Raw genomic sequence first — 243,440 nt, forward strand, 5'->3', positions numbered from 1 at the left:
CACTTCCCTGCAGTTTAAAACTTGATGGCAACCATCACACTCCTCCAAATCAGGCATACCATGGTCCTCACCCATTTTTATCTTTACTCTCCCTATGGTGCTCTGGATGAAAGATATCAATCCATCTGTAAGCACACAAAAAAAATGCTATAAAAACTCCTGATAAGCTGCTAGGACCCAGTAATTTCTATAAGTCACATTTACTATTTAAATTCAGGGAAGAAAAAAAGAAAATTAGTCTACAGTAAAAGCAGATGATGCTATATCAGGCAAGACTAGAACTTCCTGATTTTTCAGAGCAGTGTCAGCTGGGGTTTTAAAACCCAACCTCTACATGTCAAAAATGTAAAATTTTGCAGGGCCAGGCTTCCAAAGGTTTATCCACACAGTTGCAAGCCTTATGTAGACATGATGAAGTTCTACCAGCTCAACAAATAACAGGATTTTTAAAGTGAGTTATTTAGGCCAGGTCTGTGGACATGTATTTCATCTTCGGTTTACTTTATTTTAGCTTAAGATTGACTTCAAGATCGATTATTCTAGTTTCAAAGTTGCCCATCCAGGGCTTTGTAACAATTTTAAACTTTGCTTTCAGTCATCGAACGCAACTTTCAAACAGAGCAGAGGACAGGACAAGTCTACTTTGTTTATTCGAGAATTCCTGTGTGCAGCTATTCTTATTTTAGAATAAAAGCACTCATGCAGGGACTCAAGTAACAAGATAGTTAGAGCCCATATAATTATTTCTGAACATTTTGTGTGTACGCCAGCTTTGTATCACAGCACCCACTGTGTATGCCAGTTCTGATGTAATGACATAACTCGTTGTAATAGATTATTTGGGGATTAAAATCAAAACAAACAGGTACTATAAGGAAAAAATATTGCCACATGAGGGCATGCTTCATCTCTTTCAAAAGCCTGCCTTTTCGGCTTGGATATTTAAGGCAAGTTACATTTTAAGACCTAGTTTTAGGAAAAGGAAAACTCGGTTTTTAATTATGATTTGCTAGGTTTCTTACATACCAATTAAGTGCAAAATTATCACAAACTTTGAAAAGAAATATTCTTTGTTCCCATCCGTGGACGTAGTATTTCCTGTGCTGACAGCAACATATGCTTTGGTCTTAGGGCAGAGGAGATGAGCTACCTGAAATTTCAATGCATAATACTTGGGTTTGTACCATTTGGTACAAAATAACCACAGGACACAAAAATCAAACACAAAGGTACGAAAGGTATAAGTTTCACCTTTTGCCCAATGGGAATAGTTTCCTGGTCAACCAGCCACACCAAGGCAAAGGGTGGCATCTTTTACCGTACTCTTGCAAAAGAAGGGCAGGGTTGTGGGGTTCCCCGGGGTTCCCCAGCTCTAGTGCAGTGCTGGATCCATCTCTTCCCAGGAACAACTGCCTGTGCATCCATGCACGCCCCGCATCCTCAGATCATGATATTGCTGCCAAACCTGCAGTATACTGTTGTGGGGATTCCTCAAATCACATGGTAATCCCAACAAAGTCCAAGCATCCCCCGCAAAGTCCACCTTTTAGGCAAAACTACCACCATCAGGCTTTCAGAGTCTAGCTGGTCATTTGTGGTAACAGCCCAGAAATTAATTAGGTCTGTAGACAGTACTGATGGGCAGCAAGAGGTTAATCTCTCCACTTAGAGAGCTTCACCAGAGCAGGAAGGATCCTCAAGGCCACAAACTTTCTCTAGTCCTCAAAGGAGGATTCTAGACCCACAGTGGAGCACAGTGATTAACTAGGAAACAACAGTATCCAAGCCTTTGAGTCACTTAAAGTAATTTTGTTTCTAGTGAGTCAGAGTATCTGTACATCCTTGCTTCCTGGAAACTTGAGTAAACACGCAATATCCCACTTGAGTATCATGTCTGTATCATGGAAATGATTCTCCAAAATGTTTGGTTTCTCCCAGCTCTAGCTCATATTCACAGATGCTCAAAATGCTACAGGACCTGGCCTCAGGGTGATTTGTTAAAATCAAACGGGAGGGTGTTTTCCCAAATTCCAGAGGAGCAGGGTCACACACCAAGTCTCAGATGCCTACCACTCGCCTGACCTGGGCTCAGCATCCCTGCTAGAGGAGCATCAGCTCCTGGAGCCTTCATCCTTGGCTGATCCAGTGAACCAGGAAGCTGCAGGGGCTGTAGCCCTGACAGCACCCAGCTGCACAATTCTGGCAGTCTGGGCTTGTGCTGACTAAGACGTTTGCACTGATGACGAGAGCCAGCTCATGGGGGAATCTTTCTTCGGCTTCTCCCTTTATCCCAGAGATGTAAATCCACTACGTGCGTTTTTCACTACCGCACCCATGCTCCAAGATGATTTAATCTGGCCACGGAAAAGACAAACAAAACATGAATGCTCCAAACAGGTGGAGTAAAAGCCATAGGTGGAGGGGCAAATAAGTTGAGGCAGGCTTTTAATCCAGTGACCTGGACAATATTGAATTCCCACACATTTTTGTTGTTGTAAACATGTTTTGGTTATAAAACTGAAAGATGACAGGCTTTATGTTCTCACTGTAAAATATCACACGAGAATGCACTGTGGTATTAGATGGGAACATCACCAGTATTCTGTGCTAACGGTGACTAAAATTCTTTCTTCTGTGATTTTACCAAGAGTAATTTTGAATTTATGCCTCAGCACATAAGTAACTGGATATTTATGATCATCCACAGGGCCAGATACATTGTGCCCCTGGACGAGCAGGCCCGAAGAGACAAGAACCCTGAATACCCACTTGCTGTTTAGGGAGGGACCAAGTTTCTCCCAAACTCCCTTGCCAGGCCATAAACTGCTTTTTTGTGCATGGCTTGGTTTCCCCACCAGCTTTTGCACCGCAGCCTGAACCAATCTATTCCCTTCAGGTCTCCATGGCCCCTGCAGGTCCCAGCGGGGCAGCAGCCGGCCACTGCTGCTCACTCGCTCCTGCTTGCTGCCCCTTCCCGCAGGGCCTTGCCCAGGCGTCCTGCCACCGGGATGTGGAAGGGCTGCACTGCAGTTTGCTAACAGGGTGGAAATGGCAGCTGGATCCCTCTGTGCCCACCAGAAATAAAAGCAAGGGCAGGAAGATGACCAGGCAGTCATCTGCTGAGCACTGGGGGAGAGGAAAGATCCCCACTTGCTTGCCCAGCCCCCGGCACACACAGTGGCAACATTATCTGCACCTCTGTGTGTCCCAGGCTTGCCTGGCACCAGGAGATAAAGGAATCATGTTGTATCTTTAAAGAGGGACAAGGGTGTGGGAGAGGCGGCCTGTGGCCCCATCTTAGACCTGGCAGGAAAAGGCCAGTGAGTGCACTGGAACAAGCGGCCGCAGGAGTGTGGGACACCTGAGTCACACACACAGCAAAGACCAGCCTGGCGTGGGCACTGCCGCCCAGCCAAGGCAGCGGGACAGCCATCCCACGGCTTCTCAGCTGAAGGATGGACTACGCACAGGACGAGCTCCAGCACCCAAGGAACAACATTCCCACCGAGCAGAGAGAAAGGGTGGTGCAGAGAGTGGGGTGAGAGGGACTGTCAGCCTTAAGACCACTTGGGTCAGGGAGGAGTGGAATTAAATAAGATAGAGCTGGGCAAAGTAAAATGAAAAAGAACTAAGTAAAAATAAATATATATAAAAAATAGGATGAAGCAAAATAAAATAAATACATTTAAAATGTAAAATAAAATGTGGTGGGGAGGGGGAAGGAGTAGCCACTTTCTCACTGGATCCTGCCTCAGCAGCACAGTCCTGTCCCAGCTCATGGAAGGACAAAGGAAGGTCTCACAGGGCTTTATCACCACAGGAACACCAACCCAACAGACAGCCCCTGCCACCACGGTGGGAGGGAAGGGGCCTCCCCTCTCCCCAGGCTCCCGGGTGTCATCTCACCCTGATTCACACCGCCGTTTCAGAGGCGGCTCTGGCTGGGAGTCAAAAGGAACCCGACGCCCCGGTCAAAGGCTGGAGCAGGCCACAGCAGGCTTCCTGGCAGAGCCGGTGCTGCGGGTGCTCCCAGGAAAACACAGGAACAGATTTCGGCAGTGGAGGAGGGGAAAGCACTTCCTTTTTCAGTTCACACCCTCCCGTATTAGTCAGGACAAGGACACCCAACATCACCTGCCTGGCCAGGTGGCCTGTGCAGGTCCCTGCAGGGGACTGCAACCCAGCATGAAATCTCCAGGGAACACAACAGGGTGCAGGAGATGTCCTCTTTCCTGGACCCACAGTGTCCAAGGCATCGGCTAGCTCACCAGCTTCCCCAAAAGGCACTGGTAGGGCATGCACAGCAGGGGCAGGCTGCAAAATCTACAAGCCCTTGATCTGGGTTTAGGTGGTGTTTCTGAGCAGCCACCACTTCAGCAGGTGGCACTCTAACTCGCGGACCAGTACGTGCACTTGGAGATCTCTCTGCTGAAACTTGCTGTTATTTCACATCACAAGAGGCAAGCGTGGCCTCTCTGGGAGGATTCCCTGATGGTTGGGGAGGAAGGGAAACAACAACATCCCAAAAGCTTAAAAGGCAAAACCTCAGCAGGAGTCAGGTACTGAAGTTCCTTTGGTACCACTGAAAAACCCATCCAAAGTCCTCAGGTCCAGCACAGGCAGGTTATACAAGCTCACCTGCCTGGATGCAGGCACCACTGTCACTAGGACTTTTGCCCCATTCACAACAATAAGTCTATTTATAAAGCACCCGCTTCCTGTTCCAGCTCCACCGCTGGTGCTCGCAGCACCAACGAGCGAGCGCTCCCTAAGCGAGCCCCTGTGGATGCGAGGCTGCCCTCACTGCTCACCCCCGCTTCCTGCTGGGAGGCGGCAGGACAAAAAGCCTGCCTGCTGTAGACGAGGTGCGAGCATGCGTTTTGCTTGCCTGCTGACTGGTAACCTGTGGCAGAGAGGCAGTGAACAGCTGGGTTGAGAAAGCTGCTGCTGCTTGCCAAGTCTACGTGGTCGCCATAAAAAAATAATGCTAGGCTTTCCATGGAGTAAGAGCTAAGCACGAGCTCCCACTTCAGCCCAGAGACAACTGCGCCTGCTTCTCTCTCTGCAGAGGAGAATTCCTCTTTGACTGAGGAAAAAAACAGGGAACAGGCATAAGGAAAACAGCACATGGCAGCAATCATGGGAGAGTGGCAAACAGCCATCCTAACTGGTGGTCACAAAGCTGTCCAGCAGCTGCAGAGACAGAGGAAGGGGGGGGAACGAGCCAGAGGGAGATGGAGCAGAGGAGGAGGGGAGGAAGCTTTAAAGACAAGCAGATTGAGGGCAGCCTCCTAAATGAGTCAGAACTCACTGAGACGTGGCCATGACTCCCTATTTAGCAGAAGGCATCCGCGAATGAATAAAAAGGAATAAAACCTGGACAACTAGGAAGTCGAAGTCAATCGGATTCATACATATTTAACAGGGACATTCATCCGAATAGAGGCCTGCCTGTAGTGCTGGAAACAAGTCATGCTGCCTGGGAGGCTCACACAGAAAACCTTGCTCCCAGCCAGCACGGGACAGAAAGGCAGGGGACTGCTCACTGTGCTCAGGGGGAAAAAGCAGCCCCAATGTGAACAGAGAAAAAGACGAAGGAGCCAGTGAGGTGCAAGGGAAAGGGCATCTGCCATGCTGGTGAGATGCTGGGGAAAGGGCACGCTCTCTGGACCCCGACCCAGGGAGGGCAGGAGAGACCATGCTCCGTTCTGCAGCTGAAACCCCACTCCTGGCACACACTGCAGAGGACAAGCAGGGCTGCTGCCTGTGGAGCTGGAGCAGCTGAGCTGCAGCCCAGGAAACAGCACGGCTGCCCAGGCTGGGATAGCCCCAGGAAAAAACTTTAGCTCTCATTTTCTGGTCCAGAGATCTTGCTCTCAGTGCAGCAGCATGGCTTTAACAAGAAGTTGCAGAAACCTGGAGGAACGTCTGCCAGGATCATGACTGACGTCAGGAGGATGAGGGATGCAGGGATCACAGTCTGGATGGTCTGGATCCAGGTACGGACCTGGGTTATAAATCTATTGCCACACATCCCAGTGGACCCCTTCAGACCTGGATTAGTGGGAATTCAAGCCTAAGAGAACCACGCCACATCAAACCACGTTGCTTCTGCTCCACCTCTACCTACAGTGGCATGACCTGTATCAGTTGCTCCACAGGCAGCCCTCGGCAACCTCTTGGCATTTGATGTGAACCCCATTAGCATAGAAATGGGAAATTCACCTTGGGTACTACTGGCTTGGGAAGCATCATCGAAGGATTCCCCCTGCCTACTGTCCCCCATCGGCATCCCTATGAAGCACAAAAACAATTCCTACCAAGACAAGTTTCCTCTGTCCGGCACAGCCTGTCGTAGGAGTTCTGCAACCCAGGCTATGTCCTTGCTGACACCTGCACAACCTCAGAGCCCTCCAGGGGTTTGCACAAGCACAACTGGCTGAACTTTCCGACGAGGCAGAGGAACACAGGCACTGTCATCCCACAGGAATTGCTGCGGCCCTGTTGACATGGAGGCTGCTAGATGGTGTTTCCAGAGCAGATTTCCCTCTCTCCAAATGCGGACGCTCTCCCTTGGGGCAGAAGCAATGGCTTCGGTCCACCTTGTCACCTGTGGCAAACAAGCATCAGACAGACAAGGAAAGGCTCTTATCTGGCAGACGGGAAGCAGGACGCAGCTGAAGAAAAGAGGAGAGTGCACCTACAGTAGTACGTGATATGTTCCAGAGATATGTGAAAATGACAGTTATGAAAGAGACAGGAGGGGAAGGGAAAGAAAAAAAAGTCTTTTGGCCCATGTCCAGGGGGAAAGGTTCATTTCTGTCTTCAGACTTAATGGTTCAGCTTAGGGAGAAATGCAAACTGCACTGGGTCCTCCCTTCCCAGAGAGAGAGAGAGAACAGGGTCAAAGGCAGCACTACCTTTCCTCTCCCTGTGTATGTCATCTGCCTCAGCCCAACCTGAGGCAGGAGGTTGTCCTGAGCTGCCATTGTAGCTGGGTTTAAGAAGAACAGCAGTGGTCTGGTGATCACTGCATCATGTAGGGAATCAGAAGTACTTTTGCCTCAGGCCACACGGTAAGCTCAGTAGGAACCAATTTTCATGCATCAGATATATTACATGGATGCCACACATCCCATTTGGCAACACCCGCAAGTATTGCAAGCTTCTGGACAAAGGGACTCCAAACTCTCTGGATCTGGCACAGCACTCACCAGGCTTGAATTTAGACTTACATTCTTGGCCAGCAGCCCCGAGCACTGAGAAGGAAGCATCCTTATCCTCCCTCTCCTCCCTCCTTCTCCCTCCTGCCCCCAAACAGAAGGCGTATTGGATCGTTCCTCTCCTCAGCACAGGGAGCTCTGACAGTCCTGCTCTTCTCCACTCACCAGGAAAAAGTCTCTGCTTGAATCAAAACACATCACAAAAAACAGCTGATTTCACCAGGATTTCCCTTAAGGAGAAAATCAGGAAAACAAAGAGTTCCAGCAGTGCTGAAACATTTTTCAGCATGTTTGAAATGCAACATAGCTGCTTTTTTTTTTTTTTAATTTCAAAACTACTTCCATACCATTTTACTACTTACTGTTGTAACTCCAGTGAGGGGTTCTACCAGTACAACACCTAAAATTTTTAAAAAAAATATATATTTTTTATCACCAATAAAAGTATACAGTCAGGGGAGGAGCTATCTGTACATCAGGATTTACAGATTTAGGAATTATATAATCCTAAATGGCATTTCCCAGCACCAGACCACGTGACTTTCCAAAACAGGGAAACAACTTCAGCATCCTATTAACTGTGTCCTCATGTGTATGTATCCAGCTCCATTGGTCTTACAGGTGTAAATTAGGGCAGGATTTGGTCCATGACATCCCTAACCCAAAAGAACAATTGCAAATCCTTAAAGGAGAGGGGAAAATTAAGAGACAATAGCCCTAAAACAATTAGTGAGATTAGAGACAAAAGAAAAATAATAATGTTGACAAAAGCAATGCTATATATGTTAACTTGACCCCAAATAAAACCTTAGATACTGGCTACTAAGTACTCTGTCAAAATCAGTCAACTGAACACTAAAATAAAGCCACTTTGGAGGGGGAAGCAGCTTTAAACCTACAGAAAGCAGCTTTACATACCAACCGCAGGCAGCAAGTAAAGAACACTGTGTTTAAGCAGAAATTGCAGGAAGCGTGTGGGTGGCAGGAGCCATCCTCCACGCTAGAGTTTAGTGGAGGACGCTGCGACCATTCCTGTGGTCAGTCCAGGGAAATCTCCATGCTGTGGCAAGATACACCACCAAGGCACACCCTGCTTTCCAAGGGCTAAGGATGAGCCTCCTGGAATTGCCAGGGACTGAAATGGAATTAGAAGAGACAGAAATGAAAGGTGAGATCTTGGACCAAATACAATAGATCTTGGATGCTGTACAAAAGTCACAGAGATCAGATGTCACCCAGTGATTAGGGAAAGATGAGATAATATCAAAGAGAAGGTAGGCCAGCTATGTTAAGAGGAAGAAAACTCCTTCAATTATAGCTCAGACCTACGAGTCAGAAGATCTAGTTTATACCCTTGGCAAAGCTGAAAACTTCCTGTGACATCTTAAGCTAACCAGTTTGCTCCTCGATACAACCAGATTAATAATTTACACAGGCCAGAGCTTTAAATTAACTGAAGTTCACAGACTACTTGGAGCTCCTGAGGTAAAAAGTGCTCATACCTTAAAACACAGCAATGAAACCCTCCTGCCGTCCATCTGCCGAGCACAGTGGGAACGCTCCCAGTAGGGTACTGCACACAGCCAGCTCCCACTATGTAAAACACACTTTAGCGCTTGCTACATAGTGCCATTGACAATAAAGTCCCAGCATACCTTTTCTTCCTTTGCTTGCTATCCCTTATAATCAGCTATATCCCACCACATTCTTCATGAACAGGAACTATTCATATCATTACATGAATATAGCCAAGGCATAGTAAACAGGAGTAAAGTAAACAGGAAAAGCCCAGGTATAGCCAAGTAAACAGGAAAAAACAGAAGATTTGCTAGCAGGTGCTAGGGAAAGGGAGGAGGTGATGGCGATCAGCAGCTTTGGCAGCTATGTAAATGGTACCAAGCATGGGAATTTCGTTAACCGCCTCCCTGTTAAGAAACCCAGAATGGTGGGGATTCATATTTAGAGAAGGCTTTCCAACATGCTGTTGGCTCTTATCTTGACCCAGCATTGCATATACTACTCATCACAGGCCATGACAGAAATTATATCAGCATCAGCAGCAACCAGAGTAGCAGAATATTCTTCATGGAAACAAAAAAACCCAAAAAAACCACCAGTGTTTACCATGAATAATGTCAGTTGCTCTGCAGCTTCCACCTTCCATCTGGGATTATTTGGCTCTGAGCTGATGAAAATGCTTTTGGAATATCATCTGGAAGGAGGACAGCATCCAGATGTATTTGACAGGAGTGAAAAACCTATGTGAGCCCTACGTTTCTTGTCTAAAAGTCACCACCCCAAAATAGCTTGTGATCTAGTTATTTTTATTTAGAGAAGAGCCTGTGCCTTGAGTTTGGATCAGAGTCCAAATTCCACTAGACTTTCAGACTGTTGTTAAGGTAGGATGCTCCATTCCGGCCCAGTTCAGAAACAGGATGACCAGTAAGTTAGGGATCTCCTTTAGAGCCAGACTCAGACATTAGGGTGGCCCATTTTCACAGGTTTGTGTCATACAGCTTTACAAAAAAGGGCAAGTTTGTTTCATGATGGAGAATTTTAAAACTGTGTGCTCATTTCCATGTTTCAGAAAGGCTGCAGGTTTCTGGGATGCTGGGAAGACTCCTGAGTCTCACCAGTCCCCAGAGATAATGGAGAACACGTTTCACTACCTGAAAATCATGGGTACTATCAGCTCTCCCTGTTAAAGCACTACCAGCACACAGGCATGTTTACCACTAGGCCACACACAGTATTATAACTTGGTCCATTTTGTCTGCGCATGCATCAAGGATTCTTCAACAGTTCTGTATTTTTGGATTTGGAAACTCTGTAGGAACTCCAGGATCTCTTAAAAACCACCTGCACATTTTCTGCCTGCTTCCTCCCATTTCTGAATGATCCCTTGAGCACAGGAGCTTTCTTCTTTGCCCCAACTGGATATTCTTAAAGATGTTATTATAACTTGCTGGTTCAGCTTTAACCACAACGGTACTAACATAATAATTAATACTAATTTCTTGTAAATGGTCTGTTAGTAGATTTGGGTAATAATGATCTTAGTTACCTGGGCTTCTACCACACTGTGTACCCGTCCTAGAGCTCTTGTTTACACAGGAGGCTAACACAGCTTCAAATACTCCATTTTAGTTGCTCATGTGACAAACAAGTACTACACACGTGCTTGGCACAAAATATCCCAGTACATATTCCACAAAACAGGAGTAACAGTCTATTCCAGTACATGTATCCAGTCCCATACACATGCCTTATCCATCTTCAGACCTGTAGGAGGCAATGCAGGAACTGTCTGGGGCTGTGAACACGTTCTGTGGGAAAAGCTGCAGCCTTCTCTCCCTCCTTTCTAAAACTCAGGGTAAAGCTCTGCTAGTAAACAGCTCTCTCTTAAAGAGAGATAACCCAGCAATGTCAGCTGGGTTAACTAACACTACCTTTGTCAGCACTTAAAACTATCTGAGAGACTTCCACCTGACAGATTAGGAGAAAGACCTTGGACCACCTTTTCTAATTGCAGAGCAAGGGGTACAAGCACCATCAGCAGAGGATTGGTAGCAAGCATCTGGAATGGCTGCAAGATCTCCATCCAGCTCAGCTGTTTGAAAATAAATGTCTGTCCGCAGCCTTATGGAACTGAGCTGGTACATCTTCAGACATCCCTTACATAAATCTCTTGTACACTCAAGAGATTTATGATAAACACTTGCTCTTTCCTTAACCTCCAAAACCTTTTCCACCTGCTGAATAACGCAAGATTCTTTCCCCTCACTCAGCCTGTTCAATATCTATATAAAGCCTCTAGAGGAGATTCAGTGGCACCATGGACTGACTTGTCAGCAGTACACATATGACACCCATCTCTACATCATCTTCACCTCCCATGCAAATAACACCATTACCCAGCTCTTCAAGGGCTTGGCTGAGATCAGCAAATGAATGAAGAGAAGTTGGCAGAAGCTGAATCGTTGCAAGAGCCTGGGCTGATGATGGTATAGGAAAGTATTTTACATTTCCATAATGTCATCCATTCTCCATTGCTGGCATTAAGACTAATTGAAGATTTAATGTTCAGCTGAATTAATTCATTCTGGAAACCCCAATAACTGTTGCTGCAAAAACCTCAATCTTTCAGCACTATTTCTGATCAGATGACTTGCTGGATTGAATTTCGCCCTTATGCTTGATTTCTACAACCTAGTGTGTTTATAAATGACACCCTGTACAAGAATGTTTCAGTCCATTTACTCAGCAGCACAAGACCACCAAACAAGCTTGAGCTCTGTTCTTTGCTCTGCTGACCACTCAGTCCCAGCTTAAATTCAAGGCTTTGCCCTTATTTTCAAAGCCTTCATGACCTTAGCAAAAATTGGTTTAAGGACATCCACACTTCTAACATTGTGTTGAAATCTGATGGTTATATTGCTCTTGTAACAAAAGAGATACCCAATTTGAAGGGTGTGTGCACCAGGGACAGAGATTCCCTAGTGCATAGGACACAACTATGGACTCCTGATCACCTGGGAGAGACAACCATAAATCCCAAAAGTGCGGAACGAAAGAGAAACTCCAGTTTTTGAACCCAGCTTTCCCATCTCTATTCTAACCATACCAAAATCACCAGTATGAACAAGTAGTCCACGACTGACCGACAGGATGAAGCCTGATTTCCAAGGGCACACTCCAGTGGGGGTTCTCTGGAGACTGATAAAAGATGGGCTGAGCTGGCAGCATCTTGATGCTTTTAGCACAAACAGGCTCTCTCATGTACCCATCTGCCTCTCTCTTTCAACCTTTTAGGGACTTCACTTTCAGATCTGTATTCTTTCACCAAGTTAACTGACGAACAGGCTCACACTTTTGGGGAGGTAGGGCACATGGAATCACATACACAGACAGACATACACACGCAGCATGATTTCAGAGGTGTTGTTTTACTAGGAAACAGTTATTGGCAAAAGAGCTCCATGTAAAAAATAGGAGAGGAAAAGAGAGAGAGAAATGTTGAAGATGCCTTGTGTTCATTTTCATGAGTTTGTAAAGTAATTGGAAGCAGACACATAAAGGTATCCAGGAACATCCGAGGAGTCACTGCTTTCCAAACACCAGTGACTCCGAACCTGGAGAGCATCACACAAAAGTTTTCAAGTGACAGGTAAGTCACTAATGATAATCAGATCTGAAAGAAATTCATTTCCTCCTAAAACAAACACAAAATCTGCTTTTCAGTTATATGAGATGCAGAACAAGTCAAAAAGTCTTGAAGACACCATTGAAATACACCTGAATCTATGTCCATCACTCACATCTACACAGGAATGGGGCCTTGTTTTAAGGTGGCATTTCCATGTTACTTTTGAATTTCCCAACCACTGCTCAGTTGCAATATATCTAACTATGTTTAAAATGCCTGCCAAGGAAAGTAAAACAGAGGTAGCTCAACAGGGGAACCAACCAGCCATGTATCTATACAATATTCAGAATAAATGCTCTGACGATTCAAAATCCTCACAATGCATCTAGAATTGCATGAATGCCTCAGCTAGTTTTGCCTGGAAGGAAAAACATGTATGTATGAGCAGGGATACTAGTCAAAGACACTAACACAGGTTTATAATAACTCCATCCTGTTTTCGTCAGCACAAAAATAAGCCCTGAAGAATACATGTCAGAAATTTATTTCTGACAACAACTGGCATTAACTTTGTGAATTTTAAATGACAGTCGGACAACTTTTCAAGTGGTTAAAAGGTGCATGAAGGTTGAAAAGCTTGGAAGTCTTGCCAAGGATGATAAAACTTTGCTGAATTTGTTAAACTTACATTCCCATGAAATTTTCACTATAACAATCGTTCAACCTGACAACTGCCTAAATTTGTACTGACCTAATCTGACAAGACATAAGTGACCAAGCAAACCATCAGAAGAGAAACTTGGAACCACTGAAGAAGCCCACTCGAAGCCTATGCCATGGTGGGGTTATATCTCATCAAGCTCTTCCAGTGGTTGATTCCAGCAGCAACATTTGGGTTGGCACGCTGTGCCAGTGAGTCAGCATTTTTAAGTTACAACTGAGAAAACAAGAAAAAAAAATAATTATGCTGGTTTAATTATTTGGTAAGGGAGCCAGCATCATCATAAAACTGCCCAAATTTTAGTGCAAACCAACCTTCTCCCCTTTCTCTCCCAAGACTTCTTATCTTCTTTTCTTAAACTGACAACTCAGAAAACAGTCAGGGTGCTGCTTCCTTCTGCCTAGTATCCTCTGCCCTGCTTGCACATGTGCTTATCCAGTAACAGGCATCAATAGTGAAATAGGATTACGTTCCACTGGTTTAAAGCATGAGCACAGCCCTGGGTGGGGCTGCTGGAGGATCAACTCTTAATAAGGTGTCCAATTTATAATCTAACAGGGCGAGGAGCAACTGGCTCTCAGAATGAATAGCTCTTCTGTGTTACCATCTCCTGAGGCTGGCTGCCTGGCCAGCCCGCCTCATCCTTTTCTCTCTCTCTCTCACAGATGTTACTTTTTTCACTAACTTTTTTGCTGTTTCCCAGACTGGAAATATAAAGAGGAAGGAAGACGAGAAGTATCCACCCGTATCTGGTCAGACACTGCAAACTGCGACAAAATGAACTTAATAGGAAATAAACCCCTGGTATTTATTTACTCCAAGAAGGTTTCATTTCAACCTAGGATCCTGCTCCCAGGGACCGTCTTTGTGCCAAGAGATGTCTTTATAAGGAATGTTCTGCGCAACAGCCCCAGACCTGTGGGACACCAGGCACCACACAGAGCGTGCAGCCAGCGGGGTGAGGAGGAACGGTCGAATGCTGTGGAGGACAGGAGATAAGCAAAGGGATGCGATTCCCAGACTGATGCTCTCTCTGGTTTTGTCTTAGACCTCTTCTGTTAAACGATGTGTGGTGACTCAGCCGAGGAGCGCTAAGTTAACACACTGATCCTTCTGAACAGCCAGAGTGGCTCCCTCGGACGTTGTTTCCGACACACACATCCCCGAAATCCCACAACCGCCTTATCCGCCGCGTCGACATTTTTCCCATTGCAGAGCAATACGGCCACAAGCATTTTCCTCACGGGTAGCCGGGGATGCACCCGACTGAGCCTGCAGGCCCAGCAGAACCCCGCGGGGGGGGGCGGAGGCCCGGCCCCGGGCCTGGGCCTGGGCCTGGCCCGGCGCACGGCGCAGCACCCTCTGGTGGCGCCCACCGCCCAGCCGCCGCCGCAGCCCGCCCGGCCTCCTCGCGGAGCGGCCCTGCGGAGCCTGGCCCGGCCCCGGCCTCACGGCAACACCTGCCACAACAGCCCGGGCGGCGGGAGGGGCGCCGGCCGTGGCAGGGAGTCAGGGCTGCGATGGCCCTAAGCAGTGCTTTAAAGAAGCACCGGGACTTACCGCGCAGGTCGGCAGCAGTCGGACCCGCCGGTGAACCAGCGCCCGTCCTCAGCTGCTGAAAGACCTGCAGGGAGGCTTGGCATAGCGGCTCTGCAGGGACTGGCAGCGCACTCGAGCGGCTCGCTCTTTCTTCTCCGATCTCCAAAGCGGTTCTCTGGCCAAAGATTCACCCCGTACCTCCAGGAGATATATTTAATACATTTCCTCTCCACGGTGATGATCTAATCCGACCTCTCACAACGCATAAATCTGTAGCACGCTGCATTCAGGAATGCCTCCTCCTCAATACCAATAGTCGTCCTTTCTTTCTGTCTCTGTGCTGGCACTGCATTGTGTAGAATGACTCTTTCTCAGCTGCAGTACTTTAAAATAAAAAAAAAAATACAATTCCACCTGAAAACTTTCCATCATTCTGTGCTTCCCCCCTTGCCAAAGCTCAGTGTAAGGTGATATGACCAGCCACTCGATCAATCTTTGTCAGGGTCGGGGGCATCTGGCTCCTGTAGGATTTTTTATAGTAGAAGTCTGTTTCTAGGACCATTGGCTCTTCTGCAGCAGGATGCTGTTTTCAGGATCTGATTTAAGCTGAACTCCAAAAGACCACAGAGAAAGAAGAAGCAGGGAGCGTGCACTCGACTTCCTGGAAAAGACACCCAAGCTGTTCTTATGGCCTCCTGCAACCGCAGTCCATCCTCCCCTGGCTCTACGGCTCGTCCTGGCAATTGCCAGCACTCAGAGCTCAGAGGGCACAGGGCAGCAGCCTGCAGCTGGCCCGGGGAGCCTGCCTGGTTTGAGCAGTGAAATGCACAGTGTTTTCAATTAATAGCCTGTTCAGCAGCCGCATCATGGTCTGTGAGAAATGCTAAGTGTCATTAGCAGTCTCTTGGTTCAAAATGTTTGGGAGGGCCACTGTTCTGTCCCCATCCTCACAGGGTCTTTGCATCTGGGATGGAGAACACAAAAGGACAAGCTGGGCCGCAGTACCCGTTATGCCATTGAAAAAAATGAAAATAAGATGTCAACAACTTCTGTGGGCCTAATTGTTTCTTCTCAAACAGATTGTTAGCTTATGTGAATCAGGGTAGCTCTACTGAGTAAACCAAAGAATGGAAAGGGGTGTGGGGGGGGTGGGGGAATAGCCTTGGGATCAGAAAGGCACAATATGGGTCTTTATCCCCATTGCTTGCTGGCTACTGAGTAACATAAACCTATTGCCACCACCCCCCCACCACCAAGAGATAGTGGCATTAAGAGAGATGAAGAGACACAGGGTGGCAAACAGTAAGACTGTGTTTCTGCAAACACCACCATGCAAGGCCACCTGAAGGATCAGCCCTTGACTCCCTCTCTCTGCAACTCTTGCTCTTGCCCTGCTGCTCAGCTCTATCATGAAACTGAACCACACAAAACTAAGCTGATTAAAAACCAGAAATGGCTATCTTCTGAGCCAGATTGCTTCCCTGCTCTGGTCCACCTTACAGCCACATGTGCTTTGGACTAGATACAAGGGAACAGGTATAAAGAAAATACTTTTGAACTGCTTTTTTCAGCATCAGTGACAGCTTGAAGAGTTCGGACTGCAGCCTGGTGAAACGCTGGGAAATCCCACAGAGAGCAAAAGAGAAGGAAGCTGTACTTTAATTTCAGCAAAACACTGAACACAGACAAAGAGCAGGCAGTGAGTGAGTGATGCAAACGCCCCTAGTCAGATTTCTCCACTGGACCTTCAAGAGAAAAAGGTAAAACATCAAGCACAAAGGGCAGCCTGAGTTCTCCAAACACAAAATCAGGACAAGCCAAATCCTGTCCAATTGCACAACATTAAAGAGTGATTCTGTGCTCTCTTACCTTGTGCTAAAGGAACAGCAATGTTCTGACCTGCAGTGATTTATGTGTAGCAAATTCATGCTCATAAACAAGTGAGAGGAACCAAAATCTCATGCCCTAATCCTTCCAAGCAAAACCAAATTTTTTATGGGCAGCAAACTTGCTGCTGAAGAAGGTAATGTTTATCCTTATTTGAATCCAATAAAAACACCAAAACAAGAGAAACAATGCTCAAAGAGCTCTTCTCTGTTACACTTGCAAATAATGCTGAAAAAAAATATTGTTTCACATGCTTTACAAGCATTAATTAATTTAGCCTGATGTCTTCCCACCTGGACAGGTGTTATCATCTCCACTGAACATATGAGCAAGCTGAGTAAGACAGAGCTGGCCCTGTTTTTTCTAAGTAGCATCTAATTTTCAGTGCACTTCTGTGTACAGGCAGCTTCTGTTAATATTGGCTAGAGCTGTAAGTGATTAATATATGTGTAGGACAGATTCTGGGTATCTCAAGCTACAGGGCTAAATTTAAAGTCCATGCTTGAAAATGTGAACCTAAATGACTTGCCCATGGCTGGGCAAGATAGAAAATCTGTTGCAGGATCAGGAAAATAAGCCAAGTCTTCAGATTCCTTGGGGCTTGTCTCCACAAGAAATGTAGGGAAGCAACGTAAAATTGCAGCACGCCAGAAACGTTCTCCCCAGGTGGACCCTTCGGTGTTTGCTGCTTTGAAAGAGCAAATTTTAACCCCTCCATAGATTCATCCCTTCCCCACAAACACAGAGAGACCCACTTCTCACTTATTGCTGAATACTGTAGCTTGTTACCACTTTCTAAACTGAAAGGTGATGGTGACAAGAGAAGGATGTGGTGACTCAAGAGGTAGCAATAAGAAAGCCAAGGGTAAAGTTTCACTTTGGTTTCAGCAGAAAACTTCCCCATGAAGATACTCTTGGTTTGCAATCAGCAATGAAGTAGTTTACCTGCATTTCAAAGAGGCATGAGTTACCTCCCACTTAGCATACACAAAGATTATGTCTACCTGTTTTAAGCAGACACAGGTGATCTGAATATCTGCCCCCATTAGCTGGAGGACAATGCCAGCCCAAAGGAAGAGCTGTGTGGTTTCACGCTAGAAATAAGTAGCAGGTCTCTCTGCAATAAACTGCCTAGAGATAATCTAACAACGTCCATGCAGGGGGCTGGGCTACAGATGTACATCCTCCCAAGCTAAGGTGCTGGTGGGAGAGGTCTATCTTCCCAGCATGTGGTTACCATCCCTTCAGGTCTGCTTTGCTGAACCATGCTTGAATGCTTCTCACATTTTTCCTGTCTGAATGAGGCAGGTTAGCAGAGGCCTACTATTTCATCGTTATAAGCCACGACCCAATGCAAGATGGGAAGTGGTCACCCCACAGCCTACTCCCTGGATCTGGAGCAGCAGGAACCTCCAGCACCAGGGAAGAGCAGGAGATGGTAACTTCTGCCACAGCCTACATGAACACCTACAGCCTAAGTGCCAGGTGACAGTGTCCAAGAAGTTCATACTCTGGCTTATCACATGCCAGGCTTGGGCCTGGTGCTAATGCATTAGGCTTGGCTAACATTTTATTTGGTGCAGGCATAGCTTTGCCATTATTTAAATTCTCAAATTGGTGTGATATAACTTAACTGGCAAAAATCAGAGTAGGCTAGGTCTGCCAGAACTGGTGGGTCTAAAGGAAGACATTGTGCTGCAGTGGGTACCCTGCGGTGAGGATAGCCGCTGGCCAAGAGTGACCACCCAGGAGGTACACACACTGCGGAGGCAGGTGTAAGGTCACTTTATGGTCTTGGTGGACTTGAGAAGAGTAGGAACACCAGAACAGATGTAACACTGTTTTTGCCACTTCACGTTATGGACATACCTCTGTTCAGACTGAAGCAGAGCCCCTTGGTGTGGCTCCCCCTCATCCCTCACACACCCACAGAGACACCTGCTGCACCATGACACCAAATCAAGTGTTTGTATAGCTCAGCTCTAAAGACTTTTTAAGGACCTTTGGGTTAAAAAAAAAACCCACCATACATCCTCCCTGAAAAGCACTTCTTTTAAGTGGATCATTTCACAGAACTGGCTTAAAGGGCAGCTAGACAAACAGCTGTATCAGCATGGCCGATGGAGCAGTAACCTGGGGCAGCACAGAAGGAGCCGACCGGAGTAGCCGCCTCGCTCAGCTGCAAGCTAGAGCAGGATGCCTGACTGTGGCCCAGCTCTACCAATACTTTCCAAAGTGTGTGTTTCAGTTTGGATTGTTTTGGTTTGGTTTTTTTTCCTTAGGTTTCCTAAAGAAATTAGGCTAATGCAATTTCTCGGTCCCTCGGTCTTCCTGTAATCCCTTTCAAATCTGCTCTTGAATCTCAGTCAAATCTGAAAGGGTCTTGAACATAGCATGTCCCTCCTCTAAATCAGCCAGTGTATGGGTAGAAGCCCAAACTCATGTCCTCTGCAAGGAGAAAAGCAGGCAAAACTCAGCTGCCAGCCAGTGCTGCCGGTTAGCCAACACACGACTCTGGCCCATGGGTTTCAGAGGGACAGGGAGGGAGTTGAGGTGGCAAACCTGCTGCTCATAGGAGGAAGCCAGGCTTTATCACTTTGATTGCTCATCCACAGCCTGCCTTTATCCAGGTTTTGAAACTTATGGCATGTCAACTTCAGTGTGTACTTGTGTTTTAAAATACAGTATTCTGCCAGAAGTTCCTTCTATAAGTAAGATGTAGTTAATACTTTTAACTCGATTCAGTCATTTCTGTATCAGGCTATTATAAGATTAATTGTCTTAACAACACAAGTATTACAGATATTCTTAGTGCAAAAAGCGGATATTTACTTCTGTGCAAGGGCTCAGATGTACCATTTGTGCAATGTGATGCCTGATACTGTATTTATATTGCTAAAATGTGTTTTCTGGGGGGAGCTTAACACAGAGGTGAATTCCATCTAACATGAGAGGAAAGAAATAACCTGTCAGCTGGATAGGTTATTCACCGATCTATAAATCAGAAAGTAACAATGCATACTGTATTCCCGCCTGTTCCCACACACTCCTTCTTGTCATCACAAGAGGTCTTTAGTACCCTGAAATATAGCTTGACAATAAAAATTAATTGAAAGTGCACTAGAATCATTAACTTTCGGAGCTTCACAGTTTGCCCATCCTTAAATAACACTGGTTATAAAATCCTGTTTGTGCTACAATTCCTTGGCTCTCCGCCATGTAGCATGTACAGAAATCAGCAATATGTGCAGCAGGGACTTAGCTGGCTATAATATGAGCACACATAATGGACTTTCTTCTTTAGCTTAGCAGCAAAACACTGACTCAGATCTAGAGACCGGTTATAGTCCCAGTGGCGTTTACTCCGTGTAATTAGCAGTATCAAGTGTGTTGTCTTTTGGGTAGCCTGATTGTTTCCATATGCACGAGTACCTTCTATGAACGTAGACAGGACAAGAGGCAGACAGCATTCAAAGCGTGCGCAGCACTACAGGAAGCACATATGTTTTAAATACATTATCTCTACAATTAAGAAGAGTTTATAATCGGTCATATAAATCTTCAAGAACGGGGCCAGCAGAGAAAGAAAAAGACCTTCTTTCCAAGCATGAACTTCGCCTGGGTAATTACTTGTACCCAGGTCCCTGAGATGGGGCAAACCTCTCCCTGCTTGCTGATGGAAGAACGGCATGAATCAGTAGCTCACGTGGAGCGGGGAGCCTTGCTCCAAAGCTGGTGTGCATTGCTCCGGGCGGGAGAAGGCTGTTGATGCTGTGTTGAGGCCCGGAGGAAGATTGGGCTGGCGTTCGAGGTGGGGCGTGCCTGGGAATGCTGCACAACATTCATCTTAGGGGCAGGTACTTGCTGAAATTCCAATTCAGCAAGAGAGATGGCTGAGGCAGAGCGAGGCCTTGCCTTCGCCATGCAAAGAGGTGCAGTTTTTTACCTCAGGGTAGTGATTCTGACCTGTCCCAAGGTAAAAAAGCAGTGAAGGCGAGCAACTTGCGCCTCACTGCAAGGCAAACTAGGCACGGGGAACCCCAAATGGGGGTGTGCTGCTGGCCTCGCCTACTTTACCACATCAGCAGCAGTTACAGCAAGTTTTTTAAAAAAAGTAAAACAAAAATCCTTGAGAGCAGGAAAGACAGGCCCTAATGTCTGTTTTGAAATAAAGGGTAAGAAAAGGGGTTTGTTTGGGGTTATTTGCCTCTTGTTCTCCTTCTCCCTTCCACGCCCCACAATGTTGCCACATCTGACAGACTCTTTCACCCCCAACCCCCAGGCCTTCACCCCATGGCTGGCAGCGTGGCTGGAGGCCACGGGGAAGTGTTGGGGGGGAGAGAGAGAGAGCGAGTCATTCCCCCTGTGGTCTGGCTCCTCCTGCTCCGCACTGTCCTCCACGCACCTCTCATTACATCAGGGCCCCTCCACACCTCCCTTTGTGGCAGTGCACCTCAAGGCACACCTTGCTGTTTGGGAAATGCTCTCCCAGGATATTCCCTCGCACACCTATTTTTATGGCTACAGTTGGTGCCTGAATAAAGGCCATCTTAAGTAACTGTCTCAGGCTGCTTGCTGTCTCCTGCCCTTGGTGAGCTCCCTCATGCTGTCCCAGCGGCCCAGGACAGCCTAGGACAGCCTCCCTGCCACGCTCCTCTGAGCCTTTCGAAACCTTTTACATATGCATCTGTTTTATTGCTTTGCTAATGGTATTTCAGTATCTGTTCTGTAGCAAACCACTCTTTATCCATAATGTGAACTCGCCAAAGGAGAATGCTGAGGGGAGTGTAATACCAGGGTATTAAAAACATAATTTACTACAGCAGATATGGTAAATATTTCACCTTAAATCTTGCCTTGAAATACAGAAAATACACCTGTGCAAAGCACCTTTAAACTTGAGCAACTGCAGCTAGGCTCAGTGTCTGTACCAACTTGCATCATACAATTTCACCTCCCTTTATCCGCTACCTCTAGGAACTAGTACAAAAAGCTTCCCAAGCAAGCTGTTTAATTAATAAATCTTCACTATGAAATACTGAAAAGCAATATTTTATGCAATAAATCCAGACATACATTATTCTCTACAGCTCTTAGAAGTATCTTGCATTTGCTGATTTGGATACGATTTTTGCAAGCCTAGTAAGAAGTAAATATCCTTTATAGAAAAAGGCATATGCTGCTCATCGACAATCGTTCATTAAACAGTCTAGAAGTTTGCTTCAATCATGTCTTCTGACGTTAGGAATGGGGATGCTATTATTTTAATAATAAGCTATCAAACAGTATTGCAAATAGTCACTGTTCTGTAATTTCTTGAAAAGCTCTGAAGAGGTGAAAAATGCATTTACAGCACAGCTACTGCTGCCTATTCAGAAGTGTGTTTTATCTCAACCACAAGATTTGGTTATCTCAGTGAAAAATACTGCACTCAAAATTAGTTTAGTAGTTTTTACATCTATCATTGTTGTCGTTCTGCATTTGTTCTTGGTGGTTTCTCCTGGTTTTTTTCTAATTTTTCTTTGCTCATTTCTACTTAAATGTCTGTCAGTGACAAGTGCACTTCATGGCATGTGGTCTCTCTCGTGGTCACAACAGATGCAGGGAAGCCCAGTGTACTCACTCAACCTAAAAAACATTACCAGGGAGTGAAATAATCTGTGTGCAAACTCGTGTCCTTACACTTGCAGGTGTGTAACTCTTCCCTAGTGCATGGTTAGCTATAGGCATCAACTCACTGTTGTGCAGAAATACCTGAGGAAGGTTTAAAGATGCTTGAGGTACTGCTACCAGCTTAGTACTGGAAGCACATAGGACAGTACATGCTAATTTAAAGTTTACGTAAATAATAAATATGTTTTAGGGCCTTTTTACATGTGAAACATTAGGTTAAATGAGAAGTATGAATATTTAGTTCAAATTTAATAATTAAAAATACACATGTACTACATAGTACCTAGAACTCTGCTATATGAACATTTTTATATATTGAGAGAGTATCTGGAAAACCACCTTTTCTGTGGTGATGGAAATAATATACTGCTTATGTGTCATGTTATTTTGAGTCATTATTAATCTATTACTCAGCTAGTTTTGTAAATGTGGTACAGCACTAACGATTTAGGGTGACATTGAAGATTCAGGTCCCTGACTCCACAGACATAAGCATGTGTGTAACATGTGCTGAAGTGCTTACAGGAGCAGAGCAGAAATATGTATCAAGCCCAAACTTGAAAACAGGTGGTTTTAAGTTATACAAGCACAAAGAACAGTGAACAATTTTTTAAGCAGCCACTTTTTGCATTCAGAAATTAAAAAGCTCTTTTTATTCCTGTTTCCACCACCCAAAAAAAAGCCTCCAACGGGCTGAGAAAGCAACATGTGAAATGTGAAAAAAAAAACCAAACAAGTCGTAATCTTAAAATTGAGGCTCCTTTCCACCATGGGGGGTGGGGGTGGGGGGAGGGCAGGAACCCACTTTTTTTGCCTTTTTTTTTTTTTTCCCAGCAGCCTGTGTCTCCAGGCCAGTGAGTGTCTAACACTGTGGGATGGGAGCACTTCCTCGGCATAAACCAGGGCACCCTCACAGGGTGGGCTCTGCAGCATGCCTGGAGAGCAGTCTGCTTGTGGTCATAGCTGGTATTTTGCAATAACAGAACCAAAAAAAAAAAAAAAAGGCTTCTATTAACATCTCTCCTCACTGCTGCCACAGTGGGCCAGTGCATGTCCTGGCAGCAGGGCTCCTGGTGACCCCGGGAGATGTCGCCCCTGCCTATGCCCTTCAGGGTGGGCCCGGCACACTGGCCTCTTCAGGGAGCTGCCCCCCTCCAGGTCCTGGAGAGGAGGGGGCCCCGAAACCCACCACCTGCTCAGGGATGGGGGGTGCTGAGGGCCACCTTCCCCTCTCCTTGCCTCAGGGTAGCCTCGCGCCCTGAGGAGAGATGGGTAAGGCCGAGGCCCGGAGCTGGGCCTTGTCCCTCCCCAGGTGGCAGCCCCCCTCCTAGGCCTCGCAAGGCCCAGCCACACTCCCAATGCTGGTACCACACGGGTGGCACATGCACCCCCAGGCCGTGTCTGCACCTCCCAAGCAGCAGGGGCCTCCCATGTCCTGGTGAGGCCTGCCCGCACAAGGGCCGGGAATAAGCGGGTAGCCCAGGTGGCGAGGCAAGGTGAGGTGGGGCATGGGGATTTAATGTCTGCCCCCAGCGTGGGGGTGGGGTGAAATCCCTCTCAGCTGCCCTCAGGGGAAGGGAGTGGCCCTCACAGGGTAACAGACGGGTGCTGTGAGCAGCCACCGGGATGCAAAACCAGTCAGGAGCTCCCTCCTCTTACTCACCTACCTGCCCGCCGCGGCAGGAGGCGGGAGGAGGTTTTGCAATATCTGAGGAAAGGGATGAGCCCCGGGATGGTGAGAGTGGGAGAGGAATGGCAGGGTTACATAAAGGAGGTGGGCGAGAAGGGGAGCGGGACAGTCAGATGAACGCACCCAGGCTAATCTGGAGGTGAGGGCACAGCCGAAGGGGTGTTGGGAGAGGAAACTAAACATTCACCCAAGCGTGGCTGGCCAACAGGGGAGTGGAGGGAGGGGGGACAGCCTTCCACCGCATTTGGTGCGGGTGCATCCTTTGATGCGGGTGCATGAAAGGACTGGACAAAAGACAGAAGCACCATCGCTGCACATACAGGGTGGCAAGACAGAAGACACCCTTTCCAGGAGATTTGCAGTTCCCCTTCCTGTTCCCCGGACGCTGCTGGGGAAACCTGCGCTTCTGCTGCTTGCTAGGAGACAGCACACAGCGTGGTGGCTGCGGGTGTGTGAGGCTTGCTAAATGGAGGCTCCTGCTGCCCTGCTGGTTGCTGCTGTGCTCAGGGAGGGAGGAGGAGGTGGAGGAGGAGGAGGGAGGGATGTGAAAGTGGGTCAGGAATGTAACTAGACTCTGCCCCCCTTGTTGCAGGCACAGGCGGCGCTGCCTTAGCGATGGAAAGCAGGCATTTCACTGTTGATGTTCCCCAGTCGTACCGGCAGACGGTTACTAGGGGATCCTGAAGGATGTGTTTCCCTGTGACCCTGTGAGAAGAAAAACTTAGTTGCCGCAGTAACCAAGTTTGTCTTGGATGCAATGATGCAGTAAATATCATAGGTGAGCCTTGCTAATGGAGGAGGAGGAAGCTGAAACTGTATAGGCTGGATAACTTGCAGTCAGGTCAGGAAATGCTTAAAAATGTCCCAGCAAACTGTATTAGTTAAGTACACGACTTTTACATTTCCTGATGCAATAAAACTCTCAGAATTTATCCCCTATGTATTGTAAACTACTAAGAAAACAGAGATAGAACTAAACTGCCTTACTGATGTAGCATGAGGTGCAGAGCTCACCCACAACTCTGCAGTAGCCCTGTGCAGCCCTTTTGCATGCAAGTAATTTTTGGTTGATGGCCTGAATTCTTGAAAGTTAAGGGGCGTGAAAGAAGGTGAATGCTGACTCAAAACCTTAAGTTTGCATCCATCTTCTTTTCGGCATTGTTACTTTAGAGTAACAATTTTCAATATTGTTACTTAGATTAAAAGAGAACTCATCAACCCTGCTCCTGTAGGAAATCCACAAACTAAATACTTTCAAAGTGGCAAACAAACTGAAAGAGTAAGCAAAAAATATTCAACTTGAGGCCATCATTTCTCACTATTGCCTCCAGTTCTTAAAATCTGATTTCCATCTTCCTTTTACAGAGAAACACACCTTTATTCACAGGGGTGGGGAATTACTTTTCAGAATTAGAAGGAAGAACTGAAAAAAAGCACAGAAGACAGATACCATGATATATCTGTTTTTTTAGTTTTCTTCCAGAATCATGTTTTTTCTAAAGCACTGGTGTTCTGGAGGAAAAATAGGTTGCTGTACATGGGACTGATTCTGCTCCCAGCCTGAGGACTGACAGGAGAGCTGAGCCGTCAGGCTCACAGATGCACCAGGAGTGAGGTGACACACTGAGTGTGTCAGGGCAGGCCACGCAGCAGACAGATATGCATCCAGTCAATGGATGAGAGTATGTGTGTACATTTCATTAATGGAACAAAAGTCACTGGAGCAAACTGTGGAGTTATTCCTTTTAGTCCTTTGAATTATTTGTCAAGGAGGTATTGCTATGAATAAACATCCCTTTAGCTTCTTTCATCTCTGAAAGCTACTCAGTGTTTAAAAGCATCCATGCCCTTTAAATTTAAGGATATTCAAGGATGCACAATGAATGTTACTGTTTCTACTTTTTATGTGAGATAATTTGTCAGGTTGATTTCCCAAATCATTTGCTACTAAAAGCTAAATTTAATAATAAAAGTTACATGGATGTAAGCAAATTGTGGTGAAATATAACCAATCTATTGTACCATTACTCCTGTTTTAAGAAAAAAGTAGAAACCAATAATGGTTTAAGTGCTGTGGGCCATAAAGCTTTTCTTAAAAAGAACTCGGTGGATGGCCTGGGTGATACCTCATAGATGAATGTAGCCCATTGCCTCCAGTCATGGAAAATATTTAGACAGTCTTTATCCACAGTTTTAAGATCAATAATTGCTGAGGTATGTCATGCTTGGTTTTTTGTGGAACAACACTACTTGGTTCTGTCGACTCTCCTGGCAATGCAGAACAGTCAGTGGACAGTCTTTCACACCATCTGCTTGTGCGGGCCTCTGCTGCTGTGCAGTCTTGCAGACCTGGGCAGGGGGGGCCACAAGTCTCTCTCATTATTGGGTGAAAATGGCAGGTTAGAAAGCTTCCTCTTCCGGGACTGCCACAGAAAGTCTTGATGGTCCCACCTATTATCAGCATATTTCCATGTGTGTTGAGGCAACCCTGTGAGCTGGAAAAGCTAAACGTTACAGAGAAGAAGCACTTGTGTTAGCAACCATTCCTTCAGTTATTGGCAGGAAGGGTCTGGTTTTATTGTTAGGCTGGGCCCATTTTATGCCCCTCTGGACAAGCAAGGGGCATGTTAAGCCTTATGGAAACAGTCACGAGAAAATCCTCCTGTGCTCCATGTAGGAGCATGGTGTTTCCTACCTATCCCCCCCCACCCCTTTCTGTAGGGATGATGTGAGGAAGGAGGTGTGGCCAGCAAGTTGCTGCTTTCTAGTTATTCTTGGCTCTGGCAAAGGTCTTTCTATTCAAGGGTAAATGGCAGGGACCTTGACACCACTCTAAATCTGTCGTAGAGGTTCCGAGAAGGACCAGATAATATGACAAGGCATGAAGCACAGCTTAGGTATAACAGAGAATTAGACCTACAACCTGTGGCTGCTTTGAACAGGAGTTTATTGTGGCATCCCAGACTGGTCCTTTACTGCCAAGCTTTGAGTATGGGCATAGTCTGCAGTGAGAAACCAGTTAATGCAAAAGTATGGAAAAGGAAACATGGAAAAGTTCCAGGTCTGATACCTGAGTCCATCTGCAAAAGCATTTTTGCTTTGTTTTTGCTTTAACTTGTACACTGGAAAATTAGGAGGAAAAAAACCCCAACTATTTGAATAGGGCTTTTTCTAGCTGTGTTCAGTTGAGTCACCTGGTTATTAGAGAGAAAAAAGATGTATAGAAGTTTTACCAAATCATGTTAGGAGTCTAGTGTGCATGGTCTAGTAAAATACATATTTTCTGAGTAATTTTAGCATGTTTTGCCTTTTAAACCCATCATTTCCAACATAGATAATAATAATTTAGAAGAAGTTATTAGCTCATCTTGTTTCCACCTTGCAGTGGAACTATTTTGCATCCCACTAAAGTGGCTGACTGGCTTTAGGGAGAGGATAGATTGGGCCCTATTAAGATAGATTTAAAGATTTAGCCACATGCTATTTCGGAGGTTTATTTCCTTAGTTAATGTCTTGTTCTTACCAGGCTGAATTGCTGAAGCTTCTCTGTAAACAGGACAAAACAATAGCAGCAAAGGTATGATGCCATAGCATGCTGAATAGGGACCTCAAAGGCCATTACCATTTTAATGATGGCATTGTTAAGCAAAGTAGTCTCGAGATTAAAGCGTTTACTTCATTGAGAAAAAACCATGTTATTTATTGAGTGTTTTACCTTTAGCAACCAAAATACAGTAGTGTCTGTCTTTCTTTTGAAACTCTCACAAGTAGTTTCAAAGCTGTTTGCAGCTGGAGACTGTCAGCCACTCACTGTACTTACAAAACAGGTTTAAAAGCAGACACGGTTAACAGGATGTGACATAGACTCTTCAGCACAGTATGTGACACATCCCTGTACTTTTCTAATAACTTTGAAAGAAGCTGCTTAAGCTTAGAATGCAACAGGTCTCCTTAAAGTTTGAATTCAACAAGAAAGCCTTAAGGAAGGTATATTCCACACGTATCTTATTGAGAATTATTTCAGTGAACTTTTGCTTATCAGTACTGAAAAGATGTGTTAAAACCAGTCTGACAACTTTTTTCGTAACGCCATGTGCTGGAGGGCCTTGAGAAAACAGTTTTGAAACAATATCAGAGCCGAACTACTGAAATGCTTTGAACAAGAAGAATGTTCATTAAACACATTTCCCTGGTTTTTGTAGTGTCCCAAACAACAAAAGTCAGGTATTTCATGATTTATAGCCCCTTTTCCAGTGAGATGCTTCAGAAGGAGCTCGGAAGATTTGCATCTTGCAAGTAAGAACATGGTGGACTGAAAATGCTTAACCTACCCTATTTTTTCCAAATTTTAGCTGTGAATTTACTGGATCCTGTTTCAAAACATGCATATAAAAGTCTTAATTACCCACCCAGCTCCGCTTATCTTAATCCACTGTAATTCAGCCAACACCCACGGGAGAGGCTATGCAGTGAGTGGACCATGGGAGATGTAGGCTTTTTTCGTACTTCACTGGAAACAGTCACTGTGGTATAATCCTGCTTTCTCTGAGTTCCCATTAACTACAACTCCTTGGAGTGAAATTAGGTTTCATAGCCCAAGGCTGTACTCTTTTCTCTCCTGCAAAAGGGCTGTGCTTCAGGTCACAGGGCTGTGCTCGGGTCCTCCCACCCCAGACCAGGGCATGGTCAAAGCGCCTGACAGATCAGCTCCTCTGCAGCCACCTGGCAGTGCTTGCTCGGCACTGGAGGTCTGAGGAGGAGAGACACGGATAAGGACTTTGCAAAGCACACTAGCTTCCCGTTTGGTTCTCCCTTTCCAACTGCAGATTTTTCAGTATTTCTCAGCACTCCTTGTCTTGATGTATAGCAAAGCGTTTCAGGTCAGAATGGGTTATGCAGCACCTCTGAAAAACACATTGTATACAGCTTGCTCTAAAAAATGAGAACTAAGTGGCACAAAACCATAAAATAGGATTTAGAAGAAATCGTAGATGTCATTTTTCAGGATACACTTCCTAACACAAAAGATGATGCAAACAAATAGTAGCATCATGTTAGAGCCAGGGGAACTGGTTTGGGAACACACCAGCTCAGGTTAAAACAGAAATTTTGCTATAGGGGAAGGGCCTTCCAGTACGGCTGTTCAGCAGCATAGGAATTAAGAAAAATCAGGATAGTGAGAGAAAAGTACATGTTGTGTTACAAAAATGCAGGGCCCAACTCTAGAAAGGTTCATGGGTCACTGGGGATGCTACCCAGCAGGGAATGGTAAAGGAAGAATCTTCTTCACATCTAGGGCTGTTTTGAAGAGCTGCTGTTGATGGTACTTCCTCCTGGGCATTCCCAGGAGCTGTGTCTGTGTCTGCTTTGGTAAGTAGAGAATAGATGGTGGATCCTGGTATTGGCAGGACCATTTACACATCCGTCTTGGTATTTTCTTTGAAGTCTTGGGTAATAGCAAACGAGTCTTTGTAGAGATGATTTTTGCAACACAGGAAACACCTGTACACCCTCCTCAAATTATTTCTCCGCGTGACAAACGCACACCAGCTCTGCTGTGTCACAAGGCCATTTCACCCTAAAAGTTAGGGTCAGGAGCAACCTCACAAAAAAGCACTGGACAAGGCAAAACCCGTTCCCTCCTCTTGTCTCCTACTCTGTGTTCTGACTGCTTTTTCCCTCTATTCTTCAACCCACAGCTTGCCTTCCTAAAAGCATCAGTCCATCATTCCCGATATTTATTTCTCTGTCTGTTCCTGAGTTGTCAAGGACCAGCAGATTCTTTTTTATTACCGGTGTGCTTAGAGCAGAGGTACAGCTACAGGCTGGTTTGCATTCAAAAGCTGTAAAAGTAGAACTGTATCAGTCAGTGATGTGATTTCTGCAATTTCTAAAACTTTTTCTTTAAACTTGGTTATACAGCTGACACCTCTCTTCCTCATTTAATAAGAGCCTATTCTATTTCACGCACTGAAGTGCGCACCGTTGATATAAGCAGGCCTGGAGCTGGGAGAGGGGGCTCCTGTTCCTGGCCTTTCTGCGTCTTACTGATTAGTTCCCCTCTCACCACTCCAGTTCCTTCAGCTGTGCAATGAAGCTCACAAAACTGTCCTTTTTATTATAAAGTGATTTAAGGTTCTTGGTGAAGAACATGACATGAAATTAGACAGCAATAGCTGTTGCAGAAGTGTTATATACCACTGTCACTGTGTGGGAAGTTGTCCAATGTCGTGTTAGTATACACAAAGCAGCAAAACATTTTTCAAGGTTAGCATCTTCTACTCTTCAGCCTGGCTAGGATAGAGTAGCATCTTAGATAAGAAAATGTTTTTGCAGTGCGATATCATTACTGTGGTCTTCTTAAGATCTTGTCAGGATCCTGGCAGAAGTTATTTGCAATAAGAAAAAAAAAAAAAAGCAATTTCTCTTTTAACCAGTTATTAACCTTGAGACAATCTATACTTACAAGGAGGTAGTAAGTGTCGTATGCACAGTATCTCTTCCTTTGTTCTCTGAAATCAGGATGGTTTCTAAACATTTAAGTGTTATTTTATTGCTAAGTAAGTGCTACTGTATATCTCTTAATATTTTACAGAAAACTGATAATAGGTGAATTACACAGCTCTGGAACTCCTTACGGTTGGGTATATCAGCATTTCTGTAACTTCATCTTTTCTCAGAGCAGGCCTCAGAAACTATTCTTGGATGATGTAGCAAACATTGGGTAATTCAGGAACAGTTTTATAAGCATTTAGATCTGTCGGTTACACTGCCTTATTTTCTTCCTGATGAATATGCCCAGCATGACACTGAGATTTTTTTATGAGAAACTCAAAGTAACTTGGAATGAAAATTCTTCTAATTTAAAAACAAAATAATAATCCATTGCACTGAATCACATACACAACTTTGATACCAGAGGCACCGTTCCTTAATCTGGTATCTCAATCTACTAGTGGCTAATTTTCATTTTGTTTTTAAAGTAACTGAAATGCACATGCAGATTTAGGGTTCTGGAGAGGGAAGGAAAGTAATTGTATTACATCTTCACTCTCCTCCGACTCATCCCCTAAAATAAAAAATTCTCCACCAAAGCAACAGACTATATAAGATGCACAATAGTTGTATATGTTGTACATTTTATTAATCTGAAGCTGAGCCTTTTCGTCCTTATACCATTTTGTCCCCAGGTCCTGTAACAGCCTTGCGCTGGGTCAGACACCCGTTTTCCAAAGAATGCCCTGGAAAGCACTGTGTGGGTGATACTATAATTCTGTATGTTTCTACAATGGAGCAGTGTGTCTGCGTAATGGGATCAGGAATTTTGCTTTGGAGAGTTAATGTGAATGCCAAATGATAAATAAAATGCTGAAATGAAAAATAGGCCCCAAAGAATGGAAAGCATTGTAATAAGACAACATTTCTCTTTCTAACTGTGGGCCCTCTGAAGTCTGCAGAAAGGGTTTATGGATGAGACATGACCAGCAGAGAGCATGCAGGATCATCGCTAAGAGCAGATCACCAGAATTCTGTAGAGTCACAAAACTCTCAGCTATTTAATGTTCAAGTTAATAATTCATAGAACCTTGTGACATTCAGAAGCATTTGGCAAACATCTTCTAATATTACTGGATTGTTTAAAGATGTTTGCAGGTCACATTTACAAGTGGATGTCTGTTATCTGGCATTTTTTATATGCCATATTTTTATAGCTCTTTTTGCTGTTATCTGCACACTGACTCCTTCCCACTGTACCAGGAAACTGTATTCCATTCATAGATAGCTGGCTCCATCCTCTCTTTTTTCATGCATAAATGTTATAGCAGAATATCTCTTTAGGAGATAATTTTGTTATCCTGTTTCCAAATCCTTATTATGAGTGCCTGAAAATCAAAGAAAACCTTACTAATCATATACATTTTCAAATTATCTATATAAACAGCTCTTAACTTATGTCACTCTTCTTTAAATTTCGACCTGTTTCTTCATTGTATTATTTGTATTCCTGAAAGCCTTTTCTTTTGTGTTCATAGCAACCTTCCTATCTCCCTTTAATCACAGTGGCCTCCACCACTTTTCCCAAGTGTTTAGAATTCGTTGGTAAGAGTTTAACTTATTTTCTTATTAATAGTGTTTCAACATGCTGCAGCATATTTTACAAATGGTGGAGGATTCTAAATAAGTATTTCTTACTGAATTTCACTTTTAAACTAACTTCCTGGTATTATTCAGGGAACACATTACTGGTAAGTAGATTTGCTCTGGAATTTTTCCACAAATTTCTGAAATGCAATTTAATTTTTACATCCCAAATTTGTCACTTAAATGTTTGAGCACTGATTAAGCCCTTCTTGGGAGGGTTTACAGAGTCAAAGGTGACTCGTTCAGTAGACCAGTAGTTTGGGCAGTTGCCTGAGATGCAGAAAAGTGTTTCCATTCGTTTTCATCCCATTTTCATCAGAGATCACACAACTAGTTATATGCATTATGCTATTAATTTTTTAAATGGAATAACTGTAGTTTGACATCTAATTCATACTCACATGCTTAAGTTTCAGGGTTGATCAGCAGCCATAGAAGCAATGAATGTGCTCAACAGCTCTGAAAATCAGGCTATGTAGGTGCCTAGAAAATGCAGAATCAAATATCTAACTACAGGCATCCTAACCGGAAAAAAATAACTGCCTTTTTTTTTTTTTCTTCTTAATTTATTGAATATGGATAAAGTATTGGTTCCTAGCAGAAGCAGAGCATATGACTTAATGGATCTCTTGCTCATTCAGATGTGGTAAATCTGATACATACATTTATGATGTCTGGCAAATGTCATGATTTTTCTATGTAAAAAATAAAATGCAGTTATTAATTCTGTAGTCTGATTTTCAACATATTTGTTTTATTTTCTACATTCAGAAAAAGGTAGTGTTATGCTCTGTAAAATTTGGGGAGAAATAGCTGGCAGTGTGAATTGTGACATGATGTATTTTACTGATCTTGAAAGCTTAGTTTAGGCCCTCCTAATTACATGAAGCTCCCTCTTCTCACATAGCCCTGGGATAATTGAATGGTATGGCAGTCCAAAGCCTTTGGGATGCTAAAATAATCATGCATTAACCCTATAAACATACTTTTGCTTTGATGTTATCGCCACTAGCTGCTAGCTGAATAATTACAGTTCCCTTGTGATCAACTTTCATATGATAAGAGTGATAGCAATGATAAAGAGGATGAAAAAAGTTGCAAGACACTTGACATGTGTTCTTAGTTCATACGAAGAAAGGACATCAATTTATAGAAATTGATGTGGAGCATGCTATGTAATTAAAGCTTTTGGTCCCCATTTCATTACTGCAGGCAAGTGGGGCTTGCACTCAGTGGTGGGGAGCAGCCACAGGAACTGGTTGTGGCTCCCTGGCTGAGATAAGTTTATGCTGTTCCCTTTGGCAAATCATTGTCTTTTAAATTCCTCAACGCTTTGTTCAAAGTACAGCTGTGTTTCAATAATAACTTATTTCTGTATAATTCCAGTTCAGTGGTTTTTATTACATATGCTGCTAACATTTTCACACGAGTACTCCAGCTGTACAGCAGTTCTCTGCAGTCAGCACTAGCCCAAAATCATGCCAGGAACTGTCTCTATTAGTTTCCGTGTTACCAAACTTTTGTATACTGAACTATTATACACCACTCTCATCTTACTTTCTCTTCATTCCTCTGTTGTTCCAGCTCTCCAAAACTCTCCATTTTTATGGTTAGCCCCAATTTTCTGCCACAAGATTTTGCTGTAGTTCCTATTTACACGCAATAATATCCAAGTACCAAGTTTTAAAGAGCTGTCAGTTTCCAGATGTGAAATCTGAGCCCACTCCTTCTTTTCCATTGTGGCTGCGTAACGTGGTGTTCCTCCTAGAATGGGACTACTTATACCAGCTCTACTGAATCACTGCATGCAAGTAGGCACAGGGAGTATTTCCTCTCTTTTGCTGTGTCAGTAACCTGGAGTCTAGACCAGAAACATCATCTGTGGATCTGTCTTTAAGATTATCCCAAGAAAAGTGTGCAGACTGTGGTTACTCGTGCTTGTGTCCATTGGCTGGTGGATCAGGGGCTTAACAGCTAACAAAAAAACATTAGGCAAGATTTTTATTGATTAAGTCTCTGCCCAGAGAACAACAGACTAGATCTTCTGAGGTGAATCATTCCCACTTACAGTGGAAACCACAGTTCAGAATTTCATGTCGCTTAGGAGACTGTTCACTAGTCTGTTTATGGCATATAACTATAACCATACCAAAGCTCTGATAAATGCCAGGTAAAAATGAACAGGAAACAAAAGCAAGCTTACTTTTCAGTCAGAGAGGCCTTTCATGCCACTTTCTAGCCTTATTTAGCATTTGTGTATGTGTGTGTAGAGGGATAAGTAATTGTGGAGAACATTGGTGTCCTTCAACAGATGGTATTTTTACATGGGGACCACTGTTCAGAAGGCTCTAAGGTGAATTCATCACATTCGTTTTTATGTGTATTTTAAATCACATTTCACGTCCAGATCCCTAGAGGTAGAAAGCCAGTGCTCCAATCCACTGTGCTACCATGCATTTTAGCAATGTTCTCGTCAGCCCTTCTCCTTGATTGCCTTCTGTATAATTCTAGTGAAATAGGCTCTACCCTCAGGCCTTTTCTTATTTTTTGGTTTCTTTGCATTTGACCATTTTAAAAATAATTTTGCTGAACTATTCAGACTGCTCATTTGCACTCTTAAGAATTACCTTCAGCCACTTTTGAGAGGGAAAGGACATAGAGTAAAACAGACAGCTTAATGAAACAAATTTAGAAGATCTATGTGAAATGAATATGTAAGATTGTCCAGAAAATTATTAGAGAAAATCTTATTTGCGGTTGCCATTTAATCAAAATTCATAGCTGAGAAGATTATTCCACTGGTGAGTTTAGGGAGCCACAGCAGTCTATTATCAGTTCACGGGAGGTTGCAGGAAAACTTTTGCATGACTGTTAGGATTTCAGGATGTTTTCATAGATATTAATCCCAAACGATTTAATCCTTTGCTGTAAACACATGGGCCACTGAATGCAAGCTGAAACTTCGGAGTTTAAATGTTTTCTGCCCTTTCTAGCTACTCGGAGTTCTTTTGAGGAAGAGGCTGATGTCTGTGCCTTGTTCTTAGAAAACATTTGTTTCAAGAGTTGAGATTTCCAGTTAGTGAATCATTTCAGGTAACAGTTCTCTTACGCTCATTTTAATAATAGTGGTTTGGGGTTTTTTTCCTTTTCCAGTTTCATTTTAGATAGAGCACAGTCCCATCTGACCACCAAAGTAATTGAAAAAAAAAAAAAAAAAAGTTTAGTAGCACATCTACCCCGTCTACCAAATATTTCCTCTCTAGATGCTCATTAAGAGAGTTTTCACCTTTCTTGTGTTGCACAGGAGGAAACAAGATTATGGAACGTGTTATCTATTATACAAGTTGAAGACAGGAATGCAGAAAAATGTATTGAGAATACTTTAGTCTCAAGAATCCTTTATTTAAAAATGAAGAAAAGTGGATGTTGAATGATAAATGAAGGTTAAAGTGTCCATATTAGGACTTAAATGCTCTTATCCACATTTTCCTAATATTCAGACACTTTGCAAGTATTGAGTTTTCTTTTTGTAGAAGCAAGTATGTTCTTACATGAAAGCTCCAGAAATTATCTAAAACATGTCCCTATCTTATGACCCTCTGGTCCACAAAGCTATCTTTTTCTGCCAGGAGTAACCTTCTGCTGGCAGTTTTTGCTGTTGTTGTGGAAGTCATTTTGTTATGTCACTAGAAGAATTCCTTTTACCTGTCTTAATCATGTCTCCATTAGGGACAATCTGCTAATACAGCATAGCTGTTTTGACAAGCAAAGAGCTCTACTGGTGTAGTTACACCCCTGTACGCTGCAACAGAGGTGTATCTACCCCAGTACAATTTACATCAGTAAAACTGTGCTTTTGCCAGCGTGGCTTATCTTATCATTGTCTGACTGACACAAGCTGCACTGGTGAAAGTATAGTTCTGACTCCATAACTGTGAACATTCGCTGCTTTTGGTAGCGTAGCTCGGTTTTAACCTCAGTTGCAAATCATATCCCTTTGTACCTCTGACTAGTGTAAGTAGGCCTGCACAATGTTATGGCATAGACCTGTCCCAAGGCAATTTTGCCTCTGGTTTCAGGAGGCACAAAGCACAATGTAAGTAGGTACAAAAGCACAAGTGCCTCTTTTCATGCTCATTTCCCTGAGCCCTACCATTTTCTTCTGCTTCCCCCTTGATTCTTTATCTACTGCATTCACTGGCCATTTTTCCCCGGTAGTTCGGTTCCTTCCAAAACTCTTCTCTTCCCCAAATCCTGTCATTGCAGCCTCCCCCAAGATATATTAATCTCTGCCCTTGAAAGTTGTCCTGCTTTTTCCTTCCCTGCAGGGTAACTGCTTCCTTGCATACTTTCTTCATGACTGCTGCCTCACTTCCTATTTCTTCACTTCTCTGCTGCTTGCTGGCCCTCTCTGCGTATTTTCTGCTGCTTTGTGGGTGCATCTCAAAGCACTGTCTACTGTATTTTCCCTGGGCTGGTTGGGGTTTCCTTCTTCCCACCCCCTTTTATACTTGCACTATTTGAGTTATAATTAGCTGTGGCATGAAGTTAAGAAAATAAAAATGTAGGCTGGAAAAATCAAGAGAAACGTCCTAACAGCAAAATCTGCAAGAGTACAGACCAAGCTCCCAACAGAAGCTGTTGAATCCTCCATAACTGAGGATATTTAAAGCTAAACCAAGACAGTACTGAAAAGTATATAGCATAGAGCAGTACTGTGGCAGCCTCGGGGAATGAATAGCAGGTATTTTCCATCTCTACCCTATAATACCAAAAGATAGTAAGTAATGCTTCAGCTGGATATTGCTGCCTTCCTTTAGTTGCTGCTGTCTCCGCTGGTGCTACAGCAGCCCTTTGAATGACTGAACATGAAGAAGTCCCTGTTAGCATGAGCATTTATTTTGTTTGTGAGAAGTTTCAGAATCAGCTCTCCCTAGCAAATGGGACATGGGGAAACACACAGCTGGCTTACTACTTGCCTTCAGGAGGGAAAATAATCACATTTAAACTAACAATCAATTAGGTGTGAGAGGCTGGGTGGTCAATAAGAACGAAACGTGTCATGTTCAGTACCAAATCACAAGCTGCGCATTAAACACTAACTTCTTTTTGCACACCTGTGTTTTTTGCATTACCTGGCAACAAAAGCTTCTGGGCAACAATGCAGAGTTTTAAAAGAAGTGAAAGTATTGCAGTGGGTGGTTTTGCTTACCATTGTTTTTCCCGCTCCGTCTCTACACAGACATGCTTGCACATGGACTATACAACCCCTTTCTGAGGCTGTACATTAGTGATCACAGAACTGTTTGAGAACGTAAATGTCAAACATCTGCTTGCTAGTTTTTTCATGCTACATTTTTAAACAGTGTGAGGAATAAGTAGGCTGTGCTCTTCCAAAATTTGCCAAGTAATTAAGTATGCGGGGGGATCTCACTTGGTTTTATCAGTTTAAAACATACTATTTTCTTAAATCCTCCTCTTTTAAGAATTTTGGTTACTAAAATTGTAATAACACTCTTGTGCCCCTGTTGTTTGTTTTGGTTACAAGGCTGAAAGACATGCCAGTTAGTTATGTACCACTTTAGCCATTCTCTACAGTTACCACTGTATATAGGATATATCCTATATACCTGAAAGAATAGGTTTCAGTTGTTCATCTTCCCCAGAGAGGATTTAGAAACATTGGTTATTGCTAAAATAGTTTAGGGGAATAGTTTATACTACTTTTTACACCCTGAAAATCAGGGCTGGGGAAGAGACTAGTTCATCAAGCTGGTCCAGTCCCAGCAGCAGGGCTGCTCTGCATTGCATCTATCTGTTGGAGACTCCCACAGTGAAAGGAGAGAAGGAGATGGGGCCAACAATTATTGCAGCCAGAGACTTCAAGCAGTCCTGCAATATGCCCTACAGGCTGTGATCTATGGCGGAAAAAAGTGGTGTGGGTTTCAGAAATACTGTCTTTGTATTTCCAGATGAGTCCTTAGACAAGAGGTAGTCTTAGCTGGCTAGGTGAGTCAGCTCAAGGTCTGTTTTGCACTGTTGAAATGGCTCAGAGCAAACAGGGAGCAAATACTTAGCACTCAATCATTTTTGCTGTGTATTATCACTGAAATATTGTCTGCTGAGAACAGGTCATAAAGCAGAGTGGATGGCTTGGTATCTGAAGAACTGCACCAGGATTTGGGGGGAAAGATGGGTTTTATTTCCAGCTTTGCACTGCTAGCCTGTTGAGATGTGAGGGAAATTGCTTAAGCATGCTGTGTTACCTCAGCTTTTCTTTCCTTCACTAGAGGCTAATGTTAAGATAAGTTTGGACTGAAGCTTCGGCCTTGACTTTCTGATCATCCCAAGCTGCCCTTGGAGATAATGGGTGGGGTTGCTGCAGGAGCAAGTTCCACCGCTCTGCTCCCTCGCTCCCCAGGTGCCCGATTTCCAGAGGCCGAGGTAGTTGAGCATGGTGGTGCATCACATTTACCCACATGGGGAAAATGGGAATACTGTGTCATCCAACAAATGTTCTGAGAGAGTTTGCAGCTGGTATTATGTGGTGGGCTTTTCTGTGCGGTTTTCCACTGCACAAATTCATTAAGTTTAGTTTTCCAAGCATTTTTTAGGAAATACATTTAATTGAACTTTCCCCCTTTTAATCTCTGTAATTACCCTGTCTGTATGGTGGTCACACTTGTCAGTTCTGCGTTTGTTCTTAAGGAGTTTTTGATCCAAGAAACCTGCATCTCAGTTGAAGGAAAAAACCCCTCAAAAGCAAAACAAAACCCCAACCCATGAGAAGACCCAGCAGTGGCATGTTTGTTCATTTAAAGAAATACCTGGTTGAAACGTAAAGGAAATTCGAGCATTTCTTTTGGTCTTATGTTTTATAAAGACTTATTTCTCAAAGACCCCGGGGCTGTATTCTCTGATCCCCTAAGCAGGCTTTTCCCTGTGTTAGTATGTCAGCTGGGTTCTGCCTCTTGGCACGAGTGAGGACATCAGTAAAAGGAAGGCAGTGAGAGGACTCCGGCTGCTGTGCAAGCATAAGACCACGCAGGGGATGGGGCCTCCAGTGCCCCCAACATGCTCTGTGGCTGGACAGCCACACACTGGGGCGAGGGAGCCGGCTCCTGGCAGCTGCCCTCACCCAGCAGTCGTGAGGTGTTAGAAAGTCAGGGCCCAATTGCCTCTTACAGTGTGTACAGTACTCCTGCTTAGTAAGAGAACTGCCTACTTCATACTGTTTTGGCTGAAAGGGATGTGTAAGCATTGCAGGAAATTAAAGTAACTTCTAAATACCGTGATGTAAAACAGAGAACATTGATAACGTCCAACAAGATGGGAGGCAAGGAGGGAAAGATTTTCTAGCTGACCTTTACCTCCTCTTTTAATGCCACTGTTAGCTTTAGTCTCGGCACTTTAAGACATCATTGCATCCTCAGAGTTGCGGCCTTCACATAAGCTACACATCCTGTTTTTCTTCTCTCCTTGAATGCCTTTAATCAGCATCTCTGATATTTGAATTGTGGGTGAGGGCAGAGTTGTCCTTTTCTTGGGACCGCAGCCAGTGGCTTTTATGTCACCAACATGGCTATGTCACCCAGTGGTTTTAATGAAATTGATAATACACAAAATACCTTCACAGAACCATTGTTTTTATTTGTACTATTGTTCATTGCATTTAACACCACTGTGTAGAATCAGAGAGTTATGTGAGGGCTATACAGAAGTAAGAGAAAGTCTTCTTGCCCCTTAGCATGTTTACCATCATGGTTGAGTATTGATGTCACAATATCCAGAAAGTATACAAACCATGTGCAGTCTTAGGTAAAGAAGACTTAATACTTCAGCTGTCACAAATAGTGATCAGAGGACATGTGATAAAACATAGCAATGCAGATGGTAGAAAATGCAGGATGAAAAGGATAGCTGTATCATGTAAGCAATGTAGTAACATTACAGGAGAGTCATTTTATTCATAAAAGTGGTTTTTATTAGACAAAAATTACCTCTACTTTCTCTTTCACTGGAATAAAAAAAAAAAAAAAAGAAACCATTTGCTCAAATTTCACATTCAGTCTTAGACCACAGTAGGTTTTGACCTCTCTGATGCGTTACAAAAGTTGGAATGATGGCAAGCTTGAAAATGGAGTTATTTTAATTTCTCTTGCCTTGTGACAGCCCAGAATTAGAATTCATTCCTAAACTGTTAAAGTCACATCACTTTTTACTATTTCATAAACCCTGGTAGTTAATTTTTTATTAGTTATTATATAACTTTTTTTGCCTCTTTATTTTTTTAAATTTACAGCATTAACATAGTGTGTGCTGGTTCAGCCTTCTTTACAACTTTCTGAAAGAATCAGGGTGTTTAAAACATAAAAACATAGAAACATATTTTATCCAAGCACTAAAATCCTGATTTTTTTCCGTATGAGCTTTACAACACCAACATTATTTGCATTTCCACCTTTCCAGAGCAGATTTCAGATGCTGAACTGAATGGCGCTTGTTTTCCTATTCTGTCTATCCGCTTGCTAAACTTCCCTCGTGGAAGGCTGCTTAAGCACCTCTGAAGTTAGAAAATACAGCTGGGGCGGATGGGAATCTTCATGCAGAGGTGGGCCAAAATGCCTCCAAGACTGTTCTACAGGTATTAGCCACAGGTCAATGAGACACGCGTTGCCAGCCTCCCAAGATGATTATCCATACAGGAATTTGCACCAGTTTCAATTACAGCAATTTATGTAAATGTCTGTGCAAACAAGGCCTTAGGTTGTAAACTCGTAGGCCTAATCTCCACACAGTTTATATGTATGTGCCATGCAGGCTTAAACCACGGCAGTCTTCCAATGTGAGTAACATGTTTTAAGGGCTGAGTTTGAGATGGACAACTGTTCAGTTTTTTGTTTAATCGAATGCCTGACCGCAAGAGATACTGAAGTAAAGACGTAAGCTGGCTATAAAGCTATTGAATTTACCAGCAGTTCTGCCGCTGTGGGTTGGCAGGTATAATGGGGACGGAGATGATAAGGTTAAAGACCCTTTACAATGAATTTTTTTTCAATTACTTCCCTTGATTGTTTTTTGGTAAAATAAGAACCTTGTAACAGAACAATCAGAATGCACTTTCTAATGTTTGCTGCTAATATTGTGGGGTAAACTATTAGGTAGCCGTTCTGTCAGTCAGCAGCTCCGCTTTAACAGAGCTTAATGGTATTGAAATTTATACACCAAGCTCACATGCAATACTGCACAAAATTTGGCTGACATAAATTCAGCCTGCAGAAACCACCACAACAAACCCACGTTAAGTTAAAGCTGCAGTTTCGTGTTCTGAATACACGTGTGTGCCTTTCGGTTTTGCAATTTTGGCATTTCCAAGTTCCAGGTCACCAAACCTGCAGGTGTTTTACTTGGAGTCCAGAAGGGAAGAGGTTTATTCCTGACATGAAGCACAGCTCATGTCTTTGAGACAGCTCCCGTGTATTCCTGACTTGTATGTCTTTATCCAGTATTTGAAAAGAACTGTGCAAAGGAAGTTAGTGGTGACACCTTACAGGCAAAAGACTGCATGTGAAAAGAGTTAGTCAGGGAATTTAGCCTTCCTTTCCATGTGAATCCCTTTCAATCAGGAGATAGGATACCAGGTAGGCTGGTACAAGCCTTTTGCCTACAGGCCAGGACTTGATTTCTTTAAAAGACAGCCTTCGACTTCAGGTTGCATCTCACCAATAACAGCTTTAAAAGGCCTAGTTTTAGTAGCTTTAGAAAGAGTGTAAATAACCATTTCCTTAAAGTGTAAACTGGTTCCTCCTATTCTCATTATGGCACTCCTCGCAAGCAGTTTTGCCTTTTTTTTTTTTTCTTCCCCATTGAGCTTTCAGGATGGAGTGTTTCCAGAGGTTTTACGTACTGTTATTTGTCACGCAACTTTAAGCCGGTCCTGGCTTTAAAGTGAAATCCCCATGACTCCGAACACCTCTCTGTCACTTGTTGAGTCTTCTACATCTTTGAACTGCCCCTGCAGTGAGAATGACAGGACCGTACGTGCAGTGGCTGGGCACTTGGTAACTACCTCTATTTGCCAACGTCTGAATCTCGCCTTCGATAAGATGCAGTGTTCGGACCTCCTGTCCCTATGCTGATGTCTTGTTAAATTTCACGTCCCCTAGGTTTCGCCAGCCGGACGGATGACTGACTCCCAGCAGGGACCCAAAAACGCGCACGGACCGAAGTTTTCCGAGGAAACAACCAACCACCACCAGAAGCCGACTTGTGCACACGGAGCAGCGGATTCCTGCCGGCAGCCGCTGTACCTGGTGAGGCGCCGGGCAGGAGGGAGGAGGAGGAGGATGCACAGACATTTCCACGGCCAGCGGAGAGCCCCGATGACTTCCTAAAGCCGGGCAGCGCGGCACCGCCACCGGCCGCTCCAGATGCGCCTTCAGCCCTGAGCGCACGCCGCGGCCGGGGGGAGCCGCCGGCTGCCGGGGCACCCCCACACCCCCCCCATCCCCCCCCGGCGGGGAGCGCGGCCGCCGCCGGCCAGGCCGGCCCGGGAGCGCCCCGGGCGCCGCGTGGCACCTGGCCCCCCCTTCTTCTCCCGGTTCGGGGCATCCCGGCGCTGCGCTGCCGGCGGCGGGGCCGGTGCGCGGCGGGGCGGGCGGGGGAGGGAGGGAGGGAGACGGAGAGGGGGCGGGGGGGGGCAAGTTGTGCTGGCTCCTCTCCTTGGAGGCGCCCCTCCCCGCGACGAGGGAGAGCTAGAGATGCTATTTGCAACAGGCTGCCGCCGCGGTAGCGCGTCCCCGGGAGAGGAGCCGGAGCGACACGTGATGTGTCTCCTTATCAGGGTGCGCGGGGGGGCAGCGCGGGGGCGGGCAGGGGGCGGGGGCGCCCGCGGAGCGCGGCGCGGCGCGGCGGGGTCCCTAACCGTGCCCATCTCTCCCCTCCAGGGAGGCGCGGAGGACGGGAAGTTAGCGCGGAGTTGATGAACTTTGCACATCCACAGAAACGCCATTTTGATTCCTTTTTCCGGAACAAGTTTGCGGCTCCCTCCCGGGCGCGCTCCCCCCCCCGGCGCGCCCCCGCGCCCCCCCGGCGGCCCATCCTCCCGGCATGTCGCGGCGCAAGCAGCCCAGCCCCAGCAAAGTCCGGCGTAAGTACCGCGGGGCTGCCCGGCCGCCGCGCTCCCTCACAAAGGGCAGGAGCGTGCCTTAACTCCGGAGGGATCTCTTTTTTTTTTTTTTTTTTTTTCCCTTCTTTTCTTTTTCTTAAGGGGGGGAGAAAGAAAGAGGAGGAAAAATAAACTTCTGGGAGGGGGCAGCGCGGGGGTGAGGACGTTGCAGCGTGTCGGCTGGTCGTGCGACTTGTTTAAAAAATGAAATGCTTGTTAGGGGGGGAAAAAGTTTCCTTTAAAAAAAAAAAGAGGAGGAAAAAAAGTTTGGCTGGCAGCGGTGGAGATGATGATGAGTTCGTGCAGCCTCCCTCTTCCCTTCCCCCGCTCCTCCCTCTCCTCTCCTCCCTCCGCGGCTCCTGTTTTTTTTTTTTTTTTTTTTTTTTTTTTTCCCCTTCCCTGTTGCAGACTTTCTACCAACCAGCGGCACCAGCCGCGGCGTTTTGCCTTCAGGACCTGATGCTCATCCATATTAAACCGTCTGAGCTCAGGAATCCGGCCAGATCATCCCCCCCCTCCTGCTGCAAAGTTTATTTTTAACCAGCCACCGCCACAATTTGGATGGGGCTGCGAGGAAGCAACATCTTCTAGCCCGGCTCGCCCCCGTCTCCCCAGTCCGCAGCCTCCTGCCTTTTAACTTTTCCTTCGGGCTCATTTTGCTGCCGGCGGTGGCGGTGGGTCCCGCGGCGGCCCCTGCCCGCTTTTCCCGGCCGGGGGGGCCGCGCTGGAGCTGGGAAGTTGGGATGAAGGCGCCCCTTCTTCGCAGGTAGAGCCGGCTTGCGCCGCGCATCTCTCCGCTGACTTTCCGCCCCCCCCGGCGGGGCCGTGCCTGCTCTTCCTCGGCACCCCGGTACCTCTCCCCTCTTCTCCTTCTCCCTCTTCTTTATTTTATTTTATTTTATTTTTTCCCCCATTTCCTCCTCTTTCTACCACCCCCCCCCCCCCCCCGCCTCTTCCCCGGTAGGGACGTGCGTGTCCTTTCCCCACCCGGCCTGCGCGGCGGCGGGGGTGAACCAGGCCCGAAGGGAGAGGTTGGGGAGAGGGGCTCTGCCCCCCGCGGGTCCCCCCCGTCCCGCTCGCTGTCTTTGTGCGGTGCCGGGACACATCCCAGCGCGGCGGGGCTAGCGGCGGGCAGGGACGCCCGGGCGGCGTCACCACTACAGGAAGGAGCCGGGCAGCATCCGAGGCGGGGGGGTGGGGTTGGGGGTGTCCAGGCTGGGGCAGCCCTCGCCCCCTTCACCCCCCGTCCTGACGGCGGGGGGGGGGGGGGGGGCGGGGGCGACGGTGAAGACCTTCACCCTCCCTCCGCAGCGGCGGTGTTTCGGGTGAAAACAAAGTTTGGGGCCGCGGGGCTGCCGCCCCCCCGCCGCGGTGCCCGGTGCGGACGGGAGCCGGCCGCGACCCGTCGCTCAGGCGACCGCGCTCCCCATCGCCCGTTGCTACGGGCCGGGACCCCCCCGCCGCCTTCCCCCGGCGGCTTCTCCGCGGGGGCCGCGGTGAGGATGCGAGGCAGATCCCCCCGCTCAGTTAACAGTGCACGGGGCTGGGTGGGGGTGTCTTCTCCCCCCCCTCCCGCCCCCCCCATCCGCGGGGGGCTCGGGCAGGGCCGGGCGCGGCTGTTGTTGGGCAGAGCCGGGCCGGGCCGCGGGCAGCGCGGCGCGCCGAGATGCTGCAACTTTTTTTTTCAGCAGAGGAGGGAGGGCGGTGGATTGAACTTTGTCATGTCGCAGATAAGTTTCCTCTGGCTTCTTCTCCCTGCACTTCTCCCCCGCCTCCCCTCCGCACGCACGCTTGCTTTTTTTTTTCCCCCTGCTTCTTTTTTTTTTTTCTTAATTCTTTTCCCCGTTTCACCTCTCGGCTGCAATATCTTCGCCTGCTCGGCATCCTCGTCGGGTTACGCAGGAGGAGGAGAGCGCTTCTTCCTGGCTCAGCACATTTCCCTGCCCGGCCCGCTCCGCTCCGCTGCGCACCCCGCGGGGGCCCGGGCGCCTCCGTGCTCGCCGCCCTCCCACGGCCGCGCAGGGGTGCCCGGCCCGGAGCTGATGCTCTGGTCCTGCCCGCCGAGGAACCAGCATCCTGCCCGGGAGCCGCTGAACTGATTTCTGGAGGGAAGGCGGCGGAGGGGGGAACCAACCATCCAGTTTTAATCCTGACTCCCTCTTTCCCCTGTTTTCTGTTGTAGATAAGATCAAGTGTGGTTACGTATTTGAGAAAGTAGTTAAACGTCTAGTTCAGTGTGATTTGGGGGCACTGGTCTAGGACAGTCAGCAAATGCAGCTGATGTTTCTTACCATTCCAACATCCAGCCCCGTGCCTTGGAAAAAAAAATTTGCTTACTAACAACAGGAGCAGTTGCTAAATAATTCCCATCTTGTCACCCCTGCAGTGCACAGCGGACAGCTGTTATGATGGCTGAAGTTTTTTGTTGAAGTCTGTCGTTTTGACACAAGCACCGAGTTTTGTTACCGCAGTTCCTGTTTTCCACAGGGTCAGCGTGCGTGAAAGGGATGCAGTGACTCAGGGTCAGGCCAGCCATATTTGTTTTAGGTTTTAATTTTCTCTTTGAAGACTTAAGGGTATATAGCCTTTTCTTGGTGTGCCTGCATAATGCCGATTAGCCTTAACGGGAGTTGGGTACATCCAGGGAAGAATAGGCCCTTTTGTTTGTTAGAAACCCAGAAACAGCATGAATCCATCATCCAATCAATCAGAGTACCAGGGCTCTCCCTCACCTGCCGGCAGGGACACATCCAGCCGCCTCTCTTGCTGCGGGGCAGCTGTGCTCGGCCCAGTGCGGCCTCTTTTGCTCCCTCACCTTTCTCCTCCCAGCAGCTGTATTTGGAACTGAATTTGTATCGTGTAGTTGGAAAAACACAGTCCTTGTAGTACAATTGAGTAAACTTTTCTTCTGCTCTAATATCATTGTCAGCTTCTAGTTGTCAAACTGTTGTTTGTCGATCTCTAGAGACTATTTATGTAGCCACTCTTACACATTTCTTTTAATAACTAATGACCCTAAAGAATATATTTTTTTTTTTTTGGCTTGCTTTTAAGACAGTGTAACAGGGTGTATGCTGACTTTTTCCGGGTTTTTTGTTTGGTTGGATTTTTTTCAGTCGGACCTGGGTGTTCGAAGTTCTGTTTGCTTGCAGATTTCAGCGTAGTGAAACATCTTATTCAGACTCAGCTCACCCAGGTTGTGTGCACATTCTTAACAGTATTCAGTGACCCTCTGACCAAATGGCTTTTCTTTTTGATTCTGAGGGTCAGAAGATTCTTGAAGTTTCAAAATTGGGAAAGCTGAATGTCTTCATTATCTGTTAGTAATATCTATAATCTCCGTTTGTACCAAAGGCAAGTGCAGTGTTTCCCAAGGCATACAAACATTGACTTCTGCAGTGCTTTTCTCAGTCCTTAAGGATTTTATCACTTTGCCTACATTGGAGTCATACTGCAGTCATAACAGTAACTTGACTTTAGCCTGTGAAAGTTTCTTCTTAAGCAGAAATAGTTTGGATTGCTCTCAGCTGGATTTCTTATTTAAAAAAAAACCCCATGCATGTACTTACATTGTGTAGATTAAAAACATATAGATAAATCCCTTTGGTTATATTCATTATCCCTTGTAAAAGTAGGTGGTGCTTAGAAGGTCATAGGATAAGTGTTGCTAAGCAGCTAAACAGAAGGATGCTAAAATTAACCTGAGTGTTTTTGTAAGGGATTCACTTTTTAAGTTGCAATAATTTTTCTAATTGACTTAAAATACATTTTTTGATAGTAAAACATCTGAAAAAAATACTTAGATGCATGAATAAAGCTTTCCAGGAAACTGTGTCAAGTGTTCAAATTACCTACATACAAGAGTAATTCAGCCTTCCCCCAGTATGCCTAGATTTTACTAGCACTGGGCCCTTGATTTGTGCCCTTTGCAAATGTCCTTCCAGAGTTATCTATTGCTCCAAGAGCATCTGATGTATGTTGGATAGCAGCCTGTAGGAACAGTCTTGGGAAAAAAGAAACTGCAAAAGTTCCCCAGGAACAGGCAGAAAACAAGTAAATCCTGTTAGTCTGAAATCTATGCGTGTGCAGAAAAAGCCCCTTTTAACTTTTTGATGAATGATGCCTAAGTTTGGAAATCTGTGTTTTAGGTGTACACTCTTAAAACATGTGAAATCATGTTTTCTTCTTTTAGCACAGTAAAGGTTGTTTTAAAATGAGTGTATTATTGGACCATGTTACTGGACCAGTTTGAGAGGGCTACCTTGATGATGTGGTAGCTTCTTCCTTTCTTGGGAGGTCATTGTAGAAGAGGATGGTCGTGCAGCTTTCGGTTCTTCTGAAGGTAGTGAGAATGCCTGTTGCTCCGTGGCTTTTACCTCCTTTCTGAATTCAAGCAAGACGGTCAGTCATGGGATTACAGCTTTAAAATACGCTTTTCCAAGAGTATTCTGCAGCTTGGAAAGGGTCCAGGAACTTCTTCGTGTTCTTTGGAGTACAGCTTCATCGTGGATGGAGTGCTCAGGTACCCTGCAGCTTTGCTGGGAAGCATCTTGAGGAACAGATGTGAACTTTGGGGTTGAGAAGGAATTACTCTCTGAGACCATGAAACAGCTTGTTTCTTATTTTTGGGTGGGAAATCTGACTGGTCAATTTGCTGTTCATCAGTTAAAGCAGATTTTCTTTGGGGAGCTGTTTGAGGAATCCTTCCTCCGTGTGTTTTGTTTGTTTGTTTGTTTTTTTTAATATCCTACATAAACCAGCAACTATGGGACCTGTGTGCTCACCTCTGCCCCCCCCCCCCCCCCCCCCCCCCCCCCCATTTAAAAGCATCTTTATAGGCAGTGATTTCAAAGGTAGGACTTGGGTGTCTTTGGAAATGCCACTCTCTGGTCATACGCTGAAAAGTTAGCTATTTGTGTGGAGCCAGGAAGGGCTTGAAATTTGCAGAGCTTTGCCAGGCTAGGTTTGGTTATCAGCGTTTGATTACAAATGAAAATAGGTGAGGTTGGCTGAGGTGGGAAGTCCTGGCTCTGTTCTGGGGTACTTCTGAACAGGAATTTCAAGAGCACTGACTCTTTGTTCTTCTTCGGTGCAAGAAATCTGATGATGGCTTATCTTTGATGTCTGCCAGTCATGATGTTTTTCCCACCTGAAGGTGTTTCCTCCACCCCACCTACTGCTCTGTTTTGAATAGCAACATTTGAGTGCCAGTGACTAGAAGAGTGCAGGCTTCTGAGGCAGGAGTACCAGAGCATCTCACTCCCCTTCCCTCAGCATTTTACTCGGAGCAGGGTGACAAAACTTATTTAGAGCTCGGGCTAATGTTTTATTATGAAATGCTAAAGTACAGAGAATTGCCAGCTGGGGCATATGCTGTGGACTCCCGTTGGATAGCTTGTTCCTGTTGTGCTGGAAGAGGGTCAGAACAAGGAAAAGAGCCTGGACAAAAGGGAGAAGAGTCAGTGGGATACTTGGCTCGTGGCAGTGCCGGTGTTAAACCTGTTAGAGCAGCCTCCTGCAGTCAGAAAGGAATTGTCCTGATGTAACTGAGCAGCGCCTTGGACCTGTGCTTCCTTTAGAAACAACACAGGTCTTCTGGTGTATCCTGCTTTTTTTTTATAGTGACATTTCAGCTTTCAGGTTGGCCAGCCTAGCAATCAATAAAGGTGGTTGCCTTTGAATAGGTGCTTTACACAAAAGAAGTAGTTGATGGGTGGAGACTGTTTATTCAGAGTGATTCAACTAAGTAACGCTAAGAGAATCTGAATACCTCTTTAAAGACATAGAGAAAAGCAGCTGTTTTAACAACAGGATTCACCTGCAGAGTCCCAGCCATCCAGAGATGCTACAGCAAGGGAAAAGCTGTCAAAATCCCTCATGGGCATTGTTAGGGTCCTGAACGAAGACAGGTATTCCAAGGACCATTAGAGAGGGAGGTCTTTCAGGCCTTGGTTACCTCCCCTGTCTCCTTTACTGATCCATGCCATAGCCATGCCATAGAAGCATGTGGAAGCAGCTCAAATTCCACTCTTTTCCTGCACCTAACCTTCCTGAGCAAAGATGTTTTGTGTTTAATCTTATTTAGTTATTTACTTATTTAATCTCAGGATTTTGAGAGATCCTTTTCCTTTTGAAGGAGACATCCCCTCATCCCAGTGTCTGAAGTTTCTTTGAAGATCCATTTGCACAAGGGACATATTTGTGTAGAGGTCTCAAAAAGTGTGGGAGAACTGCATGCACACAATGGCCAAGTGACTTTCCAGTGTATCTCTGTCAGCTTTGAAAAACTGAATTTTGACTTTTAAGTCACTCTGGGTAAAAAATATCTATGCTGCTGTGTCTGAATGACTTGCTAATTTGGTTCTAAAAGGGAAGTGTATTTTGTGGTTAATAGAATTTGCCAGTCTCTGATACATGATAGACTTCTCCACATATCCTGGTGGATATTTTAACAGGTGTAGCATGTGCTTGCTTGAAACGGCACAAACATACTTGTAGGTGTTTTAGGAACGGGTTGCCTGCGTCATCTGTCCTTTGAAAGCGGAGGATGATCAGCCGTTGACAAACCTTATTTTAGTTAGTTTAAGTATGTGCTTCCTCTGTGAGGATGAGAGAAGCAAAAACTTCGCGTTGAAGTGTAGCTGGCTTTTGCTTTTATTGTGTGTGATTAGCTGGCTTTAAGTCGAGCCCTTGTTAGTCCCGTTTTGTACGGCAGGTGATGTCAGTGTTCAGGTGTATCGGTACCTGGGAGTGCTTTGCTCAGAGCTCTTGCATCACAACAGTAAATTCCCGTGTTCAGGCCGAACTCCTTCACACTGCTAACGTTATGGCTTGGACAAGGGAGAACTGCTTTGGATTTTGCAGTACTTCCTTGTATTTCCTTTAGGGAGCAACATCACTTTTAAATTGGACTGCTCACAGCTTTGGGTAGGGGAGAGAGCCTAGTTTAAGTTCCTCTTTTTGTTACACAAAATGCATTTGTGTCGTTAAGTTCATTATGTCTCATTGCTCTTAGTGTTTTGAGAACATGAGAAGCAGCCAGTACATGAATACCTGTGCACTGTTTTTCATTCATGTGTGCATTTTTTTTCTGATGTTGATGCAGTTGCCTCTGTATCAAGGACAACAGGTGGCTGTGGTGTGTTGTGCATGTGCTTGCCTGCTTTGTCCCCTCCTTTTCCCCAAAAGCATTAAGGTATCCTGAATTGGTGATAACTTGCAGCACAACTCACATATTTTGCTGTTTATACATTCTGATGCTTTTGGATGGAAGAAAGGAGGGCTGCAGGAGGAGGCTTGCTTTTTAAGTGAGACACTGGAGGTCCAGGAAGTGGAAGCATGTGCCAGTTGTGGAAGAGATGTAGCTGGGTTACTAAGGACTTCCATTTGTGAAGTTTGACAGTATTTTCCAGGGGAAGAAGTATGAGTGCAATGACAAATGCTGCTCTACAGAGATGTAACTTATGCCTTGTATTTAGTTGATTTGGAGGGTATATTCCTTTTAGTCTGTTTTTCTAACAGCTGCAGGTATTATTTGTTCTTCCTCCTTATCAGATGGCCCAGCCAGGTGTTGCTTAGTACATCTTACTACATTTCCAAGTAAGGTTCAAAACTGGTCCTTGGCAGCTTCTGGAACAAGTCTTGGAGTAACTTCCAGCCTTTACAGCAGATAGGTGGCTCTTTTGCTTGGTAAGATCTCCTGGCAGTCTTTGAACTGTCAGGAGCCTGACTGTCCATGTTGCAAAAAGGTCTAAGAGGGCTGTATCATAGTGTCCCTATTTCCTCACTGTGGACTCAGTTTATTGTTGGAAACTGATTTTCTTTAAATAGAGAAGAATTTATTTTCATATCAGTGCTACCTGCACTTTGTGGGAGAAATCTTCTCCATCCTCTGCCTGCATTCCTCCTTTTTGGGAAATGGCAGTGTCTTTTTGCTGAGTGTGAAGTGGCTACCATGTTCAACTTAACCAGAGGGTGAATTTCTAGGGGTGAAGTGAAATGATCCGTACCTCAGAGTGGGATGCTGGTTACGTTGGGAGGAAGCCATGCAGATTATAAACTCTGCAGGAAGGAACTGGTGGATTTTGTAAACTCTGCAGCCCCACTAACTGCAGTTCAAGCAGTTCTCAATCTCTACTTGCAAAGCTTTTGGAACTTGTAAGCTCTTTAAATCTAGTGACTGAGAATTTTCCATGGTTCCCTTTTCCCTTGAGAAAGAAAAAAGATAGAAATAAATGGTAAGGTTATTCATTTTAAATGCTCAAAAGTCAGCAAATGAAAAGTTAAGGTGTTCACAGAACAGTTAAGTGGGCCAAGCTGAATACAGATCATGCCCCGTTATGGTTGCTGTTATGTGTTTAATAAATCAATAGGTGTGTAAATAGTATGTAGAAGTGGAGAACGTGGCTTCATTTGAATCAACAGCAAAATTCTTTCAGGCTTCACTGGACTAAGATTTTATGTGGAGTATATACAGCTGAAAGCTCTTGAGCATTCATAGCATGAAAGATGCCAGGAAACTTTAAAAAACTGAAACACTAATAGTGTCTTTGTATTTTTGTGGTGCTTGAAATTCCTACAGGTGTAGTTACAAAGTCAGTGCATCTGTTTTAGGAGCTTGATTGATAAACAGCAAACTGAATTTGTGATAAAATAGCCTATTCTGACTAAATTCTCTTCTATCCTAGTTATGAGCATTGCTGAAACAGTGTGGCCATTGCTGCATCCCTTTTCTAAATCCTAGAGGCTGTGCTTTAACTTTCTTGAGTATATTCGCTCTGGGGAGTGGGAGGAAGATTTGTCCTTCCCAGGCCTGTCCTTCCCTGCAGGAAAAGGGGAATGTAGAGAATTCTCCCCGAGGATGGATCTGGGACAGAGATGGCCCCGGCATGTTTGGGGCCAGAGTTTTTATTTACACCATTGCGTAACGCTTAATCTCCATAGAAAAAGATGTGGGTTAGTAGATTTGCAGCTCCACAGACTTGCATGTAGCTGTGGTCTGCCTGATAGCCGATGATAGCATGCTGGTATTGCATAGTAATGTACTGATGCCTGCCTGGGGTCGTCCTGGAGTATTGGGTGACCCTGTGCAGAAGGATCTGCTGTTGCCTGACTTTCAACCTCGTGCATTGGCAGCCTTTCTCGTGCCTGCACTGCTTGAATCGTCCAACTTGCAGTAAATGTTTCCGTTTGTGTGCTCACTGTCTGTTCAGAATGATTGCTAAAAAGTATTTGGGCCAAAAATAATTTACACTGGACAAGAAGATGCCAGCAGCATGTGCAGATTGCATGCAGTAGTTACTGTCCCAGCTAGTGACTCAAACAGAGCTGCACAACCCAGTAGCACAGATGTGGATTAGGAAAGTCCAGACTGCTGATTAAAAAATTTCCACTATTTCTGGTAATGGATGTTTATAAGGGCTGCCTAGTCCAAAGACCCAAGAAATGAGCAGGTGGTGGTCTTTGTTTAATTCCCAGTATACAGATGCCAAGTGTTATGCTTTGATTTCCTACACTGTAAACTCTTCGGGGCAGGGATCAGCATTCAATTACCGAGTTTTGAAAAGCCACCTAACACATTGTGGAACTGACCTGCTCGGTACTACCTCAGTATAAATGTTTAATTATAACTATCTTCTTACCCCACAGTGGACCCTTTCCAGATATCAAGGTTGAGGCATGCTGGGAACCTGCACTGCTGCTGCTGAGGTGTCTGTGTGTAAGCAGAGAGCTTTGGTTGCAAGGCAGAATTTGGGCAGGTCTCATAAATGCCTAGTTTGCACCCAAGGGTCAAAGATTCCTTTTTTTTTTTTTTCCTAGGCAGTATGGGTGCAAGTATATACACGTGTTCAGGGGTCTGTTTCTGGTTGGTTTAGAAGCAAACACACTCCTAGCTTTAATACACGTTTTAAAGCATCGCAGTCAGACCATGTCCTTCTCTCTCCCTTTTGCTTTAGGTCTGGATGTAAAAATTACAAATGTCAGGGTTCTGAAATTGAGAAATTAGAAGAAGAAACTGGAAATAGAAGGATGCCACCCCCTAAAAACGTCACCTTCCCAAGACTGAAATGAAGTGCAATTGCTGTCTTGCCGTTCACAAAGTAGTCTAATTCTCTTGCCTTGAGTGATTTGCATTGTAGCTTTAAACCGAATTCTTAAATCATCCCAACAGTGATGTATGTATCATTTGTTATGTTTATACAACATGAAAGCATATGGAGTAATGGAAACATCTAGAAATTAGACCTCCAGAGAAGACTCCCATTTTAATCAGGTTACTTACTTGGATTAAACCAACCCAAATTTAAAACATGTGGGCTCATGTACTAAACTAGTTGCATTTTCAGCACTTCAGGGGTCTGTCTTGGAGTTTGTCGGTGCGTTGTCGTAGTCTGCTCTAGCCAGCTTTGTAGGAGCAGTTTGGTGTTACTAAGGTTGGAATAAGCTGATGTCAGATTTTTGTCCACAGTGCATAGCAAGTAGAGGTCAAACACTTGTACAGCCGGTGATACTATGACTTGTTAAGAATGTACGCAGCAGGTCGCTTTTCAAAACATCTTTTGAAAAGCAGCCTGTGAGAGCAGTGCCATGTAGAAGAGGCATGCATCTTCCTCTGGCATCAGCAAATGGATGCATCCTATCACATTGGACTGCTGAGCATGTTTAGTCATGTTACTGTAATAAGCTCTGGGAACAGGAATGGGTTCTGCCCTGTTGCGCTTCGGGAAGATTTGAATGAATTTGACTGGTTTGTTCCAGGGAAGTTCATGTTTGTATCTGCTGCTTTTGTGCTCAGTACAGAGAAAGAAGGAGTCAAGTTTGTTTCTTGGCTCAAGGAGGGTTTCTTTGCAATTTAGGATTGCTAACATTACTGTACTTAAATTCTTATTCCTTAGAAGAGGTAAAATTAAAAAAATCGTAAGTGATTCCTAGAATAATCAGTGTTTCTGGTGCTGATAAGTGTACAGATCTGCTTGCTTTTGAGACTTCACTTTGCCCAGATAAACCAAGTATTAGGGACCCTTCTCTTGCTTCCAGCTGTAGCCTTCAGGCATCCCTATTTCTCCTGTCCGGCTGAATCATCTTACAACATATGCAGATGTAAATTTTAAATGTGCTGGGGTGGGGGTTACTGTCTTTATCCTTTTCTTTTTTGTCTTAACACAGCTTAGCCTGATGGCTCTCAAGATACTTTTTAAATTTGCTGGGGGGTGTGTGTGTATGTCGGAGGCAAGTCTAGATCACGCCAAGCACTGATCCTGCAGACAATTTAAACACAGATATAATTCTACTTAAGTAGGTTGTTCCATTTAAGTCAAAATACTGGCATGGGCGAAGTTAGGGGAAGTGTTTCAGGACTGGGGCCTGCGTTTAACTTTCAGAAAAAGTATTCCTGACACAAGCCAGAATCTTTAACCCGTGTGAGCTGCAGCTCGAAACTCGTCTCACTGACTTCAGTTTCTGACCTACTTGAGAAGGTATTGCTCAGCCCGAGGAAGTGTTGCAGGTCTTGTGGCCTGAGAAGAGTTGGCTTTGAAGAGAGATGGCAAGAAACGTGGCCATGAACCAAACTCCTTCAATATATGGTGTCTGCAAGAGTTAAACAAAAGCACTCCAGCAGCTCATGTGCTCTCTGTGTGTGCATACTTTCCTAATCTTGACATGGGGTCTGAGCTGCAGGCTCTGAGGGCGTACGTGAAGTTGGCTTGGCTGTCACCTTTTCACTCCCCGGATCTGGCTGCGGCTCAGCATGGGGACGCTCCCCGCTGCTGGGAGTACTGGCTGCAGATAGCCAGATGCCTAAAACCTGCCCCTGTGGGGCTGGCTGGGCTGAAAGGTGCCCTGGCACGCCTCTCCTGCCCTCACACTGCTTCCTGCCCTTGCGGGGAGCAGTAGAGGGAAGAAAAAGTGCTGCGGTGGCCCCCTTCCTGCGCCTGGAAGATGTCATGCACCCGCCTTGTGCTCTCGGGTTGGTCTGGGTGAGCTTTCTGCTGCTCTGCTATCATCATTTGGCTGGAGAACAACTGCCTCTGAGGATGGGTCTGCTTTAAAACAGGGGAACAGCTGTATGGAGCAGGGCCCATAGGCCCATCTCTCATGCTGGCGGGCTGTCTCTGCACGTGGGGAGAGGGAGTACAGAGCACACGTTTTTCTCCTCTAGGTGACAAAGTCCTAAGGGCAACTTGGGCCTTGGCTGTCCAGGAAGAAAAACTACAGTTCCTTCAACCCACAGCACCCTGTCAAAATTTGCTGAGCATTTCTGACCAGAGGCTGGAAATGAAAGCTGTCTTAGGCTGGAAATGAAAGCTGTCCTTTTTTTTTTTTTTTTTTTTTTTGCTTAGGTTTCCTTGGAAAGGCTGCCAGTGGCCACCTCGCCCCACCCTGCAGACATGTGGGCGGGAGTGGGGGTAGCCGGCAGGAGGGAACATCACCAAAAAGGCAGAGGGACTTGGCTCTTGGCCACGCACAGGAGCAGGAACAGCTGCCTGGATGGCCCCCGGAGCCTCACTCATGTCAGCATAACCAGCGCTCCTTAAAACGCGGCACTGTGTGTGGGGTGCGAGGGGGAGCAGGGCTGGGAGCAGGTTTAGGGGGGTGAGCAGTACACAGAACAACCCCCATGATTATTCGCCCCCTCCCCTTCAAAACAGACCTCTGCTTCCTGTAGGAATGGGAAGGCTTTGGAAATTCGTAAAAGTAGAACAAGTTACTGAAAGCAAGGAGCAGAAAGAATACGCGTTGTAAAATTTGTGTGTGTCTGCTTGGTTTTTTTCCTTTTAAGAGAAGTGTGGCTAGGAACAGTTCGGCACTGTTGGATAAATCTGTCAGTGCTGTTCCCTTCTCTCTCCCCTATGTTGTCTCTGAGAACCTGTCACACTGTGACAGATCATACTGTCAAACATCATACTGTCTTTGAAAAGTATCTGGCTTGCCTTGGGATGCCGTATGAAATACGGCAGGATGTGGCATCCTGCAGGGAGCGGGTCATGTGTGCTCGCTTGGCCTCCTGCGCTTGCTTGAGCAGAGGAAGGGAATGCACATCAGAGGAACGCAGTTGTTCGCGGCTCCCTTCCACTACCCTATGTTGTTTCAGAGAGATAGCGCTTTGCGTTACCCAAGAGGTTTGCTGAAGCTGTCTTTCCTTATATATTGATACCAAGGGTCCTTCATGGTGAGAGCTTCTGCATGGTTAAGGGCAGTGGGGCTATCTCTCTGACCTCCGTGACATGGGATGCTCAGTGCAAAATTACCCATGTGATAGGTACTGAACTGAATGAATGTGAGCTCTTCTTGGGCCTGAGATGACTTCTTCCAATTTAATAGCTAATACAGTAGTTTTTGAAAGTTGCAAGAGAATCTGACATGTAGCTGGAAGCGCTGAGGGAAGAGGATACCAGCTTTTCCAGAACTGTGCAGCTCAATCACAGAACGAGGTTGGACTGGACATGAAACTGGATTCCAGGGTGACGTGGTGATTGCAGCCTCCGCCGGCTTTGCTTCTTCCCACAGCTGGGGAGTTGATTTTCCCAGTAGGCCTGTGCCAGCATAGTCCTGCTGCTAGTTTTGTGGTGTTACCCCAACACAGAAGTTGTGCTTGAATTGCTTGCAAGTGGTATGCAGTGCACAAATCTAGGCGACAGGGGTAAGCCAGCCTATCAGGGCTTGTTGCAGAGCTGAATTTGCAAAATGCTGTCTCCATCAAGGCCAGCGTAATAATAAGTTGCAGAGATTCCGTCTTGAAAAACAAACAGCGTAACACAGGCGTTTGGGGAGGAGGGTGTTGTACTCTTTTATAAGGCTCTTGCTTTTTGTTAACTCAAGTTAACTTTGCGAGTTAGAGTAACATTTTCTGTATAATTCCAGAATTCTTGTAGTAATTAGCAAAAATGACACAGGGTCACAGCAGTTGTATGGGACCGAGTAAGCATCTATTCATGTTCTTTTCAGCTGGGACAGTGGCATGAAGAATTTATTTACTCAAGGTCACAGAGAGAGACAGTACCAGAGGCAGAAAAAGAACCCGAATGCTCTAAATCCAGTCCTGTGTCTTCACCATTAGATCATGCTTCCTGTCTAGGCAGATGAACCCACATAAAAACCTTGGTTCACAAACAGATGACAATCAAGTACTACCAGCATTGTAAAATACAGCTAGGGCTAATATATTTGCTCTGACTTTCATCTTGAGTGCCTGGTGGAACACCTGTAAGTATTTACATTTTAACATGAGCTTTTGTGCTTGTGAAAGCAGACAGTTTGACAGCAATGACCTCTCACACAAAAGCCTGAATAAGTGATGAACTTCCAACAAATCCATGACCTGAACTCTGCTGGATGCATATTGAAGGCGACAAGTTAATATGGCCTGTGGCAGTACCAGCAAGAGGCCGGGCTCTGTGCTGGACTCTTCTGCTGGAGGTGGTCCACAAACGAGCCTCTAACCACTGTCCCTGCCCAAAGGCCTGGAAGTAAGGGTGCCGGGTGCCTGTACTCACTGCCTAGGTGAGGGTCTCAGGCAAATGGTTGCTGCAGAAAGGACTTCAGTTTTTCCGGACTTTTCTCATCCTGCTGCTCTGCTCTGACCCTGGGTGAAGGGCTTGGTTTGTGTTACAGAGGAGGCAGAAGGGTGGATGTGTCTCTTCACTCCCAAGCTGTGCACTTCAGAGTTTGCTGTGCTTGAATTGAATTGAGTGGTAGTTAAAACTTCAATTATGGGCAGCTCTGGAGTTGGACGTGTCTCGGCTGCAAGCATGGTAACTACTGGCCGTCAGACAGGGAAGACAGCTGTGGTTCGGTAACCTCTGAAATCACCCTGACCTGAATCACGCTGAACCTGTGGCTCTGGCAATGTTTCCTCAGGACTGCCCTGTCCTGGAATGAGAAGTTCCTGGTACCTGCTTCTCCAGTGAAGCGTGAGTTCAGAGTGGGTAATGCCTCTTCAAGCTGACAGAAATGCCTCTGGATCTACAGTGGAAGGATTTTTAGTTCTGTGGAGTAAGTCATGCTGCATTTTTTGCCTACAAAAGTGAAAACTAGAGGGAGTCCTGCTTGTGTCTAATACCAAGTCAAGCGAAAAGCCCATGTAGCCCAGGATGCTCATTGATGTGGATTTATCAAAACAGAGTATGGCAAAAGGACAACTATTAATGATGCTTTCCTACTATAGTCTACCAGCAATGTGCAGCTTCTGAATTCTCTTGACCCACGGGGGTTTTATATAGGTTCAATACTTAAGTTCAAGAAACCTTTTTTCTGAGCTTGTCCATCAGCTTTTTGAACCCATACTGACACTTGGCATGTTGTGGTGGTGAGTTTTGCAGCTTAACTACATGTTCTGTTGGAGGGGAGGTGAAAAAGCAACTTTCTAAACCTGCCATTTGATGTTTCACTTGATGACATTTAGGACTTGTGCTATGGGAAATAGTGAGTAATCATTACCAACCTCCTCCCTGCCTTTCAGGATTGTGTGGACCTCTGCTGTATCACCTCTGTGGCCTTCCTCCCAGGTTGGAGTCCCGATCTGAGTATCGGTTATTATGCAGAAGTTGTTCCATGCTTTTGATTATGTTGTTCACTGACACTTGTTAAAGCTTCAGTTTGCCTTGTTAACATCTATCACGGGCACATGCCAAAAGTACTTTATTTGCCTGCATATTTATTGCTGTAAGGCATATACTTGGACAGACTTAAAGATTTCCAGGTGCTGCCAGTATTCTCCTCTTCAGCAGCTTTTTTGGGAAACTTTCTCAACATTGGCAGGTTACAGGCAGAAGATGCTGATTGGTAAGGATGTTTGCAGGTCTGCCTCATGATTGCTTGAGAACTGCTTGTTTAAATGGTGCTTTGCTCTCAGCCTTCCTTCCCAAATATACTACTAGTTTCTAAGAGCAGTGTCTCTGTATCCCTCCACTTAGTATTTTTTTCCCCCCTACAGATGGCAGCCTGAAGCATGCCCTCCATATCTAAAATCTTAGTGAATGCAACTTATTCAGAGACAGGGGGCATTTGTGCTTGTCAGCTCTGGGGGTATTTCTTTGAGATCCACTCAGACCAAGTGATACTACCCACAAAAAAGTTTGCCCGCTTTCCAGTGCTAGTCTGCTTATTTAGGATGATGACTACGTTTCACCCATCTGTTTGGTCTCAACAGGTACCAGAGGAATTGTTTTGAGCGCTCCGAAGTAAAATGTTTATTGATGTAACTCTGCTATGTTCCCATCCCTTTTTTTGGTAGTCTGCCAACTCACTTGTCCACCTGTAGGACTCCTCCATGTTGGTGGACTTGGAGATTTTAATTTTTGCAACCAGAAGTATTTTGCTTCAGTACTAACCATACCGCTACTATTTACTTACGTTAGATTGCTCCCAGGGTCCTTTACAAATGGGTGCCTACAACGCTACTGAAATGCAGCCATTTCTGAAGTGGAGAGTGGGAAAGGAGAGGTTTAGATCAGGTCATGCTAACCCTTTTCTTTCTGTGTGTAAAGTGCTGTGCATTCTTCAGTACTGACATAGCCTAAAAAGGAACCTTGGTTTTTAAAGCCCTACCTTAACCTGCCTACCAAATGATGCATGCTGCTTGCTTTGTGTTTAGCTGGTGAAAAACTTTATTCCAGCTTGCCAGAACTGGAAACTTAGTTGCAAGGGTAACACTAGCTATTTCAAACCTTTTGGTAAGGAAAGCCTTTCACAATGAGAACTCAGCTCTATGTTACTTAGTCCCTTTCTCAGCTCTATGTTACTTATTCCCTTTATTAAGCCTCTCAGGATTGATGAAATATAGTAAGTGGTCTTAGGAGAAACAAGCCGTGTTCATCGTGTAGTACTGATTTATAATGATAATCTTCCAATGTCGCTGTGTATAAAACCATTCTAATAAACTGTTCAGCACTTAGTGTTGGTCTCTGTAAATTATATCATGTTTGGAAGTAGCAAGCATATCTGTTTGGAGAAAGGAGGCAGGGGCTGTCCTTTTAAACTATCAAGTTGTGGTTGTAGTTCTGATTGTTGAATTCAGAGCTCGTCTTGTATTGCTCTGCTGCTGCCCTATGCATTTAGTATCCTGTATTTAAATTTAGTATCCTAAAGGCTGTGTGAGGACCAAGGAATGGAGCTCTAGCATGGCATATGCTTTGCAGGTGTCTCTGCTCTTCGGTGTTAGATGAGGAAAACCTAAAAGCTAAAATAAAGTTATTGTATATGTGTAAGCAGGAGGGCATGTTTATGTTGCTTTAATTAGAAATATTTTCTTAACTGCCATTTTTCTTAAGGTATATATACTAAATATTAAAGGTATGCCCTAAAGTGCTAGGCCAAGAAGCTGTTAAGGACTTTTTGTGTTTGACCCTCTGTCTTCTGAAAGTTCAGTTTCGGCTGGCTCAGTTCTCTAATCTGACTTGCTATGCAGCTGATTTAGTTGTGCTGGCACAAGGAGGCAGTGGAGAAGACATAGCAGAGGAGGACAGGACTTCTGATTGCAATGCAGATAGAACAGATTTCAAAAGCCCATCCAACCATCATTAAAAAGACTGGTTCTCAAACCATCAAAAGCATCATGTCTCTAGTGAAGCAGGGGCCAGGAGGAAAAGTGGAAGAACCAAGCAGAATGTTTTTGTGCCAGTTTATCTTTGCAGGGACCTTGAATCAACCTTGGATGAAACAGGAGGCATTGCTTGCTAGGATGGATCCTTGAATCCATGCAGCAGTATTGCTGGGTTGATGAATTCCTGCACATAGAGCCTAAGCCAAGCCCTTCTTCATGGGTGGGGGGTCATTAGCAATGTCTGTTTTATCTGTCCTTGTATATAGGAACTGCATCTGCTGTGTTGTGGGGCTTAGGATCTTTGCTGGCTTGGAGTTGTGATGTTGAAAAACCAGCACAACCGTTTGGGTTTTTTTGAAGATGCTTCATTTTTGTGTATTCTTATCTGTGCTCTGGCTTCCACCTTCATTGAAGGTAAGCGTGAGCATCCACTCCATGGCTACTGTCAGTTCATGGGTATCTCTGTACTGTGATGCCAGTAACTGTAAAAGTGGCAGGCTTATGTTAATAGAGTCACTTTCCCCTGCCCCCCACCCCTTTTGCTTTTCCCACTTGCCCCTGTCTTTCAGGTACATTGTGGTGTTTGCCTTCAAAGGTTGTATTTAACACCACTTGTATTTAAGGCTTTTTCCCCACACCACTTCAAGGCAAGTATTCTTCCAGGTGTGACTACAAACAATGCAAAGGGAAAAATCTCAATGGAGATCTGTTTGTTATCTCTTTGAAGCTGCCTTTTTTTTAAGAGTCTTTTGATATTTAGCTATTTCCTCCCAGCTTTCCCCTTTCTGGTGTGTCTTTGCCTGGATAACTAAAAAAATTCATAATGATCTTGAATTAGTGACTTCAGAATGGTTTCCTTGGCAACCTAAATGTGCGTTTGACATCATAGAATGAAGAAGCAGCAAAACCAGCTTAAGAAGGGGAGTTTGTTTTTGTTTTTCCTAATTTGTTTACCCCCTTACCTCTAGCAGTTCATTCCTGTTGTTGTACTGTAACTCACCTCCTCTTCAGAGATGCTGATACAAAGGTATGTGGGGTTTCTCTGTAAGCCTTATCTCTAAAATGATCTGGGTAGCCAGTCCTCTCTCATTTTTTCTGTCTTTCGGCAGTCATACCTCACCAACTTTTGTTTTGGTCAGTGAAGGGGAGGTAAACTGTAGGCTTTCCCTGACTTGGGAATGAACAGCTGAAGGAAGGGGAAGAGCTTCTGGAGAGGTGTTGACCCTCAGTGCAAGTGGCACAAAACTAGACGCTGTTTGCGTCAAGAGGCTTCGGAGTTTCAGCTGTGAAGATAGTCTCGTCTTCCCGCCTTACCACACATGCTCTGTTTGCTCTCTTGATGCAAATCTCTTTATTGCATTAGCTGTGCAAAGATTCTGTTGCTTCTGTGAATAGGGTCTCCTTTAGCTGTTCTTTCTGCTTCCAAATTAATTTCCATTTTAAGAGAGTATCTTTCTTAATTACACTTGATATTGGGTAGGAAGATCATGTTTCATCATGTAAGATTGTGGTCCAGGTTTTGTTTTGGCTGAACTGGTACCAATCTGGTGCAACTTCGCCAGTGTTAGTGCAGCGTCTTTTGTGGCAGAAGTCGGTTTGTGTAGCCAGGAGCAGAGTATCAATCACTTGTGTAGAGATAACAACTTGAAGAAAATAATGGTGAAGACTGATGTATGTTTTATTGGAATCACAGACTTCTGTTAGAAGAAACGGAACTAAACATGTGCTAAAGGCCGAGTACGTACAATAACTGCAACAGCACATTTCCAAGAAAATTGTCTTGTTGCAAAGGAATGTGGACTGTGAAAGGGCTTTATGGCATCTGCACACTTAATACAGGCTCTATCAGTAGTTATCATCAGTTACAATAGTCCATTTGTTTTTAGATTTCTGAAGTTATTTTTTATAACTGTTTGGGGGAGTAGCATGTAAAACAGGGCAGCATGTAGAAATCTAAAACTCCAGCCAAAAGACACCTCCTTTTTGTGTCTACGTGTTGCAGCTGTCTATCTCTTGGCAGCAGGCAGCCTGTGCAGAATGTGAGGTTTTAGCACTGAAGCATGGAAGAGTGAATTAAGGAGTTCTGAACTTAAAACATTCTTCTTTTCTAGGGAATTTCAGTCCTTGCCATTCCTTAGTTATTTGGAGACTATTTGTAGGGTTGTTTTTTTTTCTTTCAGTAACTCCTTATATCCACAATATGATAAACTGAGACAGGTCACTAACTCTTCCATTTTCTCAGTTATTCTACAGTTTAGTAATCAAATGAATTGGAGTCAGCTGCATGGATACCCAGCTGGGAGGAAATACAAAAAAGAGCATGTGTGTATTTTTTTAATGGGGAGGAGAGGAGGAAAGGGGAGATTTCAGTTTTTCAATGTGAAATAGACTTTTGTATAAGCCAGATAAATGTTTTGTTTTAGAGATGTCAGCACAGGACATGTTGTTTCTCTGTAAACTATGGATAACATCATAACACCTAGGGCATAGTTACACTTTTTAATCACCCCTTGTTACACCTTGAGAGGGAGAGGATTTTGTGAAATGAGCTAGTGTAGCAGCTACCCTCCAACAACTCAACACTATGAGTATTTGCATTTTGGAATTAAGTAGATGCACACTTTTATACCGTGCAAGAAAACTGACAGGGGAAATGTGTAATTACACATTGTAAGGCTTTCCATTAAAACCTATTTTTTTAAAAATATGTTGTGTGTTGAGTTACGCAGGTGTTGTCAGAATAGAGGATAGAAACTGTGTCCTCAGTGCTCCGAGAAACAGGATTTGTGTGATGATCTCCATCTCCCTTGCAGACTAAATCCTTGTCTTTTGCCCAGGCTTTCCATTATTCCAGCCTGGTCTGGGATACAGTTTTCCTTTCAGCTGAGACATTTGTACCACTGTAGCCACTGCATCCGCACTAGGCAGTGTGGCAGTTTTGTATGCGGGTAGTACCGCTGCCTTGCTGGCCAGGGCTGGGCTTCTCTGACTGAAAAAGGTATGGTTAAAGTTGTTCAGCTTCTGAGTGCGTGGATGAAGCCTGAATTTTGCTCCCTAAAAAAGGCTAAACCTTTCTGAAACACACGTTTTAGTGTGCAAGGGCTGTGTGGTTGCTTCAGCAGGTTTTGGTTTTTCGATTTTCGGGTTTGGTGTTTTTTTTGGTTCATAACTTTTGCACGGCTTTTAAACCCTTGCTCTTCGGGAGGCTGGTATAAAAAGGAGTGGAAATCATCCCGGGGAGAGGAAAAGGACAGGCTAACCTTGGCACCTGGGGCCTGGCTATTATGTTGCACTTCCTCTGCGGGGCGGTGGGGCGCGGGGCCGGCCGGAGTGATGTTCTCACAGCAAATGGAGGAAGTTGCTCTAGCAGAAGCAGGGCTGCTGGATCTCCTCTCGCCTGGGGGATGGGGCAGGGTGGTGAAAGAGGGTTACACAAAGCACCGGCGCGGGGGGGGGGAGGAAAAAAAAACCCCAAACCACCCTGATCCCTCAGCTACGTGCAAAGCTCGACAAACTTTTCGGAAAACGGAATGCCTCGGGGAGGCCAGGAGGGGTTGGGGAGCAGAGATTGTTTCCCTGGCGGCTGCTGGCGGCGGGGAAGGTACCACGGGAAGGAGCTGGGGAAGGATGGAGGGGGGCGGCGGCTCCTCTCCCTGGTTGCTGACTAAACAGTTATGTCAGCTGGCAGTCGGCGCGGCCTGGGGATTTGCGATATAGCTCCTGGAGGGTGGGGGTGGCTGCGCGGGGGGAAGGGGGGGAGGGTTTCTGGCCCTGCCACAGCAACTGCTGCTCCTGCCTCTCCGTCGCGCTCGGGGCAGGGAGGCCTGGCCACGGGCGTGCTGGGCTGTGGCGTGACCCGGGAAGTTTTTGTGGTGATGCCCAAGTGAAGGGAACGCGCGTGCATCCACCGTCCTTGTTTGTTTAAACATCGTCACGGTGCCTCGAATAACAACCCCAGCCCTGAAAGGCTGTCCCATGCGGGAGAGCGTTCCCGTCTGACTGGTACCCATGCCTTCCTCATCCGCTGAGTCAGGGCCCTCCAGAGCATGCGCCTCTGCCAAAATAGTTGGAGCCTGTTGCTGGGGTGTGAGGAGCTCCCATCTGAACTTGGTGCTGCTTGCAGATGCTCGGGGAGAGGGCAGCCCTACAGGGCAGAGCTGCATATTTGTCCCTCTGCTGGGCTCTGGCTGGAGCTCGCGGTGACGGTGCTAAGTGCAGAGGTGGCAGCAGCAGCAAGGCTTGGCCGACGTGCTGCCTGCTGGTCTGCCACAGGTAGAGACTTCCCTGTCTAAGCACGGCCCAGTGCTGTTAGAAAGTAGACAGTGAATTCTGGCAGCTGTTCAAGTTTAATGTTTCCTTTCTTGGCCTTGAAGGCAGATGGAGCCCAGGGTAGCCCTTATACAGAGCAGGAGGTATTTATAATGATTCTTTTAGGTCGGTAACATTCAAATTCTATTTTTCTGTTCTTCTTGTTTTGTTTTCCATAAATCATGTGCCGTAAAGTTGAAACAGCCTTGGAACAGCTGCGGCTTTTCACCCGTGTGCTTCCCTCCCCTCCACCCCCCATTAGGAGTATGTGAAGGATGGGTTGCATGTGAATCACCTCTGTACCTATTTTGCTTCTCCTGTCCCAGCAGTGAAAGACAGAGAAGGACCCTGTCCTGACAGGCAAAAAGGGTGTGTGTCTCAATTGTTTGAGGTCAACTGAGTTAGCTGAACACAATTAAAAAAAAAAACTCTCTTGATTCTCCTTGAGGTACAGCCTGCTATGTCCGAAGCCATGTTTGTGGCTATGCGAGACCAGTTAATGTGTTAACCTGCATCTTAATGAACATTAAGATAGATTTTTAGTAGTGAGCTGCCGTGGTTGTAGTCATGAGTGAACTTGTCTGGTCCACATGGACAAGCTTGCTGGAGGCTTTAGCAGGAGAGCACCAGTCAGTGTTTCTAATGGTCTAATTAAGATGATTTGCTTTTTTGGGTGTTGTGTTGTTTTTTTTTTTTTTTTCCCAATGCTGAGTGTACTATGAAAGGTGAGTGAAGGCTGTAGAAAAATGTTTATATTGTGATGTGGAAATCTACAGGTCTTGCCCAGGAGTTGCTTTGTTGTACCTCTGTGCAGCTCTCATCACCTCAGTCCAGTTCTCATCTGGGTGTGTTGTGCCTGGCACTCTTTCACAGCACACCTGGATGCTCTTTCATGCACGAGTCAAAAGGTAGCGTGATTTCATAGGGCCTTGCAATCCTTTACCAAGCGGCCTTACAGATGAGCTGGGCAGCTGGACTTCTGTCATTGTGTTCTCAGCAATGTATATGTCTGCTAGCTGGTGTGGAAAGGTTATAAAGTGCTAAAGTATCCGAGTGATGCCTCAGTCTCCATTCTGCTTTAAACACTCCACTTGCGACCGGCCACAAGAGTGAGCACCTCGCGAGAGGGTGTTAAAATTGATAAAACCTGAATCCTTAAAGATCTAGCTTTTGTTGCTGCTTGTTGTAGGTAAAAAGAGGTGGTGGGATTTTTTTGAGCAGAGGAAAAAATCTCCAGTAGGTAGGAAGCCACTCAGAAGTTACTGTTAAGCCAGATGTACATCATCTGTTTTTTAAAGCAGTCAGATTGTCTGTGGCTCTACGAAAATGGAGCTGTTTTGAAAGGAGAGGGGTATGTAACTGCTTGAGTGCCAGGACATAGGGTCTGAAATGCTGAATAACCACAATTCTCGCTAACTTCACAAGGAACGCTTCTGGAAACGGCTCTTGATGCATTGGGTACAAAGCACTACAAGTGCGGGTAAACAGTTCTTTAAAATATTTTGGCACACTGAGAAAACTTCAGTGAGTGCTACTTGGAAGCTGAACACTTGACTTCTCGTGGATAAGATCAGTTTAAATAGGTGCGTTTTTCCTTGTGTGTGCATGAGAGAGGGGAACAGGAGGGCAAGTAAAAAAATCAGAGGAAAAGACCTCATTGCTGACTTGGGAGACTTGTTTGGCCTTCTGGGCCCTGTGCACTTGTCTGTGGTTTCCAGCCAAAGGCTCTCACTTTGAGAGCGCCTTGCTTCTCGTGCTGAACTATTTTTTGACGCACTGAATGAATGCAATATGTTAACACTCCTGTAAGTCCCAGAATTGCTTGGCTGCCCCTTGCCCTGCCTGCCTTGGGCTGGCTGAAAAGGTACCATTGTTTGTTCTGCAAACAGTGGGTGATGGTTGTTTCCAAGGTGACTATGGCACTGTTGCTGCCCTCTAGTACAAAAAAAAAAAATTGGCTTTAAACACCTGAGAGCATCCCACTGTCACCAGAGACAGTGGGAGGGAGGAAAGAGCTGTTAGAGCTTTCTGGGCTGGATATTAGAATACAGATGGAGAAAATGCCAGTAAGCTGAGAAGGGGCGATGCATACATTTGGTTTACGCTACAAAACATTCTTCCTAAATAGTGCACGGGTACAGCTGTTGAAACAGGTGATTATTTCTAAGGGTGTGTCTCTGATGAGAAGAAATTATGGTGAATTTAAGGTCTCTTAATCATATTGATCAACTGTTAGTGGTAGTTTGAGTTTACAATAGTAATATCCTGCTTTTTCACTCAATTAAGAGGATGTTTTGAAGACTGCTCAAGCAAGGGTATGTGGACTTCCTACAAGGAAAGCTAGAAGGGAACACTCAGCAATTCTGCTAGACTTGAAAGTTTTCAGACTGTTTTGGAAAACATTGGTTTTGTGTATTCTTGGAAGGCCTGTGGTACTCAGAACAGTGACTTATTTTGAAGTGTCTAGGTGGATGGATTAGAAGCATTTTTTCAGTCCTCTCCCTGTGCTGCCTGCTCATCTACTGATACAGCTGTTTAGTATGGGGGGAGGTGAGTTTAGAAGGAAAAACAGACCAACGCTTTTTTTAATTGGTCGTGGATGCTGCTAGCAGAACTTTGCTTCCCCCCACATCAGGTTTAGTACAGTTCATACGCAGGTTTCAGTAAACATTAACCACTTTTATCAGGGCTCGCAGCATGCTGAATGGTTAGCAAAGAGCGTGTACTGAGAGAGACAGAGAAAATGAACAAGTCCAAGGTCAAAAGGATGGTAGGTTTTTCTTTATTAAAATAAGGGGTGGAGAAGGTTGACAACACTTTGTGGAAAAAGTAGGCCTGTGTGAAAAATGTGGTTCTTGTCCTTAAGCTTTCATCCAGATGAGAGTATGTGGGGGTACTGCAAGGAGGATGTGCATCTTCAATCTTTCTCTTGCTCTAGTGAGATGACCAGACTGCATCAGCCCTCCTCACACTCTTGCTGACTGACAGCATGAACTCCTCATGTCTCAGATCAATCCAGAGCTAAGTATGATCTTTGCTATTGTTTGTCACATCTTTATATGGGCCTGCTCCTACCCAGCATCCACAAAGCTCCCACTGACTTCAGCAGTGCACAGCCAAGTGCAGGCAGCAAAAGATCACAATTTCCTCCCCTCCTTGCCTGCATGAAGCAATGATACAAAGCCATCCTGGTTAGGAAGGGTGGTTAAGGAATTGTGGTTTAGCAGTTTGCCTCACCTTTCTTTCTCTTGGGTGACTTGGGATATTTCTTTATTGCTTTTGAGGGGTGCAATGCTGCTAATTTTTCTGCAAAGGGATTTGCTGTAGTGATTAAAAAATAGTTGATCAGCTTAGCAATGAAAATGAGGTAATTTGCAGGTAAATTAATGAAATTGTTTTAAGTTGAGGTGTGGAAAAAAAGCATTTTGAAAAGAGCATGTGACCTGCCCTAATGAAATTTGTTGAAGCATCTGATGCCAGAGTTCAAATTGTAAGTTATTTTTAATTGTGCAAATCACCATATCCTGTCCCTCCTAGCTCCATTCAAATAATACTCTGCAAAATAAAGAAGCAGCAGTGTTCACCTGCATGTTTCCTAGAAAACAAAATCAATTGAAAGGTTGTACCTCATTGGAAAAACACAGATTTACTTAAATGATACATCAAACATAGAAGAAATCCAAACCGTCTGTGGCTGATCTGACAGTAGTTTGAGAAACACCCTCCGCTGCATGCCCCTCAAATAAAAAACGTGTGCGCATAGTTAAAAATCTCTTCTTTGTGGTGACACAGATGATTCAGTGCAGGAAACGAGAGGAATCTCATTCAGCAGTTAAGCATTTGTGGGGCGGGGGTGTGAGGAGGTCATGGTGTTCAGCACACACGGTTAGAAACCTTCAGGCTCCTTTCCCTACTGCATTTTATACTGATGTAAATCAGGTCTGATACTGGAAGCCTCCACACGAGAGGCAAATCCCATCCTGTTTGTTCCACCTGGATCAACTGGGAGTTGAAAGAGACGAGAAGGGACTTTGTTGTTGGTTTTAAATTTTAACTACTGACATTAGCCATCCAACTCAAAACCATCCCTTGTCGTGGGAGGTGCAAGGGCTCAGGTCTCAGGTCCGGCTGGAGCTGAGCTGCAGGGTGGCCAGGCTAGTGCATGGAGGAGGGCCACCACCAGGGCTGCAGTGGTGGCCCGTGTTCTTCTTCCTGCTGTGGCTGCATGGTCCTGGGGGTGGCAGAAGGAGAGGAGCTTTAGATGCAGGCTTGCAATTACAGCTTCTTGGAAGATGCTGTAGTTCATCTAAATATAAAATATGGACTATGGGTTTGGTCTGAAGTGTTTGTGGGGTTTTACCAAACCACTACAAACAAGCCAAGTAAACAGCAGCAAGAAGTGACACATTTCAGGCAGGATTTATTTTTTATTTTTCTTTTGCAAGGTGATGTGGATATTTGTATTCTGTGACTCAGTGTTCAGAGGAAAGACATTTCTCAAATTGAGAACTTCTTTGTTTGTCCCTTATTCACAAACTTCCCAAAGAGCTTTATTTTAAAGTTTTTCAGGAGGCCGGGATGTAATTTTCTTTTTAACTCTGTTGATGTTCTCCCACAGCTTCCCAGGTGTTTTCGCCTCCTTCTCCAAATTTAAAACAAAAACAAACAAACAAAACTTCCTTTCCTAATAAGTCAATCGTGTGTTGTATTAGAAGTCTTTGTAAAGTCTGTGGAGGAAAACATAATCATGTGTGCTACTTGAATTCTAAAGTACATTCATTTAGTACTAAGGGCAAGTTTAATGGGAGCATGTACAAAACATTACGTGTATGTGTAAACTTTTGCCTTGCCTGGAAACTGACCAAGGAATAAAGTCAGAAAGACAATTTTTAGATTGCTTTGATGCCTCTGCAAAAGCATTTGCAGTTTTTTTATTTGCTGTAGGTCTCCAGCTGATAACCGGCACTAATGAAGTGGCTTTTCATACAGTTTTATTGAAATTATTTATGCAAATACAGTGCAAACTTTATTGCAATAGCAATCATTTACAGTGCACAGCTGGTAAACAAAAACATTACCATTCATTCTCCAGTGCCTCGATAGCTTCTGCTCGGTTCTCGCCACTGTAGCTGGCTGTGTGTGTTCCTAGTGTTTATTCCTCGACTCCAGCAGACCCACAGGTTTTGTCTGCTCGGACCACTGAAGTGCAGGAAGGGCCCTCTCTCTTGAAGAACCACTCCTCCTGTTTTGCCTTTTTTTTTTTTTTTTAACCTTGGTGGAAAAATAATTGTACTGTCAGTCTGCAAGACCACAGTACCCCTCTGAAATTGTTTCATAAAAGGTTCTCAGAGGACCATTAGGTGCACCAGGGGCAGGAAGAATTACATGTGTCCCCTTTTTAGATACCCTTGCAAAGGCTTCTGTGAAAGAGTACTCTCTTAAATCTGTAACACATGAAGTCTTTTGATGATATAGTGAAGGGACTCATTCTGTCAACCGTTACACAAAATTTCTGTCCTCTCTCCTCTAGCTGGGCTCCCCCCTTGCTGGGGCAGACAGCCTCATTTCTCCCAAACTACTGTGGTCAGGTTTGGCTTGTTTGAAAATTTTTGTTGGGCGAGATGTGAGAGACCTCTGTGCCATGTGAGCACCAGGAGAAAACAGGGTGAATGCCCCACCGCAGCCTTGGGGCATCCAGGAGTGGTTGGGGAGACTTGTTTTTTCTTTCCTATCAGCGTGCAGGTGGGCCTCTATTCATTTCTCTTCTTACGGAAACTTTCATTGGCTCTCCCACTGAACTTCAGTTACAGTGTGTGATTTGGGGGTTTTTTGTTTAATTACTGAGCTCAGTAGAACAGAACAGGTGACAGGTATTCATTAATGAGCCATGCTACTTAGCTGCCATTTAGGAGCACTTTTGCATTGGCCTGGTGGGTGTCTCATGTACCTTAGGGGCAAGCAGGATTTGGATTCAGCAATGCAGATGCCAGGTGTGTTTGGGGCAGGCAGCGGTGCCCCCAGCATTTCAGCTTCAGGAGCCAGAGCTCCCTAGGCTCCCAAGGGCAGACTCCCATCCTGCAGCAGGACCTGGGCAGCCATAGACCCATGCGGGCTCTCTGATGCGAGATGCTGACCAGATGAACCATCCAGATGGACTGGTGGCCATGAGCTGAGCATCCCCATTGTGAGGTGGCAGGGGGCCTGGAGCAGTGGCCTAGTGCACACCAAAGTCACGGCTCTGCATGGCTTAAAAGCCTGGATTGTTTCAGTCTTGCAGCCCTCGTGTAGGGTCTTACATTCAAAGCACTAATGACTTCCTTGTTGGGACCCAGACTCTTTAAATTTTTATTAAAGGGATTGTCTGTGCTGACATTTAGCTAGCACCAGATGTTGGCTTTTGGTTACCAGTGTGGAGGTGGCATAGCTAATAAAGGCAAGGGTAGGAAACTTGTGAGAAACTGCCTGTCAGATGCAGCTTTGTGTACTGCAGCCTGCGTGATGTTTGTCGCTTCTTCATGGGCCAGCGTTCTACAAGAAAGCTTTTTTCTTTCCTCCTTCTTCTTTTTCTTCTATACTCTTGACTGGCCAAGTGTTTTCCAAGCACATGTCTCTCTCAGGTGGCCTTGCTCTTTTGTTAGAGGCTAGCTAATGCAGGGAGAGTGCAGAGGTAACTCAGTGGCAGATCTGGGGGGGGGGTTTCTCTTATATTTTGGTATTTCTTCTGTACGTAACTTTCCTGAAGATCATACTTCTCCCCCTCAACCTCTTTGGCCATACCCTCCCTCAGAAAATGTCAGCAAGCGATTGTTTCCTTTGCAGAGCAGCGAGCCCCTAGACAGAGGGTTTTCCAGTTTTATGAATGCACCATTTGTTGCTGAGGGCACAACTGTTCGATATAACTGGCTGCATCCCACTCTGCTTGGGACCAGCATGCACTACAGCCAGGCTATGCATAAACCAGATTTTTGTATTAAATGGCACCATTTTGTCCACAGCAGCAGTCTGTCTGTCTTTTGTGTGTGCACGTGAGACTTGCAGTTTTCAGATGCAAAATATATAAAGAACAGCAGTTTTGCAGAAATACATGTTACTCAGTGAGCGTACCGTGCTATTTTAAGGTTTCTTTTTCTTAGGGAGTTCCTGATGAGTGCCGTTTCTTCATTATTTTGTGTGGGCGGGCTGAGGCAAAAGCACATTTTAAAATAGTTTATAAAATGGATGCATAGTATAGCATTACAAATGTAGTTGTTTTATTGGGGACATACTCGGTTATAAGTTAACTGAAAATACATGTAGCACTTTGAAAGTGTACGTGCTCTTTTATGTTTTATTGTATGGCATCAACCCACTGTATATCCCCCCCCCCCCCCCCCCCCTTTCTTGTTAAGTGGCACAGGGCTGGAGACTGTATAGATGTAACCACTTGAAGATGCGCTGTGCTTCACATTTTTAAGTACCTCTAGGAAATGTCATCTGATGTCAAACCTGGTGCTCTTTCTCACCGCCTGCCCCACTTAACCCCCTTCTAAGGTCAGCACAATTCACAGGTTTTGGCCAAAATGGTGTGCGTGGCTCCAGGCTGCTGTGAAGGGTCAGGGTGTGTCAGGGGAGGCTGAAGGGGCTGTGTGGCCGTTGAGCATGGCTCTTGTCCTAGTTTAAGATGCAGTTTTTAATATTTCCCTGCACACGTTTCTACAGGGCGCAAACATCTGAAACTCTTGGTTTACACTTAAAATAATGCAATACCGGCCTTCTGGCAGACTGGGAGGTGCATAGGGAGGGGGCGGAGGCGCGGTTGGGGGTTAGTGGGTACCGCGCTGTTTGCATGCTGTTTCTCTGTCATTTCCCCCTCGGCCCTGAAAACCAACTTTTGGATAACGCAGTCCCCATTCTCAGGCGAGCACAGGCTGTAAAACAGGGAGGTTGCATGAGGCTCTGGTCCCAGCAGCTGAATCACAGTTTAGGCTTTTAGTCCACGCTGCCTATCTTGTTTGTCTTAATGCCAGGAGTTTCTCCTTGGAAGCACAGTGGGCTCTTTTCCCCATCTCTCTTCTCTCATACCTGTTGAGTCCCGCTCCAGCAAATAAGAACAAAGCAACCCCAGCTTAGAAATTGCCCACTTGTGCTTCAGTAAAAATGCTTTCTATGCTCCATCATTATTGTGTTTAAGAAATGGGGAAAACTGGAAACACCTCTAATTTTCCCTCTTTAAAGAATGCAGTACTGAGTGCAGAAGATGAGGATTCCCCACTTCACCCTCCTTTGGGTACCCGAACGAGTCTGAGCATCAGGCAGGCTTGCCTGAAACATAATAATCCATTCACCAAAAATAAATAATTAAAAAAAAAAGTACAGCTTCACAGCCTTTCTGTGGAGGTTTCCACACCCCCCCCCCCCCCCCCATGTTCCTCCATATATTCACTACCCACATAATGTTACCCGCAGGATGAAGGTGGAAGGGGGAAGCTTGTCCTCTTTTCATGTGACTTCAGCACATTTATTAATTGTACCAGACTTCAGGCACTCGTGTGACCAAAGGGATTGATCACGTTTGTAACCAGACAGAAGTTTTTCAGACACATCTTCTTGCCTCGGCATCCCAGCAGATTCAGAGAAGGAGCCAGAGCTGCTTTCTCTGTGATTGCTCATTTGTGCTCATCAGCTGGCTAGCGTATAGTGTGCAGAGACAAAGGCCACTCTGGCCTGAAAAGCCCCCAAAGAAAAACAGTATAGTAAATACATCTGTAAAACGGTGTTCAAGTTACAGACTGCATGCGTTTCATGTGCTCCCACTCGCTTTCTCCATGTCCCTCCCTGCTCCCCGACCTTGCTGCCTTAAAAAAAGGATGGCAAAATAGTTTGATAAAATGTGTCAAGTGTTAAACTGTTGATATGATTTAAAAAAAAAAAAAACGGAGTCTTTGCTCAAGCATATGTTTCCAACACTTTAATCTTTTATGGACTGCATACTTGCTGTGGGAGTGGAAGGGGATGTTGCAGGCTTACTCTCAGTGTACTTAGAAATCTTTCCCACAGCATGAAAACTCCCCAGAAAACATGTGAAACAACGGCCTGGAAACCAGGAAGTTTCTGATGCCTAGCACTCATTGCTCTGAGGGATTTGCTGTGCTCTGGAGGTCATGGAATAATCTTTCTTCTTTGTTGGCTTCTCTAAGTTTATTTTACACGTCACGGAGGGGTATGTGTGTGTTGCTGAGCTTTTAGGGGTCCTCATTTCTGTAGCATGTTTTTTCCCTTGGTTCTTTTGTTACTGCACTCCCATGATTAATATGTCTGCTGCTTAAAATGGCTACTGAAACACCACTAAGTTCTTGCCACTGGTTACTAACTGCTTAACCCCTGTCAAAAACCACCCAGCACAGCTTTGAATTGATGCTTTTGTTGCTTAGCAGGTATATTTCTGATCTTCAGGCTATCCATTAACCCTGTGAATACTGTACACAATGAAGGCGTAAATCTGCTGTGGTGATGATGGTACATCCTGATGCCATGATCACTGCTGCTGCCCCCACACTGCACTCTGGTTAGATTTGCGTGGCATGTAGTCTTCTGGGTGTGTGGCTTTGGAGGGTTTATTTGCTTTGTTTTCCCACCCCCTCACCACTTTGTATAGTTTTGTTTTTTGTTTGTTTGGTTTTTGTTTTTTTTTTTTTCGGAGCAGTAGAAGTTACTAACATAGAAAAGCAGCGACGAAGGTGGGAAGTCTGGCACTTGAGAGCTGGTGGTCCTAGTGAGTTGATAAAGAAGATCCAGTTCCCTACAGTAAAGAAATCGTGCATCCAGTTTCAGTCTGTGATGGACTTGGCGTTTTGTTTTCTGGCGTCTCATTTCCGTGTGCCTATGTTTGTGCTGGAGTGCAATGGAGCGTGAAAGGAGTCGGAGGAGAGAAGGGGCTGCAGCTTGGGTCTGATTGCCAAAAAAATCCCCCCAACCACCTCGACCAAAAGGAGAGTTAACCGGAACATACCACAAAACAGGTTAGGCAGGACGCTGAAGCCAGATACGAACCTTCTCCTGTGCTTTAAGGCATCTTCAGTATACCCTCCTCCCTCTACCCTTTCAGGATTTCCCCCCCCCCCGCCTCCCCACCCCGTTATGAAATAGTCCTGTGCCGACTGGGTTTGAACATGGGGCAGGCGGATGGTTGCAGTGCTTGCTCGCCTGCTGCCAGCTGTTTCTTAAGAAACAGAGGGTGCACTTGTCCGTGCCCGTCATCCCGTCGCAGAGGCAGCGCTTTGTGTAGCATGTGCCTGTGTGAGCGCCTTCGTGCCCTCCACTGAGTTGCCTTGCGAACAGTCCCAGCCGAAAAGTAGCGGGGGAGGAACAGCAGCAAGGAGACAGGGAATGCTGGTGGGTGGAGCTTGGAGGGCTGATCCTCCACGTAGTTAATCATTACTTGCAGCATAACCTGTTCCTGTTTTCTAGAGGTTTCACTGGCACCCGCAGCCAGAAGCATATGAGGAATATGTGACAAACTGCTTTCTGAGCAAGACAGTTTGCCTTGCAGCAGCAAGCCCAGTGTCTAATACAAGACATCATTTCTTCTGTAACATGTTTATGCCTAATCGTTCAGTAAACATACCATATATAGTCCGGTTTGTGCTCGCTATAACACCCTGCTGCAAGGCGACTTTGCTAGTACTGTACAGATTCCTTAGCTCCTGGTAACCGGCTGACAAATAGGATGTTCCCATATGTAACATAAATATTCCACACAACTGGGTTTTTTTACACTCCTGCTCATAGTGCATAAAGCACTTGTTTCTGATCATGACAGTCTTAAGTCTGGCACTTTGAAAAGCAAAGGTTATTATACAAAGCAAGGTGCCCTATCAGAGGATGGACTGGGTCCCACATGTGGACTTTCATTGCAGAATAAAGGTTCCACGCTTCCCATAAGTGTCAGACAAAGCTTGTATTTAGGGATCAATGTTTTGGGGACTTTTTTTTTCTTTCTTTTTTTGTCTTTCTCCACTTTAAATGTCTGTTGCCTCCTAGGTGATGGGTCCCAAGCTAGAGCTATGATTCACTGAGAACTTTCTCTTTTCATTCTGGCATCTTTTGTAGAATTTCTCCCCTTCCTCTTCCTCTATGACCTCTTTTTGTTTACGCTGTGCTAGCAGGGTACTGAGCACGGCAGAGGACATGAAGAGCAGCACTGTGGCTAGATTCACAGCTTTCTTAATCAGCTGTTACGTATGGTTTGCCTTCAGCTTTTTCCTTTTTTTTTAGAAACATTGTGAAATGACTTCAGTAACATTCTGACTCTGCTAGCAGAAGTGGTTCAGGAAAAGGAGATGAAGCCTGCCTACCTAGGCTGGGGTGGGGTGGTTTTGCCTTTTTGTGCCTTCTACTTTTTGTCTCGTTCCTTGACGTGTGAGAAGACAGCGCAGTAGTATGGACCCCAGATAACCTTGCACAGAGCTCTCTGGCTGTCTGCTTGGTGATGGCTGTTAGCGCCTGGGTCCAGCAGTTTAGTGACTGGCAATGTCTCCTGTACCACTGAGACGGTTGCTTAATCAGAGAGGTTGCGGGTTAGATGCAGATCCATACAGGTGGATTTGCCTCTAGTGACTTGCTCCTTATTTAGGCAATGCTTCCAGAAGCAGAGACTTTTCGGGGGGGGGGGGGGGGGGGGGGGAATGTTTGGGTGTTACATAAATAGACAGGACATGCATTTCTCTGACTTGTCTCTCATTGGCCTCGTCAGAGTGAATTATGTCTGACTGCTTGGCAGTTAATTGGACCATCCTTCCCATTTCCTAAGCTGATAAGCCCCTCACTGTCTGCCTCAATCAGGCTTCTTTGTTTGAGAAGTTACTAATGCTGCAGAAGAACAGAATAACTACTTTCCTATGTACTGTAACCAAGTGAGGTGCTTTGATTAATAAGCCTATGAAGATTCATCATATTTCTTCAGCAAAATCCTTTCACGAGACTTACTTGTACCGTAACATCAGTAGCAGTTGACAGGCACTGAAAAGTAGGTATAGCTGGTGTATTTAATACATATCTTGTCCCTTTTTGAAAGAATTGCATTTGTGTTTAAGTTATTCTGTGAGCAGCTTTCTGGCAGATCCTAGTAGCCGTGTGGAATATCATGAGTGTCTGTGGTTGTCTGTCCATCAGGATCGGGTCTTAGAAAAGATTCCCTTTTACCACAAAGTCTTCAGACTGGGACTGTCTTTTTTCATGTGTCTGGACGGTGTCTAGCTTAAAGTGGGTGTTGCCAGAAGGTGAGTAATAAATGATGATTAATCGTCTCTGAGCTATGGATGAGTTTGTATGAAAAAGCACTTGGCTAAAGGCTGTGCTTCAACAAGCTCATCAAAATTAACCACGCAGGAGACAGTAGTGTAGCATCCCAAAGGCCTTATTTTTCTGTCTCTTGACTGGTTTTGTTTTGACTGCTGTGGATTTACTACATCTGATTGGTGGAAAAACATGGGTCCCTTTGTCTTCAATGTTAAATGATATTGGTATTACAGATTGCAAATGGGCTGAGTGATACAGAATTGCATGCACTAAAAGTAAACACCCTTTTGTTAGGTTGCTCAGTAATCTTTTTAATACAGAGGTGTGGTTGTGAACCTTGCAGGTATGCATCCTCATGTTTGTACCATTGAGTCTGTGATATGAATGCATAGGAAAGATGCAAAGATACCAATCCCTGTGTTAGTTGTATCTTGAAGTTGAAAAGTAATTTTATTCTGCAGGAGACCACTTATCCTTTGCTGTCAAAACTGTAAATAAATAGAAGTAGAAAACCTAAAGCCATAGTGATTTTTAAAATTAGTTTCCATTCTGAGTTTAAATATTAATTTGAGCAATGCAATGCATCTGTTTGATCATACAGTTATTTCTAAAACCTTTTGAAAAGTAGGATTTGTCTCAGAAATCTTCCTTCTCCCCCCATCCTTTGACTATTTCTGGCAGCTCTCGGGGCCCTACGCACACAAAATGAGTATTAGAGGATTTGCATCCTGCACAAAAATCGGAAGGACTGGGCTTTTTTGTTCTTAAAAAGCTTTCCAAAATGGGATTTGTGTTGACTGGGACATAGAGAATATAAAGTATACAAAGAAAATAAATGAGCATTGCATTGTGAGCCTACATTTGTAGGTACACTCCTACCTTCAGAAGTGACCACCAGTTTATTTTTCATTGTACCTCTGAGTTGGTGTTGTTGAGCCCCAGGATGTCAGTGCAATTGATGGAGGACGAGGAGAGGACACTGTTGAGTTCAAGCAGCTGTTAGTGGTGTTCAGCCCGTACTTCTTTGTTACATCTGAGAGACACAGGAACTCAAGTGAGCTGAACATGGGGCCCGGTCAGTAGGGTGAGATCTGGTGGAGAGGCTAACGGAGTCAAACCATCAACAGTGGTCGGATCCCAGTCCCTTCCTCCCAAGGACTTGTCGGCAGTCATCAGACCCCCAGACAGCTAGCAGGTGACTTCTTTCATGAGCATTTTTATTGTCTGACATTCAAGGTGATGGGTGGAGAATTTGCATTTGGATCTTAAAGTTTCTGGAAGAGTGTTTTGTGCTCTGTGTCTTGTCTGAACCTTACCCAAACTGATTCAAGACCAACTACCAGCCACTGATTCAAAGGCCTTGCCATCTACCATGGATCACTGAGCTTCAGTCTTTCTGAGTGGAGGTGGTGAGGAAAGAGGGGGAGGAGGTGTCTGTGCACTAAAAAGGAAAAAACTGGAAAACAAGCAACTATGCACTATGAAGTTCTTGGAAAGAAAGATGCTGCGTATGTAGTAGTTAATGTGAATCGCACTCTGCATGCACGGTAGCACACTTACGTGGCTTACGGGAGAGCAGCTCGGTAGGCTGCCGTGGAGTCTTAGCAACCATGAGTGGAGAGGAAGCAGGAAGCAGCCTGGCTTCCCTAAAAGAGCTAGGGGAACATCAGCGATAGAGGAGTTTAGGAAGTGTTTAGCCTCAAAATTAGGGCAACTTGAAAATGAATTAACTGCTGGACCTGTAGTGATCTGTGTGTTCATGTATGTATAGAACCTTAAGCACAGAAAGGTTTGGGGTGAGTCTGGAAAGGGTCCATGTTTAAGGAATGTAGTTCTTCTGGCTTCTGAGATAGCTTTTTGTGTAGACAGCATGGAAAACGATTACAAAAACAAGTATTGCAAGACACTTAATGAGATGGGAAACTGGCAGTGCTAAGGCTGTGGCTCTTGGACTTGAGTGATTGTGAGAGAATTGCAGTTTTTTTCTGCTTGCTTTTTCCAGGCAAACATTTTCTGACTCGTGAATAACCACGAGTGGAGTTTATCCTACGGGCTTAAAGTAAGCAACCCCAAAAATGCATTGAAAATCTCTCTTGACTTTTGGAATGAGGGGTTGTGACAGCAACTGGACTCAAGGAAAAAACCATACTTTTAATGTTTGCTGGCGATTCCACCAGTGTAGTCTGAGACTTCATCTGCTGAGGTGTCAAACCATCCGCTTTCACCGTTTTGGAGTGGGGGTGACTGGGACTGACCAGACCAGTTTTTAGGGAGCTTAGTCAGCTTCCTAATTTCCAGGTATACTGAAAGAGTCATCAGGGACAGGATTGGAGAGAGAATGTCAGTAAGTTCCTCTGCATGAAAGAAGAGGGGCTGCCAGGAGGATTTTCAGTTGGAGATCACCAGGCAGCTTTGTTACGGGCCCTGTCTTCTCTTGCATGCAGCTCTACCAAGCTTTAGCCGTTTATGCTGAAACACTGTATGTCAGGTGTTTAGCTTCAAGCCTCATTTGTTTTGGTTGAAAGAAAAATAAGTAATAAAAAAAAAGTTCTTCAGCCATTTCTAAGAATGCAGCTAAGGGAAGAGTAACTTCAGGTTTTGAATGCTTTTCCATGTCCTCTATTTTCTTATTGGAGAGAAGAAAATTCACAACAAACCAAGAATCCCTAAAAAAGGGGAGGAAGTCTGACCTGTTTGTCTAGTCCGCAACACTTGTAGTGCAGGGGCATTGAGATTTGGGAAGGGCAAAGCAGGTGGGAGATTGCAGTTATAGCTATTGATTGAATAAGCTAGCTATTGATTATCATAGCTGATAATCATCGGCAATGATGGTTTCTCCAGTGTGTTGTCTTCTTAATGTCTGTTGCAATATGTATGGTAAAAAGGACTGTGCATGACCCAGGGAAAGACAAGCATCCTTGCATCCCTCTTACTCCAGACCAGAGTAAGTCAGATCAGCTCTGTGAATACTGAAGTTGGCAACCTAGTCCCACATCCTGAGTTAGCAATTTAGTGACCTTGTGTACCAATATATTTGTCTTCTCTTTCACATGCAAAAAACATGTAGGGAATGCATGACCGTTTCTCTTGCAATGTGATGTACAGGTATAGGTATCGAATCTCTGGTTGAGGGGTTTGTTGGTATAAGATGAAAACATTCTCGTGAACGTGCTTTACTTTGTAGGCCCTTCTGTTCCATGTGGAGTAAGGGTAGCTTGAAAGTTGTCTGACAAGATTTGCACACCTTGCCGAACACCACTGGTCTCCTAAATAAAAACAAAGGTCCAGAAGTTTGTAAATACCTGCGTACGTCATGTAAACAAACTTCCTGATGCAGGGGCCATGTAGCCCTCCCTTGCAGACCACAGCTTGCACTGGAAGCTTTGTAGCTTCTGTTGAAGCTAATAGGTCTCTTCCATAGAATGGGCCTATTAGTATCAATTCATTAGCAAGACTGAGGCCTTGATTTGTAATGAGCCCTTAAGTGTAATTTGCAATAGCCTGCTGACTGTATTTTACTAAGCTGCTGTGGGTGCAGGAGGGAAACAGATTGAGGCGGGAGTAATATTTACCTTCGCTTCCAGTCAGGAGAAGTATCTAGAGCAAAAAGGAATGTGCCACACCTAGGATCTCCAGAGTTGACTTTTCTGGGAACTTCGACCACAGAGAATGAAATACCCCCAATGCTGTATATGCAGGACGAAGGTGGCTGCTATCTTTAAAAATACGCATATGAAAACGGAACTGGAAGTTACTGCAAAACTGCATTTGAAGGTATCATAAGAGGGAAATTTTTAGAAACCAGACCTGAAAGGTTTTACAACAGTGAGTATCTCAGGATACTCCCTGACATTTCTCATTTGCTTTGCAGAAGTGTTAAAAGAACCCCTGGTTTCCGTAGTTAGGGCTAGCAATTAGTGTGTAGGTATAATATGTATTTTAACGTGCATTTAAAAACTGCTTCTTTGCTTAATTATGGAAGGGGAGGCTGTGGAAAGAGTATTGTAAGTTCTTTGGCAAGACACTTGATTGAAGTAATTTATTCATGTTAAGTACCCCAGAGCAATATTGAATAGCTCTATCCTCCTCTGTTTTGAGAAACTCCTCAAAATGAAAGAAAAATTCATTTTTTATTTGTTTTCCAAGAGAGAAAAAACTGAATTTCAAAATGGGTTAAACAGTTTAGCGATTCGTATTCCATTTCTTTCAAGCTTTCCCCTCCACCCTGAGCCCAACCACTCTTCCCCTCTGCTCTTGCTCACAGAATTACCATGCAACTAATTTTAGAGGTGGGTTTACACGTTTGTTTTAAAAACGCTGCAGTCTCCATCTCTGGTAATCCACCAGGTGGAAGCAGATGTGTAGAATAGCTGTACATGTATTTGTAAATCTGAGTTTGAGCAGAGGGGGGTTTCTAAGAGGGCAGTGTATGTGCAAAGGCAAGGGAACCCTCGGCAATGTAATACCATCAGTAAAATAAAAATTTGCTGTTAACCACTAGCTGGATTCGTTGGTGGTTTTCGTTCATGTGGTGGGCCGAGTGACATTGTATTAGCCAATTCTTCTGATGGATGGTTAGAGATCAGTTGCCTGGCTGTTCTGAAGTACAATAGGGAGAAGGCTATCAGGGAGGGGATGGGAGAATAAGATAGGAAGTGGTTTTCTTAGAGATGGGTGCTCTTCTTGTGCTAACAGAAGTTTTGGTCTGTTAGCCTCAAGTATGCTTTTCTGACCTATGAGCTTTTTCGTAGCTGACTGATGTCTTCTTCCCTTCCACGTGCCTTCCCATGAACCACATGGCATCCCTGTACCTCTCTGCTCTTGCAAAAAATGGCATCTTTGGAGTTTGGGGGATATACATTTTATATTCAGCCCTCACAACAATTTTGCTTTGAGTGCATCTTTGTCTGGAAATATGCTAAAAGTGTTAAAATATTTATTTTGTTTGGTTGAGGAATGGGTGGGAGGGCAGGGGGATTCTATGTGGTGTCAAACAGGAAGCTTGATGTAGCTCTAAATGACCTCGTGAAAGCATCCCTCTGACCTGTGAATGCTCGTGGTCTCATAAAGGCAAGCAGTGGGCAAGGGGCTGTGCTATCCAAATTTACACTGCCTGCTATGTGTCGTGTAACAGAAATGCTGTGGCTGCATGCTGCTGCAGGTGTCCTTCTACAATTTTAGTTGTTGTTTCTGTTGACCTGTTGCACTAAAATTCATGCCACTGCCAGAGAAACTGTGCTCTTAGTAACCAGCTTTATGTGTAGGGCAAAGCCTGGACAGTAAGACATGGTGAATATATATTGGCGTAAATAATTTCCTTACTGACTTGTACTCATTGAGCTTTGCTTAATTCTGAGCATGTTACAGAAACAATCAAATTGCCTAAAAGTGAAGTGTTCCTTTCCACCTATACCAGTGAAGATACTTGCATTTTAAGTCCAGGGTTACAAAACTTTGTCCTCTACTTCTACTCAGTGCATGTCAGGACAAAAATAAAATGGAGGAAGAGCTGAAAGAAACTGTTTGCATCACTCGAGGCCCAGTGGGAGCTGGGGGTCAGATTTGCTCTGAGAATTAATCAGTTCACTAGAGAATATGATAATACAAGGAAATGATGGCATTGCAATAAGGTTTTCTTTTTTTTTTTTTTTATTAGTAGCAGAAACTAAAAATAAAAATAAAAAGAAGGTGGGAGAAAGCCTAGGAGCAGAAGTGGCCTGAAGGGGAAATGACCAAGACCAGCTTAGAAATGCAGAGAATGGTGGTTCAGGAGTGCTGCTTCACTGCATCTTTCTGTGAAACTCTTTTCTGTCTTGTGGACAGGGGAAAGAGAGGTCACAGCCCTGTGAAATCTGACTTCTTAATGCTGTTCTGAATAAAGCAAAATAGTTCTGGGCCTTCCACTTTTCTTGTGGATTGATGATTTTAAACAGGGAATGCTAGGCCTGTGGAAAAGCAACTGTAATCGCAAATCTGAAAGCGGCGTGTGGCCTTTCTTGTCGTTTTTAACAAGCCAAAACGTCACAGAAATCTGCCCAGGCAAACTTTTGATCCTGCTGTGCCCCAGTGCAATAATTATAATGCAGAAACAGCTGATGGGTCACGTCTCCAGCCCTGCACAGCATTATGACTTGCTACCTACATTCCATGTTTAGCTTTGAGCGATCAGATGGTGCAAGCAACGTGAGCTAGCAGCGCCTGAGGACATTCAGCCAGGCAACGTGTCCTTTCCCTTTGCAGCTTTGGTTTCTTTTCTCCACTTCTGTCCCATCCTGTGCCCTTAAGGTGATGCATTTTACAATAAATACCACTCTCTGGAGGGAGTCAGCTGCCCGTGCGGGAGCATGTGTACCATTCCCACTTTGCTGTATGTTAAGTCCAAGGGCCCAAGGTTTGTAAATATTGTTTATAAAGTACCTGAGGACTATAGGTGAGCTGCTTGTCCTACTTATCGGGGACTCTGGGACTGCGGTCAGTACATGTGGTGGCACATGGTGACAGACTGTTTCAGCATTGTTACTGATGTGACTTAATGAAGCATGAATTTTATTGGGGGGAGGGGTAAATTTTGTCTGTGCATGGGGAAAGGGTCATTTACAAATGATTGCAAACAAACAAAAAAGTTGAAAATGATGCTTAATTCTGTCCTGTAAAGACTGAGGGAGGCAGGGAGGGAGGGGGATATTTTGGACTTGTGTTTGTTTTGTGCTTAGCACTGTGCAAAATGTACACTCAGTCCTTGATCTAGGAAAAAATTGGATAGGTAAGGATAAAATTACTAACTCATTGCCTGGGACTACTCACTGTCTTGTTCCCCTCTTCCAGGGATGCTGTGGGAGAGGTGCAGTGCAGACATTTTAGTTGTGGTAGTTTTTTTTATTGTGAACTTATTTTCACTGGGTTTAATTGGAGAACTGAACGTCAGGTAGACTTTTAAATGATAGGAGTGTTCTTTAGGGCAGAGGGTTTGTAAATGAGCTCTGAGCTGGAGAGAAGCTAGTGAGGGGAAGCAGGAGGAGGGAGTCTGAAGATGGAGCCGGCTGTGGGTTTGTTCCACTACATCTTTTCATCTTTCCCTGGTACTGCAGCACCACAGGAGTAGAGTTACCGACAACATTCTTGCTCAGGTCTCTCATCTCTTACTCAAATAGAGGGTGTAATTTGACGATGTCTCAGCTCTCCTGTGTGAAGGCTGTTGATGAAACTATATGTATGTATGTTTTTAAGTGAAAAACAAAAAAATCCCCAAACAAATGCAAATCCCAAACCAGATCAGTTCTGTGATCCTGGATCAGTGTGTGGTTGTTCAAACGCTAGGACTGGCATGAGACCGGAGGGAGAATGTGCGGCCGGAGCTGCAGGGTGAAGCGAGGACTGGCAGTCTGTCCTTCTGAATGACAGCCGTGGCTTACATCAGGTTAAATCAGTCTACAATGCAGGCTGAGGCAAAGCAGAATGGATTAAAAACAGGTTTTCACTTCTAGCCTTGAGTTTCCTCACAACTGCAATTCCACGTCAGCTTGTGGGGGTACATGTATTTCAGCATCCCAGCTGCTGTGGAGTATGAGAGATATCTTTTTACAGGACAGTTCTCACAGTCAGTATTCACTAAAGTTTTCCTTATTCGAACTGCTGTGTTCTCAACTTTCACAAATAGATTGTGAATCTGGATTTTTATCTCCTTCTTCTCCATCCGTATCAGCTGTTATCGGCTGCAAACAGGTTAGCAGTGAGGCCTGCTGGGCTGCTTAATGGGTGGCCGCCTGGCGCTGCCTTCGGGGTGATGCAGATCATTTCTATTGGCCAAGGTTATCTCCCTCCTGACCTTGTAGCCAGAACTCAGCCTCTTGGTGGCATGGTAATTGTGAAAAGGAAGGCTTCTGAAAGAATTTGTAGAGGCTGGAATAGTTTTTTGTTTTTCTGGTTTTGTAAAAGCCGTGGTTTATTTTTATCACTGCTCTGAATGAGGAGAGAAATTGCCTTGATGTTAAGTTTGCAAATTCGGACAAGGTCATGCTTGAGGATTCTTTTCTTCTAAAATCCATGGTGGAGGCTTCCCAAATTTAGCATGGCAGGAGGCTGCTGTACCACAATGTGGCTTAAAAGCCCGCTTTTGCTACTGTACTTTCTTGGTTGTTTGCTCACTGAGCATTGATAGCTTGCTGTATGTGATACATCTGATGGCATCTGATTTCTTCCTAGCTGTAGCCCTTCATACCAGAATGTCTTTTTCCTTGGTTGCAATTGGTTCAGTGTACTGGACAAAATATAATTGCATGCTTTTGGGATGAAGAGAGACCTCTGTTAGCTGTGTAACGGAATGAGGCACAGGGAATGAGGCACAGGGATTAATGGGGGGAATGGGGAGAGAGGGAGGAGTCAGGTTTTTTTTTTTTCTAGACACATCAGGCTCCTCCCGTAGCGAGGGAGAGCATAGTACATCGAACCTAAAGACCTTTAAAGTACATGCTGAAATGGATGCTGGGAAGATACAGTACAGTGCTTGGGCACAACTCCAAGGCTCCCAAGGCAAGTAATATTTAAACAAGCTGAACAGCCCCTTTAGGCAAGCAGCAGGAAATCCAGCACTGAGCTTTGTGTTGTTGCATGGTCAGCAGAAGATAAAAGCTCAGGCTATGCAGCTGGGGTTCCCTCCTATCATTGGATGGCAAACTGTTAAGAAAAGATAAAAGAACAGAAAAGAACAGGGGGTCGTCTTATTGAAAAGCATTCCTTCATATTTTAAGCCGTCAAAGTACTTTGAAATACATTAGGCCTGATGTAAGTCAGAAATAGCGCCATCGACAGCTTTGGTGTGTGTCAGATCTTTTACATCAGTTGGCAGGTGAAAGGTGAATTCGTTTCTCTGCTTCACCAGAGATAAATGTTTAACATGGGTAGGACTGTGATACTCATAGGTGCCTCACTGCGAGCCTCACAGAGGGTAGGAGCTTCCCAGAACTTTTTTTAGGAGCAGGGTGTATAATGGTGGGGCTGCTGCTGACTGGGGGTTTCATTCTGAAACGCAACCAGCATTCAGCCATATATAGCCTTTCCATGTCCTGCTTTCTGCAGCTGATCCTTGGTTAGGGACTTTTTTAACAATGAGGAAGAGAATTTAAATGAATGAGTTTGCTAGTTCAAGTCATCTAATCATTATTTACTGTATTCCTCCCCTCTGTCCCTCCTCCTTTTTTCCTGCATCACAGCACTGGTGTCTTGGGAAAGAAAATGCTTCAGAGCATTTGTTACCAATTTAGCAGCAAGTACGTGCTCAAATTTGGGATTTCTGAGATCTGTGTGTGCCATATGTAGGCAAAATGTAATATTTGCTAGTTCCAGTAGAAGGGAACAAACACAAATTTGCTGTTCTTCAGACAGTGTTTCTTTAATCTAGTAAGACTTACATTTGTGCAGCCTTTTTCTTTTGGTAAGACATTTAACCGTCCTCCCTAGGGTGCCTAATTGCTTATCATGAACTAATCAGTCCCCTGGGTATATGAAGGGATGAAACACTGCCAAGATAGAGACTTCCCCCAAAGGTGTGATAACCCTCCCAATTACCCCACCCTTTGGGAAGCTTGCTTACTGCTATTTTAAAGACCTCATTACTTCAGAAATTATCCATGTTTAGAGATTTTAGGAAGTTTTAAAGTAGTATATTTGCTGAGGAACCTTTGAACTTGTGAGCTTTCATATTATGTCAAGTCTGTATTGAATAATGCTTCAAGTTCAGTGTGAAATACACTGAAGATGTTGCTGCTGCCACTTCTGCTTATAAAATTGCCTACTTCCATAGCCTCTGTGGCATGCCAGACCCTAACAGATGAGGAAAAGGCCGGTTTCTGTGTTCAGTTATTAGTAACTAGGGATGGCGAAATCTTCTAGCTTCAGAAACCCCATTTGAAGTTTAGAGGAAGGAAAATCTGTTGGCGACTGTCTTCTAATTTTTGGTAGAATGATAGTTACACATTACCATGTGTGAAATGGGTGGATAGATTAAGAAAATTTTTTCACCTTACAGTGAAAAATTATTTAACTAGTGGGTTTGCTTGCTTTCTTCCTTTAGTTTCTTGTTTTAATTCATTCAAATACACGCTTGTCTGCTCTACAGGTGAGATGGCTACTGATTTCTTGGATTATTCTATCTCTTTGTATTGAACAGTTGAGCTCCATAAGGCATATAAAACTTACTACAAAACAATAATGTCTGAACTGGAAGTGGAAAATAGCTCCTCTGATTTAGTATCTGAGTGAAAGTATGCGTTCTGGTGTTGAGGTTTTCTTTGTCCTTCACTTATGCTCTGAATGAACATCATTTTTATATGAAGCTTGGAGGATGGGATCTGTCAGTCAGGTAGAAATACAGTTTGTTCCTTTAAAGAGTTGTAACCTAATCAAAGAACAATATCAGATTTTTTTTTTTCTTTTGCGGCTCTTTAAAAACACTTTCCGTCTTGTTCACCTCTGGTCGTGGAAGATTCTAAGTGACCTCAGCAAGATTAATGTAAATATATATATATTGCCATAGAATGTACTGGCTTAAAACTGTAAAGCAAGGTGATTTCATTTTTAGAATGAAAAGAAAGTGGCTGTGTGAGTGTGTATGTATATATTACTGAGAAAATCTTCATGTGGAAACATCACTCCTCAAAAGAAGTATGAATTTTTCAGTATCATAGGTCTGATTATGATACTTCATTGTTGCTTCACTATGTGTGCATATATGAAAGTGATTAGTCAAGGTTCCACTGGCAAACCCTTGCTGTCCTGTTGCAGAAATTGGGGTGGGTGTGAGTGGGTGCACAGGCCACTTGGTTGATTTTTTTTGTTGCTGTTGTTTGGTTTTCTCTATGGTGAACACTTGCAACTACTACTTTACCCAGAATTGGGTTGAACCTATGCATAATTCATACTAGTTTGTTTCAGGCCAATGTTTTGGTATATGATATGTCAATGGGAGTCAGCAGAAAGAAATGAGTTCCCTTTTTCATATGTGAATTGCGGGAAGAATTGTCTGTATCATCTGTTTGATGGCAATGTGTGAAGCACTGGTGGTGGAATTGGTTTTCTGGAAGAGGAGGGTGGTTTTGGACTAGCAGCAGACGTTTTTGGCTGGAGGAATAGCAACTTGAAACTTCTTCACTTACTGAAGAAACCTGTTCACAATTTTGTCTGTTTTTTTTTTTTTTTTTTTTTTTTCCCCAGCGTTCCTGAAATAAACTTCCTGCAATTCTTTGCAGTGTGCAGGTGTCCAGACTCCCCTTTACTCATGGTCGCCTGTGCAGCCTGTCAGGCGACTGAAGGCTGTACCTAAAATTCTGCTGGCAGTGCAGCGCACTGTAATGGTCTTGATATAGTTACAGTGGACACCTCGTACAGCTACAAGCCGTAGCATCCCCTCCTAGTCCGAACAACTGAGTATTGCGTTCCAGGAGTCTACACGTGTGGAAGACTGCCTGGAATAGAAAAAGGAAAGCTGCAGAGATTGTAAGCTGCTGCTTGATCCGTGTGGCTGTCGTGCCGAGGAGCATCAAAACTTTGCTGGATGGATCCGACAGCTCGTTGCAGAGTAGAGGGTCAGTCTCACTGGTTATTTGCAGTTATTAACCTTAATGGATTCTATTTCTTTTGTTTGCTTTGTTTTTATGTTTTTCCCTGCGTGCATAAGAGGACTCTGGCCTCACAACCAGAATGCTCATGTTCAGGAAACTTAAGGCTGTTCCCACTGAAGGGCTTTGAAGATCAGCAGGCATTTCCTCCAGGGTTTACAGCATTGTTGGAGGAGCCAGTCGCTGCAGAAGTCTTCAGGCCTATCCGCCCAACTTTGGTCATTCCTTACCTCACCAGCACATGGATTATGCTGTTTGCAGACTGTCTAAGCTCCACGATGACCTCCGTGGATTCCTCATGAGCTTTTGCAAGGCCGGGCCTGTGTACTTTGTAAAATCCTTTAGAAATGCTTGCTAGCCTTTAAAAGTCCCAAAGCAAAGGCTATACTACAAGGAACTTGGAAGGTCAGCAGCTGGATGTGGTTGTGCACGAAGGGAGATCTCTGTGTGTGTGTGTGTGTGTATGCAGTTTGTGTTTTGAAAATACATCTTTTTTCAAGTCAGATGTGTTGTTTCTGAGAACGCTTCTTGTACTCACCTGATAAAGCTGAGGGACTTTTGAATTCCATAAGAAATTGATGAATTGGATCCCTGTGCCCTTTTTTTGCACACGTTACAGTCTATGAAAATTAACAGATGCTGTTTCATTTTGTCAGTGTGCAGGAAGCACCTCCCACAGGTTAGTTTCACTGTGTGTACTTCAAAATAGAAAGAAAACTCATACTGAAGAATACCACTGGCAAGTAGCACTGCTGTTTAAAAATTTTCCTACTGGCTTTCCTCTGAGAATCTCAATTTGGGAGAGGCTTGCCAGCACCATCTACTGCTGTAATTAATTTACCTAACTAAAACAAGAAAGAAACTTTGTATTTCAGAATTTAGAGCTCTGCAAACAACCCTGAAGGCTACCTGCCCAGCTGGGTGAGCTCACAAGGCTGTGGCAACTTGTTCATCAGTGATGGGAGAGAGATGTTTTTCTCAAGGCTGGGTTTTCCCTTCACGTGGAGGAAGCAATAAAACTCAGATTGTGATTTGTGGTACTCTGGCATCTATGGCAAATATGTATCTAGAATAACCCCAGGTAAAATTAAACAGCTAGCTTGTATCTTTTAACTCTGGTACAAAGTAACAGGAGAATGGCAACTGATGGTCATCTATGCTTAGTATCACATGGAGATGATGTAGATGGTGTCTATCTGTTCCTGGTCCTTAGCAGACTGTAGGAGGTGGTTGACTTGAGACTTGTTTGTGCCTCATAGGGTGCAGGGCAGAGGTTGGCTTTAGCTTGTGGGTCTGCAGAGGGTCTGTCTGGTGTGGAGATACAAGCCTGGGAAGGAGCACTACAGGTTACCTTGCTCATGAAAAAGCTGCGTAGCCACTTTAGGTATTGCAGTTGGAGGCTGATACTACAAATGCCTCCTAGGGTGGATGGGAGAGTGAGGGTTGTACAGCATGCTTCTGAATCCCTTTGCTCCAGCAGATCTCTCATTCCTCCCTGTGGCATGTCGTTTCCCCTCTTAAAATTTCAAGCTAAAACTCTCTAATTAAAAAATCTGTTTTGGGGGGTATGTGTGTTCCTGAACATTTTAAACTGTCTTGATTATAGATTTTTTTGTTGTTGTTTTGGGGAGTGTGATAGGGGAATAGTTCCTGTGCTGACCAGAAACAGAAGACAGGAAGATAATGATGTTAACAAGGTGGGGGAGAAAAGGAGGTGTTTGTTTAGAAAAAGCCTAGTCACTAAAGCCTGTGGAGCAGAGGAACCCTGCTGATAACACAGATGAAATAGTCTGCCTCTTTCCTAACTTTAGAGGAGTGGAGCTTTGTAATAAATGGCTGCCATGTGGCAGCTGTCTCCCAGCTTCGTGAGCCTGGCAGTAGTTAATCCTGTCAGCAAGTCATGCTCCCTGGAAAAGAGCAGCGAGAAGAGCTGCAAACTCTTGAATCATTCTCTCTGCAAAATATTTGCATGTTGAATCTCTTTCTGCTTAAAACGAGTTTGGTGATTTGGTGGAGGTTCTCATTTTTAAGTAGCATTAAAATGCAGCTGTGTTGGCTTTTAAATAAAACGTTAGAAACGTGCTGAGATGCTGCGATTCTTTTCCTTCTTTAAAAAAGAAAAAAGCCATTTTAGTTTTGGAAGGTATATGTTCCAGGGTACAAAACGTTCTGTGTAAAGAAGGGACGCTCTATGTTGCTATCCCTGTGTGTTAAGAAATTACAGGTTGTGCATCTGAGATCATGATTATCCTTAAAAGCTTGAGGCTTTAAAATTAATCTGTTCACTTTAATTTGCTTTTTGTATTTTGCTGAGCATGTAATGTTTCTGTCCTTTCTTCACAACACAGAAAACTAGAACTTTGACTTTAAAAAAAAAAAGTTTGGGATTTTTGTTCAGTAATGTAACACCATCAGATTTTTACAGGCTTCATGATAAAATCATGATGGCTGACAATGCTACCACCAGGAAATTAGTTTTAATCCCTATAATTTCTACTCTTTATTTTCTCATGTTGTGCATCATTTTACTGTGTTATCTTGCGAGGCGTAAAGTGCTTTGGCGTGCTACCTAGTACGGTGCTCCAAGCAGAGAGTGTGCTGGCATCTCTTGCAAAGGCAGTGTGGTCAGGCTGCAAAAGATGCGTTGGGGGCTCTGTGGTAGGCGAATTGATGCTCTACCCCTTGGGCTTGCCTGTGCAAGGAAATTTCCTAGCATGTGGATGCAGTTAGAGTGGTGAAAGGCCATGTGGGACATAGCTACTCTGAAAGGAAAGAGTGTTTTCCTGCTTTAGCTTACCCTAGGTCCAGAACAGTTTTTGTAAAATTGCCTGTGCGTTCAGGCCTTCTGTGAAGCTCTCTTTAAATCCATCCTGGAGGAAGAGGATTGCAACCAGGGTGCCGCACAAGAAGCAGGGCACTAGCACAGAAGATTTTCTGTGTCTTCCTCAGCGTGATTCATCCTGCCTCTCTAATCCCTGCCGAATCCATCCTGCTGCGCACACACACCTCTGGCTACATGTGAAGAGCAAGTGTGAGGGGGTGAAATGTTTGCTCGGTTCTCCCTCCAGAGATTTGCTTTAAACCATTGCCTCGAGTCCTGGGTCCAAAGCTGCCCTTGGCTGAGCTGCTGGCCATCAGGGCAAGGGACAGGGATGGAGATGGGGACAGGGACAGGCCCTCCCTCCCTCCCCGACAGCTGCAGGCGCCAATTGCCAGCGAGCAGCCCGACCGCGTGGTTTTGTGGCTTTTCTTCCTCTCATCACTTCTGTTCCCTCTTGTTTCTGTGATGCTGTGCAGAGGAACAACCGGACGGATTGTCTCCTCTCAGGGTGGCTGCCTGGGCATCTGCAGGGACAGTTGGTATGGCACAGGAGCCCCCTGTTTTTCTAGTGACACCAGGGGCTATTGATGGCAGGCTGGGGCTCTGCTGCTGCTGCTGCACAGATGCTTGCTCTTGGCCCCACCTTAAAAGGACAAGATATCCCGTGGTTTAAACTGGCCATATATTGTTGGGGATGTCAGCATCTCCGTCATAGCTAGCCGGCCGAGCCCAGCGTCCCGCTTTGCCTGCCCTGTGTCCCTGCAGCCTCTCCTCACTCGGAGCCGAGGGGTGCTGTAATTTGGACTGTTTGGAGGGGAGGTTGCTTTTCTTCTCCGTTACTCAGAAATGTTTTCCATCTGGCTCTCCCAAGCGCAATCTGTCTAGCTCACCCCTCGGGCTCTTGGACAAATATCTTGTTCCCTCAGCACAGTGCTTGCTTAGCCATGTAGGTGATGGGACATCAACCTATAGCTTCACTCCCCGCTCAGGGTTTTAAGTTAACTGAGTTTGGCAGGGTAAAGCAAAAATTTTTTTTTTAAAAAAAACAACAAACCCACAGCTATATTTTAGATTGTTTCCTCAATTTGCATCCCTTGTCCCCTCTTGCTTGTCTGAGCGACTGCAGCGGCAGCAGGCAAAGTTTTGTGTTGCGGGGTCACTGGGGGCTCCCCTCAGGCAGGCGCCCCTCCCCTTCCTCGTCCTGTTTGGCCGAGACACACACGATAGGGGTGCCCGCTGGTCCTTCCTTTGGCTTCCTCCTTCCCCTCGCTCTCTCACTTTGTCCTCTGCTCCTCTGGGGCCGTGTGGGCAGCGGTGGTTTTGGCAGGCAGCGTGATGCTGCTCGCCTGACCCATTCCCGCCTTTGCAAGACACCTCCATCCTGCCTGCTGAGGGAAGAGCCTTCAGGGCCTGCTCCCTCCAGTCCCTGCCTCTGCTTTGGGCTCCCACCCTCTCCCTCTCTGCATCCCAAGGCCATCCCCTTGCCCGGTGGGAGGTGAGCCAGCCCTGGCCCGAGGGAGAGACATGGCGGCAGGACTGGGGAAGGCTGATCGGTGTGGGGAGAGACCCTGGGCCATGTCCCAGGGAGCACTGCCCTGCTGCGGCTGGTGCCAGCCCGGGGGGGACACGAAGGGACTTTCTCGGGTCGCCACTTCATCTAAGGCAAATAAACTGGAGTCAAAGCCAAGAAACACATCGACTTCCTGGAACTCTGCGAGCCGTCGGCACAGCTGTCCCCGCTCCCCGAACACATGCAAAGCAGAGCTTATAAGGACAGACAGTATTGCTTTTGTGTCCCTCCTCAGCCAGCGGGGAGGGCGCAGGGGAGGGGATCTGCCGGGTAAGGCCCAAGGCCCGCCTTGTCCCCTGTTTCCCCATGTCGCCATGGTTCCCGGTGACTGGGGTAAACTGGGCCCCCTCCCCACTGGCCTCCTGACGGCTGTGTGGGCAGGCAAGGATGAGGATGGAGGGGTGTTTACAGTTGTCTACACAGGAAGGAATGGAGGGATGTCTGCTTGCAGCCATTTATTTTACTCTGCTGTTGCCTTGACTTTATTTTTTCGTGTGTCTAAAAGTGGTGCTTGTGGCCCCAGGTTTGTTAAGCTGTCTTCAAATCTCAGTATCCTTTTTGCTTGAACAAGCTCTCAAAGCTGACTGCAATTCAGTGACAAAGGCTTCCTGGAGGGCCAGGTGCTCACCCACAAGCTGATGCGAACAGCGAAGATGAGGAACAGCTCGTAAATACTTCTTTGGTCGGGGGGGGTGAGGGCTAAGGCGTTAGAAAAATCTCAAAATTCATCAGCAGCTGTTGAGCCTAAATGTGGCTGCAGGTTATTGCAGCTTTTGTGGAGCTGTGCATTTTGTGTGGCACTGTTGTCCCTGAGAATGGCGGTGCTGGTCATGAGCTCAGTGCAGGCTCAGATCGAACCCTCTGATGTGCCTACGCAGAGACCTGAGCTTTCCTGGAGGGAGCCTGGGGGCCGTCGGGTTTTGCTTTCACCCTCAGTGCTGAAGCAGTGTGTGCCTCGGTTCTCCTTTCTAGCCTAGCAAGGCCACAGGCTTTTCTGTGTGAGGGCTGTTCCCACAGCACACAGCGCTTGCGAAAGGAGCAAACTTGGGTACCCTGTTCAAGTCAGCAAATTGAGCGCAGGGCCAAGAAGATAGGTACGAATGCATTTTATATTAAGGCTGCCTGGTGTCTTTGTGCGTTGCTGTAAACCAGTTGGACCATAACGTGAATTTCATCCAGGAAACCCCTGCTTTGCCAGTACGACATCTCACTGTTACATTAGTATAGCTTCCTTGTTCTCAGTGTATTACATCAATGTAATACAAGAGTATCATGATGATTCAGAGTTGTTGTTCGCTTAAGGCATTAACTAAGTTAAAATTCTGGTATGCTTTATGGAGAGATGCTTTTGGTCATCTGAGCCAAAGTCCGGAGGACCATGAGTGGTCCATGAGAAGGTGATTTTCAAAACCTACATAAAAACTAAGTGCACATGTGTATCCCATCATGCACTCAAGGAAATAAAACAGGAGGAGTAAATATGTTTGAATATTTGAAATTTAGCCTAACTGTTAGATGTTGTAGCAACAGTATACAAAATAGTCTGGAAATACCAGGGTCATCTTGTTCTTGTTTGGTTCTTCTTCCCCTGGCCCTGCCCCGAAAACAGAAGGTGGTCCCTAGCTCAGTTTTAAGGCATGGCCATGAGCGTATGTTTCACTTGTTTATTCTGTGTCTGGGTGCATGTTAGGTAAGAAGAGACATATGGATATTGTGGATTTGTAGGGTTATTTTAGGAAGCTAACACAGGTAAAAGAATTGTATCACTAATAGCTCAGAGAGTACATAGCAAGAGGAGCAGTCTGCCTTTGGTGCTCAGACAGTACCTTTTAAGAGATGTTGCTCCTTTTGGTTTTTGTCTTTTAGGGTTGGTTTGGTTTGATTTTTCCTTAGATGAAAACATCAGTTACAGGCACAAGTTCAAAACCTTTGGGGTAACATTCTTAGTTTTTACTGAATGCTAAGTGAAAAGAACACCCACCAGATACTCCCATGCCACTGTCTTTCTTTGTATGCTTGTCTTCCTTTCCCCATAGGCTGCTCTGTACTGGTGCGCCAGCAGTGGTGACAGTGAGGTGACGCGGCCAGTATAATTCTCTACCACTGGGGTGCCGAGTCAGCACCAACACTTCAGTAGCAAGGGCAGAGTTGGTACTAAAGGTCAGTTGGGAAAACTTTTTTCATTTGGTTTTCCTTTGCCTTGAGGCAGTGCTTTGAATAGCGTTAACCCTTTTTTCTTCCCACACGATGGCTTTTCACCCTCTTTCCTTCCTGCCAGTGTTGATGCAAAATCACATTCGAAATGTAGTGCGGGTGATTGTGCGCATCTCTTGGGATGGGAGTGACCATCTGTGCTTAGGAGTGTCGCCATGTGCTTCGGGAGTAAAATCTGCTCCTCTGGGTAGAAACTTAGTAGCAGACCAGTGCATCAGAAACCTTTTGGAGCGCGGTGTAGCAATTCTTGGGTATTGTAATCTCAAGGGTAAACGGTAAACTGTTGTTTATTCAAACGTGATATCCCTCTTTGAAGTTCTATTCTCGTCTGAATTTGTATATTAGAAGGTCTGGCCTTCATTTAAATGATCCTTGGGGTTTTTTCTACCACTTAGGGGAAAAAAAAAAAACAGTGGGAAAGCCTTGAATAAGCTAATAGCGTTGCTAAGATGGAAATGATGAAGAAGGTTCAGGATTCCTGTTTGGGCCTCACGGGAAAAAGTGGTTTGAAATGCATGTGTGTGTGGGTGCACATTCCTAAAACTGTCATTTGTTTCCCTTGTTTCTCCTCCCCCCCCCCCGCCCCCCCCCCCCCCCCCCCGGTGTTCTGTACTACGTACTACGGCATGTTTAATGAAACCAATAAAAGTATTTGGCTGAGAGTGTTAATCTTTCCCTGGCCCAATTAGTGCATGGCTTCTACTTTAACGTTAATGTGGATTTTTTTCGGAAGGCAGAACAATGAGCAGCTTTGTGCTGCACACCAGGTTTCCCCCTCTTTGCCTGTATTGTGTGTTTCTTCCTATCTATTCCAAAGGGAGAGCTCATGTGCAAAGACAGTGGAGCAATATGGAGCAGAGACTTGTACCAGCTCCCAGGGGCCAGGACGTGCTGCTCCGTGCTTGGGTAGCTGCCTCTCGATGGCAAGTCAAGTGACTGTGACTCTGAAGACTCATCATTTCTTCTCCTTTCTTCTTCCTTCCCCTGTGGCCCATGTTCTCCTTTTTGCTTCATCCGTGATGCTCTTCACCAGAAGGAGAAGCAACTGTAACTGTTGACAGTGGTCTTAAAACAAGAAAATTAAATACAAATAAATACACATAAGCAAAGGGGGGAAGTAACTGTTGATGGGCTCAGCTTTAACGTACAGCGGAGTCACACTTTATCCCAAAGGAGGAAATAGGTCTAGCAAGTGTCTTCCTGTACAGACTGGTTGGGAAGCAAACAAGGCTTTTTTCTTTTTTTTTAGCTCTCCTTTCTCAGTGACTCTCCCATTAGGTGGTCATGTGGGGCATCAGGGGTGGGCCTCTGTCAGAAGCAGGAGCTAAAGGCTCCCTTAGGTTTCTCTGTGGGATTGAAGTTGCCCCAGTTTCATAGTTTCAGCAACATCATCAAGTGGAGGAGACACATTCCCGCAGAAGAGCCAGGTCTCTTGGTGTGGCCATGCAGAGGGCTGCTGCCTTGTTTTGTTTGGTGTCATCCCCCCCCCCCCGCCCCGCCCCGCAGCATGTGTTCTCGCTCTGCTGCTTGCTCTCTGCTTTTCCTCCTTTTCACAGAGGAGGACTGTGACACTGGGAGGGGGGGGGGGGGGTTGTCCTTCAAAGTAGAAGATGACTTGAATGCTTGTGACCACTTCCCTGTTTCCTAGAGGCTTTGGTCTGATATTGAATGCAACCTGAGGCTGCACTGTTTGCCAGCCTATTTCCTGTTTGTCCTCTTTCCTGGAGGTCTTTGTTTTGTCCTGGGGAGAGGGAGGAAGAAGGCTCCATCATCACGACCTTTGAGCAGGGGCGTTTGGTGTGAGCTGAGAAGGCTTGCAACCCTGAAGGAAGCCTGGCACTGGGCATCCATGCTGGTCAATACCTGTGATTCCCTGAGTTTCATAGGTCCTGTGGAAAAAAAAACCCACTTCCCCATCCTCTGTGATGCATTTATTTAAAGAAAAAAAAAAAAGCTGCAAGAGAAATCTCTCAATATGTTCCTGCCTAAAGGCGCTCTTGCCATGGGTTTTCCCACAGGAAGGAGTGATTTGGCCCAGTATTCTTATTGTTTCTATATCCTATTGCAAATAGAAAGTAAGGCTTCTGAAATGAGTTTGTGCAGCTTGTGCAGTTGTCTTTGTTTCAGTGGTGCATTTTTGCTTCATGCAAGAGAGTGGAAGATAAATATGTAAATAAAAGCATGCAACAATAATACCTATTTTTTCAGAAATTAAGTTGTAATCTTTCAACTGCTTCCAAGATAGGAAATTTTTAATATACAGAAGATGGTTTTAAAAACAAGATCTGTGACTATACATCTTTGTTTGCGTTACCAGGAAGGTATTTAAATTCAGAAATAAAATAGCTGTTGGTTCATAGAAATTGTGAAAGACTGTAATAGCATAATGTATAGTTTTGCTCCTGAAAGAACAGAGAGCAAGCTGGCAGGTGTTTCAAAGCCAGGAGGTAGGATTGTTAATGCGTGCATATATGCCTGCCTCTTCTCTTTGGGATGAACATTTCACTTTTTTACTGTTGCTAAAAGCAGCACTAGGAATTTTGACTCTTGATCTCTGGGAAGCTCCTCAGCAATCTTACAGTTACATTGGCCAACACAGGAATCTTCACAGTTACACAATAGATTGACTTTTTCCAGGATGAATCGATGGTGACAATAATGTCTTAGGTATTGACTGAAAGAGGAAGGAATAGTCTACTTTGGAAAGGAGAGTTGTTTTGTTTTGTTGGGTTTTTTTAAGGACTAAAGCACTTATGTGCATTATTTTAACAGAAATCTGTCCTAGTAATTTAAACTGGTCCTTATTTTTGATGGTACTAAACAGGTAACAGCAAGCGACTTAGAAGATTTAGGCCAGTCTTGACAATTACTCTTTTATGCTTATTCTATTAAAAATTAAGTCAGCTACCACATAAGTGGTTAAAAAAAAAATTGAGAGAGGAAAAAAAAACCAAACGTACTGTGTTGCTTTGAATGAGATGGATGTTTTTTAAAAACAACAAAATAACAAAGCTGCAACAGTTAAGGACAAATAAAAGACAAACAAATATATAGCTCCTATAATTACTGGAGAAAATACAGAAGGATGGGTGCTTGGCCTCACCTTGGATCAAGAAATCTCTGTGTTGCAGGGACCACTAGTGTTTTCTTAGCAGAAAAGTAGAAAAATGACTAGGGAAGAGTTATCTTGAGCTGTTCAGGATAGCATAAAAATATTCTTTTTGTCTGTTTTTGAAGATGAAAATTGAAAACAGTATTTGTTAAGAAGTTGATTCTATCCAGAGCCTTAAACACCAGGCTTAGTCAGGTCCTAGATTTTGTCTCTAGACTGCGCTGGCTTGCTGTGTCAAATCATCTGTGTGCCGCTCCTGAGAGGGTCAGCAGTTAAACGTAGGAAGCTTGAATCTGTTGCTTTGTCTGGCACTGGGTGAAATGAGGAACTGCTTGACACAAGCCGGGCCCTTTCTCTTTGTCTGCCTTTTCTTGTGTGCTCTAAAATGTCAGTAGTTGGGATAATGTAGTCATTTATTGTTTGCAAATGCTGTTCAAATAGCATTTGAAGATGTGTTACGTGATTGATTTGCATGTCACCCTTGAGAATATATTTTTTTAAAAGGAAGAAACCGTGTTAACTGCGGTTTAAGGCTGATGGTCTTGGCTTTCTGAAAAAAGGAAAACCTGTATTAAGTTTGCTGGATGCGATTTGGAAATCTGGAATGATGAAATGTCCACAGTGCATTCATTTCCATAATGAAATAAGTATTTTGCTTGTAAGGTTATAAAGGTGTATTTCTCCATTAAAAATGTACCAGTAGTTTTCCATATTACAGATAACCTTTTCCAGAGGCTATCACCATGGGTGCTGCAGGCAGAGAGCTCCTCTCTTTCTCATGTGTCGATCATCCCCTGTCACCTCTAAAAATGATGTTTAACTGCCCCATCATTCTTCAGCCAGAACAGGCATCCTTCCTGAAACCCCAGCGATAGCATGATAAGGTTGTGGTTTCAGAAAGGGGTGTGGAGAAATTCTGTCGGCACATACGATGGTTGCTTATGTCTTCAGCTCATCTGGAAACCTCGGGCAGTGGGTGTGACGAATGTGCCAAATGGTCCCAGAAACCTCAGTAGTCATTTCACCACTGCTGGAAGGAAGAAAAAGGTCACCATGAATTCATGTATTGGAGTAAATGTTAATCCTCCAAGAAGAGAAGAGAGGAGGAGTGTGTGTATGAAATTGAATTACTTAAATTCTCTAGCTGCAGAATAGTCTTCCAACTTCTTAACCAAATGTTGTGACCATCAGTGATAGGCTAGCTTGCTCTCTTCTCTCCCTTCTCTTTTTTTTTTTGCTGGCTGAATACTGGGGACCAAGCCAGTAAGGGTTTCCTCTCTTCGTTTGCCCAGGTTGCACCACTGGCCGAGGCAGCAGCATCTCCCAGCCCAGTGTCCAGCCACTCGTGGGAGTGGACGTTTGGCTGTGCTGGTGCTGTTTATGTGCTTCTGTCACCGTACCTATGTACCAGTCAGGGGAGCCCTCAAACGAAAGGGCTGTAGTTTTATTTTGCTAAAATGGCTTCCAGAAAAACTTACTCACTTTCTCTTTTTTACCTTCTCCCTCACATAGTGCTAGAGGGTGCTGCTGAAGAAGAGGCTGAAGAGCCAGACGCTACTATAGATACTACACTAAGTGAGGAGACCAGCAACCAAGAAGAGAGCCACAGTCAATCAGGGGATAAAAATGAAGGTAACTGGTTTGACTACCTCTGTGTAACTCTATAAATTAGGACATTGATTAAGGCTTGTAGTGACATTTCTTACACATCCATACCCCCTATCTGTGTGAAAAGTATATGATACATTGGGCAGAAGCACTGGTGCATACATTTCTTTCGCCATTCCTGAACTTTATCTGTCTGAAAAGTATAAAATAGGTTGAGCAGAAGCATGGGCACATAAATACTTGACTGCCACTGTAGGCTTCCAAACTAAGATTTTTTTGGCTCCTAGTAACTTGGCACCACATTACTTAGCCTCAAAAAACCACCTGTTTATAATGCTCAAACTTATCTTCCAAAGACAGTATTATGCAGAGATCAAATGTTCACAGACAAACGTGTTCCTCCTTGTTCACACTCACATCCTCTTGTGTTACAGTGACTTTCTCACAACGCACATGTTGATTCTGTGCTCTCTGCCAGAGGTGACAGAGCAATAGACTTTCAGGCTGTTCCTGTTTCTTTGGGAGACTTCTTTTGGGGTAAAGGAGTGTTTAGTTTGAAAGCATTTTCCTTTTTAAACTCATAAAGAGGAAATTGGAAGGCCTTACCTGTGTGTTTGACATAACCTCAACACATGGTATATTGAGAAACCAGAGATGAGATTTTAGGTGTGTTTGGAATTTGGTATCTGAGACGGGGGCATCCTTGCTACATGCAAAATGTGATGGAGAAGTCTGAATCGGAACAACTTTAGCTGCGACATTAGTTGTGGATGTAATACATATGCTCTATGGACTAATAGGGTTTGGTAGACCAAAAAGAAAAAAAAAAAACCAGCTGTGGCAGTAAAGAGACATTTGGGGGATTTGGGGTTTTGTTTTGGTTGGATTTTTGGTAATTTAGCTTGTTCCATATACAGAGTTGGCTTAAGCTATGCTGGAAAGAGAACTCAGTACCCTACACTCTGTTACTAATGCCTTAATTGTGCAGTTCTTCTCAAAACACGTGCTTGCTTGAATGATTGTGCTTGCCAGAGCATGCATTCATCAGTACTGCTCTACCAGTTCACGGTGATCACAAGGTACCACAAATAATACTGTTTTACAGCAAGAGAGTTTAAGGTAAATCACTCTATAAGCCTCATACTGAATTAAGGTTGAAAATTAAGATAATGTGACTGTCCTATGAGAAGAAATGCATACCTTGTCCTGTGCATTCCAATATGAGAAACTTCTCCTTTTACAAGAACTCCAGTTATCATGGGCTGTTGCTTGTGCTCCATGATGATCCAGCAGAGTGTGATGTGAATTACAGGCGGTTGAAAGTACTGTGATGTTGTAGTTTTTTTTTCAGATGGCCTAGCAACTCCTATGTGTGTTTTTGTTTTTAATTCCAGAGAAGCAGCTGGAAAGCTTAAACAGCTACAAGGTATCACCAAGTTCACCAAACAGTTTGGACGGAGCAGACTTGTCCTCCATTGATGCCATGATGTCAGCAGTGATGAATGTGGGGAAGATTGCTGAAAACGGTGGGAGCTCTCAAAATGTCAAATCCCCCTCGAAGTCTCCTGCACCAAATCGAATTGGCAGGAGGAACCAGGTATGTAAACCCAAATGCGGGGAGGGCAAAGGGGAGACAAGCAGCTGCATGGGAAGTGATAAGACATAATTATGTTTCTTTGATTGTTTTGCCTTTTTTTCCCCCTCAGTGGGTATTTCTTGCCTCCACCATTGCTTCTCTGCGTATGTTTTCTGGTGGCTCTCCAGAACATAACTTTAGAAAACTGGGAATCAAAGGGGACTGCTTGCTTGAATTCACACATAAAAGATTTGAGCATGAGCTCCAATGTCATCCAGGGGTGAGCTTGTGTAAGCAGATCCCACTAGCAGTGGCAAAGCCACCTAAGAATTGCTGCTTCTTCCCTGCTGCATCCTTTTCTCTAGGCTCTTGCATTCACCTAATCTGTTGGGGGACCAGTTCATTTCATGAAACTAGGAGAAGACATATAGCCCAGAGAGGAGCAGAGTGATGTGGCAGGGAGGCTTGGCTCAGCCATCATGAAGGGCCCCTCATGAAGTGTGTGGCTGTCACCAGGGAAGATCCAAGTGACAAGGTTAAAGGTGGTGCTAGAATGAAACATCTATCAGGACACTCAGTTCACACGTGCAGTATAAGGTGTCCTTACTTCATTGTTAATAAAACTATGAAGAGCTATTGCAGAATGCTTTGTACAAATCCTGCAGAGCAAATATATGTAGCTTTTACCACTTTTTTTCCATTTACCAGTTGATGGCACCAGTTGATAGCAATATTGATCTAAACAAGTGAAAGGAGAGAGTTGTCTCAGTTAAAGCTATGATTGTTTATATCCACATTTTTCTCTTGCTGGACCAAGCCCTACTCATGAAGGTGCTGCAGAACATCAAGAAATACCCCAAATATCTGTGTCCATTTGACTTCAGAGCTTGTGGTGAAGCACGGAGAATTTGTAAATGAATCAAGATGTAACAGGGACCAGAAGGGTTGAGAGGCATGACTCATGTGATGTTTCTATAGTAGTTTATTAATAGCTCGCCAAGTAGCTGCCCAGTTGACAGATTTATGACTTGTCTTGAATTTTTTTGCTTGAAAGGAGTTGAAAGCCATTAACTGTAAATGAACATTCTTAAATGAAGAGTCTGGGCAGTATATGGGCAACTGTATTCATGGGATTGTATTGTCTAGCACCTGGCTTTAAGGTTTATTTGCAGTGTTCCCACATAGGGGCTGCCCTGGTTCCTTGATTTCATCATGTGAAGTGAGGCACTGGAGTTCAGACTAGTCTCAGTGGCAGTGCAATTACACAGCTGTCCACCGGTACACCATGTGGTTTGGCTTCAGGGAAGTTTATTAGCGTTAGTGACCTTTATTCCACCTGATATTTCAGTGGGCATCGAATCAAAGGAAGCTCGAGAGTAAATGTGACAGGATTAAGAGGGATTCTTACAGCATAAAAATAAACAAATACATTTAAAACATAGTAAATAGCCTATTTGTTTTTAGGCTGAAAGATCATTATCACCAGAGGGGCAAATGGCTACATTACTGAGAAAATAGAAGTGAGATGTGAAATATTAAGTGGGTATCAGTCTGGTTAGCAACCTCTAATACAGCAAATTTCCACTTTCAGCATAGCAGAATGAAAGCACTGAATTGTTTCAGTGTGTAGCAGCGCAGAGATCTCAGATTCTGGTCAGAATGTACCCCTTATTAAAATTTCAAGGATAATAACAGTTAGCTAGTTTTCTGGGTCTGACTGCTGTTTCCCATGAGTTGGCAGTGAAACATTCTGCCCTGAACCTTTGTCCCAAAGGCTATGGTTCCCTTTATAATGCTGACTTTATCTTGGCTCTAGTCTACCCATAGTCTAATAAACATGTTCTGACATCAAGCAGCATCCATTTTAACTTCTCATTTGCTTTGCTCTTGAAGAAAATAAAAAGTGTAACAAAAGTGTTTCTGTGAGCTGGAGAAAAACAAATAGGCTTAATGCACAACTCCAAAAATATTTGACATCAGCTGAATGCAGAACAGTTGTGCCAGGTTGACTTACTAAAGGGAGAGTAGCTAGCAAATTTGCTGCTAATTTTATCTTTCAGTTCAGGAAGTGTGTTTTCAGCAACCTGGGTCTTGTGGGGTAGCTGAGTGCTATGTTTTAAATTTGTGAGTGGGGAGTGCTTTTACGGTAGAGATGCTAATATTTTTTGGTCTGGATTGGGTCATTCAACAGCATTCCTGTTGTAGCTACCCTGGATGTGCTTGAGCTGTGTTACGGTATGCAGCACGTACCCTGTGTGACCACGGGAGAAAGTTTGGGTTTTAGTTAATAATAAACCTGAGATTCAATTTAATCAGCTCAGGCTGAGCTATAGTGTGTTTCTGATCTTTGCTTCAAGGTGAACCAGTAATTACTCTATCTTCTGTTAATTTGCTGATTTGAAGAGCAGGCAGTCTGGAAAGCAGGTTTTGAAACAATGAAGTGCATCATGTAGAACTGCAGCACATTTAAGGGGCGGGGGGGGGGGGGTGTGGAAGGGGGAAAGTAGTAGGTTGATAATTTCACAGAAATACCCTGGGGATTAAATACCATCTAAACTGTCAGCACAGCTGTAGGGATTTTCCTCACAGCACAGTGTGTTTGTTCTCTGTCCTGAGCCAACTTTAACAGGGTTGCGGTATAATTGGAGCTGAACATTACTCCACAGACAGGTTGCATATAGTAAAATTAAAGTTGTGTAAGTAGGATGGAATGACCGTGTGCGATTACATGTTCATATATAAAAGTGGAGAGGACACTGGGATAATGCATTTTAATTTTCTTGAGGTGTCCGGACTTCATAATGGCAGCCTTTCTTGCTTGCTTTCTAATGTTTTGCACTAATAGTACGTTAGGCTTTGGCCTGTGTGCGTGGCCTACAGTGATTACCTTTAGGATGGAGAGCCCTGAAATACAGTTAGAAAAAGATGTACAAGAGAAACAGTAAGTAAGAGTGAGAGAACCTAATCGTTGCAGTCCTGATCCTTTTGGAAGTGAAGTCACAAGTTTTGTTTACTTCAGGCAAAATGGAAAAATAACTTTTAATCCACATCTACATGTCACTGAAGTTAATAGGAAATTATCATGGCCCTATTTTTGAAAAAACAGTGTTAGATTTTAATAGGGTACTCTCCAGAATGGTTCCCTAAATCATATAGGAGGGGACATTGCTTTATTGAGATTTAAAAAACTCTTTCTCTAACACTGTGTCAGCATCTTCCCTCCTAACATGCTAGAGAATTTGTCACAGAGACTTGGGTTAGTCATTCTCAGTGTTCTCCACAAATGCTTGTGTCTGATAATCTGGAAATGATTGCTTCAGAGTTGATGACTTTTGGGATGGCGATGGGGGAAAAGACTTGTGTGGAGAAAGGAAATGCACACATACACTCACACCCATCAACTCACTCCCAACTAAAGAGCTACCGAGGGTGGGTTTTCTTTTTTTGCTTGTTTTCAATGGTTTTACTAATGACACCTAAAATAGCCAGCAAAGAGGTTCAGTAGAACATGTTCTTTTGGCATAAATATTGTACTTTGCCATCAGTCATGCAGAGATGGTTACCTGTAGGTAGCAGAGAGTGGATCTACGTAGCTGGGAAAGATTTGCATTGTTCTACAGAAAACGGTGGTTTAATTTTCAGTGCCAGACCATCTTCCTTTTAATATACAGGCGTTGGTGCAGAAGCCACACCTGGGCTTCTCGGTGAGATGGTGAAAATACCCTTTATGTCATGTAGTAGCCATCCTCGTAGACAATTCAGGCAAATGCCTTTGGTTCCTGCGAGAGTGCCATTTTCATCCTTGGCTGAATGAGTGGCAACTTTGCTCAGTGTCTCAAGGGCATACTTAAATCAGGCTGAGTTCTCCGGTCGGCTTCATTGTTTGTACTCGTGGTTTGACCGTGGTTACTCCTGATTCTCACCTGGGAGGAGAAGAACCGGGTTCATAATGTGTTCTTCTTGAGTCACGTACACTCCTGCACTGTCACCTCTTTCTTGCTATGATCTCATCAGATCTTGCAAGCTTCAGAAGGGTTGGGCCTGGCCGGTGTGCCCGGATGGGATGCTTGCAGGAGAAACACAGGATGCTAAGGGAAATGGTGCTGGTGATTCAGTAAATGCCACTCTTCCTTCTGAGTCAGCCACGGAGCAGAACATACAGCCCCTAGAAAAGGGCACTAAGATAGTGCCTTGCCATTGAGATGGGGCGGAAAACCTGAAGTCCTGATGACTTGTGCTTATTAAAGATCTTTTGGGAAGATTCGTGGCGTTTGCCCACATACTCTGGCAGTGTTCCAGGAATTACTTTCTGCTCACCTAAATTCCTCCTGGCAGTTGGAGCTGATTGTAATAATTGCCTTCACTTCCTGTCCTAAACTGCTACTGCTGAGTATCTGTGTGCTGTTAAAACAGCTGCTGTACTTCTGTGGCAGTGGAAATGACCCCCATTTATAAATTCAGAAGTTTCTGAAACTTCCCTGAGGGATCTATCAGGATGATAAATATATACATGCGAGTTGTTCTGTTAGCAGTGGCCTTTTGTACTTAGGATGGATAATATTTTTTCCATCCCCAGCAGTAACAGCTTTTGAGTTCTTTTATATAGATACTCCTTCTGATTCTTTTGTTTTGTTTTGTTCACAGGAAACAAAAGAAGAGAAGTCTTCCTATACCTGTCCTCTGTGTGAAAAGATTTGCACTACACAGCACCAGCTAACTATGCACATTCGTCAGGTACGCAGAGTACTAGCTCTTGATTTCTTAGTTTTATTAAGAGTGTCTGCTTTACCAGTGTGCATTTTACAGTGGTGGAAAACAATTCCATGTGCAAACCAGAAATTGTTTTGCTTTTATTCTAGCCTACCCCTTGTTTTCTCTTTAAAAATAAACCCCATAAACCCAACCCCAAGGTGGGTAATTTTCTTCCCTTCCTTCCCAACACTCCCCCCTACAGTGGCTCAAACAAGGATGTATGTCCTGTTCTGCATAGCTTAAGGTATCCCGAGGATCTGAAAAACCACTTCCATCATGAGGCATAAGTCTTGTTTTGTTATCCTGTTTGACTACAGATCTCTTTACTGGTCATGCAAATTAAGAAGCAGGAAGACAATTTTTAAACCATCTCAGTGTAGAAGAGCCTCTCAGTCCTTTGCAGGGTGTAGCAATTAAAAATACAGTTTTTTAATGGATGATGCACTTTTTTGTCAGCTACAGGCCTCTTCTTGCTCTTCTTGAAATATATGCATACTTTATAAGGACGTTTGGCCTTTTCTATGTCAGAAGGCTCTGCTTTGGATGCTAAAGTTGTAGTTCACCACTGTGAGTCCACTAGATACGTATTACTTCAGTTTTCCCTCCTGTACTGCAACTGTTACTTAATTTTTTTTTTCTTACTCTCCTGATGGGGTTTTTTTGGTATGTGAAGAAATCTTCAAGTCTCTGAATGCAAGTAAGAAAGAATGGTACATATAACACAGTAGCTAATGGCCATACTTTGGCCCTGTAATGCATTCCTATGGCCATAGAAGTCTGCATGTGCACTCAGAAGCAGTTTATTTCTCTTTTCTTGCTACACAGTCAGTTTGAAATTAGTATCTTTACAGAGTATTTGGTTTTAAGTGTCTTTCTTCTCCCGTGAGGTTTGTAATTATAAGCTTTTTCTGTTTTCCCCCAAAACTCACCCAGCCCCAGCCCCAAAACACTGCACAGCTTAAAGTATCCCAAGGTACCATTGTGTGATGGGTTGTTCCTGAGTCCTTTTCTATCCTCTTCCTCTTCTGCTGCATACCCAGCAGAAATGCTGCATGTGGCAGGCATTGCAGCCTGTATGAAACAGCTACTTGTGCTGGTGCATTAAGGGGTTAAAAATGAAGGGTGGGGGTGGAGTTGAGGGGGGAGGGCTTCGAGGGGGAGGTATATACAGGGCACACCTTAATATAAGGTATTGTGCCGAGTGGCTCTTAAGATATTTATAGTTGTCGATAATACTTTACTGGCACTTCAGAAGGGGCACTCAATGAAAAAAAATCATTGCTTTCTCTAGCATAACACTGACACTGGAGGGACAGACCATTCCTGCAGCATCTGTGGAAAGTCTCTGAGCTCAGCGAGCTCCCTTGATCGCCACATGCTGGTGCACTCAGGTGAAAGGCCTTACAAATGTTCAGTATGTGGACAGTCCTTCACCACCAATGGAAACATGCACAGGTGAGTGCTGATCGTAACCCAGGAGTTTGGAAAGAGTTACAGGATAGGGGGCTGTTTTGTTTCCTTGGAAGGACTTGCAAGCTGACTAAAGACACTTACTTGGGCAGAAAATGCGGACTATCTGTGATCTACAAGTATGGTATGACACAAACATACTACAACTACTAGGATGCTTAAGGCAGGAAGTCAGAATTGAGAAAAATCTTCTAGCTCTCTTCACGTATTACCAAGAGTTGTTATGGATATCTAGAAGTATTGCTTTTTTGGTTTTATTAGTAGTAGTATTATTATTTTGACAAATGGGATGGATTTTTCTCAGAGGACAAAAACATATAGCCAAGCTGTATAGGAGCTTCTAATTTTGTAACTTCAGAGTCATGCAATGCAAGCGGTTGTATCGGAACAGCTGTGAAGGTGTTGTATGTTTTATAGTTAGGGATCCAAGTGCCATTGTGAGGATGCCTCTTCAGAATAATTGATCTTGTTTTTAAATACATACATCAGTATTTACTTTTACTTGCTTGTACTATAGACAACTTACTGTGCTATAGATCTGGGAAATTCTCTGTAACCCAAGTTGCCAAACATATTTCATGTAGCATCTTTCATAGGGATGTAGCAATATGTACAGTTGTCAACTGTTGAAACAAAATGTTAAATCACATGGATATTCCTTCCCCTCTCTCATTCCCCGATTCAGTATTTGTTTATTTGCATGGGTGGAACACCTTAGAGCTGATTAAGACTTCGTGAATTCCCACATAGCTTTAGTCCCCATATCAAAGAGTTTACAACCTACAAAGAAACTGCAAGACAGGTGGGGGAAAGGAATATAGCTTACAAGCAAAATGACAAGAGTGATGGTTATAGACTGGTTCTGTGTGGGAGGGAAGAAATCTTGTTTCCTTGATTATTCCCAGTCATTTTCCAAGCAGTGTGCTATAGGTGGAATGAAAGGGGTGATTTTGGTGACAATAGGAAAGACTGTCACACAGAGGAAACAACAGCTGCTCGCAGCTTTACCTTTTCTATACTGTATGGTCCAGGTTAAACAGTTACATGAAAACAGAGGAGAAACAGGAGGGAATGCAGTTTTGTAATTCCATATTTATTTAACTTACACTTGATTGGAATTGGGGAGAGTTGGAGAGAGACATAAAATGAGGAGGGAAAGACACAAAGATGTTCAGAGGAGATACTGGCCTTGGGCATTGAATAAATCACACATCTGACTCATCTGACCAGAGGTGTTGGGAGCCACATGTTTGCCAGACTGGGTCATTACTCTGTCTGCCCTGAGGAAGGCAGGGCGACTGCTGAGTTGCAGCTGATGGCACTGTCAGCATCCAAGGGTGAATTCCAGTGCTGGGACTCAGGGGTGGTCAAAAACTTGTGTCCAGGTCCTCAGACCAGGCTGTCTGCTGAAAGACTGCTTGTAGGGTTTGTTTGACTTTTTGCTCACTAGGCATATCCTCATCCTCTCCCAGAAGCAGGAAAGGGAGGCTTCCCCTGAGACTCGACTCCAGGGCTATGAGATGTTGATGTAGTCACCTTTGCTTATACAGGTTTCCGTGTATAGCAACTCTTACTATGCTTTAGTAACACATTTGCGAGAATTGCCAGACTCAGTGACTTGCCCAAAAGAAGTAAGTACAGAGCAGAACCTTCTGATGAGAAGATTGGTTTTTAATTTTTTCTTTTAACGAGATGTTGCTTGAAGTGACCAGAATGGAGTGCTGTATTTACTGAGTGCACTAAGAAGGACCTAAGTTCATGCAAGGAAAATCTTCCTATTAAAAGTTCTTTCCATCTGATAGGTTCCTGTCTGCTCTGTAAAACTCCTTGTGTAGGCCTGCATCGCAGCAACTCAGCGGGATATTGGAGAAACCTGTTACTGAGCTTGGTGGCACTGCAGCAAGTGACCCCACACCTGTGACAGGCAAGATGCTGAGCACACTGAAACAGGCTAGTTTTGCTAAAGGAGGGTTGTGGTTGGCAGGACTATGCCACCAACTTTCTGCAGTGAATAACCTTGCTGCTCTAGCAGACTATAATAGTGAAGCCTGTTGCTGAAGTAGAAAGCATGAATGTGCAAATAGGCAGATGAGGATAAATGCAAAGTGAAATGAAATTTGTTATCTGGTGCTCTGACACACTCACAAGGAAGATGTTCATTTTACCCACCAGGTACCTCCTTCCGAAACAGGTATTTCTAGTCTAAGATGGCGTGAAGTAAATTCTTTCATAGGCATCTCAAACTTAGCTGCAGCATCAGGTCCAATGGCCTGCTGGTGCTGTGGCTGAATGTCTCTCACATCACATCACATTCAAAACTGCTTCTGCCTCAGGATCCCAGAGCAAGGACCTGCTTGCCAGGTCCTGCCTTGTGTGCAGCTCTGCAGGCCTTGCTTTTGGTGGTGCTGTGCCTGTTCTTCTGTGCCAGCTGAATGATAATACAAGTCTATCTTTCTCTGCTTTTGTGCACAGTTCCTTTATTGTTCACTATTTTTGTGCTACAGTATCTAAATAGTGACAGTTTTATGCCCAACACAGCAAAGAATCAGATTTCTAATGTGCCTCTGGTAGCCAGCATGGTGGTATCCCTGGAGCATCACACAGAGGAACATGGGATCAGAGAGAGAAGTTGTAGGCTTAGCAGAAAGTTGTGAATGTGCTGCTAAAGAATCAACATAGCTTGTGAAGGTCCTGCAGGAGCCTCCCCAAGTGTTATTGCATTTATATCAAATAAGTTTGGTGCATGAGAGAGGAGAGAGGGAGAAGTTAGTCTGCCAGTATCTGAACAGGGGGGAAAGAAATGTATAGACACATACTACGTACATCGTCTCTTCTCTTTCTCCACTCTGCCTTGTTCTGGCTCTTATTTAACTGTATACTTTTTTGTTTAATCCAGACTTTTAAAAGACCTTTTAGGGGAAAAAGTCCAACAAAATGGTTTTGTCAAGGGAAATATTGTGCCATAGGAGTTCTTATTACTGTTCCGGCAGAGGATGAAATTTCTGATCTGTTTTTCCACCTCATAGCAGCCAGGTTATTAGACATTCAGCTGAGCAGAGGAGGGAAGGAGTTTTGGTTGCTTTTTTTGGGTTAGAAAATATCAGTGTTGTTATAGTCTCAAGTGCCCATCTTCTCCTTAGAAAGTTGTTTTTCCTCTCCTCACTTAATAAAGTGAAGGGAGGAAAAGACCCTCCAGAGCTCTTATTTGCTGTCCTTTTGCATGTGGGCAAAACTTTTTTGCAATAGCCAAACATTTTGTGGAGTGGGAATACTCTTTTCTGTCCATCTCTTCTCTGGGTAAGTCTCACTGTGTTGGGATGTTGCATGTACTCTTTACCTGTTAAATTAATGCTGCCCTTCCTGGCTCCCACAATACATGCAACACTTAATTTGTAAATGAGTCATAGCCTCTCACATAAAGTCCAGTTTCTTTTTGTTGTGCTCCTTGGCTCCTTGTCAACAAGTCAAGTTGAATGGGCACAGCACACAGGGGTGGACGGGGATGGTTCTCTTGTGCAGCACCAGTCAGAAAAAGAGGTTAAAACCTGCTTCCTTTTCTGAGCAGGGTGACTCTTGGCCAGGATTTTCAACAGGGAACCGTGAGCCCTGGGCATCTCAGAAAACTCTCTTACATCTGCCAGACTGCTCAGGAGTGGCCTGAGCCTCCTGTGGGGACAGTTGTTGTTGGAGAGAGCAAAGGTCTCTGGAGAGTGCTCAATGTCCAATGCAAAAAGCTAATTTTCTCATTCTTCCAAACGTACCATCAAGCTGACTGCCTCTGTATCAGTGCTGCTCCTGCTGTTTGGGGAGGGTTGTTGCAATCTTGTACAATAACTGGGAGATCTGTCAGTGTCTGGTATCAGGAACAGGAATTGCTGTGGAGGAAGAGGGCTGGAGGCAGTGCTGAGTTTTTTACAGAGATTTCTTTTCGACCAGTAGTGGAAAGAGGAAGTCTTCCTGGAAATAACAAGCCTTCTAGCATCAGGGACTGATCTGGGGGTTTGAGGGGTTGTTTTCTTGGTTCTTTTTAGGAATTTGGAGGAAGGAGTTAGATCACAGTAATTCTGAGTTCAAAATTAGTGTAATTGGAATGGCATTACAATGATCAGTACAGCAGAAAATCTGCATTAGGATATGCTAATCCTCACACTTTGACGCTGGAGACACAGACACTACAGCTTTCTCTTCATCACAGTAAATTAAAGTTGAATATTCTCAGATCTCCAGCAGGAGCATAAACTATATGGAAGGAGGGTGGTATGTGTGTTCTGTCTGGGAATTTCCAAAGTAGTGTCTCCAATCAATAGATTGCAATTACTAAAGGCTTTCCATCTGTACTGTCACGGTAGCTCCCTAAGGAGTTTATCTGTGAGTAGTGCCAACTCTGAGGAGCCCTTTTCAGTCTAGACTCTGCCACCAAATAGGAGGTTGCAAGCTCTTATTCTGTCTCCATCACTGCATCTCCCCAAAACACAGAGGAGTTAGGCTGCTGCTGTGGGTTTTAGTGGTGGTGGTGGTTTGTAAGCTTTAGCAAGGGACCTTGAGGTAGAGAAAAGACTTTGCTTGACTTACCATGTTGCATTCCAGTGGAACATGCATCAGGCTTCAGGGGAAAGGGCGATGCCTCCTCTTGGTCCAAAACGGTTTCCTTTGGGGGTGGGAAACATTGCCAACAGCCCCTTTTCCATTTTTGTGACTGAGGATGGTCTGTGCCTATTACTTTAAAATAACATATTCCTCCCTGCCAAAGACATGCTCTCCATGCAACTTGAAAATGTTAACAGGATATAAATGCCAGAAGGGAGGTGAGAAATGACCTTCCTGCCAGTTTCCAGTGGGTAGCTATTAAAGGCTCTGTGGCAAGACTGAAAAGGCTAAAGGGATAATATATGTATTTCAGCCACAGCTTCCCCAGTTTGGTAAACGAAGGTGCAGTGTCCATGGCTGATGCACCAGGCTGTCCATATTAGTGTGGCAATGCAAACTAACTGAAGTGTTTCTTATGAAACCAAAACATCACAGGTATCTAGCTCCTTTCTCTCCTTCCACTTCCTACTCCATACCTAGCAAAATTCTTCATAATGGCTTTTTATTTACATCCTGGTTAGGTACTTGTAGGCTGTTTATGCACCATCTCAGGAACAGGTCTCAAAGTTTGGGGATTTTTTTTTTTTGGCACATGCAAAACACCACATGTAACAACCACATGCAGAAGTCTTTGAAACTCAAATTGGAAGATCTGGATCGCAGAAGCTATGCTTTGAAGCATGCTTACAAAGGGTCCTATCAAAGAAGGTATTTCTTCTTTTAATTAAGAAGGCACTTTCATTCTCAATCTTATTTTCAGTGCTAGATAATTTTCCCAAACTTCTCTTTTTAATGTGCTGTGGAGAGACAAACAGCTGGTTTTGTTATCAGGGCATGGTAGTATTCTGATGTTCAAATTAAGTCTTTTTTAAACAACGTATTGTGTGCGTGTATGTTGCTGAATGAGTGTTTTTGAGAAAGATAGAAAATGCACATGCTGGAGGATAACCTGTGACTTTTGGTGTTTTAGCCAGCCATCTTCACTGGCAAATGAAGAGTGTATGCATGGTGAAGATTGTAACGTACTGGTTGGAAGATGGGTGTTGGATCCTGATAAAGGCATAGGGGTTGAGATGCATACACTTTAACGATTTCCCTGCTCTCTTTAACATGGTTCTGTGTCTTGTGGGCAGGCATGCATACAGGCTGCCTGTGACTTTGCAAATATCCAATAGGCGGAGTGTCCTCAAGATCTGGCTGAATCCATCCTCTCCCTGCATTCCACCTGTGAATTGCTCCTGTGTTATTTATGGCATTGGCCTGCTTCCAGTATGTTGTGTGTGCTTTGTGGGGTGCAGTGCAATAACAATGCCCAGCCTCTTAAGTACAAATAGGATCTCTGCAGTCTAACACGTGCAGTCTGGCATTTGCTTAAGATGGGAGTTTTTGGAGACAGAGCATGGCCAAATGTCATGATGAGCTTTGTTTTTTCCAGAAGAAGAAAGGAGCTGCCTTATTACAACATGGTTTGGTTTCTGGTGGTTTACAAAGATGGCCAAGTAGAAATTTGGTGTTAAACATTGGGCAGCTTTGAAAAACTGAACATACAAGATCTTGAAACTAAAAACAAATAGCCGAGGAAGTTGCCATGCTGAAAATGGTTGACACTTCACGTGTGTGTAAAGGCCCTCTCTTATTGTCTTGCACAATACAAATGTCTCTTTGGTCATCTCCTAAGGAACTTTTATTTCAATGTAGCAATTGGTAGTCAGTGCTCTTACATATGAAGAAGCAGGCTGTATTACAGGCTTTGAAATCCATTCCTTATACGTGGGGGATGATTTAACCACTGTCAGCATGCTAGTGAAAGATAAGCTTCAGCAAATGCAAGTGCCCTAATTCTTCAGCAGGGATAATGAATGCAAAGGACTAATTTCTGCTTCTAGTAATTGATGACTGTAGGACACAGGTGAGATGTGGTAGCTGTTTTGGTTTTCTTTGCAATTAAAAGGTGTTTGTTAGATTTTTTGCTAATACATTTTGTAAATAAGGATGGACAAACAGGTGGAGGGAAGTTTTTTTGGTGTCTCTCCTGTCAACAGATATATCCTGAGTAAATGTTTGGTATTCTGCTGGGATCCCCATGTTTTGAAGAAGGAAGGAAGAAAGGAAAGAAGGAAGAAAGGAAGAAAGAAAGGAGAAAGGGGAGGGAAGGAAGGAAGGAAGAAAGGAAGAAGGAAGAAAGGAAGAAAGAAAGGAGAAAGGGGAAGGAAGAGAGGAGAGGAGAGGAGAGGAGAGGAGAAAGGAGAGGAGAAAGGAGAGGAGAAAGGAGAGGAGAAAGGAGAGGAGAAAGGAGAGGAGAAAGGAGAGGAGAAAGGAGAGGAGAAAGGAAAGGAGAAAGGAAGGGAAAGGAGAAAGGAAGGGAAAGGAAGGGAAAGGAAAGGAGAAAGGAAAGGAGAAAGGAAGGGAAAGGAAAGGAGAAAGGAAGGGAAAGGAAGGAAGAAAGGAAGGGAAAGGAAGGAAGAAAGGAAGGAAGGAAAGAAGAAAAGAAAGGAAGGGAAAGAAAGGGAAAGAAGAAAGGGAAAGAAGGAAGGAAGAAAGGAAGGAAGAAAGGAAGGAAAAGGAAGGAAGAAAGGAAGGAAGAAAGGGAAAGAAAGAAAGGGGAAGAAAGAAAGGGGAAGAAAGGGAAAGAAAGGAAATAAAGAAGTCCTTTTCAACAACAGTATAGCAGTAAGAGTCTGTATCTCTGCGTCTTTGATGAGAATTAGAAGACTACAGTATTTTTAATGGTCCCAGGCAGAAACTTTTGTCTGTCTCACTGTTGCTGAGTAGGTTGGTCATCTTTTGTAAAGACTTTATATAAACTTTTATTTAATTAAGATGATGCATAAATAGGGTGCTCCAAAAAACCCTTCCATAGATATCTTCAGCTGTAAGAGACTCTGAAGGAGCTCCTGTGCCACAGTACCTCTGTGAGCCATCAGAGCTGAAAGGTGATGCCATGATTTTAGACGTGTTACCTGCTGCTTGTAGCCTTGGACAGCATCCCCCTTCAGTTATCATTAAAGAACAGCAAAGGAAGTTAACACAAAAACACGAATGCTGAGATCTGATTAGAATCAAGTGAAGCAAGGAAGTGCAGAGTTAAGATTTATACGCAGACCTTAATTAGCTCCATTGTTCTTGAGAACTGAAGTGTACACAATGAGGAACATTATACTTGCATCTCCAGAGCTCTTCAATACCTAAACATAAGAAAGACTTCAGTGTGCTTTTCAGTCCTAGATTTTGTGTCCGTTGCCTTTAATAGCCAAGTCTGATCTTGTGTATTGTAAGGTTGTGGATTTTTATGTTTTGGTTTTCTGCAGGCAAAAAAAGGGGACACGCTCTCAATAAGTTTAGGTTTCTGGTGTGACGAGTCAAGAGGAAGGTGGTCTGACATAGCAGAGTAATACCACCCTCCTCATGGGCAATAACATAAATCTCCGTATAACAGAGCGTATTGAGCGTAGCTTAGTGCTGCTTTGTTACCCATGTCACTGTTCAAATGAGCACAAGCCACTTGACAGATTAGACTCTAGTTGCAGAGCACATGGCAGCATGGCAGCGGAGACCTTGATCTTTCCTCGTAAGTACCCTTTCAGGAACATCTCCTCTGAAGGTCTAGTATTCTCAGGGATGTTACCTCCCCTTCTCACCTTGAAGAGCTACAAAATAAATACAAGCCTTAATTTAGCAAGCACTAGAAAATCCAGGCAATCTTTGCATGGAGTTGAGGTGATTTTAGTCCTTTGCCATAAACGTGACATTAATGCAATTCTTGCAGAGATGTTAGCTCTCAAGGTTAACAAGTAACCTGTTGTTTTGTTGGCATTTCTGTTGTGAAAATGCTGGTGGTGAGAAAGTTACTGGAAGAGTTTGTATCTTAAGGTAATCTTTACTCAGCCTGTTGTGCATGCACGTCAGAAATACTTGCATCGCTTCTCAAATAAATTTGTGTTCACTCTGTTCCTCCTGTTGTCTGAAAAGACTCCTGGGCCAAATACTGATGAGAATGAGGAAAAAGTCTATCTCAAACGGCATTTGTGGTTGCTGTCGTTCCACCTTTAATGTATGTCTTCCAGCTTTACCTTTTCTCCCCCCAGTATCTAACCTGCTCAACCTGTTCTAGTTCAGCATGCTGGAACCAGCAAACTGCAGAACATACCCCCTGTCAGGGTCAGCAGGTTTTTTCCTCTTTCTTTTCTCCCCTCTTTTAAAAATAGGCTATTCATTGATAGTAGATTGTCAGCATTTGGGAAAACTTCTCTAGCTATAAAAAAAAAACCAGTGAGGGGAATCTTAGCATTTGGGTTTAGCCAGGGCTTTTCACTCGGGTTTTTTGAGCCATGATGTTCACCTGCATGATGCACACAGTTTAAGCAAAGACACAGTCTATAAAGTAGTAGCACCATTATACAGCTGGTAAATAGCACACAATACACAAATACTGCTTTCTGTTTCTTGAGGGCATCTATAGATAATACTGAGTTCCTTAGGCTGCTCTCTTAGCTGAAGCTTTCTAAACATTCTCAGTGATTTTTTTTGGTGAATCCTCAGAGTCAGTTCTCCAGTGCTTCATGTGGAAAGATATCTTAAAACAGAGGAGGTGTACAACTTCTGTGTGGCTCATTTTTGACATCAAGCCATCTCAATGTGTCGTCCTTCTTGACAGTCTCATACTGAGGGTAAAGAGAGTAAGGCAATCCATATTGCTCATGGATTGCACCAAAATTAATTTCACTTGAGAGTGAAAGTTCCCAAACTCCTGTAAAGTAGCACAAGTCTTGCAGGGACTTCTGTTTCCAGCTAGTACGCTTGACTAAACAGACATGTAACAAGACGTGAAACCTTTTCCTAGTGCTTCTCTGCTCAGCGGGGGAATGCTGTGAGATCACTGCTGGTGAGGAAGGAGGACCACATGTTCAGGAACGGGACAGGAAATGGGCTGAGCACGTGAAACCTCTTTTGCTAGGATGCCGTCCTCAGCGCTGGGAAAAGTTTGCACAACTTGTGTGTGTGCAGTGATAACCTCTTACTTCCTTGCCCCTCAAGTTACTTGGTGACTGCTGATATCAGGATGATGCAGAGACCCTTCTTTAACACAGTCATGCTTCTCTTATCTAGTGGAGCTTCCTTGCTTGCATGTGTGTGTGTGTGTGTATATGTGCCCAGGGGGAGGTATTCGGCTCCATCTGCACCATGTCCCCGGCATTACTGTGCCCATCTATTTTTTCCTCCTTGAGCTGTGTGATGCAGCAAGTTGTTCTGTGCTGTGTGCCATCAGGATTGCTCAACAGTGGAGTGTGAGAGGGAAGCAACTGCATGAGGGCTTTGCCTGGTTCTGGGAAGTAGCTGGGGCTTACGTTTGCTTGGTTGGTAAAGGGGTGCAGTTTTGAGGGAGAGGCAGGATGTACCTGGGACTTCTTCAACCATGTTTGCTCTTAAGGATAGAACTTTTTCCCCTTCTGACATCCTTTCACTTAATTCTTTCTCTCTATCCCCCCGCCGTGTTTTTTCCTGATGCTAAAATTTAAAACTGCTTTAATTGTCCTTACCATCCAATAACACTTGTTTTCTTTAAACATGAAGTTTCCTGAGAAATTGTGCCTGAAAACCATGAATTTTCAAAAAGATGAAAGAAAACTGCAGTTCAGAATGTCTCAGGCCAGGTTTTTGGTACACTTTTAAAGATCTTATTCCTGCTTAATTTTATTGTTGTTAATAAACTTTTGTCTCCAAGCTTAAGGAAGTACAGGGGCCTCAGAAGGATCTTGTTTAATGCTGTCCCTGAAAGAGTTTCTTACGGGTTTGGAAGTCTAGTTGCAGTATTTGGCATTGTTAATTTAGGTCTGCTCTGAATGTAATGAAAACTGCGGGCAGGCAGTTTGGTGAAGTGGTACTGGGAAGCTCACACTGCATTTCCCTCTTTTGCCCTCCCTTATGCAAGGGTTGATGTGAACTGCAAATGAATGCTTTCTTTTGCTGTCCTTTGGGAAGCTTTGCTTTGGAGGCTCCGTTTGAATCACTTCCCTGACACAGCATCATCAGGCAAATATTTGTCTCCCTTTTTTCCTTTGAGGTCTTCTGACAACGCTGCTGGTAGGGAACAGGAGTAACTTTGAGCCAAGCTGGGAATGCAGTTGTATCAATCTCAGCCTGTTTGAACTTGCTGATTCTGCATAGCAAGTAGTTTCTTAAATGTGAATGCAACATAATTATTCAGAAATTGTACCCCCCCGCTTTGGATTTGTAGATCAGTATCATTCCTCTCACTCATGCTTACAACTTGCCTTTATTCACAGCAAAGCAAAATTTTGAAAGATCTCTGGGATAAAAAATTACAAAATGCTTTGTGTGGATGTGTGTGCATCGTATATCCTTAGGTATCATGTATTGGCAGCTGCATGACACTGGTTAACTTTGCAGACTGTCCTGGTAGTGCTGAAAAGGAATTTCAGATCTGTCATTTGAACGTAATCACAGGTGGCTTTTGCAGCCTTAGTGCACCCAGCTAGTCTTGGTGGATCTAAATACTAATGCTCATGTCATCCTAATGATACTGTCTGCCGCCTGCTGTAAGGCTATTTTTGCTTTGCTGGGAGAACCTCATTGTGCAGGCATATAGCACAGCAGCGTGCACTGAACTTGGGGGGATGCTTAGGGCACGTCTGTGCAGCACCTTGGGCTGCAGCAGTTCCCGGGGGGACGCCGAGGAGGCTGCTACACCCACATGCCGCTGCATGCTGCTACGCGGGGAGGCTCGCTGGGGCCGTGTTAGCCCTCACAGACAGAGCTAATAAGCATTGGGACCTCCATGAGGATAATGAGCCGTGCCGCTGCGCCGGCAAGATTGCAGTGCCTGGGTGCTGTGGGGAGTGCTAGCTGGGGGATCTCCTGTTGTGCCTGTGTGCAGACATGCGGCTAAAATGAGTCAGTGCTTCCCAATCTGATCCTTCCTGGGACCTGTTCGCCCCACCCTGCTCTTCCACTGCATGCCTTGCAATGGCTTTCTTACTAGCCATAGCCATGGAGAATTCTTGCTGTTCAGCTTCATTTTGTTTATCCCATATTAGTGTTCAACACTGGTTACCACTAGAATATTTGGTGGTGCTTGAAATTTGTTTTAAGATAGCTCTGCAGTTGTAGGAGGGTGTTTCCAAAATGGTTGGGATTTTGGTATTCGAATGTCTTTTGACTTGCTGTGAAGTGTGCATGGTGTCTGAGGGCTTTTTTGGTCATTTGGGGCTTTTTTTTGGGGATACAAATAGCAAACAAGCCAAGAAGAGAAGACAAACAGAAACTCATCCAGGTACAGATTGTGTCTGATTTGCAGAATTACCTGCTTCTTTCTGGTTCCTGTGACTACAACTGGCTAAGGCTGAGTGGATTGCTCTCTTAAGTGGGTGATGTTGGTAATTAGCACTGGAAATACATTGTCAATACAGATTCTCTACATGTTTTAACAAACAAAATGACTAAACTCTTTAACCCAAGGGTATAATGTTGCTGCACTTTTGACTTAAGTTCCAGTCATATTCACAAGACTCTCAGGAAGAGGGTTAGCAGCAGTATATTAACTGATTGCTCCTAAAAATGCTGCTGCTTCACTTTGTTTAGGATTTACTTCCCATGCAGGTCAGATGGCAGAAGCTTTGAAGAGGAATTCCCTGTGTTTTCCTACAGTTAGACAATTTGGGCTGAAGTAATGTTTGTTAAGCAGAATGAAACAAAAACAGTGACAAAGATGATGTGACCTAGAAATCTTTCAAAGAGACAGTGTAATTTTGAAGTCTGTCTTCTCTTACTCTGTGGGCTGTTTTTCATTCCATGGGGCCTGAAGAACATCATGGTACAAATTTCAACCTGTCTTGGATGCATCCTGCACTATTGTTGGTTCTGATATGGTGCATGAAGTTGAAACTTAGACAAAGCAGACTTTTTTTTAATACAGAGATGTTTGGTCATGTTCTGAATGATAGATGCTTTTTCTTTACCGTGGATTATTGAAAACATGGGTTTTTAATTCTTTGGAGATTATTTACTGTTACTTGATGGTAGCAATGTAAGTGAAAGATCTCAGGGAAGAAAACCATGGAAGAGGTAAAGCAATTGTATCAGCTAAACTGTACTTAAGGCATCTGACCAGCTCAGTCCTTCCCAGATTAGCTTGGTGAACTTGACTAAATCTATGTTGGAGAAGAAAAAAAGAAAAAAAAGGTATGTTTTAAATAAGGTGAAGGATGGAAGGCACTGGTTTTTATTAATCTCTGAATGGTTGGATGTGTGGCTCCCTTTAGATAATCATCAGATATATGAGGATCATCCCCTTGATTTTGATATCAAACTATCAGAAATCACGAGGGAGATGAGGAACAGCCATGCGCGATACAATAGAATATAGGGTACATCTAGTGGTAAAGTGGAGAAACTTAGAATAATATGTGGGATATGAAGCCAGAACCTGAACTCGATACTGTCAGATGATCTCTCTGGACTGATAATGCCCGGATTCATTGGCCTCCCCACTGCGTTTCCACAGGCGTGGAGACATGAGGGAGGAGGAGGGTGTTTATACATGCGCTGGATCCTGTGCTTAAGAATTAATCTTGATTTAGATGCTGGGACTTTCCCAACCGGGCCTCAGTGAAATTGTTTGCTGCTCCCCCTCTGGACATGCTGCTCCTTCTAATCAGACCTACCTGGCATAAAACTCTCTTGACTGAAAGCCAGCAGTGCTTGTGCTGCCATAGTTATAAGGGAGAGGCTTAACCCTGGACCCTGCTCAGAGGCTGCAGATACACCCTTTTGTTTCACATCTTCCTTTTGCCTGGGCCTCCAAGCCAGGGAGGCCCTTTCTCTTAGGGATGTGGAGCACATCAGCAGCTGTGGAAACCGGGGGTGCTGCTACAGTGTGATTTTTCTCCCCAGAGTTAAGAGGTGAGGAATTCCCATGCATTCTGAGGGATGCTTCCTCTCCAAGAGCCAAAGTGGCGCTGATCAGGTTATCTGCATGCAAAGCAGGAGCTCCTGGTTTTGTTCATAATTCAGTGGGACCCGGAGCTGGGAGCAGCTGCGTCTTGCAGTTGCCTCTTTCAGGATGCTTTGACTCCTCATTCTAGCCTTGAGCCAGCCAGTCAAAACCTGCCCACGTCTGGTTTTGGCATTGAAGCTGTAGGCTGCCCTGTTTCGAGACCTCCAGAAAGCTTATATGATCAACATGCAAATCCTCTCGGCATTAAGAAAATATGGCAGCCCTTTTTGGAGATGCGGTAAAGACTGAGATGTGACCAGCAGGAGCTGCATGTCACTTCATTAGGACACATGTGCCTTTTTTTTTTCCCTTCCCATGAGTCAGCTCCCTTAGGCACTGATCCATCACCATCCGCGGGGAGAAAAAGGAGTAAGGCACTTGAGTTCTGCATTTGTTTATTATTCCAAAAGTCTCTTCTTCAATGAAAAGCAGCAAAGTAATCACTTGCTACTGTTCTGGTGGAATAGTCACCCTTCTGAAATCACTCCCTGCATTACAGTGTGGGGCTGAAAACTTTTTCTGCCCATTTGTTTTAAAAAATAAAAGAAAAATAGGAAAGAAGTTGGGGAATTCTTGTGCAGTATCATCTTAGTCATCCTGTTCACGTGACCATTAGAGGGAGAGGAAAGCTGTGGCAGAAGAGGGGAAGCGGAAGGCAATTCTCATAGGGAGGATGGAATGAAAGGCAGTCAAGCACTTAAAAAATGTGATTTTGTTGAGAGGACTGACTGGCACACAGTCATAGCACAGTTGGATCCTCTTGGCTCACCTATGAAATTCCTTGTGCGAGGGGGGGGAAGAGATTACTAGAAGAGCTTTTTCACATACAGCTGTGCTGCAAAAAGCATAGTGTGTAGCAAGTTATCTGCATTTTTTGCACAGCAGTTCTTGAACGTTAAGAGTTTAGTTCAGAGGTGGACGTATCTTGTTTGGAAAAGACTTCCTCTTTCCATTTCAGAATTATTCTTTGCAAATTCTCCTGGCTCTCTGTCGGGTCTCATTTTAAATACAGTTTCACCACTTTCTCTGAGAGGTTAATCAAGGTTAGCTGGCATTTAGTGCAAGGGAGTCCTCCCTAGTATTAAGCTCAAATTTTTATCTCCTTCCTTTTATCCTGTATATCGTGGTTACATTTTAGTGTTCCACCCTTAGTACCATCCAAGTGTATGTGTACTTGCATGCGTGCTGTGGAGACTAATAACCACTGTATGAAGTGCGAGTTTCAGGGCTCTGAACCTTCCCAAGCTTGTCTGCTGCTCTTGGGTTGCTCTGTAGGATGGCTCAGGGCCACAATTCATTGATTTAAATTAGAAAAACAAGCCAAGTTTCATCTGCTGTGGCTCTGGCTATCTTCTCAGCTGCAGTAGTGGTCACTTCAGAGCTGCTGGCATATGTTACTGTAACCTGCATCTGTGGCTGAATATGAGCATTTCTGTGCATGTCCTTATTTTCCCCTTCTTTTTTTGCACTACATTCTCACTTAAAGTGTTGAGTGTTTATCTTTACTTTTTGGAACTGATGAATGTCCTATCATTTCCCTTTATCATTGTAAGATGCTGAAAGCCAGGCTGACTTATGAGCCTGGCTTTTGTATTCAAAGTATGCCAGTGTTGTCAGGCCAAAATATGTTCTTATAGTCACAATGGGAAAATAACTTGTAAGCACAGCTTTGTTCCTGTTCTCCTCATATCTTGGCAGGCTAAACAGTGAGGTCGAGCATTTTCAGCGTTACATGTAAGATCTAATCAAGGCAAACTCTTCTAAAGGAGGATAAGGCAACACAAATACTTCCCCCCCCCCCCCCCCTAATTATAGTTAGGAAACTTTTTAAGTAGAAGAAGCCTTGGTGAAGGGAGTGTTTAACTTTAAAAGAAAGGTTGTGGATGTGACCTGGCATCTGCTTCAGTTCAACCCAAGTTGGGTGATAAATGTTTTCTTGAGGCAGAATGACATCCATGTTGCAAAGTAAAAGAGAGAAATGAAGATTGTGTCTATCCTTTGTACTGCTCGGCGTTATCTTCCCGCTTATCTTGGGCTGTAGCTCTAGTAATCTTTTTCCTCTCCACCCTTGAATTGATGTAGTGAAACTTGCTTAACCTGCCAAAGGAGCAAACCTACTGGCTGTAATGTGGACAGGTTGTGCCTCTCCTTGAGAACTCTGGAACCTGCTGCTTTGGTTTCGGATTTTTCTTTTTTCCTTAACGATCGCATGCAGGGAGCTATCACAGCAACTGTGATATTTGACCTACACAGTAAAAGTCAAAGGTGCAGTCAGGGTGTCTTCCTGTTTATAGCTCAATAGCTCAGGCTTCTTCCTTTCAAATATGCAAAACTAAAACATGAAGAGATTACCACATTCCATGCTGTGGGTATGGATTCTGCTCTCGCTTTTAGGGCTTGGCAAAAGTGTGCACGTTGCAGGAAGAGTAACTGCAAGTTGGGGACAGCCAAGGACACTGACACCAGAGGTAGCAAAGTTGCACCCACATTAGCAAGCCCTGCCTTATTAGCATATGTTATATTGCAAACACGGCTGGACTGCTTTTGGGACTTGCAGGAGCAGTGTGTTTGCATGCATTAGGTCACGCCAGGCAGAGGTGCCAGGTTGGACTGGCACTAACCTGGAGGTCGCAACAGTTTCTCCTGTTGATACGCTGTGGATGTGCCATCACACCCCTCCCAGGTAGGAGCAGCTCCATTGAAACAGGGCAGAGTTCAACAGGTGGACAAACAGCAGGAGGAAAGAGCCTCAAGGAGGCTGTTTTGCATAGGTAGCTACTGAACAGGAGTTCTGCACACTTGTTACTGGCAGAAAAGAGACTTTAAAAGAAAATAGGAACAAAAAGTCCCATGCTTAATGCATAGAAGGATTTTGGTTGTTTGTTTGTTTTCTGGGTGAATGTGATTTAACTTGACTGCTTTTGCTCTGTAGCTATCTGAAAAGTAACTGGCCAAGTAATACTAGCTATGTGTCAGCCAAGCTGCCAGAAGGTTAAGCATGCAGGCCATGTGTGTGTCTGGGGTGGGGGGACAGACAGGCACACGCAAAAGCCTCTGTCTCACTTTCAAGAGCTCATCGAAATTGGAAAGCAGTCTTTACCAAAAAGAAATAAAAAAAAAAGACCAACAAACCACCTCCCAGGTTTTGCTTTGCCTGTGCAATTGAATACTATGTTTTGTTGTTCCCAGATGCTTTTTGAGTTTTATCTTCAGCCATTGTGGACAGAAGCCCTTTGAACAAATAACTGTTTTCTTCTCCCTTGTTCCTGAGTGTATAGACAACTGCTCCTCATGCTGTTGATTTATCACCCATAGGAAGTTCTAGATAGCCTGAGAAGTTAGATTGATGCTGGGGGTGGTGGGGGGGAAGACTAAAGAAAATGAGGCAGTACGGTACCTGTAGATGCCTTCCCTGCAGATTTTGTGAGATCAGGTAGCACTGGATTCATGCAGATAAATCGGCTAGCTTTGGTGCCTGTGGTGGCAGGGCTACCAGAGGGCCAAGGCAGGGGAGTGGACTGCACTGCGGAGCCTGTGTCAGCGCTCCGCCTTCTCCCTGGGTCCTGTCGAACCTGGAGGCGGCCAAACCCTCAGAGCTTCAACCTTCTTTCTGCTCCCAGTCAGGTGATCATCAGAGAAAGAGGTCCAACAAATTCAGCAATGTTTCCATGATGCTGTGCCCAACCTGCTGAGCACATCTGCACACAGATGCTCTCTCCTCCTTGAACCTCCCACAGTGTGACTGACAGGTGTCATCAGTGTCCATCCACCATCTGTGTGACCAGTGAGGATTACTAGGGGGCTGGGGAAGCCACGTTTTTCCTCATGTGGATCTGGTCCTCCGAGCAGCCCTGGCCTTTCTGGGTGTTAAAAGCAGGCAGTAGCTGAACAGCCATTTTAATCTTGCATCGGTTCTGGTACGTGTGGTGCTTCTGGCTTGAGGCTGTTCCCACATAACACCCTCAGAAGCCTGGCTGTAGTTTGAGATGGTAATTTAGATGCCCTTTTTTTTTTTTTTTCTCCTTAAAGGTTCAGAGATTGTGAAAGGAAACGTTAAAAAAAGTGTTGTGTGAGGAGACAGTCCTCCCAGCAGCTCCACTGGAGTCTGCCCGTGGGTCAGTTTGGTCCAGTGTGTTATCTTCAAGCATCATGCCCTTGGCATCCAAAACTAAAACGGATTTTATGTCATAACACCCAAGCAGTTATGAGGACATACAAGACTTGCTTAGGTTACAACATTCTCTCATGTTTGAACATGATAGCGTGCAGTCAAGTTAAATGGCACTGTCCTGAGCCGAGTTGTGGGTGTGACTTCTGAAGGATGGGCCCTAATGCCATTAACATTGTCTCTCTCCCTCATGCCGCTTTGAAGTCAGTTGTATGGACAAGGGGCAGCTCTCTCCTGCACTCCTGTTTCTAGCTATTGGAATCAAAATTTTTCATTGCATGCAGGAGCATAAGTTTGACTTTTTTCAATAACACTATAAATTTGAAGTGAAGCTAAATGCCCTACATTTTTTAAAAAAAGAAAATTTACAATTTGAGCTTTGAGTACCAAAAGAAGCACGGGAGCAATACCTTTCATCTAACGGAAGGAAACTAGTCGATACTGTCTTCCTCAGGTTGCAAATATGGAAAACCAAAAAGCAAGTGGGTCAGGTATCCATATACTCAGGAGGCTGCATCCTGAGCTGTTTTGTCCCTCTCCCCTTTCCAGTGTCTTTTGACAAGAAATAGTTGTTTTCTTAGGGAATACTTTGGCAATACGGAGTTTTGCAAGCTATACCTGCTGCAGCTTATCAGTGTGACCAGATACATCTTGACTTCCAAGTTGCAGTTGAAATTCAATATTGGGGTCCACCAGTGTGTTAAGGATGAGAAGAAAACAAATATATTTAAAAACTGTTGCTCTGAGATTGGCATATACAGATCCATTTGGGGTACTGTCTGAAACTGTAAAAGGAGAACCAGCTGAAGGTGGAGTGCTGTTTTGCACTGAGAGAAATGGTTGCTCATTTGCAGACTTTACTTACTAGACTACCACAAGACTGGGAGGCTGGGAGTGTAGATTAGTGTGCAGTATTAGGCAGATGTGGTTCCTCTTGGATGATGGGGGACGGGCACGGTGCTCATGGGGCTAGATGGTAGTGGGACAAGTGCCGTGCTGTGGGTTGGGGCATGGGGGAGAGCCACGGTCCCAAGCACTGCAAAGGGGCTGTGCTGGATCGTGCCCCAGCTGTTTTGAAAAAGTTCAGTCTGTTTTGTGGGATCTCTGCTGGTATCCTTTAAAGGCAAACCTTAGAAGTAGTGTTGTCATTACAATTTACGTGGACTTTGCACCCCAATTTGTCTGCTGACAGTGTCTTCTTCCCCCTCCTGCTCAGGCACATGAAGATTCATGAGAAGGATCCAAACAGCACAGCGAGCACAACTCCTCCATCGCCGCTGAAGCGCAGGCGATTGTCTTCGAAACGGAAGTTTAGTCATGATGCTGAGATGGACAGAGAGGAGAGGACACCTGCAAAAAAGGTTCTTTATGGGGCATGAAGCAAAAGACATTCCTGGCTACCTCCTAAACTGTCAGCTGTTGAGTTCATGCAGTCAGCACAGAAATACTAAAATGTGGCCTTGTTACAGCCCTGTATATATTTTAAGATGCCGTGCTTTTCCTGTGTAACCAACACCGTTGTCTGAGATTGAAAATGAATTTCTAGTTTCAGAGATTGAAAGGAATCAATTTTTTTAATTCTTCATTGTTCAAATTTTTGACTTCACTTATGATTTATATTAGATGATTGATGTTGGATGACAAGAGGATGAACTATTTTTTTGCTACTGCAGCCTTTCCCCTAATTTTTTATTCTCCCATTTAACTCATAGTAGTCTTGCAGGATAGTGATTTGAACTTTTAAAAAAACAGTATTTACCTCAAAAGCAGCAACAACTTCAGTCTGGTTTTGTCTTGATCTGGAGGAAGAAAAATATCTGTAGTACATTTCCCTTTCACAGTAGCATAATCCTGCATTACTGAAGTTACAAGAGCAATCAGAAAGTATTTATTTGAAGGCTAGACATTTCCATTAGGGTTTTGTTTATGAAATATTTTAGTGCATTTCAGTCATTTATACAAAATGTATGGTGACTGCCAAATTTAACTTGACCCTTTCCACTTACTATCTCTAAATGGCAAGCTAGTAGCAGTTCCATTTAGGTCAGTATCCCCTTGTTCTGTGCATGCTTTTCTCCCTGTAATCAGAAGAGGGCTGTAGAAAACATGCAGAAGTTCATTGCTTTTTCCCTGGACCACTTGAGTTAGCAGTTGGCAGTATCTTAGTGGCATAAATAATTCAGGCTGACAGCTCGCCTGGCTTTCTGAAGGGGGAGGAATGCTAGTTCAGTGGTATATAAACATACGGGTTTATAAGTTGTTCAAATCGCAGTTTCTCATTAGAACTGATGTATCCGTGACTTAGCTGCACACTTTATCTCCTACTGAGCACGTTCTCACATGCGCACAGAGGCTCTGTCGCTTACCCTCTCTCTGTTGCCGAAATGAGTTATTTCTGGTTGCCTGCAGCGAAGTTACGGATGAAGCCTGCTACTTCCTTTTATATGAGAAGGACTTTGAATGGATTGCATGTTGGGTTTGTTGCTTAAAATTTGGTCTAGTGAGGTTTTTTCCCTCTCTCTGAAGGTTGTCGAGGATGGTCACTCTGGTGAAGGGGATAAGAAGGCTGAGGAGGAAGTTTATCATTGTCCAGTGTGTTTCAAAGATTTTTTTTGCAAGTATGGGCTGGAGTCCCACATGGAGACACATCCAGATAATTCGTTGAGGTAAGAAATAGTCCCAAGAGTGTTTCTGGTCACCAGATGGCCTGAGGGAGCCTGCTGGGGAGAGGCAGGAGCCATTCAGCCCCCTGCACTGTTAACTGCCCCCCTTTGTGATTTTGAACGGGTATTTAAATGTTCCTGCCTCATCTTGTGTCACTGGGGTGCTATAGGGCTTAATTTTATTATTTTTTTTGCAAATACAGGAAATCTTCCCAGTTAATAGCTGGGAATGTTTTTGGAAGAAATTAAAGCACACCTTCCTCCCCCCAAACCCATCACTGTTGTTACATAAAACTGTAAAATGCCCTGATTGCAAACTTCTAACAAGTTAAACTAAAGATGCTTAAAACATGAAGCAAAACTTTATAGAAGTATTCAGGTACCAACCTATGAGATTATTCTGCTTGGGAAGAAGAAGGCAGCTGGATATGAAGGTTTCATTGTCTGTCATGGGAGTGAGTGAAGATAGATGAGTTTCTGGTTCTAGACTTTCAATAAAATGTGTTATGCTTTTCTGCCTGTTGAGGTTAGGGAATGGTTTGGATTTTGGCTTAAATCAGCTTCTCTTAACAAGGAAAAATTACTTATTAATTGTTTGGGAAGGTGCTTGGGTGTTGTGTTTTGGTTTAAGTAATTGCCCCTGGGACTCCTGATACTTTTTATTTCCTGTTTTTTATCATAGAAAAATGTAGAGCCAGATACATGAAGATAGAAAAGAGGTATTCCAAATCTAGTTTAAACATGTAGAAAAGCTGCTATTTTAGAAAAGGAGACTGTCCATTTGCAGAAGCTTGTCAATGTTTTAAGCTTATTTTGGGACATTGGACTCTAATGATCTGTTTGGAAGAGTGAAGGATTCAGCATCTTGAAGTGTCAACAATCTTTCCTGAATACAGTTTCTTAATAGAATGGCACGGAGCAGAGCCATCCCATTCTATTAAATGGGATTAATTCTATTACATTTTCCAATTTTTTTAAAATTAGAAAACCTTGGTAAATATATGTAAAACCATTTTTAAAGACATTGTAAGCCCTGTAATTAGTGGGGAAAGGATTTGGAAAGATCTTTCTTAAATTTGATCCTGCAAATCATAGTTAATTAAATAGAGTTTGCTGTTTCTGAAGTAAATGGAGTAAATTTTCATCATAGAGCAAAACTGAAACAGTTGTTCTCTGGTTAGAGCTCTGCAACTCCCACAAAAGGGGAGTCTGAGATAATTTTGCCATATACTTTATGCTTTAGAGAAAGCAGCTGTCATATTAGGCTTATCCTGACATTAGCCTCATTCTGAAGCTTCTGTGAAGACAGGACCTCTTTGCAAAGCCATGGGCCTGAGTGGAGAGGTGGATTCTCTTGCTTTGACTGATAGATAAAAGGTAATTGAATAGATACCCTTCTAGCTTGGGCAGCTTTGCAGTCTGTTGCAGCAAGGCAGAAAGACACACTGGCTGTGCAAACACGCTCTTCCTCTTCATGCAACTCTTTCTCTAGGATTAGGAGACTTGCTTTTGGATAATGCTCTCCTGAGATGGATTTTGCTACCCTTGATTGTGTTGAGCAACAAAGGCTAAAATGTGTCCCTAAATCAAAGCCATGATTGTGAAGCTCTGTGGGCATGAGTTAAGGGTGGTGCTGGGATGCTTGTCTTTATGGACTTGTCTAGACGATGGTAAAGGGTTTTTTTGTCAAATATTTGCTCTAGCAATTTAAGACATGTCAGTGGAGATAGGACAGGGCAAGGAAGCTGTGGTTCTCCCTGGTCAACTAACGTATTCAAATGCAACTTGCCCTGCCTATCTGGTGTAAAACACATCTTTTGTCCTAGTCTAGACAAGTCAAATGATACTGTCTGCTTGGCCCAACCTAACAGAAAATCCTCTGGTAAGCAGAGCAGTCTGGATTGCTGTTAAGGAGAGTCTTTCATCCTAAAGGAAATGGGTTAAAATCCTTGGCAGGCAGGGGCTGTAATCCCCTGGTTCCCAGGGTTCTGCAAGACTGTAGGATTCAACAAGATAGCCTGAATGTGGTGCGCCATTCTCAGTCCTGAGTTCATGTGACTGAAATGATTCCTCTTGGTGAGGCTTAGGGGTGTTTTTTTGAGTGAAAGAGTATCAGAGCAGAGGGCACATGTGTATGGGTGTGCTCGTGGCAGGGGAACAAACTGCAGAACATTAGAAGGTGTTCATCAAATCCTGGTGTTTCCTTATTGTAGAAGGCAAGAAGGAAGAACTTCTTCAAACAAACAAAGTGTAGCAGCTGTGTTATGAGCAAAGGACAGGGAGCAGAACACCCTCAGTCTTTTTTTATTGCCAGTATTGTAGAGGTAGAGTCACTTGATCAGGACCTCTGTGAGTCAGGTATCAGATGTTGTGCATCTCGGAGCCAGATGCTCTGGGTCTGGCAGTCAGTTTGCTCAGCACAGACTGTCATGGCCAAAACTAAGTGATGCTCAGTCTGCCTAGCCGTGTCTTTTTATGTAAACCACAGGGCAAACATCTGACTCCTTTTTGGTCTCCCAATAGTTAGCGTAAAAATGATTGCAGACTTCACCTCTGGAGTGGTGCGCCACGTGCATTGCCTTGACGGTGGTACCAACCTCCCTCAGGGATGCGTGCTGAGCAGCAGCATAGTGCCGGGGTGGGCAGGAGCTTCTGCCTGGCTTCCTTGTGGTCCTTTAATCCTGTCATTGTAGTGCCGTTGTGTAAATACAGCCTCTTGCCCTTCAGAGCCGTCTGAGTCTGTCTGTCCCGGCCCCCCTCTGCTAAGGAGCAGAAAAGGTAAAGCTGTCTGGCAGCCCCCTGATCAGTATGTGAGCAGCTAATTTACAGGGTGGGCCTTCCCGATACTGTCAAATGAACAACTTTAAATCACAGAGTTAGCTGTTCAAAGTCAGATGAAAAGACACACCGCGTTGTCTTCCCCACTACTGCTTTTTCATGTAAAGCCCCGAGGGAGCACCTCATTGTTTACTTGCAGCAGAATAAACAATACTTAATCCACTGATTGTGTGAGAGGGGCTCCCGCTTGGGAGAGTATCTCTTGATTATGTAAAATCCTAAATCGTGCATCTTTGTCTCCTAATTACGGTAAGAACTGCCCTGCTCTTGGGAGCAATAATAGGGCTCTTTGTCCCACTGACAATGGGCTGTGGCACTGCATCTCCTTCATGGCATTACCACCCCATGTCAGTCTCTGTCCCTTTGAAGCCCTGGGACCTGCACCCTAATTAGTGACATGAGCTGGTCCCAGCAAGGTTGTCTGCAGTCCCTGTTAGCAGTGGGTGGTGGCCCAGGGGTGCTTTCTGATCCCCTTTGCCTCTCTACCTGGATTATTTAAAGAAGACGTCTGTTTCCCTGCAGCTGGGGCCTCAGAACACAGTCTATTTTGGTGAGTTTGTATCTGAGTGTTGATATAATTAGCAGAGCGCTGAAATGCTGTGCAGCCAATAGGGAAAATGAGAAACCTCGCCGAGCGGAGTAACTTCTCAGGAAACTTTTGTGGTGGAGGGTTGCTGTCAAACATGGTAATGTGCTTGTAAAGATCACCTGACAGACAGCTCTGAGCAACATCAGTACAAGCAAAGGAGAGGTGAGGATTTCCTGGGGAGAAACCTCTCGAGGCGCTATGTGAGGTTTCTTCTCTTTCCTTTGGCAAGTACAGTGGAACAGGCTTAAAGTAAAACGTGTGGTTTTTAAAAAAGTACATGCACTATACAATTCCTCTGTTGGGTTTCACTGTAACCAGAGAATACCCTTTGTATTTTCTCTCCTCCAGGAGGCTTCTTACAGTACTCTATACCAGCAGATAAAGGTTTTTTAACTTTTCCTCCCTCACAGCAGCAAGGAGACGTTTATGCTACCTCTTATGCCCATGTATCTTCCTGAGGAGAGGAGAAGGGAGGTAGTAATAGCATTGCACCTACCTCCTTTCTTAGAGACATGTTTCAACATCAGTTCTCAACAAGGATAGTTGTGCAGTTTAAACATGGTAAAAGCCTGGATCTTAATGAGTGTTATGAGGGTTTTCTGATCACATTTGGTTCAGTGTGACATTGCCTTCAGTTATGGGATTTGGTTTTGCTAACTTTTTATAGGAGACAAGAAACAAATAGACGTTGCGGAGTGTGAAAGACACTCTCTCTGCCTCAGTCACTGAGCTGACCTGGTGACCAGAACCAGTAGATGCCTGTTGCCATGAATGGATTCAGAGTAGATTAAGTTTTCTGACCTTTTACAGAGCATGTCCAAACAGTGATATAATATATTAAGCTCTGTAATTTGCCAAATCCCAGGCATATTTTCACAAGGACAGCAAAAGCAGTTCTCTTGCCCCAGGGTAATGTGCTTCTGTAGAACTTCCAAACAAAGAAAACCAAAAGCCATTCACAGTCTACCTTGTTCTTCAAAACACCCTACCCAAGTTTTGCTGAAACTTGTAAAGTCAAATTGGCTAGAAGTTGAACACCACCTTGGAGAGTTGTTGTTTTGAACAGTTAGATCAGTAACAGGCATAGCAACATGCTGTTGTTCCAGGTCCTGGAATGGAAAGTGTCAGGACACCCTGCTGTCATCTGCCTCCAGTTTTCCCAGGGTCACCACTGTGAGCTTTTGTTTCCAAATACGCTCCCAGGTGGAAAATGCTATTGCTGTGTCTTGGAGTTACCTAGCTTCACTCAGAAGGAGTGGACAACTTAAATGCTCTAGGAATGGTCTCCTGGACTCTGTGGATAAATTGTTTCACAAGATGTCACATGCACATTGTAATTCAGTCAGGCTGGTCACCAGTGCCAGCACATCCCTGTTCTTCAGTGCATGGTGTCAGGTGGTGGAATGATGCAAGGCACCTGGACCTACGTCCCAGTCTTAAATCATTTTAGCCAATGCACACGAGCAGCCCTGTTTAAGTCAAGACAGAATGAAGTGGGTTTTGAGTCAAAATGATTCCAGCTACTTAGAATATTACATGTTTATTGCCCAGTTACTTTCTTCAGGGCAGTTCTGCACATTGGCTTTGGGGAGATAAAATAGCCAAGAAAATAAATTAATGTAAATTTAAAGTGTACAGAGATGATTCCAATCAGCAGCAGCAGTACCAAAGACTAGTACAAGACTAAGTTGTGTACGGAGCAGCCATGTGACTGAGTAAAAGTACATTGTACAGGATGTAACAAGGAAAAAAAAAATAACACAGAAAAAGCCCCTTAAGTTTCATTCCTGTTTTTGCCAATGCCTACTTAAGCAACTTTAGGAATTCACTTTCCATCTTTTCTCTCCTTATATAGTAGGGAATAATCCATTTGACTTCATTTTTGTGAAGCACGTTGCTTTCTACACATGGTCAGCCTTTTGTGGGAAGAGGGTATTAGTAACATTGCAAACTTAAAGAATGAATGTGTTTGAAAACTAAATATTGCAATTTATATTACTTGTGAGACAAAACTACGACTTTGTGGCAGGGAGAGGAAGTTTTTTCCTAGTAGTTGACACTACTGTTACTGGAAGCAACTTGAAGCACGAATGACAAGTAGTCTTTATGCAGCATTGTGAAATTTCATACTACTTTTCTATCTCTGTCACAACCATTGGTGTGCACATAGATAAGCCTCATTCCTTGTTAGCACTTCAAAATACGAAACGTTGTGCTCTTTTAATGCAGCTGGATAATTCTGAGGTTGTTGTATCCTACATGATTGTTGAGTACTGAGAGAGAGATGGAGAGCATTCCAGCAGAGACATGTTCAGGGACCTCCTTGACCTAGTTTTGGCACACTCTACTTTGGCCCCAATACTCCCCTTCCTAGTCATTGTTTGAGATTGTACCGGCAAGGGTAGTTTAGGTAGGAACCGCTGCTGGAATTGCTGTGTACTAACAGAGTCAATACTACAAGATTTGTTACAGCCAAGGATGGAGGTGCACAGGGGTCAGTTGCGTGGCATTGCCGATTTGGCTGAGTCTCCTGCTCTGCTCTGCTCTGCTCTGCAAGCTGCTTGCTCAGTGTCTTGCCGATAGGAACTAGGAACCGAATCCTGATCTATGTTGGCAGCATTTTCAGTTCAGCAGCAATTCCATGAACCAGCTGGTGGTGATGAAATCCAGCTCTGGTAAATGCTACGACCAAAAATACGCTGTGGTAAGATACAACTCTTAATGTTGCAGAGGAGAGGGTGTGCAAGTAAGCTGGCGAATGCATCCTTTTACTGAGCAAATGGAGAAGTAAAATCAGTGGGTTGAGCATCTGTCTGTATGCTGGCTTGCAAAAGCAGACCAGAACTGCATTTTAAGTGCTCTCTGAAGTTTTTGTTCAGGAAAGAGGGATGGGAAACATCTGAAGAGCAGCGCGAGTCCAGTGCTGGCCTAGAAGTAGTCAGCTCACATCAGGGAGCTCATTGTGTGAGGAGACTGGGAATCCAGAGCAGCCGGGTAAAAATATCAGATAGTGAATGGACACAGGGAGTGACCCTCTCATGTGAAACTGTGTGGTGTGTCACATGGTATTATCTTAGCTCGGTTGCAAGAATAGAAAGTGGATAAAATGCAAAGCTGACTGTAGAGGAAAGCTGCTTGTAAAAGGGAATACAGGAGGGAAAGAGGGCTGAGCCAAAATAGGTCATTAGCATGCCTGCCTGATCCTGATGACCAGGGTTTGTTTATACTCAGGCTCTCTCAAAGTGCTGGCTGCTGCTTATTGTGTTAGCAGTCATGTCTGTGTGCTGGGCATAGCTTACCTGTGAATGTAGATAAGGGCAAGGGTGTTCAGGCCAGATTTGTCTGGACCTATTTGTGAGCCCTGTTGTCATCAGTGGATGGTTATAGGATAGACAAACGCCTGTAGATGTGTTTCTTTTTATGTTACTTGTGAAAAGTGGTGTTGCTTTTTTAACATGGTAGACACATAGATGAATTTTTTTTAACTCTTGCCATTAATTTTAAAACTATACAAGTACTTGGCTTCCATGTTTGAAAGATGCGTTAGAATGCAGGAAGAGCTTTCCTTTTCTTACCCAGAAAGAATACCAGAAGGTCCACTTGAGTTTGTGTGCACAAATAATGACTTTTATTATGGATGCTGTGGAGCTTCCAATTTTGGTAGCTGTAGAGGACTGTACTGGTCATGCTTTTTTTTCTTTTTCCCCCACGTATGCTTGCCCTAATTATTAAATCCTTCATTGTTGTTTATGTTGATCTTCAGCTTTTGCTCCATGATTCCATCCAACCAATTTCTTGACACTTTTGGTTTTTAAAACTTTCACCTTTATTAAGTAAAAAGGTCGTGATAAGAAAATTAACTACTTTGTGCAAGTGTCTGCAGTCCATCTCCCATTTTCCCTTTATTTCTTCTTAGTTCCATGTTAATTCTGTTGAAGTAAATGGTAGAGTGAGCTACTGATCCACTGGAGCAGAGGTGTTTAAATCTGGTGCTGTTGAAATGTTGCTGGTACATGCAATTAGTTACAGCGCTGGGTAGAAGTTAAATCTTTTTTCCTGATTTTTCTTTGCTCACACACAAAGTTAAAAGGTGGCACAGGATGGCTCATGCCTTTTTATTAAACCTTATAGTGGTTAACTTCTCTTGAGTCACTCTGACTGTGGGAGTCACAATATGCTGGTGCTGACGCTGGTTCTGCAGCATGCCGACAAGTTTCTGAAGCACGACATCACTCTGGCTTATATCGGATCTACCCTTGCTCCTACATGATACTTTTCTCGCCTGGACCAGAGCGTGGCTGTAGGAATGCACGCAGCATTGTGCATCCCTCTATTAATAGAAGGGCTGGCACAGTGGTGTCAGCCTTTGCTGCACCCAAGGGTGGCTTCTTTGAGGGAGAGGATTAAAGGGAACGACGGGACACATTGGTAACGAAGTCGGACAGCCAGTGGGGAGGTGAGAGGGAGGAAAAGTTAAAAGAAAAGTCCTGCCTTTGCTGAGGTGAAGCAACGTGCACTGAACTTCTGGTGAGCTATCTCTGTCCCCCTGTGTGCTGGGAAAAGGGAGGGGCGCCTCTCCAGCCTGTCGTGCCTGCGCTGGCTCCTGGTGCTACTGTGCCACTTGCAGTTTCGGCGCTGACCCATAGCACTGGGAGAGCAGGAGGTCCTTCGGGGTCAGACACGCTGTGATGCTGCAGGAGAAGGAGGTAGGAACAGTCATCGCAGGACAGCAGGAGGACCCATGGGGATCCCCGGGGGGGAGGCAGGAGCGGCATTCATAGCACTGCTGCTTTTCCATCACTCATCTGCAGCAAGTGGGAGAGATTAGTGCAGCTGTTGGATGTTATTTCCCAGGGCCCTGGGTGTGGAGGCCAGGAAGGGTTTTTCATCCAAAAGGAGATGAGTATCTGGAGCTGGGTGGGGTTGCACAGGAGCAGAAACCAATTTGCTCTCTCTCATCTCCTTCCCTTTGCCTTGCTCCAAAAGAAGTGAGAGAGAAGCAAAGGAATCCTTTCCTGTATGTCTGTAACCTGCTAGTTTTTCTTTCATAGGTGGTGAAAGCCCTTATGTTTGAAACCATCCTTTCTCCATCTCCCCCTCCTTGTTGGCCTCCTCTGCAGTGCACATTACCGGCACGGAGGCTGGGAGGCTGCTCCCGTCCCTGGTGCAGACATGAGTCAACAGCAGGGAGTCGCTCATCTTTCTCTTCTGCCCAATTGTATTATTTTTAGGTCAGCATAGGATTTTCTTTGCTTGTAAGAAGAGCTGCATTGATTCTGAAAATAATGTGAGACAGAAAAGAGAATAATAACAACAAAGGTAGAAATTTATATACAGTACATATTAGGGATTTCAGTGGGAGGAGTTAGATGACTTAATAACATAACTGTGTATTTATGACTTCTGTCTCAGGATATGTTTCATTCTTGTTTTGTTTTCCTTGCTTCTGTTTGTGGCACTTGTTAATGAGCATGGACAGGAAATGAACAAAATGGTACCAAGCCTTTTATTTTAGATAAGGCCTAGAAATTAACACTGGTTTTGTTTGTTGAGATCCACAACATAGGCAACACAGTGTTAGTGAGCTGGGTGGGTGAAAACTTCAGGTTTTAGTCTACTCTTGTGTGGTTCAGAAGTGTGAGTAGAAGAATGCTAAATATCACTTTCCCTTTCCCACTGCCAGTCTCAGGTAATGCAGAGCATAGTGTTTGTTTAATTTCTTGGTAACAGAATGATGGATATAAATGTTTGGCATTTAGATCTTGACTACTGACATAAAATTTAGAAGGATTGAATGTTTGACTGCATTACCCTTAACCAAATCAAGACTGATTAATTTTTGCTTAAAATTTGGCTCTGCATTTCCTTTCTAAAATGTCTTTAATTTTCTTAAGGAAAAAAAGCTATTTCCATTGCTGACAAATTGGAATTGACTCAGAGGAGAGTACAGTGCAAGGCAACAGGCATCGCTTATGTAAACTTTTCTTGCATAGGTGCTGCTTGTCCTAAGTGTAGTAAATCTTGGCTTGCCTCTTGAACAAGCTGCACAAAGCATTGCCTATTTCTTAAAGACTGTTAAAATGGTTTTATATCCTAATTAGCATTACACATTTCAAGAATACTAACTTATTTTAGTAGAAAGCTTTTTAATGGTGTGTTTTTACACAGACACCTTGTCTGCGTTTAAAAAAAATGAAAAAGGTGCACTGGTGTAGTAATAATTAAACAGACTAGCCTGGTATGGTACATGGCCTGGGCACCGAGGTCAGCCTCGTCATTGCACTGTTGTTGCACAGTTATATTTTGATTCTGCTTTTGTGTTTTAGAAGTTCTGTTTTCTCACCCACTTGCTTTGTACACCTCTGCTAGAGAGTCAGAGCCCTAATATTACGTTCACATTGTACAGGTATGAATGACTCTAAAACATAAAGGCAATTGAGAATGAAGTTCATTTTAAAGTGGTCTTAGCTGCTAAAAGCAGTTTTTTCCTTTTTACTTATAATTGAATCTCTGTGCTTGGAACTGAACAGCTTTCTTCTCTCTGCTCTGTAATCATATTTATAGAAAAATGGAAAACTGTGGCCAAGACTAGCAATCACATGATAACACAGCAGCTTTTATTTGCTACATCTGGAAACTTACCTTGCAAGTAGAGTGCTTTTATCTCCACTCAGGTGTTGAGCCATTGCTCTGCCTGTTCTGCTAACAACCTCAGAACCTGTTCCCATCTCTGTTCTCTGCAGCCATACCATCCGTGTTTGACTTGGCAGTACACATGAGCAGACTTGTGAAATTGTAAGGAGAAGGGGTTTTTTTTGGTGTTGGGTTTTTTTTTTAAAGTTCATCATGAGCAAAGTATTACCATATGTTTCAGATTCTTTATTTGATATGCTGGACTTTTCAGACTTTCCACAATTATTTAACTTTTTTTTTTTTTTAAAGCAATTTAAACAAGATGAAAAAATATTCATATGACCTAGGATTCCTTTCTCTTGTCCTTCTTACACTGTGTTTTTAGATCTACAAATACAGCAGGCATTGACACTACCTAAAGATGGAGAATAGTACTGATGACAAAACAGAGAAATTAATGGTTAGGCTTCCTTAAAAAAAAATAATGCTTCCAGTTAATGCATTGTTAGGCATGGCAGCTTACTCCATTTTAAATTAATACAAGCCTTAGTCAATGCAGCATGATGCTTGCCTTAACTTTTTAGGTTTTGAAGCTTAGTATCTCTAAGTTTTTCTTGGAGGTGGTGCATGTCCTTATCTGCACCTGCATTGCTAATTGTATTCAAAGCTCAAGTCATGTCATTTGGGAGAAACTCGGACTCCCTTCCTACTTGAGGTGAGGGGGAGGGAGTTCGACAAAAACACACACACACACAAAAAACCCGTTGTGCATACGCTTGGGCAAACGGGCTGTGTATTTTAAATAGCTTGCATCCGTAGCAAAGACTGACAAGCCCAAGTGAGGTCTGCAGAGCCCAAGAGACCTCCTGAGCCAGTGGTATGGTGGAAGCCCTCAGCATCAGGAGCAGCTTTACAATGACCTCCCTTGTCCTTGGCCAGCGGCGTGGCCCCAGGGTGCCAGCGCGGGCTCTGGAGCCTGCTGGGCCGCCTGCTCACCTGGGAAGCCAGCCCTGGGGAGGCTGCCCCACGCGTCTCTCAGGGAGAGCTTTTCTCGGGCTGGTTCTATTCCGGCTCTCTGAGTTGCATCTGCCTTTACAGGAGTGCCTGGGCCATGGAGGAAGGGAGGGCATCCACAGGAGTCCTGTGCTCCAGCTCCTGTGTGATCTGTAAACTGTGACAGCAGGGGAAGGTGCTGAGCCAGGGCGCGGTGCATTTATATGCCCTGAAGTGCCTGCATCTTGAGATGACAGGCGTGATTTATCTGGATGTTTCCTTTTTCAGCCAGGAGCTTATGTTTGACTGAATGGAAAAAGAGCTTAGTCCTTTTCCTGACTTCTCTTTTTGCTTGCTGCTTCTTCACTCACAGCAAGAAAATAGAAGACCAAGGAAGAGAAAAATACAGAGGTGTTTAATTCTATGCATTATAAAAGAGAGAAAGTACATACTCCTTTTTCAAGATATATTGCTTTTGTTTTGGGGGAGGGGAGGCGGTTCCCTTTGTATGGAAAACACCATTTTTAAATTGGAAATTTTTACTGTCCTGAGGCATAGTAGTTGATACAGGTGTACTGCAAAGGACTTTCACACGGGTCCCTGCTCTGAAAGATTTACTCTCAAGTGCAGCTTTTGATGGGAGCTCTAAATAAACCAGTGCTTAAAATCAACATGTCACACAGCCGATGGAGGTGAGGGGAGTGTAAGATGGACGAGGTGCACCACCCCGGTGTGTGGGGGCGCTGGCTGCTTGCGCAGGGGCACAAGCTGCTTGCGCAGGGGCACAGGCTCCTGCTCGGCCGAAGTCCTGGGGGTACCGTAGCAGGCACCAGCTCTCCCAGTAGTGTTTTGGTCCAGTCAGTGGTAGCTGTGCCTGCCCTGTCAGGCACGAGGGAATATGGCTGTTGCATTGTGTTGCTGGTCCGGGGGAGGCCAGGCACATCAAGGACCCTGGAGCTGCCTCAAGACACCCCAAGATGAGGGTCTGCGTCCCTCTGCAGAACAGCTGGCCTCACAGACCGTCAGCGATGCTCCTGGTGCAGGAGCAATTGCTTGCAAGCCCTCGTTGTCTGTATGCTGATGTACAGGAGGAGCATGCCAGAAGCACTGCTTGCTTTCACATGAGGCGTTTTCATCACCTCTAAAAAAGAATTTTATTTCAGTAGCCTACAAGGTCTTCAGGTGACTGCTCTAACCCTTAATGCCCTTCTTCCCCAGGGGTTATGGTAGTTGTGTGTTTTTGTTTTCACTGAAGATAAAAGCTTTGCATCACGGAATAGGTGCTGCCAAGCGAGCTGGAGGAGAGCTGTAGATCCTGATGCGGGAGGAGCGCTACATGTTGGCATTCCCCCCCCACCACCAAAGATTGTTGTCACATTTAGCAGACCTCTTTAAGTAAACATTTGCTTTGTAAATAGCATTGGTTTGGTATTTAGTGGAATGCAGGGACTGTACTGGCAAGAATTATAAAGGTAGGATGCAAGTGAATTGGCAGGGGAGATAAAACAGATTAAACCTCCAGCACGTAATATTTATGTCCCAGCGTTCTGGGTACCGTGATAACAAAGACCGTGTTACATATACTTCACACATGCTTCTTTCACCACTCAGAGACTATGAGTCCAATTGCTTTGTGGGTGACTTGGTTATCTCTTCATTTTCAGGGAATAAAAAAGGTCTGTGGAAGTTTATGTAGTGATAAAAAGAACAACAATGGGAGTTTGTTAGGGACAGGACAGGGAGGGAGTGGTTTCAGGATTTTGTCAGAAGTCATTTCTAATTGCAGGATGTTTTTTTAATGAGTAGGCACACGTCCTTTTCCTTGTGTGGAGGTCGAAGACAGTATGAGAACTAAGGCAGGGGGAGATATGTGAAAAACTCCTAGTGCATATAATATTCTCACTGACAAAATCTGACTGCTTCACATTCACTGGTGTTTGCTTTTGTGAAACCCGTGCTTTGGCTGCAAGCTGGGGCTGTAACCCAAGGAACCATGTTGAGTGAAACTGTGTGCCTCTTGTTGAATGCAGAGTGGATGTGACCTGTCATGCTGCAGAGCTCAAATCCCAGATATTTAAAAGGCAGTAGGCTTGTTTGTTGATGTGTTGGCCAAGTGTTGCTGCATAGTCCTTACTGCCTTCAACATAGCTGCATTTCCAATACCTTTGATTGTTTAACTGAAGTCTACTTTGTGTGAGAAACTTTTTATTAGCTGAATTTTGGATTTGAGAACTTAAGAAAACCAAGAAATCATAGCAATAAAGTGTGGGTCAGAAAAGACCTTGCTTCTGCAGGCTGTGAAGGGGGTGTATGAGTGTCAGAAGTATTAAACCTGTTTCGGGTCTTCGTCCTCTGACCCTCCTCCCCTCCATGGAGCACTAGTTTTCCTTTTTAAAACAGTATGTTTCTCATAACAGCTTTGAAAAAAATCAGTGGAAGTTTATGGAAAGGCAGTGCAGAGAAAATTCATACATGGCTATTTGAGTGGTGTGCAGTAGTATGTTTTAAGCAGTAGTTAAAAAAAGTGCTATTTATACGTTTGCAGCTGATTGCTACTTAGGTCCGATTTAGTCCCTTCTTGTCACTGATTTTTTTTTAAATGTCTTTTAATAGTACTTTTTAGTAAAAATGAAATGGTGTAAAGCCATTGAAATATTTCATGTAGGACAATGGGAAAGTTCTTAGAAGGCTGTGGTCTCAGCTGCCAATTTGCTGTCTGCTGTCTGGGATGCTCAGTTCTCATGTGCTATGTTCTTTAAACTTCAGTGAACTTAATAGCCAGAAGCTAGTAGAAAGTAATTGTGATTGAAATGGCCTTTCTTCGGTGATTTTTGACAAGCTGTGGCTTTGTTTTGCTTTTAGCAGGTTCTTAGTATTATGGGACAAGAGGAAGGAGGCTGTCCTAACGAAAGAAGAATGCTAGTTCTTAAGCTTGCAGTAGTCAGTCACTTCTATTTTATTCCTTTCCTTTCCAGGTGTGACATCTGTTGTATTACCTTTCGTACTCATCGGGGCTTACTGCGCCATAATGCAGTTATCCACAAGCAGCTTCCCAGAGATCCCATGGGAAAGCCTTTCATTCAGAACAACCCTTCGATTCCAGCAGGCTTCCATGACTTGGGATTCACGGACTTCTCATGTAGGAAGTTCCCCCGCATTTCTCAGGTACTCTCTGTTCTTCATAACTTAAGGTACCAGCTGTTACAGTGCATATCTTCTGAATTCATTGAAAGATTCATCCTTGATGAGGCAGAGACTGGGTGCAGAATATTTTGTGGAAAGCACATTACCACTGTCTGTGTAGGCTTCAAACACTTTCTGCCTTTCCTTTTTCTTTTTTCATCTAAAGAATATTGGGGTTGCTTTTTTTCAGCATTGCAGTGGATAACTATTGGTGTAAAGATCTATGAAAATATTTTAAAGGAGAACTTCAGTGATATTAGATCCTTGCCCCTTTCAGCCTGCCCATTAGTTGTCTTCTTCCCCAAACCATCGTATATCTAAAATCAATAGGGAGGACACATGGTAAGGAAGACATTATTTATTGTAATTTAGTGCAACAAGGATGTAGTTGTGTTCTGAAAACCTTTGGGAGGTCACCTTACTAAACGGTGACATCTTCAGTGATTTCTTCTCAAAACACTCCCAGGCACCTTTCCACTATGTTCTTGCATGAGGTCTGAAGATTTTGCACCTTTGAGGGACAGTGGCTTGGGAGAGGCAGGGAGGTAGTCTGTAAATACTTTTCTGAGAGTCATAAAGCTTTCTATTAGATGGTATTATTCCTCCCTCTGTCAAACCTTGCCTGCCTTAGTTAGTTTGGGTCTGGATGAAGCAGCCTATCTATTTTTTTAAAAAAAAAGAAAGAAATCAACAGCACAATCCATCAGGACCATGCTTATTCAGTATCTGGGCTTTTCTTGTTCTCCTTGGATTAAAGCATTGATTTCCAGCTCTTCTGGCTGCAAGGGTAGACCTGAAATTTGCTCCTGGTCCAGGGGAGCATGAGCATGGAGGTCATTCTGTAACTCTAGTAGAGTTTTGGTGTAAAAGTTACAAAATCAGGAGAAGAGAGAACTTTTTAAACAACTTGATTTTATTTCTTTTGTAATTATTGACAAAGTTATAAATGTTGGGACTTTTGCTTGCACTGTGAGGCAAGACCTGTGAAATACCTGAACAAAGTTTGTAGAGTATATAAAGATCTTGCCAGCCCTCTACTTAATTTATCACTTGTGCTCTTCTTTGGTGTGGAACCTTTGCAACATGTGAGCTATCTGGGTAGCATTTAAATACAGCATTTGGATTCGTGATAATTTTCAGAGACAGGTATAAAATCCATTTGTGAGCTTAGTATTTTTCTTGGAAGAATAAATGTAATCAGACTTCACTAACCAAAAGCCCTCCGGTTTTGGGCTCTGCATTTCATTGGTTTGCTTTGGGGGATATTATTTTGGTTGGTTTATGTTGTTTTGGCTTCTTGGATGCCTTTTTTTTTTTTTTCCTCCTTGCCTCCTAGTTTCTTTGTAGTAATAAAGCTAGAGGAGGTAGTCTTACTGCCCAGCTTACTGGAGCTTGCTGTATAGTCTACTGAGGCTCCTGTCCTGTCAGTGAAGTGAGAGAGATTTCTGGAAGGGAAGTTCAGGATGGAAAAGAATTTGAGAGTCTGAATAGCCCTCTGAAGGAGTTTGCTTTTATAGAAGGGAACTTTTGAAGAATCAGCTTCTAATTCAAGTATACCACTTAGGTGACTAAAGGCAGGAGCAGGAATGTCTCTATGCCAGGTAGGTGGTGGCTGCTCTAAACTCCTTAACTTGGGCAGTGGAAGAGAGAGTGAACTGATTTTGTTTTGCAGCAGGATGTGATACCTTTCCAGTTTGAGATGTCTACTCTAAATATTTTTGCATGTCTTGCAGGTCTGGTGTGAAACAAATTTGCGAAGGTGCATCAGTGACTTCCATCGATTTATTTGTGAGACGTGTAACAAGGCATTCCCTATGCTTTCAGCGCTCAAACTGCACACAGAAACTCATGTGGTGGATCAGGGAAAAGACAAGCACAAGCCACAGTCCACGACCCCACCTGGCGAGAACCCAGACCAGAAAGCCTTCATGGCATCCTTGGGCCTACAGTACACCAAAGACATCAAGCCTGTCAAGCAGGAGGACAATACACAAGATGAGGTCCAAGAAATGCGGCTCAGAGCACTGAAGAGTAACCTACCTCAGGAACCCGGCAGCACCGGTCTGCTCAGCCTCTCTCCTCTGGAAGCTGCCTCCATGGGAGGGTCATTTTCAGTCCTTCCCCCTACAAAAGAAAACATAAAGCTCCTCTCGCTGCAGCCTTTCCAGAAGGGTTTTATCATCCAGCCTGACAGCAGTATTGTGGTAAAACCCATCTCCAATGAGTCTGCCATTGAGCTGGCAGACATTCAGCAGATCTTGAAGATGGCTTCTTCTGCTCCTCCTCAAATCAGTCTTCCTCCACTTTCTAAGGCACCTTCTGTCCCTGTGCAGTCCATTTTCAAGCATATGCCACCGCTGAAGCCAAAGCCTTTGGTAACGCCTCGAACAGTCGTCGCAACCTCTACACCTCCTCCTCTTATCAGTGCCCAGCAAGCTTCCCCTGGCTGCATCAGCCCAAGCCTCCCACCTCCCCCTCTGAGGTTGATCAAGAACTCGGTGGAGTCCTCCTCCAACTCTCACCTCCCCCAGCCAGGAGCCAAATCAAGTCCTTCCTCGCAGCTGCTCCTCCAACCCAAAGTAGAGCCTTTAACTCAGCACGAGATGAAGACACAACTGGAGCAGGACAGCATCATTGAAGCTCTCCTGCCTCTGAGTATGGAAGCCAAGATCAAGCAAGAGGTCACAGAAGGAGACCTCAAAGCCATCATCGCAGGGGCAGCAAACAAGAAAGCCCCAACCATGAGGAAAGTTTTGTACCCCTGCCGTTTCTGTGACCAGGTGTTTGCCTTCTCTGGTGTTCTGAGAGCTCACATCCGTTCTCACTTGGGTATTTCCCCATACCAGTGCAACATCTGTGACTACATCGCAGCCGACAAGGCAGCGCTGATCCGGCACCTGCGGACGCACAGTGGGGAGAGGCCTTACATCTGTAAAATCTGCCACTACCCATTCACAGTGAAAGCCAATTGCGAGAGGCACCTGCGAAAGAAGCACCTCAAAGTGACCAGGAAGGATATAGAGAAGAACATCGAATATGTCACCAGCAATGCTGCAGAGATGGTGGATGCCTTCTGCTCCCCAGACACAGTGTGCAAGCTGTGTGGCGAGGACCTGAAGCATTACCGGGCCCTCCGCATTCACATGAGGACGCACAGTGGCTGCCAGAAGAAGAAGCCGTTTGAGTGCAAGGAGTGTGGCACAGCCTTTTCAGCCAAGAGAAATTGCATTCACCATATCCTCAAGCAGCACTTGCATGTGCAAGAAAGGGAGATTGAGAATTACATCCTAGCAGTGGACTGCAGTGCCCAGGAAAGCCAGACAGACCCTCCTTTATTGGACGACAGCACTTACATGGACCGCAAGCCCATGACACCTTTCCTGGAGCCACAAAACGGCTTCTTGCTTGGGACGTCGTCTCATGTTCCCATCAAACTTGAACCTGCAGGCAACTTCCCGATGGATTTTGACGAACCGTTGGATTTCTCTCAGAAGAACAAAAACCTGAGTGCTGTGCAAGTGAAGCAGGAGAACCTGTTTGGCTCTTCTCCCCTGTCCCTCTACGACTGTTCCATGGAGCCTATCGACCTGTCCATCCCCAAAGCCCTGAAGAAGGATAAAGATGATGTCACATGTGAAGCCAGGAATCAAGACCTGGCTGCTTCTGGGAACAGTGATAAAGCCTATAACTGTCTGCAGTGTCCTTTGGTTTTTGGTGCCAATGGGAACTCAGAGAAAAACAGGGCCGTTGGACATCCCCAGCCACTGAAAGGTTCATTGCATTTGACTGTCCCGATCATTTCCCCGGCTCTCCTTGGCAATTCTGCCTTGCTGAGACCCTTGAGGCCTAAACCACCACCGCCACCTCTCTTGCCAAAGCCTCCAGTAACTAAAGAGCTGCCACCGTTGGCTTCCATTGCACAGATCATCTCATCTGTGTCTTCTGCTCCTGCTTTGCTGAAAACGGAGGCTGCTGACGCCAGTCCCAAGGCAGTGAGCAGCTCCGCTGTGTGTGACAAATCAGGGAACGCCAAAGCAAAAGTGACAATCGTGACGCCTGTTCAGAGAGACTCCAGCCTGCCCAGTGACCTGACTCAGGCGTGTGATCCAGAGCAGTCTCCCATTGCCGATGCTGGGTTGACCAAGAAAAGAGGTAGAAAGAAAGGAACGAAAAATAAGCCTAAACTTAGCAGTGGTGTGGATCTGGAGTCAAGTGGGGAGTTTGCTAGCATAGAGAAGATGCTGGCTACCACAGACACTAATAAATTTAGCCCATTTCTGCAGTCCACTGACAATTTCAAGGAAGAAAGTGGCAGAAATGGAACAAGTGAGGACGAGAAGGAAACTGCTGAAGATAAGCTGCTGAGAGGGAAGAGGAACGCTTACTCAGACTGCCTGCAAAATATCCCTTGTCCTTACTGTCCTCAAGTCTTTCCATGGGCAAATTCCCTGCAGCGGCACATGCTCACTCACACAGGTAAGAGCACCTTGTGCTCATGGTGGATTGTAGCCCCCGAGGATGCTTCTCATGGAAGGGCCTCCCCATGGAGGAATCTTCCTCTCTCTGATGCCTAAATGGTGTTCATTATTTTGCAAATCTGTAGCTGTTGCTGTTGTGTAGTGGTGGTGGTAAATTTTTCAGTAATGGAATAATCTCTATGCCTTTGAGTATCAAGGGAGCAAATTAAACTGCTAAAACCCATTTGACTTCAGTGGCATAACTTAGTGTACCTGGGAAAAGACTCTGGTTTCAGGTGTTCTGTTAGTACTGTCTTATCTTGAAGGTGAACATGCATGTTGAATATTTCATTGTGCCTTACATGGTTTGTTTGGCTGCTTCCAGTGGCTCTTTGTCTGCATCAGTAATAATAAAAAGATCCATAAAAATGAGAACAAGTAAGTATAGAATTGTGGCAGGAAAGTAAAATAATATAGTGTTCAGCATGGTTTTTTCATGCAGTGGCTTTTATTTGGCAGATCAAAATGGAGGATGCAAGAAAAATCATCCTGAGCATTATGTAGCAGCTTGCCTCTAGGAAATGTTTCTTCTCAGTGCTAGACAACTAAAGGTGGGCTTATGCCCTAAGGCATGGAGATGTGTATGGAATCTTTACTGTTGTGCCACTGTGTAAGTAACCTCAAACGTGGTGTAAACAAAAGGAGGAATTGGGGAGGGAGATTTTATTTGGGGTTATTTTTCATTCTTCTCTGTAAAGGAAATGCACTAGATAGTGTTGCTGACTTGAAGTTTGCTCCGTTTTCCACCAACACTGTAATAAGGTAATTAGCAGATTCTCATCCTGCTCTGAGGGAGAGAAAGGACAAAGCTCTATTTGGTGTTGCTCCTTTTTAAGTCAGTCACAGTTGTTAATATTATTTCCTTCATTATGCAATCTCAACTCCTGGTGTAAAGAGTAAAAGTTAGGGATATTTGTAAGAAACCATAGGGAAATTGAGTACAGCCTCATGAAAGATAACATTTTTTTTGAAGGAATTGAGGTTTCCTGGAGCAACTGGCTCATGTCTGTGCTAAAGAGGGAAACCTGAAGAGGTGAAAGAGGTTAGCTAAGAGGTTTAAAGGGAACCTGAGCTGTGGAGCAGTCCCTATTACAGTTTGCTTTGGGTGACGTGAGGACATAACTTGCAAGGTATCAGTGCAACAGTGAGGCTATTGTTTTCTGGCCCAGAGAAACCAAACTATTTCATCTTATTAAGCGTACAGTTTACTTTCCATGGTGAAGGAGAGCTCTTTATTTGTATCAATTGTTTTCTAACACCCTGCTCTCCAAAAAAAATATATCATTACTGAAGAACCGTTCATGAGACAGAAAACAATAGAGAGGCTTTTCCCAGACTAAGGGGTTTGACCTGCTTATTGATGGCAGACTTCCAAGGTAGCAGCACTGGTATAAACCCTTAATGAAGACAGGAAAATGCACTCGGCCATGAGTTACACTGGTAAAACTTGTCTCCCCTACCACCACTGGGCTGTGCTGCAATCCCCATAAGGAAGGCAAGCAACTGTGGCTGTAGCAGGGCTGGATCCTCAGTGCAGATACAAGATTTTTGGTGATACTGTGGCAGTGGCAATAATCAGATTCTGGTTGGTGTGCTCTGGCAAGGATAATACTGAGCTCTTATCTAATCATCATCAGATCAGTGTTGAGGGAGACTTGTTGCTGGAGGACCACCCCATAGCAAGCTTTGACTGGCCTTGGGGCATCTCCTTTCAGGTGACACTAGCACTCTGTTTCTAAACTGGGAGTTTGCAGCAGCTCCCCTGTGGCAGCAGTGTAGATGAGGCTTACTGGAGGGGAGGGAAAGGTAAGCTAGGAAGGTAGAGGAGATTTAGGCCAGGGAGGTGGTGCCAAAGCAAGCGCTGGGATGCATTCAGGTGGAGCGAGCCCTGTGTTTTTGTGGCAAGTGTCAGTTGCTGGTGGCATGGGAGGAGTTTAGCAGCTGCAGGATAGATACGGCAGTTTGTTGGGTTTGTGTTCTGGGTGGGCAAGTTGGTTTTCTGATGGAGACATCTACGGTGTCATAGTGCAACACACAGTTTCTGTCCCCACCTATTGCACAGGCAGTGACTTGTTAGATATCTCTGTTTTTTAAAAGGAGTTAAGAAAAAATCATATTCACTAATCTTACTGTAAAGAGAAAAGGGGAACTTAATTGTCTGGTCTTGATGGCTGCTCCCCCACCTGGGGAGAGAAGGGACCAAGAGACTGATGTGAACGGGATAGATGAGTTACGGTGATCTGTGTCCAAACTGCATGTGTCGGGTATCTGCTCCATAAGGAATCACTGCAGGCAAGCTGGTCTCTGCTCCTAGATTTCTGTGGTATGCTGCTATCAAAAGAGCAAGGCAGTCATTTGAGCTAAGAAGTGGCAGCTAGCTCTTCTCCATCCATTTGTAGGAAAGTTGTTATTGGAGTAATTTACATAAGTGGTCTAAGCTAATAATGACTGAGCATGGTTGAGGAAAAGGTGTATAATTTTGAGCATTTAAGTAGTATCTGTATAATAACACTTCTAAACTACTGTGTTTATACAGACATGAAAAAATTTTTGCAAGTGTGTCTTCCATGTTCAATAAAATTTTGACATGGAGGACTCCTTCCATACAGTGTCAAGATCATATTTATCTTTTGTGAAAGTGCAAAAATATACATGCTGCCAGTAGCCCACATCCCTCGCGCAACCAAAAGTCTCTCTAGTGAAAGCTTTTGCCCTGCTTATTCTTACCTCAACTCCACTGTGTGTTTTTCAGTTCAAAAACATTTCCGTGTAAAAGCATACACCTTCCTCACCAGTTTTTATTTTAATGCAAAGCTCACAAGTGGGGCACTGGGAATTTGGCGTAGCTTGGTTTTATACAGTGTTTAACACAGTACCTGTGTTTTGTTTGAACATGCTTGAATACTTGCTTTCAATATATTCTCTTGATATCTTTATTGTTTAATTTACTCTTCTGTGCTTAGCTCGGATTGCCTTTCTTTTTTGCTCTCCTGTCCTGCTCTTGACTTTTTTCATTCTCAGAGCAGCAAGTAAGATTTGGCCTGCAGGTGGTGCAGTTAATTTTGCTCCTTTTACGGCATGTGCATCACACTAGGTTCAATATGAAATTAAAATAATGGTCTTTTCTGGCCATTAGTTTGTAGTAGATAACCTGAATCTGTTTGCAGAGAATCACTTGAGAATATTTTCAGAGTGATACTGCCAGATCTTATTTGGCCCAAGATTATTTTTTGTAGAAAGTGAGATTTAATGGCAGAGGAGAGGGGGTTTTTTTGTTTTTGTTTTGTTTTGGTGTTACAACAGGAATGAACTGGACAAGAAAAGATCTATAAACAAAATAAAGTAATAAATAAATGGGCATTTTTATTCTTTGCTTTTATGACTTAAGTCAAAGTGAAATTGTAGACACCTTTACATTGCAACATTTGTCCTTACCATGGCGCTAAGGTGTTTCCACTAGGATGACAGTGGCAGGAGATATCTTAATCAAGGAATGATCTTCTAACATGCTGTGATTGTTTCGATGACCCTTTATATTGAAAAGACTTTTCAAATTACTGGCCTCCGTGAAACATCCAGCCTAGACTAGTCCTGCTGTGCTGCTAACCAAATTTTACAGTCAGTTCTGAGTCAATACGTAGGCACAGATGTATTTTAATGCAGACCATGACCATTCTTATAGAAAAAGTTAATAAAAATCAAATCACATTGCACTTAAACTGACTGTTTAGGTTGCCCTCCAGTGAGTAAGCATATTTTATCAGAAGAACAGCTGCCTTTAAGAGACAATACAGGAAGCAGAGAATACTGCTTTTTTTGCATTATCTTTTTTGGGCCTTTAAAGGTAACATTTTTGGAAAGCAGTCTGGTTTTCATTTGGGAATAGGACTGTGACTTGAGTTGAGAGGATTGGAGTTTGCACAGTAATCAGGATTTTAGTTTGGGTTTTGAGATGTCCAACTAGGACGTTTATGTGGAAAGAAGCATATCGTATCTGTTGTAAGTATTGGTCTGTATGACAAATGTTTGGTTGATTCAAAAGTTTTAAAGGCTGAAAATATGAGAAAATTGTGACCTGAGATGCAGGTTGAGTTTCAAGTAATTAATCCCCAGCTAATCCTGTCATTGCATGCTTGAAAAGAAATGTGGAAAGGAATTGGGCTATCATGAAGCAAAAGGGTTTCTGTTCAACTTTGAAGTTCTGTTTTGTATTTGCATTGTGAATGAAGCCAAATAAGAGTGCAGAAAGTGGTGCTATTCGTAACCATAAATTTATGGTTGACTTAGCAGGCATCTAAAAAGAAAGAGTGACTTGAAAGCCTACAAAAAGCAGTGCCTTGATGCTTCTGAAAAGTTGTGTTGACACTGGAAGAAAATTGAGAGAAAGAAACAGCACCAGAGATGACTGTGAGATGTGGGGAATCCCTCGTATGGGTTGAGATGTTAATTAGAACAGAACCAACTTGCGGAAGATTAAAGTGAGAAACACATGCACAATGTTGTATCAAAGAGGCTTCTGTCTTGGGTTGTGGGGCTGTGTGTGCAGAGGTTTTGGGTGTGATGTGGAAGGTGTGAGAAGAGTTGATCTCATTTTACTCCTGGGGAGTAAAAGGAGAGCTGATCTCCTTTCCTTCTAGAGAAACTGATGCATTACAGTCCAGACAAGGGGTCTGTGCAGTGGGTGGGAAACTGGCTGACAGGCTGCACCCAGGGGTGTGGTGGTGGTGGTGAATAGCTCCTTTTCAAACCAGCAGCCTGTCCTTGGGGTCCCCCAGGGATCGATATTGCACCCAATGCTTTTTAATATCTTCATAAGTGATCTGGATGATGAGATTAAGTGTATCCTGGTGAAGTTTGCCGATGATACTAAACTGAGTGGGGAAGTGGACACTTTGGAAGGGAGAGCCACCCTGTGGGAAGACCTGGATAGACTGGAAGAGAGGGCTTACAAGAACCTTGTGAAGTTCAACAGGGACAAGTGTAAGGTTTTGCACCTGGGAAAACATAATCCAGGAGTGCAGCACAGACTGGGATCTACCTGCCTGGGGAGCAGCTCTGTCAAAAGGGACCTGGGGGTCCTGGTGGGCAACAAGCTGATATGAGTGAACAGTGTGCTACTGTGGCAAAGTAAAGGATGCTGGTTTGTATCACCAGCAGAGATTAAGTTATTATCCCACTCTACTCAGCGCTTGTCAGGTACACAAGGAACACTGGAACACTGTGTTCAGTTTTGGTCCCCACTATGCAAAAAAGATATGGACAGGCTGGAGAGGGTCCAGAGAAGGGCCACAGATGATCAAAGGACTGGGAAGCCTGCCATGTGAGGAAAGGCTGAGAGAACTGGGTTTGTTCAGCCTTGAGAAGAGAAGGTTTAGGGGAGACCTTGTCACCATGTTCCAGTATTTAAAGGGTGGCTACAAAGAAGGAGACTCCCTTTTCACAAGGAGTCACATGGAAAAGATGAAGGGTAATGGGCCCAAGTTACTCCTGGGGAGATTCTGACAGGACACAAGAGGAAAAGTTTTCACAATGAGAACAATCATCCAATGGAATAATCTCCCCAGGGAAGTGGTGGATTTGCCAGCACTGGGCACTTCTAAGATTCAGCTGGACAGGGTGCTGGGCCATCTTGTCTAGACCGTGCTTTTGCCAAGAAGGGTTGGACCAGATGATCCTTGAGGTCCCTTCCAACCTGGTATTCTGTGATTCTATGATTTACAAGTAACTATCCTCACAGTCTCTTTCTTCATCATGAAGTCTTGCAGGCCAGCTTTCTTCATTGCATTGCATCCCTGGCTTTTCTTTCAACTCTTCCTGAGCTTAGTCCCTTCCCTTGTTCTAGTCATTTAAATGAATTACAGACATGAAAAACTTTCTCCTGTGGGGAAGTAATTGATTGCTTATTCAACGTATGGGGCTTGATTCCACTGAATTCAATGGAAAGATGCCCCATGGCTTTGATGGAAGTTATGTCAGATTCACATGGGTGATAGACGTCTCAGAAGAGAGCCTGCTGTTGAGGAGCTTGCAGTCAGATGTTGTAGTTGATCACCAAGCAATAAGGGCAAAGAGGAAAAAAACCAAGTTTCCTATTACACATGAGAAGGACAGATATACTTTTTTCTTGTGTAAGGCCAGAAGCCCTTCCCCTGTCAAAATGTGTTATTGTCTTTTCTACCAAATGTAACAGAATTTGCACAAACCTGGAGTTGCCAGCTGCTACCTGAGGAGGAATGTGCTTATCCCCCAGTCTAAGGAAGAGGATGCTGGATCTCATAGTGTCATATACGGTTTTTCCTGGCTGTTCAGAATAGCAAGCCCAACTTGTGTTTGGTGGGACTGAACGCTGCAGACAGGCGAAGCGTAAGGGCATGAGAAGCGCCCTGCCACGTTAGAGCAGTGGTACCTGCAGCCAAGTACTCATGTCTCTCATGGTAGCAATAGGATGTGCTATTCAGGGTGAGCATGTGGGCCCGGCCTCTTCCTCTGGTCTGTTCCTCTGAATGCTTTATCAGCATCCACAACTGATGCATTAGGGTTGCGTGTTAGAGGGCACATCCCTGCCTGCTCCCTTTACTACCTGTTTATGGACCTGTGTGAGTCTCTCTTGACTGCTTTCTGAACACGCTGATGCTGTCTGCCTCCGACTTCATCTGGTGTCAAGCTCCAGAAGTTCGCTACCTGCTGTGTAAGGAACTATTTTTTAATCTGTTTTCAGCTGATCCCCTGCTAGTTTCAGAGAGTCCTCCCTTAGTTTCAGTATTGCAGGATTTGGGGAATTGTAGTTCTGTGTGCACTGTCTCAGCTGCCTTCGTGCTTTGTAAACTCAATTATAACAGCCCCCTCTCTCCTTCAAAGCGAGAAGCCTGAACCTTTCTGGTATCTCCTCACAGGGCAGCTGCCCTATCACTTAGATCAGGTTTGCTGTGTGCCATCTGCAACATGACTGTCTCCTTTCTGTGGTGTGGAGACCAGAAGTGCAGACACCACCTGAAACAAGGGCACACCAGGGCTTTACACAGCAGCAAAGCCTTGGTCTTGCTCTCAATACCCTTGCTTGCAGTACCTGGTGTTTCTTGGCTTTAGTTTGGCTGCTGCTGCAGGCCAAGCCAGTGATCCTGGAGACCTGTCAGCAATGGCTCCAAAACTTTCTGCCTGAATGTACCTGCCAGTACCACATTCAGCATCACATAGGCATGTTTTAAATTATTTTTCCAGAGGTGTTTTACCTTATATTCATCTGCATTGAAGCTCACCTGCTATGGTATTGCCCCCTCTGTTTTGAGAGTTTAGCGTTGAAGTAGATTGATTGTCAGATCATGCAAGGCTTTGTTGTAGGCAGGAGAGTGGCATTTAGTCAGAAGGGACAAGCTGACATGAAACCAAGGGTGAGCGTAGTCACTCAGGGTTTTCCTGTGCTGACCAAATGGGATGGATGCAAGAAGGAAGTTCAGCAGATGGTGGTACATGTCCCTTGCCTGAAAAGTGTTTGCACAAGGGAGACATTCCTGTAAGGTGTTCACACCTCCAGAAGAGACAGGGTCACTTTGTGTCACTTTGAGTCGGTTTCATGGGAAAGTTGTTGAAGTAGCAAACCTAAAAGCAGCAAGAAGTTGTCGCTGTGTATTAGGGTAGCTAAAATTATGAATGAGTTGTTACTCTCAACCTCAGAGTAGCTGCTGATCAGATTGCACAGAAGTGTGCACAGGGTTTTCCTTTTACATTTCCAAGTTCTGGTTTGTTTGGGGAAGGCTGCTGTCTTCCCAGCCTCTCTCATCCATTCTTCTTTTAATACAGCAGGTTGCCTTGCAGTGGTTCAAATGTAGTAATACAGGTCTCAGTACTAGTCTGACATTAAAATCTGCCATGCTGGGGACATGTTACGACGTGATTTGATCTTGCCTATCATGAAGAGACTAAGTTGCCTTGTTACCATGTTAACAGCCTGTAACTTCACAGGGCTGTAGCACGGTATCTGGGGTGTCACGTGGGCTCATCCTGCCTATGCAGACAACAGATGGCTACAGCATGAGAGGAAGACTCATGTTATAACATGATCCCTTTGCAGAACAAAAGTCTGCAGAAAGGGCTCTGAAAGTGCTCACCTCTGACAATCTTCACAGTGGAATGAAACTAAAATGTCCTACTTGGGTCTATTGAAAACTTTCTTTGTAGTCAGAGGGATCCTGACGCAGCTCAGCTGGTTGGTGGGATGAGGGGGAAAGCGTTTCTAAAGCTGCTCGTAGGACTTTGGTGGATGTAGATATTGTTCTTTGCAGTGGCACTGGGCTGGTCAGAGTGGTTTGACCTGCCCCCGGCAGACAGAGCCTTGGGCCACGGTTGGATAACACAAAGCACTTCTCAACCGTACTGGCTCAACCTGTTCCCAGCTGTTCATCCCCACAGTTGTAGCTGACCCAGCCGCCCAAAAAAATGAAAAGGGCAAGGGGAGGGACCGGCAGTCGTGAGATCAGTTCCCGGATCTGGCTGGCGGTATGGCCCTAAAAGAGCACATTGATGCAGCTGAGGTGTGGAGTTGGCAGCATCTCCTGGGAGGCGCTGGGGATAGATGCTGTTGAAATTGGCTTTTTGCTGTCAAATGCTTTGTGTCTTCAAATAACAGCTTTAGACAGCAAGGAAGGAGCCCAGATCCTATACTGTTATAGTTACCGTGTGCACTTTATAGCACAACTTAGTGGCTTTGCCAAGTGGTGTTTAATCATGGTCTAAAACCATTCAACAACTTTGGACTTGTGGTGTCCCTCCATTGTCCAAGCAAAATGGGATTCAAAATCAGTAGAAGTAAATTAACAATTTAAAACTGTGGCTTAGTTTAAAATGGGGTCCTTTCTCTTTTTTGTGCTGGTTTTAAAAGGTGGGTGAGTAGCATGCTTGGGGCTCACATGCAGAGCCCGTGCAAGGGCTGTACTTGGAAGTGAATAATTGTCCAAATTTCACTGCATGCCAGAAGGAACAGGAATGAGGGAGATGCTTGGATGCTGTTTGGTCAGCCATAAACGAAACAAAGCTTTAAGATGAGGTGTAAGACAGGAAGCACAATTCAATGGAGTGTCACTGGGAACAAGTTTATAGAGGGTTTCTTTTGGTCTTGTTTTAAACCAAAACAAAAACAGGATGGTGGTTTTGAATAGGATTCAGAGACAAGGAGACTGTGTGAGTGATAGGGCTTGTGCATGTCCTTGCTGCATGGAGAGGAGGGGAATGGTCTAAAGCACCTGAAGCAAAGCGAGGACACCTTGCCCAGCTCGAAGCAGTCAGACTGGGGGAGACCTGTACCAGCAGAGAGGTGTACAATGAAATTGTGGAGAAACTTAATGAATCGCCCAATTTCATCATGTTAAAGCAGCCCTGCCTTTGTCTCCTTAGGGCTTTCTGAATGCTCCCTTATTGCAACAAAACACAGTTGACGGAGGAGAGATCTGGGATGGGAATGGGGTAAGGGATTATGTCTTACGTAATACAGAAAGAAACTTTGCTAAGGAAAGATCCCTTCTTAAAGAGGCTTGCCCCTAATGTGAGCAGGTTGAGCACAACTGCTCCGTGCTAACTAGGCAGATGTTGTCAAAGTAAGTATACTCAACAGTGAATTTTCCAATTAGCATTTAGCAGAATTCATCTTTGCTCTAGATATCTGCCACTCTGTGATCCCTCCAGAAATCATGTGAGGCCTTGGCATAGTGGGGCACTTTTTGTTTTTCCAAACTGTTCTAGCTGTTTGTACCTCTGAACTACATTTGTGGGTATTTCCTAGAGGACAAAGGGCTTAAAACTGCATTTTCAGTGTCAGGCAAAGTTTAACAGTTGCTTCAGAGCCACAGCTCAGGTTAAAGCGAGTTGCTTGCTGCTGGGGGTTGGCCTGAGTGCTAGAGCTGTTGTTTGGAAGGTACTGAGGAGATGGTGTGTAACTTGCTGATTGTATTGCCAGCTCTACATCAAACTGTCTTTCTGCTAAACTGTGGAATTCACCATAAACTCAAAGTCTGGGGGTTCCCCCGCCCCCCCCCCCCCCCCCCCTTCAATGCAGATTTCCACTTGGTAGGTGCAGTTAGAGCTAGTCCTGAACACTTTTATTTGTCAGTGACTTCAGCTGCTCTCTTGAAGGTACTGGGGGATCATACCTTGTGTCAAAAGCAAAAAGTGGTTTTTCTTCCTGCATTATTTTTCTCCTTTTCCCCAGATATATTCAGTTCCATTTATTGTAAATAGTCCTTTTCTATCTCAAATATTTTAATTTCAAAAGCTATGCAGTTATGACCAAAAGCTTTCTCAACTGTGAGCTAATTAAATATTTAACTTGTGTGTGTGCATGTGATGTAATGATGGCGGCTTAATTTTAGTGTTTAGAGTGTTTACAATAAAAATGGACGAAGATAACCCCCAAAATTTTTCAAGTTGACTCTGCAGGTTGGAAAGATGTTCTTGCGGTTCGTGGCTGGAAGTAGAATCAGCGTTGTGTGAGTGGGTCCAAAAAATCCCAAATTTACTAGACTGCTACCACCTAGTGGTGGCTGCGTCTGTTGTAAAGTACAAGATTAGCTGGGGTTATTTCAGTTAATCTAGGGAAAAGAATAAATCATCGGCTCATCTGACTGATAATGCCAACTGCTTGTACAACATCCATTTCCAGGGCTCTGTCTGCTCCAGTTTTGAGCATTATTTACGTGATGGGTTTTCTAACACTTCTCTAGGGTTGTCAGGAATGTTTGGCAATAAACACTTGCTTTAGTCACAAAATAGTTTCCATTGCAACACCCTGTTTTATCTAATAACTCCTTAGCATCTGAAGCTCTACTCTCTATTCCACCTTAGTTCCAGGAAAAAAGAAAACCACGGGAAAACAGAATCAAACCAGCAGCCTCCCCACCTTGATCTGTATCTGCTCTTTTATCTGAAACTTTCCTCATTTGGTGTCTCTCTTGGTAATTTGGTTTGTGTATGCAGGAGAGCAGTTTACTTCTTTTTCTTTCTTGCCACCTATAAAAGATTAAGCGGACTCTTCTGACTGGGCCGACTGAAAACTGCAACTTGAATTGTAAATAAACTTCAGCAGAACAGTCTTTTCTTTCCACAGTTTGAAGGAAAAATGATTTTGGCTGCAACTATATAGTGGTTTCTTTCATGCAAGCGGAAAAGTTTTTGGATTCTCAGATGGAGTCCTTGAGGTTTTGCTTATGAATATATCTCCTGAGAAGTTCATTTTTTCCCAGGAGCTGACGAGGCAGCAGCTGAGCTACCAGTGGTTGCTTTGTCTTGCCTTCCTCTGTACGTCCTTACCTCCCTGCTTGTCTGCTCTTTCTCCCTTACCTTGCCCATGGTCTTTGACTCCAGTGTCAGAATTGACATCATCAAGTAGTGTCACCTTCTTATTTTCACTTTGGAGGAGTGACAAAAACTCTGGTTGTCCATGACAAGGTAATGTATTCTGCTCCCATGGTTGCTGAAGAAGTGGCAGTGGGTGGGAGCCTTGGCAAGCAGACCTCTCCACTCTTGTCCTCTTGACTCACCAAGTGTAAATATCTGTGAGATAACAAATGGACCAGAAAGCATTTTACAATCTTAGTAAGTAAAGAGGGGAAAGGAGTGAAAGAAACGGCAGGCCTTTCCCGCATGTCCTGCTTTCCTCACTGTGTGGATGCAAGCAACTGCTCTGCACTGTAAATCAGCAAAATTCTGGAAACAGAAATTACCCATCTGAGAGGAGCTTGGCCCCATTGAAGGGATGTTTTCCCAGATCAGAAGGCTCAGTTAAAATCCTCCTTCTCCTTGTGTAAGATACAAGCCTGCTGGAGTTGTATGGCCAGCAAGGTCTCTGTTGCTGTAGATAGGCATCTGAGTGGGGAAAAACCAGTAGTGTAGGCCAAGCCTAAGCTCTACTGGAGTGGATGGAGCAGCTGCCAGTGCGAGACTACCCGTGCAGCTGTCCCTTGCACCGCGGTAGAAATCCCACACCGGACCTGACACGGCTGTCTTCATGACTGTCGTGTTTCCCACACACCTTCACAACTCCCCTGCTGCTATTCCAGTTCGGCTGCAGCAGAGTGGGGCTGATTCTCACCCATCCCCAAACAGCCAGGATTTGTGCAAAGCAGCTCTCTTTTTCACCAGCTGCAAAACCAACCACGCAGGTTGGGGGTAACCGCAGAGCAGCTCGACTAGTCAGGAACTGCCAGTTCATGATATGCATGAAGTTTCATAAGCGGCCTGTGAAACTCCTCGACAAAGAAAACAGTAGGTCTGGTTTGTGCAGGTGAGAAGGAAGAGCACTCATCCAAGCACGTACGCGTGTCAGCACGTTCCTGGCTATGTCCCTACCTGAGTTTTGAATGTGTTCATTCAGGGCTGGTGGGCTGGCTTTGGAAGAGAAAGTCCTGCTCCCATGTACATCCGTGCTCCTGGGGTCTGAAGTGGTCTTCGTGAAGGCATGTTGTTTAAACTTGGTGTTTGTTTTTCTTGATGTCGACCTCATCTGTTTGCCTGTGCTAGTAAGGCAATGAATGGCACTTACCTGTGAACCACCTATCCCTTGAAGTGTATCTCTCGTGCACAGGAAAATGTAATTGTGGGCCAGCCACTCAAGAACAGAATAATAGCTGGGAAGGGGCCCAGGCACAGAGGAGAGGAAAAAGGGAGATGGAGTTTAGGTACGATTCCTTGAAGGATGAGTATACTATAAGAAAAATAATATATTTTTGGATATACTGGACGCAGAAAAAGAAAAAGGGAGAATTAGGGGAAAATTGGAAAGTCATGCATGATTTGAATAGGATTCAGAGACAAGGAGGCTGTGTAAGTGATCATCATATGTGCCTGGCTCCTTTTTCTCTGGACTGTGAAGCAGTGCCTCCCCTTAATTATTATGCATCAGCATTTCAGCTTGATTTTTAGAAATTAGCTCTTTTTCTTTAAAATAGCTTTTTTTCCCCTTCTTTTTTCACCTTAATATAGCCAAGACTTGATCAGTGAGTCAAAACACAGAATTCATATGGAGATTCATAGGGTACTTGCAGGTGACCTTTGTTTTCAGATGCCCACATCCTCAAATTTGTTAGCATTATACACAGATTATGGCTTGATTGGGTGTTTTAGTGGGCAGATAGTTAGATGAGCAATGAACGTTGTGGAAAGCTTTTGTGTAATCCATTGTCTGTGTAGATGGATCTGTCTTGATTAAAAGGTGAGCTAATTTTTTTTGACAGGTCACTTGTTCCCCTTGCACCCCCCCAAGAAAAAGCATATTGAGGATTATGCTCTATTAAGTGATTGTTCACAATTACTGGAAATGCTGCTAAGCTTTGACATTTGTTTAATGGCCATTTATTATCACTTGGGTGGGGAGATGGGGTCAGTGCAAGTCGTGTTGCAAGACTACATTTGAACTATGAAGTGCCTGAGAACTGTCTTCTTATCTTCTGTCATTACTCTTTGCTTATGAAAAAGCCTGTAATAGGAAATCTAGGCAATTTGGAGACAAGTACGTGTTGTACTGTGTCAAATGGAGAACCTAAACTGCTCTACTAGAGTTTCTAAATCCCTGTAGTTACTCAGCTTCTATCAGGCTTGCAGATGAATGCTGAAATGCCTGGTAGCTTGTGTGCTCCCTTGGCTGCATGCTGTCAACAAGAAGGAGGTGGGGTGGAGGACTTAAAGCAAGGAAAGTTTCAACTTTCAGAAAGCACAGCTTGCAAAGTTCATGTCCTGGAACGGTTGTTGGAAAGTGGCGATGGGGATGCACTTACATGCCATGCATCATCGTCAGCTTTGGCCTCCCAATCCAGTCCAGCTTATTTCCTATTTACACATATGCTGTTTGTATAGAGCTCAGGAGGGCTACAGCTCCAACCCTTTGTTCTCCTTAGGAACCTTATCTGGTTTAATTTTTTGAAATGTCTTCAGTAACATTAATGCTACCAATTGATAAGGAAGCAGAGGAGGTCATTAAGGTGGACATCTTAGGTAGTTTTGCCTTCTTGTTGGAGTAGTTGTGAAACAGTGAAGGGTGCTGCCTGTTACTGCATCTTGGCTTTATGTTTTGGTTCCAGGTGGTGTGTCAAAGAGTGTGTGTCAAAGACCTCTGTGGATAAACTTCTGCATCTTTTGCTTATATGATGTATACCTGACTTTTTAAACTGATCTCTGTGTTATTGTCTGCACTAACCTTTAATTGTACCAATTGGTTGCATGAGGCCTTTGAAAAGCGTTTCCTGCTGCTTATAAATCAGTTTGATTAGTATGTGGATGTATATTACTTTGATCTATGTCCACATTTTTCATCCATGACTTTATAAATAATACATTCATGTGTTTCTGGAACAGTGTATTTGTAATAGTAGTGACCTCAACTCTTCTTTGGTGTCTCATGTTTTGTGTTCTCTAGTAAAAGTGAATATATTTAAAATTACTTCAAGAAACTGCCAAGAATGTGAGTGTATTTTGGAAAAGAAAGCATTTTGTTACAGATTTTTAATCATCTTGTTAATTGGGTTCTGTGGTGTTTTGATCTCTTTTCAGCTGTAAGTTACTGGCCTAGGTCACAGATAACAGAAACAGATGTTTGGACGTTTGATGAAAAGCAATGCTCGTGGGTCCCTGTGCAGCCTTGCTGCTGGTAGTTGTGGATTAGTAGCGATCATCCCACTGAAAGTTTCTCTCTGTTTGCTTGCAGACGGCCAGTCTGATGCAGAGACACTAGCTACAGGAAACGAAGTCTTGGACCTGACCTCCTGCGAGAAGGAACAGCCAGAGGAAATAACAGAGCTTCCAGAGAGTGAGTGCAGCCCCAAGGAGGAGCAAAAGGCTGACTCCCCTCCGGCAGAAGAGGATGCTGAAGAAAAAGCAGATGGATATGAAGAGGGCCCTGAGGAAGATTCTGTAAGTAACAAAAGTCTTGACCTCAATTTTGCCAGCAAATTAATGGACTTCAAGCTGACAGAGAGTGACCAGAGTGCAGGCAGCGGTTCTCAGACTGAAAGGAAACATGCCTGTGACATTTGTGGCAAAACCTTCAAGTTTGCTGGCACTCTTAGCCGTCACAAAAAGGCCCACACTCGTGAGGACAGAAAGGATGAAAGGAGCAGTGAGGATGAAAGCAAAAACATTCAGGATGATTCAGGAGCTCCCTCGATGCAGGACTCTGGTCTTGAGCAGGAAGAGTCTCCGATGGACTTGAAGGTAGTGGAGTCTCCTGTGGACTGTGAGGCAACAGGAAAGGAGAATGAAGAGAGCGAAAGCATCTCTGAGGGGGAAGGCACAGAGAGAAAGTCCACTGAGAAGAGCAGTGATGACAAAAAACCAAAGACTGATGGGGCTAATAGTACTGCAAAAGCAGACAAAAGAAAGAAAGTCTGTACTGTGTGCAACAAGCGTTTCTGGTCTCTGCAAGATCTGACGCGACATATGCGGTCTCATACAGGTAAGAGGAGGCTTGAGGGCAGAACAGATTGCGAGCAGGTCTGCCACCAGACTGAGGCATCTGCTCTGTAGGTGCACAATTGCTGTTAGCACTTGAGGTTGGAGAAACTGCTTTTAGTCCTGCTGGTTTCTGCAGGGTTTCTTCTCTGCCCAATCCTCCATGCTGCATACAAAGCCTATCAAGGGAGCGGGAATTGTCACCACTGCCTTATCTTCAATTCCCAAACTGTTTTTCCCCATGCTTGCTTGCAGAGTTTGGAGGTGAGGGCAAGTGTGGAGATCCCCGGGCAGTTGTTCTGTCCAGCTTCTGACTCCCTCATTGTCATGTGGCCTCTTTGAGCATTTTGACAAGCAGTGGAGAAACCTGGCAGTATATGATAAGACTTCATCTCTGAGTGAAATGTTAGAGATTATCTAAGCCTGGTACAGGCAATGTGCTGGTGGTCTGCGTGACCTGCTGCTTGAGTGAAAGGCAAAGCTACGGTGGGCACCCTGCTCTTCATTCTGACTTGGGCAGGGAAGGTAGAACATGAGTAGTAAAACACTTTTATGATGGCTTAACTCAGCAGTTAAAATATGTGGGATTGCTTTATGCGATACACAGTTTGCAGCAGTGCCTTGCAAATGAGATGAAACCATGAGCCAGCTCAAAGGTGAATTATTCATCCTTATTAATGCATCCTTATTAATGATGCATTCTACCTGTCAGCGAGCTGCTCTGAGGTGGGAAAACTGATGCAGTTTGACATTTTGTATCTTTTGAAGGTGCTCTCTGCTGAAGACAAGATCTTTGTGATTAACAAAATATTTGTGCTGTCATTGACAGTGATATTTAGTAAACTACACCAAAGACAGGGCCTTAACCAGACTTTTTTGTCCTTCTAAATAACAAATATTGACCTATCAAGTGCAAAATCGACCTCTTTTCTTCTGTCATTGAGCCACAAGTGAAACAGGGGACAGGTCCCATTCTTGTGCCTATTTTCATACATTCAGAAGCTTTGGGAAGATGCTAATATCTGAAGTACTGAGCTTTACCCCCAAATGATGTGTGCCCGTGGGGATTCCCATACCATATGTTTTAGTTGTCTTCATTGCATGCCGAGCTATGTGGGTCTTGTCAGTATGTTTTTCTCCCGTTTGTTTCTCTTTCTTATTTGATACTGAAGGATGTTTTAACATAGGATAGGTGTTGAATAGGAACGCGGGACAGTGCTTTCTTCAAATTTAATAAATGTAAATACCACCTATCCCCACTGTTAGATCAACACATTTTCAACTGAGGATTTTGCCTCAATACTGTGACTTTCCTCCTCCTTCTCTCCTTCCCACTTGTTCAGCTATATTGACAAAATACTGTCAGGTTGTAACATTGCTTATACTACAGTTTTAATGTGTGGGCTTTTTAAAGATAACTGTAAGGTTTTGGAATTTCTTTACTCAGAATAGGAATGTTTGGGACACGCTGAAGTGTGCAAGAAACCTCTGCCTGCCTACTGAATAGCAATCGGGCTGGAAATGTTTCGTTCTCCCAATGCAGGCTGCTTCCCCGAAAGTAGTTGTGGGATCCTCTGGTGCTGCCTGCCCAAGCACAGGGTGAGCCACAGCACTGCATCGGCCACAACCAAGTGCTGGATGGACAAAGGCTGTCGGCTGAAAATGCTGCCGGGGAGCCGTGCCCTACCTTGATAGCAGATGCCCGAGCAGGGTACTGGAGAGAAACGTTTCTAAGAAGCATCAGGCTTCCCAGGGACAGCAGGACCCACTTGCACATTTCAGCCAGCCACCTCAAGTTGGCAGTTGGTTTTCTTTTAATGATCCCAAGCACTGTTACAAGTGAGAAATGAGCCGCGAGGGTCTTGTTCTGTATGCTCACTGGCACAAGATGGTGTCTTGATGGAATTGCAGCACTGAAAAATCTTTTAATGGGTGCAATCGGAAACAGAGAATGAAGCGACCAGGGTGGAACCTTTGGTTCTTCAGGACAGACAGCACCTTGGGGCACTGTGCTTGGTTGGGACTTTGGGGAATTTTCTCTGTGGGACTGTGGTTGCTTTGTTTTCTGGTGAGCTTATGCTTAGGAAAGTAATCAAGCATTTCAGGTGCAAAAAGCAGCTCTAAGATCGGAGCAGACTACTTATTGATTATGGCAGAGGATGCCTACAGCTGCTCTGTGGCTTAAGATTGCAAAATAAGAGGAAGAATTTTGTCCTCTCAGTAGCATTTCTGGAATGGGTGTGAAGAGGTTTTTCAGGGACTTTCACATGTCCCTCCTGTCCTAAAGCACCAGTGGGCTGAGGAACACCAGCAGCTCTGTAAATAACATCCCCAGGCAGGCATTTTTCACTTGATCAGTAAATTTTGATCACCTCTAACAGGCACCTCCCGTGCCCCATGAATACCTGACGAATCTAGGTCCTTTAGCTGCTCTGTGTCTGTTTTGAAATGTGGTGATACTGTCTTCTGCTTCACAGAAGGAGGAGGGGCCGTTGTGGCAAGGGTAATTCCTGACAGCTTCTCTTCGACTTTGGTGATTAACTTGTGCGTTTCATCCTTGTGCATCTGTCAGCATCTGAGAGAGAGAGAGATTTTTCTCACGTGCTGTTTGGTTCAGCTTTTAAGTGCTGTTGACCGCAGTTACTGGGGAGTATCCTCATCCTTCCATCTCAAGTCCTCTCCCTCCGTGTGTCTCAGGGGCTGACCTGCAGCAGGGAGCCCCCATAGTGGACTGGTTTGACAAAGGCTTTTGAGCTCCGGAGGACGACTGCAAACTTCTTCCAGAAAAGTTGCTGGCTAAATTAGACTGGATGCTGACAAGCACCTGGGGCTTATGGTCTTCCTCCCTCCTTAGTACAGGGCCATACCAAGCTTGTAGAAATCTCAAGACACTTAGTTTTGTTTTTTTATTTGTGCCCCAAGCGATTTATCTGTATTCCCTCTTGCATGCCATCAGCTAGTTAATACAGAAGCAAAAAATCTGCATAAATGCGACACCCGTGTTTGATATAGGTACTGAATTTCCCAAGTGTAGAGCTGCTTGAAGCAAGAGGGAGGCACATTTGTGACCTTACGGCTGACTTTGTATTTTAATTCTATTCTAGGTGAGAGACCATACAAGTGTCAAACCTGTGAACGGACCTTCACTCTGAAACACAGCCTGGTTCGTCACCAGCGCATACACCAGAAAGTCAAAAATGCCCGAAACCATGGGAAGGAGAGCGACAAGGAGGAGACCCAGTCGAGGTGCGGAGAAGACAGCGAAAATGAATCTAGCCACAGTGGCACCAACCCCATCTCAGAAAATGAGTGCGACTCTGCGGGGGGCGTCAGCAGCCATACATCCCTCATGGGAAGCCGAAAAGAGTCCCTGGCCGGCACCGTCAAGGACTCCCCCTGCAGAGAAGACAGGCCGAGCGGGCGAGGAGCCAGCACCTGCCTCGCGGAACCCACCAAGAGTGCACAGAAACAGACCGCAAAAGACCAGGAACCTCGGGGTGGCTCCGAGCATGAGAGGCCCTCAGGTTTCATTCAAGACTTGCTGGAGATGCACAACAAAAAGTCTCCCATGAATCACATCCTTGCCTCTGCAGACAGTGCGCCTCAGCTCTTGGGGGTTGAGTGACTTGCTAGGAGGTTGGACCCGTCCCAGCACGCAAACTGAAGCCAGCAGAGCAAGGTTGCTGGAGTCTTGTTTTGGAAGAGCGACCTACAGCTGTGGGGAGAGTATGGCAGACTGAACGCGGTGCCATATGCCTTTCAGTATAATAATGCAACAGACTACAGTATATACTGATTTGAGTGCCTTACTACTTTATTAGATCTTTTGGTATTATAGATTTTTTTCAAAAATGATTTTTTTTTTTTAATATTTTAATGAATTATTTGGAGAGGACCTTTTTCATTTAAGCATTAATGTTACCTTTTGTATTGGTGTGCGTGAGCTTGTTCTTGTATATCTGTGATAGTCGCTGTGTTTGTTCTCTGAGCTGGAAATGGGGGCAGTGGGGTGGGAGGCCCTTGGATACCACAGCCAATAACTGGAAGAAAAATGATGTGAATTTCATATGAAATAGTCAGAGGAAACGCAGATGAGATGTTGACTTACTGTTCTTTCTCAGTAGATGTTCTTGCATTTGCCACATGGTGGAGCATTAAGCCTGTTCCAGGCCTGAACAACGTGGCAGTTGAAGGTGTTCAGAGTGGTTCAAGCCAAGAGCAGGAAACACAACAGATTTCGACCTCACACTTGTTTCCACTTTTCAGCATTAGAAGTGGTCGTCTAAATCCTAGGGGGTTTTTCTGGCCGTCATGGACTGAGTGTGTCTACAGAGAGGAGTTACATAGCAACGTAACCTATGGAAATTATGCACCCGCTGTTATATATGTTTGATTTGCTTCAGTATATTATTATTATTATTTTATTATTATTTTATAAATCCATCAGTTTGCTTGTCTCTGCAGTCAGCAGAAACCAATGGGCAATATTTGCCCACGCAGATGTATAACACAGCTTGGATCCCCTCTCAAAATGTGTTTGACTTAATGCTTTCACCAGCTCCTCTTCTTATGTTGCAGCTCTTCTACTGTACTTTAAATGAAACCCTTCCTCTGACCGGAGAGTCAAATGGAGGCCAGCGAGGTATCATCACACCTGTACAGGGGAACATCTCACTCGTGGTGGGGTGCGAGTGTGTGCGTGTGGGTGCGTGTGCGTGCGTGTGTGTTGGGGGGAGAAGCGTGTGAGAACGAGGGGGCTGTGTAAGGCCCCTCCAAGTGCATAAGAAAGGCACTGCGAGTACTAGGTTAATCTTGTTGCAATGACATCGGTGACAGCGTGTGTTACTTAAAGAGCAAAGTTACTCCGTCTTCCAGTTGAAAGCAAGCAAGAGAGAAATGCGAGCCTTACCGTCATCTTGCTACTGTCATGTTCTAGAGCAAGAAAGTACTACTGGTAATAAAACTACAGATATAAGACATGTTAAAAATAAATAAAATAAATTAAAAAAAAATTCTTCCTGAGATTTTGGGGTTGATGCTTGAAGACTTGAGGTGTGTGTCTAAATTTCATATCAATAATTTAACCCCTTTAATGCTGGCAGCTGGAATTTCTCCGTATGGCTCCTGTTGCCGGCAACAGGTGACACTCCAGCCACCAATATTGAAGGGGTTAAGCGAAATGTATCCTACTGTAGCTGTGCATTTTTAGGAGTGCCCAGCGTTTTTGTTGTCCTTGTTGTTGTTGTTGTTGTTGTTGTTGTTTGTTAATTGTCCTTCAGTCATGACCTCTGGGACAGACAGAGCCATAATAGCGTTGCCGGAGCCTCACTGTGCTATTCCACCACTGCAGCCCCCCAGCCCAGCCCGCACTGTGACCCTCCCTCCTTCCCCCCGCAGAATCGCTTTTCCTGCTCTCACCAGACATGGAGGAAGTGGGCCTCAGACCCAGTCTATATTATATAATATATATATATATCTATATATATCTATATCTATATTAAAAATTCTCCGAAAATTTCTGGAGACTGAAATCTCACTGTCCAGAATTCAAAGGAAGAGAAACGTTCTCGAGTAATATTCTTGCGAATAGAATAAGAAAAAATGGTTGAGGTATATGTGATTTCTATTTTTTTTTGTGGGTTTTTGTTTTTTTTTTTAAATAGGGATGTTTGAACCAGTTCAGAAACAAAGCTAACGCCAGATACAGATAAATCAATCACAACCAATGATTCATTTGAAACTCTACCCAGGTGCATTCTACTTACTTAAAACCAGTTCATGCATCCCTTAAATTGTTATTACTATTATAATTATAATAATTATTATTATTATTATTATTTTGGGTATTTTTGGTTTTTGTCTTTTTTGTTTTTTGTTTTTGTTGGTTTTTTTTTTTTTTGCAACTCTCCACACTAAACTGCGCAATACTGTGGGGGAGAAGCCATTACTAAACTATATGCTGCAGAACAATGTAGCAAGTAATTAATTCCCAGCAGCCTGCCGGGACATCTGCTAGCAATAATCACTATTGATTTAAAGCTTTATTTAGCCTTTATCTATATCCTAGTAGAGTATAAGGTCTTGCCACATTTTATTGACATTTTTATTAGTTGAGTTTGACTGAGAACCGTTGCTGTTGTTGGGTTTTTTTTTTTGTTTCCCCTCCTCCCCCAATATTAAACTGTGAAATTTATAATGTGTTTAAACTATGGGTGAATCTTAGGCTTTAGTTTGCATGTTCAGCTAATTTGTCTCTATACGATTTTTGTTTGAATCTTTTTATTTTTTTTTCCTCTCTCAGGGCTTTTACAAAAAACAAAAAACAACAAAAAAAAAGGATCTTCTGAAATTCTTTTGCCTGAGTTGCAATGGACTTAACATTGAGATAATTCAATCACTACATTAAGCACTTGACTGTGAAAGCGCAAAAAAAAAAATAAACAAAGGAAAAAGAAAAAAAAAAAGAGAACCTTGTTTGAGGCTGTTGTGAAATAACTTTTGGGGGCTATGTGACAGTCTGATTCCATTTTCAGAATGATTCATCATCTTCTCTCTCCTCTCTGTGTGTCTCCTTTCTCTCTTCTCTCTCTCCACGAAGGAAGTTTAATCCTAGTGATTTCATCCCATGCAGGAAACAGTAATAAATGTGTAGAATTCATATTTTTCTAAAGGGAACTTAAACTGCTGCTACGAATTGTGTACAAGACTGGTTTATGCCACATGAACAGAGAATCACACATTTGTTTTGGTACTTTTATTCCTCTTTTTATTCAGTTGTACAGTACTTCCAAATTCAAAATAAAAAGTAAAAGTTGTTCTGTATCAAACCATCTAAGCAATAAAATGTTATATTTAAAAATTATAGGTTACAAAATGGACGTGGCTCTTCTTGTGGGTTTGTTGTAACTTGCTTTCAGACTTCTCTGCTAGAGGATGATGTACAGGCTGGAGCTTATCTGTGCAAATAGCATCACTGTTTCTCTTCCTTCAGTTGAACTGAGTTTGAGTCGATGATTGCAGCTCTTTGAAAATTCATGTTCATTTTGACCACCATTTTCTGGTAGCCAAGCCCCTTTGAAACAGTGCTTTTCTCTCGGTGCAGTTCTTTAACATAGCAACTGAAGACAGCAGAAAAGTGCTTTGGTGCTGTTTTTCCTGCACAGGCATTGGGTCGGGGTTCTCCTTCCTTTTTTTGTTAATTGTAGCCCCATGATCACGTAAGTGAGTGTCCTTCCAGCGCGTTGTGGTGCTTAACAGTCTATCAGTCGTTTTCTGTATAAATTAAATAGGTTTCTGCCAGCATAGTTTTCTTTTTGCATAAATGTGTATGGCTGTGAAATCTTCGGGGTGTATTCAGAAGCCACGTGCATGTGTCAAAAAAAGAGAGAAATCCTTCGTTTTAGCGTGTTGGAGCTACCTTAGCTTCATTTTATATGCTTTCCTATAAATAAAACACATTTCACAGGACGGTGGCCCAGAGAATCATCCGAGTTGTGTATCCAGCTGTGGAGGCCAGGGAACTGCAGCGAAGCTGAAGCATCTGCATCTTCCTAAGCCCTGCTGGCATGGTGGTTCTTTCTGGTAGAGAAGTGAACCAGATTCAGAATCAGAGAGGCATACCCAGGGGTAAACTGCTGCTGCTTTCCTCCCTCTGGCCTCCTCTGCCTTCATGACAGAGGTTGAAATCCCCCCCAGCACTCTCCCTGGTGAGGACCTGGTCCCTCACTGCTGAACAGGGACAGGTTGAAAGAAAACCAGTCAGCCAGCCAGCTCTGCCCCAAACCGAGGGTATCTGATGAAGCAGGGCTCTGTGAAGTATCTCTGGGTGAGCTGAAGGGGTGGAAACAAGATTTCTGGGGGAGGAAACCTGCAGAAAATCACTTTATTCCCTCTTCTACCCACTGGCCTGAGAAATCTCCCTTCCTCTTGTGAGACTGATGGGAAACTCACATCCAAAGGGTGTGGGGACCCAGCATGAGGGGTAAAATCAAACGGGATGAGTTTATGTGGCTAGGAAGTGATTGTGGCCAATTACTGACAAAAGAGATGACTTAGCACTTGGTTCTGGGCCATGGAAGGCTACAATTGGTGTGCCCAGCCCTTTTCTCCTTCTACCTAAATTTGACTGTGACCATTCCCGAGTTGGGAATTTCCCTGCTTTTGCCTTCAACAGGGTAACGTCCTGCAGGCCAGCTGAACTTTGCTCCTTGCTGGCATTCCCCTCACCCTCCTCCTGCCTCCGCTCCTCCCTGGAGGCAGTGGTAGCTAGAGCTGGCCTGAAACATCAGGTTAACAGAGGGATGGGGAGGTGGTGGTGTCTCCATGTACCCCCTCTGACTTGCTTCTTCCTTGCCTCATTCCCTAAAGCTTTTTTCCCACCTTTTTAAATGTGAAGCTGCAGGTTAATTCTTGACATGGGTGGAGAGAGTGGCACAGCCCCCCATGTTGTGGGTCTGTCTCACAGCAGTGCCTCAGGCGTGGAGTCCATTCGCTCGCCCCAGAGCATCAAGATTTGGGGAAGATAAAAATCCTCTGCCACCAGAGGGATGCCTCGGCAGGGAGGGGCACCAGGAGGGTGTTTATTTCCAAGTGTGGAGTATGAATCTGTGGGCTGTGGGCTACGGGGATGGGCAGGAGAGCTGGTTTGAGATACAGTGAAAACTGTCTGTCCCAAAGCAGGATGCGGAGCCCAGTTGGAGCATCTTTTGCATCTTTACTGCTACTGAAATGCAAACTGTTAAAGAGAAAGGAATAAAAGTATTTGTTTTCCATTATCCAGCTGTCACAAAGTACCCAGCGTTTGAGGGATGGGAGGGCTGTATACCTACACCTAGATCTTCAGAAAGTGAGTACAATGAGAAATGATGTGCTGTTGATTCTATTAATATAGTGTTTTGCCCTGTTCTGTTGAAAAAAGTCTGTCTGAAACAAAATTACTCATGATTCAACTAGCAAAGGTGGCAAGGGGCAAAAGTTTACTTGAAACCTTTCCTTGTTCACAAGCCTCTGGTTTGGGGAATCACACATGCCTTTTTCTTTAGGCATTTCTGTAGAGTTACAATGGGATTGAAAATGTCACTTCTGGAAACTGTGAGGCTTAGGACTCACAGCAAAAGGGAGATGCAAGACCCCAGCGTGGAATGACTGGCACTTTCTGTATGTCAAACAGCCTAAGGGGCACCATCTTTTATCATCCACTCAATGCAGGAAAAGGATGGGGAAATGCATCAGATTGTTTAATTGGGACTGTTTAATTGGGATTGTTCAACTGCTGGACTGGAATAAATGGGCCACGCTGACATTTCCCAGAACTTGGGTACCCAAGCAGTCAACATCAGGGAGGAAAATGCGTAAAAGCTGTACAACGCACCGGTATCTTCTGGTGACGTGGGTCACTTGAGCTCTCCAGCCTAGGAGCTGCGTAAAGCACTTCCCCCTCCAGTCCCTTTCCTTGGCAGGAACTGTAACCACCTGCGCAGGGGAGTGGCTCGCTGCACCCGCACTGCAACAGCACAACGGGCCATAGGAAGATGCTGGGTCACGCACGCGCGTGCGTGTGTGAAATGGTTTGTATCTAACCTGCTAGTGGGATGACATTATTTCACTCATCTACACTGCCTGTGTGGTGGCTGACCTGGGGAGGTGGTCAGTTGCCTGGCTGTGTACATACTGCATCTTGGTAGCACCATGTCCCCGTGGTGACCCCTGGACTTTGGGTCCTGTGTGAGCTCTGCAGTTCCTGGGCTTGGGTCTGGCCTCCAGCCCCCACGCTGCAGCTGCCCTCCCTGCTCCATGTCCTCATGTGCACACGCAGGGAACAGGGGAACCAAATGTCCAGGAGAGATCACAGGATTTCCCTAGTCTTGGGCAATTAGTGCCACGCTGGATCACAGGATTAAAGTGGAAATACCCCTAAAATGACAGGAGGTTCAGCACAGCTGGGATTCTTGAGCCAACAGCCCTGCTGAGGGGGTATACGCTTGCAGTCTGTTCCTCTGGTTTTGAAGTCAGGAGAAGTTTTGTTCAGACAGCCCCCTCCAGAGCCTAAAGCGTGTCCTGCAGATGCACGGACGTGCACTCCACAAGTTTGAAACTCTTGGCCTTTCTCAGCATGGCCATGCTGGTGTCCTTCCTAGTCACCTCAGCTGAGGATTGTGTTATTGGGAATGCAGGGAAGGTGATTTAACCCCTTCTCACCAGTACTGAAAGGACAATTTATATCAAGTAAGAAGAAGGTGTTTCTCCTACATGTTGAGTGGGTGTCAGGCACTGGTGGCGTGTGCCCTTGGTCCTATGAAAAGTTACGGACTCACTCGTCCTGCGAAGTGCATGTGTTTGCTTGGGACTGATTAGAGGACTGGGGGGAGCAGAGCACAGGGAGGAGTGTTCTGGGGCAGAGTTATTGGGTGTTTTAGGATCTCTCACCAGCTGCACCTCTTCCAGGTGCAAAGGCTGTAAGAGCAGCGCTGTGTGCTGCCAGGGCTCATCAGTGGCTTCACCTGGGCAGTGACACCTATTTAATACAAGGGGGGGGGGGGGGGGGCGGAGGGGGAGTGGGGATAAGGAGAACAGTGTTGTATTTATGTACTGCTGAAGAAGCAGCAGCAGGTCTGCATTGTAAAAAGATATTAATGAAGCTGTTTTTCCAGTAAGATCTCTTTTTTTCAAAGAAATTAAGTGGATAAACACCCAGGAAAAAGGTAGTAGAGATGCAGAGGGAAGTTGGCCTGCTCAAAGACAGCAGTGAAGACACAGATTGATGGCAGGTTACTGCACAGAATGGAATGTCGAGGAGCTACAGGAACATCTACCTTGCTGTTGCTGGCTGCGCACGTCACCTCAGGTAGGTGATATGTAATCTGCACATGTCAGTGTTAATGGGGTGCCTGGCAGAGGGGAAAGTTGACTGAATTCTCTAGGGAAATGAAAACCTTCAGAGTATTCCTAGGTAAGGAGGCAAGATGCCTTCAATTCAGGATGCATGTGAAATCACCCTGTAGAGCTGAAACTAGGTAAAGAGTTGGAGTTGAGAAGCACTCGTGAGGCTTTCCAAAAAATCTAGTATTGCCTCCTACTTTCAGTTATCAAGTCCCCTCAGAGCCTAAAAAAAGCCACATTCAAAAGAAGCAGGAGTTTTTCATATGTTAAATACTAGTAAGTGGGAAGTCTTCTCTGGCTCACTGAACCTCACAGCGTAATGTGGTAGAAAACCTTGTAGCAATCCTGTGAGTAGTAGGAACTGAAAATAGCTTTCTCCTTTGCTGTGCTTGCTGTTTATTTCTCCCATGCCAGATACGTCTCTTGTTTGTCAGGGAAAACTGCCAGGAGTGTATGAGGAAACTCTGGATGATGGGCGTTTGGAATACGCTGTTGTGAAAGCGTTTGAACTTCTCTAGGGCCTTTCAGCAAAGGGTTGTGAAGAAGTTTACAAACATCAGTCAATAGGAGGCTGTAAATAAGAGAGAAGCTTGCTGGAGAAAAGGCTTTTCATCATGAAAGGCCTGATCTATTTTCATAATCTCAGAGGTTAATGTGGTAAAGGCCAGCTCTGCTGTGGGCTGACTTTCCATCAGTAATTTTTAGCCTGTAACCGCGGAGGGAGCACGGCCATGCTACTCATAAAAGTGTGCGAAGGTTAGGACAAAATGTCAGCCAGAGACATCGCTGCTTCTACTTATAACACGTGATCTGAGAAACAGCAAAACATGCCTCTTTGCAGCAGGTACGCTAAGAATTGGCCCTGCGTGAGTCTGCGTTGTGCACACAGGCCTAGCAGCCCCTGCCCTTGCAAAAGGAGTGGGTGAAGGAACGAGTTCAGTTACATTTGGGTAACTAAAGCAATCAATGTGTTTAACCTTTCCTCCCATCTCCTGCTATCTGATTGTACAGAGAATGATGACAGCTTCAATTTGCAACTAGACTTGTCTTAAATGAGCAACATCTGACTTCCAATGGATCTGCATCCAAAATAAATATGTGTGTTTTATTTTAGGGCGATGGCAGTGCTAGCTGCGAGATGTAGGCTTGCTTTGACCAATAAATATTTCTCTAGAGTGCTTGCAACTCAAGGTTTACCATGTGACCTGTGCTCGAGAATGGAAAAGTGACTGGGTAAAAACCTGGCTGTAAACAAAACTCTAACTTTTTTCCTTGCTGTTTTCCTCTGTTTCTACTGAAGTGTAACCCTACTTGATGCACGGGGCTCCCAGGCAGCAGCTGGGGAGGAGGTAGAACATGGTAGGATACGTGCTGTCTCATGTGCCGCTGCTGAGCGGGATACAATACTCATCCTTTGCTCACTTTGCCAGTAAATCTCTTTTTGGTGTCAGGATACTTAACATCATTTCATCTATTGCCTTCAAGATGCCTATATGAGTAAATCTTTACAGACTTCAAGGTTACATACATCAGGTCTGTTATACTCCACGGCCAGAGAAAATCAAAGCATCAATCTGCCGGCGTATACAGAGCAATCCGTGAAAAGTCGGCACCACAACACAGCAACTTTCATTTTTGATCTCCTTTCTAGATTGTTATCTGACAGTACCTTTTGGAGTTCAAACCACAGGGCCCTTCTAGTGCAGCTACCTGAAGCCCAGAATCAGCTCTGAGCTGGTTGGAAAAGCTTGCCAGGGGTGTAGGTAAGGGAGAGGAAAGGATCTGGAGAACAGAGGGGCCTGTGCACCTCATTTTGGCACAGGATGCAGAGCCGCATGCTGCTTTCAATGCATTTTGTTATTACTTTTTAGTGAATGCACCTCTCGTAAAGGGTTTTAAAGTTTTTTCTGAACCAAAATATTTTCTGTAGCAGCTTTAAAACACCTGCTTAAAAATTAAGGCACTTAAGTTGAACAACACTTTTAATTAAAAGTGATAGCAGCTCTCTCCCAGGGTTCCTTGTGGCAGCCTTTCACTGAACTGCAGCTGTGGGATGTTTTGCTGTTTGTCAGCAGATCCTTGGTGGCCTGTACTTATTACCACTGCAGTGAATCAGTGACATCTGTTTTGAGGCAGTTCTACAAATCCAGCATAATAGCAATAATGGGGTGACAGCCCTCAGGGATTGTCACTAAAGGAAAACTGCAGTAACCACAAGGAGTGCTGCACCTCACTAAAGGATCAGTAAATGACACCCAGTGAGATGTTTTTCACAGGAACAGAGGGAACATCTTGCCCTGCGTGAGCACGGAATAACACTACTCAGTGAGGTCAGTGATTGTTCTGGCTACACAACTGCAACTGATGTCTCATACTTCATCCTCACTGTATCTTTCAGTTGAGGGTGGATGGTAATTGGACACTGCAGTACCACAACCTGTCAGACTACTAATAGAGGGGAAAGGAGATGGTCCCTGTGTAATGTGATTTTTTAAAATACAAGCTAAATCCTGTTTCATTTGTTTTTTCTTTCTGAAAGGCTGCCTTTCCTGTGGTGCTTAACAGCAAGATGTGCCTCCTGGTTGTCAGCTTGCTTATAGTAGCAACTAGTTAGGATTAGTTAGGCAAAATGTCATTTCCAGCTGTGAGAAATGCTTCCACTCTCTATGAATGAAGCACTTTTACAAACAACCATTCATTAACTAAGTCTTAAATACTGGCTCTAGGGAGAATATAACACACTTCATAATCAAGTTGGTTAGGGTACTTACACTTTCTTCTAATTATAACCTGTTATTTTGGTGACAGTTTGTCATACTGTATGTGACAGTCATCAGATGCTACTAAACTCTAACTTTTCATTTCCAATTGAAACCTGCAATAGGGTATTTTAAGACCTTCTTCCTTTCTGTGTGGACTCCTGCTAAAGAAAAGAGTTTGTTCTTTCTTTCTGTCTCTCTTGGAAACTTTCTGGTGGACTTGGCAGCTGAGGTTGGGATCAAGCGTGCTGTCAGGGGAAGGTTCTGTGCACTGCTCACTTCTGTAGTACTGTGGATCCCAGCTCATGCAAGGAAGTACACTTCAATGCTCTGATGGATGGGACTGATTCATCTCTTGCAGAAAAAAATACTCTAGCTGAAGATAGGATGTGGACCTATTTATGTCTGAACATGGTCGAGGTGCACATGAAGTTAAAAGGCCAATTCAGTCTAACTTCAGTCACAAGAAACTTTGCTGAGGGCCAGGAAACCAGATGACAAAGAGGTAGTGTGTACACAGCATCACTGTCATCCCTGCTGCTGCAGTATCTCACACTGACCCTGTAGATGGCTTTAGCCCTGACTTTTTTTGGAAGCAAATGCAGGACACTAGTATTTATAGCTTCTCATAGTTTTAAGTTTCACATTGCAAATTATTTTCCTAAAAGCACTGAAAAATGCAGTGCTCAGACTTACTTCAGTGACCAAGACAGAGCAAAGAATGATTAAGAAGAGTCGGACACAGTCATTCTAGCCCATCCATTTAGATGCTGCTCTCTGAGAAGGGACTAAAGTTCTCCTGTGCTTGTCTGTTATGAGAAGCAGCTGTCACTGGCTTGGGAGATCCCTCAGCTGGCAGCTTTTGGTATTGCTGGCTATAATAATTTCCATCTAGTGAACCTAAGATTGTATTTTATCTTCAGGGTAAATGCTTGTAATCACCAATGCAGCTTCATTTCAATTAAAACTATACTGTCTAGCTTCACCCAGGCCCCGTAGGGCAGAACTGTATTTGTTTTACTAGAATATACACTGAGGTTATCTTGAAAATTTCTCTTATTCAGATACTTGCATTGCTACGTATGTTAACTCCAAGTATCCCCTTCACTATGTGAAAGAGCCAGCTCCCAAGTTTCAGTTTCATTATGTGAATTTATGTGGCACAGGGAAACTCAGTTAAGGCAGGAAAAGCTCTAGTTTCCATGTAAGCTGAACAGACCAAAAGAGATGAGGAAAGACAGGTTAAGTTTCAGTTTTCCCTCACCAGTTAAGGAACTGGAATGTTATAATGCTGAAATTTTACTGCATCTTGGTTAATACAAATTTATAATCAAGACTAACATGAGGGGACAGAAAGAACACCTACTGAAATTAAGACTGCAGTGACTAATTTAGAAAGAATAGAGACCAATATGAACTCTCAGAAATCTATCTTGATCTTTTCAGGGAAAGATGAGGCAGACTTCAAATTTGAGACTTTTAAGTTCTCTGGGAGCTAAAAATACATCTTAAAAGCAGTTGTGTTAAGTTTTCCCTTATTTATCCACAGATGTAGTTCACAAATACAGGAGTCACAGCACCCTTTATTATTTAACCATTTTTGGTTTGCTTTTGTTTGCTTTTTTCTATCCTTCTGTTTGGAGGCAGTACACCTTCAGTATTACTGCCTGAATATTATTGTTGGCTTGGTCAGACAATGGCATACACTTTAAAGCTATATGGATTTGGCCTTGTTATAACTTTGTGCTCCAGCAGCCTCTCAGCATCTTAACAGATCTTTTTCATGCTGCCTACAGTTTAACAATAGGTTATTCTTTCTGGAAATGTAGGGGACTGGCTCAGTTCTAACAGATCAGGATTCAAGAATTTACTGAACATTTTCCCAGGGCCCTCCCTTATTCTTATAAGAATTTAGTCTTAATATTAGTCCATTGTCCAAAACATCACAGAATACTTCCTTGCTATTATTCCCACTCCAAATACACTTGTAGAAAAGCTGCTTTATAATAGAAGCATGTTTTCACTCTGAGCATATTTGCTACTACAGGTTGCTTATCAAGAAAAAGAGCACCAGCATACCACTCGGGCTTTTTGGTGCCATACTTATGCTTTATTTAAAAAAAAAAGCTACACAATGCTAAGAAAAAAATCAAGTTTACTTTACAAAAAACCTGCAGCTGTTTTCAAGAGATCTGATCTCACTTATAAATGAAAGTCAGCAGGTAAGAAAGTAAATGTTAATTTAACATTTCATTTGCAGTACATCATCTGAACTTAATCATCCAAAACAATCAGTCACTCAAACTGACTGTTGATTGTATCTACACAATCATCTATATCATGTGATTTTAAAAAAAATCCCTGGGAAAACTTAGAGAAATGGAAAAATGTCAGGAGAATGTTATTTAGCCCACCTATAAGCACCTGCAGAAACTGAAAGATCTTTCTGGCTTTACTCTCCTCTAAGTTAATTGCAATTCCTGTGTATTTAAGAAAAGTCTTAGTGTGAAACTGCTAAATTCTGCTCAGTGAGGGTATTAAACTGGTACAACATGAATCTACATAGTTACCATCAAGTTACACTAGTGCTATGTCTTACTATCTCCATAGAAGTGTACTGTGCAAGTCTCAAGTAATTCAAAACACTCCTGAAAAAGCCCTTGTGTCACTCCTGTGAGGTAGGTACTGTCCTTCCTTTGGAGGAAAAAAAAAAAAGAGAACAGACTCAACTGCTGCTCAGTACATCAGGCACACTGACAAACAGATCAACCAGCCTACATTAGTATTTGACTTTCCTGCTGCTTCCCTGAATTCAGAGCTTTCAATGGCAACATTCTGTTTAGCACTGTGCATTCCAGGAATAAACAGTGAATGATGCTTTTGATGACATCCATTCCAAGATAAAGATGATGTTCAGCATAACTGTTTTGAAACAAGCAGAAGCACCGCTGTCACTAGTCTGCTCCATTCATCTCCACTACCAACAATTTATTATTTTGTACATGAAGAATAAAGATGATACCTCATCCTTTAGTCTGACAGCCACTCACTCTGATTAAATGATACTGGGGAAAAAAAAAAAATGAACTGCTGTCACAAACCAGACAGCATACAGAGGCCCACAGGCATCAAATGCTGTTTAACTGTAGCTAAATTAATGCTTTGCTACCACTGTAGAAATGGCCTCTAAAGCAGTTTTTCTCACCCCAAGTATAGACTCATTAAGTCTTCACAATTTTTTGAACTAGTTAAGGAGCTGTGAGAAAGGAATTAGTAGCAGTCCTTTGCACTAAGGCCATAGTTTATTTGCAGTCTAAAACCATTCAAGCATCTCTTACTAATAAGGAAAAAACCCTAGCTCCTATCTTTCAGAGTCCTTGCTCCTCTTCTCATAACCTCACATGAGCAGTTGTGTGGTAGTGTAGTAAGCTTGTTGAAAACTAGACTGGTAAGAATTATATAAATGCTTCTGCTGCCACACAGAAAGGGGTGGCATAGACACAGGCAAAATTGCTACTTGTTCCATCTTAAATGAAACTATACCCTACTCAGCTGATGGTAATAATAATGATATCAGTAACATACCTCTGACACTAAGCTGTCTGTCTAAAAATTGAGTAGAAAATTCAAGTATCAAAATAAAAGTTGTTAAACAGGATAAATCAACAACTACATTCTCCCATTTGAAGAAATTAAATGTAGTAGACTGGCTTATTAACTAGAAACAATGTCAGAGATGCCAAAGTTCAATCACCACTACACACTGGAATGTTATTGCTAAATTTCAACTACAGCAAACTAACAAGGAATTCAAAACTGTTACTTCATTTATGATGAGCAGTAGTGGACTGCTGGTCACTGTTCATACTTATGAACTGCTTCTGGCTGAGAAAGTTACTAGGAACCATCCACAGTAAATGCCACACTATGATCAGAAAGTCAGTCTTGGTGGACTTTCACATTGCTAGCTCCTGTGCAGGTTGCTGAACTGTCTACTCTCTTCTTTCATGCTTGGAGCTTAAGCATTTGGATGTTAAGCACTGTGTGCAGAGAAGAACGCTGAAACCTTCAAATACTTATTTATTACTTGTACAGTGCTTCAGCCCTTTGGTTTAAGTCCTGATCAGTGTGAGATTTCTGAAGCCTAAGTTGCTCCAAAAGTCAATCAGTAAGGGCTAAACTATTTATCTGAACAAATAAAACTAGGATATTACAAATTAGTATCCTCTGTTCTGATCCTTTGTCTTTTTTCCTAGAGCACCACTGTATGTAGAGCAGCTCTCATCATCACCCCCTCAGAAGAATACCTTCCTATCTTGGGAAGAATTGGAGTATACCATTTCAGATTACTTATTACCAGAAGATGAAAAAAATAATCTTGATTTCAGGTTAGAGACATAATTCAAGAGGAAACTTGGAAGTTCAGTATATCAGGTGCTGCAATAGCTATAGGGTTTTAGTATACAAAGCATTTAATACATAAACACTTCAGTGAATCAATGCAAGCTTGAATGTAAGCCCATAAACCTACTACAGAACCAGCCAGATTACATCACTACACACAAAGTTGTTCTACACAATTTGAGTGGAGATACCTCTTACAGAGGTAGCTTTCAACTATTTGCCATGTAATTTGTACGATGATTCAGCAATCTTAACTATTAAAAATATTCTGCATGGGCTAGCTGTATTAAAGGGAAGTTGAACAAAGCATCTTTGGGGTTGCTTCTCCCATTCTTATCTTTTCCATAGCAAGATGGATCAAGAACACTTTCACAGTTCGTTCTGGCAAAGTGTAGATTAAAATAGTGCCAGTACAGGTAGTTTCAGAGTTTAGATGCTTCAAACACACTATGACATGATGCGCAAGTATTGCTCAGCATTCATTGGCTCAGCAGCTCAGTCCCTGCAGAGCAAGTGTAGATCTAAAAGAGCACTTCCACTTGTAGGGATCAGGAAGGGGAGGAAAAGAAAACAGAGGTCTCAAGTCAATGTCCCTTCCTGAACTCAACAAGCTTCCAGATAACCTTCAGAGACAGGAAGAGATGCAGTTGAGATGCAAACAATTCAAGCCTTGTCCAAGTGCCTGAATGGCAGCAAACTGACACTCTGCATTATCTGCTTTTTACTGTCAGTTAAATTCCTGAATGCAGTGGATATGGATAAGTACCTGGTAATCATGTAAACTGTGCTTGCCACAAAAGAAAATCCCATTTTGATTGCATATACTTTTTCTGCTTTAGTACTGAACTAACATGTAGTTAATAGATACGCATCTGTGTTACTAGTAGAAAAGACAAGGTGATAAAAAAAGTAACTCAGACTGATGTACTGACCAGGGAAAAGTTTGAGATTTAAAAACTGCAAAGGGTGAAATTAAATAGTTTGCCATTTAAAAAGGTTATTTGAAGCCAACATTTTTTTCAAATTCAGTTTCAAGTGTGTACAGTAAATGCAAAGTCCTTGCCCCATGTAAAGCTTTAAGAAAAGTCCACATTTTGATACATATGACATTCTAGTTTTTGAGAGAACCAAGCACTTACTGAAAGATGTTCTGGCTTATTCAGTAATTTCTTGAGTAAACATTGCAGAGCTACCACTACAGTCAGAATACCTAAGCTGCTGGCACGACTCAATAACTAACCATTTAACAAGTTGGGTATAAAAAAAAAATTTATGTAGTAATACCAATTCAGCACACAAATTCCATGCTTCACAAGTTCTGCTGCTGTGTAAGAGTCTTCCTAACATCTATGCAGGTAAATTCAGATTTTTAGGTCACTGCATGCCCAGAGCAAAACAGCAGCAAAATATCTACCACTACGAGCAGCTATACCCAACTGTGCCTTTAGAATGCAAACTATGCAGAAATCTAGATAATCAGTGCCTTGCCACTGAAATAGGACCACACACACACACTTCAGTGTGTGCATGCTGCAGAGAATAAAGTTACTTACTGAAAAATAAAAATGCATACAGATTCTGATACAGACATACAATCAAGACAGATTAAGTCACTAGACATTCAGATTTGGGGGAGGAGAAAAATCCTTCAAAGACAGCATACAGATGACAAGCCAGCATTACAAAGAACTCTAAAGGCACATTTCAGGTAACATGGTTCTGTTAAGACCAACTGCTTACACACGCAGGCACAAATCTTAATGGCTACCTTCCCCTCCCACCCCCCAACAATTAACAAATAAAAAAAATAAAGAGAAGTGCATTTTCAGTAATATCAACACCATTCAGTTAATCTGTTCAGTCCAAATGTTTAGCAGTATTTTCCTTATGGTGATATGGATTCTCTGCACTACTCCAATCCAAAAAACCCAAACAGGCAGGATTAGTAAAGGTTCAACTGTTGTACTAGTTAACATTTACTCATCAGAGCCCACTGATCTCTTCTGTGCCCTCTTGTAGGGCAACCTCCTCGGTGAAGCTTTATCTAGATTTAAAAAAATGAAAAAAGACAGTTGCATCAGTTGCTACAGCTACTTCAGATTAGATGTTATATGACCATGTATTTTTCTCCCTCCCAAACACAAGCCAAACTGCCCTTCTAGTACAATGCATCACCACAGAGAAGCCAGTTCAAATAGCTCAAGTTTTTTTAACTATTAGCATCCTAAGTAGAAGGTAACAAAAAAATAATGCTCCTATTCTGTAACATGCAACTCCAGGGTGAGGGTTGTTCAATTTGCCAGTTACTAAAATGCAAAAAAATCCAAAACCCCAAAAAACAAACCCCACACCATCTCCTGATGAAACCACATGCTCTGATGTTTAGAAAAGTCATGCTCAGTAATTACACTTTTAGAAAGTTAATGAATTTTGATCATTACTGGTTTGAATTTACCTGCCTGAAGAATGTGTGACTGACCCTCCTTTAGACAGCTTTGTCTTGCGTAAAGTATTTCCACATTCATACAGATTAACAGAAGATAAATGTTTTGGTTGTGAAAAAACACACTCTTCCAGGAAGCATCCATGTTTGACTATGAAGATGTCACTTTGTAATCAGATATCCCATGCAGGGAAGCCACCCAGCTTTAGCTGTGTGATCACTAGGTGCCAGAAGCATCATCCTACTCTTAAAACTTTGACATGCCTATAATTGTCCTTTACAATGATGGTCCTTACATAGGTAGAATTTCAATCCTTGTAATACTGTAGAGAAGCTGCAATACTTTGTAGGAAGTGCTGAAGTGATTGCTAAGTGTATCTGGCTCAAAAATGCACATTTTCTTAAACAGAACCCTCTCCGATAATTTCGCTGTTTAGAGTATGTGCGAACACAAGGAGCAGCCATCATGCCATTACAAGCCAGTCAGTACAATATGAAGAGTCTTTCAACAATGAAATAGTCAAGAACCTCTGACGATCTTGAAGGCTATGTATTTCAAAGGATTCTAGTGTAGAGTTCTAATTAAAACTAACCTGGATCTAAAGAAAACCACAATTAAGACAATTTAAACATCAGTTTTTCCTAAACTTCAGGTATTAAGATATGAATACTTATTTAGCTTAAGAAAAGGATGGGGACAGGACCCAAACATTGCCAGGATTTGGACCCATTTAGAGACAGCTTGCTCTTTGGAAAAAAATTAGCATTTAGAGCTTCAGTCTTTCTTGCTAGATTGAAGCTTTTCAAATTCCTGTGTATAGATTTTATGCTTGTCCTCACAGAAGACAAGTGTACAAGAAAGCTTACATTTTCAGAAGTAAAACACCAACCCTTATTCCTATGTAACACAAGTACAGTTAAAAAGGGTGAAGGAATCAGAAAAGTGAAGTCGTCAACTCCTGGCACAACTTCACTATCACAGCTAAGGCCTCTAGCCCTTCTACACTGAATAAAGCCCAGAATATGCTTATTTCATCAAAACAGGAGTCTTTGTCAAGTAAAGGTAGTTCCTGCAAACGGTTTTCAAAGCACTTCTTTTGTCTAGGATGCACTTTAAGTGAGGTGCTCTCACTTACACCAGCCAATGCTACTGGTGATAGGAGTTCACCTGAGATAAGGAAGGCCCAGGAAGATAAACCTGACTATTAAACTATCACACCCAAGGCTGAGGTTTGTTTCTCACTGAAACAAGATGTACTCAGCCTTCGGCCTGACACTACACCAAGGTAACACGGAAGACAAGATACACATCTCCATTTTAGATAAAGAGTTCTGGGAACTATTAGAAGAGATAATAGTAGTTTCAGTAGAATATTGCTGAAGTACATTACTACAATATAACCAGAAATATATATACACATATTTACAGTATATGAAAACAAATGTATATAAAATGTGTTTGTACGGTTGCATGCATCTGTTCTGTAATCTTTTACTGCTCATGCTACATCACTAGTCACTGCATGCAGGAAGCTGTCCTTCTAGCCACACCGAATTATAACATGGACAACACATTAAGCACTTCCACTCTTTAAATCACCAGAGTTTGCCTCACCTCTTCTACTCTGCACTGAAGCCATGGGAAAGCAAAACAGAAGAAACAGCAAGAGAAGTTAGAAATATCTACAAACACACAAATGGTCTAAAGAAATCACATGTTGGGTTTACTGTTGGCATTTCAGGTACCAAGTAGAACTTCATAATTTTGGACTTGTGAAGGGCATCAATACCAAGTCTTAATGTGGCTTTAGTTAATACACACTTCTAATGCTTATTTAAAACTCTGGTCGACAGACAAACTTCCAAACAACTTGAGATTATAGATATTTTCTCCTATTTAAACCTCCTTTGTGATTCAAGTTTTGGGTAGAGATTTTATACTGTTGAAAAAGATTCTACAGAGCAAATTGTAAAAGTCACCAATAGTCATTATTGTATCAACCACTGAAGTTTGTTCTATACAAGACTAGGCTGCTGATGTAATAGTCTAATCATTAAGCACAGTCCTTTAGACAATTTTATTCTCTGCTGTTCTGAGAAACTGGTATCAGCTACTTATTTGGTTACAACTAAGTGATTAAATAAGTTTGTTACACTCTAGTTTGTGGAAGGCAGACTACTTACTTATTTGATTTAAAGTTTCTTGGGGAATCCAGCTCATATCAACATCGTTCTGATTTGATGTTCCCATCTCTACTTTCTGTACTGGTCTTTTCCTCTGAAAATTCAAGAAAGATAGATTTTTTTCTTTCCACAAAGTTTTGATAGTACAAGTACTAGGAATAACTAGTAATGATACATTTAATGAATTGCAATTATTTCACTAAGACACAAACTTAAGGCTAGTCAATGTATGAAGCTGTCTTTGTAGCTTAATTTAAGCTATCTTTACCATTAACAATTTTATTCACCTAAGCTTGGCATTACCACTTCTAATGCCTCAATACTTATTCCACACAAAGATAAAACGATTTCATGCATGCCTGGGCAAGTTCATTATACTCATTACAAAAAATGGCTGATTAACCAAACTTTGTGATGAGCAGTTTTGTTACACTTTCTCAGATTAGCACAATATTCTTGTATGTCACCTTGCAAAAGAGATTTCAAAGCACAATAATCATTCCATACTTTTTCCCAAGGAAAGCTACTTAAAGTATCATAAGCCAGACTGCACGAAGACATAACCTATGCATTGCATGCAGATGAGGCTTAAGCTTTCAATTTCAACAGCTTTTACTTGCCAGACCACTTACATGGACAAACCCTTAGCTGTATAGCTTTATAAATGGAATACAGAAGACCCCAATCAGCATTATGGCAAAGCATTGATAAGAACTAAAGGACTACACAACTGTTTTCCCAAAAGTTTGACCTAATTTAAACTAATAGATAGAAATAGAGAGCATTGGGAAAGTTTACCCAGTAAGTATTGAATCAGTAGCTGAACACATCCAGTGACTGGAAGGTATTGAAAATTCCAATTCAACCACTTCAGTGTGGTGTGAAAGAGCAGACCCAAAGAGCATAGGTAAGCAATCTAAATGTCTCCAATTATGAATATTTTTTAAAAACACTCCAGTTTTCCCAGTAATCTCCAAGGTCTTGGTTCTAAACCTTCTGAAGTTCTACCTGTACCATCATACACCAGAAGCAATTACTGAATTGTTTTCTTTTCCTATTGGTATGGTCTTGTATTAGCAAGTACACAGACAAAATACACTACCCACCTTCCTAGATTCTAGTAACTGATGTAGGCCAACAATGACAAGTAGACCCAGTCCAGCGAGGAACATGTACATGAAGATTCTTTAAAAAACAGTTTAAGAAACGATTAACTAAAAATCTCAAGTGTTTAAGAGAGTTTACAGAAGCATAGAAACTAAGACTAGCTTTGGCCACATGCCCACTCGATCTTTCCCAAGACCTTTTATAGGGGGTGGGTGGGGGAGAAAGTAATGAATGTTTATGTTTGTGACAGTCTTAACCACTTACAAAACCCTTAAAAGTCTTATACGCTTTTAGTACACTACTGCAAAGCAAGTGCTGCTAGGATACCGATTTATTGGCAACAGAGCTTTGAAAGGCCTTGCTTATCTTGCTCTGTCTTCTACAGTTAGAATTCTGCCTATGCAGACAATCATTTTTTGAATCTGTGCATTTTGGTTTGTTTTGAAGAATTCTACCTGAAATACCTGTTGATACCTAGCAAGAGGTGAACATAACTAAAATTAATTTGGGAAGCAGGAAGGAATTTATTCCAAGTTGAACATCTTAACTCAGATTAATCACAAAGGAAATTACGGAGTTAAACTACAGAAGAGACTTGATTGAACATTCCTCTTTTAGGGTAATTATCTATTCACAGGTCATTAACTCAAACCAGTTCTAATAATTTGAATTCGAGAGCTCCTTTATCAGTGTATCATACATTTTTACATGACCAATTGTTCTTTCATTGATGCTATTCTATTTGAGAAATATGAATTAATGCAACAGCTATATCTTTTGGTTGGCTTTTTTTAAAAGGAAGCTTGCTCAGAAGGCAATTTCTAACCTGTGGCAGGAGAATTCAAATATTCAGCATTGTCTACAAGTATTTCTGAAGATTACTTTTTCTTAACTCACAGGTTCTCTTAAAATTCCACTCCAGTGTTAGAATATATAAAGCATATCAGCACAGCACATGCTTGCAACATATAAGGTGTATCACATGTACTTAGTCTTTAAGACAGGGAAAAAAACACTCCTGAAAGATACCTGCTACAGACAGGGGTTAGTACAATAATGAATGAGTGAGAGTTCCTCTATCTCATACTCCAAATACATCTTTCAGATGATGTAATCTTGGATTATACTGGAATGCTCCTCACAGTAGGCCAATATTATGGACCCTCTGCATCTTTAATTCTTAGGAAAAAAGCACAGTAGCATAACAGAAGCTTAACAGCTTTTAATTGCTATGTAGCTGTATAACATCAGGTCCTATTCCAGGTTTAAACCCTCTGAGCCAAAGCAGATGTGTAAACTGCTTGTTGACATAGTACCAATCTTGAAGATCCCTAGTATTAATACAGATCTTAATTTGGAGAAAAAGTGAGTATTTTCAGTCTATCAACATTGTACAAGTCAAACGCCTGCTATGCCATCAGCAAAACAGAGCCAACCTAACATTCAGTGAGGATACAAGAACTGTTCTCACTGGCACCACCAATAACCTGTTCTATCAGTATACCAACTAAACTTGAATCTCCAGTCTCCTTACGTTTCTCCATCCAGCCCATCTTCTTTTTCAATAATTGTAACAGTTTGATTGAAGACAGCATCTTGAAACACATTGCCCTATAACAAAGTTTCCACATAACATTTTAAATTAATTTCTTGAACACATATACAAGTGTTTATCTTCTTCCATGTTCCTGGAAAAACTCTAGGAAGTAGTAACTCCTGCATGAGACTTGATTAAGTTTATAAACAGTACAAGTTTGACTCAACACATAAAAGCACTTTTGGTGCAAGAACAAAGAACAGTCTTGGTAGTAGCACGAAAGTCACATCTAGCCTTCAGTGTTACAGGAAATAACATGAGCTATTACATATGAAGGGTTCTTATTAGAACAATCAAACCAGAAAGGTACAGAAGCATGTTAAACTTTGACCTGCACTAAAAGAGAAAAGAATCCCCTATTTTAATCCTCATTTATGCTTTTGGATAGTCTTCCCCCAGATTGCAACTACTGGCCATTTACTTGCTCTAAGTCAAGTTTGCAGAGAGGATCCATGCCAATAGGTAAATTTGCTAGCAAAGCCCAGTCAAAGTTAAGTTATCCTAAAGAAAGCTTTAGTTTTTCTGGGGGTTTTTTGTTGTGTTTTTTTGGGGGGTTTTTGGGGTTTTTTTTTTGTTTGGTTTTTTTCACAGGAGTACAGCCCACTACTACACAGTTCTAAGGCATTCTACCACTGCTGACATGACTTTAAGTCTAACATATACAGAGCTAAGTGCACATGGCAGGGGCTATTGTGAAACATGTAGACAGACACACTGTGCTTATGGATCTACTGCTTTGCTTAAAAACCAGAGGCATTTAACTTTCTGAAGAGGTAGTAACTTGACTAAAGTTCCTTTCCTGACATTTCCACATCAACTAGAAAGATTAAAGTGAATTACAACATCAGGCTTACATTTACATCTCTGTAGTTGAGATTGATAACTAGTCCAAAAGGACGACCACCCATAGGCTCAGCAGGGATGAAAGAGTACTCAAACGTGGCTTGTCTCTGTGGTGGAACTACTGTATTCAGAGGGAGAGCTGTGAAGTTCTGGATATAAAACTGGTAGTCTTGAGGATACCGGAAAGAAGCATCAAGAGACTCAACAATGAAATCCTCTGCACCCTTATTGGTGAAGCCCACCAGAAATTTTACAATGTTGTTTGCTGGAAAGTCTAAAACACAAAAAATATTCAACCATTAGAAACTCCATACACCACACCCAGACCATTTCTAAACAGAGCATGTCTAGAACAGATTCTGATTTTTCATAGCTTCACTGTTTTATGCACACATTGATATAGTCTAAGCAACAGTAGATAAGCACAAGACTCTTACCTTCACCTTTCACAAATAAGATGGTTGTATCAGCACTAGGTGAGGCTTTAGGTTCTCCTGACAAGTCTTCTTCCTCTTTTTCTTCTGTCTAAGACAAGAGACTTTTTTTAAAAATCCTATAATGAACAGTGAAGCAAAGACCATGCTTGTTTCATGAGAATCCCATGTGTCAAATCATGCAACAATGGTAAGCATTAGTATCCATTCCTGCTGTTGCAGGATCAGCACGTAGTCTGTTCTCCCTCTAGATTTGATTAGCATAATTTTCAGCATTTATCCTTCTACTTGTATTTGACACACTAACTAATCTGAACTGCATTTAGCAGTACTGAAAGGTTTATAATTGGAAAGCAACAGTAAGGTCTCTCTTTGGGGGTGGAAGGAAAAGAATAGAATCCAAATGTTAAGTGTTCACAACTAAGCTATTTCTATTTAGAAAACAAGCATTTCCAAAATTATAGGCAGCCATAAGGCAAATAAGAGTTACCTTCACTACAGAGGGAATATTTATAGAAGCTTTCTATTAAGTTTTAATTCGTTAACTGTTATGTATGCCTGGAAATGGTTAAGACTGTTGGAACTAAGTAAGTTCGTGGATTCACTTGTTCAAGCTCACCTTTGTGATGATCCACTTAATTTGGCAATTGCAAGCATTAAGGGCTTATTTTCCACATGGGGATCATGGGATCACCACCTCCCCCACCAAATAAAAACAAGGCTGAACCCATTCTGAACTGTCTGAACTAATTGCTTGTGAGTTAGATCATTTGATTTCACTGCTTAAATAACCACTTGAAGCAGTGGATAGCCTACACGTACCGTGATCTAGGGAAGCCATGAACCAGAGCTGAGCACCTAGCATCCTGATTTCAAGATGCTGTGCAAAACTGCATCTTCTATTTCAGTGGCAAATAAACTGCCTAAAAAGTGTAATGTTTTGTACCCGAGTCACAGACTATTTATTAAAGGCAAATTACATCCAAAAGGTTATTTAATAATACTCTGTCAGTACCAAATACCTAGCATACCTTCTACCGCTTAGCAAAGCTGGTCGACCATAAGCTCACCAATTTATGAACATCAGTAAAAATCTAACAGAATCAAATAACAGTTTACCAGGTCTCCATTTTTATTATTTAGGTCTTCTCCTAATAATGTCCCAAACTTTCTTATTTTACACCAGAACTTTGAGAAATTTTTGTACCAATTTAAGTACACTAAGTGTTGAGCAAGCCCAATACTCTACTGCTACAAGCTGATCACATAACTACTGTCATGGTTTAAATCTGGCTGGCAACCAAACACCACACAGTCACTCGCTCACCCTCCCCCACCCCAGGGGATGGGGGAGAGAATCAGAGGGGTAAATGTAAGGAGACTCATAGATTGAGATGAAAACAATTTAATAATTGAAATAACGATAATAATAATAGTAATAATATACAAACAAGTGATACACAATGTGAGCGCTCACCACCCATCAACTGACACCCAGCCCATTCCCAGCTAGCAATCCCAGAGTAGGGAAAATCCCAAAACCACAATCCCAGAAGAGAGAGCAAGTCAGCTTCCCAGCCAACCTTCATCTATATACTGAGCATAATGCTATATGATATGGAATATTCCACTGGCCAATTTGGGTCCATTGCTCTGGCTGTGCTCCCTCCCAGCTTCTTGTGCACCTGCACACTAGCAGGACATGGGAAGCTGAAAAGTCCTTGATTTCTTAGCAATGACTAAAACCATCAGTGTATTGTCAACATTCCTCCCATACCAAATCCCATACTGAATCCAAAACACACCACTATTCTAGATGCTACAAAGGAAAATTACTCTATCCCAGCTGAAACCAGGACAACTACATAAAGCATTTCACTTCGTCAGGATGAAGCAAGTGACCCTGAACAGCAGTATGGCCACTGGTATAACAGGCATACTCTGCAACAAGTGTCAGAGACTAGGAATGTGGTAAGTGAAAACAGGCTGCAAAACTAAGTTTTCAGAATTAATACTGAGCTTAACTAAGATTCTGTTGCCCCTTGAAAACAGAGACCAAAGAAGCCAGAATGAAGTAGTCCTATACCCCGGCGTCCTTCTCAGTTTACTGAGACGCAGCTTAAGCTGGGAAGAACTACAAGGGGCTCCCATGAGAATCTGGTTCCCTCATTTGGGTTTTTTTTGTGAACTGAAGTTTTGGTCATCAGAAATCAGGTTGTCCCCACGTGGCTCTTCAACTGGTAATTCAGGAAGAAAAGACAAATCCTTCTGAAACTTCAAACTGAACACAAGTTTAATTGGAGACTTTAAAACAGCTATTTGGAAATAGCGATGCTATTAAACTCGTATTTAAATATACCTAAAATATCTAGCTTCAGGCACCTTTGGTCTATTTTGTACTTATGAGGTAGACATTCATGTACAATTACCAAGTCTGTTGGCTCATCTTCTTCAACTTCAGCTTCATCATCTTCATCTTCAACTACAGTATCTTCCACAGCTTCCTCATCTTCTGTAGCATCTTGAGCTGCAACTAATAAACCTGAACCTACCAAAACAAAATGGAAATACAAGAAAGTCTTTTCAGTGTCTAGTTAGTCAACAGAAAACTGACATTGTAGTACAATTTTCAAAATGATGTTTTAAGAATTTTAGCTTTCTGAACTATTCATTTATGTGCCAGTGAGTTTGAAAACAGAAAAGTTTACAACTGGATAACAAGAAGTTCATCATTCACACAGCAATACTTAAATTTGCAGAGGCAAACAACTTGCCTTAAAAGCCATTGTTTGTTTTTTTTAAACATCACCATATTAAAATACCTTAATTTTGTTTTGTTATTACAAATGTGAAAATAAAAAGACATCGCTATTGCCAGGAAGTTAACTTGGTGAGTACTGTTTCTTCTAAGACTAATAAGTTTAACAAATTATTAACATGTGCTTTTCATTTGCTGGTACCAGAACACTACGCTTTCACGGGTAGTTAAAAAAGTTATTATTTTTGCACTTATTTTCATTCAAGCTTTAAAATATTAAAAAGTCTTTTTTTAGTATGACCTCCTCAATATTATTTACAGCTATACCATATGTTCAAAAGAACCACAACACTGTTCAGAAAAGAAAATGATTAGAGCATGGCTCCAAGAGCAAGGCTCCAAGACAAGTGCAGCCAGATAGTTCACTGCCTCCTTGGTTTTATGGAGCCAAGTCTCCTAAATTCAAGCACCAGGCAATATAAATAGTGGCCACAGGACAAAGTTTTGTCTGTTTGCTGTTTAGAGCACATGTAGGCTAGGCTGAGAATTTTATGCACAAAAATATATACACAAAACTACAGGGTTTTTTAAAAAACCTAACGTTGTCCAAAAATGAAAGAGTAGAAATGAATGGATGATTGATTTACACAAGCCTGAAAAATAACTAGTTGTCATGAGTACACACTAAAGTAAATATTTAAAAACCTTCACAAGGAATAGAAATCCAAGGACCTCAAGATTGTCAGTCATAGCTAGAAAAAGCAAATGCAACCCCTGCCAAGTCACTTTAGAAGGTACACTCAAAGACTTTTGCTCAACCACGTGCAACCCAATCTAAGACTAACAACAGTGGTTTTATTTTCTGAAGTTTTAAACTTGTCATGCTACAAATAAAGATTTTTTTTTTTAATTAAAACCTTTGTATCTTAACAGGCTACGGGTTGGATACAAGCATTCTTTGCAAGCAACTGTGCTAGCACGTTCTCTTAGACCTCTAATTTACAGTTTTTTGCAATGGATGTCAGAAGGGCTGATGATGTGGCAATAGCGGGAGAGGAGAGCTGCCCACCGCGGGAAGCAGCTGACACACAGCATGTGGGGAGAGCCGGGTGAGATGGCTGCCCTCCTGCCTTTCCACACCTAGTAGCAGGGAGGCAGTTTTCAGGTGGTGAATCAGATAACGCTGCAGAGTAAACTGAGATTAGTGCTCGGCGATGTGAAGGACACTTGGGGGGTGGCGGGAGGCGCGGTAGGAAGGCAGGCTGGCAGCCAGCGCATCTGCTAACAATTCACTATAGCAGCCAGCACCGCCTGAGCGCGGCAGCACGCAAAGAGACAAACCCGTCACTACAACCTCGAGTGGGTTTCGAGCGGGACAGCCGCGCCCACGTGGCTCTCCGAGGCCGATCGCACGGCGGGGCCCGGGCAGCGGCAGCGCCGAGCACGGCTCGCTCTGCCGGCGAGGCCAGGGCCGGCACTGCTCAGAGGAGCCCTCGCCCGCCGCCCAGACTCTCCGCGGGAACGGGACAAGGCACCGGGGCCCCCTCCCGGGCCGGCGGTGGACCACGTGCGCCAGCAGGCCCGCGGCGCTGCCGCCCGCGCCCGGCGGCCATCAATGACCGGCGCCCACCGCCTCCTTCCCCGCGACCGGACCGCGAAGGCGGCGCTGGGCTACCCAGGCCCGACGAGAGCAGCTCCCCCTCTCCACCGCCCCCGGGTCGCCAAGGGGAGCCCGCCGAGTGCTCCCCAACGGCCACTACCGCTCCCCTCTCACCACCGGCAGCGATGACCGCTCCCCCCACCCCACCCGCCCGCCCGCCCTCACCTGGGCCGCCGCCGGCGCCCCCAAGCAGCAAGGCGGCGGGGAAGGCGAGCAGGGTGAGCAGCAGCAGCTGCGACAGACGCCTCATGATGGCGGCGGTAACGACAACTACCCGGCACCCCCCACCGGCCCCGCGGCTGCCGCTGCGGGCTGTCTAAATGGCGGCGGCCTCCATCCGGGGCCGCCCCGCCCCGGCCGCGCCCCCGCGCCGCAGCGGACGTGGCTGCGCCGGGGAGGAGGCAGCGCGGTCACGTGAGCTTAACACACGCTTCCCCGCCGCCGGCCCTCCGCGCGCTTGCACCGCCCCTTCCGTTTCCGGGGTGGGACTTCGCTTCCTGCCTCGAAGGGGGCGGGAAGGAGGTGTGTCCCTCCCGCGCGGCGCGCGTGCGCGGGCTTTCCCGCCTGCAGCGGGCGGGCGCGCGCGCCCTTGCCTGAGGGGGTTGGGGGCTGGGCAGCCCGGCCTTGGGGCGCGGCGACTGCCGGGGAAGGGCTGGTAGTGGCCTTCAGCGCCCGGGAGGCCGCGCTGAGGGGGCTCCCGCCGGAGGGGTGGCGCGGCTTCCCTCAGCGCCCCGGGCAGCGGCGGTGCGGCTCACGGCGCCTGTGCGAAGCGCGGCGGGGCGGTGTTCGTCTCTGTGTGGGAAGCGCTGCCCGTGTCTGTGTGGGTGGCTGGCGGGGCCGTCGTGGCCACGACCGGTGGACGGGGTAGGGGCGGGAGGGCAGGGCCACCTCTCTGCCAGCATGCCTTCGGCACCTGAGCGTAGGTCCCTTCTAAGGTAGGGAAGGCCGGACGTGTTTGTTAACGTACTGTGAGGGGAGGCGTAAAATCCGACGGCTGAAGGGGTTTTGTTTTGCTTTCGTTTGTTTTTTTTTCCAGAGTACACTAACATGCCTCTGGAAGGAGGAAGGATAAAGTATATTACTGAAACAGAGGTGCTATCAAAATCTCACAATTCTGCTTTGCTTTAGAACAACTGATTCAGTCATGTATTCAATGGTTTAATTGAAAAAGTTTCCCAAAGTGTGCTAGGCAATGTATATGGAAGTGATATGTTACCTTTATTTAAGTGAATCTTCTATTAAATGAGATGTAAGACATACTAAGATGGAAAGCCTTCCCAAATCCCCCAATCAAAACAGTGAAAGTACCAAGGCCAAAACCAGACCCCAAGCTTTCTCTTTTCTCCCACAATTAATTTAGTGATTTGCATACAGGGTACAATGAGACATGAGTAGTGATAAGTCACATTCCATATTTTGTGGTAATTTTGTCATTTGTGCATATGCAGCTTGCTGTGATGGCAATGGTAAATGGAATCTTGAGTCTTCTTTTATTCTCCACGCTTTTCATTCGATTTTGAACCTGCAAATCACACAAAAAAATTATCATAAGTTACTTTTCTAGCTAAGTTTTACATTGATCATATTTTTACCATCTTGAAAGTGTTACTGAAACATTTTTAAGTACTGACTGAAGATGAAGCATGATTTTGAAAACTGAAGAAGATCCATTGCTACTGATAAAAGTATTTCTAGTCAGATAATACCCACCCAATGGTATAATACTATTTTTTCTGCAAAGGTCTTTAAATTTGTTTAACGTAATAATCATTGGCCAAACATGTTTAACAACCTAGTCATGGTTTGGGTTTTTTTGTGGTTATTTTTGTTTGTTTGCATTTTTTTTTTTTGGAAAAGCAGCCAAATATTTTTTCCTTGGGTACATAAAAGAATAGTAGCATGCTACAGGAAGTTTTCTGTTTAGCACCGTAGGATCTGAAACATTATGTGTCTTCTAAGCAGCAACTATGTACTTTATGTGCTGCTTTTCCGTCTGAGTTAACTGAGTCTGATGTTACTAATTAATTAACCTGTGTGGTGCTCTTACTGAGTTTGCACGTGATGGGGGCACAGAAAAATGTTCAAAGTGTGTGTGAAAATAATTGAGATACCTTGACTAGTGTTAGCAAAACACCAAGCCCAGACTGACTGCGATCTTACAGCTGTACCTAAAAGCCTATTAGGCTGTGGTTCTTTTGTGCTAAGTGCTCTACCCATATTGAACAATTTATAATCTGAAAGGAAAGACTATACGAATAATTGGGGCAAGCTGCAGAGATTTTATTTTTTTTTTGCACAGACTGCTTTCTGTGTGTATTCACAGACATAACAAAATAAGTGTTGACAATAATTACCATTATTGTAACTTTTAGATTTGACATCTCATATGTTGGATGCTAATTTTGAGAAGGCTGGAGTTCACCTGGAGTTCAGATTGCCCACGGGAATTCTGCACATGGTCACAGTTATGCACAAGCATTGTATCTTTGCATTTAAAAAAGCTTTTCGGTTAGAAATAACAGGTAGAACTGTTACTAGGAAAAATGCCTTCGGTTTCATAACATGTATTGCAAAAAGGGTGAGCATTCTTAGCATCTGTGGACTATAAATAAAGTTTACCTCATGTCTCCAGTTTCCATTTTGAACTTCTTAAATGATTCTCCCAGATGTGTCTTTTTCTAAGATAGCAGAAAAAGGCAAATTGTTGTTTATGTACGTATAGAGAGACTTCTTATTTCTGCATTAATACTTGCTTTTGGCATGACAAAGTGTTTAAGAATCTATTGGACTGCCTCTTCAGCATTTACTCAGTGGCTTCCATGAGAAATGGATTCAGCAAAGCGCTGTTAGGAGCAGTGTTTTACATACAGTCCTAAACTGTTGTCTGCTTCCTGTTTCTCAGCTTTTGATGGTGTAGTGCGTTGTCTCAGGAAAAAGCCGGCTGAACTGTAATCTGACTAGGACAGGGATTTGGGTTGGAATGTAGAGGGAAGTTTTGTTGATAAAATCAGGAGGTTCACTTTTCTGCTTGCTCCCTGATTTTTCCTGAAATTTTACACTAGCAAAATGTATTTTTTTTTTCTCAGTTGTTTTTCTCTGGACTTTGCTATAGCTGTCCATACCTTGCAGTGCCAAGAACTGCAGTACTTCCCTGTTCTCTTCAGGTTTGGGTCAGTACAGTAGTTTTGACGAGTAACTCCCCCTAATCCAGTGCACACCGAAAAGGTAGCTCATTGTTTTTGCTGGGACTTTTCATGGGCTCACAGATAAGACCAATTTTTCTGCTTTTCAGAAAGTGTCAGAAGCTGTAAAATTAGTTGGTGATTTTGTACCCTTCTATAGTTTATAGTGCCTGCTGAAATCAGGATAATACTGTACTTCAAAAGAATTGTATCAAGGATTATCTCTTTGTTACTTTTTGCAGTTTAGAGAATAATTCTATGGATATGGAATTCTGAGATTTTTTGCCTATTTCTGTAATACTTGTCAAAATGACAAACAGTTACGATTTGTGGCAGTTATTGATGATTCCAATGAGAGTCTCCCACTGGGAGCTATGAAGCTGCTGTTATTCTCTCTCACCACTCTGGGGGATCAATTTATTTGAAATTGGTGCAGGCAGAAAATACTCATTCACAAGACTGAGCCCTGGGAGTCCTGTGGGCTGCTCCTGACTGAGTGGTAGTACAGGAGACAAACCGGTGTTCACAGGAGCTCTTAATGAGATCTGCTAGATTTTTGCCTACATTGGGGGGGGTTCTTTGAAGGTCAGTGGTTTCCCAAGTTTTTTTTCCAGGAAGGAATTTTAGTTACCCTATTGCAGCAACATTGTCTCAAAGACACACAGATTCCTTATTTTATCTGAAAAAAACAGAGAGGACTACCTGATACAAATACCTGGAGAAATGTGTTCCATGGACTTGACTAAATGATGTTTTTTGAGAAATGGAAAAAAATCAACTGAAAAATCTAATAATCTAGATAAATTTGTCATTGCTAACCATGATTGCTTAATCAGATTTGTATGCTCCCTATGATGGCAACAGGAAAGGAACTTTGGAGCTCCCTTTGGCCTAGTTCAAGGTTACCCAGTTTAAGACTGTGTAACACATTGGTTGAAGGTTGGGGCGATGGTTTTGCAATAGATATACAGTTTAAAGCATACAGATTATTTTTAGCCACCAGATTTTTGATCTTGCCTCTGCATGAAGGGTGGAAACAAAGTTGGTGACACCAAAGATAGAAAACTATTTTTATTCTACAGAATAAACTAATTATTGCTACTAAGTCAGTGATAGCCTGGCTATCTAGTAGATTTATGTCATTGTGGACATGGAATTCATACAGCTAGTCTTTCTCACCAAAGAAAAGGGTGCTACACTGTCAAATTAGGAAGGTACAAAGTTAGAGAGAGTCCTGACTTCTGAAGAGTTCCCCAGTTGCATCAAAGTGTTTTAGTTGTGAGATGCTAGTAAAGAGAGAACCTAATTGGACTATCCTAATGCTATCATCTTCAAGTAAAAGATCAAATTTTTTGAGTTAGTTAAACAGTTTAAATAACTGCTAAATTACTGTATATAAAGAATAAATAGTATGTGCAACATTTTTAAATTCTGCCAGAGAATTTAGCTTGAGAGTCAAAGTGAGTTTGTGTTTTTGGTGGTACTAGACTAAAGATTCGGCATGTCCATTTAATTATGTTTATCTACTAATGCTTATATATTGGTTGAAACCTAGCTGGAAGTGCCAGGTCAACTTCAAGATTACAAATTAAATTCACATTAATGGACACAAATCAAATTGGTAGGTGGGAAGATTTTGCTTGTATGAGAGCCTAGGTGACATGGTGGCCTAAAGTACCAGCATTCCCTTTTATGTAATTGGGACTCGCTGCGTGGAAGAATTCAGGATGGCAGTGGACCTGACAGTGCAGTTCTGCATAGCGAACTGTCACGGTTGGAACTGCTGACTGTTCTGGAGGGGCTCAGGGCTTACACAGGCAGGGATGTGTAAGCTTGCCACAGACTAGTGGCAAGCTTTGAGGTGAAACGCAGCAAACCACCTTCCCACACTTCAGCAAGAGATCCCATATTCTTTCTTGCATCAGAAGCAAAATGAGACAATTTTTTTGGTTAATGTTCCAAGTTCCTTGATGCACACTTTCCTTTTTTTTGATTGTACTACATTACAGCAGGATGTCTGGTTGCTGCAAAGAAAATAAGCCCAGTTCTGAACATTACCATGTCTAGACAGTTTGTCTTCCCCAGAAGGTCTATATAATAATAGCAATAGGTGTGGTATTGATGAGGCATAAGCCTCTGAAGTGGACGAGGAAGAGGGAATGAGGACATCTCTATTAGAGAAGTTACCAGGCTAGTGAGATCCTAAGTGCTGCTACCAGTGTTTAGCTGTCCTGTAGTGCTTCAGTGCAACCCTGTCCTTCTGCTGTGTTTGTGTAACAGGGTGTAGGGCAACATACATACATTTTACTGACTGAGTGTACTCATGCATCTCTTTCAAAGGAGCTTGAGTAGCTGTCTAGCCAGGAGCTAGTAACAAGTACTCAACTAGCAAGCTGAGGAGGCCTGTACCTCTTGCATTATATATTTATTCCTAGGACATCAATGCACTGCAGGGCCGCTAATCAGCTTCCAGAGTCCATTGTATAAACTCTATATGAACACAGAATAACAAGGAGCAAGAGGGGAAAGGGGCACAGCACACAGTAACGTTTGTTAGTGGTGCTCAGTACAGGCAGACAACCTCTGATTTCTATCATTGTGAATAACGAACTCACCTGAGTAACTTGGTCTTGGAAATTTCCATTAATTAACTGTCTTGTGATTGCTACATTATTCATCTACTTTGTAACTAAATGTTCATGGTAATAAAGCTTGAGACTCAACTGTAATTTATATATACCTTGTCTTACAAAAACTGTCAATTGCTATAGCAATTTTTAAGAACAAAGTGTCAGTGATAAACCCCAAGCTGGAAATAATGCTTTATACATTCTATGCGGAGCCTCTTTGTAGTATGTGTTTTTAAACATTCTTTTAGCTATAGAATCACAGCTATCAAATGTAACCAGCTGTGCAGATCTTTGTATCATGCCTTTCAGTCTGTACATTCACGTATCTTCAGCTACCTTGGGCTTTTCTCCATTAGATTGTATCCAGTTGGCCTGAGAGATAAGCCTAGAGAATAAGTTATAAAGCAACTAAACCTTTTTATTAGACACTCTCGCCCTTTGTGGGAGTTAAGGAACATCAGCTCCTGGGCTTGCCTGGAGAAGGTAAAACCTGCAAAGTAAAGGGTCTGTAGGTTCAGTTCACATAGTTACTCTCTCTTCCCTCTGGGCAGAAGTATCTCCTAAAGGGTTGGTATGCACTCTGATACTGCACATAGAGTACTCTACATCCTCAGGCATGTGCTTCTCATATTCATTAGAATCACTGGAAATGTTTCTTGACTCCATTCTTCATGATCTTCCCACTGGAATGTATGCCACTGAGTAAATAGTGCAAATAATTTGACCGGTTTTGGCTTATGCTGTAATGGAAACAGTCTGGTTTGTTTTAGAAATGACTAATTTAATAGAAGGGTGTAACACCTAGTGTCATAGGTGAAGGGTGCTTTTTTCTGAGTTACCTATGGAGTAATCAATAAATAAGAAAGCCATCCAAGGCTATGGTAGAGTTGTCAATGTTAAAGAAAAAAAAAAAAGGGAAACACAAGATTCAATTAATTCTTAGACATTGCACTTTATGTTATGGGAAATGAACAAACCAAATCTGTTTCCTTTGTTGGATGGCTTTATGTACTGTTATTGGTACGTTCAGATTTGAACAACAGGTTCTGAGTCTGAATACCATTTTCTTTCCCTACTCAGTGAAGAAGCAAAGCTCTTTCAACAAGGAAAAAAAGGGGTTTTTACCTACAAGAATCAAGCACATTTTTATTACCTATCCAGTTTTGCAACTAAACTCAACCATGCTGAGTTTTCTTTTTTTATTTTGTCATGGCTCTATTTTTCAGACAATTTATATAAAACTTTAGCATATCAATAATAAATGAAGTGGTAAAATAATGTATCTAATCTTCATCAGATGCACCAGGAGCGTTATCAAGCATTATGAAACAATGATACAAAGATCATGAGCTGGAGGAGATGCTGACTTTTCAGAGGCTGAGATCTTTCAGAGTCACTGGGACTCCTGGCAGAGCCTGTTCCTGTTGCCGCCTCACCCAGGTACTGTGGCTCTGTGCCAGGGCTGGTGGGACACTGCCTGTGCTGGGGTTGCCCTCAGCTTCTGGCCCATTTTCCCTCGTGGATCGGCCCCATTCCTGCTGCATGCTTCCTGAAGGTTAGTTTGGGTTTTCTTGAGCCCTGAACTGACTACAGTGGGGCCTTGCCCCCAGGGTTCCCTGAGATTTCCTGGTAAATCTCCAGATCCTTGCTGAAGACTGCAGCCAGGCTACAAATGCAGATCACAGGCCTACAGGCGTCTGCATCCAAAGTGACCCCTGCCCCCAGGTCTCTGAACTCTTTATTGAGGAGTGGGTGAGGGTATGGGGGTTTATTAATCTAACCTCTATTGTCCAGCCAACAGTCATTATCAGCTCAGCTGTAGTCTGCTGGCTCTCAGGAGCCTCATATTCTACCTGAATGCCAGTAACAAGGGGAATACTGACTGCAGAGGTCTGTCACAGGACCTGTCCAATTTAATATTTTTGTAAATGGTTTGGAGGGCGCAAAAGTACTTATAAGGTTTGCGGGTAGTGTGAAATCAGGTGGTGGGGTGGTGGTATGGGCCTAGCAGATACACTTGAGTGCAGGGCTGCCACCCAGAGGGGCCTAGGCAAGCTGCAGGAATGAGCCAACAGGAGCCTTAGGAAATTCAAAGGAGGCAGAGTCCTGCACCAGGAAAGGAACAGCCCCATCAACAGAACAGGCTGGGGACTGACTTGCCAGGGAGAAGCTTCTGCTGAGAAGGACCTGCGTGGGCCCTGGTAGACGCTAAGCTGCCATGAGCCAGCAGCGTGCCCTGGCAGTGAGAAAGGCCAAGAGCATCCTGGGCTGTATCAAGGGGAGCAGAGCCAGCAGATCAAGGTGAGTGTTACCTCTCTAATCGGTGTTAGCGAGTCCATCTAGAACACTGTGTCTTGAACCTCCCCAGCTCAGGGAAGATACAGACAAAACTAGATGATCTTTAAAGGTCCCTTCCAACACAAACCATTCTGTGATTCTGTGGAAACTTTATCTAGATGCTTCTGCAGAACTGAAGAAAGACATAAGGTGTCAAACTTTGGAACATTTACATTCTGATCCTTCCATTCCTTTTCCCCTTAAAGAAGTGGGGAAAAAAAGGCAATTATCATAACTTTTTATTTCCTCATTTATTTCAAATAATAAATTGCAAAGTGTTTGATCACTGCGTGAAATTTAATGATTGCATAAATATCTGTATAAGACAAAATTCCACAGTGGGACTCAAATCCAGTAAAGGACTTAAGAGAAGGACTGCTCTCAACTTTAATGTTCTTGAAGAGAAACACAAGTTTATGTACTTTGCTGGTTCTCAACTTGGTCAGAACCCTCAGCTTGAGTCTGTGGAAGTTTGTCCTGAGAAAGGAAGGGAAAATGCTACACATGGCAACTAGAAACTCTATCTGTTACAGATACTTACGGTGCTTACGATGTTGTATCAGTCTGAATTACACCTTAGCTGTCTGTGATTCTCTGACTCTATCACATCTCTTTTTCCATCTGGCAGTTTGAAGCTGCAGGATGCAGTTTTGTTCTTGGTCTTTCACCCTCTGTTGCTGCCGTGTTTTCTTCTCTCTTCTGAACTTACAAATCTGCTGTTGCATTTTTGTCATCTCAGCTTGTTTGTTTTCAAATTGTGCTTGTGATTCGAAGCTGAGCAGCCAGCCTGTTATATTTGGATCACAGTTGCTGACTTTCTGCCAACCTGCCATCCTTTTCTCCCTGGAATTTTGTTTGCAAGGATAGGAGCCATTTCTTTGTATTTTCCTTTTCCTCCCTTAGCACCAGGGCCAAAGTTACAGTCTTGGCCTCCTGTTTCTACTTTTTTTTTCTGAGATGCTGCAATTCCCATATCTTTTTTGTCTTTCTTGCATATGGTATGATCCACCTCCAAGTACTGTCTCCTAAACCTGGTCTTCACTTCTGCCTCATGCTTTATTTGAAGGAGGTAATATGCAGATTTAAGTTCTTCCACATGTTTCAGAAGGGCTTTTTCAGTCTCAGCACCCTCAAGACATTTGATTGCACTAAATAGAGCTTCCTGTGTGACTATCAGCCATCTCCTAGCCTCATTTTTCTCCTTCGTGAATTTACCTTTTGTTTCATTTCAATCTTCAGTATCCTCCTTTAACCTGCTTATTTTTCCCCCCTGCTGCTGGACGGTTTTTGGTTTTAACTCTTTAAAATTGGTCTTCAGAGAAATGGTTTCATAGTAAGAATCAATAATCTGTGTTGGCTGTTTCTTCTGATTCCACTTCATCCTCTCAGTCACATCATCTAGACCTAAATTCTCTTCATTAAACAGTAGTCTTCCCCTATCTTTAACCTTCCTCAAAACCGTATCATCACACCGAAGATCTGTGATTTGGGTTTGTCCTTGCTGAGCCTGCTCTAGCTCCTTGATGACCCCTCTAAAGTTCATAACTATCTCCTGAAATGATAATTTTTCCAAATGGTAATTGGAATATTTTGTTCTGCACATATCTGAGGATGCTTCATAAGGACTTGGACAGGGCCTCCCTGTTCTATAAGTGGAGAGAATCCCTTTATTGCTTCTATCTCCTTGCTTATATTCTTCCTTGTGAGCAAGTGATATCTTGGAATGCTGGAGTAAAAAGTCCTTATCCGCTTCTAACATTTCCTAGGAAGACAACCACGTTCTGTCATCAATTAATTAGAAAAATGAGAGGTCATGTGGCTTGACAATAATCTAGTCAGAGAAGGCAGAAAGGCAACAGGGGATAAATTTGAGTAAGCTTCCCCCACACTGTTACAGTACTAGTAGAGTTGTGTCATTCTTCTATTGCAAAACAAGAGGTGACACCCTCTGTTCAATTGATGCAAATTATTTTTTCACTAACTTCAGTGGAAATTTCCCACCTGTGAAGATAAGTCAGTGTGGACCAGCATTATGAAATGATGAAACTGAAGAAGCCCGCCCTTCTACAATGCCTACAGCTCTTGCACCTGCATCAAGCTCCAGTGGAGTGAAAAAGTCTAAAGTGTCACTGTCAGATTTTGCCCTAACTTACAGTAATCTTTGACCTTAAAGCAAGAATTTAAAAAACCAAGAAATTTAAATTAAACTTGGCCAAACAACTTGATTATAGAAAATGGAGACAAATAAATGTTTACATTAAAGCAGTAAGAAATAAAAGTCTTCCAAGGCTCCATGCATTGCTCTGTAAGACAGAGGTAGGAGGCAAAAAAATATGCTTGAAATGCTACTGAATTTCTCTGTTGAAAGGAGTGGGACAGTCAGAATACCTTATAGTACCCTACATAATAGGTCATACAATCTCTTACTGAATTTCCTAGATACTGTAATAAAACAGGAGTAGAGTTTGATCCAACATTTTAAAATGTTTGGTTTTAATTTTTTTCTTACACTCTAACTGAAAAAGAAAACTATAAATAGGAAAAAACATCTCAGATTCTGGTGGAAACTGTCTCTCAATATTTTCTCTTTTATTGTACTGTATTACACTGTTCTTTATACTTCTTTTCACTTCTCTGACTATCAGACCTGGTATATACACTATGTTCTCATGCAAAGAATCAGATGATATACTACTGCTCCAGTTTTTTGGAGGCTCTATCTTTTGTCCAGTAGCTGCCTACCAAAAGAGTGTCATTTGTAGCCTGTAAACATTTGTAATTCGTAATAATTAAAATTAAACACCATTTCATTTAAAATTTAATTACAATTAAAAATTTTAATAATTTGTAATCTGAATGGGAACTTCAATGAAAGTGCACTGCCCCCTACATTCAGGACTCAGTTAATTCAAGGTGCAACTCCAGCACCTGCACTTGATATTCTTAACACTTCTCTTCTATGTTAGACATCTGGGAAGCCCAGCATGCACATAAAAAATATTGCAATATATATGTAATTTAAAGCACTACTACTAGTTTTATGAAAGAAAGGTATTTTCATTATTCAAGCCTCCATTCAAGCAGCATGAATTCTTACCATGACTTCTTCTGGACTGGGAGTTTTGCTAGCCGAGTTCAAATTACCCTCTCCAGAAAAGTGTTTCTCAGTACCAAAACCTGGATATATCTTGAATGAAGAGCCGTGGGGCTGAGTGAGAAAATAAGACCGATCTTTTGTGGGGGATTCTTTAATAATGCAATCCAATAGTGACTCCCCCATTTCTACAAATGGCACTTCGTGAGGAACTACAAGGGGCTTAACTGGTAATTGTTCTGGCAGTGAAACCTCTTCTCTCCTAGATTCCTGCAGTTCTTTTTTAATAGTTTCTTTTCCATCTATGCTTTCTTCTCACCAGCCCAGCATTCTCCTTTGATGTGCTGGTTCTTTTTTGACTATGGATTCTTCCTCTGGGAAAAATGTGTCCACACTTGAAGATTCCTTCCAGATTGCTATGCAGAAAGTTGTGCTGCTTCTACTGCAAGTGTTTCTATGACTTAGTAACTCCATGGTTTTCTGAGAGGTAACTTGAAAATTTATGTAGAATCAAAAAAATAATTAAGTTTCTCACAATGGTTTCAAAGAATATTTGTGAAAAAAACATAGCGGAGGAGAAGAGGTACTTTGCTTGGAACTTAACACGTGAATCATTTGCCTCCTCAGCATGTGTCATTTTTGATCAGGAGCCACCTAGACAAAACATGATGCAACTACATGAATGTTCACAGCAGCACTAAAGTACTGTATTATCTAATTTCTCTTTCCTATATATGTGTGCCTCTTCTATTTAAATCAATGCATGTATAAAGTCAGAATATAAGCTGCAGTATTGGAATATCAAGCATACTACGTGAGATGAAGGAGATCTTGGCCTTCTGCTGTGCTGCTGTACAAAGAGAGTCAAAGTATAGGGACTGCAAAAAGCTGAGCGGGATTTCTCTTAACGTCCAAGACAGCATGAGCAGGTTTTTCTAACAGTCACATGAACTTGCTTGCTATCAATCTTAGATATGTCATTGTAGTTGCAGTGAAGTTGGAGAGGATAAGCTCAGCTGAACCAGCTGGGACCGTATCTCAAGAAAAGGCCATCTGCCTTGCGGAGTGCGTGTAGCTCCTCACAACTATTTGTGTTCTGTGTGTTGTGACAGCTTACTGTGATCGTGGGTAAGAAAGAGGGACTCACAGCTTGGAAGAAGGCGGAAGGACTCAGCTGCTAGGGACGTACTTCACTCTTCATTACACTGGCAGAGTAGAAGGGGAATGTAGCAGCAGCATCTTACTTCTAAAGCTACACATAAGTAAACTGAATGCTGACCCTTCTTTTTTCTTCTCTGTATGATCACTGTTCAGGACAGATGCAGTTTTGTATTTTCAGATAGCTTTTTATGTAAATTATCTAATTTTAACAGTTTCTTGACCATATGCTTTCTTTTTCCCTCTCCTATGTCTCTCCATGCTCTGTACAGTCCCTATCATTTCTGTCCTTCACTCACGCCATGCCAATAAGGCATAAGAAGCTGACCTCAAGGTCTAATGAAGCCTGTTGATTTCAACAGGCTTTGCACCAGCTCAAGATCTGAAAGACTGCACTGTCTAGGAACTACAAAGTACTGCCCTGGCATATTTTGGTAGAGGAGGGGTGTGCAATAGTTGAAATATTATTTAACTCATCTAGCACATGGCAGTTGAAGTCCCTCTCATGTTTGACATCACCAACAGGAACATACCGCATGTCAAATTTTCCAAGGCCAGCTCAGAAACACAGGTTCCTTCACAAAGTTGTCAGTCAGTGTCTTTTCTTCCCTTTGGGTTCTACTTTTTGTCTTGCAAATATAAAGGGAATTGTTAGTGGTCATCTCGAGTTGCTTTTCCCAGGAAGGAGCAAGACACAGAGATTCTGCGTACTGGGTCTCTGTACCCAGTCTCCCAGCTTCAGTGTGAACCGGAATATATCCCTGTCTTACATAACATGCAGTGTTAAGTACAGACCTGGTGCATCTCCGAGGTTGAGCAAACACTGTGACTCTTTTTTCAGGAAAGGTAAAAATGTAGTCATAGGCAGAGTAAGGGAGGCAATAGTTTTCCAAGGATAGTCTCGTGTGAGGAGGAACATGGAGCTACAGTGGTCGAAGCTGAGTATATAGGCTGATAGAGGTCTATACTCCCAGGGATTACGGATGCTGACGGGTAAACCTGTGTCACCTCTTTTCACATGCCCTGTCATATGGTGGCTGGCACATGGAACTGTAATGCTGCTTCTCCCTTTCCCTCCTGCTAACTTGCGCAGTGGTCAGTAAGGAGTGGAGAGCCTGAAGTCCCTATTTTCCTTCAGCGTGAACCTGCATGGGAATGCTAAAAATAAGTTACCCCTTCAGAGAGATTGAAGGCGGAGGGTGGTATCCTCCTACTTTGTGTCCAATTGAGGCGCAATAACTGTGGGCTACGATTGCCTGACTCCATCCTTCTGATCAGTTCATTATATTTGCCTGATGCTGTCTATCTACATAATTATACGAGCCTCCTCTCCTCTCTGAATGCCTTCAAAATGCTAATGCATTTATCTTCATGTCCAGTTGTGTTACCACAAGAAACATTGCTATTTCCATTTCAGAAACGAGAAACTACAACCCTGAGAGTTGCATGAAGGGAGTTACTGAAAGCCACGCTGCAGTTCAGCCTGTGATAGATCTGGACCAAGAATCAAAGTGAGCCTAGCACTTGTAACATAGGAGATTCTCCTTCTGAAGGTACCACTGTCACCTAGTGGCCTGCTTTGCTTAACCCTTTTGCAGTTGAATCATTTGTAGAACAGTTTGTGCCCATTTCGAAATGAGCGCTTAAAGCCTGGGAAAAAACAAAGAGTCGTAGTGGAAGTTATGTGGAAGCCTGGAGCAAAGAAGGAATAAAAATGAATATGGGAATCCTTTGGCAGTGTTATGTTTCAAACAATTCCCTGAATTACAATAACTTAGTATTTTTACTTAAGACCACTGAATAATTTATTAGACAGTGAAATAAATCTGTAGGATAACACATTCTCTGCAGCTTCACCCACATGGACTAAGAGTTCTCCAACAGCTGGTTCTAGGAAAAAGATCAATAAACAGGTGATCTTAATCCAATTTCAGGTGTTGGTGGCTGTATGTTGGGAAAGAGCTCAGAGCATGCCTGCACAAAGACAGATCTCCCCTCCCAAAACTGGTGGCTACCCAGATTGGGTGACAGCAAGGCATGCTGGCAGGGCAGCAACTGGAACTAAGCTTGATGACCATGTTTCCTGATGTGTGACAGGGCCACTGGTTCAAGTTCTGCCTGTCCCCAAACCAGAGGTGAACCCTGCACTACTTCTGCTGCATTCATTTCACAGCTAAATAAAGAATGCCAGCCATAGCATTGCATCCACTTCCGGAGAGGATACTTGGCAGTGAGTTCCTTAGCATACAGGCTCCCATTTTTGTTCATGTTTTGTTTTGTTTGTATAACATCTAGCACAATGAAGCATGATGGGAATTTCCAGGTAATAGAAGATCGTAAGAAATAACAGGACAGTTTGTTTTCATATAGAATCTACCTTTTCCCTTCCAGACCTCCCTCGTGACACACTGCATAATTGATCTGGGTATCATAGTGATTGAGCAGCATGAAGGCCCTCCAGCAATGCTCCCTCTCCTCTGGCTGAAGCCACCGGTGTCTAAGGAGAGCAGCGGTACCTTCTCACACAGCTAGGCCTTGCAGGTTAGAGAATTCTTTCAAAAGCAGTTGTTGTACGGCTTCTTCAGACTGACGCTGTACTTTTTTCTGCCTTACCAGCTGGCACTTTGTTATGGAGAGAGAATATTTGACACAAGATTCCATCTTTTATACAAAAGAAGGAGAAAGGGGTATTTAGGTTCCAGGTGTTCTAGTGTCAGAAGCTGAAGCGGCAGAATTTGAAGGCAGTCTGAAGTAAAGCTGCAGCTTTAGAAATGTCAGAAACTGGCTTGTTGCTTTCCACATTCAGAGGCTCTCAATGGGCTGACTTTACAGAAGCGTTGCAGATAGAAATTGCATCTATTTCATTCATTCTTTTTTAAAGGCTTCTGAGTACATGCTTCCATGTTTTCTGCACAACTGCAGATTTTTGATAGCCTTTACATGAACTACTTGGATAATGGGAAAACATCGACAAAAAAAGAATGCATTTTAAAATTTTACCATTATGTGCCAGATAGCAAAAGTGCAGCACTCGTATTTTCTTAATCCTACATTATATTGCTATATAAACAGATTAGCATGTAAGTCCGGTCTCAAAAGAACTCTCTAAGACTTAGTTTGAAGTTTCAGAAGGCAGGCATTCTTTATTGGAGCGCTGGATGCACGAGGGGTCATTCCATCTAACATGCATGCTGAAAGACAAAGGCACGCTTATTATATACAATATAAGAAATGAATATTCATGTAATTTCTGAGGAGTACACACCTATTTCCAGAGAATTGAATGCATATGTTAATACATTGCACAAGCTACTAAAATTTGGGGAAAGGTCTCTGAGGGGCTTCCGTGGGGGTTTTTGGTGGTCTGTGCTGGTCCCTAGTGGTTGTTGAAGAGGTGTCTCTTGGTGTCTGTTCCATGAACTCTGAGTCTTCCTTTCATGCAAGATCTTGTCTTGGCTCATCGCGCTGTCTATAAAGTTTCTCAGCTTTCTTATCTTTGGTTTCCACAGGTGTCTGCTGGTTTATCTGCCCTCTCCAGGATGTACCCATCACAGTTGCAAAAATTATGTCCTTCGGTGCATTCTTGCGTGAGGCCCCTTACAGCAACTAGCACCAACTGCCTGCAGACACCTGCTAGCAGGCATCAGTAAGGGGTATTACAGTGATCTAAGATGCTTCTAGTGAGGCTTGAAATTGTGGAATTCCTTTGGCTTCAGTTGGAGTTTTATTTTAATAAAGATTGGAATTTAATATTTCAGAGTATACTAAATAAAACTCTATCCATATCTATTACAGATGACACAGATCATCACTAACGTGTTAGGGAAAATAACCACGAACCTGTGGTAAAGAGAAATGGGCTTGAAGATGCAACATTTTAAGGCTGGATTACGTGATATACAGAGGTACCACAGGTGAGAATTTACTTATTACTTACCAGCGGTTGCTGTTGCACACCGGGTAAACGACCCCGCTTGAGGGACAACACTGTGAGCTCCCCCTGAGGAAAGCTGCGGCTGCCGGGTTTACCCTGGCAGCGCTTGTCAGAGCTCCGCGGTCCGTCACCGGCCTGGGCGGGTACCGGATTCCCGGTACAATCCCGGTTCTCGGGCCGCTCTCCCCGCCGCCATTTCCAGCCCCCTCACAACAGCTGCTGGCGGCTGGGCCACACCCGACGGTACGGCTGACGTCAGGTGCTCGCAGCCAATCCCCGCGCCGGAACTTGAGAAGCGGGCGGGGCCGGAGGCGGGTCCCGCCCCCCTCCGTTGCACTGCCGTGCAGGCCCACGACGCTGTCGGTCCCTTTAGCGGTGCCTGTGGTTCCGCGTGCCGGCCGGCCGCCTCCCTCCCGCCATGGATTACCGGGCCATGGCGATGAGCCAGGCCGTGCCCGGGCAGTTCGATGATGCGGAGTGCTCTGAGGGGTAGGAAGCGGCGAGGGGCCGGGTGTGGGCCGCTCGGGGGGGCCGGGCCTCTGGTGGCGCCCTGAGCCGGCGTGAGGCGAGGCCGGGCGGGTCGGCTGGCCGCGGGTGCCGAGCGGTTCCCGCAGGCCCCTGCGAGGGGTTGTTCGGGTGCGTCTGTCCTCCGACGCGGCCGGCAAGAAGCGGGAGCGGGGAGGCGAGTAGTCCTGCACGCCGCCTGGCAGCGGGGCTGGAGGCGCGGCGGAAAACGGCGGGGCAGGGCGGGGCGTGCTGCTGGGTTAAACCTGTACGCGTGAGGAAAGGCTGTGTGCGCTCTCTCGGCTTTTTAGTTCTTTGCGATTTCTGCTTCACCGCTACAGACCCGGGGTGGTCGAGGCGGTTTCACCTTTGTGTTATTTGATTGTAACTGAACACGTGAAACCACGTAAGAGAATGGTGAGTTGCTTAGGATAGCGAATAAGTTTGATTCGTTTTGGAATTAAAACACCTTTTTTGTTGCACCGAAAGCATAGAGCTTTTTGTATTTAGTGGGGAGCGGATAAAGAATAGTGTTGCTTTATGGGTTCAAGCCATTTTCTTTCCAGTTTACGCTTCATTTAATGAAATGTCAAATACTGGCAGAAAACTTGCTTTGGGACATATTTGTTCTGTCATAAAAATGTGATGTATGACAGACATTAAGACATGAGTAAGTCAAAAGGCTTCATTTCTCCCACAGATTCTTTTTTAGGTCTCACTTTTTTTTATGTAGGTTGTGCTGGTGCCCTGAGTTACCAGCAGGTTGGCTGTCTGCCTCTGATGAGATTTTGTGTGATACCTTGTCAGGTGGAAATCTGCTGTGGCAGCAAGCAGAGTGATTCATCTCTGGCGAAGGAGCCAGCTGGCCTGCACTGGTGTGTTCGTCTGATTGGACTCAGAGGGATCCAAATATGTGTAACTGCAGAACAAGTTAGAAGGCAGCACTGATGTGGTGAAGAAGATAAATGTAGTCCATCCTTTAAAGGCAGTGACATTCTCATATATGCTTGCTTAAAGGCAGATGAAGTGAGAAACATCTCACGGAGAGCTAACCTTGTGAAATCAGTTGTTGGGATAAACGTATTGAATTTTTGATGACTGTAACAATCATTTGTAATTATATAAAATCTGTATTTTTTTTGAAGTGAATTTACACAAGACACAGAAACAGCTAAAGAAGATGAGGTCACTGGGAACTGCCAGTCATGCATGTGCAGAGAAGTTAGCACTGAGGAAGGAGATGGTGATGATGATGACGATGATGAAGAGGAAGATGAAGACTGGGACTGGGATGATGAGGTGGGAAGACTCACAAAGCGCCACAACGCTACTGGTGGATGCAATCCACAGGTATGTTGAAGGCTATTTTGTGAACATCAAGGATGCCCAAGAGCAAATGGGGCTAACCTGAAGGCTTTGTTCTTTTTTTAGTATTATGTTGAGCATAAATGCAAATGGAAATTTTTCCTGGAGAGAATCCCCCTCCTTTGACTCTGTTCCTCTGACGTGCCATGTGTGTATGTACGTTGTAGCCAGAACTCTGTTTGATTTCCTTGTCTCAGACCCTATCTCTGGATTCTTTTTGTCACTGCAGTTTTCCTTCTGTTCCTTTCTCAGCTTTAATTGCCCACCCCAATCTCTACTGATGTTGCTTACTTTTTGGTATTTGTCCTCTGTGGTTTTGAACATCTTCCCATCCTTTCTATCTAATTTTGAAACTTGTCACACCCAGGGTGAAACAGATTGTTTTGGATTAATAGTGAAGGAGACAAAAGAAAGCATAGGAGATGGAGGGGAGTGTTAGAAGTGGGTTAATTTAGAGTGTATACTGTTGGCATAGAAACTCTGGCGTTGTGGATAATGAAGAACACATGTGAGATGCAAGAACTAGCATCCTTCTGACCCTCAACTTGAACACTGAAGGTTCAAAATCTCTTTTTTCCTATTGATACCAACATAACAGAATAGTTGAATTAAATTAGACGGGTGGTGATCATGGCATATTGTGTCTAACTCACAGCACTTGTCCTGGGTGATTTATTGTTGCCTTTAGTTAGAGGTTTATGCTGTCCAGTGTTGGTGAAGTTGTGTTCAGGTATTAATTGTGTTTGGAGAAGACTACCTGTAAGAAAAGATAGCATCTTTGAAAGTTTTTTCTGTTCATTACCTTCTCATTTTTTCCTCTCATTTTTCTCCTTGTTTCTGTCTGCTATTTCCCTTCCTTCTACAGACAGAAAAAGTGTTAATATGAGAGACTTGCAGCTAAATTCCCAGACTAAAAATACCCCTGAATTGGGGCACTTTTTGGAATTCTAACTGATGTGTGACCTGTATTTTCTTTTCTTGAGTTAAGTAAAGTCTGATGTTAATCCATATCCATTTCCTCACCCTTTCTGGTTTTTTTTATAGCTCTAGGCATAGGTATCTGAGCTGACTTTTCCAATGATATTGTCTGTATTTCAACGGGCTATTTAGAGAAGGCAACTTATATTAACAAATCCTTTGTTTCAGGCAAATAGACAGACCCCTAGTTGCTATTCAGCAAAAATGTCTACCCCTACAGACAAGGCTTTAAGGAAATTTGAACATAAAATTAATTTAGGTGAGTATAATTGCATTGTCTTCTTTTATGAAAACAGATACCACTCTGTGACATGTGACATTCTCAGACTAATTCTGCTTATTTTAAGCCAGAACTCGCTGGAATGGCAGTTAACCGTTGGCAGACAGATTAAAAAATGGCTTTTGCGTACTTCAAGTTGCCTTTAGTCTCCATTAATCAGCTGTCATATGCTTTTCTCTCCCCCTTCAGAGCCACAAGGCTGTTGTTTTTTCTTGTTTTTTTTTTTTTTTTTTCTTCCTCTTGACTTTGCCAGATTGCATAAAGTATTTCTTCCCTTGCTTCTGTAGGAGCAAGCTGTTTGGCTGGAGGGATGGTATCAACTCTCTGTTGTGATGATGTTGGTCACTCCCAAAAGTGCTACCACAGCTAAATTTTCTAGACGATTGCAGTCCCCTGTAATATTAGGGTGGTACATTATGCAACAGTTATCTCTCAGGGGTAGAGTTTGTGTGATATGTGAGGAGGCTGCTGTCCTAGCTGCTGTAGTTTGATGTTTACCATGTGATGGAAATGGCTGTTCAGCTCAACTGGTTAGGGCTAGATGTAGCTGTGATTGGGGCCTTTTGACAGGGTAGTAAACGGAGGCTGTGGTTTCCTTTGTAACGAAGTGGTTCTAAAATGAAGGTTCGAAAGAGTGGTGCTGGTGTATGTAGCCAAATACAGCAGCTTTTACACATTTAGCATTAATAAAATGTTATTTTAAATACATCATGGGGAGAGAATACTGGAAGCTGTTGCTTATTTTGTTCAGAAAAATGGTATTTGATTGTGATAATAGAAGGGCGGGCAAATTTAATGATGAGATGTTATCCAAAAGGCATTACTTCAGGATGGCATTGCATCTCCAAGTCTGTAGGACTGTCTCACTCATCTGTGTTGTTACCTTATAGTCCTACTTTGAAATGTAGACAGAGTGGAGAGCTGGGTTAACTCTGGTATGGAGCTAAGTTTCTGTGCTTGTCAGAGAGCTCCACCTGTGTTTAACATTGTGTTGAGGCATTTCAGCTGGCAGCAGAATTGCAGGAGCAATTCTGAACATAGGAAACTTCTTTGGGTTTTGGGTTTTTTTTCATTACTTCTTACGTCTTTTTCAGATAAGCTAAATTTTGATGACTCCGTTATAAACAAAGTCACAGAAAAGTCTAGACAGAAGGAAGCAGACATGTGAGTATTACTTGTGGTTCTGTTTTCATTTAAATAATTTAAACCCAGAAGAGTAGTTCCTATTTCCTAGTGTGATCCTGAGTTTTGAAGAAATTTATTAAGAAAATCAAAATTTGTAAATTGTCTGCATGCAGTTTGCTTTTTGGTCTTAAACTTTTTGGTTTCTGAATCAGCTGCCTAAATCATTCCAAAGTTTTGATTCTTTTGTCACTGCTGCTGGTAGCACATCTGATTGTATTGGTGTAGTAAGACAGAAGTGACAGGTGTCATTCCACTAGAAAAGACTATTTTATCTCTGATACTCTTTTTTTCTAAACAGAGGTCCTTAAACAGTTGGTCTAAAAAGGTATTGGAAGCCTTTTGAAGGTCCCTCCTGATGATTTGGTGAGGGAAAGGTACTTCTTTTTAAAATTTTTTTTAAGCCTGCAGCTTATAGCCCTAAGTTGTTAAGACAGATATTGTTTTCTCCTGAATAAGCATAATTCAGTGGAGGCAAGAAGGTATCTATACAAGTGAAGGGCACTGATGTTTATAGATTTCTTTTTTTGTTTTTTTCCCCCCCCCCCCGCCTGCAGGAGAAACCTTTGCTTTTGTATGAACTGAAAGCCTTACTTCTTGAGGCTGTTGTCTTATCTTTAATAATGAATACAGAATCAGAATGTTGTGTTTTACTCTGTCAAAGTACTGAGTTCATATGTGGTATTGTATCATTTATTTTCACTTCTGCTAGGTACCGAGTCAAAGACAAGTCAGACAGAGCAACAGTAGAACAGGTAAGTCCTTAATTCATCAGATTTCTCTTTTGATGGGAATAAAGAATGTGGAATTTGGAATCAGTAATAAAATGGATACTGTAGCAACAAGTTTTGCCTTGGAATTCTGTCCCCCTTGTTATCCTGAGGAGACCTGTTGTTTCTTTATGTTGCTTTCTTGTATGAAGGTTCTACTTGCTTCCATAAGCATTTTGAAGCTCATTTTTGTGCTTAGCATTGTGATTTGATTATAGATGCAATGCAGAATTCCATCTTAAATTTTTATTAAATTCCAAAGAACAATAAAAATGCTGAGTTTGCTTTTTTCGGTTTGTTTCTTTAGCAAGACTGGCCCAAGGCTGCATAGCTGCTCTATTTCAGTTATGATAACTGTATCTCAAGAGAAACCTTATTTGAATATACTTAATGCAACTGTGGATGGGAAATCATTCTCTTATGTCTCCTCTTCTAGAGCTAGCTCAAGGACATATGCCTAGCTTAAAAAAAGTAATCATGTTGAAAGAAAAAGTGAAGTATCGTGCTAGAATCATGGCAAAATTCTGAGTGGTTCCTGTTTGGGTCATCATTTGATCTTTAAGAAATAGTCTGATGCTATGGGTCCTTTAATATGGTACTAAGACTGAACAGTATTACTAGGTTTTGTCCTCTTCAAAGACAGCAGTTGTGGTGACTTTCTGTATTAAATTTGAGGTGTTGGATCCAAGGACCCGAATGATTCTGTTCAAGATGCTAACTAGAGGTGTCATATCAGAAATCAATGGCTGCATCAGCACAGGGAAAGAAGTAAGTTTTATTACAAATGACATAATAGTATTTTTCTCAGCAAGCTAGGTGGAAGCTTTATGGTGCTCAGATGTTTGAAATACTTGGGTTTAGTACTACTATTTTTCTTTTGTGTTGCTTGCTTGGTAGGAAGTTACCTTAAGATAAAATGCAACTTATGTTAAAGGAAACAAGTTTCCCCAAGTATGAAAAATTTCTCAGAATACTTAAGTGTTATCTTAAATTTGTGGATCTTGTTAATTATATGTTACAGCTGAAATTTTGGAAAGGGTATGTGTACACACAATATTAAACTGTCCCTGAGAAAACATACAAACCCAGGTAATTCTTTATATGAGACTCTTGCGTGCTGATCAGATGAGCTCCACATGTCAGCAGGCGTGGGAGTATCTAAATGGTGTAACAAAATTCTGTTTGAAATACTATTAAACCATTGCTTTTACAAAACTAGCATGTTCATGTGCTGTTGCTATCCAGTAATATTGCAGATAATTAAAACCAGACCACAATTTCCAAGTAAATTCATAAATTGGTTTTAGAATGCCTAGTCCCTAGGCTGATCCGGTTTTCTTCCAAGTCCTTGGATGCTGATTAAAGGCATACTTCCATTCTGTGTAGAGGTGTCAATGTGAGAGATTTGGGCCATGCTTTAGGGCCTAAATAGCGCACAGGCTCAAATTAACCCTGCACACAGGGCTTGTTTCAGTCTCCAGAATGTGGATGAGGTGGAGTTTTCTTGTGTACTGTTGTTTTTGTTCTCTGTGCGTTGTCACACCCCTATCCAGTCGTAGGTACTTCTGGTAGAAAAAAGAGATTGCCTTTATGTGCAGTCTCACTCAGCTGGGTGCTGCGTATGGGCTGAGGTGAGATCAGATCTTTTCCAGGTGTCAGAAACAGAAGAGGAGAGAAGGTCATGTTGGTTTAAAGAGTTTTTCTTTAATGTTATTTCTTCCCTTTGTAATCTGATAGGCTAATGTATATCATGCCAGTACTGCGAATGGAGAGAACAGAGCAATAAAGATTTACAAAACCTCTATTCTGATGTTTAAAGATCGGGATAAGTATGTGAGTGGTGAATTCAGGTGAGTTTGACTTCTGCCTGGTTTTACTGGGGAAGAGGGATTGTTTGAAAAGTGGTAAAATCACCGGTGCTAATACTGCATTGATTGGATAAGAGTCCTTGGTTTTTATTTCTTTATTTTAAGATTTCGTCATGGATATTGCAAAGGCAATCCAAGAAAAATGGTGAAGACATGGGCTGAAAAAGAAATGAGGAATTTAATAAGGTGATTCTTCCAGTTTTTATTTCAGCATGCAAAGGTAACAGACTTTATAGGAGGTACACTTCTATTGCTAGACTGTGGCTATCGCTACCTTTTAGGGTCTCTGGAGTGTTCAGGAGAGTGTCTTAAGCTTCCATGTCGGAGAGAAAAGGAGGAGGGAGGAATAAAGATATTTTTGTCATGCTGCTCGTTCTCTAAGCTCTTCAATGTCTGAACTCTGACATGACTGAAAAGTGAGGAGAAGCTAGAAATAGCTGCTGCTGAGTAGCAGCCCGCTGTGTGATACAGGTTAATCTAGGATTAACCTGAACTGTGTAAAGGTTCTTTGTCCGAGACAGGAATGCTTAGAGAAGGGTCAGAGCCAGAATGGTTGTGGCTTTTTGTATTCATTTCCTAGTTGTTCCTCACAAGTGAGAGTTTCCTGAGTAGAGGAACTCTTATTGTGTATTATATTTAAAGCAACAGAGCTCCTATAGGCACTAGTCCAATGCAAATAGTAGAGTTAGAGTTTAGTTTTATTTTTCTGTGGCTTTGTTCTTGTGTTACAGGTTGAATACAGCCCAAATACCTTGCCCAGAGCCAATTATGCTGAGAAGTCATGTGCTTGTCATGGGCTTTATTGGTAAAGGTGATAGGTAAGTATCCTTAGAAAATAAAATATTTTTTTTATTAATATCTTCCCACAAAGGTTTATTAAAAGCAAACAAACCCTCTGAATTTGCCTAGTTACTTTAGGCCTGTAAAATGAACATGTTGCTCTTCCATGTGCATGTGACTTGTAAGGTACCCATACACTTGACAGCTACTACTACAGACAATCTGCATGATTCTGAAGCCTCAGTTGTGTCGTCAAGTGGCTTAACCAGAAATGAAGCCTGGAAAGGCTTGCTAATCATACATGACAGTCGCTCATCGTTTTGTACTAAAAACATTAATGTAGCATGGTCCAAATCAGCTCACTTTGGAAACAGAGCTGCAGTGTCTTTGGCAAGCATATACCAAGCTTTGCTGCCCTTCGTGCTGGCTCTGTGCACTTAGCTGCTCTTGCTGACTTGCTTGATGCACTTAGTGAATGGAAGGATCAGGTACAGCAATTAAAGCATCTGCAGCTGGTATGAAGAAGGAAAAAGTACTCACTTTCTGTTATTTATGTTGTAATTTCAAGGCCTGCTCCTCTGCTGAAGAATGCTCAGTTATCTGACTCCAAAGTCCGGGAGCTGTACCTGCAAATCATCCAGTACATGAGAAGAATGTACCAAGATGCCAGACTTGTTCATGCAGATCTCAGTGAATTTAATATGCTGTATGTTTTTAAACTTTGGTCTGAATTGTGACATCTAAAATGTATGCATTGGCAACCTCTATGTGAGAGTATTAATCTACCTTTAAGGGATGGGTGGGGTCCTTTTTGTAACTGGATTTTGTAACTTCGGTAATTAATTATGTAGCTTTTAACCCAGATCTGAGCTTTCTTTGTTTAAAAAAACCCAAACCACCACAAGCAAAAAAACAAACAAAAACTCAAACAAAGAAAAAAAACCCACCAAAAACCCCTCACAAACTAACAAAAAAAACCTCAAGTAGAGAAAAAATTAGTAAGGTATCACTTTTTTTCCTTTTTCTTCCCCTCACCCATAACATTGCTTTTCGTGTTCCTGAGAAGACAATTTCTTTAAAGTTTAATAATACAGCTTGTGTAGAGGAGGGAAGGGATTGACCCCAAAAAAGCCACTCTGGCCCAAATATGTGAGGTATATGCTAGAGAAATACATTAAGATTGTTTGCTGGTTCTTTGTTCCTGCCCCTCAGTAATCTCCCGTATAACACCAGTGGAGTTAGTGCAGCTCCGTGTGATTTTTTTTTTTTTTTTTTTTTTTTTTTTTTTTGCAGATACCACAGCGGGGACGTGTACATCATTGACGTGTCTCAGGCCGTGGAGCATGACCACCCGCATGCGCTGGAGTTCCTGCGAAAGGATTGTGCCAACGTTAACGGTGAGTGGGCTGTGCTTCAACTCTTGTTGTGGTAGCTGATTTATTTAGGAAGGTGAAATGTGTTCACCTATGTTCTTTAAGGTATAACTGACTGTAGAAGCTGTCAAACTGCTGTTAAAATACCCCCTCTCCTATATTCTCATGTCTTCTTTGTGGAGCAGTGTACTGTGCGGAGTTCAGAAGAGTACAGCCTATTTTGCTAGAAATCATCTGGCTGAAATGAGTCATCTCACTGTATCTTAGGTTTATGATAGATCTGAGATCAGTCCCAGGCTGATTATAGAGCAGTCCCAGTCTGCAGCAGCGCCTAACCAGTCTTAACTTCCCTCACTTAAAGGGACTGCACAGGCATACTGATATGTTTCCTTATGAGTGGAATCCACATCTGGAATTCCTCAGCTGTCAAGAAGTTTACCATATGTTATGAAGTTTCCTGCACTTGTCCAGGTCAGCTGAGAGGATCGAGGCATAGAGTAATTTATTAGAGATGTTATCACTTGTCATAATAGTCTAATAAACAAGGTACCTTTATGGTATTTTTCTTCTGAAAATTTGGTCTTCATGTGTGAGTATGCATGTTGTGTAACAGATACACACCTCCTGGTAGGCTGTGTTTCTCTCTGGACAAGAAATCTGTTGCTGCAGGCTGCTTTTCCTCCCCCTTTTCAGACTGGCTTTTTCTAATTTTGCTGAGACTTTTCAAAGTCTGTGGAAAAAGAGCTCTGTGTGTTTTGATGCTATGTGTATGTTGATACCCAGTATGCTAGTTTTTCCTTATTCCTTTTCTGTTCATGGATTTCTAATAACTCCTTTCCAGCTGAGGTACTTGCACCCTTGCTCTTTTTTCATGTCTTTTGACTTACTCTCCCTACATATTCTGGTGTCTCAGTTAGTTGCAGTGGTTTTGGTGTGGTTGGTTGGTTTGTTTCCTGTCACTGTTTTCTGTGTGTAGTCCTCCTTCAGAGGCTGCAGAGACAGCCCTAGCTGTGAGCATTGCAAGGCTTGGGGTTCCATGGGCAGAGGGCTGCCTCTGAAGTAATTTTTTTTTTTTTGTTCTTTCTATGATTAATTTCTCATGGTGAGAGATCTTCTGAAAACTTTAGTAGGAAACACTTATTAAGCAGTCCTCAGTGTCTTTCACTGCTGTTTTTCAGTACAGAAAGTGCAGCCTCAGAATTTGGTTATACTTGTCTCAAGAAACTAATTCTGAATGTAGTATTGAGGAAAATTCTAATACATTAATGTGTCTTCCCTTTTAGGTGGATCATAATTAGGCTGTACTGTGTGTCAGTGGATACTTCTGTTTCTCTTTGGCAAAAGTCTGAATTCTCCATTCCTTATTCTTTGAAATATACTTCTCATCTTAGTCATTTCAAATACTACATCTGTCTTATATTGTTTACTTAGCCCTTACTCCATTAAATCTGGCTCCTGCTGAAATTGATTTGGCTTTTATGTTTATCCAGTTATTCTCCTTTTGGTATTTGTTGCATCTGGAAGATGAATGGTTTTATTTCAGATGGCCAAGAGTCATTGGATAGCTAAACCCAGTATGATGCAGTACGTGCTGCTGAGACTTTCCCAAGTCATCAGGGCCATTGGCTGTCACTCAGCATCACAGCTGCATATGTTACACATAGTTACCTACGTTTTTTGACTCTGCCCTTGTTTCCTGGTAGACTTTTTCCAGAAGCACAATGTTGCGGTGATGACTGTGAGGGAGCTGTTTGAGTTTATTACTGATCCTTCTATCACCAGCCAGAACATTGATGACTATCTGTCTAAGGTAAGACCTCGTACCCTTGTTGCTTATGTAGGAAGACTTGAACAATAAAATCAGTTCAAGCTCCTTCATCTCATTTATTCTACATCCTGCTATTGAAGGAAGCTGGTACATGATATTATGATATGCTAGTGCTTCAAAAATGTGTACTGGTCTTTTCCATTTATACCATTATAGGATGACAACACTTTAATTCTACGTTTTCTCAAAAAGTCTAATCATGAAAACTCAAATGTCTCTTTCAGGTGCTACTGGAACCAGGATGGTTTAAATTAGTTCTTTCTTTTTGGCAAGGAGAAGCTCTGCAGAAGTATAACCATGCTTATATAGAGAATGGGGTTAACAATGCAGATTTCAGCAGGGTGGGCTGAGGGAGGAAGGGAATCACTCAGGGCAGTGTTACTCCAAGGTACACAGTCTTGCTGGCCAACTATAGCAGCTGGCAGATCACATTGATTCTAGGAGGAAGGAAACTTACTCAGTGCTGCTAGCAGCACCCATGTGTTTCATCTCTAGCTGCCAGTCCTTTGCTCCCAGCTGGATGATTCTTTAAAAGGGGCGGGGGGGGGGAAGGCTTTTTAAGTTAATGCAAGAGAAATGAGGGCCATATATGCCATGCTCAGAGTGGAGATTTGATGTGTCGTTCCTGGTCAAGACCATGAGGCAGAGACTTGAGTGTGGTCCAAATACCAGTACAGCATGGGGATTTCCAGATGTTGTGTACTTTGTGTCATACTGGAGATTGAATGAGACAGAACTGTGCTACGTGGTTCCTCTTATTTGTGCTCCTCTGGCTTGCCCATGTGCGTGAGAAGAGCCATGTTCCAGGACTGAGCGCTGCTCACTGTATCCTCCTTGCACTGTTATGTCCTGTAGCCATGCTGGGCCTGCCATAATTTGGTCTGGGAGGAGCAGCGAGCATGTTTTCCCTCTATTAATAAAGCAGATCTGCAGTTACAAGTGTGCTTTGCAGAAATGTTGGTTACCATTAGGTGTCACTCAAGGCATCGCCATCGGGAAAGCTGGAGTATTTGTGAGTGACAGTGTGGAGTATGGGGAGAAACACAGATGGGAATGGTTAGTTGGATTAAGTGATGCGATTCTAAAGAGTATAACTTTGTATTACTTAATATTTCTTCAGGCAATGGAAATAGCATCGAAAAGAACAGAGGAGGAAAGATCCAGTCAAGATAAAGTGGATGAGGAAGTAAGTGAGGATTTTTGTTCCTGCTATGAAATGAATATTAACCTTGCCCCTTCTAAACAGTGAAAAATGTTCCATTTTATTTGGCAAAACGTACAGCTGATAAGCAAAACATTGTGATGCTGAGATGTCTTGAACTATTTGAGATGTGAAGTATTAAGGGATGCCACGTGTAAAAGCTGACAGTGATAAGTTGTTAGAAGGCAGCTACTCCATTTCCTAAACCAATATGTTTGCTTGTAGCTAGGTCCCTTGATGTATCTTCCAGTTCAGGTTCAGTTAAGAAAAAAAATGATTATGCCAGTGTTTTTGGACCAGTGATACAGAAGCAGGATATTTGGATACGTGCAGTGACCAGACAGCCTATCTAGCTCCAGTCCCAGTCTAATTCAGTTCTTGCATCTGCGGATTTTCTCCCTTGCTTTCACATTAAGTGAAGCCATTTAAAGACCATTACTGAAAACTGCTAACATTCTGGAAAGGCTTGATATAAAGATGAAACAATTTCTATCTTAGTCTTATCTGTCTGTTACAGATGAGTTTAAAAAAAAAAAAAAACAAACAACACCAAAACGAAAAAACAACTGTGTTGAGTGGAATTTGTATCAGTGAGACCAGATTTGTACTGGTTCATGTGATGTTTATCTTTGGAGTCAATAGTACTTGATTTATCAAAGACTTTTCTTTTGCTCTTGGAGCTCTGCAGGTTTTACTAACTGCTTCTGGCTCAAGCTTGCCTAAGGAAAGATTTTTTTTTTTTTTTTTTTCTTCCTAAGATATCCTCAGCATACAACTTCTGATGCTAGTGTTTTGTTTCAATCCCATCTTTTTTTGCAAACCAGTTATTCTTTTGCTTATATAAAGGTACTGTCCAGTAAGAGAGATGGTTTAGTGGCATCTAAGTTCAGTCTTTTCCTCTTAGACCATGCCGCTATGGCTAGTTTGTGTCACTTCCTTCACAAAAGAGTAGAGCTGATTAAGGGCAAGCTCTGTGGAGGTGGGGACCTCTGCCCTTTGCACAGCACTTAGTCTAGCAGTTATGACATAAAGCCTGTTGAATTTGTGGTGAGATTGAGCTGATACCGTGAAAAAGAGAAGTAAAATACTTCTCTCTGATCAGGTACTGACTTAAGTTTGCTGGAGGACTATTTCAAAAAGACTGCATGACAAATTTTAAGTATGTTGTTGATACTGCAGTTAGGTTTTACTGTACTATACTGCTGCAGGAACCTTTTTTGACTTGGACTGTAGGTTGAAGCAGGTGGTATTATATAAAGAGATTAAGTTCTAACAGTGCATTTCAACAGAATTGCCTCCTGAAGGCATTGTAAACATCACCATAAAAACATTAGAGAAAATCCTTAGAATACAAAACCTTAGGGCTCAAGTAGGTTAAGAGGAAGTTGGAAGGATTGGAGAAGTTTGTAAGTGGCTGGTGGTAGTCATGCTTAGGAAGGAGCCTTATTAGTCATGATCTATCAATAATGCGTAGGTTGCACATTAAGTCTGCTCCTGAAAAAAAAAAAAAGATACACTGTGGTTCAGATGGTAGTGGATGACTGCCGTGTTCACTTTTAGTTATTCTGAGCCATGAAATCCTTCATGATTATTCTCTTAAGGATGCATAATTAGGAAGAAAGAACATCATGAAACTCTATGTAAATTAGTAAGTTTATGTTTTCTTTTACTAGGTGTTTAAGAAGGCTTACATACCTCGAACTTTGACTGAAGTTAAAAACTACGAGAGAGATGTGGATATAATGATGAAGTTGAAGGAGGAGGATATGGCATTGAATGTTCAACAAGATAATGTGAGTAGACATGCTGTGGCACTGCAAAACCAGGGAGGGAATATGACTTCTTCTCACTGCAAACTGATAGCAACAAACAAAAACAGAAGCCTTGTTATCAAGGTGTGGAGTACTGAATCTAGTGTCATAGTTTAAAATCATCTGGTTAGTACTAATGCTAACATTGTGGGTTTTTTTCCCTCGGTTTGTTGGGTTTTTTGAGATAATAACTTTCTCTGAGCACAACGATTTAATACTCATATTTTGATAATATAATTTTCTTTGTCCCTGGGTGTAGATTCTCTACCAGACTGTGACAGGACTGAAGAAGGATTTGTCTGGTGTTCAGAAGGTGAGAGGGTCTTTTTGAAATCCTTCATTTCAGCCATTTTCAGAAAAGTGCTTAGAAGGACTACAGAGAATGTCTCGTCTTGCAGCTGACACCATGAAAGAAGCCTCTTGTCTGCAGAGTGGCCATTTATGTCTGGGATGGGTCTGGCATGACAGTGTGTCTGCACACCACATGAATTGCTTCCCTGCACTGTGGCTGATGCTAGCTTGCTTGAGAATGAAGCAACAATCGTTGCTGTGGCCATGAGATCTCCAAGGTGGAGAGGAGGGAAGATGTTTTCCAATTATGGAAAATGTAGTTGATTTAAATCGTAGCATGACTATAAGTTTTGATATGTTCAGGGTAGCTTTGCTGTAATTATTGTGTAAAGAACAACCCTTCGGTGTGAGGCGTAAGATATTATGTCTTACTATATGTGAAGTACTTGACAGTGACACTTGTGTAAAGTACATTGGATAAGAAGTTGGGTACAGATCAGTCTGTAGTAATATAATTCAAGGCAGAAGCCCTCTGTGGATTCTCCCTCATTCCTTTGCAAATGTTATCTGGCAGTGGCGTGGACTCTGTTTTAAAATGGAAATATAAATATGGATGGGACCAGGCTGTGGCACAGTCTCCAGGCTTGTTTAAGAATAAGTGAGTTTTCTAGTGTAGATATTTGCGTTTGCAATAAAGCCTACGTACAGTGCCCCCAAGGTAGATTTGGGTACAATCCAAGTATAATTAAAAACTGGCTTCCACATATCTTAACAAATCACTTGTTGAAGTTAGTTTGGGAGTGCAAATACAGCTGTGCTGTGAGCCCTGACCTAAAAGTTTATGTTGTACATTGTAGTTTCCTTGTTCTTAGTTTGGATTAACCTACTTCCATTCTTTTTCTTGAGACTCAGTGATGGCTGTAGTAAAGGAGATAGCATAAGCTAGCTCAAGGGTTTCTTTGCAACTGATTCTGTTTTGTTTTATATGTATGTGTGTGTATATTGTCATCAGGTTTCTTTATTTTGGTTTGATATAATTCTCTCTTAATACATCTTGCAGATTCCTGCACTTCTTGAAAAGAAGACAGACGAGTCAGAAACGGACTCTGATGGTGATGATGGCAGCTCAGAGAACTCTGAGTCGGGCTGTAAAGAATCTGTACATCCCAAAGATAAACCTGCTGAAGTCAGCATGGACAAAAAGGTCAGCTGGCCAGGAAATGTTTATTTTTTCCTACCTCTGCCTATGTGACAGGAAAAAATCCAAACTTAGTTCTGAGTGGTTCTTTCTGCTACTTGTCTGAAACAAGCTATGGACTTTTCCTGTTTTGGAGAATGAGAGCAGGGAATGTGAATTCCGTTATGGATGCTTTATTAATGATGTTTTTCTGTAGAGGAACATGTAACATAGCCCTCTGTAGCCTAGACAAAGCTAGAAGAGAGATCTCTGCAGGAAATTCTAAGGCTACACAAAGCAGAATTTAGTGAAGCCTGGGCAGCTCTTCAGTGCTTCCAGCTACTCTTTCAAGCTTTGGTGTTCAGTTTTGTGGTCGTGGTCCCTGATTAACCTTCTTTTTCCCAGGGAACTGAGACCGCTTGATCTATAGAACTGGAGACCTGGTGACAATGTTTGTACCACAGTGGCTTTTGCAGTACCATTAGTACAGACTGGCTAGCTTTGCTGTGGGCAAGAGATGTAATGCAGTCATGTGAAGGGATTATGGTTTGGGGTTTTTTTTAAGGTTTCATTTTCCAGACTGCAGAACAGCTATGTTCTGTTTTGGTGAGGCTTTTCTGCAGAGTATCATCCATGGATGAGAGCCTTCCGGCAGCCTTTTAGGTGCTGTGCAAAAGAAGGATGAAACTTGCTGGGCTTAAGGGGTTCAAGATTTGGGGGTTTGCTTGTTAGGTTTTTTCTTCCTAGGAAAGGTAAGGTAATACATTCCATATCTGTCAAATAAAAATGCAGTGGTCTACTAGATACTTTCTACCGATCCAGAGCTGCTGCCTTTCAGATGTGAAGCAGGGAAGTCTTGATCACTCCTCATGCTTATGGATAGGTTTTCATTTGGACTTCTTTCTGTGTGAGTAAGATGAGCTTTTAGGTAACCTGTGTGTTTAGCTGTAGGTTGAACAACTGATTAGCAGCAATTACTTCCACCACCCACCCCATTATGCTGACATTTCATTTTCCAGTTGAGTGCAGTCTCTTCACTGTCTGACACAAATTACAGTGTACTGCAGTAGCATAGCACCCTTTCTTGCCAATCCTGATGATGATCAGCTTGCTCTGAGTTACAAACAGTTACTGGATCAGTATTTTTGCAGGATGTATAGAAACATACTCTAGCCCTGTGAGTAGCAGAGAACCTAGATCAGTCATCCTGGTGTAATTTTAGGTGTAAATAGCATGAGTTCAGAGCTTCTCTTGTTCCCTTTCTTCAAAGGTTGCATGAAACTCAGGTTTTACCTAGTTTGAATTTTGCCTTGTCATTACCAGTGTGCAGCTCCTAGCTCCACCCCCAACCTATACTTCCTTTTTCCTTTCCCCTCACTGTTCCTGTTGATTTTCTTATTTCTTCCTCTTAACCTCATTTTTATGTGGTGTGTTAATTAACTTGTTAATGTAACAATTGATTGACCTGCTCAAAATCTCTTATTCCTTCTGGCTTTAAATGAATGGTATTTCATCCTTTATAGGAAAGGAAAAAGATGGTTAAAGAAGCCCAAAGAGAGAAGAGAAAAAACAAAATCCCAAAGCATGTGAAGAAACGGAAAGAAAAGACGGCAAAAATGAAGAAAGGCAAATAAAATCAGCTTTGGCTTGGGGAGAGGGTGGTTTGTCAGTTATTTAGTCACCATCTTTTTTCTTTTCTTAAAATTAAAAATCCTTTATTTATATACATATGGTATTAACTGTGAGGGTGGTTTTGTAATTACATGGTGGAATTGTTTGAAAAGAATATATGCCATGGGTTTCTCAATGGGAAAGAATGAGTTTAACACTTGTGCATGTTAAAATCCTTTACCTGTGCAGGTTTAACCTGTTCTTAAACTCGCATTGATTTGTTCATGGGGTCTTACTCCCTCGCCTCACGCTGCATACAGGTTAGTTCAGTTTGTTCCAGAGCAGTGATGTGATCCAAACAGATTCTTGGAGGAGGGGGAATGGCGATTCAAAGGCCCGTGCCTTCTTCACAGTGTGGAAGCAAGCTGAGATATCTGTCATCTGCAGGCTGTCAGTCACCCATGAATAACCCTGCAGGCATTGTGCCTTTGCTGCGTCCCTGTGCTTGCATCACCTTTGGTATTTTCTTACTGAAAGCTGAGTGGTGTGACTTGGGAGGCAGCTGTCCTCGTTGCACAGTGCCCTTCTGAAGCAATCAGGCAGGCGTACCCAGACCAAAGCCTGGGGTTTTTTATTTATTTCTTGGATCCCAACATAGGACAGTGTTGCTCTTAAGGGTATTATGAACCAGCTATTTTGTAAGCTGGTCAAATGAGTATTTGCTGTCAAGATTAATCATGTGTGTTTGAATGCAAAGCTGTGTAGAGGCTTGTGGTAGGACCTCTCTGGTGTGGTTCAGCATTACCCATCCATGTTGTGCTAAGGTGCCCCAGCTCTTTATCAGGGAGAAATTGGCAGAGCTCTGCTCATAAGTGACCCACTTGAGCTGGGGCAAAGGCTCCGTACTGAAGACAGATCACCTTCTCCCTTGGCAGCTGCTTTGGCCACTGAGGCTGACAAAGTCTTGGGAGAGGTGTCTTCCTCATGCTGTAGCACATCAGCTGTCTTTTCCCGCTGCCTGCAGTTTCAGAATTCCGTGTGCCAGCACAGAGAAGGTTCCAATTCCAGTAAATGTCTTGATATGTTCTCCCATTAGGGGTGGAGTTGATGCACTGGGGATTTACGCCTACAGGACATACATCCTCTGAGGACAGCTTTTATCCATCAGTGGATATCCAGCAATGCTGGGTTGGCCAGGGGCAGGGCGAGGCTTCCTTCTCTCTGCTCCTCACCTCCCACACCCAAGTGATGATGCTGGCTAGTTGCACACGTGGTTGCACTCCCCAATGTGACCTTCACAACCTCTGGTGCCTTTGGCTAGAAATCTGGTAAGAGAGGAACTGGTCAATGCTTCCAGATCTCTCTCTGTGCTCCCTTTCTCCTTACCCATACAGGGATTGACAGCACTCATGTACAGTATATGCATATAAGTGTAGACAGAACTGCTGAAGCATGTTAGGAAGCAAGACTGGTATTTCCTCAGCAAGTGGGGATGTTTGTTTGGAAACTGAGATGAAATATCTGCATTTTGGAAAATGGCATTACATCAGGTGTGAGAAAGAGGGCAGCCTCTAACTTGGTCGTGAAGAAAGGAGGAGGTGCAAGACCTATGTCCAGAGGTGAGGAAGTATTGCTGACGGCCATTTGTCTTAACGCCAAGGGCTGAGATGCTGCTAGATGTATGGACATGTTATTTCCTGCTTTTCCTTGCCGTCATGGGAGCTCATGTAGTGACATAATCAGGCAGAGGTGGCCGTGGTGATGGCTGCCCTGAACCTGACAGGTTGCATTCATGGGTGCAGTGCTGCAGGTGATGGAAACAGCAACAGCTTTGTGCACTTTACCCTTGAAATCCCGTTGTATCGGGGATTCTTCCTGCTGACTGACAAGGCTATGGTGTATGCGTCTGCGATAGCAGTTGTGGTTCACAAAGGTGTGCACACCAGGAAGCGTGTGTAGGGACCAGGGGTCATGGGGGGATTGTGTCTGAACTGTTGCCTTCCTCCAGCAACAGGCTGTGCACTGGGCAGACCTCAGTGTTTTTGATGAAGTGGGATAAGCATCAGTGAAGCTCTAAGAAGCTGTGAGCGCTTTAACTTCGTGTAGCTCAGTAGTGGATGACTCCACCAGGAAGCTGGTCCGTGGCTGATCAGTGTGAGTCGGGGGTTGTCAGACACAAAAGACAACCTTCTTTTCATTGGGGCTGGGTGCTCTGAAGACAAGGATAGATGCTGGTTCTTGGCAAAGAGCCTGGAAGCCCCAGAGCCCAAGTGTGTGTCCCACTGTGGGGTGTTTACCTCCTTTACCTCAGGAGACGCTTCAGAGAAAGGAGGCTGCTATCATCTGTGCTTGAGGGAAGAGGAAACGTCCCAGCCCACAAAACCTTGTCTTCCCTTCAGGCCACGCACCACAGCCTGATCAAGTTTGCCTAGCTCTAGCCATCCTGTAGCTGGAAGGTCGTCCTGAATCAGTCATTTTGGACTGGAGTCTTGCTCGCAGTGATGTGCAGCAGGACTCTGTGCAGGCTGTGCAAAGCTTGAGGTATCTGCCTCAGGTGTTTTTTTCTAGGGCATGTTGACGTAGTCAGGGTGTTTGCAGAGCACCTGAGGTGGAGCATGCCAGAAAAGCCCACGTTGTGCAGATGGCCTTGGGGGTAGCTGCTGCAGCTGGGTACGTGCTTTTCGGGGTGAGCTGTGAGCGCAGTTCACGTGTCCCGGCCATTGCAGGCTTGAGGTGTATAGAAGTGAGGCAGTCCACAGGAACGGGGTGGACTGGGAGCTCTTTGTGCCAGGACCATGAGATGAGCTATCTTTCTGGTGATCCCTGAAGCAAGGGAATGGCCGTTGAGAAATGTTAGACGTAACTACCAAAAGGCACCAGTCTGACCGGGGGTGGGGACGATGGGGATGGGGTGGCATGACTTTGTATCCTGTGCTAAAGAAACCGGAAAGTAGCACAGATACTCCGTTACGCTCTATTGATACCAGTGGATGATGAGGTAGTGTTTTTTCCCCCTCAGAGATTAGGATCTGACAAGGCCTGCTCACTTTGTTTGCCATAGCAGCGTGTTTATGGTGTGCCCTGCTGCTGGCACCTGTGCAGACAGAGCAGTATCGTTAGGGCAGGAATGCCAGTACCTTGGATAAGAACAACTGGGACACAAACAGCTCAAGTTGATGCTTCCTCTTTATCTTCCATACTTTTCCCCCTTCTCCCCGAGATTGCACTTACTGGTAGGGCTCTTGGGTCTCTTGTGGGCTATTGCAAGTGTCTCCATTGTGGAACTCACCTGATGGCACACAGCACAAGCGAACAGACCGTGGAGAGGTGGGCTGTGGGGTGACTGGTGGGCTGCATCTCCTGGAGATGACCCTGAGAGGTTACTGCAGCGGTGGGGCTGAATTGTAGGAGTGTGATACCTACCCCTATGACTGAGAAGTCCTTTCTGTTGACTCCAAACTACTTTGTCTTCTCCACTGCTCACTGGGTGTTCCAGTGTCAAAGTGGAGCATCCAGATTATTACTGTTTTTTTCCCTCTTTTGAACAAGAACATCTGTACTGAGGTCATGACATAAACTTGGTTGCTTTGTCACTGTGGCTTTCGGAATGTTTCTGCAAGCAAGTCTTTTTATATTGTCTGACATGTTTTTCAAAGCACAAATGTTTTGTTATCCATCTTCTCTGAAAGCGGATTGGAGTCCAGTTATGTCAGGCAATCAGTATGAATTTTCACAGCTGCAACAGCATAGTTAACTGTCAGCTGCTTTAATGCTCCTTTCTGGTTAAAGTAGAAACACTAAATGTCTGAAATACCAGTTACAAAAATCAAAGCCCCTACAGGTAAATTTTTCAATTGGAAAATTATGTTATATTTTAATGTAAGGAACATATAGGTTTCAAGCTGAAGACAAAACGTGTTTGACCAAATCTTAATGTGCCGCCTACAGCTCCGGTCTCTGCATCACTGCGTTGGCACAGAGAAGAGCATGGCCAAGGGGATAGAGCAGCTGCCTTGTGAAAAGGCTGAGTGAGACTCCTGCATTTGGAGAGGAGAAAGTAAAGCAGTGACATGAGAGAGTTTTAAGAAATCATGAAAATGGCAGGCAGAGTGAATGCAAAAGCGCTCTTCACCAAACCCTGTAAATAGCGGAGTTAAGGGGAACTAGCTTAAACTAGTGGAGGATTGGGTTGAAACGGGCAGGAGAAGGCACTTCACACAGAGTGTGTAAAGTGGCTGCTTGTGGTATTTGCACCAGTGCAGGTAAGCATGGGCTGAAAATTAGCTGTCTAATCTGAGATGGTGTTCATTTTTTTTATTACTGTTATTTTTTAGAACAGGCTGAGCATATGAAAGACATAAAATTCTCAGGCACAGGTCAGGTGCTTGGAAAAATGCACTTCTGGGAATTTGCCGCCAAAAGATTTAGTGACATTTGAAAGCTTAAATATGTAGAGTGGAAATAATTACAACTCTGCTGTCAAAGATAAAAATGTAGAAAAGCAATTAATCCTATCTTTCAGGGCATTCCCAAGTAGTCCCCTTTCCCAGTCATTCACTGGGACTCAGTGGGAGGTGTCAGGGGGAGGACTGAGAGAGAGATACTCCTACCTAAGATATGCTAAGTTCCAGAAAAGTTCATCAGTGAGGTGTTGGTTGTTTTGGGGGGGTTCACCCCCCCCCCCATTTCCCTGAAGTCATGCAGTGCCATGTGGCTGGTTTGCACTCTGAGCAGTTGGCATCAGACTTCATCACAGTTCCAAGGTCTGTGCCAGGCTGGTATTAATTTGTTGCTTCTCCCACACTATATATTTTATTATATGTAGCAGGAGAAGCATTGGAAGGTGGAGCTTTGTGGATTTGGTTTCCCCGTGCTGAAGCCAGTAAAACCAGCTTTGCATGTAAGGATGTGTCTCCTTAGAGGGTTTTCATTTCTGTGCTGAAATATTTTGATTAAACAATGCAAAACTAGCTGTGGCAGGCTGCATGCTTGGCTTTGACATGTGTGCTCAGGCAAGAGACACACTTGTGGCCCTTAAAGATATAAAAGAAGCAAGGCCAACATTTATGGAGGACCCATGTGTCCTGCAGTTTTTGGTCACAGCTAGCGGAGTAGCTAATGAAGAAGGGGTGCAAAGGTGAGAGATGGATTCCAGAATACTGGATTGCTTACCTGCTTCTCCAGCTGAATCTCTGCCTGCTGTTTTCACCTGCAAAATTGTACAGCCAGTTTGAGTACGATACAGTAAATATGATGCACAGATGCAGAAATGGCAGGTGCTTTGTCTCTGTGTGCCCTTCACCCTGGGCTTCTCCCTGGGGTGCACTTGCAGAATGATAGGGGACCTCTGTGGTGGGAAATGGTGTAGGGGTCTCTTGTCTGGTTATGGGGACCTACCTCTCCCTACTAAAGAAATGAAAGGATTTGGATGCTCAGTGAGTGAAGGAGGCCCTAAAGAAACTGTTTTGTCACTCTCAAAGAACTTTTAAAATGTTCTGTGGTAAACTGCTTCACAGGTTGCTTAAATGCAAAAAACAGAGCTTATTTTGAACTTTGTAGGGCATTGCTGTAAAAATAAATACATAACTATAACTCATTGTTTTTACGGTCCTAATTTTGGTCCTTCTAAAATGCCACTAGACTTTCAAAGCAAAAACACTGACCCTCTGCCTTAGCATCTCATTACTTTCCTGGTCTTGACATAATCTTATGTCCCTTGTGCTAATTTTCATATCCTCTAGAGGGAGAAGTAAATTCTTGCTCAGACTATGTTGGAAAGTTAAGGCTCCCTTAATATGTGAAAAGTGATAATGACATTTCAATTCTACATAACTTTCTATAAATTTTGGTGGATTTGTAAATGGCATCTAGATTTTTTTTTTTATTTCCCTGCTGAATTTGTAGTTCTTGGATAAAGTTGTATACTTTCAGAGGTGATAGGGGCATAATTTGTTCTGGGCCAGGCAGGGGCTGCAGCTATGGTATTAATGCTGGGTTTAGGATGAGGTTCTAGATGGCACATGACAAACGCCAAGGAGACTTTTTCCTCATGTACATATGAAGACTCATGGTGAGAATCTAAAAAATTGTAAGGATGCTGTTCTGCAACTGTCCAAACTCGTGGGCATAAACATCATTCTTTTGTGTAATGCAATAGCCATTGTTCTGCCACAATCACTAGCCCTAAACACAATTCGTGTTGTTGACAGCTGCTCTTCCCCCCCACTCAGTTGTTTATTTTCAAAGGATTGACATAAGAACAAACTTGGCCCTTCTTCTTGATGTGCAACAACCTGCCTCCAACCTCCGCAGCCTGTGTGGAACTGTAAGCTCTCCTAAGCAACAACATGAATGTTAGACCTAGCCTACAGCACTGGATTTAAGACTCTGTCTAATCTAGCCCAGAGATCCATGTCTGCTTTGGAGTTTGCAAAGGCACGAGGCTGGGATTGTTGGGCAGGACTTGCAGTTGGCAGGTATTGCTTGGGGTTTTTTTGTGTGTGGTGGTTTTTCTTTTTTTAAAGACAGCGGGCTACATTGGGTTGCTGCAGAGCAGGATGAAAGATGGACAGTGACCCTTCTCCTGACATTAGCGCTGGGCTAAGGGCTGGCATGAAGGCCAGTGATGGGGATCTGAGAGCAGAAAGCTTGGTTCCTAGCTATCTTCTGGAGAGGCAGATGGATCCGGAGCATTTACTTGGCTTTGCTTTTCATCCCTTTACCTAATTTGGGCCCCAACCCTTGAAGCCTAGCATGAAGCCTGTGCTCTGGGCTGTTGCCCCCCTCCCAGACTTAGCCAGGGCTGGTTCTCTGTAGCTGGCTGCAGTCCCCCACTACTCATCGGGGTCTGGGGGCAGATCTAGCTTTTCAGTGGCTCCAGCCCTGAGCGCTAACCCCAGTTCTAACTCTAGCCTTACCCTGAAACAGGAGAGTCCTGTGTTCGTTCCCCAGGCATCATCCTGGGATGTATGATCAGCACCAGCTGTCATCCCAATCCTCTGGCACCTAAATGAGCAAGAAACAAGCTGGTTCTTCCCCCCCTCCACTCCCTAATCTAAACCTATGATCAGATGCAGGCAGCAGCTTGCCAAGCTGGTACTGTCCCGAATCAGCCTTGTTTGGTGGTACTTCCAGGATCCAGAAATGAAATTGTCTGTTCATTCCTCTCTATCCTTAGCCCTGGCTGTGGGTTGCCTGAAAGATGGATGGGACTCAGGATAGGCAGCTCTGCAAAGTCCGAGTGAATAGTTTGTACCATCAAAAATGATGCTGAATTCTGAAGCAGAGAGATGTTGCAGATCTGTTGCCAACACTTTGGTTAGGGATCAGCAAGTCTGCAAAGGTGTAATTTCTTTCTGGATTCTTCACTGTACAGATTGGTGTTTGTAAGATATATGAGTTAAAGTCATCGTATTGGTAAGGTTGCTGTTAGCCTATAAATAGTCAAAGCAGGTTGGAGTCAAGGTTTGGAGAGGTGGGGCTGGGTTAGCAGGCTTCTCACTAGATCTAGTAGGGATTGAATGTTGGGGTGGGGTCAGGTCATCGAGTTGTTTGGGGTAAAGCTTGCTCTGAGGCGGTAAGAGGACCAGTTTTGGTCTGCATTTGGGATGCGCAGAGCCTGGAGATGTGTAAGTTGGCAGGACTAGATGAAGGCTCATGCTAACTAGAAATGGGGAGTGGACAGTTTGCTGGTTGTTCCTGTTTAAGAGAAAAATTCTAATTTGTGTGCTTGAGATCATGCTTTTCATGCTTTTATACTTCTGGTTAGAAAAGAAACTTGAGGAATTGTTTGTCCTCTGTCCTCGTCCGGTTTCTCATTCTGTGGTCCTTGGACAGACACGAGCCTGCAGAGTGTAAGTGTGCATGTGTTGAAGAGCATTGTGTCTCTTTGGGCTACAAACAGGCCTTTATGTGGACTTGAGAGCTATCGCTATGCATGGTAGACCTCAGGTCTGGCAAATATTTGGGCCCTCAAGGAAAGGTAAGGAGGCAATACCGTACTGTGTGAAACACTGTTTATACAGCTTTGGTCTAATAGTGGTGAATATGGGAAACAGTTGTTCTTTGGAGATGGTGATAGCTGAAGCAATGGGGCAATGGTCTGGATAGACAAAGCTAGAGGGGAAAGAGCGTTGTGGAAGAGGAGAAGTGCTTGCCACTCTGTGGTTCTCCGGCCCCTTTTGCACCACTGCTCATTCTGGATGCTGTGATTGATCTATCTGCCGGGCTCTGGGTGCTTGCCAGTTCCCCTCCCTTGTTGGTCCAACCTGATCTCAGCTCCTCACCTTCACCACACCAGCTACACATGGGGCAAAACAAAGAAACATCAGGGAGAGCTGGAGACTCTTTTCAGGGCAGTTTTGACTTGTTTGAAAAGCCCCTCCCCACAGGGGTTTGTGACTGAGGCGGCAGATTTGCAGTGACTTGCCTCTGTGACAGCAGGAGCCTCAGTGCAGCACAGGGTGTGATTCATTGCTAGGGGTGGGTGGGGACCAGACCAAAGGCTCAATTCTACTAAAGGCTCAACTCCTGATACAACTGATGGGAGTTGAGCTTTAAGGCTGGCTTAAAATGAGGCTGAAGAGTTTGCAGCTGTGTAGACAGGCACACAGTTTTGTGAATGTGTTGCATTTTTGGTGTTCTGGCACATTAGTATTGGTGCAGCAGGAGGAAGTGAGTGGTTCCTTCAAAGCTGTTTTTAAAGGCTTTAAAAGAATAGTTCCGAAGAGTAAGTTACATGTGTTTTTTTCTTTTCCTTGAGCTTCTAATGATTACTGCTTATATCACTGAAAAATATTGAAAAAGAAGAAAATAGCATATTTGTACCAAGCTCTTTCAGCCATCCAAAGTGCTTACATTAAGATGTACTTCAACATTATACATGGTGGTGGAGAGGAAAGCTGGTCCTGATTTTTCCTCAAAGTTGAACAAGCTCCAGCCTGCAATGACAGTATTTATTTGAAGAGGGGAAAAAAAAAAAAAAAAAAGACAAAATTTGTTATTGCGTAAAAGAGTCACAAAACAATTTGAACCTGCCTTCAGCGTTGGCTTTCCAAGTACTTAAACAACTACAACACTTTCCCAAGATACTGGCAAGTCCCTGTCAAACATGTTTTATGGACTATTTCCCCTCCCACAGGTGAACCAGGAACTCTCTCTTCTCTTTTTCATTTGGGGAAACCAGTAGCAATGCCCACACATGCTACTGCAGAATGATTTCCACTTGAATAGAAATGGGATGTCAGCCTTCTGCGACCAGCCAGACCCTTTTCTGGGGAGTCCATCGATTACATGAAGTACCCTGTGGCTGCCTATGGGTTGCACTGTGCAGAATTAAAGGATTACCGTTTGTGTGGGATTAACAATATCTGTGCTGTTCACATTGCTCTGTGTATAGCTTTGAAAGACGCTTAATGAGTGCTTTTTATTGACAACTGGTGAGGCTGGGTGGTGCGATGTTGTCTTGCTTTGTACTGACTGGGATGTTGAAGGTATTAGAAATGGGAGCTGAGAGTAATGAAATTAGTTTGGTGGCAAGGTTTAAATGAAAATGAAGTGCATTTTAATCAAGTCTTGAAAGCACTTGTTGTTGGTAGTGCAGCCAGGAGAAACTATGAGGTTTTGTACTGAAAGGAAAGGGGACAAGTGAGGGAGAAAATGGAGATTATGCACCTAGAATCCTTCAACATAAGGCGCAGCTTGCAAAGAGCTGTCAGTGTGTGCTATGCTGTCAGCCATGCGTGCCTTTAGGGTGTCAGTGCATGCAAAGAGCACCTCCAGACTTGAGCCAGCTCTGCTGATATTTTTTGCTATCTCATAGTTACATTAGCCAGGACCGTGAAGAGACGTAAGCTCCCAGACCAACACAGTGGCTCCAGTGGGTGATCTCTTCTGAGAGTTTGCTTTGTACGCAAGGGGCAGTACAGGCAAAACACACAAAGATTTCTGTGGGAAGGAAGCTAACAGCAGGCATGTCGAAACCGTAGCTTGTTAGGAGCGGTTTTACTCTCAGTGTAGCTGCAGCCTCACATCGCCGAGTGGCTCCCAGTCTATTGGACCTGGCAGCATTCATCAGGCTTCACAAGACAAGGTGATTGAACTATTTGTGTTTTGGATAAGGCTGTGATGCCCAGCTGTCCCGTGTTCATAGAGTTTTTGGTAGTTGGGCAGTTTGGTCAGGAGCTGTGGTGCTGTATAGGTGTGTCTAAAATAAAAAGCTGCAGAGCTCTTCCAGCCTTTGTCAATGGCAAGACCCAAAGCTGAATGAAGCAAATGGCTCGATGGGCATGCATGTAGGAGCAGCTACATGGTTCAGGGCTATGAGGGAGTTTTGGTACAGGCTCCTTACAGGCCCAGTTTGATAGCTGTCAGCGTTTGTGGGAGAGGTGAATTTAAAGGAGAAGTTTAATGGAGAATGGATGTATTGAGTGACACCTGGAATTCCTCTCATTCATAAGAGGAGGATGGGTGGCTTTTGTGGTCAGAAGATGGACAGCAGGGGAGGTAATGCTTCCTCTGCTATTTCAAAATGAGGATTCTTCCACATCCCTCTCACAAGTGACAGTGAAACCCTTCCAAATGCTACGAGCCAAATTTTGTTCTCAGTTACACCCATGCAACTTTACTGAGGTCAGCAATTATCTGTTTTGCAACTATTGCCTGATGCAATAACTTGAGGACTACATATCTTAAAGGTTTAAGATGTGCTTGCATTCCCAGCACTGTGACAGTGAATAATGTTGGACATGAAATTGCTGTTGCCTCAGTAATTGCTGAAGAATAACTGAGGTCAGTGGCGTTGCACGGTTGTAACTAACTGCACGGGGCCAGGAACAATCATGCGGTATCTGTGAGTTCATTGGGATCCAGGAGAGACTGGCCGTCTCTCCCTCCAGCTGGAATGCCACTTTCCCACATCAGACACTCCCTGCGGTAATTATACCCTTTTTAGACTCACCCTTTAGCAATTACTCGCCTAAGCCCTGCCTCAAACTGACATCATTGGAAAGTCCAATAAAAATACGACAAGCTTTCAAACCATCCCAGGAAAGCAGAATACTATATTATTAGTAGTAGTATTTCAATGCAGCTCTTTGCTGATGATTTTCTTAACCTTATCTCATAACAGGAGGAGTTTGAGTTCCCTCACAGCAAATGGCCTCCAGGCTCAGCAAAATCCTTGTCTCATCTTCTGTGACATACTGGCCTCAAAGGGCTCATGTTGGTTCCTTTCTTTTTTGTCTTTTTAACTCCTCTTTGTAGTACTGAACGTTTTCTTCTGGATGGCCCAATCTTAAGCTTCTCAGACCTCAAAATATCAGCCATCACTAAGTTGCCAGTTGTCTTGGTTGTTGTTTTTCAAAGTACTTCTGTGTTCTTTCTTTCCTTTTCTAAATTTTTATTATCAAGTTGACCACCTCTTTAAAAGCATAAAGGCGTATTGAAAACTTGCATTTACTCTGGGAGAGAGGAAAGCAACGGCAGATTGCTTTACTTTTTAAATGCCTTTTTTTGGTAATAAAACTTGAAATGACTCTGTGAACTGGACCCTCTATAAGGACACAGGAAGCTATCACTATTTTTATTGTAGGTAAAGCTGAAAAGCCGAACCTGACTCAGAGCAAATAGTTGAGGGTTTTGGGTTTTTTTTCCATTATGATCCTGTCTGAACTGGCATACAGCTCATCCTATGACATCAGAGTTTTTTGGGTTTTGTTTTTTTTAATTCTTGGGTTGCATAGGAACAGTACTCCAGAAAAGAACTTTCCAAACAAATAATAAGAAAGGAAACTACGTGCAGAAAAAGTCAAGGAAGGTAATTGGAAAATTTTGCAGGGAATGATTCCTGTTCTGTAACACCTGATGATGGAAGCATGAGGCTTTGCATTTGTAAACAGAATTTCTTTCCACCCTGCCTGGCAATCGTATTCATTTTTTGGGTGTAACCCTTTCATGTACGCAGCTGCATTCCCCATTCCCATAGCTAGGCATGCCGGGTAAACCTTTTGATCTCGCCTTCTAGCCTTTGCTTGCTTGCATTGTGTTTATTACAACTTTTTCAACTCCTCCGGACCAGGGTGTGATAGATGATCCTGGAGGAGCTGCCCTCTAGATCTCTGTGATTATACTGAGTTGATGGTTTCTCCCTGACAGGTGCAGGCAAGTTGATATAAAAACAAAACAAAACAAGAAAATCTTTTTAGTAAAGCGAAACCTATTTGGTGTCAACTCCTTCCTCTGCTGTCGTGCTCAGGTCAGGAGAGCGGAGGCTTTACTTGGCTTCCATTTCTGCCTCTGGCACAATCATCTCTTTGAATCGCAAATGCCTTGCCTCATATTGGCTCTTGTCATCTGGTACCAGCAATGGCTGTTTCTCCAGAAGCTGTATGCTCCAACCCCTGGGAGAGCACTCCAGCTCTTAGCAATAGGCTTTTACCTTTTCCTTTCTTCTCTGCCTGTTGGTTCGGTTTGGTTTGGTGTGGTACTGACCCACTGGCTGTGGAAGTCAAAGGGTTTCTCCCACAGTTTGCAGCAGGCTCTGGGGAGGCATTAGACTGAATCCTATCTGCATTGCACACTAAAAGCCCCTGTTAACTAAATCTCCACATTGTGCCCTGGTAGATGCCACAGGCCATTCAGAAAGGTACTGACAGTCTTTCCAGTGGCTCCTCTGCCTCCGAACTATGGTGGGATTTGCAAGTGTTCGGCATGTTTGCAAAACAACATAGGTAAAACCAACGGATTTATTTTTCCCTCTGATTTAAATAGCTTAAAAACTAGTTACAGACCTCAAGCTCCTTGCAGATCATTACTGTGTCTTCTTGCTGGTTTGGAGGTTGTAGCATGACTCTGATCAGCCAGAGCAGACACTCTTGAAAGATGTGAAATGCCCATTCCCTGTAGTTCAATATTAAAGAAACCTAATTTTTGAAGGGCTGCAAATGTGCTCTTACCAGGTTCAAGGAAATATAAGGCTAGTGGTGCACAGGATACTTTGATATTGGGGGAAGCCAAGCACCTTTCTCATTAGCTCTGTGCAGGTGTATTGGCAAAACTTTGGTTGTCTGTTGTAAGATAATGTGAAACCATCATCTGCATATGTGATTTATGAAGCAATATCAAAAAGCACTTTCTTTAAAAAAAAAACATTTTCCTGAATGTTTATACAATTTGGAGCACGGTGCTTTCTGTATTTTTGGGTGTGCATGCATCACTTCAAGCTGACCTTTTCAAAAAATATATTGTGGATTTTTCTTTTTGATAATGGAGGAAAAAATAAATCATGTCCCCAGTCCACCATTTGATGCCTGAGGAGTTTGGATCAAATCGTACATTGAAAGAAGATTATATACAAAGCACATGCGTCAGCTCAGCTACTTTTTAATCTGTTCCATGATTTGTTCACACTCAGCAGCTTTTTTTTTGGCTGCAACAGAAGCCAGCACGGTGCTCCAGGCAAAGGCGTCTCCCAAGCTACCTTAGTTGGTGAAACTAAAGTTGCTTCCTGAGTGTTACTGTCCTGTATGTTGTTGGATGAGCTGGCTCTGCATCTGTGGCCAATTTGGATGTCTGCAAGTGATTTACTGTGCTCTGAAATGCAGCTGCTTCATGTATGGCATCTGGTCCGCAACCACCACTGGGACCTGTCTTCGCTGAAAGTGAGGGAGAGATTAAAGCCAGTTGAAGAAAAAAGATTATTTTTTATGGTCCTTCTTGGTAGTTTTTTCCATTAATTCTTTTAATAGAAGATGGAAAATTCTAGCTCTCCAGAACATCTGAGCTGCAGTCTTTCCTGGTGGTTTTCTTTTGGTAGTAAGTTATTGGGAGATGACATGAAGACTCGCAGAGGGCTGCCTCTTCTAAAGCCTGCGCAAGGGATTTCAAAATACAAATACAAAAAAACCCCATTATTGTGAGCAGTCAGGTCCGGATTAACAGGGGAAATTCATTAGGATGCATTTGATCTTGATGATTTGAAGGCAGCAGTCCTTCAAGGTCTTGCATGTGGGTGAAACCCCACAGGGACAAGCTGAGAAACAGTGATATTACAACAGGAATCACATCTGCTTTTCCCCTTACTTTCTTATAGTTATCTGAAATACACTGCCTACCTATCAGAAGGTTTCATGCACTGTCATATTTGTTGGCAGTGGAGCGTGTGTCATGTGGGTACATGTGAAAACAACATTTGACATGAATATTACCAAGATAGCCAGAAGTATTACTTAACTAGTACTTGGACAGCAATACGTACTTGATACAGTAACGATCACAGTGTCACAGAAAGGTATGGGCAGACATGTATGAGTGTAGATATTAATGCAGGGATTCGTGCATCTAGAGATGCACTGACCTTGTCTGCACTGATTTGCAATGAAGTATAAAAACAATTATCATCAAAGAGGTTCATCAGAAAAAACTCAATACAGAATGAGGTCATAAAATATCATGTTTCTTAATTTTAATGAAAACAGATGGTATTTTTCCAACTCTTGAGTCACTGTAAGAAGAAAAAACCAATTTTTCATCTCTTCCAGTGAAAATGGTTCTGTGTAAAAATGTGCCCTAACTCTCCTCCCTCCAACCACAATTTATTAATGTAAACCTCATGAGTCTAATATGTAGGGCATATCCAGCTATGAATATTTAGACAATTAAAAAAAGAGTATCTTTTGATATTTTCTCTGGCTGGAAAATGAAGTTAATACAAATAATATTAATATATTTACAAAATTCAACAGTCGTGGCACAAACATAGAAGTATCCTAAAAGAGAAAAACAACTGTGTAGCACTTAGCATGACAGTCTTAATATTTCTGAAAGAAAGTAATAGATATATTTGTTAATTAGTTCTGTTCTAAGTTGATGCAAGAAGAGCTATCCCACCATAGTATTTCTGACCTGATAATGACTGTGTGTGGTCATGCATTTAATGCTGAGATGGCTGTGGAGAGCAGAGAGAGGGCTGTGTAGAATTGGCATGTCTCTTGCATGTTTCTTGGGTGTGAATGGGTATCTGATCTGTCCTAAATCTGATGAACTTTCCATGCCAGAAGAGCCTGTCTCCCACACACAGACACTGTGCAGCCACTGAGTGCCCTAATCCTTGGAGAAGAAGGGCATTCCTCAAGAAAGCATGGAAACATATTTCATTCCTGGTTCTTGTCTGGTACACATTTGCAGCTGCTGTTAGGGGTTGAATAGCAAGTTGGCCTGAAGGTTGAATGCATTTGGGACTGAGAAAAGCCAGGTCTCTCCTGGGAGAGGCTCTGCTGCAGCATGCCTGCTACCCCTCTGCTCGGCTGGTTGGTTGTTTGCTCTCTGGGGAAAGGATGGGATCTGGTGCTGTAATTACAGAAATCAGTTAGTAATGACAATGAACAATTGGACCAGACTTCAGTCACAGGGAAGCAATACTCAGCAGTGGCAAATGCAGCACCAGCGAATGTGTTGGACATTCAAACCACTGGTCTGGAGGGAGAATGAGTCCTCCAGGAGCAGCACGTGGACTTGTGTGGGAAGCCTCACTGAACCGGGAGATGATGTGCACACATGGATGCAGGTTTGCTGTCTGTTGCTAAAGTCAGCATTTGGGTGGAGTATAAATCCTAATTTTTATAGGTACTCTGGTGAATCTATTGTCCTACGTGTCCATTACACCCATAAATACCCACATGGTGTAATTACTGAAAGAGCAAAGTCAGTTAAAGCAAAGATTAGTGCTATGGTAATTAAAGAATTATTGAAAAACAAGAAGCCTTCACCAATTGCTGTGAGAGATGTCATCCCTCGGGGAAGGAAAAGTGAATGCAGAAGCATGGCCACAGAGGGAAATCATCAGCGGTGTCTTGCCTGAGTCTGTCCTGTTCAACATATCTGTAAATGATCAGGGAGAGGGTGAGCGGTGAGGTGAGAAGATCTGTGGGTAATTCTGAGCTATCAGGGCGAGGAGGTTGAGGGTTGAGTTTGTGAAGGGCTGCAGAAGGACTTTGTGACAGTGACTAGATGAGGAAATAACAGATAAAATACAGATAAGTGCAAGGTGTTGCAGGTACCTGATGAGGAGGGAGGAAACGGTCCCAACCTTATGTATACTGTGACGGGTACCAGGCTGGTGGTTGCCACGCAAGAATGAGGCCTGGGGTTATAACTGAGCTGTGAAAATCTGCATGATCCTCATTTTAAAAAAAGTCAAGTAATTTTTAGGAAAGAGATGGTGAATCGATGTGAAGGCATCAACATGTCATAGTGTACATCTATGGCTCTGGTGTCTCCATCTCAAAAACAAATTTGTAAAACTAGAAAAAGTACAGAAAAATGTGTCTGGGGTAAAACAAAAATACAGAATAACCATTCTGTG

The 243,440-nt window shown here is 43.6% G+C and overlaps 4 protein-coding genes across 22 annotated transcripts; 2 read left to right on the forward strand and 2 right to left on the reverse strand.

The window, feature by feature from the left end:
• Positions 1-42,877: 42,877 nt before the first annotated feature.
• On the forward strand, positions 42,878-169,521 carry RREB1 (ras responsive element binding protein 1). 7 transcript variants are annotated; one of them, XM_074827980.1, is made up of 12 exons: positions 42,878-43,954; positions 88,523-88,893; positions 100,156-100,275; positions 101,646-101,848; positions 106,472-106,561; positions 107,871-108,034; positions 127,034-127,178; positions 128,344-128,483; positions 142,509-142,698; positions 144,450-147,192; positions 161,917-162,663; positions 165,764-169,521. In XM_074827980.1, the coding sequence occupies exons 2-12, from the start codon at positions 88,863-88,865 to the stop codon at positions 166,282-166,284; spliced, it is 5,094 nt and encodes a 1,697-aa protein (XP_074684081.1). In that variant the 5' UTR covers positions 42,878-43,954; positions 88,523-88,862; the 3' UTR covers positions 166,285-169,521. The 7 variants fall into 7 exon arrangements, with proteins under 7 accessions (XP_074684081.1, XP_074684111.1, XP_074684072.1 ...); XM_074828000.1 differs by having other exon boundaries at positions 43,135-43,170; XM_074828010.1 differs by lacking the exon at positions 88,523-88,893.
• On the reverse strand, positions 169,399-194,126 carry SSR1 (signal sequence receptor subunit 1). Of its 2 annotated transcripts, XM_074828043.1 has the most exons (9): positions 193,892-194,126; positions 191,738-191,856; positions 189,312-189,399; positions 188,886-189,148; positions 187,969-188,045; positions 186,434-186,512; positions 185,328-185,421; positions 182,681-182,744; positions 169,399-170,237 (listed from the first exon to the last, which is right to left on the reverse strand). In XM_074828043.1, exons 1-9 carry the CDS (start codon positions 193,974-193,976, stop codon positions 170,210-170,212), a joined length of 897 nt encoding a protein of 298 aa, XP_074684144.1. In that variant the 5' UTR covers positions 193,977-194,126; the 3' UTR covers positions 169,399-170,209. The 2 variants fall into 2 exon arrangements, with proteins under 2 accessions (XP_074684144.1, XP_074684152.1); XM_074828051.1 differs by lacking the exon at positions 169,399-170,237 and having other exon boundaries at positions 180,751-182,744.
• Positions 194,127-194,926: 800 nt separating this feature from the next.
• Positions 194,927-210,443, reverse strand: LOC141924779 (uncharacterized). 6 transcript variants are annotated; one of them, XR_012623661.1, is made up of 5 exons: positions 206,661-207,547; positions 204,973-205,623; positions 202,417-203,637; positions 196,346-196,404; positions 194,927-195,248 (listed from the first exon to the last, which is right to left on the reverse strand). XR_012623661.1 is itself a non-coding variant. In XM_074827929.1 (3 exons), the coding sequence occupies exons 1-3, from the start codon at positions 205,153-205,155 to the stop codon at positions 195,233-195,235; spliced, it is 258 nt and encodes an 85-aa protein (XP_074684030.1). In that variant the 5' UTR covers positions 205,156-207,547; the 3' UTR covers positions 194,927-195,232. The 6 variants fall into 6 exon arrangements, 1 of the variants encoding a protein (XP_074684030.1); XR_012623659.1 differs by having other exon boundaries at positions 204,973-207,547; XR_012623668.1 differs by lacking the exons at positions 202,417-203,637; positions 204,973-205,623; positions 206,661-207,547 and adding an exon at positions 210,065-210,443.
• On the forward strand, positions 207,550-227,197 carry RIOK1 (RIO kinase 1). 7 transcript variants are annotated; one of them, XM_074827874.1, is made up of 19 exons: positions 207,550-207,638; positions 208,519-208,668; positions 209,637-210,041; positions 211,711-211,915; positions 213,077-213,167; positions 214,283-214,352; positions 215,083-215,125; positions 215,816-215,908; positions 216,878-216,990; positions 217,114-217,194; positions 217,740-217,826; positions 218,357-218,494; positions 219,082-219,185; positions 220,865-220,971; positions 222,110-222,175; positions 223,864-223,983; positions 224,261-224,314; positions 225,353-225,496; positions 226,993-227,197. In XM_074827874.1, exons 3-19 carry the CDS (start codon positions 209,983-209,985, stop codon positions 227,101-227,103), a joined length of 1,686 nt encoding a protein of 561 aa, XP_074683975.1. In that variant the 5' UTR covers positions 207,550-207,638; positions 208,519-208,668; positions 209,637-209,982; the 3' UTR covers positions 227,104-227,197. The 7 variants fall into 7 exon arrangements, with proteins under 7 accessions (XP_074683975.1, XP_074683956.1, XP_074683967.1 ...); XM_074827855.1 differs by having other exon boundaries at positions 207,551-207,680; XM_074827866.1 differs by having other exon boundaries at positions 207,551-207,680; positions 209,923-210,041.
• Positions 227,198-243,440: the final 16,243 nt, after the last annotated feature.

The sequence above is a fragment of the Strix aluco genome, chromosome 1, assembly GCF_031877795.1.
Source record: "Strix aluco isolate bStrAlu1 chromosome 1, bStrAlu1.hap1, whole genome shotgun sequence".
NCBI lineage: Eukaryota > Metazoa > Chordata > Aves > Strigiformes > Strigidae > Strix > Strix aluco.

Excerpts from the sequence above, each read along its gene's own strand:
- RREB1 (XM_074827971.1), top strand. The coding sequence starts at position 43,131 with ATGTCGCGGCGCAAGCAGCCCAGCCCCAGCAAAGTCCGGC. Across the intron at positions 43,171-100,155 it reads CAGCCCCAGCAAAGTCCGGC|TGCTAGAGGGTGCTGCTGAA; the intron begins GTAAGTACCGCG and ends TCCCTCACATAG. Across the intron at positions 108,035-127,033 it reads ACCAATGGAAACATGCACAG|GCACATGAAGATTCATGAGA; the intron begins GTGAGTGCTGAT and ends CCTCCTGCTCAG.
- SSR1 (XM_074828043.1), bottom strand. The coding sequence starts at position 193,976 with ATGAGGCGTCTGTCGCAGCTGCTGCTGCTCACCCTGCTCGCCTTCCCC. Across the intron at positions 189,149-189,311 it reads CTTATTTGTGAAAGGTGAAG|ACTTTCCAGCAAACAACATT; the intron begins GTAAGAGTCTTG and ends TTTGTGTTTTAG. Across the intron at positions 188,046-188,885 it reads TCAACTACAGAGATGTAAAT|GGCAATGTGTTTCAAGATGC; the intron begins GTAAGCCTGATG and ends ACTTTGTTATAG.
- LOC141924779 (XM_074827929.1), bottom strand. The coding sequence starts at position 205,155 with ATGGGGGAGTCACTATTGGATTGCATTATTAAAGAATCCCCCACAAAA. Across the intron at positions 196,405-204,972 it reads CCAGTCCAGAAGAAGTCATG|AAAAAGACACATCTGGGAGA; the intron begins GTAAGAATTCAT and ends CTGCTATCTTAG.
- RIOK1 (XM_074827845.1), top strand. The coding sequence starts at position 210,480 with ATGGATTACCGGGCCATGGCGATGAGCCAGGCCGTGCCCGGGCAGTTC. Across the intron at positions 218,495-219,081 it reads CTCAGTGAATTTAATATGCT|ATACCACAGCGGGGACGTGT; the intron begins GTATGTTTTTAA and ends TTTTTTTTGCAG. Across the intron at positions 225,497-226,992 it reads AAGTCAGCATGGACAAAAAG|GAAAGGAAAAAGATGGTTAA; the intron begins GTCAGCTGGCCA and ends CATCCTTTATAG.